A 268032-nucleotide genomic window follows, 5' to 3' on the forward strand; every position below is an offset into this window, starting at 1 on the left:
ATGGAAAAACGGAAATATGGAAAAACGGAAACGTGGAAAAATGAAAACATGGCAAATTGAAGCGTAGGAACGTAGAGAAACCCAATTCGACTGAACCCTCGATGGTGTCGAAACAGTATTTCGGTGAAGTACATTTCTATTTTTAAAAGGCCGAAAATAAATTTATTGACTTCGGACCTGATTATCTCCCCATTCGATCCTTGGAGGATGCAAGTTCTGGTTTCACCGTTTGATCCCCCGCTAGCAGCCTTCCGCTGCATGGGGCGCTGATTTGAAGTCCCACTTTCGCCAATGATTTAACGCACTGTCGCAACGTTAGACGCCAACAGCGGCGGCGAATTGTTCCCTTTCAGGGCAGCCCCCCCCCCCTAAAAAAAAAAATCAATTACCGCACCGGCAATTTCTTTACAGCCAAATATTTGCATTTTCGCTCATCTCCGCCATTAACATCACTCATACCAAATTAAACGCTCGGTGTTGCGTATTAAACAAAAATGTTTTGGGAACTTTAAAAATAGCCATAATCGCCGAGGTCCATTGTTTTGGACAGTCTAGAGACCGTCGGAATCTCGCGAAAGGTTGGAGGAGCGCATCTGAAAAAATCCTTTCGCCGTTCGTCCGGCGCGGGCCACGGGGACTTCGTGATGATAAATGGGGAGAATTCGAGTCAATTTGCGAGCAAGACGAATTAAGATGGCTGCTCGGATAGTCCGATGCCGATTAACGATTAAGCCTGGCCGCGATCTGGCAGGTAGAACTTGATAATTTAATCATTTCTCCCAGGTATTTTCGGTTTGAGAAATTATTAGAGCATCCATCACCACGAATGAGGGGACGTGATTTATGTTCGATTTATTCCACGTGCTCGGGACCCAGCTCAAACTCGACCATTCCTGCCTCCAACGCGACCGTTTTCTGCTCAAACTCGGCTCATTTCTTCCGCTTTGAGGCGACCTCAGTCGACGTTTCGGAGGCCGCTTCCACAAATGGACGCGGAGAGCTTGAACCGATGGCCGATTTTACGTGTTCTAAACTAAATCTGAACTTTCTGTGCTCTCGAACGCGCCAAAAATTGCCTCAAATCGATCGAGAACCTTTGGTCGGCTCCGAGTGGCGGCGGATGCGAGGTTGCCTACCCTCCGGTTCCACCCCGCGCACGCACAGCGCCACCTCAAACAAATCAGTCTCGACCCGACCGACAGGAATCGAGGTCGCGGCGATGTCGTGGGCCTCTTAGACGTCCGTCCGCCATTTATTCGCCCTCGGGCGGTCAAATGAGGTGAAACGTCAAATTCCGTTCACTCTGCAATGAGCCTCCAGAGCCCGCCACTGCAGCGCCAATTTGGACTTTTATTTCGAGCAGTTAAATCGACCCGAACCGGGACGCTGATCGCTGATGGGCGCAGCCCCTGTCTCGACTCCCCATTGACCATATTGTGGCACAAAATAGAAACTCTTGAGAGTGATACGTGATGCACTCGGGAGTCTGGGATTATTTTCGACTCATAAGTAGGTTAGCACGAATGAGGTAAAATTAGACTGCGTACAAATGGGCCTCAAGAGAAGTGAGATTTACAAACATGCAGTCAGCTGGACTATTTTAAAAATCTCACCTTTCGACGTATAAGTGCGTGTGTACGTAGTAAGTGATATTGCGGCGTTCGTTAAATTCCTGTCCAGTCCTCACTACGAGTGTAGTACGTGAAATTCCTCGACAAAACGTACCAGAACGATTTTGGGCGGCCTCAGAGCCGAGAAAAACGTACTGCCGACTCTGGAAGGGGAGAACCGCAGGGAAAATTCGATCTTTTCGAGAGGAGGTGCATTGGGCTGAATAGTTCTCCTGGGGCTCCAAGAATTAAGAGAACCTTATGATATCTCAGGAAATGGAGGTGCTCACCCCGGATGCCGCCATTGGAGCTCTGGAAAATCAGCATTAAAATTGGTCCACATCCTGGGAACCGAAGGAGGGAACTCGATCTGGGCAGGAGCTTGCCCTAGATCGAGCTAATGCTGATTTTCCAGAGCTCTAATGGCGGCATTCGGGGTCGCGTTAGATCACAAAGCGACGCCATTTGTCTTGTTCAGCGCTAGTACGAGCCGGTCGAGTAGGTTCCCGACCACGGCGGAGGGCCTCTCGAAAATGCTCCAGTCGTCGAGGGGACGTGTGAAGGGGGGCGACTTGTCTGCGGGTTGGTCGTGATGGGGCTCCATTGTTGAAAAGGCAATTGCTGATTGCCGGATTAAATGAGCCTTTGGCGGTAGCGTTTCGACTGGTTCACGCGCAAACCAGCCATCGGACCTGCTGCTTTAAGAGGTCGGCGGCGGAGAATGCGAAATCCTGATTTTGAAAGCATTTCCAAACCATTGTAACGTAAAATCGTATACGTAGCCGGCTTTAAGCTCTAAAAATATCCCGTAATAGTGTGCCAACGAGTGTTCGAATCAACAAAATGCTTTCTGTGCAGAGTTTGAGCCTTCTGTATACACGAACCGGAATATCCAGGAAGGCTCGAATTGCATCACCCTCAGGTCGAACCGAAAAATGCCGATGGCGAACACTCGCCCTGTATATGAAGTGCGTTGCGACCGAAGAAGGATTTCCACACGCGAACCCTTTCGATTTATTCACACGAAAATCAATCCGTAATTACCGTGCGGTGAGCCTCATCAAGAGTTAATAATCGCGATATTTTGGTCCAATAAACCTGCCGCTAAGCCCCATATGAGATCTGATAATGAATTCCCGTAATTTACGACCCGAAGCGCAAAAACCAATTACCGCATTAAAACAACTTCACATGAACCCCGAAGGTCCGGCGCCCCAGTCCGCGAAACATGTTCGGCTTGGTCGACGTGAAGAAGTGTCTCTCCAGCCCTAATCACTTGATCAAGTTGTTGGTGGTGATTGCTTGCACCTGTTTCTCGGTTTATCAGGTAGATCGCGGTGAAGAAGCTGAGCGGTTAAATCTCATGGACATCTTTAGGTGGGGCAATGCGTGGAGCGGTTGCTATCGCCGCCCATCACCACCTATTATGGGTTTAATCTGAACGAGAGCATGACGTATCCATCTGTGACCATTTGTCGGAGGCCCGGTTTTAAGGACGATCTCTTTCCAGTGGGTTCACGTTTGGTGATGGTAAAGACGATATTGATTGTATTTCATGTATAGAAATTCGGACTTCAAGTTGGCCAGACAATGGAAACCGCCAATGTATTTCGCTTCTTCGATTTCGAAAACTACACCATCAAGGATTTCTTCAATGAAACGACTTATCACTTCGAAGAGGTTTTCCAGCTGTACGCGTATAATGGCAAGGGGCTAGTGTTGGCAGGTAGCAATGTAGCGATTAAAGTTCGTTTTAGTTAAGAATTTGAGTCGCAAGGGCGAAAGAGGAGGTTCGCTTTTATTATGGCGTCGAACGAATTTCTGAAAAGTGCTAAATGCGAGGGCAAATGTGCGCCCCATTACGTGAGGGGTCTTGGCTCAAAACTCCTTTTTGATCTTATGATGAACAATGATTTCGAGCTTTTATTAGGGTAAATATGCGTAAATAGATGGCGGTACTGCACATTCGCCCTTGGGTAGAAATTCTTTCTTGATCTTATGGTGACTCACGTAGTCTTAGCCCTTATTGTTATGGCGATTTTTGATTTTATAGCCCCAAAAACTCAACTGATTTAGTTAATAAAATAGTTTTAAAGCTACAGTTTCACCTCCACATACGATGTTCATTACCGTACATCTGATATTCAGAAATAGAATGGATGTCTTTCTACTCCACCAAGCACGGCCAATGCTTCTCCTTCACCCCCCAGGAAACCTCTAAAAATTACAACATCGGAGGGGGTTGGTGGTTTTACCTGCGCCACGACAAACTCGAGAGACTTGTGGACAGCCACGGGGTCTCCCAATATGGGTTTCACATTTACTTACACGACTCTAATGAAATACTGACCTGTATGTCTCCTCGCATCATCCCTCGTTATCAATACCACATTATTATTGTCTGAACAGCTGCAAAAGAACAGGACGACAGCTACTTGGAATACATCTACATAGAATCTATGGAGGACATAAGAATAAACTTGAGGTATCAGGAATTTTACAAGGTGAACGTCAATGAGAACCCCTGCATCGATCCTGCAGCGCAACCACATTACAGCAGATCGAGGGTGGGACTCTCCAGTTTGTATTCTTTAAAAGTTAAAGACTGTGTTGCAGTGCATGGAGGAGTGCTTCTTCTACCGGGTGACCAACACCACCAACTGCACTTTGCCGTGGCTATGGTTGATACCGGACGATTTCCTGCCGCAATGCAATGACGTGGACAGCGTCACTCTGCTCACCAACTTATTCCTCGAACAGTTAGTAGATGTCCGGTAACGCTTAGAAATTATCGCAGAATTTTCAGCAATCGCAATAGCCTAATCAAGAACTGCTCCTGCCCCATGTCCTGTCACGTATCCATTTACACCCCCACGATTGTACGCAGGAAAGCCGTGCAAGACACCAAGGAGCCTCACAGCTTCATCGCCCTGTATTACACGAACAACTTAGTGACCCTAATGAGAGAGGTGATGGGCTACAACTTCACAGCCTTCATCTCGGACATCGGAGGATCTCTAGGGTTTCTATTGGGTGAGCCCTTCTCGATGCTGGGACGATTGTGTAGACGTTTCATCGTAGGTTTGTCCGTGGTGGGCTTGATCAAAGTCTTGGAGAAGATCGTCTGTTCGTGCATCAAAACCTACTACAATAAGAAGAAGAAACCGGAGGAGGAGCACTATTCGGACACTCAGAGCAACGTGAGGAGCAGCTTTAGCGAGAGCACGAAGATCGTGGACGATATCTCGTTGGGGAAGAGGAACAATGGGGAGGTGCAGCAGAACATGTATTTATATGACAATTTGAAGGATTTTGACAGCGACGATTTTAAGTACTATCAGAAGACGCTGATTGCTGAGGGCAGCAGCAGCAGGTTTTAGGCCGCAGTGTATAAACTTAGATATGAAAAATGGGTAATAGTTATTGTTGTTTGTTGTTGATTAGTCCAATGTGCATAGAAAACTTGTGTCCGTCCTTTACCTGGCAACAACAAAAAAGGTCGAGAAGAATCACGCTTGTTCTACGACGATTTGTGAGTCAGTTGTTGTGATACCGTGTCGCGATAGATAATAATATGCAAGTTGGCAGCTATTCTGTGTTCCAATAACCCGACAGTTATGTAGAACGTCCAGGGACGGCTCCGAGGGGAAGAAATTCACGCGAAGACGTCCGACCACGTATCGCTTTCATTCAGAATCGTCGCTTTCAAAATCGAAAAACGGATGCCGCTAATGGCGACCCTTTTCCGCGGCCCGCCGACAGATGGCAGCACCGGACAGGCTGCCTCGGGCGGTCTTTGATTTGTGACGGGGCATTCGCAGTCGACGGACGCAGCTCTCTCTTTCACGATTTCCGAGCGAAATTGATTTTGGGGAGATTTCCGCAAAGCCCCCCACCGTGACGCAATCGTTCCCGTGAAAATGCGTGACTGAATTAATGGCGTTGAGTCATCTGCAGGATTCCTGTTCGATTCAAAGGTCGCCAGCAAAAGCAAAAAGACCTGTCCTGTCTAAATCATCCACAGGCTGCGGATTATTTTTATCCGGCGATACAAAACCGAATAACTTGTCCTAAAAATAGAGGCCGATTCTCGTAACAACCTCCCAATTTAATTATCAGTTTCGCTTTGAAATTCTTTATGAACCAGCTACAGTCGCGCTTCTCTTAGTCAGTTCCTACATAAAGCGACCGAAAATATGAGGAATTTTACAACTAGTGCCAGAAATTTGCGGATGCCTCATCATTTGTCGCTTCAGCGACACAATTAGCTGCACCATTCGCGGTCCTGTTTGGCATTTCCTTGGGATTGTGACAAAAATGAAACCCTTAAGAACTCCTTAATCGCACCTTATTGTAGAAAAATTACAAGTTCGACCTTACATGCGAACGCCCGCAGCTCTTCTGCGGCATTCCCAATGGATTCATAAATGTATTCCGTAATTATACCTGTCTCATTTGACTTAAATCACACCCGAACTCCTCACTTGTACTTCTTAATATCGTACTTCTTCAGATCTGGGGGAGCTTCGCTCGGAGCCACCTTGATCAGCTGCCGGAATCCTCCGTAAATGGTGTCCAGCTGCGACACCATCCTCAAATTGGTGTCGAACTGATTGAGCACCTATAAAAAGACCTCAAATAACCCTGTTCATAACACCTCCAGACATGGTAACCTTCTTAAATGTTGGGTAAAGATGCTCCAAGACGCTGTGATCCAGCGTTGGGAACATGTGGTGAAGAGCGTGGTCTCCGAAATTGGTGAGCACCAGAAATGGAGACCCGGTGATCTCCTTCCTTTCCATGACGGCGTCTAACTGGCTGATCCCCCAGTCGTAGTCGTCTTGGGACCTATCCAAAGAATTTTAATTGAGCGTTGGAGGCCGTCAAATCGGGCATTTACCTGGGGCGATCGCCGTCGTGGAAGATCTCCGGGTGGTGGTGCGCGGCGTGCAGCCCCACGAAGAACAGATGAGTGCTTCCTACCATCACTATAAAGTTCCACATTAGCAAGGTCCCCCCGAGGGTTTGCTCGCTGAAGAAGTACATAAAGAGGGGGAGGAGGAATGCCACGAAGTCAGTGGTCTTAATGTGGTTTCGTCTTCCCTCCACGTACTCTGACATCCTGCATTAACGGCAAAATCGTGACGCATCACTCAAGCATATCTGTCTAAGTGTACCGTGAAAGGAAAGCTTTGTGGAACCCAAAAATCCACATGAACGGGGCGACGAACCACTGCCCGTAGCGCCGCAATTGAGTCTTCTTTATAGGCATATACTGCAGGAATGGTTCCCACGAGGATATTTCGTAGTCGTCTATGGTGTTTGTGTGCATGTGGTGACTGAGCACATGGCTGATTCTCCACTCCCTAGACACCACGTACCCTTAAGAACCCCTAGGACGATCAGAAATCGCTCTTACCTGACGGTCTGCAAGGAAAAGTTGAAGTAGTACATTCTAAAGTTGTCCCTCTTATGGAAATAGTTGTGTGCAGCTATGGAAAGGAACGCGAGGAAGTTCCCTGCAAAGACCCCAAGGAGGAAGCTCCAGTACTTAGCCGCCAAGGTTGATAACAGGAAGAGTACTACCAAGAAGCCGTCGATCATCAAATTCGACAGGTTGATTCGTTTTTTGGGCAAAGTAGGCAGAACCTGCGTTATCTCCCTCTTGAGAGTCTTATAAAAGCCATTTTCCTTGAAGGTAAAGGGAGCGTTTCTTTTACTGCAGGCCTCCCTTACGAAGTACTTCTTGACCATCTCTGCAGGGTGAGTGGACAAGTGGTGCACCTCAAACGCCTCAGTGATGTCCAACCCCTATTCCCCTCGATTATAATAGGAACTAAGGTGTTCGCAGCCCCATACTACCTTGCTCAGCTCCAGCCACTCACTCCCGCCGGGATGCTTGGGAATAAATTCAGTCAAATCGTAGATTCCGTTGTGGATCCTCCAGAGGCCTTCGGCGTTGTCCGTGCCAGCTTTGTCCTCCAGCCACATGTCCACGGACTGGTTTTTGGCTCTTCTCGGGGGAGGGTCGATCCCGAGGGACGAGGAGGGATTCGATGACTGAGGAGGCATTTCTCTTCTCTGGAAGCGATTTAGGGAATGAAGGGGGTCGATCGCGGTCCCGTTGGACTGCAAAGTCTCGGTTCCGTGTTACTTTGGGAAATTATTGTTTTTTTTTTCTTTTTTGTTTTTTCTTTAATTTTTGTTGTTTTATTATTATTTTTGTGAGCTATAAATACGGTTGATTGGGATGTTGATGTTTGCGGCAGAAGATGGTGTAACTGGCGACAAAATGATTTCAGTATTATTCGCCAATAATATTATTATTTATGAAAAATTATCTTAACAAATAGAAATTGTTGTTGCAGTAAATGCTTAAGTTTTTGGGCCAACTGTGCGGCAAATTAATTTGTTTTTTAATTGAATTTATTTCAATAAAGGATTCAACGTCTGCGGTTTTTTTTAATTTTTTACGTTCAGGTGGCAATTTGCCGCGGCAAGATCTCCCTTGGAGTCGATTGTTGCAGAGAGGTCGAGAGTGAAACCGAGCACGAATAGACGCAAGATAGAGCAGATAATTCGAGGAATTAAGCATAAAATTGGAACTCGCTTCGGACCGGGAATCACAGCAGCCGCGTGGAACAAATCACTTACCTCAATTTATTATTTATTATCCGACATCTACTCTGCCAGAGCAAGAAAACTTGTTTAATAGAGAGTCAGGCGACAACTAAGTCTTCGCCATTGTAGATGCCTCGCTCTCCATTATCAATCATATCCAATATGACTAAATTTAGACGCATTGTTTTTCATCCCCAATCTGTTCCGATAACGTTTGACCTCTACTTGTTTGTTCGATAAATAAGTATAAATATACTAAATGCTATTGCGGATCGTTTCTGTTAAGAAAACTGCTATAAAGCTTCCGACATGTAATAGTTGCGTTGCTTCGAGTTTCGCCATGGTGAAAACTGTTGGCCGCTATTCGCACATTTAACGACGGTTTTTTGCCGATCTGAAACCATTTAATCGGGAGGCGCTCCCTCAAATGCAACAACAAAATTTATTAAATAACACCAATAACTTATTCAAACTTTCTATTATTAACACACTGATTTTCAGGACACCATATATTGCATATATTTTCGGGGGAATTACTGTCCCGGCCATGACACTAAATTCCATTAATATCGTCCCGTCCTTCTCTAATAATGCGAAGTTTTACTGCTTCAAACAACCCAACGTTTTTCCTTCTCAACTTAGTAGATGGTTAAGACAAAGATAAAGATATGTCCGACTGGGTTTTGATTCAAACCGCACCTCATTATGGCCATTAACCTAAATTTCCAAATTTTAGGTTATGTTTTTTATGAATCGACGTAAACTTTGCTCGAAATATTTCTCAAAGAAAAATGAGTTTTCTGACATAAAACCCATTCGAATAAGGGGCATGAGCTGGCCTCTATGCTCATTGAACATTCACAGATAATTCTAGCTCTGCCACGGCACTCTAAACACTTAAATTAAACGAAATAAACTATGCCTCACATATACACCTCAGCCCTATTACTGGTAATCTCTGGAGTGTTTTTAAAAGAGGTTCAAAGTACCAAACAAGAAAGAGACTGTATCCCCTTGGACGTTACAATAACACAGAGAATTGACCACTTGGGATTTCATAGGTTGGCCATTTTTTATATTGCCCTTAACGAGTTATTTTTTACCCAAGAAACAACGCTCAATGAACTAATAATTATTTGTTTTCCCAGAATATTTATTATTATTCAACGGGGTTTTCTTCACATTTCAATACATCTCCAATTTGTTTATTGTTACTTATTACATATTACATTGTGATAAACCGTAATGTTTTTCCAGTCAGGGTTTATTAAACAACATGATAATCTTTAAAAAAATATGTAATCGTCAATCAGCTAACCGAGACCCGTGTATTTTCAGAGATTTAAACTGGCTGATAGAAACAAACAACTTGAACCTGGTGAAGTGGCTGAATTCTTCTTGCAGCATTGCTCTAAGACTAGATGTAGGCCGGGGGCTCTTCGTTAGTCCGGACCAAGCTGAAGACTTAAAAAGACTGGGAAAAGTATGAATTCTTAATATGAAAACTCATTAAAGATCTATGTCATGTGTCTTAGCTGGATATTTTGGTTGATGGCTCTGTGGATGTAGAGGCTATCGCACACCAAGCAACTGGACATATTGTATATATATTTTTAAATAACAACTCACAAATCCCTGGAAGAACGTCTATTAAACTGCCTATACATTTGCGCTATCAAAGGCCACTTATGGGAGGGTGGGTATTAACGTGATGAAGTCAAACTAAGAAGTGTAAAATTAAACATTACAGACATGGGAAAGTTTTATTGACTAAACCCTCTTTCTTGGTTAATTGTCCTGAGTCCAATAACATAGTATGTGGCCCTGACAACAGAGTGTTTGCTCCCAAAAGTTCAGAAGAATTCAACACTATTCAAACATGGAAAAATGTTTCTTATAAAGCTGTAAGATCAAGATTTAAGGGTATCAATAAAGATTTAAAACACATTTTTTAGGATTTTGAAGAAATGGAATTGCTGGTACCTGTAGGAAACTTAGATGATTATGGTTATGTTGCAGTGGTTTCTTGCATTTTAGGTTGTGTTGGCTGTATATACATTTTGTCTCTTATAAAGGAATCTTAACTCAATAAATAAATGGCATAACAAAATTATTTTTATTTATTTATCTCAACAAATCACCAACATTATTTACACTTAATCAATGAATTGAAGAGGAAACAGAACAGCATTATAACACCACTAAAAAACTAATTAAATTTCAATATATACTTCTTTCCTATCATTCCTTTTATGGTGAGAGTGTTAATCAATGCCTCCTGATAATCCTGGAAATCTACCATCTCATATGCGGGCCCTTTTAATTCATTACTTGTCATCATTGAAATCAATTCTGAAAACATCTCAAACCTATCAGCACTCGTGGCATTCTCCTTTGACCATCTGGTCATCCAAAAACCTCTGAATTGCAAATCTTTAAATATCAGTGAGGATGTGGGTATGGTCAAAGGATCCCGCGACATGCCTCCATAGGTCACCATGGGACTTCCATTTTGAAGGTGCCTCAGACACTCCAGAGCATTTTTGCCACCCACACAATTTAGGGCAAGTTTTGGCTTGGCCAGAGTACCTGTCTTAAATATTTCAGTACTCCTGAGCTCTTCTTCTGTGAGAACATGGGTTGCACCAAGTTCATTTAAATATGTTTTAAGTTTTGTGATGTTTGGGCGGTCCCTGATTATATTTACTGTTCGAATACCCCAGGAACGGCAAATTTGAATTACGTTTTGGCCACATGCTGAATTTGCCCCATTTTGAATTACCTGATTACGGAGCAATTTGAAAGAGTGTTTTTAGGATGAGGAGAAAATTGCACTTACTGTGTCTCCAGGTTTCAACTCTTTGAAGTCCCTGAGCATCCGAAACGCTGTGCATGGATTAACTGTCAAAGTTGCCGCCTCAACCAGGCCCAACTTTTTGCTCACCTTCAACACACTTTCTTTCGGCAACACTAAGTGGGTCTGCCAAGTGCCTAAATTTGGGTTTAAGGGCACCACATGATCCCCCTCGACGAGGTTTGTTACATCTGAACCCACACACACAATTTCGCCCACACCTTCGTTGCCTGGCACCGCAGGCAACTCGGGTTTCGAAGGATATTTGCCCTGGATTGTATTGATGTCTGCAGGATTTACTGGGGCCGCTAGTAATTTGACAACCACTTCATTCGATTGAGGATCTCGTAGTTTTGCCTCTGTCAAGTTTACTACTTTCAGGGGGTCTCCGTATTCAGTGTAAAAGAGCTTTTTCGGGGTCGTACTGTTAAGACGTATTTGGTGGCGGGTATTCGAAGGGATGCTTCGAAATACACTGAATAAAGAGGACACTTTGGCGTATACTCTCGCCATGATTTTTAATTATTTAATAGAAACTGAAATTTGAAAAAAGTAACGCTAATTTACAAATTTTGCATCGGAATTAAATTAGTTTTAAGGTTAAGTTGGTTTGTTTACGTTTTGGTGTATTGTGGGTTGCCTAAAAACTTTATCATTGATCGAAGGCGGGAAAGTCATTATATTTGACTGTTGCTTAGCAACCGTCCTATGCTTGTTCCCGTCAATCTAAATTTTGAATGGCTTCTTGCCTTCGCACTTTCTTTTAATCGCTGTATTTCAATGAATTTCAACCACGTTTAATCTCGTTTGTAATTAATGTTCACTCCAATCATTCACCTTTTTACTTGTTACAACTTCCGTCTCCTCAGTCCTCCTTTGAGTTTGAGTTTGAATTTGAATTTGAAAATTCGCCTTCGCGCCATGTCACTGTCGTGTACACTGATGAGTTCCAAATAATAATTTGTACGTTGAACGATTTAATCGCGAAATTATTCCAATTATCTATGTCTGCGGCAGGTCGCAATGAACACACACGCCCTGCTCGAGCCCCCAAGCAGGAACGGGACACATCCTGCCGCCATCCCTTAAAATGCGGATGTTGCCGTGAGTACGAAGCACTCGACAAATTCCTGGTTTATTTCCCGCCTTAGACAGATACATTCCCCAGCGCATAATTCTGGCCTTAATGCTCCATTTGTGCAGCATAGTTCTATGTAAGGAGACTCCAAAATAGGGCCTGGTCTTGCCAGGTTTGTCTTCAATGGTGAGCACTTGGTTCTCACACCATGAATGGCCGGTGTGGGATGGAATAGCCTATGCAGGCTCCAGTTTGGGGACCATTGTGGGCAACACGATAACAGGAGTGGTAATTCACGAGTCTGGTCGGTGGCCGATTGCCTTTTACTTTTGGACAGCCTATTCAGGCGTGTATTTCCTGCTGGAATTGCTGTTGATGCACTCATTTCCTGACACGCATCCTTACATATCGCAGGAAGAGCTTAATTACATCAAAAGCACGACTTTTGGTAAGTTATAATTGTGCAACACCTTCACGATCATGAATGTACAGTTGTAGGTGGTGAAATGGGCGAAACCGGCCCAGTGACAGGGAAACCCCTCAAGACCCCTTGGAAGGGAATTTTGACCAACGGGCCCTGCTGAGCTAACGTCGCAGCGCAATTCGGGCATAATTACATTACCCTGTCACTGATCACGTTTCTGCCTACGTACCTCAGGGAGATACTGCACTTCAATGTAAAGCACGACGGGTACTTCGCTGCGGTCCCTTTTGCGGCGCTTTGGCTTGCGAGTCTGTTGTGCTCAGCGCAACCGCCAAGTATTTCCTCAAGTACATCTCAGAACAAAGCGTGTTCGGTGCTGGCTCCAACGTAGCCTCTCCCGCCTTGGTTTTGGGGGCCGTTTGCGTAGGTTGCGACAGGAAGGCCTCCATTGCCCTCTACATGGTCAGCATGATCATCAAGGCGTTCTATTACGTTACGTTACCAGTTAACATCAACGCCCCTTCGAGGAACTACGGGGGGATCATGTTTGGGTTATGCAACGCTGTGGGGTCTCTGGCTGGGATTATCGCTAACTACATTATCGGAACTGTGACTGAGAATGTGAGCGCTTTATTGAGAAGCTCGCGAGTAGCTGCTATTTTTCGTCCTTTAGAACCAGCTGCACGAGTGGCAGCTGGCTTCTTGGATTACCTTGAGAGTGTGCACTGTGACCGCCATCCTCTTCGCTTCGTTTTCATCGGACAAGAGGCAGGATTTTGATTGCGCCGATGAAAGAACGCCAATGGATCATAGAAGGAAATGGCAATAAAACTTTATCTTGTATTAATGAGTTAAGACTTATGAATTTCCACAACAACAAAACTTATGCCCATCTCCATCCTTCGCACATTCCGCAGGCAGGCATGCACCATCTGTGTTGGCATGGCGGCAGCCCCCAAGGAGGTGGCGGGCGATAGCTAGGAGGTCCCAAGGGCACATAAGAGCTTCCAAATGGCGGAGCATTGAATCCCGGATCCAGTGGACAAGGCGACGGCGTCCATTGGGGTGGTGGCGGTCCTGGCGGAGGTCCTGGCGGAGGTCCTGGAGGAGGTCCTGAAGGAGGCCACGGTCCGCCGTGATGAGGAGGACCCCATCCGGGGCCATGGTGTGGTGGTGGCCAAGACATTATTATCCTTACTTATTCCACTTCTTCATCTTCTACTGAACCGATTGTAAGTGCCCAACGCACTGCGAACGAATAATACAATGAGTGATCCTTACGTGTTAGATAAATGGGGCTAAATATAGTAGCCGCTTTATCTTATCAGATGAGTAAACAAAATAGATAGTTTTGTTATTTATTATCTAGCTAATTAAAGTGACTCAGACAGTCGTTTGCAGCAGCCCTCCAGCGTTAAAACGCCTGTCAAAGTTGCACCCAAAATTTGTCAAAACCATGCAGTCCCGCCGCCAATGGTCCTTCCAAGCAAAGCCACAGACGGACATCAAAAAGACATCTTCGCTGGGAACCCAAACGGAGGACCTTCCAGGTTTTGACGAGCCGTGCCACTCTAATTCCGCACTCCTAAACGAGATCAAGGAACACTATCAAGCCGCCCTAGGGCTCTTGAACATATGCCACGGCTTCATAAACAGCGTTTTCATGGGCGAGGTGGGACACTTAAAAGTGACGAGACGCCTCGAGTTCAAAGTCCCCGAGGTACCGGATTACTTTAGCCTTTTGGAGGCTGTTTTGGAAGATGGCGTCGCAGCCCAGGAATTCCAGCAGCCAGACGTGGGACCCAAACTTTCGGAAGAAGAAAGCAGGGTCTGCGAGTTGATGCAGTTCTTGTGGGATAAATCTCCTGGAGATAGGAGCGGAAAGGGGCCCTCGAGAGGGCCTGAAAGCAATAGTAAATCGATTGCTTTGAAAAAGAAAATTGAAGCTGAGGTAAGGGGAGCGAGATTGATCAAATCCGAAGATATTCTCGAACGACCTAGCCGCGGCAATATGCGATATTTATCCAAAAGTGTCGAAGATATCTTGAGAACTAGCAACGAGTCCGAGAACAAATCCGTAGGGCGCCTGATTAGAAACAGCACCCCTTTAAATGAGTTCCTCAGTCCGTCCACCTGTTGGAACCCAACACAAGAACAATCCCTAGGAGGTCAAGCAGCAGCAAGTGCAGGCGAAGGGTCGCACGGCTGGAAAAACCTCTATCAGCCAGTGAAATCAATTAAACACTCATCTGATCCAACCTTCGAAACCCTCCCGGAGAACGATTCGAAGAATCACAAAATTACCTTTGAAGACTGGCTCTTGAGCGGTGGTCACCAATCAACCCGAAATTTCAGTCAGCAGCATATTTCGCCAGACGTTCACCTTGGCCAGCAAGACATGACCAGGACCGCACGGTTTTTTAATGTTATGAGGCTGAACAGGCAGCGTCATATCATTAAAAGTGCCAATGAGCGGTTGGAGGGCACCTTACGAGAGTGCACCGACGGATCAGAAAAGGGCGGCGAGTACGCAAAGGAGAAAGCTGAAATTAGTTCTTGCAACAATGTCAGTATCGCCGATGAGAAGTTGCAAAGGGGGCAACTCAATCGCCACACGGCCTCGGGAAAGGACGCGGAGCTGCCATGGCGGAGGCGGGAGAACGAGAAGGAGGAGGAATTCAGAAGAAACTGGCGGAGGTAAGGTATTATTTTCACATTTTTAATTTAAGCCCTCAGAGCCATCTAGCAACGGGCAGTGAAAGTTGCCAAGTTGTTCAACACCAAGCTTACAGGTATCTTGACAAGACGACAGTCCCGGTTTCATTAACCGACTTGATTTCCAGCTAAAACTGAACGGGAAAATCGCATCAAACGGGATCCGTTAAAATTCATTGAAAGGACCGATCTAAGGCCAACCCGCAGAAGTTGCGGATCGTGGGGCCATTTACCGACAAGGGCGAAAATCAATTCGTTGCGATCGTTCTGGAGGAGAAACGACCTTTGAGTTTGACTCAGAACAAATCCGAGAATATGCAATTCAAGGCTGAGAGAAAGTTCCACCTGGAAGTGCGGTGTAACGACGAGAACAGAGGAATAACGTGCGGAAGCACTTCTGAAGAATCGCCGAGGAGCGTGGACCGTAGAGGTGTGTCAGTTGCAACTACCGTCAGCGAATCTGAGCTTTTTAACGTGAATCCGAATGATGAATTGGCAATAAAGAGATGTGATAGAGCCGAGTCGTTTTAGTTCAGGTTTGTACGCAGCTTCTGCTTAAATCCGACAATGAAATACAGTCTGAAAGTGGAATTTATTGTAAAAAAATATCTCGCAAACGGGCACGTAACCATATACACGTAGAACGTACAAGTTATACACATGTAATCGATCATTTCACCATCTCCATCCGGAGCAGTGGCCGCATCCGTGGAAGTGAGTATGGTGGCCGCACGGCGGCATATTGAAGTGCGGAGGGCCGTGATGCGGCGGTCCGTGGTGTGGAGGCCCGTGGTGTGGAGGCCCGTGGTGCGGTGGTCCGTGGTGCGGTGGTCCGTGATGCGGTGGTCCGTGGTGCGGTGGTCCGTGGTGTGGTGGTCCGTGATGCGGAGGACCGTGGTGGGGTGGACCGGTATAGGGAGGACCTGCATGGGGAACTCGTGTAATCCTAATAATGTGGGTGGAAGAAGAAATCTCTTACCGTGGGGCGGCATGGCGATGGCGACGAAACGAATTTACACTAGATGCGGATAAGCTCTCGTGTCGTCACTTATATATTAAGCCATAATCTATTATCTTTACAAGTAGATCTTTCAATATCACCGAGCAAATACGGCTATGCGTTCGAAGAAATTACAATTAATTTGTTTTGCATCTGCGCCCGTCCTTTGCACGTTACATTTACATTAACGAAATAAACCGGTTTATATATCTCGAAAACTAATTAGATTTCAATTTATACATATATATTTCATGGTCCACTCCATGGGTATCTACTCGAAACCATCTACGTTTCCTATATGGAGCGAAGTCCCTGCGGGCCAGCGCGATGTTCCTTTACAAGTTAGTTCAGGTTGGCCCTCCCCGCCAATTCTCAACCATTCGGTTTCAAATGGCGGCAACGAAAGTCACGTTTCCCCTTATCCGATTAAGCCCTCTTATAAATCGTTCGACGTTCGTTGTAATAAAATAACGTCGAGATAATCGGCGAAAAAGCCGAAAAAAAAGTATATTTCTAGCAAACCTATTGCGACCATCGCTCAGACCTAAGAGGCTCGGAGCTACCATCCAAGATGTCCAGGAACCCTCCAGGTAAACCCTGAATTTCACAAATTAAAGTGGAACGTCAATTCGGTTTAGGTCCTCCCGGTCGCTGTGGCCCTCCGCGGCCCAACTTCGGGCCGCCCCGCCAGCACTGGCCACCTCCCGGACCTCCGCGTCTGCCTCACCCACCGCCCCGTCACCGTGGACCACCACCGCCGCCACCCATATTTAGGGGTCCGATTTGCGGCCATAGACTTAGAATGGTTACGTGCATGTACTGCAGAGGGTTCAGATGGTGAAGAGGGAAGTAACAGAAGATTGTAATTGGTGGAAAGTGTTAAGTTTCCGCGTCGGCTTTTATTGTTATACTGGCTGTTTGCTTAATGTCTTTAAATTTAAATAAATAAATAAATAAATAAATCAATCAATCAATAAATGAATGATTTGTATTGCGTTCCTCTTAAATGCTATTTATAGGAGTGATAAAGGAAATTTAGCCTCCACGTTGATTGCATATATATTTGTTTATTTTTGTATTTTTACCGGGAATTACTTAGCAATAATCTTTCTACTTATTTTACGTCGAAAGATGAGCCCTGTGCAGATAACGTAATAAATTTCGTTTATACAGGCTGTCCCCCGTTCGGCCGTATCACAATTTCGCCGCCATATGTATCAGCATTGAAATGGCAGCCATGATAACCACGTAAGGAATTTTCCTCACCAAGAACATTCCAGGAATTTTCGGCAAGGGTTTGGTGAAGGTGGCGATTAAATTCTGGTTTCTCTCCGTGTACGGGGGATATCTTGCTTGTAAGATGGCTTCCTCGAATCTGCCAAGTTTCGTGCCCAAAACGGCTGAAATCAAGCGAAAAATGTACGTTTCGATCTGATATCCCAGAAACTCTACGTAAAGTACTATACAGTACCGCTTTCGCTGCTACGTACGTGGTGTTCAGCGAGTGCAAGCAAGAGGCAGTTAAGCGATTGATAAGTGCGAGAGAGACAGGCCATCGTTGTTGACTAGAGAGCGAAAAATCTTAATCTCAGGACGGATCACGTCCCAAACAGGGCTTGTTTTCCAATTAACGCGTTCTAAAATTACCATTTTTATCGTGGTATTCATAGAGATAAGACTACATTCAAACTTGATTGAATGCACCGAATTCGCGTCCTCCAAAATCGCATGCAACCGCACCCTCCCTTGGATTGAGGCGTACTGCTCGCGAACGACGACGCCAGCCGATCGGTGACAATGGAGGGAGAAACGGCAGCCCGTCTCCCTCCCACTTATCAACGGCCTAACTGCCTCTTGCTTGCACTCGCTAAAACTCCATATGCACAGCAGCGGAAGATGCGCGGTAGCGTCCGCATAATCATTGTTTATGCCCTCCGTAATCTCGCTCAATTTTTACTGAATCGAAACCTGCTTCAAAATCAACCTTTTTGATGGGAAAACGTCTGGAAACTGAACTCTCCATGGTACTTTCCAATTCCGCTCTCGCCGACCCCGCCAAATGGCAATGCAGAGCAGGAATAATGCATCATAACCTCATTGATGACCAGTGCGCCGCTGGTGGTACCCTGGATGAATTTATCCTGCTCCATTTTACTGGTGCTGAAAGTACCGAATTTTCACGCAAACTTTAGGTATCGGCAAATGTAGTAAGCGGCCCACTAACCTGAACACGTACAACGCCAATGGTTTTTCCCTGGCGTTGATGAACTCGATGGCCTCTTCAGGGGTGGCGACCGTCAGAATCGGCAGCACGGGCCCGAAGATTTCCTCCTGCATTACGTCATCGTCAGGTTTGACGTCGACGAGGATGGTTGGTTCGATGAAGTTTTGGGTCGAGTCGGTCTGGCCGCCCATCGCCACCTTCTTGCCTGGGCAAATCTGCATTATTTCGCGGTTGAAATGCCTTAACTATAGCGGCACACCTTCTAAAAGTTTCAAGACCCGTTTGAAGTGGTTGCCGTTGACGATTCGGCAGAAATCCGGACTGTTCGCCACATCTCCTCCATACCTCAAAAGAAAAAAAAACTGTTCTGGACGGAATGGCGAACGTAGATTCTGCAAGAAAATCTACAACTCCCCCGCGATTCTAAGGTGTCCGGACCGCGAAAACACGCCCTAAGCAATTTAATCTCGAAGCAAGCGATTATCACTGCTCTAGAATAACAATAAATGAGAAAATTATCTAAGTTCTACCATTCTTTGACTGCCACTTTGGCAGCCTGGATGAACTTGTCCCTGATAAACTCGCTGCAAAGCAAATAATCAGGTCCAATACAGCTCTGCCCCGCGTTGACGCATTTGCCCCACATGATCCTCTTAGCGGCCAGGACCACGTCCGCCGAATCGTCCAGGTAAACAGGACTTTTGCCTTAAAAAAAAAAACCCTTCAGCCCGCTTAATATTACTTAAGGGAACTTGCCACCTCCTAATTCCAGAGTAACTGGGGTCAAGTGCCTGGAGGCCGCCGCGTACACGATCTTCCCGACTGCAGTATTTCCCGTGTAAAATATGTAGTCAAATCGCTGCTCTGCAAAAACATCCGCTCAGCATGCCGAAAGAGGCTCAAAGGGCACTTACGAAGTAAAGCTGTAGTCTCAGGTATTCCGCCAGTGTACACGTAAAAGCAGCTTCCGTCCAGGTATTTGGTCAAGTGGTCTTGCATGAATTTCGCGGACTCGGGAACTACTTCGGACGGTTTCAATATGGCGCAGTTGCCAGCTGCAATGGCTCCGATTAACGGGCCCAAGCTCAGCGCGAAGGGATAGTTCCAGGGACCTATCACCAGCACCACCCCGTAGGGTTCTGGATGAATCAACAGTTGGGACATGATGAAAGCCATCGGTTTCGACGGCTTCGTGGGTTCCATCCATTTTTTAAGATTGTTAATGGTCAGTTGAATTTCGTTCTTCAGAAAGTTGATTTCGGCGAGAAACGACTCGAATCGAGGTTTGGTGTTCTCTTTCCTCAGGATTTCCACCATGTGTTTTTTGTTCTCATCGATGAACTTCCGCAGCCCTTCAGACGCGAGATGTACCGATGATTTCTCGATCGCTGATACTCACCATTGAGTTGAGAGATCCTGAACTCGTAGCTTTTGGTTTTGCCGCTGTTGAAAGCCTTGCGGGCACTATTCACAACTTCTTCGGCCCTGTTAGACATTGCCAGCTGTTCGTACTTCGTGAGATCGTAAACACTCTGGTTGAATTTAATCAAACCTAAGCGTTTTACGATATGTTTATGATAAGCAATTTAGTAGGGTCGAAGGCCAAGGCCTATTTAATTTCGTCGAGCAACAAGGCGTAATTGTTATGCATTCGTACCTCGGACTACCATGCTGTAGTTCAGGGAGGAACGAAGCAATTATGATTTCGTTTAATTAACATTCATTATATATGCTAATGACTTGGTAGATGGCTTGGAGAGTTGGGACGTTTAGCGCCTACGCAAGAGCACCGGCATGAGCAGATGGGAAAACGCTTCATCTATCAAAATGATTTTTTTCCCAAAATTTTCCATTATTTTTTCGGATCGGACTAAGTCTCATCTGAAGCTCTTAAACGATTCCTAAAAAATGCATTGAGTCATCGGCGCTACATTACTCACGGCAGGTACAGTTCTTTGAACCAGCGCTGATAAGATACCAGAAACACACTCACCCAGTACATATCGCATATAAATCGGACAAGCAGCCATTTCGAACTCAGCGCTTTCATAAATAAAAACAATGGGAGGCCATCACCACCATCACGGTCCACATGGACACCACGGCCATCACGGGTTTCCTCACCGCCACCACTGCCACGGGCCACCCCCACACCACCACCGCCACACTTTCATAGGAGCCCTGATACGCGAGGCCTTAAGACCATCCCACTACCACTATTGCCCTCCACCGCCTCCACCAATGGCCTATCACCCGCCTTGCGGCCATAGGGCAAGGTTCCATGGATGTGGCCACTGCCATGGATGGAGATGGTAGATTTGGCCGAGCCTGAAGTTGTGGGTTGTAAAAAGTCGTTTTGGGAGAGTTTGTGGCGGTTCGTTCGCGATTGCCACACCGTAGTTACGTTGGTTTCTTTTTGTTATTAATCATGATAATATATTTTTAGAGTTATTTTGGAGTTTTTTTCATTTTTGAGCAGTTCGTAGTTCATTCTTGGAACCTGCACTTTTCAGCCATTTAAAAAAGATCGATAAATCGCGCAAATTCATTCGTGCTGACCGCCTCGGCTCAGAGATAAAATGCGCAATGCAGCTGTGCGCGCGCACCCTTTATGACTTGGCAGAAATGGCTTCCACCAACATTTTCAGGAACTTACGGAGAACTCTAAGGTCCAAATCCAACTTCGACCCTTCAGCAGCTGCTCAAGCTGCTTGGAAGCGCGCAGAACCGGCCGCAATGACCTCTCACTTCAAAAACAAGAAAGGCCTCCTTGTCGCACCGGCAAGTGATCTTACCCCCGAGTCGACGGCGGGTAGAAGGGAAAGTTTCATCTCCGTCTCTCTTTCACGCATTAAATTTAATGGTAACGGCGTATTTCGCGGCATCTTTAAATGTCGCCTAAGATGGTCAGAAGATTTCATCGAAAACGGGGCTTTTCATGATGAAAAAAAAGAACGATCTAAGAGCGTCGCTAAGAGAAATTGGACCAAAAGTGGAAAAACTACAAAAAAACCACCCCTGGGGACTTCGGGGAAATCGTGACTACGTTGGGAACTGCGTTGCGCGGAGGTGTTTTGCTGGTTGCCGGCAATCGCGCACGCGACCGTAATAACCCCCGGCAAGCGACGCTGCCACGGCGCGCGGCAATTCCTTTCATTTCCAGACTCTGAAGGATTCTGTCGCTGCGCGATTAGATATGACGAGTTCCCTTGAATATGCATGACTGGCTGAGTTTATCTGATTTCGGAAGGTGATTAAGACAGATCTCCTGTTCATTTTTCTTAAAATAACGGACCAGTCCAAAAACATCGAATTCCGCGAATCTCGCACCCACCGACGATTTGCCAGCGATACTTCATCGATTTTAGCGATAAGGAGATGTGCTGACACCAAATGAATTAATATGAGACAAGTCGATATAAACATTTGAATCGGGGCAGTGAGAAAAATTGCCTTTCTTAGACAGTTCCACTATCAGGTTCAGAAAATGCCTCCCCCGTTTCCGCACCACCACCGCCACCACCACCACCACCATCACCGCCACCATCCGCGGGACGACAAAATGGCTGTTTTGGGTGAGTTACTACTGAGCCATGGCGTAGCTGAAAACATTTTCTAATGCACTTGACGTGATCGCGCTTTAAAAACGTAGAAAGGTTCATTTGAATAAACAAGTTTTCTCTCATTAGGAGGAATAGCCGGGGGCATAGCTGCAGGTCTGACTGCCGGAATTGCCAGTGGGGTCACGAATTCCCTCCTTGCCAACAAGTCTAAACACACTGAGTACCACTACCACGAACATTCCTCTGCAGCCCCTCCGGCAGCCGAGCCTAGTTTCCAACCATCAGCCCCGACCTACCAATTTCCCCCTCCAGCATATCAAGCACCACCTCCAGCTTACCCGCCCCCAGCCTACCAACCACCCACTTTAGAGCCAGCTCTAGCTGGTCCACCCTTTTATGGCTATCCTGCATGTCACCACTACGCATTTACTCATGGGTGTTTGCATTGCAGGGACTGGCAATGGTAAAGTTTTCAAATTTCGAGCGAAGGGGAGAAAGTTCATTATGGGGATCATTTAGGAATTCGTTGCCCCCTCATGGCTGCCCTCCGTGTCAACACGTGGTGTGCACTCCTGGGTGTTACACATGCGAAGGGTGGGTCTGGTAGCAGTCAGGGCGGTATTCTTGCGGAAAACGACGATTGTTGATGGAATTTGAAGGACTGCACTGATTAAAGATATGATATTTAATTAGTTGTTTTAATTAGGGGGAGGTTGGAATGTCTGAGTTTCTCGCCGCCCAGATCCGTTGGGCGCCGTTTGTGGCTTTGCGGCCGAAATGGCCCCTCGTATACTGAGTTCCTGGATTTATCATAGCATGGCAGAGAGAGATCAACTGTCTAAATATAAAACTTATCATCTGCTTGTGTACACTTTCCCGACATCATGGAGCTATTAGCATGTTTATCTACAATCATACCTGTATCTACTTTATTGATATAAGAGCAACGATGCCACGTCAAACAGCTTTTTTCCGCAAATTAGCCCTCGAAAATTCCTAAATTTCTCCAGAAATAGCACCACCGAGAGGCAAAAAACATTTTTTTTTTAATTCTCACCTGAGCTTACCCGAACCCACCTGGGCCAATTCTCGCCCTCTGTGGGATTTTGTCGACTAATCAATTTTTCGTTCGCCCCTCGTATATTGGAGACACGTCAGAGGAACGCGGAGTTCTAACGCTGATGGCCATGTAAGATCCATCATGAATCCCGGCGGCTTCAAATTATGTCTCTTTCTTATTCAAACTGTTGTCCTAACCGACAAAGCCCTAGGACAGACGGATAATAAAGATGAATGTCCCTCGGACTTACGCAAAGTGTGCCAAAAAGAGGAGAGCTGTAGTGAATGTTTATTGGCGCACACGTGCTGCAATTGGTGCTACGACCAAAGGGTAAGAATTTCGGTACAGAAATCTCATCATCATCATCATGATCATCAATCATATTTCTCTCTGCAGATAGCCGATAAGTTCCTGTGCGATTTCATTGACGAACTCAAGGAATGCGGAACCTCCATAGAGAGGAACCGAAACAACTCTGTGAATATTGTAAAAAACCAGAATTTCGTCGACATCAATGATGTGGAAGATGCCTCGAGCGCCATCCAGATAAAGCCTCAGCAGTTCGATGTGACCCTAAGAAAAGGTAAATGTTGCTTTTGATTGGTTGCATTGATGAGCGGTGTTCCACCAGGCCAACCCCTTAACATATCCTTCACGTACAAGGCGGCCAAAAACTACCCCTTGGAGTTATACTACTTGGGCGACCTAAGCTACTCCATGTTACCTCATCTGGACACCTTGAAGAACCTTGGAAATGATCTTGGTAAAATACTGTGTAAAGCTTCTTAAAAAAACCTGCATTGCCGTCCATTGAAGGGCGCAGTCTGGAGGAACTGACCAAGCACTACAAGTTGGCCTTTGGGTCATTTCTCGACAAGCCAGGAATGCCCCTTATTATGACCGCTCCAAGTAAGATCAATAACCCCTGTGAGCAAACCGAGGAGGGTTCTCCCGTTTGCCAGACCAAGGCCTGGCTCTTCAAGCACAGCTTGAATTTTACCGATAAGATGAGTGATTTCTTTGAAGTGGTAGGCTGCCCCAGCCCCTTTGCCTAGAGAGCCAAACTCCAGAGCCGATTTTAGGTGGGCAATAGCATAGTTTCTGCAAATCTCGACGATCTTGACGGTGCTTTGGAGGCAATCTTCCAAATTCTGGTCTGCGGCAAGCAGTTCGGATGGTCCGAAAGCTCCAGGAAGATCATATTGCTCTCCACTGATAGCTTGCTGCATACCGCAGGCGACGGGCTGCTTGTAGGGGCGACGGAGGTTAATGACGAGTTGCGGTGTTTGATGGACGAGCACGGCGATCATACTGAACCTTTGAAGTATGATTACCCGAGTTTGCCCCAAATTAAGATGCTCCTAAGGAAATTCAAGGTAGATACTCTCATAACTAAGTAAATTATCTGCGGGGCTGACGCATTAATCTCGATTGCAGACCAACTTAATTGTGGCGGCCACTAAGGACAAGATCAAGTCCTATCGTCAGATGGAGAGGGACATACTTGAGGAGGAGGCATTCGTGGGGGTCTTGAAAGACAACTCGGAGAATATCTTGGAGCTGGTTAAAAAGGGGTTTCTCGACTTCATCAGGTACCCAATTTGACCCACTAAGAAACGAACCTTAAATAGGACCTTCCAGACGAGTTGAATTCTCGGCGAATTCTCCTCAAATCCCAGAACTGCAGCTCCGCTTCTTCGTAGATTGCAACGGTACGAATCAGTACCAGCAAAAGGCTGGATGCAACAACGTGGAAGAGGAACCTGTAAATTTTAAGCTGGAATTATCCTTACACGGCACTCCTTCAAGGTCTTATGTAGGCACAAAATTTATTTACAAAACGCGATCAGTCGAATTTTGAATTGTATAAATGATTTATTCTCTGCGCGAGATGGAGCGTTTCGGCGTTTGCGCAGAAGTAGGTACGGCAACCAACGCTGTGGTCGCGAATCAAATTTGCTCGTAAATTCTTGGAATTCGTTGTTCCTACTTCGGCGCGAAACCTAAAAATTGCAAACTTAAAGCGAATTTCAGGAGCAAATTATCATCAAAGAGAGCGGCATCAACGAGGAGATAGTAATCAACATCCACTACGTTGGCGGATCTTGTAAGTGCGAAAACTTACCCCAAATTAAGTGGAAATGCGAACACGGCACTGAGGACTGCGGCTCTTGCGTCTGCGATTTAGGATGGTAGATACAATACCTGTTCCAGTGACGCGCCAGTGGCTTAAATACGTAAATGGTTTTCGTGCGTTTGATATGAGGCAAATTACCCGCGCGCCAATGACTTGGGGACGGGGTTTAAACAAATCTCGAAATTATCAATTTAAGTGTTTTTCTCTGAGGTTACGTTTACGGGAAGCAGCAGCGCTTTCTTCAATCTGACAGAAGATACGTATTTGCCTGTCGTCATTGCAAAAACAAAAGAATGATGCCACGTTGCCATTCACTGGCGCTGCAGGTGATCGGATCGAAAGTTTCGCGTTGTCAAAATCTGTTTGACGAGTATTTGACGACGGTTGCTTCACTAAAAAAGATACCAGCAGCTAGTTATATTCAACCGGGGGTTTCTGAATGCTTCCTGAGCTGCCGATACCGCGATTAGTGCGGGAAAATTCGTGGTACATTTGGCAACGTTTATTTCACTAACATGGACTCCCCCTACGTTTAAATAATAAAATTAAGTTTCCAAGAAACACCAAACGCGCCATTTTGTGTATGAAGCCACTGGAGCAATAATGAAAGTGAACTTGTACATAGGAACAATTTTTCTATAACGTAGGAAGGGGAGGGAATGCTCGGAAGCGTGCAGAGAAGAGGTGAGAGTTTGCAGGAAAGATGAAAACTCTCCTATTTGCTCCTCCAAGTAAGTGCCTGCACAAGGACCGATGGTTCGTCTGTCAGTTAGTCGTTAACCGGCAGTTGCCTCCGGCTAACCAGACAAAAGGACCTGGTATAATGCACTGAGGGCTGACTTCAAATAAAATGTATGCGATTTGCAGTGGGGATTGCATTTGCGGTAAATGCACATGCAGGAAATCATTCACCGGGACTTACTGCGAGTTCGAATGCCCAATGAACAAAGCCCAGGAGATCTGCAATAACAAAGGCCAGTGCGTCGAAGGGGAGTGTAGGTGCTACGACGGTTACTCCAACGATGACTGCTCATGCCCTACGGCAGTTGACCAATGCTTTTTGGGAGCAGGTAAAAGAGCAACAAAGTCACAAGTTGGAGAGTGTTTGGTCTATAATGTAGATAGTGAGATCTGCAGCGGAAATGGCACATGCACATGCAATTCGTGCAAGTGCAAACCAGGGCACAAGGGCGACTATTGCGAAATGAACACCAATGAGGCTAAGAATGTGGTTTGCGAAATGTACGAGGAACCAGTCAAAAACTACTTTTTAAACAAAACAATAATTGACGACAAATCCAGTGTGACCTTAGAAAATAACTCTGTAAGCTTCCATAAAGTGGAAAACCTTACACTTTGCGGTAGGTTAATAGTCATTTGAATAATAAATACATAATGAGTTCATTAACTCAGGTGACAACCCGTGTTTGGTGGTGATCTTCGAGAGTGAATCCAGCAGATGTATCATACAATATTGCTACTATAAAGATACTAATGATATCATTCATGTGCCAATCAGAAAGAACTGTGACTTCACACTGAAAGCCATTGGATATGGATTTGGCATCGGTAAATTATATCCTCCCGTTTGTTACAGACTTAAAATGTAGACCGCACCTTAGGGATCTTCGTTTCGATCATACTTGCAGGCTTAGTGATTATTCTGTTCAAAAAGTTTCAACTTTGGAGGGAGGAGAAGATCGAATTTGCGAAATTCAATGAACAAATTGAAAACTATAAAACGCAGAAAGCACACGAAATGAATCCCATTTATGTGTCTCCGGTAGTGAATTACGAGAATCCGCTTCATTCCTCCTCGACACATTAGATTGCTTCATCGTCGGATTGTCTCTATGTAATAAAATCCTTCAAGGCTTGAGAAACGACGGAGAAATGTCGGTTATTGTATGGCAACAGAGAACGCAGCTTGACATTCAAATTCAAATTTTAAAATCGAACGACATTTCTCTTGTGGTCTCCTCATTGAGCAATAGCGTTAGTACCCAATTAGAATTAGTTTAATTTGGGTAAAACTGTGTATGTGCAATTCGTGACGCATGGTTCGAAACCGTACATTTTCTAATTTGTTGGCGTTTAAAAAGTGCAGATATTCCAAATTAATGCAATAAAATGTACGCAATTGATAAGTTAAATATGGTGTATTAATCATTCTCAACGTGGTAACCTTCCATTCCCTCGAATCTTCACCTCCAAAACCACCAAAGACGCGATTCCGACAAGTGACACGATGCCGCAAATGTAAGAGAGGACGTTTTCGTAGTAATGAGGACAGAGATTTTTAGGGGAGCACTGGCTGTAAGTGAGCAATAATTTCGTAATCAAGTAAATGTTGCTCTGGAGAATATCTTACAAGTTTTGCACGAGCAACACGACGGCACCTGAAATCAACTTGTCAGTGAAGGTAACTATGCTGTAAACTTGTCCTCCACCGTATCCGTTGGTTTTTACGAAGTTGGCAGTGAGGCAGAGACTGGCAATCATGGTCGAGGATCCGCTGACACCTAAAATTTAGTATTGGAAACTGTATTGGAGAACTTCGTACAAATTTCTTAGGAAAGGTTTTAACCACCATTCCATCAGGAAAATCACCAAAAACAGCTGCATACACCATTACGTCAAGGTTTCGTTTAAAAACCAATTTTAAAATTTGATTTTTTAATTTCTCATGATTTTTTCGTCTATACGACTGAATATAAGGTCTAATTCGTGCACGAACTGACCTAAAAATATGGCAATCGCATATAATTCCGCATCGGAATTGGGCGAAACTCCAGATCCAAGCCACACCGAAGCCATCAAACCCACGGCCCCTCCTATTAAATAAGTTATCTAGAAACGTCCAACTAAAGCATGAGGGTGATTATATAATGTGCTAGCTACTTTATCAGGGCAGTTCCGGCCTCTGCATTTCAAAAACACGGAGGTGATAAACGATGCAACGTAGACCACCAAAGGAATCGTAGCAATAGTTTGACGGATTTTCTCCTTCTCCACCACCTCGATCTCCGTCCTTTCGTCTAAATAAAGTGGGATATATACTAGATTCAGGATTATAAATAGCCTTGATGCCATGTACCTATAAAATATGTAATGTAAATTCGCCAAGCGCAGATGATGAGGTGTTTACGTTAAGGCGACTAAATAGATGATCGATTGTCTTAAGAAATGCTTTTCGTGGTTGTTGGAGTTTAGTTGGTTAGCGTCGTCCGTTTCGAGGAGAGCTTCATAGTCGGATATTTCGAAGGTTCCCAGGAGGCCGCAATAAAACAGTAGGGAGGTTATTATTCCTATGAAGACAATGATGAGGGCGATTTCCTGGGAAAGAAATCTCAAGGATGTAAGGTGTTTTACGTTCACCATTATGTCTACATAATCCACTTTTTCTAGTTTTCTCTCTCTCTCTCTCTCTCTCTATATATATATATATATATATATATATTCGATATACTTCAGTTACGAACCTTAAACTTGTAAAAATCATTAGGCCCAATAGCGCTGTTATCATCAGTTTTTAGTACCATTAAGGTAACCAGATACACAGTAATACTGCAGCAAACCGAGGCCGTATACCTAAAATCAAGAACTGAAAAACGGACATATTGCTTACACGCATCCAACCTTATGGCAGTCAAGTCCGAACTGTGACTATGACTCCTGCTTATTTCAGGAATAAGCGACAAATGGGCGATTTGAACTATAGCCCAACCCACTTGAAACAGCATTATACTCAAAACATAATAAGTCAGAACTGAAGTGGTGAGTTCCCCGGGTTTAATAGAGAAGAGCAGGGAAAAGCCAGTGGCTACGGCTATGGTCCCCCCAAAATGCCACGCCCTGCGATCACCGGTACGGTCTATGGCCCAACCAGCAATAGGGGTCGCTATAGAGTCGACAACTTGACCTATTACAAAAAAATCACAAAAAGCTACTTTTCGAAGTTGTCTGCGCACTCACCAATCATGAGCAAGGTTCCGGCAGTGGTGCTTTTTATATTGAGGACTACGTTGAGGTAGAATAAAGTGTAGGAGAACCACATCGCGGCGCAGAGGTCGTTGCAGACGTGTCCGAGACCGAAACTTACTTTCTGGATTATGGAGCAGGTTGGGGTGAAAGGTTCGTCAAGGTTCATGGTTCTAGTCGCAATAATCAAGTCGAAGACCGAAGGAAAGACACACACACACACACACAGGACTAAATTTCAGCTTGTTGCTAACACAAATAGGTCTTACAGCTCAAATGTGAACAAACCTTACTGCGACCAGTTTTTACCTTCATAGAAACGAGTAAGGTTTCTCCTGTGGATCACATTTCAAATCGGTACTGTTGGTTCAGACGTAATCTGTATGTTATATGAAAATCTGCACATATCGATACTTGCTTAATGACTTTGGGATCGATGTACTTTTAGCTCGGATTGTTGGAGAGGAGAGATATAAAAATTAAAACAAAAACACACATTTGTTTCTTTGTTTTAGTGGATAATCAGCGATCTCGGCTTGGTGTTTAATTGCCTGAAAAAAACCCTCAGGACGTGCAAGTGAAAATGGACTTAAGGAGCAGGAATGGGGCGAGAGAGACAGGCCCCGGCCGTCGTGCTTAGTTATGAACACGGCGCATTTAATGCCCTATAAAGTTCTGAAGTCGTATTGTTCTCGGAAAACTCGAGAATTTTTCCTCGATCAAATTCTCTTTGCAATAAGAAACGTATTTTCCCATTCCGTCGGCGCGCGTTTGCGCAATGAAACTGCCGCCTTGAACCCGCAACCTTTCTCCCGTTTCGCTAAATCTGGAAACATCCAATTTATCGTTTTTAAGACCGGTCAGCAGTACCATTACCAAAACGCAAGTCGTACCAATGTCACCCCGCGGGCTATTCGGTCGAATATTGGCGCTGCGGCCAACACGACCGATACAAGTTCGATAGATCGGTAAACGGCACAATATTTGGATATTTTTTTTTCTTTAAACATGTTCCTGGGTACCCATTTTTTGCTACGTTCCAAACTTTGACCCGCGACGGTGTGGAGAAACTGGGTGTAATTGCCTTAAAAATCACTCAAATGCTCAGACGTGCAATGCATCAATCAATTAAGTAAAACTATTAATTTCCTAATATAGCTATTATTCATATTAACTGTCTGATGCTCAGGATATCCCTTTCCCACGTTCATGAAGTGGGCATAAATTAGTGCAAAGTTTGCGCTTCTGGTGAAATTCACTTTTGAGACAATTTTATGACACATTTTGCCCCGAATGCCACGTTGCCCCGAGCATTATCGCTTCTTGCGCCGAAAAATTACGTAAAATGGCTCCACCCCAAACTGGCAACACGGCCTTGCTCTTATCGACCGAGGGGGCAATTTTCAATTCGGAACTCGATCTGCAGGACTAGAATAGTTATTTGCCGTTATCCTTCACCTTAAATTTACGAATTTCTCTGTGTTCTTCGATTTATCTTTTGGTCAGTTGGCTTGTCCGGTGGCTACGTGAACGGCGGTTTGGCCATCGGCGATCGCTGCTTGTGTGTTGTTGTTCGCGGTTATAAATTTGAGTTTTCACTGACAACTGAGGTTAGTTCATCGGTGATGTCTGAGAGTGTACCCGAAGTGTACGTTTAGTGTACCCAAAAAGAGAAAACGCCTTTATGTAACGTTAATAGCTTCCTCACCGTTTATTAAGCTTCGATTTGCTGCCGGATAACACACTTCCAGTAGGGCAATTAGTAAAAACATTTAAGTGCATGGTAGCACTCTTGCCGCTTCACTTGGTTCCGCTCGCAGGCGGCACTAGGGCATTAGCAATTATTGCGTGCAATGCTCAAATAAATCAATGATTCTTCACTGCGGTGCTTTCTAATAAGCGGCAACGTGTGTTATGGCACTCTTTGTTGTGTCCTTCTGTTGTTTTTTTTTTATTTTTTTTAGAGAGAAAAAGGCGCATTTACGCTTGTTTACCTAAAAAAATTGCAGTTTTTCATCGCGTGCGATGGCCGGTAACATTTTAATAAGCAGTAATTCCATATTTCACAAAACCGAAACTGGCACGCAGGAGCGGACTAAGTTCCGGTGATTTACTTGGTCCGAATTAACCAAAATAATTGGTATTGAAAGTGGATTTTCCCTTACAAAGAATAAAGAAATATAACTAAGAGAGAGGACACTTTGACAAAAATCTCCATTAGAGGAGTTTCGAACGTAGTCGCGCGGGACTCACGTCACGGCCGTGTAACTCGGCCATATTGACTGTTACGGAGCTTTGTCATCTGACGTCACATTGGCATTAACCGAGAACAAATCTGAGCGACTACGTTCCAGACTGCGCAGCGGCAAATGTTTCAGGTGCGCTCTAACTTTTCCTTCTGTTCAAGGCCTCAAATAGGCGTAATTTCATTAAAATTTAGAACGAATTCGGCAACAAATGTACCATCGTGTGCCCGGGAATACGCGCAGCATGGAGTGATGAAACTGAAACACGTTTCGTCATAAACTGCTTAAATTAAATAAAAATTGTTGTAAAAGGCTTGGAGAATAGTTTGATTTTGTAATTAGCGCTAATTTAGTATTGCGCACAAGAACTGTTATTTTTTTATCATTTGATGGAGCAGAAGATTCAGCCTTGCATTAAAACAGGTTCGTAGGCACGTAGTTTTCTCCACAAAATAGCAGTTTTATTTACGATTTGATATTCGTTTGGCTCTATTACTAAATTTTTCATCACTATAAATAGGTGGCATATTTACAAATTCATTAGCTATAATGCTCGATTATTGGATAATAATTTAGATTCGTTAATTTATGCGGTGTTTATTGGGACTTCTCTAGGTTTGTCGCAGAACGAGGACCATTCGTACGTGAAAGAAAACGAAAACTAAATAAAAAAATTATGCTGCATGACCGAGTGTGTGCGAGCCTCGCCCCTCACGCACGCCCCCTGGCGTTAGATTTCGCCTCACTCCCCTGCGTTCCCGAATTATTGCCCACAAAAAGTACCGATCATCAACCATTCGATCCTGCCTACGCATCGCAACGCAGTGAAATATGCACGTAAGGCTCATTTCGAGCCATTTCTGAAATATCCATCCAACTTGACCTCACTACTCCGCTAGAGAGCAATCATTTGGCATTTGAAATCTCGAAACGCGGTACCGCGATGCGGTACTATAGGCACTTTTCGCCTGCTCATTGCAAATTGCAATACGAATATTATAGCAATGCATTTTGCACTTAATGCATTTGTTAATCGGTTACCTGCGGGGCTTTCACTAAAACTCATTGCTTTTACAAGATGGGTTCGTTCGTTGCAGTTGCGAGAGATCTGGCACCAGCATCGCGGAGAAAAACGCGAATTTCGTGCCAGGAGGAACCCGAAGGTTCCTCCGTGTCCCCCGTACGTAGCGATAAAATAACGAGCGTTTTTCCTTAAAAATTCGCAATCCACAAAAAGCATCCATCCATCATCGAGGCATAAATAAAACCATGAGCACAATCAGTCGCTGGACTTTTAACCTCTCGCCTCCTGTATAAATGCCCATGCACAGATGGATGGGCATTGCCAAATAGTATCCGAGTACTACCTAATCTAGCTCCACACCAGATCGCCTTGGTTGGGTTCTTGCTGTAATCTTTCGCTGGTACTTAGTCCGCGTCTTTGGTGCTGAACAAAGTAATTGTACGAGGAAAGTACCCGCGGTTGGTACCATTGGTGTATAGTTCTCGCGACGGTTTCAAATGTGATTTAGTACTCACGGTCTTTGCCTGTGCCCGCAAACTGAATTTACGTGCTGAAGGATAAGGGAGGAGAATTTTGCAGGTCAGTGACAAGATAGCTTTAGATGCAGGAGATTGGAGGATGGAGGAGACTGAGTGGAAGCTATTTGCTGCTTCAGATTGGTTCTGTGGTCACGTTGAGTTCTCGCGATGGCCCGCTAGCAACCAGCTAAAAGTAGCAAAATGAGCTCGTTCTCTCAGTATTCTTTAGAGCAGGTGAAGGTGACTTCTCTCGGCAAAGGAGGTCTTTCTAGGATTCCCATTTGGGTGTTACGAACTTTTTAACTTTTCGAGATCGTCACGTGGGCTTAGTGAGTCTAGCCCCGTCTCGATACCCGCCAAACTCGCCCTGTTCTCAGATTTTGTCGAGTAGATCATGCCCTGCTACCCCGTCCAACAGCTTCCAGGCAAATTAGTAAAATCTCGATGTTTGCTCTAAATTCGATGTCTCTTTACATGTCTTTAATTTCGTTATTAGAAATCATGTTGAACATGCGCTCTCTAAGGCAACACACTCAACATGTAAGTGTTAAAATTCTTCGCGCGTTTGTGTCGTAAAAGTCCGTTATTACAAAACATTGATTAAATCTATGTATTTCGTGTACGTGGTTTTGCGAAAGTACCTAAAATTGAGCTATACAGGAGTCAAAATGTAACCTTGAAGAACCGACCAGATGCACTTTTTTCTCAATTCGCTACTGCCCGAGGATTGGTGTCAAGACAATAAAGTCATTTAGGTATCACCTTGAAACGGACTGTTAATGTCAAGTTAATTATTAAATTTGGAAACCATATACGATACGGTCGAAATGGACTTTGGGCAAAGAGAACACACTGCTTAGTGAATAATTAAATTCTAAACTGAACCAAGTACTCACCGACCTAAATTGCCCATAAAACTGATGACCGCTACACTGACATCCATGGAACTCTAAAGTTCCACCTGGTAATGGAATGAAGGCAATATTAATAATGTTTTTTGCTTAATTACGCACTTGCAGTGAGCATTTTTACACGTTCAAGATGGCTCGTTTCGGGCCATAAGACCATTAAAATCGTTTTGAAATAACGCACGTCCTTGAAAAGTAGACTCGAGTTACAGCAATTCACCCATTGGCCTTTATTCAGATCAAAAATCGGCAACACTGGAACGGTCTCGTGTCTCTGCGCCCTATTGGTTCTTGGAAACTCGCTATTGACAATAGGAGTGACGTCACGACGACCGCTTTGCAACAGGGCCATGTTGCCCGGCTGGGAAAAATCCTAACTTCGGGAAAAATGTATAATCGTTTAAATGGCGCAACAAATTGATTCAATTCGCAAAATTGAACGGCCGAGAGTGGCCCCTAGCTAAAATAACAAGTCATGTAAATGCAATATGTCAAAAATAAAAATACGTGTTTATTAATTGAATAAAATTAAAAGTAAATGTTTTTGGCATAGTTGCCGTTTACTTAATTTGTCGACATTTTGGTGTAATATGGTGTTGTACTCCTTGTTCGTGAATTTTGGCGGGAAAAATTCGTCTTCTCGAAAACTAAAATTGTGCTCTGCATTATTTATTATCGCGTTATTATTATTATTATTGTTGGTATCACGTCCAAGTTCTTAAACTACTGTGTACAAATATATATATATATATATATATATATATATATATATATATATTTTGTGCACATTAAATGACAATGAATTTAATTTGATGCAGGGAAATGTCAACGTGCTAATACTACTCACACACTTGATACTCCTTTGACGTAGTTCTCGTTAAATTATGAAGTTTTAAATTAATTTCCCGAGTAATAAATTATTAATATTACCAAATGTGATTTGCACTTAATATTGTTAGAAAAACACATAATTACCACTAAGTACACAGTGTATGTTTCAAGGTTTGTCTTAACATCACCAGCCTGATATAACACTAATTTGTTATAATTAAAGAAACACGTAAAATAATTGCATTTTCTTACCGACATAAAAGTAAAACTTCTCTATTTAACCGATTTTCTACGTTTAAAAGTATTCGAGATCCCCACGTTGAGTGTCAAATTTAGGACAGTTTTTATACCGCTAAGGACGCCCTGAACTGAATATCCTATCTATCAAAACCTATGGCAAAACTTCATGATATAATTATTGAAGAAATGCGTGAGATGGTTGCTATAATAAACCAGCATTGTTTCCCTCGCAGTTAAGTTTCACATCAATTGTGGCAACAACGCAGATGTCACTTTGCTGTAATATGCTTTCTTGGCAGATGTGGCAGCCATATTGCTTTGCCCTTGATTCTTTCGCACAGAGTTGCTGAGCAACCTTTCTTGCTAATGGCTCTTCATCTCGTCAAACACTTTATAATTAACTTTTATTTCAGATAACTCTAGCCATCTTGCCGCCGAAGACCTCTAGTGCGTAATGAATTGTTGAACGTTAAAATGAATTACGTGATGGAACAAAGACCCTTCGTGCCTTCATGCCCGATGCCCGCTCTTTCGGAGGAAACGCCTTTTCCCTCGAGGAGGGAACAGAGGCTGCTAAAATCAACTACAGATGTTGTAATGTTTTTACTAGTGTCTCTCTTCTATATCCTAAAGAGCGTCTACAAATACCTCCTGCCCCTCAAGTACAAGAAACAGAAAGAACTGAGTGGGGAGGTGGCTTTGGTTACTGGAGGGGGTTCCGGGCTTGGACGGTTGATGGCTTTAAGGCTGGCCAAACTGGGAGTCAAGGTTGTTCTGTGGGACGTCAGTGCGCAAGGTAAGGGCTTAAATTTGTTGCCCCGAAAGGCAACGTAGCGTTGCTCATTTGTCACGAGAAAATGTTAACTTCGATCAGAATTCGTGCTGTTCCGGTCTGTTTAAAAAGTCTGTAGTTTCACTAATCGCTAATAACCACGGAAATAATGCATTATTATTGTCTGCGCGTTCGTAATTTACATTCGTTTATATTGTTTAAAAATTCTATAAACATGACTAACAATCAATGGAAAATCAATTTCAACTAGCGCGCAAATCTCAGCGAAATCGCGAAAAGCTGGCAACACAGCCAGGGCGAATGGACATTCCCTTTTTTTTTTATCAATGTCAAGCGGTTGACAAGCGAACGTCAGAGGGTCGCCATTAGACTAAATTTAAATTTCCTTTAGGGGATTTTACGACTGCAAGAAGAATTCCTAAATTGTTGTTCGTTATTACGATGTGATCGCGTTATGTGTTCGTTTATTATGTCTACGCAAATCCGCTTCAAATGGTTCCAACCTCGAACAGGTCTTGCAACCGAATTCCTTACGGACCGTAACCCAGAAATGATTTTCCAGAATGAAGCAGAAAGATACGCAGTTTCACAATTTAATGTGGGGCCTATGGCGATCGCGAAACGAGCTCTTGGTTAATGGCATTCTTCAGAATTGTCTAAGACGATTTATTCAATTTTAAGAGAATTGCCTTCGCTGTTGGATGCTGCTCCCACTCGATCAAGAATTCGTCGTCTACTCGTCCATTATTCCAACAATGTTTGACTTTGCTTTTACTCATATTAACCTTAATTTAATTGCCGTTTATTTAATCACTTTTTACTTCGAATTTAATGCCTGGTCCTCATGATATATATATGTGTGTGTGTGTGTGTGTGTGTGTGTGTATAAATGAGGTTATTAACTGAATAACACATGTCTGATATGGTAATGTGACTATTGCTTTGAACATTTTTGTAGTCAAATTAACATTTTTAAGATCTGACCAAACAAGACTGGTCGGTTGTCTTTAAATAGTTTTGCCTTCGACGTGGTTCTCGGCCAAAAGTGAATTATTCGGAGGCTGAAATTCGGCTACGTTCTACGCAGTTATCACTTGACGCTGGCCAAAGACGAAGGGAAAGCTCGAGCTACACCCTCTAAATTATCAAACCATATTACATCGACTATACGAGAAACATAAAATTAAAGAATAGTACTTTCTTCAGGTACGTTTGAACCATCGAACGTGTTCTTGTTCGCACCTTCCAAACATTTACCTGACGGTAAATATACAAGGCACGACCGAAAACGTTCTAAGCGTTTATGTAATGTCGCATAAGTAAATGGCTTCATTGTCTGCATGTACCCGGAAGATCGGGCATATGATGCGAAAGCCACTTGAAGATACATGATAAACCACCTGCAATAGGTCCAAACATTCCATGCATATTTCCTCATACTCATAAAAACCAACCGTTCAACGAGGTACACGCCGAACTCACGTGCAATTAATGTACTATTGAAATAGTACCATTGAAATGGTACCTTTAAAGCTGATGCTGTTCTGGTTTACTGAAAAGTTGCAGGAATGAGGAAATGGTTTGCTCGGTGGCACTCGCTGGTGTATGCGGTAAGTTACATAAGGTTCTCTTAAGTTTAAGTTCAACGCCCAAGTTCATCGGAGAAAGTGATGATGGCCAATCGGGAATTGCGATTATTGTTATTTTTTTCGTTATGAACTTCGTTTATGCGGCAGAATGAAATTTACAAGACGATGACGTGAAAGTTCTCCCGTTCGCCGTCGATGGTTTGAAGGTGCAGAGATAATTTCAAATATTGCAAATGTTGGCTTATGCAGCTATTGCGGTAAAGTGATTGTTTGAAAGTTTTAAGAAATTGACTTCATAGCATGCTGAACGAGCGCTCAAGACAAGAATCGACGAGAGTTTGATGATGTTCCTAATATGAGACGAGACTGCGCATTTTCCTTAACGATCGTCCTTCTCCATCCCGTCAAGAAGTTCGTTCCGCCATCTTCCTCGCACAGCGGCGGCCAAAAGTAGATGGACAAGCGGAACGTTTCCATTAGATCGTACATACATAAATCGATCCATTTCCTATGCATGGACATGTGTTATTTGCCGCAAAACACTTCATGAGATATGATAAACAAATATCGATAAAGTTACTTTGTCGTCAATGAAAAATAAATCTTTGGAATTCGCCTGGTCAAGAGTAGATAGACGTGGCGATAACAGTGCAATTCACTTTAAATTCTTAAAATATCCGGAAAATATTGGCGCAATTTGCACTCGGTTTACAGTCTGCAACATGTCTCGTGGTGTAAAAGTGTCCACTCATTGCAAAGAACGAATTGTTACAGCTTTTAACGAGAGTGGACGGCGAGTGCAAAACGCCCGCAGGTTCGATGTTAAAGAGAGCGCCATTTGGGCTGTAATAGAAGCATGTCAAAGGACCGCATCGATTAACCGGAAAGGAAAACCTGGACGACCAAGGAAGCTAAACGGAAGAGATGAGGGGAAGATAAAGACTATTATTCCGAAAAATCCATTTATGTCTTCTGAGAAAGTTCGATCAGAGCTGGAAGCTTTTGTGCCTCCAAGGACCGTAAGACGAAGATTAGTCCAGGAGAAATTCTCGGTAAGAAAAATCGGGAGGCCCGAATGCGATTTGCTAGACAGCACACACACTGACTCAAACAGGATTGAGAACGAGTTTGCTAGACCGATCAATCCAAGCTCAATTTGTCTAATTCCCACGGCAGGTAACACGTCGGACGTCCCACTGGTCAGCGATTAAGCCCTAAATACGCTAGACCCGCAGTCAAGCACGGAGGAGGATCGGTAATGACATGTGGGCATGTATCGGCAGTTTCGGTATTGGCCCTCTGCATAGAATAAATGCGACGATGGAAGGATTGGTGCACAGAGATATACTTCAGAGTGTTGTTTCACCGTATGTTGAAGACAATTTATCCTTAAGGTTCCATTTTCGACGCGACAACAACATTCCTCAAAGTTAGTTAAACGATTTCTCGAAGAGGTATAAAAATGCCGGTTTTGAAGCGGCCGTCCCGGTCGCCCGATCTGAACCCCACAGAAAATATGCGGCGAATTGTCGATCAAGGATTGAGAGATGGAAATTATTTAAATTTTACTGAAGTACAAGAGAAGTGGCGAAGACGTCGATCCAGCAAAATATTGAACAAATTTATCGAACCGATGACGTCGTTAACGATAACGGCTATTTTACCGAACACAAGTGTCTTGGGTGAGGTCCCTATTGATTTTTGAAATAATCTGAAGGAAACTGTTATGTTTTCGTGTTAATTTTCTAATTGTTTACCTAATTTACACCAGGTTAATTCCGAAGATTTATTTTTTTATTAACAATAAAGCAACTTCATCAACATTTGCTCGTTATTTCTTATAAGATGTTTTGCAACGAATAAAGCGCACGCACAGGAAACAGTTTAATTAATATTTGCATGATTTAATTGAAAAAATTCCATTTGTCTGACCACTTTTGACCATTGCCGTGCCTCTTACTTTCTGTAGGCCTTCCACCATATTTCTTAATTTAGCCTTCATCTCGTTTTCGACCATAACCAGCCTAACTTGTGCTTTGCACATACAGGGCGTCCACGCGAAAAGCCCCCCCCCCCCCTTTTAGCTTTTTAATACGTCGAAATAGAGAATTTTTTTTAACCAAAACCGTTCGGCAGTTCTAGTAGCTTTCCCAAATTGTTAGGCAGGTTTCTACGGGGTGTCTAACAAACGTGTGCCAACCCGACGTTGCTTTTTGTGAGCGATTAAACATTACTCTTTTTACGTATTTCAAGTCTGCGTTTTATTAGGAATTCAACGACGTATCACAGCTCAAATCTGACGATTATCGCTCCTGAAATTATAATAAAAAGAAAAGTGTCAAATATGACAGATGACACCAATTGAACTTGCGTGACAGCAAAATTTCGAAAATTGACATCGATTACGTGTTGAACACGATGGAAGGAAGCTAGAACAATACCTGTCAAATAACGACAAAAACACAGGAACAAGTTCATTCTGCCCCATTGCCATTGCAGTCAGTTTAATTTAATTTTAGTTATTAATGTTCATTATCCTCCTGTGGGGGCGGAAAGCCAATATTGAGTTTAGAAAATAAAAAAAATTAAATGTATTCTTCGAAGCATTTTTCTCATATTTTAAGTAAATCGGCAAAACTTGGCATCGTCCTTCTTCAGCATGTATCATTTTCCATAGAAAGCATTAATTATAAACGCAATAAACAATCGAATTTAACTTTGAGACAGCCCGTGACGACGACGAAACAAACGACTGCTACTGACCACGTCAGCCATATCGCTCTCGGAGCTGTCTAAGGTATGCGCATTTGCAGAACACCGCCATCTAGCTGTGTCGCGCGGGAGTAAACCATTGGAAATATCGAAAAAATTACAAGATTCGAGGTAAGTCGTACACGGGGCGTCCCGAATAACGCGAGCTCCACGGGGATCGTGGAAGCGGCAGGAGATACAGGGTGGCTTAAATTGGAAAAAGATGCGCTCCTTTTGGTTCCAGTTTTGGAAATGTTCTAAAACTAAAGCTATGTACAGGGGTCGTCAAGATATGGGCCAGAACTGAAAAGTGCGATTTCCGAAAATCACAGATTTACGAGTACACCGGTCGAGTAAGTGCTACGAAATTTGGCAGCGCTGTATTGTCGACAACCGGGCGCTCACGGAATTCTTCCGGACCTTCTGGATTCCGAGAAATCATATTCACCTTTCTCACTTCTTACGGCCGCCATATTGTATTGCGGCGGCATCTTAATAAACACTAAAAAAAGGTCTTTAGCAAAGTACCACGAAAGTGCCCCCTCGGACCTTATTAAACAAAAATACCATTCCACCTTAACAGGCTTAGGAACAAGTGATATGTGTTATAATCAAAAAGCGCCATTAGACTTCGGCGTTGCCATGGATACTCGTTTGAGAGGAAAACCGGAATGCGCAGGACTGATGAAAATGTCGAAAGCTATGGTGGGAGTGCTGTTGAAACACCCGGAAAGTGGAACGTGGTATTGACGTAGCTAGATCGACCGCCCATCGGGTCCTAAAGAAAGATAAATTTGAACTGCACCAAGGGCATATTGGCCAGGGTCTTGGGGACGGTGAGACCGGGAGAAGGCTCCATTTTTGCAATTGGTTTTTGAGAAAATCTTTGAGCAGACCCCCGATTTCCTCTTGTAGTTTCGTGATCTGACGAGGCACGTTTCACAAGTTGCGGTATGGGGAAAACGACGAACAACAAAAATCCACGAACGAACGGGGAATTGAGACGAATAAATCAAACGGGGCTCTAATTTATAGCTCGACATTCTTAATAGACACGTGATATTTATAACTTTTGACGGAACACTTACTGTGGAAAGATATATAAGAGTTTTTGCAGCGGAATGTCACACAAATGATTGAAGATTATCCACTGGCTACTGCAGCTAACGCGCGGTTTCAGCAGGATATGGGGCACCACCACATAACCCATTATTCGCTACGCAACATGTAAGTGACGCGCACGGAAATAATTGGATTGGACTTGCGAGTCGGCCAGCACGCTCCCCAGACTTGACACCTCTCGATTTTTTTGTTCGGCGATATGTAAACGATTATTTAGGTTTCTTTTATTATTAGGTCTACCGCAGACTCTGCGACAGAGAGGCGGATTTGGAGGCTGCAGTGGCGCGAGCCATTCGCGAAATGCCTCCAGATGTGGCAAAAGGGGCTCGCACGGCCGGTGCTAGGGGCTGTAGAGTTTGTGTTGACCATAACGGAGGAACGTTTTTTTATCGTTATTGTGGGCGGTAATTCCCACTCATTGTGGGTAAAAGTGACTGTTTCCTCGTGTTCACTCGTTAATTTTAGTAGAATTTGTGGAATTATAAATGCGTTAATGTTAAAAAACATATTCAGATTTTATAGTCTAATTAAACAAAAAACGTGGTACGTTGGTGCTCTTTGAATAGTGCAAAAGGTGGTACTTGTTTTTAAGTCGATTAAGGTGAAATGATGCTTTAGTATAGTTTTTCCTCCATGTTCTCACGTGCAAGGGCACCTTTACGACACACGTTTAAGGACTTTTTTCAACGTCTATTCGATGTTGCCGCAATGCCACGTGACGGCCATAAGAAACAGCAAAGTTCGACACGATTTATCGAAATTTGGAAGGAAAAACTCCGAGAACGCCCTCCGATTGGCGGCCGTCGGCGATGCAGAGCTGCCAAATTTCGTAGAATTTACCCATCCCGCGCCATAGCAATTTACGATTTTCGGAAATCGCAGTTTTAATCTTTTCGAACATTTCCCCAACGGGCACAAAGGGGCGCGCCTCTTTCTACCTAATTTGAGCCGCCACGCATGCGCTACCGCTTCTGACGACCACCGTGAAACTCGCCTCATTTGGGACACCCTGTACGCGGTCGCCCAAAACGTGTCCGTGCGGCCGAAAGAAATTCCGCAAACCGCAATTTTCCACTCGTATCGTTCAAATTTTCTATAAAGAAAACTCAAACTTAAACTCGGTTTACGTGTTCGAGCAACTTCTGAAAATTCAGTACTGCATCGTATACTCCGATCAGGCCGAGAATCTATCGGAACGGTTGTAGGTTGTAAATAGAGTTAGAGTTAAGTCATTGCTGAGGGGATGCTGTACCCCTTCGGCACGCCCATGACGGACTTCGGTCAGTGCGTGAGAATTCCCACCGAGTTACAATGTCGTCATCGGCATTGCTTACGATGAGCTTTATGATGCAGACGCAATTACCGCCGACGAAGGACTTCTCACCACCACGACCCAATGCGGCGGGTGATGTTGGTGGCACCCCCAACTGGGGTACGCCCATGGTGCGCCCCCGGAGGATTCAGTATTTAAGACTTCCCTATTCCATTCCAACTCCGATTCCTATGGACGCTCGATTCGATCTCAAAGGGAAGATCGGAGCCGCGTCCACCCTCATGAACCCATTTTCGAATTATACCTTCGACGAACGAGATAGAAACCTTGTCGTCGGTTTCCATGGGGGCGTCCATCATATTCGCGCTGTAAATTAGAATTCGGGATGCGCCGCGCATGCGCGAACTAGTAAAATAAAGTCGCTCAGGAACTGCGCAACTTCAGTATAAATCATCAAATGTGGACGCAGGTTCTTCTTCGACGCAGTTTCACGATACGTCAAAGTGATAGCCGGGTGTCGCTTGGAGGTTTCAAGTTTCGACCACTCTTCGGCGCTCGAGTCGGCTTCATTTTCGCGGACACCCTGTGGAAGGCGTCAAGCGAAGCTCGACGCTGCACTGGAACGCGCACCTTCCACTATGCAGCTACAAAAAATAGTTCCCAAGTACCTCTCCGTTCGTTTTTGCAATTGTGCAATTGTGCAAACTGCAGATCTGCAACTGTCACTTTCAGCGTTCGATTGCATACATCTCGGAAACTGTCGGTTCTGAGATTGGCAATGTGTTAATAGGCTCGTATCAAACCCGGACACGCAATAATATATAGGGTGTGTGCGCGTAAAAAAGCGACATTTTTCGTGGCACCTGTTTTTGCCAGACCCTGTACGAGTGGAAATGTTCTCGTCGAAATGGGCCGTGCGAGGTCGCGCGGACCACTGCAAAAAGTACTTTCGGACGAAAACTGTAAATAGGGCCGTAACCGTGCGGCGCGCGCCTGTTGACCGACCCTGTATATCGCCGAATTCGTGGTGGAACGCTGAATTTAAATGTGTAAAAAAGGTAACTGTCCTGAGGATGCGCTGGTGGCACGTGTTCATTAAAGGTCCCGTGTGAAACTGCCGGCAATCCTGGAGAACTACGTGAGCTTTCAGACCGTTTCGTGCTAGGACATCTTCCCCCATTTCGACGCGCTGGAAAGTCCGATGAGGGGTGTCGGTTTGCGCGTGGCCACCCTGTTCGCAACCAAGAACCTGATTGCTGGTGTCCGAAGGACAACCATAATCGCGGCAGCCAGTGCTCCCCGCTCGAGCCCCCACAAGCCAACTGGCACACTCGAACATAGTCGAGAGGCCACTGGTCCGCGAAAGTTGCATAATCATTTTTGTTACACTAGAAACCAGTGTATGTGTGCAATGGGGCAAGTCAATATTTACGGCCAAAAGTAGATATTTGGGTCTCGGCACAGCCCGCGTTCTTCTAGACCGATGGAACATGATTTAATGATATTCATTATTTCACTCGTAATCGCCAGGATCGAACGGGAAGTATCATTAACTGAGTCAATTTCAGGCATTGAGGAAACGAAAAAGTTAGTTGCAGATGTCGGAGGCACAGTTTACGGGTACAAATGCGACGTGTCCGACAAGGACGACGTGTACAAAGTCGCGAAGCAGACGAGGCAAGATGCAGGAAATGTAAAATAACGCCCCATTCTTCCGTGTATTTATTGCACCAAGCCGTCAACTTCTTTTCAGATAACCATACTCATCAACAACGCGGGAGTGGTCTCTGGTCACCTGCTGCTGGACACTCCCGACTACCTGATCAAACGCACCTTTGACGTGAACGTTTTGGCCCATTTTTGGGTACTGGTTTGTAAGCGCTCGGTACCCGGCACGAACTCACGATTTTCCCCGTTTATCAGACGGTAAAGGCCTTCCTGCCCTCGATGATCGAGAACCAGCACGGGCACATCGTGACAGTCGCCTCCATGGCCGGACACGCGGGGATCAACAAATTGGTGGATTATTGCTCGTCGAAGTTTGCGACGATCGGCTTTGACGAGGCTTTGAGGGTGGAACTTGAGGCGCAAGGTGAGTCTCAGATTTCTCACGAGCAAACGATCCGGTCGCGTGCGGCACCGCGCGAAAACAAATGTCGTTTTCTTGGTGTCCACGGATTTCGATTTATTTCCATGAGGAGGAGGAGTGCGCCGTTGGCGGTCCAGAGGGGCAAGAGACGAACGTAGTTTCCTCCGAAAACTTCTTAATCGTATCTCTCTCAGCTCTAAGTGAGCGCTCCCGCAACGACGGAGCCCGTTCGCCGCTCCATCAGGAAACCACGAATTTACCCCATTTCTGGCTCCGAACGCGAACTTTAACCTCCGGAAGAGCTCCCAGCGCCAACTCCTGATTGATTACTTCCCTGACGCGACAATTGCGACTTGCAGGTGTGAAAGGCGTGATGACCACGGCCGTCTGCCCCTATTTCATCTCCGCCACTGGCATGTTTGACTCGGTGCAGTCCCGGTTCTTGCCCAGACTCGACTCCTGCGACGTAGCGGATCGGATCGTCGAAGGAATACAAGCGAACGAGACCATGGTCCTCATCCCCGGATGGTTCAGACTGGGGCTAATTCTGAAGTCGTAAGTCACGTTCAAATCTGCCCGATAAAATCTCGCAATTCGAACTTTCCCTTAGACTGATCCCTTGGACGGTGCTGTCGTTGTTTCTGAGAGGACTGGTACCTGACGCGGCGCCTCACCCACCGACGCTATCGAAAATGACGACAAAAGAAGAGGAGGACGACTCCGAGGAGGAGTTGAGGAGTTTACCGATTAGTAGGAACAATAGCATAACGGGTGCCATGCAGCTGACGCATCGGTACTCGCCCACTGGGAAGAATTTATGAGTTTATACGCACGACGAATTTAACTTAGATATCAGATATTATTTAGAAAAGGCAAACTTGGTATAAGGTTTTCATTATGGTGGCAATAACGTTGATCAGATACACACCCTTAAGGGCGTGGGTGTGCCTGGCGGCAAATCTGACCAATCAGCTCCTGTTTTAATAATGTTTATTAACTTAATTTATTAGACCAATCGCCTCGTATAGGTGTCATTTGTACCTATTTAATAAAATAATATTTTTTATTTTTTTTCTTTCACACCCGTCCTCGACCTATTGGACCCGTCATTTGGGGTTCCATCGACAGAGCAGCTACCAGACGCCAGGGTCTGGCAGAGCACTCAAAGGGGCGGAAGTCGAGCCCAATCTGGGCGCTTCGCCATCATCATCAATCTGGCGACGAAGCCCGTAGTGCTGTGTGCCAGTTAAAATGGCGTCATAAGCTCGCCATCTCCGTCTCACTCGTGCCTGGACGGTATAGGAAACTCTTGTTGTGATTTGTGGTTAGGGCGTCATTCGCCAATTCGTCAACAAGTCGCGCTTGTCCAATGCGATTCTCCAAGATTTTTATCTCCTTATTTACTAATATGCAAATATTTGCAATTTTCAGCTATGTGGAATCGGCAAACATGCCTAGCTAAATGATGACATCGAAGATCGTTAAACAGAACGAACTTTCCAAATCAACAAACATCCACTTGCGCTAGATGGATACGCACGCATGTTGAAATTGCATTAGAAGAAAAAGCCGAACTTGCGGAGGAAACCGGTGAAAGTTTTCATAACAACAACAAACGAAACCTGCTTCGCGTTTCACGATCAACAAACGACAATGACCTTTACCTGCGAGCGTGAAATGTTGAATATACAGCCCCAGCAAATGATTAATAGAATTCTCGAATTCCGTGGCAATTAGTTCTTTCGGAGTCTTCTCGCACGCGTTGCGAAGAAAGCATTTGCTGAAAATGATTAACGTGCATGCACGGGTACTTGCTTTACAAAAAAAAACGTTATCTAGGGGTCATCAAACGCTTCGCCCGACCTCGTGTAAATTTCGTGACGAGATCACAAAAGCGACAACCATCTTTTTACCCCGGAAGGTCGAGGTTTAGCATGAGGTCACAGAGAATCGGAGCTGCAGCGGACGTCAGATTCACGGGTGTGAGCTCATAAGTGCCGTAGACAAGCTTTCACAACCGACACAAATCCTCCAGCATCAGTAAACTTTCACATAGTAACATGTCACAGGTGCAAAGATTTACACAAATATCTTTATCGAGAAAGAAACGTTAATTTAATTTATGTAAAAAATTTGTTTAAATGCGCAGCAGCGAGTTCCCCAAAGAACCCGGCAATGCGCCAACTAGAGGCGATAGAGCGGCCCTGCGGGCAAACGCAAATCATAAATCTTAACATATTTTCTCGAGGGGGGCAAATGCGGAAGGGACTTTACTATATAAAAAAAAAACCGAAAGGCACTATAATGGAACCCACGGTCCACTTACAAATCCCCTCATCACAATTAGAGAAGATTGCCCTGCGTCCGAGTACCGCCCTGACCGCTCTTGATCGTGTTAGATCTAAGGCCACTTAAAGGAAATAACTTTCCAACAAAAGGAAACCCAAAGGAGAAACTATACACCTTCCTTCAATAATTATCAATGTAATGGTATCCTCATAATGGGACTGGTACCGCCGGAGAAATGATTCCGGCCGAAGACGGATGCGGAGAGAGAGAACCTTAGAACAATCACCGCACTCTCACGGTTGGTGCAACCACCGTTCAGTAGCGAGTGGAACTTTCGAAGGAGCAGGAACGAAGAAGTGAGTTTAGTGGTACCTACGGTCTCAGGAGGATGAATTACTTCCACAAGAAAATGGGCATCGAGAATTTGAGGGTGGAAAATGTGCAGCAGGTGGAGGTTTCCAGGCAGGAATTCAACGTCGCTGAAAGGGCTCAAAGGTATGTTATGCGCCCCGCAAAGGGTCGGCGTGGTCAGCGTTCCGCTAATAATTTTTTGGACGTTTTCTCTTGACCAACGTACGTTCTTTCACTGAACAGATTTTGCGCAACTTCACGGTAGATTGGAAGTGAATTAGACACACTTTTCCCAGATCTAATGAGTTTTTAGTTCGTTGCTTCAAACCCATAAAGTTGGAACGATCCGTCGGTAATTATCGAACGCAGCGTTTATTATTGGTGTTCATCGGGGAAACTCGCCCGGAATTAATAAAACACTTTCGAATTTTACCCCATTGCTAGCTTTAATCAGCACGACCCTCACCCATTTGAGTCCCCGTTCTCAGGTACATGCAGCGAGGCTTCAAAATCATGCGGAGCATGTACAAGTTCGTCCACCGAGCAACCCTCAGGGCTATCGCTCGAACCCTCGAAATGGTCACGATCATCTGGCTTACGTGTTATTACGTGGCCGAAGCTGCCGTTTTGAACCTGACACCCCAAAGCTTAAGGTCAGTAGGTAAAACTCATCGAATATCTCGTTTTGATTAAATGGTCTTGATGAGTAACGTCGACCTGAACGTACCAGGCACTGGCGCGGTTTAAACGATGCCTGGAATTCCATTGATATCTTAATTCAGTTTTTACATGAGGTTTCGTCGTTCAATGAACCTCCAAGCTGGTAAACGCCTTGCGAAACACTCAGTAAAAACCGTGGAATTCCAGGAATTTTCACTTAACGTCGATTTGCTCCGAGCAATACACCTGAATCGGCTTTGATTGCTTTTTAGAACTCTGAAATCTCTGAGAGGAAGAATGATCCTGGTGACCGGCGGGGCAGGCGGGGTGGGTCAGGAACTCGTTCTCAGACTGGCCAGGTACAAAGCTAAAGTAATCGTATGGGACATTAACGAAAAAGGTCTGGTGAAAGCAAACGTTCATCTGCACGGACGGCATTCGATAATACGAAAACTTGCAGCTATGGCAAAGCTGAAGGACAAATGCGCAACTGAAGGCTACAGGATCTACACCTACACTGTAGACCTGTCGGACAGGCAGAGCATCTACAAGACCGCAGAGGCCGTCAAAGACGACCTGGGCACCATCGATATCCTGATCAACAACGCTGGGATCGTGTGCGGGCAGACCTTCATGGAATTGCCGGATTATATGATCGAGAAGACCTATAAAGTGAACACTCTCTCCTGTTACTGGGTATAATCAACTAATTACTACAATGCTTAATAATCATCAAAATCTTTGTCTTAGACTGCGAAGGCGTTCCTGCCGGACATGGTCAAGCAGGGCAGAGGCCACATTGCCACAGTGAGCTCACTGACTGGCCTCCTGGGCACCTACAACTGCACAGATTACAGTGGATCTAAATACGCCACTATCGGGTTCCACGAGAGTTTAATGGCTGAGCTGAAGGTTCCTTCTGAGCTAAACTGTCGCTAACACTCATAACAGGACAAATTTCTATCTAGACCATGGGCTTCCACAAAATCCACCTCACCATGGTCAGTCCCTACTTCATCAACACCGGAATGTTTGAGGGATGCAAACCCGCCTACGCGCCCATGTTAGAGCCCAAGGAAGTGGCAAAGAGGATCATTTTGGCTATTAGAAGAGACGAGGTGTTCTGTACTGTGCCCGCAAGTTCTAACTACATTCTGGCTTTGAAGCAGTAAGTTATTTTAGGGGCGGGAATGTGAGTGGTGTCTTGAAAGGGAAAATTTGCAGTTATTTGCCTTCGAAGTTGAGCTGGCTGTACCAAACGAGGGTTATAGGGCTGCCCCAGGCGATGAAGACCATGAGGAAATTTAATGAAGTCGTCGCAGCCTGAAGTTCTCCGTCAAGATTAAAATTCTGAGGGTATTTGTATTATAATTACTGGATGTTATTTATCGCTGGTTTTTTAGTCTATGCATGTTAACAGTTTATTTATTTAGGAAAACATGGAAAATTACAGCTAAAAATATCACAGTAAATCATAGAAATAATCTAGACCTTGCCCAATTTCCCATATAGACAGTCCCACGTTCAACTTATAGGCTAAGTCCAGCCTGGCAAAAATTGAATACAGTGTGGGATAAAAAACCAAATGTTTCACGTTATTCTCATCCCTAAAACACCACCTCACAACAACAGTTCCCAGCAACTTCGAATCGAAATCACCTGTATTCAAAATAATGCTCCCCGACCTCCTGATTATAAATCAGAGACAAATCCGGCACCTTCTCCAAGATCTTTACATAATCACGCCCTATAATAGAACCCCCTCCGCTGGCCATATAGTCATTCCCGTAAAAGTTGAGTCCCATGAGAATTTTAGGCCTCCGAGTGATATTTGATGTTATTGAAGTTATCGTGTCCTCGATCCAACCAATTGGAGCGTTCGGTCCTAAATTCCTCCATTAATCATTGGAATTGTGTTGCTCGAAACCTTACCAGGCATTTGCGGACTTGAATAATCGTAAGTCATCACAGAGAACGCTGTTACGTGGTCGTAAAGAGCGTCAAATTCCTGCTCAAAAAATACGCTAGATTCCCCGCGTTTTGGTGGGACAACTAAGATGAAGTCCAGGCCTTCGGTTGCAAATTGTTTACCTATGACGCTCCATATAACATTTCGATGCAAGACAGTTGTTAATGTCTTGACTCACTTATTGATTTAATGAAGTTAACTAATATATCTGAGGGCACACCTCCAGCAAGCTGACTCCAGACCTCAAACACGTACCCATCAAACTTATATTTTTTGCATGATTTCACTAAAATCTCATTTATCGCAGAGATTTCGTCAGAGCTTCTGAATAAAGCTCTGTAATCGTCCCCTGTCCAACCATCAAAAAGGACCCTAGGAAGAACTAACACCACCGGTCAACAACCCCCAAACCAAATAAATTAAGACTGCAGGGTAAATCGCTGACAGAGTTGCTTAACAGCAAAATTTGAGTAAATACTTCAAAATACCTTGCGAACTCCTCTAGATACCTTAGTGATCAGCCCCTCAATAAACTCACCTTTAGTGTTCCTTTCTCTCCCTGCATTTTTAACGTGTACAACCCACTGTTTGTCGATATCATGAATGCCAGTCATATCATAATCTAGAGGGCCTCGACGACGCACCTGTAACCACACAGGGCTTATGTGGGTGAACTTATTGCCAAATATTTTGGCCACGTCATAGCCGTGATTGTTCCACTGCAGGTTATGTTAGTTTGAAGGTATTTGGAGCTCACCAGGGTTTAATAACTTACAGGAGTGACGTACCCCAACACCAAACCATTAAAGTTATAGTCGTCAGTCTCAGTGTGAAACGCCTGATAGTTCGTTAAAATATCCAGGGCTTTAGCGTCCTCAGATACAATTTTCTTATCAAAGACGGAGTGTTTTTGAGGTCCAGATTTCGGCTTGGGCAACTTCACTTTCGGTTTGTCTAAAGGTTTATCTTCCGATTTCTTCTTGGCGCCCCGGTTTTTCGGTGACAATGTTTGCGAAGCATAATTTGGGACTGTTAGAGAAAAAATCAGGATTACAACTATATTAATTTGGGAGAAATTCATGGTTTTGGATGATTCGTAGGTTTCTTATCAGGAAATTTGTTTGTTTACTATTTGCACATCTAACCTCAATTTCTAGTTCGTTTGACAGATGTGTAACCGGTTTACTGTATATGTTGTCTAAAAATTATGAAAGACGGATTGTCAAAGCGCTGATGCCAATACCTCTAATAATCTTCATAAATTTATCATTGTTCTTGTAATTTTATTTTTTAAACACTTACCCCTATTGAAAATAGTGATATAAAACTCTGAAATAATTATGAGGCGTTTTTCTTCAATTAAGGTTCATGAATTTCAACTTTTTATGACCCATTAAATAATGATATCGGTCTTCATTCGGCTTCGATTTCATGATTTCTGACGAACTTTGGCAACATAGTAAAAAATTTGTTGATGTGTGGTGACTTGCGGATTGCTTTTTAATTTCGTCTAAAAAGTTTTTTTCTAACGAAAAAGCGAGTATTTCTCAAATAAACTTCGGTAAAAGTAAAAGAACTTTATTAAATACGTTCGTTCTAAACACAAGAAACATTATAAAATTTAAGGTTAACCTCATTCCTTGCAGGGCTCCTCAAAACCCATTCCTGCTTCTGTCTTTTACAGGATGGAGACGGTAGCTACGGATTCCGGTAAAATCGTTAAAATGGAGGTGGACTATAGCTCCACCTGCGACGTGAATATCCCGGAGTGTCAGAAACTGGCCAAATCGGGAAAATTACATGATGCCTTAGAGCAGCTACTGGCCCTTGAAAAACAAACAAGAACTGGAGCCGATATGATCTCTACTGGACGTGTTTTAGGTATGTAAAAGTGCGTACACACAGGATACAATGTTACGTTGCATAGTTTTACTCGCTTTTAGCACACAGATTCTCTAGTACTATCTCTTATTTCCTAAACTCACATTACATGAAAATGCACTTGAATTTGAAACTACTTAATACCTACCTATGCCACCTAAATGCTGCCAAGACTTTTGACTTGTATGATTGTATTTGCATGCTTCTCTTCTAACATTAATATCGTCTTCTAGTGGCTATCTGCCAGATATGTAAAGAAGCCAAAAACTGGACTGCCTTAAATGAGCACATCATTATGTTAACCAAGAGAAGGTCCCAACTGAAACAAGCAGTGACCAAAATGGTCCAAGAGTGTTGCACTTACTTAGACCAAACCCCAGACAACGAAACAATGATAAAATTAATTGATACTTTGCGACAAGTGACTGAGGGTAAAATTTATGTAGAGGTGGAAAGGGCCAGGCTCACCCACAAGTTGGCTGAGTTGCGAGAAGCCGAAGGTAATATTCAGGAGGCTGCAAATATTATCCAAGAACTGCAAGTGGAGACGTACGGCTCAATGGAAAAGAGGGAAAAAGTTGAGTTGATATTGGAGCAGATGAGGTTGTGCCTGGCAAAGCAGGACTATATCAGGACTCAAATTATCTCAAAGAAAATTAATACCAAATTTTTTGAGGATGAGGGCACTCAGGATTTAAAGTTGAAGTATTATAGGTAAAACCCACATTTTGTCTTTTTTTTTGTGTGTAAAAAACAACAATTTAATGTTAGATTGATGATGGAACTTGACCAACACGAAGGCTCTTATCTCGCGACCTGCAAACATTATCGCGCAGTTCTAAACACCCCGAGTATCCAAGAAAATCAAACTGAAAAACAGGCGTCCGCAAAAGCAGTTGTTTTGTATCTCATTTTGGCCCCGTATGACAATGAACAAGTACTTTTTCATACTCTCTAAGTGTTTCCAAATATTTTAAAAAAGAATTTTAGTCTGATTTAACACATCGAGTACTAACTGATAAAGTTCTGGAAGAAATCCCTCTATACAAGTCTTTACTGAAGCTGTTCACCACTCCAGAACTGATCAAATGGTCAGGTTTGTGTGAACTGTATGAAAAAGAAGTCAAGTCCACGCCAGTTTTTAGTGGTGATGAGCAAGCTGCAAAGAGATGGATTGATTTAAAGTGAGTTATAATTAAAAAAAAAACATTGTTTTATTTAAGTGTATGTGGTTGCACAAAGGTCGAGAGTAGTAGAGCACAACATTCGAGTAATGGCCAAATATTATACGCGTATCAAGATCTCTAGGATCGCCCAACTGTTGGACTTATCTCCTGCCGAAACCGAGGAATTTTTATCCACTTTGGTGGTAAACAAAACTGTGCAAGCAAAAACCGACAGGCCTGCGGGGGTACGTGAATGGAAGTTTCCGAATGCATTATTAAAAAATTCTGCTTAGGTGGTCCACTTTCAGCAAGTCAAGGACCCCAGCGACGTGCTAAACGACTGGGCGCGTGATTTGGCCTCGTTGATGCAACTGGTCAACAAGACGACTCATTTAATCAACAAAGAAGAGTGCGTACACAAGCATCTGCAGGCGACCAACGCATGAGGTCGACTCAATCCGTCAACCGGCTTTGAGGACAACATTTCCTATTTTTGAATACTGGTTAATAGTAGTCGGCAAAAACATGAGAGATTTTGTTCGGAGAAGAGGATGACGGATGTGGATGTTTGAAATTAAGCAGTCGAACCTTTATGCTCTTATTCAACTATTCCCGTGTAATGTATATCTAATTAGTATTAATTGAGTTTTGAATTATAAAAATGATGAAATCGATGCTCATTTCGTATGATGTAACCTCACCATAATGTGCAACTCGCAAACGTGAGATGACTCGTCACCTCTTTGTCAAGAATCCAAAAATCTATCGCTGAATGATTTGTCCTTGGAGTGTTCCAATGTTTCTTCCAAACTCTATTTGAAATTTTCGGGCGTTTTACGAAACGTCTTATTGAAACAAAGACTCTGAATGAAATCGCCGTCTTTGGCACAAACAGCGTTTGAATTCGTCGGTGAAAGTCTTTATTTCGTATAATAAACACATTAAATTGCGATATGACGCAATCCTAACGTCACAAATATTGAAATATTCTACTCCCTCTCAAATTCCACAATAAAGATTACAATAACATTCAACACAATTATAAAGATTTGATTAATTTTGTCAATTTTAATATCAAATGTGCTTTCCAATCTGAAGTAAAACCCGAAAAACAAACTAAACCGTTCTTTTTCATTGCTTATTACCACCACATTTATGATCGTAATAATAAAATATTCTGGTGTATAATAAGAGTGATCTATTGCACATTAAACGGTCTTTTATCTTTATTTTATTTGTCGATCTTTTCTTGAAAAGTGGTATAAAAAGGTGCGCTTTATTTCATTACAAACGTTTCTAAAACATTTTGAATTTCACGCTTTTTCGCGGCACAAAATGGCGGCTACAGAAGTAAATGACGGCAGAGCTGCGCCTGCGCCAACCAAAAGCGGGAATTTCAAGAAGCAGGTGAGTATCTAACCTCATTTTCGTCGAATTTATTGTGTAATATTTTGAGTAAAAACTAGAACAAATGTTGCGGAGAACTGCGATATTACGGTTTGTTATTGTTTAATAATAATTGTGCATTTGTTGCTTGAGAATTGCCAGCAAACACAATTTATTTACCGCTTCTGTACAGCTATTGCATTGTGTTGTGTCGGATTCATAGCAAAACTTGGTTCGAGTTGTATTTTGAGCAAGTTAAAACGGGTTCAGACAGGTATTTACTTATTGTTTACTACGTGTAGTGCCCTTTCATTTGTAGCTCTTTTACTTTATTAAGACGAAACCAAATTAGCCACTTTAAGACTTAACTGAAGCGTTGAGGTTTGCCTCACACTGCCGGAACTGTTATGTCCCTCAACACCTACACTTACATAGTTTATCAAATATCTTAGCAGATACTTTATAGATGTATTGCTATCTCTGAAGTAGAAAATTGAAGCTGTGATGAGATTGGGAAAGCATATTAAGCTAAAAGTGTTTCCAGTAATTTATGTGTAGCGTTTTTCTGTACTCATTTATATGTGATATAGATGGATGAACTGCTGCACAATGGCCATTCATCCCAAGGTACCAACCATCCAAAAACCCTTTGCTATTACCTAGCGAAGCTCCCCAGCTATATCACCGTGGAACCAACTATGGTTTTCTACATGATGGCCTTTATGATAACCTCAGTTGTGGAACAATCGTTTTTCGTGTACAAGGCGTGCAAAGTGAATCACGGTTACAATGAGACCGTTTGCACCCAGATTAACAAGAAGGAATATGAGAATATCACTAAAGAAGTACAAGTTAGTACTTATTACATTCAATTAAATCAGATCGTTGTGTCGAGTATGTATAGTTTAATCCGTTAAGCAGCAATCATCAACTTGAGATTTGAGCAGGCTGCAATAAAAGCCTGATAAGGGATTATTTAACTTTTATTTTTAGATAACAGTCTCAAATTTCCATTTATGGAATGATATAGCTGGGCATGCTGGTCAAATTATTTTGGCCTTTTTCATGGGCGCCTGGTCGGACCGGCGCGGCCGCAAGATTCCTCTCATTATGGGCCTCATTGGGAAACTTTACTACTCCACTATGGTGGTAGTTAACAGTGTTCAAATTCATTGGCCGGTGGAGTATATAATTTATACAGCCACATTGCCCATGGCCTTCACTGGTCAGTATTGGCATCTGAGCCTCAAGACGTAACAAACATGCAAAGGTTGTTTTTAGGGGCCGATGTGGCAATTTTTGCTGCAGCTTTTACTTACCTGATCGATGTTAGCAGCAAAAAAAATCGCACCCTTCGGGTGACCTTGTTGGAGGTGTGCTATTTGGCTACTATGCCTGCAGGCACTGCTTTGGGGGCCTGGATATATAAGTAGATACAACCGCCGAAGGCGAGCGCGAAGTGGAATCAATTTTGTCCTTTTTGCAGGAAGGTGGACAGTTCCTATACAATAATGTTCATTATCAACGCGAGTTTATTGGCTGCAGCCATATTGTACTCGTTAGTGAGACTCGAGTGGCGTACGACAACCTCTCAGCGACCAATCTCCGAGGCTCAAAACTTGTTCTTGGATTTCTTTGATTATAATCATGTGACGGACACTGCTAAAACTCTAACAAAGAGGTTCGTTGAAGAGTTTCAGGGTCTATAAGTCAAAGTGCTGGCAACTCTACCACATGGCTGATATCGAAGGAGACTAAAGTGCTCCTGGAAATTCCCTTCCAGGTAAAGTTGGCAGCACGTTGATTTCGAGATCCCGAGCCTGGTAACTGGTGTTATACATGAAGTTCCTTCGCAGTCGTACCAAGAAAAAGCAGACCGTGTTGCTGTTGCTAATCGCAATAATGGCGGTTTACGTGTTTCAAAGAGACGAGCGCAACATGATGTATTTATATTGCCAGTTGGTGTTAAACTGGACGTTGCAGCAATACAGCAATTTCCGCACGTTCCAAAGCACGTTCCAGGACGTGGGATTATTGGTTTCAATACCCATAATGAGTCAATTCCTCGGGTGGAGGGACACCGTCATCATAATGTTGGGGGCCACGGCTCATTCCGTGGCCAGAATCTTTTACTCTGCGGCCACCGTTCCTTGGGTGTTTTACCTTGGTACGAATCACCATTTTTGCCAGAATTTCATGGTGATCTTTTAATGTGATTATAGGAGGTGCTTTTGCGGCATTTGGCCCGATTGTGGCCCCGGTGGTGCGCTCGATGGTGTCCAAGATAGTGGAGCCGTCAGAAAAAGGTATATAGAGTTAAAGCAACTAAAGTAACCAAAGCGGCGATTTGATATTTCGACAGGGAAAGTATTGTCGGTTTTGGCCGTCGCTGACAACGCAGTTCCTATCATTAGCGGGGTGCTGTACAGCCAGCTCTACAACGCCACCATCCACACCCACCCGGAGGGGATATATTATTTGACTATGGCGTCGCAAGTTCTTGTGATCTTGTTCGCTGTGTAGGTTGCCGCTACGTTAGTCAATGAGCGCTATATTTGCTCAACGAATGTTTTCCCGTAGATGTATCCACTTCGCCATTAGCAGAAATGACGAGATGGGAGATGAGACCCAGCAAAATAATATTGTGAATAACCTTGACGATCAGGGCGCATATGACGAGACGTAGTCCGTTTAATAAGGTATTTTTACGACTATTGAGGGGACTGATTAGGAGTTAATGTTAATTTCTACGCGCGTTAAGCTCCGTTTTTGCCCTCAAGCTCCGTTTTTATTCGAATATGAACTTGCAATTGCCTTCATTCCCGCCACAATTTCTACTATTTTACGGGCAAGGGACGAGGGGTAAAAAAAGGTCACAAAAACCGAAATGGAAAAAATCTATTGTTGCGTACAATGAGTCATATACTTACGTGTATATATTGTACCTATTGATATTTTTTAATCGTTAAGAAAAGGGCGTTTTTATCAACGAGAGTTTAATTCCTCACACGGTATCTGTTCGTAAGATAAACACATCCCCAAATTATCCTCCGGCGAGGTGTCGGTAGCGCTAGGGCCAAAATGCACGCCAATATTGAAGGGCTGCACGCTGCTCTCTATCCTGCAAGGACTGGTTCCCGAGGGACACAGGCTGGGGCCGCAGTGCTCCAAGCTGCAGCTGCCAGGGGCCAATCCGAGGAAACCAGGCTGAAATAGGGGAATAGTCGGAAGATCTAGACGTCTTGAGAAATTGGGGAGGGGTAATGTGCCGGACTAATTCAGAGAGCTGCAGATTTTAAATCGTCAGCTTTCGAGCTACCTGCTAAGAACGGTTAGTCCCGACCTGCCCCTCACGTTACATACCATCAAAAGGTCGTCCGAGTCACAGGGCAGAACAATTTTGTCGTTGCACAGCCCTATGTTCCTTGAAACCGCGTCCAGGTCGTCGTCGCCTGAACCTTCCTCTGCAACGTTGAAATCTACCCCTGTAAACGGAAACGTTCCGAGATTTCTGGACCGTTAAGGCTCCCTTAGCACTACCCCCTCGTCGTCATACCTCCAATGTTATTTGGAGCGATGCGAAAAGCATTTTCGTAACACGGTTCGTACGCGATGCTGCAGAACCCTTCCTCTTGTCTGATGCAAATGTTGTAGTCCTGATCGGCCAAATGTCTTCCGTTATCGGCGAAATTGAACGTTTGCACCACCCCCGAGGAACCTAAAAACGCCCATAACCGGACATGTGGGTGGGTCTCGCTCGCGTGGTCGATTGTTACCCGTGTGGAATTGCAGGCACTCCGGAGGCGCCTGCTCGGTGAAAGGAATTTGAGTTATGACGACCTCCCAGAACCTCCTCACCGCCTTTTTGTCCAAGTTCACGCTGATCTCGACGTGCTCGGAGTTTTCCACGTTTAAGTAAACTAGAAAATTCGTCAATCCCGCCACTGCGAAGGGTTCGCTCGATACGTACCGTGCTGTCCGCTATTCAGTCCGCACATCGTTACCTCCCTGGAGGAGTTCGAGGCCTTAATCGTGAACACGTCTCCTTCACATTCTCCCGTGGTCCTGTTGGGTTGTCCCTAAATTTCTCTTGACATTAAATAAGTCGTTTAACGTGCCGCCCTGAAACCCACCAGATTGAAGTGGATGAAGTCGAACCTCATCTGAGACACTTCGGACTCGATCTTTGCCACCTTAATCCCGCACGAGGACACGTCCGAGGCCAAATCCGGGTAATTGGGGCTGACGAAATAGGTCAGATTGTTGACTACTTCCTGGCCGCAAGTGGCTGTAACTACAACGGGGGCTAATTGTCTTCTGATTACTGCCACGTTACCGGTACCTACAGACGCAGCAAACTCCGAATCCCAGGGCGCAGAAGCCGTAGGACTTGCCCTCCTGTATCCGGCACTCGTACGTGTTCATGCAAATGCCTTTTTAACTTTCTTAGTGCTCGCCTAACTGATATTTCACCTCTATATTTACCTCGTCTGCGGCCGTCGTTCGCTTTGCACTCCTCCACGAAGGGCACCGGAAAGAAGTTTAAAACTGCACGGGGTTGGTGGAAAACTTGAAATTCAAACTATCCGATGCTTACCCCTGGGAAGCCTCCCTAAATTCCCAACGGCGCCCAATTCATTCCCCACGTTCTCCCTCCATATATCCACATCTGCTAGTAGCGGTACCGATAAAATCACCCGGACTAAAGTCAGGCGGGTCAGCAGGCCATAGAACACGTCGAATTTCATCTCTCGTTTTCGCCAAACTGGACTACCTCTTTTTGACCATGAAAAATGACTATTTTCCGACTGCAATTTTAGGAGCACCCACGGATTATACAGCGCGTTTCTCGCGTGCGATGCGTCTAAAGAAATTGGGGTCAATCTGAACTCGTTTGGTACCGGGTTAATGGTGACATCGGAAGAAATAAAACCGCGCTCATTCTCTTCCTTTTTTTTTGTTTTACTTGTTCTTAAATCTTATTTCCTATAACACATACGTAGGAACCCTTTACGCTCTCGCCACGCAAGAACCTAAAAACTATAACTGAACCCGGCGGTGGGGCCGTTGAACGCCACCCTGGACGTGAGTTGGGCGGCTGAGGGGGCCTGGGGCAGCAGCGGCTGCGGTGCCGGCTGTCTGACCAAAACACTACCGGGTTGCTGGTAGTGGGCTGCGTAAGGTCCAGTGGCGAAGTACCCTCCGGTACCGGACGATTGCAGTCTCTGTAAATACTCTGCTTGCGGTTGCTGCGTCACATATGGCTGCTGAGATTGCAACGCAGGATACTGTTGCACTGGAGGATATTGTAGCTGCTGTTGCAGGTACTGCTGCACTGGAGCGTACTGTTGCTGCTGCTGCAGGTATTGCTGCGCCGGATCGTACTGTTGTTGCTGTTGCAGGTATTGCTGCGCAGGAGCATATTGTGGCTGTTGTTGCAGGTATTGCTGCGCCGGAGCATACTGTTGCTGTTGTGACAAGTACTGTTGCTGCGGCTGTGCCACAGCATGTTGTTGTTGTTGTTGAGACAAATATTGTTGCTGAGCTTGCGCCAAGGGCAGGTGTTGGTCGTTGTTTTGCAATTGCGGATTGGCCGGGAATTGTTGCACCGAAATGTACTGTTGTTGCTGGTTGGCGTTGGTCGTCACCTGAAGCCGTTGCAGCTGATCTTGAACTCCTAAAGAAACGGTTGTTTCAGCACTAAGTCGGTGTTTCAGTCGGGATCTCACCAGTGTCCGGTTTCGCCCCCTCCAGGTTCTGAGGCAGCTGCTTGAGGTTCGCGGGTTGGATCGGTGTGGCTGGAAGTCGAATCTCGTTTAAGGCGGCCCCGTACGTTACCAAGGGAGAGTTGAAGGAGATGTGCGATACATCGGTAGAGGCCGAATAGCGGGTTCCTAGGGGGTCGGTCGGGGACGGGGCAGTCGGCTGCTGTTGCCCCAGTGCTGCTGGCCCCCAAACTGCCATCGCCATCAGTAGCTAACAACCGACGAAGAATCGTAACAAATAGCTCCAACATCGAAATTTCGCTTACCTTAGCAATCATTATCGTATCAGAATCGATAACAGCACCTAATTGGCAGGGAGCATCTGCCGCCTAATTCTTTATATACCAGACCCATTCGAAAGGGGGGGCACCCGAAAAAGGCGCTTGCCAAAGAAATGTCGCACTATCAGTACTTTCATTTTCATCGCTAATCGTCAGGTACTCCTCGAATAGTACATTTAAGCGTGCTATTTGGTACTGCGCTCACGTTTGGTTTGCTTAATGAGTGGGTACCAAAAGTGATGGTCCGGGGTTATGTAACGCGATGGAAATGCGAAGTCGTGAGAAAATTTAGCGACCGCTTCGCAGGTTTAAGCAGATTAAACGTTGGGGATAATCAGTAAATTTAACTGAAAACGACGACATACGGGGTGTCCAGGTTTTTTCGTAGCAGGGAAATTCATATAAAAGCGAAACAAACGTTTCATTTACACTTAATCGGATAGTTCAGTTTTGCTTTCTTCAAAATAATCTCCCCGAGTCACAATGCGCTTGCGCCGTTCCCGCTCCTCACTACTCAAAAGCTGCCCGAAAGTCCACCGTTTTGAGGCGTTTCAGCTCCCCGGTCGGATCGGCTTTGATGGCCCCCACGTCACTCAGATGCCGCTCCCGAAACACCACCTTGTATTTGGGAAATAGAAAAAAGTCACACGGTGTCAAATCCGGTGAATGAGCAGGGTGTCCCGTCGTGGTAATGGAATAAACCCACGTGCAACTAGGGAAATGTCTGCAGGGACATTGCCGTGGTCCGCCGCCTCCCTTGGGCCAAGTCCGAGCCACGCCAGCTTCGAGGCGACTGAGGACATCAACGGAGAAGTGTCCGTTGACAATCCGGCCTGGAAGGAGGACTTCTCGGTGGATGATTCACTGATAATCGAAAAAATCCAACATTGTTTTGACGTTCGACTTTTCCGTCCTTGGCGTGGTTCTTCATCGCCCTCGGGCGTTTCTAGAAATCGTTTACACGAACTTTCCGGACAAACCTCGTATTCGAGAAATGCCGTGTCAAGGAAATACGGGACGTCTCGGAATTTTTCCAATTCATCTCCTGTGGCTGCCAAAGTTCCCGAGATGTTTAGCTCGAATTCCGAGCGCAACTTAAGGGCATAATCACGCGGCCGCCCTTCGCACCATGCTCCGATGGCGAGGAGGGCAACTACCCACGGATGTGGGTAGGTCGTGACTGCTTGGCCTCCTCGATCGCCAGATCTAACCCCCCTAGATTTTCATGTTTGCGGCTGTATGAGGAAAAGTGTGTACGCCTGCACAAACTCTCAAGGAGGACTCACAAGGGGAATAAGAGATTCTGGTCTTGGCATGAGCGACTGTTTAGAGCCACAAAAGGTAGATTGACGAAAATATAAAACTGCTACTGCCCGTACTTTCTTGACAAAAAGGAATTGTCGAACGTGGCTCATATGGCGAACTTCAGTTGCTTTTTGCGGGCGGGACACGTGGTTGGAATGCTGTCCCGGAAGGCCGGACACCCCGTGTTTGGGGACATTCGTTGTTAACGCGATCTCATTTCTCGGCTACGTCGATCCGACAAAGGTACATTACGCTCGTTATTTGGGTGTTGGGCAACTTCGTGGGTGCAAACACGTCCTGTGTCTAGCCCAAGTGCCTCATGGACTGGCATATCAAGCGTGAATTACGCAAAGCAATTGCCTTGTTTTTCTTTAACTTCGAAATGAATCGTTTGAAAGCGTTCGTTCGTGAAAGGTCTATGAGCTCATGATCGCGAGGATGTTTTCGTTCAACGCGACGAAGTTCGGACAAGACCGAGTTAATCGGAATCGTGAAGAGGACGCCGAGCGTCCTCCTGCACGGTCACGGGGACGGAACCGCCCGTTTTACGCTTCTCTCTCTCTCTCTCTCAACTGCAAGAGACTTTGCTCGGGAGATGGGCGGGTCGTACAAATCTTATTACAGTTTTTATGTTAAAAATATTTATTGAACATTTTTCTGTTAACAATACAAAGAGGTTTAAATGCAACATTACAGCAAAAAATACACGTACAATTATTAATTTATTACGCTCGGCGGCATGTTTTGCTCCGTCGCAACATACTGTATTAGAGTGTAAGCCGCCAGTTGCTATAAGAAAACGTTAACGGAAATTCCCAATGTTTGCCCCCGCGTAGTTCAAATCGCAACAAATTCTCTATTACAACATACACATTTGCGCTACAACGTAACCGAATTTGTCAACCTTCAGTCTAATAATTAACAAAAAAACTGCCCAACAACAACTATTGATTAATACGATAATAATAATTGTAGAAATAAATAAAAGTACGTAACTAAACTGGAGGATAAAAACAAAACTTACAAGTAGGAAACAAAAAAGAGGGACTTGAACTATTACTATAGGAATATACTTTTTGAGCCTCGGTGGTTATATAAAAAAATTATATACGTATTATGTAGTAATGTTTTTTTATATAAATTGAGTTGTAAAAGTGACGAATGAGGGCGCTCGCAACGGTAATTTGGGCACCCGCACTCGTCAAAAAAAGGACTTAAACATTTATCCAATAGTTACTATGAAGATTATAAAACTTGCTTTTAGTAATTTATTATAGTATACATTTAGTTAAGGGATATAGTATACTCAAAGACCGCGACAAGTTTCTCACATTTCTCACAGGAGTTACAATATAAAATTACGACATAAAAATACTGCGTTGACGTTACTTTGGGTAGGAATCGAAGGTTTGTTTCAGTTTGGCTTCAAATAATAATCATCATTAACTAAACAGCGTTTGACCAATGCAATTGGCCCGGTCAACACCGAAATATGTCCTAGGTTGCATTCGTTAAAAAAATTCTCTAACTGTTGCTCTTGACGGCGACGGGTACGGGCCGCGGGTCTTGCAAAATTTCGGCATCTTTTTTTGCTTTTAACAGGCACCACGCTACCATCTTGCAATCAGTGTGAGAGTACTAATATCTGGCAGTGATACATAGTAGTAGTCCGTTGAAAATGCTGTAAAAAGTCTTATTGTTCAATAAATAGCAGGGTGGCGTAATGATTGCAACGCCCGCGCATTCGCCATCACCGTCAAAATCCAGATTATAAACCAACTTTGCCTATAGTAGACGACTTGTTCACTCAACAACAACCGCTAAATAAATAATTAGATTTAAAATGCCTTAAAGCTAGAATAATCGACGGTCCGCGAGGGCTGCCCTCCTGGTGTGCCTGTAGAGGGGGCCTCGGGCCGCCACTGAATATATTTACCTATCGAAGACCTTTTGTGTAGGTTCGAATAATCGAGAATTTATGTGTGTTTACATAGAACAGTATTCGTTTTTCTTATATCGGGTGTTGATATGTTTGTTTGGCGTGGGTGGTCGTTTTTTTGTTTGTTTTTTTTTCTTTCGATTTAGCAGGTAGAATCATGTTCCGTTCTAGGTTCGACAGTGCCTAAAGACTGGTGCCATCTCTAAAAATAAAACAACGTTTCTTGACAAAATGGCGTTCGGAAACATGACCGCGCTTCGCTCGAAGACGTCGCGAGTTCTGCCTATTAAAACCTATTAAAAACACCCTCGTGAACGGAAAGTCTCATTCGAACCAGTTCCTTCTAATGTGACTCTGCGTGAACGTCGAAATAAACACGTACGCAATTGAATTTGTCCTATAACGAAGATATGTATCGTAATATAAAAACGGATCTAGAGACTTACGGTAGAAAATTTTCAGTCTATCTGAGACTAACAAGAGCTTTGAGGATGATATTCAGCTTCTCCTTCGCAAAAATGCTTTCAAGTCAAATCTCAATATTATCGAACAAAACTGAAACCCAGTTTAACATTAAGCGCCTTCGTAACTATCCAAGGGCTAAAGCCAAACAAAATTCCGCTAAAAAAATTCCCTATAAATCTGTTCAATTAACAGTGGCGCTGTTCCCGCTACTGCTGTTCAGTGCAGTACCGTTGTTCGAGCCTGCCCTGCTCAATTCTTCGCTCCGGATAAAGTCGATGTCGGCATACACGAAAGTGGTGGTTGGACACTCGTTTAAACCGGCTTCGCTCGAATTCCTTGGGCTGCGGTCCTCCCCGTGGTCCGTGAGGTCCAGACTGGCGTAGTGTAACCTTACGATTTGCTGCTGAGGCTCCGCGTGTGCCGAAGGCGAGTCGGGCACGCCCACCACTGTCGAGGTAGAGGAACTTGAGGAGTAGACACTTGACGAAGAACCTGCAAGTTGTCGGTTAAACGGACAAACGTGAAAGCGACGTTGGAAGCCTGACCTAATCTGGACGTCAGCCCTTCGGAACAAACCGACGATGGTCGGGAAGAACCCTTTTCCGAGCCTGTTGTGGACGCGGGTCTTTGGGCTTGAGTATTGATCATGTCGGAATTCGATGAATTGGGCCTCGAAATTTTCAAGGTTCCACCGGGTGATTTCAGTCTGTCGTATGTGCGGGATTCCTCGCACTCCATGCTCGCTGTTTCAAGAGTTTTATCATCTGCAAATTGAAAAATCTGACAAAGGGTACGGTTTTTAGCTGAGGTTAGTCGAGGCCGTTCGATCTGCCATCATGGTAGATTAAAAACCACAGAGCGGACTCTTCTTTTACCTTGGGTTAATCTGTCGGGCACGTCTCCAGGTTTGGGGCTGGGCATTCTCTCGTCCTTTTCCCTTATGGGCATGAAACACATGTTTTGCCGATCGCTTATTCCCACGGAAGACAGGTGACTGGCCAATGGCGACGTCAAACCTGAGGGGGAACTATTTCTCGTCCTGGATAGCGTGGTCGGTTTCAAGGGAAACACTCCCGGCTTCATCACCGCGTAATCCCCGGACATGTCGTCGGTTTCGTTGCAGCACTGTTCCGACGGTCTTGAGGGTACCCCGTTGTTCGGAGGGCAATAGTTCATGTAGGGCGAGTCTTCCACGCGACTAGCTTCGAGAGGGGAAGACTTACTCGTCGTCTCAAAGTCCATCATGGTGTACTCGTCCGTCGAAGCCTGTTGAATTGTCAGTAATGAATTCAGTGATTCGGTCTCGTTTTCTTGTTCAGTTCGTTTTACCTTCTTCCTCGTTCCGGTGGGTTTGTACTGAACGTTCAGAACGGAAGCAGGAACTTTCACCGCGGATGGCGCATGAGTCGTAGGAGTTGCACTTTTACTTCCGGCAATCATCGGCGACTGCGGACTGTTCAGGCTCATCGGGAACATGGTGGAAGAACTAGAGGGCGTTGTGGTGACGCTTGAACTGAGAGAACTGTCCTTCGAGCTGCCCCCTTGAGACGCAGACCCTTTCCTGGGTGACTTCTGCCGCGGTAGACTGGAGTAGGGACTCAGTGGAAGGTGCATTTTCGGGGAACCTCTCGTGGGCGGAGAGGGTTTCCTACCCAGCAGCGAGGAGATGGAAATCGGACTAGAGTTCTTAACAACGGTGTTACTGGAAACTGTCTGAATGGCTATTGGCTGGGATCGGGTTTTGTCCGTCTTGGTGGCCGATAGGGCTACGTTCATGCCGGACATGTTTAAGTAGTCACCGTGCTCGTTGTCTGCACTCTCAGCGCTGTTTTGTCGCTGATGCTTTATTGAAGAAGAGTCCTCGGGTGTCATTTGAACGTACCTAAAGCAAACATCGTTATTATCAAAACTAAACAGGTTCCCTTCAATCAGACTTGCCCCTCAATTGTGGATCGGCCTCCGCGAATAACACCGAAGGGCAAGTGATCCGAGAGCTTGGGCGAAACGTTATCAAAATGAGGTGGGGACGTGGACATATGCGAGCCAAACGAGTCGGTCCTTCTATTGCGTCCGGACATGTCCAAGTAGTCGCTATGTTGGTCGTTGGACAGTGCGCCTACGACATTCATTGAGGATGTTTTATTCAATCGGTTTGTAATGTGAAACGCACGAACTTTATCATTTCAAAATATCATCTAACCTCGAAGAATATCTGAGTAATCTAACTGGAAAGCCACCATACCTGGAGAAACAGCGCCCCTAGAATTCGTAGAGGAGTTAGAGTCAGCACGGAACCGACCCATGTCCAGATAATCTTGACGATGGTTGTGGGTCGATCCCTGGAAGCGTCCGCACTGCCGCGCGTAATCGTCCATGGAAAACGGCAGTTTGGGGCTAGAACTAAATGAAAAAAAAAATTAAAAAAACTTGTCTCACAGGAGTTCAGAAGATCTTACCCAGACATATCCATGTAATCTTCCTTGACTTGGGTTGAGTTGCCACCTCCGCTCATGTCCAAATAAGAGGAGTGATCGTTGCTCGCATACTGCTGCTGCTGTTGCTGCTGAGACCCACTCATATCCAGATAATGCGAAAAGGGGTGTCCCACCAAAGGGGGGTTATTGCCGCTCATGTCGAGATACGCGCCGTTCACTTGATTCATGGGCTGTAGGGTCATACCCCTGGACTCAAGGGTGGCAATTAATCGCTGCCCTTGGGTCATGTCCACGTAGGAAGCAATGTCACTACCACCAGAAATTGCCCTCAAGCCCGGTCTGGTTTCTACGAAGGTCTCCAGGGCAGATTTTTTGTGGTCGCTCCCAAATCCTTTGTGTAGAGATACGATAGAGCGAACTTCGATTCTTGATGTGACTCACCGAAATGTTGACCAAAGAATCCAAGGAATTTGCCCTTGGCACTGTTACAACTACTGTTTTTGTGGTTGCAAGAGCTGTTGCCGCCCTTCGACCCCTTGTTGGCATTGGCTGAAAAGTCCATTTCCATTAAGTCGTCCATTGGGTTGTTGATGGAACCGTGAGAGCTGCCTATGCGAGAGTTGGGCCCCAAAAGCGGGGCGCTGTTGGACTTCACTCCGGGCACATGATGCTGAGGGGGAAGCACCTGCAGGACGATTTTTACAGTTGCGCCTAAACTGATTAAACACAGAAATTACCCTGTTGAAATACTTCTTGGTTTTGGAGCCGACACTGAAGGCTCGAACTCTAGAATTCTCAGGAGTGGTAGCTAGCTGAGCGTCCGGAGGTTTTGAACCTACAGAGTAAGCCCTACAAGGTCTGGTATCATCATCTTCGGGAGATACATATGAGCGCACCTTGTCCAGGGGATAATCTTGGTATCTACAACAAAACAACATTCGGGGAATCTCCCAAAAAGATATTTGACAGAAACGCACCTAGAATCAGCGTTAGGCGTCCCAGAAGTCGTGTTAAGACTATTGGAGGTGTAATTGAGCGCTCCTTGGGGCCCTCTCATGTCCAGGTAATCTATATTTTGTGGAGTCATCGACACATAGTTAGTTCCGTGATTGGCTCGGGGAGATTCCGGGTAATCCTCCTCTGCAATTACTTCATCGGGGGTCATGGTAGAGTACATTCGTTGATATTCCATTTCGGGGATGCCGTCTTGGTCATCTGCCAAGCTATAAGACGACCCCGTGGAATCTGATGGAGGGCTAATTGGGCTTCCTGTTCAAACGATGTAATTTTAGTTATTGCGGTTTTTCGCAAAGAACACGCTACTACCAGTTGGGGGGCTGTGTGAAGCGTCTCTAAGGTGGCTTCTGAAGGGCACCGCGTAAGGTTTTCCCCAGCTGGGTACGGCGTGATTGCCCTCGCTGGTGGTCCTCGGCCTCGACGGCATGCTGTCGCACCGCTCACGGAAACCTGCAACAGCATCTCAAGTTAATAAATATCAGTCCGAAATTGGGAAAATGTCCAAGGTGAAGCCAATTTAAGCCGGACAACACGAAAAATACGTACTACATTTGCCACCTCCAACGGCGCCCTGCATTTTTTTAGTAGCCATCTGATGATTGGTTAGGAAAATGGTGTTGGTAGTGATGGTAGTGGTGGTGGTGGTTGTGGTAGTGGTGGTGGTGGTGGTGGTAGTGTTATCTGAAGTGCTATTGGTGACGTGGGAGGATACTGTGCCGAGGGGTGAAGCCAGGGGCAACGACTGGGTGCGCTGGTGGTTAGCCCCCGATGACCAGCCGATGCCACCACCTGGAGACAAACACAACACTGCAGATGGTGCAGAAACGGAGGATGGTGCATCGGGTTGGAACTGAGGGTGAAAACATAGTGAAGCACCTCGTCGCGCATTATTAAACATGGCGGCCGATTAAAATGGCGAAGAAGTTGACATCGCCGTTTATCGCGGTTCATTTGTCTAGTTTTTCACGAAAAGAGAGGTATCAAAAATGTTGCGCGATTCGGATAGTGATAGCGAGTCGCCAAACACCCCGATATGATGGCAATTACTGATTATCGATTATGCTTTGTTAATGATAAGTTCGATCTGGCCCCTCAAGCAGCACCCCACATCCCGTTCCTCCGCTCCCAACGTAACATTCGGTCCTTCCGTCGCATCGAACATGTGCGGTACTGCTGATTAAATGCAACATTACTGTTGTCGGATGGCGGAAGGGTGGAGGGGGGGGCTGAGAGAACCAATCACAGGGCGAGATTCAAGCGCCCCGCCGCGGGAAAACAAGATATTCCATTGCTCATTATACGGCGGTGCAGGGGGGGCGAGGTATGACGCTTCACTATGTTTTTACCCCAAGAAACCCCAAGAAAGCGCATCGTGACGATGCGTGTAGTTAAAGGAGTGTGACAAGAGAAAGCTCTATTTACATGCCGGTGGCGGTTTCGAACAAACAAACAGCTCATTACTGCTACTATTTAACTAGACTAAAACTAGGAGGACATATGGGCGTTGTGCGCGTTCGAATGTCCGAATTATCGGCTTAATCGGAAATCTGTGTGACAAGAACGCCCCTCGATCTTTCTCGGACGAGAAAAGCCAGTCCGAGCCTAATCCAGTTTCGCTTGCGATTGCACTGCGACAAAAACAAAATGTATAAATATCCAGACTGACATCTAATTCTGGCAGACCGGCCAGACGGTCGGCAATAATAAAACCTTGATACTTTAGCCGCCCGTTACGTAATGCGAACTCTTGCTAAATGCCACGGTATTTTTCTCTCTATCGGCGGTCGATGTATTTTTGAAATGCTCGTTCCACGAGTCGAACCGGTTTCAATTAATGTTCAAAAACCGAAGTGGAAGAAAATTAAAAAAAAAAAAAAATTATCCCCAGCGCCTTCGCCAAATTGTCAAGGCCGAAGGGCGCCCTCCCCCCGAGAGAACCGACCGTTCCGAGTTCGAATTGCAACTGAAGACCGATTTATTTTTATTCGAAACTACATTGATCGGACATTCTGAAGTGCAAAAAACTGTGCGAGCGGTGCTTCGGCGAGAAATTCGATCGTGTTTAACGTCGAAATGTCAATTGAGGAAAACAACGTAAAAATAGATCATCGGCATGCACATTCACCGATCTACCGTTGCTGACGTCGAAACATCTGAGTTTATAAACAAAACAAGAAGAATGGCATTTTCCGTTCGGTGTCCGAAGCGCCTCGGAGACACCAAAGGACATTCTATTTCTACAAATGCGCACGACAAAAAAGCACTGTTCGGAAAGCGGCATTCTACTGGGCCCAGAACAAAACTACCGGATACGAACCTGAGATCGAATGGCGCCTCTTACCGGGGCCCCTCAGGAGGATGTGGTTGTAAATGCTCATCGCTACGCCACTCACTGCAAGCCCCATGCAAACCACATTAATGCCACATTTAAAGAGGGTTCGTGTTTGTTTTTGTTGAATGATCAATTTTGGAACGGAACCACTGAGGGTGGTTCAAACAAATGCGCAAACGGAGGCTGACGTCGGCGGTTTGAGCCACTCATATGCGCGCGCAAGAGATCGAGTCACTCATACGCGCGCGCAAGACAACAACGTGGTACCTCCACCACCAAATTGTCGCAATAAAAATTTGTTAGTGACGACTAGAGAACGACTAAAACACCAAACACCAATACGGAAAACCAAGAAGCCTACCAGTAGTGATGCTGCTGGCTGCAGCAGCAGTTACAGGCGGTGTTAAGGTAGTTTCGGTAGAGGTAGAAGGTTCTGTAAGGGAAGATGCTAAGGTTAGTCTAGGCGCGTACTACGGGACGTAACAGAATTAAATCGTCTATAGGAGTTCTATTGTGGGTATACGAGCTCAGGAAGCGTCGTCATTTAAGACGCACCTATGAGGCGCAAATTAGGTCGGATCCACCGGCCCCACTGCAACGTAGTACAGAATTTGGGGCACTATGCAGCGACGCGACCCGGAATGGAGGCGCGACCCTTCGCCTCCCCGCCCCGCTGACCCTGATCCGGCTTGTTTATGGCACCCTGGTCAATATTGATGTCTGGCTAAATTGACTAAAAACCTCGCATATTCCCGGAAAACAATAGCACACGCCGGGGGCCGTTTTCGTCATAAAAACAACATTAGGGGCCCCTCGCACGTTGGCGTTGGTGTTGTTGTTTACTCCTTCTGACGAAATTCAATTTACGGACGTTTTATTAACACTCCCTCATCCCTCGCACTGTTCGCCGCAGATTAACGACGTGTTATAAAAACCCCAATAAACGAAGAACAGGGGGGTAAGCTGGCACATGTGGGCGCAGCGGCGTCCGTGATCGGTTTTCCCTCTGCCGCGCACGTGTGAACGTATTTTTTTTTTAATTTATTTATTTTTATTATTTTTTTTCAAGCATGACTTACTTTTACGTGTTATCAACGCGCCGAGCGAGTTCGTCGATCTCGGCCAAATGGCACATGCGGCCCATTATCTGCCGATGGTGGCGAACGCACTTTTCTTGACACAATGACGAGTGAGATTTTGTTCAATCGAGCCCCGGATAAAATTCGTCGGTCGTACTGTCACCGCACCGTTTCGTTGCGTACCACCTCGTTTCGCATTTTTCGCCTTCATAATTCGACCTACGATGGGCCAAGATGGGACAGTTTTCGCATCGGAACGATGATAAGCAGTAAATTTGGGGAAGCGCCTCCGGCGCACGTCGCGGTGCGATAACGTTGTTGTTCGCAACACGGGCGGCAAATTCGGTTTTTGTGCGAGACTCCGCTCCTGGACGCGTCACATATCCGAGATAATCGGCCATAAATCAGCTCAGGCGCCTCAGTAACTCAATCGCCTACGTGAGTCTGAGCATACGCACGTAATGCGGGCTTCCGGGAGGCGCAGCCTTAGCCTTCCCCCAATTTTCGGCTTTATTCCGAATGCAATTGGAAAAAGTGGCACGCATACCCATGTCCATCGTGTACGTGCGTACATACTACATTATGATTTATGACGAAAACTGCAAGCCCATGCATGTATATGCTCTGTTACGCTTAGACGCTGACGAGGCGTTCCCCATTGACGTCATCGTCGCACCGGCACGTGGACGACTTCGTTATACGCCACTAAAGCCACGTCTACACTGGTCTCTGTTACGGGGGTAGTAGCAGAATCATTCTGGAAGTTCGTCCTATGAACCAGCGAAGTTTCATTCATTTCGCCTTCGTTTCGGTGAGTCGTCGGAAAAAAGTACCCCCTCAAGTGGCCCCCCTTTGTTTTCGACTCATCGGCGAGCGGTTTCTCTGACCGTCGTGCCGTCCCCATTATTTCGGCGAAATTTCCGAGGACGAGCGTGAACCGAATGGTGCGTCCACCATGTGTCAAGAAAAAGGCCAATTTGACAACACCGCGGGACAAAACCGCGGGTCAGGTATCGCCGCGGGGTCCCTTCGCCACCGTGGCGAGGACGCTCGCGTTGCACCTTTAAAATTTTTGCGCCGCCCCTCGTACGAAAAATTGGTGCAGGGCTAGTCCCGGGGCCACCTCGTGCTGCCTACGCGCTTTTCTCCACGTGCCTGTCCTTTCCCCCGGAGACCCGGAGGGATGCGGTCGCTACGAAATTACCGAAGAATTTCAAGCCCGAACTCGTAATTGCGAACAATCGGGCTTATTACCCAACGCCGGATAGTTATTAAATTATCAACTGTAAGTGTCATGCAGGGCACAAGGACGTGGTCATTAGCCCACATCGGGCAGCTAATTACTTACCGTGGAGCGGGATCTGCTTGGAAGTCATTACGTGGTTGATCTTCTTGCTGTTGGTTTTCGAGGATTCGGTGTCGCTTGCCGACCTGATGCGCCCTTTCGGTTGCAAATCGGCGGGTTCGTTGGACTCGGCGGTACCTGCGGCGGCCGCCGCCTTGCTCCGCTCCTGGGCCAATTTAAACCGACTGCAAAAACAATGTTTATTTAACGATTTTCTTTGCGATAAGTTTTGACGCGTATCCAGTCGTTAAAGTGGCGTTTTTAGGCAAAAACAGCGCCGGTACCGTGGCGTAATCGGTTCGCATGTTAATCAATCGCTTCGGAACAATGGACGGTGCGATTGTTATTTTATATAGGCCGATTGCGTTTCGTCTATTATTTCTGTTGTAATTTCTTCCTGCGTCAACGCTGCGCAGGTAGAACCTACGCGTTTCTCCCGGCGGCGACGCGGCCGAAACGCTCAAGGATAGGACGCCGAGCGTAGGGCGAGCGTGCGACGCACGTTCGCAGTCCCGCGAGAGTGCGTAGTAGATTGCGATTCAATTATTATGGAATTTATTAACGGCCAAGGATCAATCTAAAATGCGGCCGTTTATCTGTGTTGTATCGCGGCGCGAAGTGTCCTTTCCACGAGCTTAAATATCAGCATAGAATACATTCAAATTCGTTTTGACCGAGAGAAGCCGGCACCGCTTTGCAAAACAACTTTATTTTTACCGACAAGAATTTCGCGAACCATTGGCGTAGACGCGGTCCATCGCAACGCCAAGAGTTCGAGACGACGGCCGGCCTGGTCAAAATCGTGACAAATAAAGCGTTTCGTTTAGGCCTAAACACGTTTCTCCCCTCCCGCCCCCGTGCGTTCTTCGGCAACGACGATGCCATCCAGCAAATTAAGGCGAACGTAATTAACATGGAGCGACAGCCAAATTAGTAAACGTCCTCATTAAGTTACACACCTTGCCCGCTTCGCAACGGATATCACGAAACAAATGTCCCCCTCCCCCGTCCTCGTCCTCCTCCCCCCTCCCCCCACTTCAGAAAATGGCTCTTTCGCCTAATTTAATAAATGTAAATTCGCTGTTAAGTGCGAGACTCTATTGCGGCCAAGGGGCTCAGATAACCCGCTGATTTATAGGCCGTTCGGTATCTTTCTTTGGTTACTACAGGCGCGTCCTAATTGATAAAGCACCGTGTATTATGCGGTTTCCACGCGATTCTTCTATTTTGACATTTGCGAGGGAGAGAGAGAGGCGAAGAGGAGCGCGCGTTCGCGAGTTTAAAATCGAGGGTTCCCCCGATCTCGACTCGTCGCCCGGCTGGTCCAGCAGTGAGGAAATGTCTTTTCGGGAAAAGGGCCAGCGCAAATGAGCGCGGTGCCCCGTCAGAAAACCGCGATTTCCTGTCGTAATTTGGAAACGTCCGATCGTTCGCGACGCACCGTCGAGGCACTTACGGGGGGACATTTCGAGCTCTCGCCCCGCGCCTCCGTGCGTCGCGCATCAATCAAAAAGTCTCTTCGGGCCATTGCGGTGCCGTTCGCCATATGGTCAAGAAACAGGATTTTCCAGTCGATGATTCACGCGCAATTCGGCGTTGGACGGGACGTCGCCCGACTGACTTTCCCTCGATAAGTCTCATGGTGACATTGCCTCCCGTTCGACGGGAAAAGTGCGCCTTTTTCCCTCTCGAACAGCAGACCTGAGTGGTTGGCACCTGAACCGCGGAAGCGTTTGGCATCAGCGTCCGTGGTCACAATGGAGTAGGAAAAAATGTGGAACAATTAGCGCTGCTGCTCACGATCGACGTCGAACCATAAAATTTTCGAAATAGTTTCCGGTAGATCTGCGATCGGTCGGCTTATCTTACCACATCAGCTGTTTTCGAGTCGCGAATAAATTTAATTATGATGGATTTATTTGTCGTTTAGCGTCTGGTAAACATCGAGCAGAGGCGGCGTTTTTCCACGGTTTACTTGAGCAATGCCGTCTTATTTAATGATTAAACGCGAAGCGTTTGTGGATTTGGGGCGGTTGAAAACGCGTTAATTCACGCGCCGAAGGGCGATTTTCTCGATCCCCCGCGAAACCGCATAAAATGCCGTTGCCGCCATTTCGACTGCGTTTCCCGAAAAAATTCAAATCCTGCGGGTCGCGGAATTGCGTGCAGCGCGAGCCCGTATGTCTTTGATACCTCCAGCGTGATCTCGAACGTCAACGAGCCAACCTAACCTCACTTAAAAACACCACTCCCTTTACCTGTATTATTAGTTGGTTTTGATTAAAAACGCTCTTTTCCAAGGCTCCACGGACACGTGCGATGGTCAGTTAAGGTTTCCAGAGTGTAAAAAAAATGGTATTTCCACTCGAACAAAAAGCCTTTGTGGTCGAGTCTTATCTTCGGAATGACGAGTCCATTCGCGGATAATGGGCCTGTGAAATTCAACGTTATCTTCAAGAGCTCAAACTTCCCCACGTTGCGGTGCTGCAACTGCAATTTCGCGATGTCGTGTTGCTACGAATTGCGTTGCGAAATCGTTCCGTGAAACTGACGATGTTCGAAGAAAATCGGGGAAGTGGCGGACCACCAAGGCGAACCCCGGAAATTGTTGGCGATGTGAGGCGAGCGGTGGATAACAGTCCCGACGCACCTTTAAGGCCACTTTCTGCGGCAGAAACAGTCTGCAGGCTGAAAGGGGCCCACAGACATACGTACGCTTTCGCTGGTTAACGTAAAAAAGCAAGGGGGTAAAGAAAACGAGTTTTTGTTGTTAATTTTAGATTAGGAGTTCGAAGAATTCACATCACGGGATAGGAACACGTTTAAAGAGATGTTGCTATGCCGAGCCCCACGTTATTTAAAAAAATTCTGAATATTTCCCTTAAGAGCAGTTGTAGAATTGCCCTAATTTCCAATCGGTTCTGGTGAGACCGAGAAAGACCACCACTGACCAAGAAGATTGTTAAAGATTCTTATGGTATGTTCATTACATACAATTTTAATTCCGGTACCTTAATGAGGAAAGAAGTGATTTGAAAAACATCCAGATGACAGGGCCCTTTTGGGGGGCCAGGTCTCAGCAACGGCGTTCTGTAGAATCGACGCTTATGGTGGCTTTCTTTTACTATTTTTAGCCCCATTTTCACCTCCTTAAGTTTGGCGCCAACTTTTCCAAACGCTGCATATAATTTATATTTAACAAATCTTATAATTTATTAAACATAAATTACATTCAGTAATAAAACGCAAAATTAATATTTATTTAATTACACGATTTGCCACAAGTGCCCACGATGTTGTCCCTTATTTTCCAAACACAAGTTAACTCCCTGAGCTTCACGTTATCAAACACTTTCACGACAGGCTGTGAAGAAACACTTTTACGCTCGTGTCAAATTCTGCCCTTAAGGTCGCCAATTGCGGGTGTTCGGAATTTTTAAAATTGCATTTTGTATTGCCGGAAGCAAGAAGCAGCGCGATTGATCGGAGATCTTGGTGGGCAGATGCAGTCGGTCCGTGAGCTTATTGCCCCATCGTCGCAGTACTTCAATTGGGAGTTGTCCTAGCTGTACGGACCGTTGCTCTATCCCGTTGAAAGGATCAGTACCGCGGTTGGACAAAGGGAAACTGGCCAGTGGTTTCGCTCAACGTATGTTCTGATACCGGTCAGCTGTGACGGTACCATCGAAAAAAATCGGTCCTGCCAATCGTCCTCGTGAGATTGCAGCCTATATTCCAACTTGTTGGGGGGCGCAAAGGTGTTCCCCTGAACGCACGGGGAGTCTCTGCGCTTCGTATTCTTAAACTTTGTGAATTCACGTACCCCCGACAGATGAGACCGACGCCTAATCGGCAAAGAACGCCGAATCCAGGCGGTCGTCGTGCGTTGTGCGATTAAACCAATTTCAATCCCGGGGCTGCAGCCCCCGGACCGCTTTCGCCCTTTACGGGTGCCATCCCAGATTTTTTTCGACAATTTATAATGACAAACGTGCTGGGACCGTCAACCTCAGCTCGCCTCACAGCTTCGACGGGTTCTGGGGTGCGTCTAGTTGGTCCCCCACTTCCCAGGTTTTCTTCGGCCACCGCCAGCTCCACAGCACAAATCAAAGCGTCGCGAAATTCCAATTCCGGCGCCGCAACGCGGGGAAGTTCGAGCTCTTGAAGACGAGGTTGGATTTCACGGGCCCGTCGTCCGCGAACGGACTCGCCATTCCGAAGATAGGACTCGACCGCAAAGGCTCTTCGTTCGAGTGGGTTAACCATTTTCTTTGCACTCGGAAAACTTCAACTGACCCAACATGTAAGTCCGCGGGGTCTTGGAAAAGATCGTTTTTAATAAAAATCGACTGATGATGCGGGTGAAGGAGTGTCACTTTTAAGTGAGGTTAGGTCGGTTCGTTCGTGTTCGGGATCACTCTGAACATATCGGAGACGTACGGGATCGCGGTCAAACACTCCCCCGGCCCGCCGGGGCGGGATTTTTTTAAGGCGCACGGGGGAACCTCGGGAGAAATGATCATTCCGCAGCGTTGGCAACTGCCCCGGAAGAGTCACGTAGCCGCCACGTTCCGCCTGAGACAGGCGACGATTTCGTCTCATAGACACTACCGAAGGACAAGGGAAAGTAATTGCCAAAGGAACAAGAAAGTGGTATTACGGAGGATAAGCTAATTAAACATTCATGTGCCATTTCCCCAAACTACGTGGGCCACGTTTAGCAATACAAAACACGTCTAGACGAATAAATAACTCTTGTCAAATGAAGTTCCCCCCTCGAGGAGGTTTGCATTTTTTTTTTTTTCTTTTATGAGGAAAAATAGAGGCTCACGGCAACAGCAGGATACGAGCGCCCACAACAAGACAAATTCAAATTGGTTGTTTACAGGAAGTGCTACCAGTAACAACCGCGAGTGTTGCAATTACTGTTAACGCACACAACAAAGAGACAGAGGTCTTAGGCAAGGTTGTGTCACACTCAAATAATAATACCAATAACACCCGGAAACTTTCCTACGGAGAATGCCTGCGTATTCTCGCCGAGGTGGGTGGTTCTCGAAGTATTGCGGCCTTTGGGTAGGGAAAAAAATAGGTTAATGCTTTCACCTGGTATTGTTGGCCGGGCGGACGTAAAAATTGATTGAAAACACCTAAATGAAACTTATTCGGTACAATCTGGCAATTAGCATACCTCACGCTACATTTCGCCTATTTAATTGGCCCGCGGTAATTTTAAATAAACAATAACAACACGTCTAGTCTAGACTTGAGTTTCGGCGTCGAAAACAAAACCCATGACGTCACGATTAGTCGTCTCGGTGATATGTGGGGGATAAAACGTGAATTACCTGCTCGACCGGAAAAATACCACTCGATCGAGCCTGATAATCTACACATAAACGCGACAAATTGGATATTTTCGAAGTTTCTCGTGGCAGACCTCAGATTCCCGCAGACACTCGCCCGTTCGATGACGTCATCTTGAACCATCCAGAAAACCAAACGTTCCAATAAACCCCGTTCTCCTCTCTCTCTCTCTCTCTCTCTCCTGCAGGCGATAATTTTTACATCTCTTTACGAGCATCGAAACGAGTGGTTCAAGATAAGTAAGGAGGCGCCACGTTTATGGCGAGCTGTCGGTGCACGATCAACAAAGTTTATTACCAAAGGTCGAGAAAATTTGCCAAAAATTCCAGCCAAACTTATTTTACTTCCCTCGACGATTTAGGCAGAGAGAGAGACGACGCCGGCACTCCTCTTCGACGTAGAAGGAGCGCTCGATTGGATGAGGCCCGCCTTATGCCTGGGTGTACCCCACCTCAGCTGGTGGGATGAGTCGAATTGGCGCCTCGGTACGGCCAAGTAAGGGTATCTTTGGGCCAGAAGCAGGTCGTGGTCGAGGACCGTTAAGTGGCGTACAATCTCCCGTGGTGAAGAGTCCCTTGGGGAGCGTCTACGCTGCGGAGGCCCGATTCGCTAGGAAGGCGTTCCAGTCGGAGTGAAAATGAAATTTATTTCGATCACCACGCTCTGGTGACGATACCGAGCAGTGCCTCCGACCTAATGCGAACTGTCCGTAAAAACATCGGTGTACTCGGACAGAACTGGCCGTCCTCAGCAACGGAAAGAAGGGGAACACGGGATTCCGCGGCAGTTACGCCGTACGGGCCAGCGGTTGAGCGCTTGGGGGTCGGGTGTGGCCCCTCCAGGCAAACTAACTCAGAAACTTGCAATGAGACGATAGTACTGCCACAACAACTGCGTAGGAGAATAGAAAGGAGATGGAGCCGGAAAGCCCTCCTACACGAGCTCTACACCGCGGTAATCAAACCGAGAATCCCCAATGGATCCGTGGTTTAGTGGTAGGCGAGAGTGTGAAACAGCCTGCATGACCATCGCCGGTTTTCAACTTGACCAGATCGCGTCAAATCAATACCGCAGCCTACAACCAGAACTTTCGACGCTTCGTTTCTGACTATATGGCGAACGCCCGGGCGGTTTCGTTTTAAGAAGTTGGCGAAACGTCATTTTTCTCGTCGCGGTAAAGGACCCAAACACAGATGGCGTCCCGGTTCTTGTCCCAAATCACTCATTCGCAGGGGCGGGTTTTCGGACGACGTGCCGGAACCCCGCGAGTACGTCGAGTGTTAAAGTACGAGATTGAGCGTTCTTCCTTCCATTTCCTTTGCGGACTCGCCGACAGCGGCTGTGACCGCGCCCGAGAATTGTCAGATCGAGCATGTAACACTTCAGCGATAAAGGAATTCGTCTGAACCACAAGATACTTACTGGCTTATAGTGGTCTGGATGTTCAGAGCTATAATAGTGTCAGCCGCCTCGAACCAGATCTCACCAGCCCCGATCTCGCTCATTCTTCCCACCTGAAACAAAGCGAGAAAATGTTGCTAATTCGACGATAATTTCCTTGGTGTATTGTTTACGGGTCAACCTTGTTTGGTCACGAAATTTGTGCGTTAACAATGCACACGTGCGCCCATCGTTCGTTACGAGAGGGAGTCACGTGTTATTGTTATTGGACTTTTTCGCTCTCGAGTCCGAGCCTGTACCGGTTTGTAAAACTGAAAAACAATCGTTTCGGTAAACATAGGCATCGTTAAAAAAATTGACGACCTCGGCATTGATTTTGCGGCAAAAAGGCGGGCAATAAAACGCGGGATTGCGGAATTGCACATAATCGACGCTCGTGCACTTTACGATCTCGTTTAAATGTCGTTAAAGTCGTTAAAGTTTTGTTATTCGACTGTTAAGTTATTTAGCTTATTATTGACATCGGTCCGAAAGTACTGCGTGTCCTACGAAATACGAGAGGACTTTTAATAGGTTTTCACCGATGTGAACGGGCGCGTGTGCGGCGAGCACACGCGCGCGATTCGGGTGCCCAGGTGTTCGCGCGTTCCGCCTCGATGCGGAAAATGGACACCCGGAAAATGCGACGGCGGTCGCGGCCCAATCGAGAACAAGAACCGCGATCGGGTCCGCGATCGTCCGATAACGCGTTCCGTCCTCGACGGTATCAAGTACCAAATATTTGAAAATCTACCGCCTGACGACGAAAAATTCCGAAAATTCCACAATAACAAACGTGTATGTTTGCTACCGCGGTAATAAAGGCAAATAATGAGTTTCGAATTTCGGAATTTGTTACGTAGCAACAGGGAAATCCCCACCTGAACTTATGGGTGCAATACGAATGTTTAGATTCTGATTGAGATATACAAACAGTAAACAACGCTTTCAATAACGATGAGTGTCATCAGATTACGAAACCGACGGATTCGGTTTATTAAAAATCAAAACAACTCGGTAATAAAACACAAAACTTAATTTGTCCGGTCGTTTCGAGTATCGAAAGTCGTTAAATACAGGTAATAAGGTGCAAATAAAACATCCACGTGTCTGACGACAGTGCACATACATATATATATATTTTTTTTTATTTATTTTCTTTTTGAAAAGCACTTCCAACTCGCTTTTTCCGCGGCGCTGCGCCGGCAAAACAAACAACAATATCGCTTTTTCGATACACGTAGAAACTGCACCTGATGCGCAGGCTCTACCGGTTCGTCTACGAGCCGTTGCAGCGCAGCGAACGACCTGCTCCAGGAGGCACTCGGGAAAGTGCCCGAACGGAGCCACTGCCACAAGCGCAAACGTCCGGACGTCACGGCGTTGCCGATTTTCGCAAAAACGGTTCTGACGGCTCGGCGGCCGCACGTCAAACCGCCATGACAGGACGGACCGCAGCGGCCGGTCGCGGCTCGCTTTCTTCGCTCCGAAACTGTACGTTTGACGGGTGTCGCCTGTGCGACTATCGTGTCGCGCGGAGGCGCTGCGGGTCGTTCTAACAAAATAACATTTTCAACATGGCGGCGCGTTTAATTCGCGCACATAACGACACGTCCGCCCTAGCGGCCGGTCCAAGTCAATTCGACGTGCGTAATGATCCATTACGCGAGCATTTTGTCGCACCGTCAGGCAATTTAGAGTTAATTTCGGACTCTGCCCAGAGACGTTGAGAGACGGCCGATCTTGAGCGCGGACGATCTAGCCTGAATTCGCAATGACTTTTCCCAACGCATTAAACTAAGGCTAACTAGCTCATCCGCAATATCGCTTGTCGGATTGTTGTTTACCGCAAAGTCGAACGGGTCGCAATATACCGAACAAAATATCTACTGGTTAACGAATTATTCTGTTGTTATGTCGGAATTTTCCCATCACGCAGTTATTATTGGGCTTGACCGTCTGCGCCTCATTATTAAGGTAGGTCGCCGTTAACGACATCAAATTGTGCCAGTAGAAAACGACATTCCTACCTCGAGGAAGAAGAAGTTCTTCAAGTTGCCGCAGCTCCGCACGTTGGACAGCGACAGTTCGATAATCGAAGGGATGGGCTCGTCGATTTTCAGGAGGGTGATGGTCTTGTCCGTCAGGCACAGCCGGTACAGCCCCGTCCTTCCTACCCCCAGACTTCTGTCGCAGAGCGACACCTGCCACACGAACTCTGAAACAAAAACCAACATGTGACAATGTCGCAACTTTAACAAATTCGTACACATATTGACACCTCAAGTAAAATAACTATTTCTCGTGGTCGCTATCTGGACTTGGGCCAACCACCCAAACCACGCCCGATCGAATTAATCCCGCCCAACGTTGACAGTAGTCGAAATTAATGAGAAAAGGACTAATTGCACGCGACCGGGATAGGTGGCAACGCGGCACGACCACCGATTCAATCATTCATGTTTTGCATGGCCGGATTATTATTCTTTAAAAGTTTCTATAAGCAAACAAAATGCAAATAAAATAATGAAAAAGACAAAAGCACGTCTAAAAATAGTAACGATATCGGGGAGTCCGCATCCATTAGCATATAAACAGTTTTCTTGGGGGGGTTTTCGAACAGGCGCTAACAAAGTGCCGGTACAGATGTTAATCGCAACGGATGATTAATTGACACAATAGATCCTATTTTTGAGCTTGAACGTTCAAATCGGCAGGCGCGGGCACGGGTGACGTCACCCACAGGCCCATTGGGGAAATACCGAGGAGGAAAACGTAAATATTTTGCAAAAGAGGAGCAACGCGGGGAAACGGGGAAGTTGAAGAATCCCGACAACGCGTGCACGTGCGTCGTTGCCGGATCCCGAACGCGTTCCGGTCAGCACGGCTCAGAAGTTGCGTAGCGCGAGCGTCGTCGAGATCGACGTTCTCATCCCTAGTCCAAGGCCGCCAATGTGAACCACTGGCCGTCAGCAGAGTGACGTTACCAAACATTTTTTATATATATATATATATTTTTTTTTTTTAATGGAAAACGCTTCCGTCTCGGGCAGTCAGAGTTGCCGAGATTTTCATATGTAATTACATAATCCGAACGAACGAAAATTCCTCCGGAACGTGCAGCCGGGAGAGGGATGCCGCGGAACCCGGCGGCCTCTCTCGACGGCTAATCGCCCCGTCCGTTCCCAACCCCCGAACAGTGCCGACGACGAAGCCGCCCGGCTCGGGCTCCGTCGCACCACGACCAGACCAAAACATCTTCCTTGTTATTTATATGAATGACAGAATTTACGCACACACGCATGTGTCATCGGCTCGGCCCATAGCCGTACGGGTGTACGCCATTATACATGTCGGTCCGTTTAGAATGTTGTTTTTCTGGCCTGAATTCTTGAATGTCGCGGGACGAAGTACAAGATACGTTAATACAGGATGTGATTCACGCCGTACATTGATGGTAAACAACTTACGCGCACGCTACCATCGGAGGGTCAGGGACGGACCGGAATTCGTGCGCCCCACTGATATCGGGGCAATTCGACCAGGACAGGGCCCGAAATCGTAGGCGCAATTCGGTGGCGGCAGGAGCCAACGTAAATAGTTGTGGCCTAGAAAAAATAATTTGTTTTTAACGGCCGCTTCTGACGTATTTGCCAACCTAAATTTCTCGTTACGTCAGACAGGTATGGGTGTAAAACAAAATCGAGCGCGACCACCGGCGATTGTTTTTCGCCAGTCAGTTGCTACGGGGGCCGGTCGAAAAGGACGGCCGGCAGCGGCGCTGCATTACTGCGGAGCCCATTAGGAAACGTTCAGTAGTTTTCCCCAATAATTATTAATTGGACGGTTGGTTTGTCAAACAGGAACGGGGCAATTATCACGCTTGTTTATTGACACGTGCCACGGTCCGGGTGCTCTGTTCGTTTGTTTTTGCCTTGTGTACGTGTAACCGTGCAGCGGCGAATGCACGTGGGGGCGCCTAATGAGCCCCTTTTCCAGCAAATAATATTCGGCTCGGTGTTTTTTGCTTTTTGTTTTTTTTTTCCGTTTGTTTTCAAAGAGTCTTTAGGGCCTGTCGCGCGCTGGTGATTTAGTAGTTGCTTCGGGTCGCCGTTTATCCCGTCTAGTCGCCCATTTTCCCGAAATAAACGACGACAAAACAAGGCAATAAACCGATTATGTAGCGCGATGTTTTCCAGACAAATGAGCCCGAACTCCGGGGATGTAACGGTCGCGTTTGTTTTTGCGCGCGGATCCCCCCCCCGGGATCGAAAGACGGAAAATGACGGGCGAGACGAGGGACGCAAGCCAGGGAAAGAGGAACCGGGGGTTCCCTGCGAAAATGCAAATTTCGCACGGGTCGCGCGGAGGAGCTGCCGCGAGGGGGGTTCCGTGTGTGTGTGTTTTCGGTGAAGGGAGGGGGGGGGGTGCCATCGGTGCCCCGGTCGCCCGTAAACAACAGTTTCGCAAACACCTCCGATAATTGCGATAATATCGGCGCTCCGAATTAAAAATACTCATTATTATTAATAACAATGTAAACACGGATGAATGTTGTTATCATTTTACACGCGTTCGACGTTGCCGTCAGTGGGTTCTCGTCGTATTAGGCGGAAAAAATATAAATAAAATGTTCCATGACGTTTTTCGAGAGTGAAACCGAAATCGTTTCCCGTTCGGTTTAGCGGTGCCCCAATTTCTCGTGCCGCACGAGCACCACCGCGTCCACGATCGATTTACGAAAACGTCTAATCGTGCGTTATCAATTAGAAACTGCCGATAAGGCGAAAAATAACAAATGCGACGAAAACACGATTATCATTACTACACAGGATATGGGGCTTGCGTCAACAACGGTAATCTCTTTTTTGGCGGCCACTTCCAGTGCAGGCAGGAAACATCCTTTTTTACGTTCCGTATCCTGCCTTTCATTCAAGTTTTTTTTCGGTAAATTACCGACTCCTGCCCGTTTGTGCCAGGTTGAACGGACTGAACCGGAAGGACGGTCGGAAAGTTCATTTCCGCGTCCCAAAAAGGTGCGTTCCGAGCGACCGTCCTTTCGGAACGAGAACCCCCAATGGAGAACCGCAAGGTCCGCATACGTCCCGCGGCGAGACAGCCGGCGTCGGAATGCTCAACTCGGGCACGCCACTGGTCCGCCCCTTCCCCTTGCGTCGCCCTCGCACGAGCTAGACCTTACACTAGAAAATCTTGGATTATCGATCTTGGGCCAAAAAACCAAAAACCCAAGACTTTCCAATCCGACTGGTCGGTCAAGATTGCCTTCTTTCTATCAAACAAGTTAAACAACTATTCCTCAAGATATCGAAAAATTTCAAGAAGTACCGTTGGCTCGACTGGGAGAGAACGTGCTGTATTAGTAAAAGTGGCCGCCGTGGCATTCACAGATCGGGCAGTGGATTGAGGGACCGGGGGCTCGGCGAGTGAGTCCCGGGTGCGAGCGCGGCCCCACTGGAGAGAGGGACGCCGGCGAACGTTGCGTCTCGTCCCCGCCGAATATACGGGACGATTCGGAACTCTAAGAGGTCTGACTTCTGGCAGCCGGGACGGTTGGGAGCGTGGGAACCCGCGTTCGCAATTATCTCCCCAAGGCGCTGCGGCCTCGCGACGCTCCACGGCGGTTTTGCGCAGAACCGCGTTTGATCGGGCGCCACTAGATTTTCCCCCAATTTGTTTGTACCAAATAACGCCGGAGAAATCGTCCGAAATGTCGTCCTCGGACCGCATCAGTTCGGATGAGGTTGGACCGGCAGAGGCCCCCCAGCTTGCCCGATTCGACACCATTAGATTCCTTTCTGTGGACACGGAGAGCATCTCCGGTCCACGGAACAGAGCAGGATCCGATTGCGCCAATCACCGCGGCAGTCGAAGTCGTTCAGAACGATTATCGAAGTTTTAGACGGGTTCGCAGAAACCGTGCACGTCGCCTAAACAACCGCAATGAAGACCAAGGACGGCATTTTGAACGATTGCCGCAGTGTTATTTCGTGCGAATAAATTTAAATGAAACGCACTAAGATTCTGCGAAAACGTTTCCGCGCAGGACCGTCTCGGAGCTTTGCAAGGGCTCGAGGGGACGTTCGCGCCCACGGATCCTGGCACGGCGAAGCTCCGCGAAAGCGTTTTCGCGCAGGAGCACCGCAAGGACTTAAGGACACGTTCGCGCCCACGGGTCCTCGTAGAGTAGAACCCGGCGAAAACGCTTTTGCGCAGGACCGCCCTTGGGCTCCGCGAGGACTCGAGGGGACGTCGGCGCACGCGCGCCCTTGGACTCAGATGCCTTGTTCCGTTGTACTGGACGATCTCACAGCAACGAAACATCAAATATATATGATTCGTTCGGGTGTGTTTCTCTCCCGTGAGGTGCCCGAGCGCGCTCGCACGGCGCCTCGCGCGGTGCGCCTCCCTAGCGATGACTACGCAGTTTCGCTCGAGCTTCCGCGACGGGGAGCGGCCAAGAGCACGGGAAACGGACCGCAAGGGGGTTCGGGCGGGGTGGGCGAGAGGAAAAACGTAATTTGTAAAAAAAAACCCAGGGGGAACAGTAAAAATCGTTTTTTAAGTCGTAAAAATTAATGCGAATCGATTATAAGAGCTCATTAGCCGTAATTGGTCTTTTACCGACCTGAGGCCATAAATTGTCCGTACACCTTCCGCCACCTGTCACCCGCTAAACGGATACGCGGTTTCCGTGCACTTCCGACTATGAAACGCACAAAATCGGCTAAAAGGAACATTATTCGAAAGCTCATTAAAACCTTTGCGTGAGCGTCTTTTTCAGCACTTTTACCCGTAACACGTAACTGGGATTGGGGGGGGGGGGGGGGGGGGGCTAACTACGACGGCGAGCAAAAACTCACCCTTAACTTTTTACGACGCCTAATGACAAAACGAGGCAATAAAACGCGAACGGCAAAAAACCCCCCAGACATGTCCGACTACGCAGTGCTGTGCGCTTTCCTAGTTTTTTTCTCCGTTTTATTATTTAACTTTTACATGCAAATCTCATGCAGCCGCGGCAAAGGAATGTCTTAACGATATATCAAATCATATTCTCCATAAATATTTAAACGGCCGCCGATTATTATTCCACTTTTGCTATTTTTAAAACGCTTTTCAACGGCCTTTTTTGCATCTAATTGTTGTGCAATTAGAGGCCGTCGCGGCCGCGCAGCGGCGTCCCCGCAACGCCCGGGGCGTGTCGCGACGGTGCGCGGCGAATGGGAGGCCGTTCGGAAAAAAAAATAATAGTAAAATTAAAATTAAAATTAAAATTAAATTAAATTAAGTCGAATTAAGTAAAATTCGAATCGGGAGCCGCGCGCGCCGCCTACGTCACATTTTTATCAATGGATCGTTGTGCCGCGAAGGTCGGTCCGGACAAGACGATTTCGCGCTCGAAGCCCGACGCGCGTACAACTTTGCATATTATTTCGCGCAATGGTACCACGGGAAAAGACCTCATTACCATGCTACCATTCATTCTTGACACTATTAATTTTAATTAATAAGTCGACAAGCCGCGCGAGAACGAATCCTGACGTTCCGATTTCCCTTGCGATGACCGAGTGAATTCTAGAACTCGCGCGGCGACCTTTGCACCGCCGCGTCCGTTAAAGAGTCGCGGCGCCGTTTCGATGCGAAACGGCCAATTAGCCGGCGACCAAAATGGCGACTTTTAAAATGCGAAAGAACAAAGAGCAGGGTCGCCGACACGCCATAGTTCTTATAAGCGGAACTCGCAGTTACTGTTTTAATAGCGACAATAGTACGCAAACAGGAAAAATGACTAACGAAAATACCACGAGAGCGCATAATAGCGAACGGCCTTGTTCGTGGGTGGTACCAAACGGATGTAAACAAGATGTGCCAAGTCCTCTTTGCGGGCGCGAGGACGGAGAGGTCTAGATCCGGGCGAGGTGCAGAAATGGAAAACCCTCCGTTGCGGCGGGGACGCGCAACAAGGCACGTTGCGACACCGCTACTTTTACCTCGCCATTTTGTTTGTTTACCGCCGATCCGGCGATGACGCAACCTATTTAGGTCGCCACATTTTTTTCTCAAGTGGGTTTCAATGCGATTTCTGAAAGAAGAAAGTCGGCGAACGCCGAGCCGGTCACGAATAATAATCATAGCTCATACTTCGCCGCTGTGATTATGCACGTGAATCGGCAAAAAATCGGAATTCGTGCGTTTCCATTGACCATGAGAATTGACGTCGAAATTAGGATTCCCCGCCCCGGCCTTATACGGCGAGTGGTGACCGAACCGCGAGGAGATCGGACGCAACGGCTCTCCGCGAACGTTCTTCGCCAGGCGAACAGCTGGGCCGAATTCGACCGAGGCGATCGTTTTTTTTTTTTGTTTTCCGGGAAAAATTCGCCGAAAACGCGCACCGCGTCGGGACGGGTCGGCACGTGACCGCGCGAGCCAATCGGGACGGGCGATAGGTGGCGGCATCTCTGGACGCGCCGGCTGCAACCTTCGACAGATCGCGACGGAGCCGGTTTCCGGAAAGCGAACGTGTACCGCCCCCGATTGCGAACGATTACGCGTCCGGCGCGTCGCCCGTTTTCGCCCTCTTGCGGTACGAGTCCGGGTCCTTGATCCCCCCGGGACGATATCGCCGAATTTCCCGTGCCGCGACTCCAATCGTCGGCACCCCAGAAGAGACGCGTTCTAAATAAATAATATCGTGGGGGACGGGTTCAATCACACCGAAGAAAAGTTTCGACTCTCGCAGACCACGTGACGGCGATGCCGGCCCGTTTTGTTTATTGTCCGTAGAAGGTTGTTGACGTGTCGTCATCTCCGCGATTATTTAAACAAAAATAAGTCGCATCACCCATTTCGGTCGTCCAATGTCAACGACCTCACTCTAGTTTAGTGCCTAATTCTGTATTCGGCGCTCTCACCGTTTTCGTGTGTCGTTTACGGCGAGGTCTCGGGGACCGGAACGGGCCGTCGTCGGGATGGACGGACGTGTCCATGGGGGCTTTTTTGCCTCCACGAACCCCGTTTTGTACACTACTCGACGGATCGCGAAATGGCCGGAGAGGTCAAGGTTCGCACACGGGATGACGCAACGCGGTCGCTCTCCATCGGCAGATGCGTTCTTGAATTAAACCTCGAGGAGATCCGACAACGCTGTCGATTGAAAAATGCGTAAACCCGTCGCCGGCGGAGACCGCCGAAATATTGTGCGTAGAACCAAACCACTTTGTCTCGTTATCGATGTTTCTCCCGCGTCGGCAGCCCCCCGGCCTTGTGAAATGTTGCGAAACACTTCCACGATATTTTCCCATTTTCCTTCCCTAATGCAATGATGGATGCCCCATCCGCCTCAAACAAATAAACATCCAGTCGTTTGATTGATGGTCACCAGAACTGGATAAAACGAGGAAAGGAGAATTGCCGGCCGCGCCACTGCTGACGGTGTGCGAGGGCCGGTCTTGTTTTTCCGCAATAGACACGCGAAGGAAACTACCCTTGACATTTAAGGGCGGCCCTTATTTACATGAAAATAAGTCGGCTGGAAGACACGCTCGGGATAATTTCCATCTATTACTGCGTTTTTCCACCGTGGAAAATGCGCAAACGAGATGCTTCGGTAAGCGACCGTCGCCCTCTGGGGCTCCACCACTTCAACCACAAGAAGATCCTCGATAGTAATGGAATTGGTGGAGGTGAAGCCGGCGTCAGGGAATGCGATATATATATATATATATATATATATATTTAAATTGAACCAATTAGTTAATAAACGCGAGATTGTCAAACATCGCCTCAATGGTGTTACTGTAAATTCGCGTGATGACGTCACCGAAGGCTGTGACGTGTGTAGAGGCGGAGAGCCGCGGCTCAGAGCAGTGGTCAAGGGGGAGAGGAGTCCTGCTCGTAACGCTCTCGAGGAGTGCGCAATAGGTGCCCACGTCGTTTTGGCGGTGAAGTCGGGGCGGGGGGAGCTACCACGTTCCACGTCACTGGAGTTCCTGTGGATACCTTTGACGATTTTTTGAGCGATTTTCGGCCGAATGTGGAGGAATCGAATCGTCCAATTTAGATTCAGCTAATCAGCGATCATCCCCCCACCAACCTCGACCGCACAGCGTAATTCCAAAAACCGTGAACAATTAAGACTGAGCTCCGGAAATTGCGGTGTGGACACACTGGGAAATACGTCACTCTTCGTTCGCGATGCGGACTCGGTACCACCGGCGGGGGGATTCCAATTTTTTTTATCAATAACACATAAGTTATTATGTAAATTTTATGGTATTTATCTTTGGCACATACAGACCGCGCTAAGTAAATTGCAAATAGTTCCGATAACGTCGCGTTTCCCGTAAAAACACGTTTTCCTGGTAAACCGCACTCCACTTTAAAAATAGACAACGTTGTTGTCAATACTTGACACCGCGACGCGATAACAATGGGGATTCCCTAGGAGCAAATCCGCTGAAAGGCGCGGCACATTGTGCCTTTTCATGCACCGGGTCACAGGACAGTGGCAGAGGAGAAGTTGATGCGGTTCGGAGGGAAAACGCGTCCGGTGCCGCTCAACGTGAACCTCGTCGAGTACTAAGAAAGATGGCGCCGTGCGTGGTCACGGGCGGGTCCCGTGTCCAGTTGCGTCGCGATTGAGACGTCGAGTCCACGGAAGGGCTCAATAGAGTCCCGACTCGAACGACAATAACAATTCCTCGAAGTGCTATTAACCGTGTTTCGCGTCACACTTTGTTTACGTCGATAATCTACTTAAAAAAAAAAAAAAAAAAGCAATGTCATCGCGCTTCCTGAATCGAATCATCATCATCATCATCATCATCATCATCATCATCATCGTCGTCGTCGCCATCGTGATCATCATCATCATCATCGGTATAATAGGAACTGATTCTATGAGTCTCGTTCACCCCTCCCTATTTTTAGAAATAAAATGTTGTTTGTTTACTTAAGGTTGCGTGTTATTTCGCTTCATGGAAACCGAATTGAGAAAAACATGTTTGTGTTTTTGCCTGGAAATTTGATGAGAGGCCGCCGAGCCAGTGGCGTGCCGGATTTCGCTCAAATTCGGGCGCGAGGGTGATTTATCGGCGAAACCGAGAAACCGATGGTAAACATAACCTAAAAAACTGAAGGGCACATTCGTTCCGAGCAAATAAACAACTAGGTAAACAAATAAAAACACATTTCTCTCGAACTATGTGGGTCAACAAAACAACCATGTCTAACGTGTAATTGAGTTCGCCATGTTGTAATATCGTGTAATAGCGTTACAATGAAAGGTTCGCGAACGGCGATGGCGGCACGTTCGTTCGCGGACAACCGAAAGTGTCATGACGAAAGAATTTTAGGCTCGGTATAATAACAACAATCTGCAGAAGGAGCAACGTTCTCTCGCCATCTCGGCTCTCTCTGAAAAATAAAAGAGCGAGCCCCCCCAAAAGAAAAGCCAACGGTCTGGTCTGCATACCTCTGCGGTTGTCTTCGGGTGAATCACCGGCCGATCGGCTCAAATTCCGAGCCCGGATCGTGGGAACTGGCTCGAAAAGTGCATTTTAAATGCCTTCGGGAAATTTTACGGCCAATATGCGTAACAATCGCGAAAGGTGACAAAAACGTCGAAATTCGTGCCGTGCGCCGCGGAAAAAAACTGCCGCCATCTTCGTCGATGGGCGGGAATTTCTTAGCGACCCTGCGAAACCGCGGCGGCCGTCAAAATGCAACGTCACGCAACCCACCACTGGTCGGGATACGTGTCGGACATGTCACTTGTCGAACTCATTTCCTCAATGGGAAATAAAGCTCTCCGGGCGGGCGCTGCGCAGCGTAGAGGGAGAGAGCAACACGACGATTTAGTCGAGTTGAAGAAAGTGAGGTATTTTTTTCGTTGAGAAACCGTCATGCGTCACGTGTCGGCACAGACGGTGGATGTAAGAGGTATGCGCTGATGTGAGGTCATTCTGTGACACGAAGTAGCTTTGTCGATCGTGGAGTGAGGAGCTTCGTGTGTCACACTCGTTTAAGGGTGAAAAGCGGGAGACCGGTTCGATGATTGTCTTCGTTCCAATGTTTCGCAACGTGCCAGACCGACGCGGACAGCTTCGGCGACCGTGCTGCAACTGCGCCCGTCGATCGTCAAATCGGGGCTTGACGGCTGACAGGGGACGCAAAATGGCGGGCGACGGCTTCTACGCTGAAAGTGCTCGAGCTCGTACTCTTTTCAGTTCAACCAGAAACGAAACGCGACAATATGCAGACGATAATAATTCAACTATTACAACAGTCAATGGTTAAAACGCCAAACAAACAACTCTGGGCTATATCGGGATAAATAAACTGATACAATTACGGACTAATTATTATCTCTTGCGTCAATAATTTAAAACAATAAACCGGTTTCATCGAAATCGTGAGAAATACAAATGCCAGTTCGCTCGATTTTACACTAATTAAGAAATATTCTTCGTTTGTACAATAATTACGCTTTTCTGCACACATGTGCGCGCGGCTTTAAAGAATTTTTTAATGGCACATCTGCTATAATAAGATTACGGCGGAACAGGTGCTCTTAATGAAGATCTCTTTTTGTGGCTTGAGGATTTTTTCGGATTTCTGAGTCTCGTCAGAGGCGGCCCGAAGAGGCCTCAATCCCGCCCATCTGCCCGCTCCTCGCGGGCGAGTTAATGCGGCGGCCGTTAGACGATCCTCAAAGTCGCGACCTCCGACGGTCGGGAAGTTTACGAACGTTCGCGTCCGCTCGCGGCCGCAGTTCTCCCCTTCGGCCGGAAATGCGGACGTCCGTCCTCGTGTCCGCGCAAACGCAGTCGCCCGACTTCGTAACTTCGCCTCGCCGTGAGACCGACGTTCAGCGACCTCCGGAAATTTCGATTTTAACCGAACGCGTCCCTCAACTGGGTCGGTATTATTGATGGCCTCGGGCATCAAAAGCTCTTCACTCCTCAATCTCTCAACGCTCCTTATTCTATCGATCTCCTTCAGAGGTTCAATGAAAAATTATTCACTTATCATCCACACGGACGACCTTTCATAACAAACACATTAACGGGGCGATAAAGCCGACGGAGGGGAACTGGATTGTTTGAGTCGAGGCGCTGGAATTCCACCAGTTTCATCTGGAGCGATAATACGATAATTTCTTAGTCATTTCGTAAGTTCGTTAAATCTGTAAACAGCCGTCTGAAACCTGACAAATATCAGATAACATCGAGGTCCGCGTTGTTTAATGCGGGCGACATTACAAAGGTAAAGATATGTGTGTGTCTGTGTGACGACGGATGTTTTTCACGAGGCACGAATCTATTTCGAACAATAACCGTTGGGCAACACTTATATTTTTGTTTTTCGCTGCCGGTTTGTACGACAATCAAGGCCGCTCGCGTTCGAATCAAATTCGAAATTCGGCAGTTGCGGACTCGAGAAGAGGCACAGTACCCCCCGGGGACAAATCGAATGTTCGAGAGGAGACACGACGAACATTTAGAAGAGCACGGGCGGCGGGCCGAAATCCGCGCAACCCCACCTCAGACGGTGGTGGCTCTCCGCACGTCGGGCGGGGTCCTACTTGTCGCCTCCGGCGACTCACGCGACGATAACGCGCCGCGAGGAGGTCGCGCGGGCGACGAGTGCGTCCAAAATTCGCAGATGAAACGATCTTCGAAGAGATCGAACCGATCTCGTCCCAACGACGTCCAGCGCGTCCGCCGTTGCGCGCCGCGTCGTTCCGGCCCTCGCGAAGAGTTCGCTCTCGCCACGGCGAACGTTCTTTCGTTCCCCAAACAAACGGACCTGACGCCCCCGGTGCGAGTTACGGAAACTGCTGCGGGGCAAGGGCGACGACACCACCGTGGGTCCGATTTGGGCTGGGGAGGTTCCCGCCGCGTTGTCCTGCCGCCGCGGTTGACAACCTGTCAAAATGAGCCGTTTCGGTGACGGCGCGTCAGGCGCGGGACTGTCGAGTGTTCTTCGTCGACGGGAAAGGGATATCAAATGCGCCCGCCGGCCGCTCCGGGAGTCGCGGATCGATGGAGCAATGGTTGCGACTTGTCGCTCGGAAGGCGCGTTACCGGGTTCGCTTCCCGTCAAAGACGGACCGTTTGCGCTTCGATTTTCGCCGCCCCGATTCGTTTTTCCTTTTCTCCTCCCGGATTGCGGTTTTCTTTTTTTCCCGGATGGAAACGGAATGAAAAGGCGGATTGACGGGACGACAATCTCCGAACGCCCCGGAGGCGCACAATTCGGCCGCGCCACATGCCCCGCGCGGGCCGCTCGCGTTGAGAAAAGCGCAGTCACATTTTTTGAGTCATCAGCCTTAAAGCGGGTTTTATCTGTCGGCGGCAGTTAATCGAAAATTCCCCATTAAAAAACGAAACAAACACTCGATATAGTGACGCCACCGCGATGAAAACAACATTTTGATTGTTTACGTGGTTCGGTCGGCGGTATCGCGACATGTGGAAGAAATCGACCGAATATGTGATTAAATTGTTTCAAAAATATTGCCGTACCAATCACGATGTTTTCAAATGACTCCTGAAATCGAATTAATGGCATTTTAACCGGGTCCACGTCGCGACACGCGGGAACGGTAAAACCGAGCCCGTCGGGGGGAGGGGTGAAAAGCGAGCGTTACGGCCCTGGTCGATCGGATCGAGCCGACGGCGTCTGGTAAACAATGTAGCCTGTTAAGGAAAATCACGTAACAGGCTTGTTTTCGTTCAAGAGAGTAATTTGATAATAATTTTGTTTTTGTTTGCTCGGGCAGTGATGAAGCTGCGCGCATGCCGCAGCAACGTCCCAATTAGTAATGGGATATGTGAAATGCGAATTCCCGTGCGAAACCATCCCGCCAATCGTCAACGGCGATGGCGTGCGATGCAGAAATGCGCAAAAGTCCATTTTTGTGGAAAAACTCGGTCCAATCAATTCAATTTCGTACGTAAACATTTCAAAGTTCCGGGCAAAAAAATAATTTATGGAGGATTGCATTGGCGGTTTAAAAGGTTAAAAATGTTCGAATTTATAAGTGTCTAGTGGAAACATACAAAGTTCATCAGACGCATCGAATTAAAATCGCAACGGGGCAGCTCTTGAGGCCGAAGTTTCGGTTAAAAAATTACAAAAATTAAAAAATAAATAAAAACGATCCCTGGAAGTTTGGAGCGCGCACGTGAACCGGGCCGTTCCGGCTGCGCGCTCGAAACGCCAAAATCCCTCAAAAACGACCGAACTCGAGCGAGCGCGCCGCCGGCCTCGCGGCCAAAGGGGGGGTCGGGGAGGGACGGCGGGACTCGGGGTGGAAAGTTGCGAGATTCCCGACGAGAAAAATTCACCATCTCCCGGATTAATTTTAATCCGCGAAGGTGTTTTTTCCTCACGATCTGTTGAGTAATTAATCGTGCGGCTTCGCAACAATTTCGCCGAAACTACCGGAACCTGTTACAGCTAATCTGAACTAAACCACCGACTGGAGAACTTTTCGAGGCGTTGCATATACCGAGAACAAAAAGAGGCCATTGTGCATTTAATCGCCGATATAAACCGGCCTTAAAGGGTAAAAAAATATGGACATGACTCGGCCGTTTCGCTCCCCATCAACTAAAAGTCATGCATTAATAATCCACTGTCAGGAAACAATGTATGGCTATTAATAATCCATCATCGTCTCGGCATATTTCTCCCTCGATTTCACCCTTGTTTTTCCCAAGGTTTTTGCTCCGGTCGCCGTCGTACTTCTACTTTCCGGAGCGGACCTTAATATTGGATCGCGCCTTATAAATAATAAAGAATTCGTCCGAGATCTCGATCGGGGGCTCGAAGGTCTCGTTCACTTTCGGATTTAACAGCGCGAAAAGTGAGATTCGTTTTGGGCGTACACGAAATAATAAACAGTAATCCTGTTTCCCCTGAGTCAGTGGGTATACACGTAATACCACTAATACATTGTGCTACATTGTATACAGGAATGTATTACCAAATATTTATCTTATCTTTTAAACATCGTAAAACGTTCGAACCGAAACACCTGTATGTACAAGTACTTTGGCGTCGGTGCAGGATAATTCTGTACGTGGAGAGGGCCCGAGGAAGACCGCGCCCGAGGCCGAGATTCGAGGGCCGACGGGGAGCGGAGGGCGTTCCGTTCGCGCAGGGACATGAATTTGACATTTCGCGGGCGAGCGGAGCACGCAACTTCGTTATTTGATCAAAAACGTCCCCGAAAAACGAACAGGTGTCAGTCAAACTCCCGTCCTTCCGCGAGCGATCCAGATCCGAACCAACTAATTTGCGCGGAAAAGTAACGTCTCGCTGACGGCACTCGCACGAGTCTGGCAACGGCTCGCACGAGGGGACACCGTCCGAGACACACGCGCTGGGGTGAAAAGGCGGCGGAGCATCGCTCCTGGCCGGGCGCCCCGCTCCGTCCGGCGGCGACGGATCGACTGAAGTCGTGCGCCGCGCATCGCGGCTCGCCCCTCGCCTCGCCGCGGACCGGGGGAGAAATATCTTCCTTCCCCAGCGACGAGGTGATTAGCTGCCTGAGCCGGCCGCTTCCTCCGCGCGGCAACGGTGCGCGCTGCGTTTGATCAGCGGTACCCCACATGTTCGATCCGACGGGAAGGCCTAGCGCGCGCGCCGAGGGTAGCGAGGAGCGGAACGTGTGGTGCTGCCTGGGAGACGTGAACAAAAGGCGATTGATGATGGCCGCAGGCGTCGAGGTGTTCGGCGAGTCACCGTCGCCGTCCGGATCGGGCAACATTTTTGCTACCTCTCCGTCCGCGAGGAACCAGACAGGCGAACTACTACAAACGAGGCGAGGTTGTTCGGTATGTTAGCGGCGATGTTCGGTCCTTGGCGAACGGCGAGGTGCCCCCCACGAGGGGCGACGTTTCCCCCTGTTTTTGACCCTCGAACGTTTCCGTGCCGTCTGGGAAAATAACGCTCCCTTTCGCTCGGCCGCCTCGCGGCCACGAGCGACGACCCCAATTAACGAGCTCATTTGCTACTCGAAATCTCGGCTCCGAGACCGACGAAAGGTAAAGAGGATTCTCGGAATTTTTCTCCGATCGAAAATATCTATCGAAAAACAAGTGCGCACCGGGCCCAAGAGGCAGATCTTTCCCAGTAGCGCGGCACGGTTTTCCCCATTTCGGGGCCATAATTTCGTCAAAGATTTCGAGATATCTGGGGTCATAAATCTTCCCCAGAGACAGGCCAGTTACGGCTGAATAGGTTTTACAGTACTCTTGCATCAAATATTTTGATTTATAGGCAGGCGAATACAAACACTCGGAAAGTTTTAAACATTGTAAATCAGTACGCTCCACTTGACGAAAGAGACAATGGATGGCTGTGTCGTCGGCGAGTCGATTCGAACTCGAGGCCGGGGCCAATTTATCGAGTGCAGTCGAGAAATTGGGCTCCCGGGGACTGCGATGTCCAGTCGCTGCGAGATAAATTTCTGTTTTCCAGGCTACGGGATGCTGCCGGACCCCGGATGGATTCGGCGATCCATTACTTTTATCTTCGGCGACTTGAAAAAAAATTCGCTCGCGTTGTGTGTTTCCAAGTCCTGGGCGATGCATCAAAATCGGCATCGTGACGATTCGCATGCAGGGATACGTTGCAGGACTCACGATATCCCGAAGAGTTTCAGCATCGCAATCAATTCGACGGCCACGGACCCGCCAACGGCCCGTCGGGCCGAGACCGCCGAACCGCGAATCTTGCTCCGATTCGGAAATTTCGGGGAACCTTTGCACCCCGAATCTGCACCGCCGAACTCCGCTCTGCGGCGGGACTTTGGAGGTTCACTCAAAAAAAAAAAAAAAAAAAAAAAAAAAAACGATAAATTGATGATGGTGGCGCGGAGTCGAAACGCCGGATATAAGATCTCACGGCGCCGATCCATAGGTGGACTCCTTCCGAACGACGTCCGGAACGGCCGAGAGGGACTTTGCAAATTTACATTGTTTTCCCGACGCGCGTGGCCGCAACTTCCGCGGCGAGCAACAAATTTTCCCGACGTCGATTTTAGGGCTTCGCCGTTTTTCTCACTCTCGCATTGTTAAGACGGGCGGGCGGCGCGCGTAAAAACAGGAGGGAAAAGCGTTCATCGCGAAGCTGCACACGCCGGCTCGGCTCGTGATTTATCGCTTCTTTTTATGCATGTGGTATAATCAGGTACGTTTGTTTATGTTGGTGTTCGCATGTTTATAGAGCTTCGCGCAGACCTGGACGTTTCGCCGTGCAACGAACAATGCAACAAACGGAACGCCGGACAAAACACTAATTCGGACGGGGCAACAAACTCGCAGGGTTTGCAAACCTGTTTGCGGTGTTTGCGAATGTGCGTCTCGTCCCGCCCCGTGCAAATTAGCGGTTCGCTCGGCGTGCGGTCGGTCGACCTGCCGAAAGCCTATACGCAGCTAGGAAACGTCGGGGGGTTTCTCTAGTCCCGAGATTTTGGGCCTAGTCCGGGCCCTTGGTGAGCGAGTTCACGTCGGTTGGATTCAGCCCAGAACGGTGGATAAGCAGTAAACGTGTATTCCTCGTAGTCTTCGCCCACAGGAACAGTTTGCCGGCAGTCCCGACGGAGGATTGTATAATAAGTCTGCGCATTTCGGCCGCTGAGGCGTGGGGCGGCAGCCCCAAAAAAAAATGATTGAACGGTGGTACGAGGATGGTCCCAGAAGTACTCCATCTAACTCTCGAACGGAAGAGAAAAGAGTGCGGAAAATATTACGTTATTTCTCAAAACGGTTCCCCTTGAGACTGACACGGTTTTCCCGCCGACGCTCCACAACCCGTTCGCAGAGAGAAACTCTAAAAGAACAGGCCCCGACCTCGCACCCCACCTCTCCATTGACGGGAAAATGTCCGTCCACCGAGTCTTTTTCTCCAAGTTTAAAAATTGAAAATAATCCGAGGGGGCCAAATCTTGCCCGAAAAAAGTCCCGAGCCAAGCCGGACCGGTGCTTCGCCTCGACGAAGGGACCGAATCCGTCTTCCCCGAGCGCGGTCGCTTCTTCCCAATTTCTTCGCTCAAACGCGACCGCACGACACTCCCCGTCTGATCTTTTCCCTTTAAGGGCCCTCCAGACGCTCAATCACGTTGCACAACATCGAACGTTTGCACAATATTACTGCGCGTCTGAGGAGTACCCCGTGAACATCGCTCAAGTATTGAACGATAATTGCGCTCGTTGAAAATTAATTGCACAATGCTGCATTACTTGTGCGTGTGGGGACGATATTGCACAATAATTGTTAGTTTATTTAAAACGGCCACGGCGAAGCGAAATGACGACCGCGAACTTATTGTCGAACTTTCGCCACTGCACCGTGAACATCCGGCATTGTGGAGGACTAAAAAATGCAGAATACAGCGATAGAAAGTTGAAATGTGGTGCGTGCGGAGTGTTAATTGAAAAATACAAAGGAGTTGACCCGAGAGAGGACAAGGAAGCTGTGAAAAAAGTCTATTAACGATATTGTGCATGAGGGACAGTTTGCACGGACGCGCGGCAAAGATCAACGAGCTTCCAGTGAACGTTCGACCGCCGACTCCCCACCGGGGCGGGACAAACTGGTCGTGTGCGTCCCTCCCTCTCCCCCGTGTCGCCGAGATCGACAATTCGACGAAGTCGCACGGGTCGATCGTCGCGTTCGCACTGCGGCGCAGCAACTCGATTTCCAAAATTTTCTAACCGGGAAAAAATCCAAAATTTCCGTCACATATTTCGAATATTTTGGTCTTCGCTTCGTTTTTTTTTTTTTAATATATTTTTTTCCAAGTTTCCAAAAGATTCCGCCAACAGTTTGCGGCGCCACCGCGGTGCCGAATTCCACATCTTCAAGCCTGGTCAAAGGTCGGCTGCCGCCGGCCCTTCTGCAGGTGAAAGGGCTTTCCTCGTTGTTGTATCTTGTTTTCGAAGTTATGCTCATGGAACGTGTCACTATTCATTCGTAAAAAGTTTTGATAATCTCTTGGTTCACTCGAGCTCAAGTCACAGTTTAAGTACCATTCCTCAGAGCAACGCCACCGTTTCGGGTCTCTTAAGGGAGGTAAATGCGAACCAGGTGCCAAACGGGCCTTGGGTTTACTTGACGTTTTTACTTCGATTGCTTTCAGGTTCGAACACTCCCCGGTTTCAAGTCCAAACTGACGAATGTGGACGATCCACAAAAATATCGAGTCGTGAGTGTTGAACAGTATTGTGCAATATGATATTGTGCACTACGTTATGCAATATAATTGAGCGTCTAGGGGGCCCTTCGGTAACGTAGCTAATAGAAATGATCTCGCATTCCCACAAAGTAAGATCTTTCGAATGGAAGCATTAAATGATCTCTCGGTAACCAGTTTTCACCACGTTCGCGAGCCCTAAAAGTGTTCGATTGAAACACGCGTAAATCAACGCGGCACCCTCGAACTACAGCCGCAAGCATTTCGAGGTTAGGTCTTCGTGATACACGCAAATTTCCGAGTAGAAAAATCGGCATCTACATGACCGGCCGGACACCTCCGGGACTCTCCTCGTATAAGGGGACCATTGTTACGAAGTGTGTTAGTCTAATAAGGTAAGTGACCGCAGTTTCTCTTTCGAATGCTGAGAGTCCTCGTTAATTTACTATTTATCACGTGCAAAGAGACCCTCTCGAAAGTGCCGCTACTGCTCGTACGCGTTTCGGGGCGGAGGTGTAGGGCCGGCGGAGTGTTTCCCCGTCTTCGGCGAGGTGCGCAGTTCAAGTTCAGCCAAAAGTGCCCTCAATAATTTCAATTTATCGTGCAGTAAAACGTCAGAGTTTGCTCAAACGGTACGCGATGGAAAGCCACGAACGTGACCACTTCTGTTGAGATTTAACGCGCGTATGAGCCGAACGATAAGGCCACACGAGTCGCCGGGGCAACGGCGAGGATGCCTGACCGGGGGGACCTCGTCCCCGGTCGCGTTTTCCCACATAAAAATCCCGAAACGTATCAAATCAGCAGGTCGTTTGCTGGCACTTCGCGTTAATTCTCATTAATTACCTCATTTTAATGGGGATTACACTACCTGGCGAATTTACAGTCGCTGACGAAATTACAGTAATTTACCTCGCCGGTGGATGTGCGGCTATAAGAACGAAGCGGTTATAATAAGCGATATTAAAGCGTTTAGCAGTCGAATGGTGACTTGTTGGAGAAATTGCAGTTGACGAACTGTGTGTTAATTGGTCACGTGTTCACCTTGAAAGCGTGTCAACCGTCCGGACCCCTGCAGTATCGTCGAAACGGGAAGAGGTCGCGAGCCGCAGCGTCAGCGGGATTACTTGGGGAAAATCGCGAGTCTCTTCGTCGTCGCGGGTCGCCGCTCTACGTCACACGCAAAGGGCCAGTTCCTCGGGCGCGTACACGGCCGCCCAGCGCTTATCGAACGACTCCGGTGAACGGTCTTCGACGGCACAGGGAAGGACCTTCGGATCGATTATTCCAGTTTATTTATTTATTTATTTATTTTTCTTTTTTCTTTAATTCCGACTTCCCATTTCGGCGACGAAGAATTTTCTTCGATCGTTTCGACTGCAATCGCCCAACAACTGTCGACTGTGAGCCGACACCCTCACCTTCCAGACGCGAAACGACTCTCGTCCAGCATCCGGCGACGTGACGAGCTTATCGCCGATTTATCTCCGTTTTATCAACACGACGCCGGGTAAAAGTTCCCAGACGAAATCCGAAAGTAAACGTAACAAAAGAGTGGTGCAAGAGGTCGCCGCGGAGGACCACACGCAGCTCCACTTCCGAGATATTTCGCGGTAATTATAAGGCCAATTCAGATAGTCCGCGAAGATTAAAAGTGCCTTAAACGCACCGGCCAATTCGCATGGAGGTACGGGTCCATGGGCGCCCGAACGCGCCTACCGGAGGTTAAGGCCTCAGTGAAGATAGGCACGATCGGAATGCGCAGTACGAAAGCGGTTACTTAGCGCTTAACGGTTACTTATACGCCGGTCGCTGGCAAATATTTATTAGACGCAAGAATGCCTCTCTTTTATCTCTCTGACGTCAGAAAGAAGTCCGGTATTTTTATTGCCGAGGAACGTCGAGAGCCGATCGAATATTTATTGCTGCGAACAGTTGTTTGTCGTTTGTATTACCGATTAATGCAAATTGGAACGTACAACGCGAAAGTTTATGCAGGGGATTGGTAGTGTCCCGTCGGCGAACGGGGGCTGCACCTGATGCCCCTGGACGCGCGCAAACGGACAAACGTCTACCCGGGACGTCCGCGTTTCCCTGGGCCGTCGAAGAAGGGCAAATAAATAAACAAAATAAATAAATAAATAAATTTTAAAAAAGTCGCGCAAAAATGGCACTCGACCGGTTTCGACCGGATAGGATGCCAATCGCTTGGCGAGTACAACCGTAAAACATACTCGGTTCGCATACGCTTCTGACCGAGGTTCCCCGCATTACACGAAAACGAGGCAGATACGTCCTATTTTCGCACCTCGCACGCATCCCGACCTAAAACCTACATCAACCATTTCGGCTGTGGTCGGGCTCGTTTAAATGCCGCCGGCCGAAGTCCCCCTGCAATTATCATAATTAAAAATGTCACTGCACGGGTATTTGTTGGATAAACACCTCAATTACCACGCGGACTAATTAAAGAACGGGTCGGTTATGCGTGCTGGGCGTGGAGGCCCAAAAGCGGCATACACCACTCCCCCCCCCCTCCACGGGCCCCCTTTCCCCCCTAACCACCCTCACCCCCTCGAGGCCTTTTCGGCAATCGAAAATTTTCGGGACAATGCCAAATCGATCTAGACATGACCTGCACTTCGTCCCGCCATCATAGAGGTGCACATGCACTGATAGGTTCGTACTACGTAGTAAAATGCACCACCGGAGATTTGGCAATAGGGCGAAATCTAGGGCTAAATTAGAGCCAAGGACGTCGCGGCGGCGACGGCGGCTGGATCGAGGAGGCCCTGGCCATGATGCCAAGTTTAAGTCTGTCATCCCTTTGCGAAGCATTTCTTGGCAACTCTCCCAGTTCTCGACACCAAAACTCGATCTCGATGCGAAATTTTGCGAGTACGTGCGAACCCGGCGCAAAAACGGTCCCGGGGTGACGTTTTTCGAGTGCGACGCACAACGACAACGTTGCGTGACCCTCAAAGTCTCGAAGCGACAACATCGTATAAAGTGGCTCTGGTAGACGACGGCGCGACGTTGCCAGGGACAGCCGAGAGGGCGGAGGGAGGAGGTGGTGGTGCACCGCCCACGGGGTTTGTTTTGGTTGAGGCCGAGAGCTCTCGCAGGAAGCATTACACGAAGGGGCCCGGTAATTGGAGCAGGTTAAGTTAATAGGGCCTGAGACCCCCTGCTTCCTGTAAACGCCAGTTGGAAATTGATGTTGTTTCCCTATTGCTCCGCAAGGGATGATGGGGTGCTCTGATTCGAGATCGACCGAACGGTTCGATGAATGTCAGAACGAGGCCATCAGGAACGAACTTTGTCTGATTTTAATCGCGGCAGCGAATTAAAATGCCACATCCGACCGCAAAAATAATTTTGGGATGTATCGGCGGAGGTCGGCCAAGAAGCGAACTGACCGACGGTCGGTTAACCAGAAAAAGCAAGGCAACACCTGAACTGTTTTAGACACCTTCGTAACGGTACTCCCAATTGGTGATGCAGTACCAAAGAAGTTATGCAAAGAATATCGATTTAATCCCATTTTCCTCGACGCGAAATCGACCTCATCTCGTCTCAAGTCCGACGACGAACGGCTCGACCACCGAGTGCGGAGCGAGGCGAACTGTGCGAGCAAGACGCCGTCGGTAATGCATCCCGGTTTCAGCCCGAAATCCCTACGAACCGGGCCATCACGGGGACTAACGCACGAAGGAAATGTTAAGGGGAACCAGGGGCGACCCCCCTTCTGGTGACCGTGTACAAAGAGGTCAAAACGAAGGTCAAAGACCACGAGTGGAAGATTTTTCGCGATGGTAAAGTCTCACGAGTGAAATCCTACAGGTTTTGACCCCCGTTGATTGCCCAGCGCGAAGGGTGCCTGGCCGCCGATTCGAAAAGGGGCCAGGCGGTGCGATCAAGATTTGTCAACGTGTTTACCAGTCGTTCCTGGACGGAACTGCGCGTGAAGTTCGCGGGGTACAAGGTACGAATGTCTTGTAAATTACATATTAACTGAACAAGATCGGAGGACTTCGTAAACAGTGCTCTATCTGATAAGGAATTCTGAGAATTGTGTTGTTGCCTTCTGGAATTATTGCCTAATCTGGTTTATTACTGCTGGTTAGTGTAATAACATTGTAATCTTTGTAAACTAATTATGTATTTAAATCAGAGTTTGGCCAACCGAATTGTTTATAAATGAGAATTCCCGCACTCAGATAGTGCCCCATGCTGCATGGGTTATCACGGAGGCACCGACATTCGATCGAACATTCCGCCAGTGCCAACACAAATTCCTCAAGAAATACTCTAGTAAATTTACGCTATAATTAATACCACCTGACTGTGGAATCGCTTGTAAACAACGTTTTCACCGATATTCTTTAATGTTGTGATGGGCAATTTATTTACCAAATTTCGGCTTCAAAATCACCCCCTCCTCGATCTCTTCCCCATGTTGCAGTGTAAGAAAATCCTTCAACCAGACTTTGAGCTCCTCCTCGGACTCGAAGGCCACACCGAAACAATCGTCTTTGGTATACAGGGCCACCACGTGTTTGTGTTTAGAGTCCTGTTTCTTGTTGATATTGAAGCACGTCTTGAGGGAGATCGCCCGCTTGGGAGGCAGCCCCGCCTTGAACTTTTTCTCGTTGTCGTAGTACTCCAGGCGGGCGAGGGCGTCGGAGGTTTCTTCGCGTAGCACGAAGTACTTTTTCCGGGACGTCTTTGCCTTCTTGAGGACCCCCGAACGGCGAATCTCCCCGTTGGACGGCAGGGGGCTGTCGTGCGAGCTCGAACTCCTGAACGACATGGCTCTTGTTCCTCTGACACTCGAGTTTACGTGCAAATCATTAGTAGACACCGTCTCGGGCACATTCGCACAGAAAATCGGTTCAAAATCCCTTAAAACTGCACTTATCCGAGCATCGTTCGCGTGTTGTCACTATCTGACAGCTGCTGTCACGCGAAAAAAAAAACACAGATTGCTTTGACCGACGTCGCAGTATTCTTTAATAAACAAATGATGCGCGGCACGATCGCGTTCCGTACCATAACTCTGCGTGGCGCTGAGTGAACTGTGGGGCTGTGGTGGTGTTCCGTTCGCGCCAAACCTCTCCTATCCTAGCGTACTATTCATGCCACAGTGCAGGACCGCAATGAGCCCGCGGAGAAACGGCAACTATTTGCGAAATTCGAATGTCGTCACTGTACGGCGGCGAGAAAGAGCGCCCGGTCTTTGCTCACGGACCGATTCGGACGTATCTGCCGAAAATCTCAAACATTTCGACGGGTCCGCATTTTTTCATTAAACACAGAAAACGCACCCAAATCCTGTTCTGTTTCAGGTTCTTTCCTTACCCAGCTCGGTCATGTGTTGTAGACGTCGACGACAATCTCCAACAGACGCTCGCCGTCCCTGCGTCGTTCCGTCTCTCTCGTATCCTCAGCGTCGGTTCATGGAGTAGGTCGGAAGTAGTTTCACTGCAGGCCCCTGAAAGATGTAAACAAAAAACGCGCATGTGCCGATTCGAAGTATTCAATAAACGGCGAGGCCAAATAGTAAAATACTATCGCGCAGCGTTGCCGCTTTCGCCGTTAGATCCTCACGAAAAGAAATTTCTCTAATTTCTCACACTCCTGTTGGGACTTATCAAGACCGATTGATTCCGCTCTCTACGAGGGTCAATTGAGGCCGCCACGCAATGCCCTTTGGCGGCTATTCGAGAGTGATTTAGCACGGGTAAGTCGCATGTTGAAAAAAATGGCGGGAAGATTCCCGGTGGAGGGTACGGCAACTGGGCGCATATTTTGGCGGTATCCCGCGAGCCCAAGAAGTTGCGTTTCAAGAATTGGGTTTTGCACAAGCAGAAGACATAATAAGACAACGGAGGACTCGGATGCCGGAGGTGGAAGTGGAGGCAGGAAAAGGGCGGCCGCGTTCAACCTGGTGTGAGAAAAGCCATTGGCCAAGACCAGGTCGTATACCTGTAAAACCGACGACCGGGGCACGTCACCTGGAAATTTCGTTCACCCGCTTGAAAATAAGAACGAACGTGGACATGTGTGTCCATATTTTTTTTATTTCGATCGTTCGAAGCACATGTACACATGTTCTATGCGGTATTTTTTCCAAATCAGTTGCCGGATCCTTGAAACCTCGATTAACTGTGATCAATACCGCGTGTCACAAGTGGCTCGCGGCGGTAACTTTTTTTTAATGAAATTTTCATATCGCGTTTACTATTTAAAACTGCATTTTTCTCTACCATCACCAGCTTAATGCGACTCCCTGTTCAGCCGCGAGTCGCCCCAACTCTCAAATTTTGAACGGAACACCCTGTGCATTTTAGACATTCGGACTGCAAGCGTCAATCCGGGCTTCAAATTTCGAAAATTTCTCAACGTTTTTATTCCATTCTCTTAGCGGTGGTACGAGGATCCGTGGACGTTAACCTGCAGTCTATTCTTTTACCTTCGATTTGGTACCCCAAACCTGACAGTTCTTTCCGACGTGTAACTAAAACGAAATAAAATTTTACAACTGCGCTCGTCAGAGTGTCTCCTTTGTAATGTGACACTTACCCGTTGGGCCATGACAAGCATTATAGTCGACCGCCATGATGAAACAAATGCACGTCAACGAATGATGTCAACCACATTGCTTGTCAGGGCCGGACGAGTGGGGGAAACACAAAAATAATTGAACTAGGAGAAATGAGACCCAAAATTACTAACCACGGACGTGCACAGAGACCTCAATCAAAGTAATCGCACTTGCGGCCAGTTTGATCCACCGACATCGGCAAATCGGCCATTTTGGAAACTGGCACGTGGTGCTCGGTATAAATGCGCGACAAAACTGTCTCGACCGAGTAGATAATGCCAGCAATGTGGAGGAAGAGGGACGGAACGTGATCTCCTAGGAGTAGACGGCCGTTGTGGAAAAAATCGAATCGACGAGCTATTTCCTGTCAGTTTTTGACATTTCCGAAACGAAGCGGCGACGACGCGGTCGTTAGCAGGGAATCCGGATGGTTTGCGAGTAAATCGCAAATTCGGCGTAGAGAAAACATTCGAAATTCAAGAGATTGCAGTTGGGCGGAGGGCTGAGCGGTAGAAGCAGGTAGCCGTGGCCGAATTTATATGGAAACAGTCACGTAAACAAAAAAGGGGCTCATTAGGGTAACGGCACTTAAAATGGCTTCATCAAAAGTCGCGCCATTTTGGCCTGGTTCTGGGTGGGCGGTTCGCGGAAATTTGCTTTTGCACCACTTCAAAACAACATCGGCTAGAATAAATAGGCTGCAGCCATTCACTTCGTTCCTCGAAGTGTTCGTTCTGGGAAACATACGACTTTTCTTTCCGTAGTCTTGCTCGGAACCGTTAACTCATTTACTAGCAAATTACACGCGATAATAAAAGGACAAATTGGCGTTAACAAAGATTTCATTGTTGGTGAGCGTTGAGAATAATATAGCGGCGTCCAATGAGAGAAAGCTGAAACGGTGTTTACAGGCCGCGAGTTTGTTGTGGCTGAGCGAAGAATGTGGTTGTCGTGTCTATGTATAGCAAGGTCGTCGCCGTTTCCTTTTGCACGGTCAGTGTCTCCCGAGGCACCGTAGGTTCGCTATTTTGCCCGACGAGGTGCCCGTATAGATTCAGTAAAAATAGCAGTACCGACCAGATCCCCGTGAGGCAATAAAATTCGAAATGGAGCATCTCCTTCTGGCAATCGAGCACATTCGAAAACGTGACCTCCCCGATTTGCATCCGCTAATAGAGGCGCGTCGCGCCACACAATCCAATAGCGCGAAATTTCCTCCTCGCAAGACGAAATTTTCCAGAGAAGCAGCAATGGGGCCATCCAGGAAATTCCTCGACCCACAACAATTGCGCGCCACAAGAAAATGCGCATTTCGCAGCGATGCAGTCTAGCCCCGTCTGCCGCCCCATCCCTGTCCACCCATTTACATTGATCGACCCCATTTCGGAGCCTGGCGGCCTATTTTATCTGCCCCAAAACAAAACGGCGTGGTCGTTCGCCGTTGTTGCCGTCACCGCTCCGATTCATCTTTCCACAAACGCCCCATACGAACTGAGGTCATTGTTAGGGGTTTAATCAAGCGTGGTAATGGTGCTTAATCACACAAGTAATTAAGTAATAAATTTATTATTTCACACATGCCGAGGTTTCCGCTTTGAAACCAGACGGAGGGGCGGCAACTCCGCTTGGCAGGGACACGGCCGAGGGGTGGATGGGGTCTCATCCAAAAGGCAAAAGGGATGATGCGAAAGAACGCGGAAGCGTTTTACAGGATAATAAAGAGATCGTTTTGTATTGATATTTATGTAATGGCTTTGTGGATTCAGTTGCCACCTTTTCGCAACTCGAAGTTTTTCCGGGGGATTTTTCCAGAGCTTACGGCCGGTTGCAACTGATGGAGTCTGCAAAGCACCACGTTATGGTTTATCGCGCCATAAACTGATTGGACCACCACAAATATTATCGTCAGATCTATATCGATGTGCGGAGATCAAAGTGCCGCGGCCGAGTGAACTTTCTATTTTGATGTTCAGCTTTTTGGAGAGCTCGCAGTTATGACCAAAACGGTGTTGAATTGAGCACCCACGGGGGTCTGCAGCGAATTAACAACCCAGAAAAACATGCTAAAACTGAGATTTATGGGACTGTTTTTGCCTATCTACATTGTGTGTATATTTGCATACAAGCGGCCTCTAGAGCTTTGACTCATTAACAACAGTAACCATCAGGTAGGTGCAGTTGACCCGCTTACGAGGCGTAAAAGGGTCTTGCCCTTCTTCCAATTCCAGAAAATAAGCCATATTTTTAGACTATAAAGTAATACTCGTATACAATAACGTTACAACTACGTCGCGTTTTAAAGCTAAATCGATCGCATGGCCCCAAAGTACGGCGTAGTAGATGACGTAGCAAAACAGGGCGGATCGTTAGCCCTAAACTTTGTTCGCTCTCCTCTTCTGGAGGCTCTTGTTACCGAAAACACGCGAGTCCTCGACCTACGGGCATTAACGCGGAAGTGAGATAGAAAGAGACAGAAAGCAGACTGTGAGCGGTGAATTAATAGTTGTTTTCATATGTGGGGAACAAGGCCCCGGTATGAATGACCTGAGAGAGTAATGCACTGGCGCGAAACGCGGATAGTAAAGACAGGCATAAACAGGGTTTATGAAGATTTGAGCGGTTGGCTTCATAAAAGAGGTTTAAAGTATGGAGTCTACGATTCGAAATAATTTACTTTAACTAACCCGAACTTGTATAAACATGACAAATAATATAATTTACAGGTTCGGTCTCAGCAGGAAAAAGGTTCTCTTTGTATTAAAATATTTTGCTAAGTATTACTAAATTCATGGCATTTCGATTTATTGCATCCTGTGAGAATGTTGAAAATATGCAAAAAAGCTGACAAGGAACTTTGGTGACGTCATGCGTAATAATAAGCTTCTATATACTTCATATATATATATATACTGGCCCCTAACGCACTACCGATTCCTTTACATAACCACTTAATCTTGCTTCTTACACAAAAATATAATAAAAATGGCCGATGACATTGCTCCAACGTCATCCGGCGTTGCCGGTTTTCTAGTTTGATAGTTTTACGTGTACGGACGCTATTATTTCAACAGTTGACATTTGAAAATTGCACAGAGAGGAAGAAAACACTTTTCTAACCTGAATTCACTAGTTGGATTTTCTTATTTATATTGATGTATTGTTTCATAATATTACGGTATTTTCTGCAAATAAAACCGCTTAAGAACTAATAAAACCCACGAAACATGGCTGCACCTCCAGCGGCTCTAGTGAACCGCAACAAAAAGCATTTTCTAGGGGTGCCTGCACCCCTCGGTTATGTTGCAGGTGTGGGCAGAGGGTAAGTGGAAAATCTCCTTCTTAGAACCCCCTAATTGTGTACTTTTTGATTTCAGCGCTACAGGATTCACGACGAGATCTGATATTGGTCCTGCAAGGGATGCAAACGATGTGTCGTAAGTTGTTTCAAGATTTTTTTTGTTCACAGTAGGATATATACATTGACCCTATTCCGATGGCAGGAAATACTCGTTGAACAGGAAAAATATTCGTTATCAAAATTTGTTGTTGGTGTTTTTAAGACTGCAAAGCAATATGTGTACAGGATGACTCAGGTTTCATTCTCATAATTGAAGTGTCTCAAGTAACTATTAGAAGTTGGGTTTGAATTTGGGAGACCCTGTTTGAAATTTCCAGTTGTTCATTACTATACGTGTAAATTCTTATCATTTTCCATTCTTATGCCTTCTTATTTCTTAATAGAGATGACAGACATGCTCCACCTGCTGCAAAACGAACAAAGAAAAAAGACGAAGAAGAGGAGAAGGAGGTATGTACTTCTATTGTTTTTTAGTATTTTCTACCTCATCGCATTTCTTTTTCGATTTTCTTAGGAGGAAGAAGACCTTAACGATTCGAATTATGACGAGTTTAGCGGCTATGGGGGCTCTCTATTTTCCAAAGACCCATACGATAAAGATGACGCGGAAGCAGATGCTATCTACGAAGCTATCGATAAACGAATGGATGAGAAACGGAAGGAATACCGCGAGAAACGTTTGAGGGAAGAGTTGGAAAAGTATCGGCAAGAAAGACCAAAAATTCAGCAGCAGTTTTCTGACTTGAAGAGAGATTTAGTGCGAGTAAGAAGCCGGATTTCGGCGATGTTGATTTTACGTTAAATTCGTCAAATAACTTAATAGATATCTGACGATGAATGGAGGCAAATCCCGGACGTAGGAGATGCCAGAAATAAAAAGCAAAGGAATCCTAGAGCAGAGAAGTTTACGCCGCTGCCGGACACCGTATTGTCGCGTAATTTGGGGGGTGAAAATAACACTTCGATTGATGCCAATTCTGGATTAGCCAGCATGGTACCAGGAGTGACGACACCTGGTAAACTTTTCCTCAATTGTTGACACATATTTAACCTCAGTTAATTTAGGAATGTTAACGCCTACCGGCGACATGGATTTGAGGAAAATTGGACAAGCCAGAAACACGCTTATGGACGTAAAATTATCTCAGGTATTCCACCGAAACGCCCTCCTTAAGTAGAATCCTAACATGTCAGTTCTATTTGACAGGTTTCTGATTCGGTAACTGGTCAGACAGTAGTGGATCCCAAAGGCTATTTGACTGATTTGCAGTCCATGATACCCACATACGGAGGGGACATAAATGACATTAAAAAAGCCCGGCTTCTATTGAAAAGTGTCCGGGAGACTAATCCCAATCATCCTCCTGCTTGGGTGGCTAGTGCCCGGTTGGAGGAGGTCACCGGCAAAGTTCAAGCTGCCCGAAATTTAATTATGAAAGGCACAGACTTTGATTTTTGTTCTGTAATTTAGGGCTGATGGAAATTGTCTGTTTTAGGTTGCGAGGTGAATCCCGATAGTGAAGATCTTTGGCTTGAGGCTGCGAGACTAAACCCACCAGATACATCCAAGGCGGTTATAGCGCAGGCTGCGCGACATATACCTACATCGGTAATTGTACCTTTTTGGTAGGTGGATGTATTATTTTACGTGTAATTCAGGTCAGAATTTGGATAAAAGCTGCCGATTTGGAGTCGGAAACTAAAGCCAAGCGAAGGGTCTTTCGAAAGGCTCTAGAGCACATTCCCAATTCGGTGAGACTGTGGAAAGCAGCAGTGGAGTTGGAGAATCCAGAAGATGCCAGAATTTTATTATCCAGGTGAGGTGTCAATGAAAAATTTGTCGATTGAAATTTGCTGTATGCAAGTTTACCCCGTTGAGGGACACAGTTTTATTAAAAAAGTGTTTTTTTGGGTTTATTTTAGGGCGGTGGAATGTTGTCCGTCGGCAGTAGAGCTCTGGCTGGCGTTGGCGAGATTGGAAACCTACGAAAACGCAAGGAAAGTGCTGAACAAGGCCCGAGAAAACATTCCGACGGACAAACAGATCTGGACCACTGCCGCTAAATTAGAGGAGGCCAACGGAAACCATCATATGGTCGAGAAAATTATCGAAAGAGCCATTACTTCGCTCAGGTATGCCAATGGGCAAAAGCGTTATTGAAAAGATTTTGATAATGAACGTGAATTAAAACAACGTTCCTATTAATGTACCTAAGCAGACGCTTTGAAAACTATTGCTCCGTCCACTGATGGTCATCGTGACGATTTCGCATACCGATTCATTTTTAGTTCGAACGGGGTGGAGATCAACAGGGAGCAGTGGCTCAAAGAAGCAGTGGAAAGCGAGAAGGGAGGTCACATTCACTGCTGCAGGGCGATTGTTAAGGTCATCATTGGCTACGGAGTTGAATCTGAGGACCAGAAGCACACGTGGATGGAGGATGCCGAGAACGTAGGTTTTTATTATCAATTTGCGCCATTTCCATTACCTAATGCTTTAACACTGCTCATAAATATGTACATTCTAGTTTACTGCTCAAGCAGCTTTCGAATGTGCTAGGACCGTTTACAACATAGCCTTGGCCACTTTCCCGGGGAAGAAATCGATATGGTTGCGGGCGGCTTATTTGGAAAAGAACAACGGAAGCAGGGAGAGTTTGGAGAACCTGCTGCAAAGGGCGGTTGCTCATTGTCCCAAGAGCGAAGTGAGTTAGATTTGTTTTTAAGTATGTTTTCTAAATTATTGTTTGAAAAGGTACTCTGGCTCATGGGAGCCAAAAGTAAATGGTTGGCTGGCGACGTCCCGGCAGCGCGAGGGATCCTATCTTTGGCCTTCCAAGCCAACCCAAACAGCGAGGAAATCTGGTTGGCCGCCGTTAAGTTGGAGTCCGAGAACAAGGAGTACGAAAGGGCGAGGAGACTTTTAGCCAAAGCGAGAGGTGCGTGTGAATATCAATTTTCCGAACACATCAAAACGCTTTTATAGGATCCGCACCTACTCCAAGAGTAATGATGAAGAGCGCCAAACTAGAATGGTCTCTAAACGACCTGGATGCTGCTTTAAACCTTCTCGATGAAGCGATCAAGGTCTTCCCCGATTTCCCGAAACTATGGATGATGTACGGGCAAATCTACGACCAACGCAAAGACGTGGACAAGGCCTTCGAGGCTTACAACACAGGGGTAAGGATGTTTGTGTGGCATTTCTATGATCGTACAGGGTAAAAGGGTTCTTTTTACAGATAAAAAAGGTTCCGAATTCGATCCCGTTGTGGGTTCTCCTGTCCCGATTGGAAGAAAAGCGCGGTTTACTGATAAAGGCGCGATCCGTGCTGGAAAAAGCGAGACTAAAGAACCCGCAAAACGACGAGCTGTGGCTGGAGGCCATCAGAGTGGAACTAAGGGCGGGCATGAAAGAAATCGCCAACGCCATGATGGCCAAAGCCCTGCAGGAGTGTCCCACATCCGGTTTATTGTGGTCCGAGAGCATTTTCATGGAAGCGCGACCCCAAAGGAAAACAAAATCTGTAAGCGCGAGGATGTCGACTTACAACTTCGAATACAGAAAAACTTCTTTTCGCAGGTGGACGCTTTGAAGAAGTGCGAACACGATCCGCACGTTTTGCTGGCGGTCAGCCGCTTGTTTTGGTCAGAGCGGAAGGTCAGCAAATGCAGGGAATGGTTCCAGAGGGCGCTCAAGTTGGACCCCGACTTTGGAGACGCCTGGGCCAATTGGTCAGTTTGTTCGATATAGTTTAATTATTACTTGCGCATGACGGAACATTTCGTTTAGGTATCGTTTCGAGCAGCTGCAAGGAACCAAAGAAAAGCAAGAGGAGGTGAAAGAAAAATGCCTGACTGCCGAGCCCCATCACGGCGAGCTGTGGTGCAACATATCGAAAAATATAAAAAAGGTGGGATGGAGCACGGAGCAAATATTACTGGCAGTGGCTAAGAGCGTCCCTATCCCCATATAAGCCGAACGACGTGATGGGGTAAATTGCATTAAGTGTTATTCATAGGTAAATCATTCTAGTGAGTGTTAATAAAGACGGATGTGCTCGACACGTTTCGAGTTCGGTGGAAAATGGAAAATTGCGAAGTAACCGCGGTATCGGTATAATCCAACTTTTGAGCAAAGGAAAAACTGGACGTAAAGGTTATCTTTCCCGACCGTTATCCAGAAAATTTGGTAGCTCCGACAAAACACGCGCGCGTCCACATTGTCATTTGCACGTGGATAAAGGTGGATGGTTAAAAAAAAATTGTTTAGAAAATACACAATGTATTTTTACACAATAAAACCTGTACAGACTTAACTAAAAGTTGTTATAAACACAGAAAAACCTAAATATTAATAGAAAAAATACATATAGATTTCCTATTGGAATGTGAATGCTACAACGACTAAAAAACCTTGTCTAGGCTAATAAACCAAGTGATAGAGACCCCACAGAACGTCCTTTCAAGTAATTTTTCACCACTGCAAACTGCGCAATGAATTCAGTGGAATTCGTAGCTTAGACACTCTGATTTAATTCAGCCGAAAAATACTTTCTTTAGGACGCAATTAAATTTCAATTAAACGTTAAAACCGGCCGCTTTCCAGGATTGCGCTGCTAATGTTAGTAAAAGCGTCGATGGTGGTACCACTAAGTTACTTTTACCAGTCTTAAGTTGTTTTGGAGAAGATTCCTTATAATTCTTTTAAACGATAATATAAATAACATTTTATTGTTATCTGTTAGGTTACAGTTTCATTAACGTGAAGTTTATTTCTCTGGGTTTACGGTTAAGCCGAAACTGAGGATTAGAGTAAACTCGGACGTTAATAAATCCCCCCCTAACGATATGTACTGCGTTCGGAAGTCAACAAACCATACCGAATGATAATATTTCTATGTCCCCAAGACATACTCTTCAACGTGGGTAAACAATGAGTTAATTTACGGATTAGATCATTCCCTAAAGTTGTTGAATTTTACGAAACGTCGACGATCGTTACTGCATATTACGCAACAGAACTTGGAAAAAAATTTGTAGTCGTCACCTTCGTATGTACAAATTAACCTAAACATCCTTAAAAATGTATCACAAAATCGAGTCTCTTGAGGCAAGAGCACGCGCGCACACAAACATCTACTTTACGCTTATTAACATGTTAATTTTCAAATAATACTTATTAATTTTCGAATAAAAATACATTTGGGCGCGAAGACGTCGGAAAAACGGGGCGTGGTCCTACCTCAGAGAGTCGTAACCCTGTCTGGATGTAGACGGTTGCAAGAGGGGCGACGTGACAGATGGTTCGACTGGTCCCTCCAAAGAACTGCTGGCGAGCTGTGCATGCGCCGTAGACGATGCGATCTTCCTCTTCTGCGTCATCAAGCCTGGTGAACAAAACGGACAAATGTCCAGGTCAAAGAATACTAATATGCAGACACGAATGCACTTCGTTAGTAAGATCATGCAACTTTACTGAATTCATCAAACATCAATTCATTAAAGTCGACGGAAACGCCGAGAATGGGGTGTCCATATCAATCGGTGATGAAAATAGTGAAGTTTAGTAACTCAAATTTCTCGAGCGGTGCAGTTAACCTAAGTTTAAACTAAAATCTACAAAAGGGCTTGAACAGAAGGAATGAAGCTAAAAGACAAAAAAATCCTTACTCTGCCGAAATGCGTTTCCTGGAAATGCTGCCCGTTTAAATTCCTGTGCTTCGCCAATTTTTCCTTATTCATGGGGCTTCCTGCGTTCAAAAGAGGTTTATCGGTCAACAATGCATAGAACAGAAAGCAAATGTGGGGGGATACACATCATACGTTTAAAGAGAACAAGAAATGCGGCTCAACTGAGAGCTCGTCACGCGCAGTGGGGAAACGTAGCTCGCAGCTTCTCCGACGCAAAATCTGGCTCAATGCAAGAAAGCTCAAGTGAAAAGACCTTCGCTAGATCTCCTTTCTACTCTAGAATGCAGAGCAAACATCATTTTGCCTATGCCAGTTGGTTTGTTAATTGTTAGCGCATTGAATGCATTTCTACGCAAGCTGAAGGTGAGTTGATGTTAGCCAAACTCTAATTTAACATAAAACCGCGAGAAAAAAAACTTTGTGTCAATAGCCATCATGCGTTTTACACAGCAAGAACCCTCCTGAGTCAATTTGACTTTCTACCGGGCGTCGTTCTTAGTACGCGTATTTATCACGATTTTTAATGCATCGATGCTTATTTTATATGCCACAACAATACAACCTATAAAAATACCAAACTCACCGATGAAACTAAGTAAAACGGGCAGGAACACCAACCCGTGCGCCGCCCCGAGCAGCACAATCCCCAAGTACATCCTGAAGTAGAACACTTGGAATATCTGCGACTTGGCAAAGTACAGCACAATAATCCCCCCGAATTTCGTCAACGTGATCCCGGAGAATATGGAACTGCCCATTTTTGAGAGCGCGTCGGCCGCCCTCTCCACTCGCGTACGCTTCAACGACACCGAGAAACTGTGCACCAAATGCGAGCAAAATTCCACGCTTATCCCCACCGCCATCACTAAATTCACTAGCGAAACGGCGTTCAAGGTGATGTGCCACCAGTACATCAATCCTCCTAAGTTAACCAGGATCATGGTGATAGTGATCAGCACCACGACGCTGGAGAAAATGTCCAGGCCCATCAGGAGGAACGTGGCCAGGAAGATGGCGAAAAGAGAGATGCCGATGCTTTTGAGCGTGTCCGGCCACATGGTCAAGTATTGTTCGTAGAAGACGTAGAATACGGAGTACGGGAATACTTCCGCTCCCACCTGAAAGAGTATAATCAAGTGCGGGATAACAAAATTCCTAGCTGCGAGCAGTTTTAGAGAGAGATCTTCGTGTAATCAGTGAGCGTCATATACAAATGTCCTATGTATACACTGCTCGAAGTAAAGTTTGACCCACAAAAACTACAAACCAGCCTTGAAGTACGCGAACTTTACCGTTTTGGAAATATCAGTGGAAATCTCCCTAGCGGCCCTCATACTCTCGTAATAATCCTCCGATGTCTTCAAAATCGTGTGGTAAGACATGAAGTAACTGGCTCCCACTTTGGATAAATGGCTGGTTTCATTGGTCAGATAATTCACTCCCTGTCCATAAGCTGCGTGACCCCCTTTCGCGCATTGGTCGTCGGGATTGTCCCGCAGGAAAAATGAAACATATCGTTCGAATTCCGTGGTACCTGGACGTTGTGTGGTCGAGTTAAGGCCAATGTTGCATTGACGGCAGGATGCTGAGAGATAACTTTAAGATTAAAAGCCCAAAAAAACATCAGGCAAATGCTTACAGTTCTCGTGAGGACAGAAACTTCCATCATCGTGCTTCTTACAACAAGAAGTAATGGCTGACCAATCGAAGTAATCGTCCAGCCAACTGCTACTAGGCTTGGCGATGTATGTATTTTCCGGATTCTTGCTGGCCATGTACACCTGCGTGGTCAGTGAATCCAAGCTGCAGTACTGACCCCCGCAGATCAGATTCTGGTCATTATAATCGGAGTAATTCAGTCCCTCTTTGACCACGAAATACATCGGCGGCCCTATACTTAGATAAGTTTCGAGGAACTGGAAATATTTCAGAACGAACGAGTCCTCGGGCATCGACAAATCTTGGTCCAGGCCGATTTCTATATGGGGCACTATGGCTACTGAAGAGCACAGCCAGCCGAAGAAAAATATCATTACAAGGCACCGCACTGGTTTCTTCATTAGTAAAGGCACATAGATTGATTTGAAGAAGGTAAATAAAAGGCCGTCTTGGCCGGTCAGCGCGTCCGGTTCGTTCTTCTTTGATCCCGTCAGGCAGCAGAATATGTCAAACCTAAAGCAACAAACAGAAGGAAATAAATAATTTCACTGATCGTGAGGGGGGATCGTTAATACCTGTTGGAATTCTGCCTTAGCGTATCCAAGGCCAGCAAACTGACGAAACAGGTGATTTGTAGCAAAAAGTCGATGAGCAAGGCCATTCCGGCATACAGGGCGAATGCCCTTACTGCCGGCATATCGGACAAGCTGCCGAGGAAGAAACAGCAGCTTTCCGACACGCTGGTTAGCAGCATGCTGGGGCCCACTTGCCCTAAAGTGCGGCCAATGTGTTGCGCGTTGGTTTCTCCCGGCTTCCTCACGTCACGCTGATGCGTTTGAACTTGAAGGAGAACCCAGAAAATAGTTAGAAGGCCATCTTCTCAATCAGATGTCAGTCAAAGCGCCATGCTTTGACTGACATCTGACGGCTTGTCATCGGTGTTAGTTTGACGTCACAATAAGCCAGTATATTTACGACATCAGAATATGCACCAAAAACGGTGAAATTATTAAAAATTCATTTTTATTAATTCTACAACAACTGAAGACCTAAGTGCAAGAACCAGGCAGCTCTAGACGGAACTCTCGGATCGATGGTTTGGGAAATAGCAACAGGGAACGATGATAGCAACTGCACCAGCAACGGAACGGGCAGGAATAGGACAGGGGGTTTTGATGGCTCCACATCTCAAACCAGCTACCTGATTCTCGCATTCGGGTTTTTAATTTTCCGTGAATTTGCAGTAGCGCAGCTGACTTACCCAAAATAAAAATGTTATCCACTCCAACTGCCAGCACCAAGAATGGAATAACCTCGATGATGATCAATGTAGCTGGAGTGCCCACGAAGCCGAACAACCCCACTGAAGACACCACTGAGGCCAACACTATGGTCACTCCTCCTAGTCCTAATGTGATTTTGCTGTCGATGAGTAATCTCGAGCAGTTGTTCACCTGTCCCAGGGACACTGCGATATACGCGAACATAATCAGATACGAAATCAGGATGGTAATGACGTCTCCCTGCGATTCTCTATCTAATTCATCCTCTACAGATCTTTCACTAGTAAAGGCAATATCCATGAATTCGGAAGAGTTCCCTGCAGTGTAATTCTTCATGAATTCTACATATCGCTTCTCCCACTCCATCGCGGGGACCACTTTAGTCTTATTGTGGTAATTGTTCACTACAAAGGTTAAAATTACTGCCGTGGCGTTCTCGTAGGGCGGATTTTTGGTTAGGCTTTCGCCTGATTTAAGGAACCCCCCGAAGGCAATTGCGGGGTCCACAGGGCCTCCATAAGGCGCTAGACACTCTACATTGTAAGGATTGCTGTAAACGAAACCGAAACTTAGGATTCGTGCATTTGTACCACGCGAATCACTTACGCCGTACACTTCAGCAAAGCATCTAAGTAATTGAGCTCAAATCCGAGAGGATCCACGTCGGTGAAATTGAAAGATTCAATGTCGTTTTGGAAGTATCCCCAAAGACTTTGTATGGAGCATTGGTCCAAAGTAGTCTCGTCTCCTTCGTTCCTCAGAGGAGCAAAGCAAATTTTATCAAATGAATACTCAGTTCCTTCTCCAATAGCTTTAATTTGCTCCTGAAGGTTCAAAACCTCGATCAGGAAGGTGTTGTTAAACGCTGGACCAAAAGTAATGTTTCCCAGCGAGGTCGGATGAACGATTTTCGGCATATTCTTCGCCTTAATGATGATCTGTTCGTTTCGGTAGAAGGGATTGAAGTGAGAGTCGAAGAATTCTTTTTCCACGCGGCTGCGAGACGTGGGCGAGGCCCACAATTCCACGGGATCCGTGGTGATCTGAGGAGATTTTACAGATAAGGAAACGTTTTAATGGAACATGCGCTCTAACGCACCCTTAAGTACTTGACGCCGTGTCCTAGGGTCACCACCAAGCAACATCCGAAGAACAAGATCATCCAAGGCTTTTCGGCGCAAAACGTGCCCCATCTTTGGAAGAAACTTTGCAGGTATGAGTCGGTGTTCGCTCCCAGTCTAAGGCAACAATTAGTAAGCCGCATTAAAGTAATTAACACACAAGTACCTTTCAATGAATGAGGAGGCCACGTCGTACTCTCCCGGAATTTTATTGATGGAATGAGTTTCCATTTCCTGGCCCAATTCTGAGGTAATACCTAAAGGATTAAGCCCTGTTAAATGTCTTGTTCGGCCAACTGTTACAGCCAGTCAACAGTAGCGGGAATGTGGAAATTACAGATTTACTTTATGCGGAAGAAAAGTTGAGTATAAACAGCTTTTTAACTACGGAATTCACAAAATTACTGAGGATGTTTGGTGCTATACAAGAATCCCCCAAATTCGCTCGAAGTACTGACAGTTATTATTTACAATTATTATGCAAACGAGAACTGCGATAGAGACGAGGGGGCAACAAACGGGAAGGAAACTGCGTAAGAAAGAGACGGCGACAGATCACAATCGTTGCGGATATGCAACGGAACTGGCGAAGGCGCGTCTCTAAGCTTCTTCCCGACGTCACTGGTGACGTAAGGGGTACAAATTGACGGTGCGTTGACGGCTTGTCAGCAGCGTCAGATCGACGTCACGCTAAACCTGAATGCTGACAGCGCAAGAGACATGCAGTGGATATGGCGACGATCGGAAATTGTTATTAAAATTTTGCACATTCTGGACGTCGTGAGCATCAAATGGCGATGCCATGACCAAGTTTGGACGACAAATGGTGGGGGCACGAAGTTCTGCCATCGAAAATCGGGCTCCTTGGAGGGGTTTCAGCTGAGAACAGTAACTCCGAGTGATGGTCTTTTGCAGTTCGGATCTTCCGAACGAAGTACTAAGGTATCTCTGTACACGATCGCATTTCACCACCAGACGCAGATTCCTCTCACGTTATGTTACCCCCCCATTCTCATCGACAAATGGCCTATTCATCGAACATCAGTGTTCAATTTACTGACTTATCATTAGATTTGTGCGTTCATGATGAATTCCTAAGATCGACACAACAAAAAGGCAGTACGGTTTTGAGGTTCTAAATCCAAAGAAGTACGCCATGCAAGAGAGTTGTTAGTTACATTATCGTGCAAGTTATTCATGCAACGCTCACGACTAAGACTTTCACACATAGATATGCCCGATGCATTCCAAAGTCATCCCATATCTTCGAGATCTAACACATCTACCGGGTGCCCCTGGCAGGCAGGTCCGCCCTATTGCATTATCGCTTGTCGTCGATGTTCCGATTTTAAGTCGGACACTCTATATATGGTGTCACACAATGGCTATAGTGAAAAATCGCCAGTCGGTTCGTTTAAGGCAGGCATTGTCTGAATCGGTCGAGGACCAAAAACCTGAATAGGGACGAACCGCCTCCCAGGGACATCCCTCATCTACATTAGTCACGTGTGTATCTAACAACAAAAGTGCTTTGAGATTTTCTATGTTTTTTTTTGGAGGAAATTCCGTATTATCACTGACTGACTGCTATGGAAAGTAGATCATCCTCTAAGTACGCAAACTAAATTCGGGTATGTGAACGTGATTGAAGGTTTCACTCGCTCGCCTCAACCCGAATTTAGCTTTCGGTACGGTTAAAAACGGGACTGAAACGTACTAGTTCGATGGCTGCTTTGTAAGGGACTATCTTCGCCCGCACTCGCGTCTCCCAACGCTACCTGCGACGAGTGGAACTCGGCCGAGGCGAGTCGTCGTCCCACAGCCGCGCGCATCTCCTCGGACCCCTGCCCAACTAGGCCAACTACAAGAGAAACACCCCCCTGATGAAAGTGGCTCCGAAACCGGACGTCAGAGAACAATCCCTTTGAAGTTCAGGACCGGTAAAATCGGCCCTCCGCGCGACATGAACCGGAGGGCCTGCCCGGGCCGTGACAAGCGGCCAAAGCGATTGTTCCCTTACGTTATGAACTATTTTGCGTTAGTCAAGATGAGCTTTAGGCGGACAGTCTCACGCGTCTTGTGAGATACCTAAAAATGGCAAGAAACAGTTACAAGTGTCGTCAATCCATTTCGAAAAGCAGATGTGGTTTCTCGACCGTTCGGGCATGTGGAACCCTTTGAACGGTACATTAACGTAACGAGTGTCACGATGCGCCTCAACGTAGCACTACCTCAAGCATGTGGAGCGCGGGGCAAAGTGGCAAGTTCTACAATTAACGCACGCGTGCGGTAATTTGTCTCATGAAACGTGTCCGATTTTTTTTTTTACTGGCCAACACATGTATTGCGTCAACAACAAATCGAAACAATCAATCTAGCTCTAACACAGTGGAACTCGGTAGATCCATCGCTGGCGGACATCGTTAGTGGCGAAGGTCACATGTGGCAGGTTACTTACTTTCCTGACACAAGTTTTCCTACTTGGGAACAACAACGTCGTCTGATAAAGTTTTAATGGTATAAAAGTCCAATATTTAAATATCACGGTATCGCTCGTTTCTGCGGACTTTCAAATGGAATCGCTGACTGTTTACTTTGGCAATACGATTCGCCTTTATCGAGCAGCGAAACGGTGTCGAAATGTTCGTTTCGTTGCCGTTTTGACCCCAGAGCGGTGCGGCAAAGACGTGGGTCTGATTACGAAGTAAAAAATAGGACATGACACTCGTGTACCGGCAGACTCCTGCGGCGAACCGTATGCACGTTAGATAACGACCATTCAAGCCTTTAAGGCCGCTTCTTGCCGGCAATGCCCCGTTCCTGGTCGCAGGGAACTAGGGCCGCTCCCCGAACGAAAAATTAGCGTTTTTCTCCCCCCTGTTGGTGCACGAAACAACCAGAGTCGCCTCGATTTAAAATTCGTAATGACGAAAATTAATGGCTGGCAATTACTCTGGTGCGTTTGAGGACGAATTTAATGCCGACCACTACCAAGATTCATGATTTATAATTAGGCTTCATTAATTGGACATAATAATACTGAATTTGCTAAGAAAAAAGCCAATTTAAATGACATACACTCGGACAGAAAAACATGATGAGCCGTTTCAATACATTGAAAATCGTGCGGTACAACGGAAATCGATCGTTTCGTAACGGCACGAACGACGTACGGTACGCCCATGGCCGAATTTGACGCGCGAGCGACGTCGGAGATTTGACAAACGCCAAGTGCGACGACGTTAGACGCGAACTAAAGTTTGACGTTGCTGGAGCGCTAACCTCAACCGCATGTCCCGACAGTGGCGACGGAGCCGCCCGCGCGGGCTTTGAAGTGTCGTCGAGTGCAATTGACGTGAAAAGACGTTTTTACGTCACTTCAAGGAGCGAACAGGGACGTCCATCGCTGGTCGGTCCTACGTAAATTTAAAATGTCAGTCATAACGCTCAATCCCGCGCGTCAACTGACTACAGATTGAATAGGTCTTTTTCACCTCCCTCTTTCCTTCAGAAGGTAAAAGAACTGATACCATATGCGGCCCCGAAAAACCGCAAAAAGACTAGTCTAGAGGGGCAATCCATCATTGCGGTCTATAAATATATACCGAGAAGGCCACCGGAAGGGATCCGCCGGATGACAATGCCACGGGCGTTATAGCTTTCCCTAACTTTCGCCTCGAGCCCCACACTGTCATTTGTGAAGGGATTGGTTTAGGGACGCGTTTCACTCGTTCGCTCAAATGCTCCCCGTCCTCCTCCAGATATTGGTTTCGAGGCGGTGTACATCGGCATCTCAGCAATTATGTATGCTGTTAGCGCCGAGCCGTTGAGAGTTCGTCAAAATGTGCATATTGAATAAGGGACTTGTTAATATTCAACATTCTGTCCGTACTAAGACGACAATCTATTCGTGCTGGAGAGGACAATAAGAAGTATATGTTTACATTTTAACGGGGCTCGGGTCCACGGCTTGCGGCGCTGGTCAACGCCGGGGAGCAAGAGAGAACCGGGTAGGAGGACGGTAATACGTTATATACGGTGTGGAGCTAAATTTATTACCGCGGATGCTGTGTGTGAAGGGCGCGGTTTTTCAAAGGGGCTCCGGAAACGAAACGATCCGGTTGCCGGCAGTAACGGCGTTGCCGCGTTCGCCCCCGTTGAAAATGTCGAAAAGTTTGGGTGGACTTGAAGTTGATGAGACAGCAACGTAACGAGCATGCGCGCGGGGTCGTGCCCGGTTGAAGACGGGGAAAAATCGATTTTATTTGACGGCACGTGGAATATCAGGTCGTACGCGCTCGGACGGCCGAAGTCGCACGACCGCCGCGCAAAAGTTCCGACTCTCGCGTCGGCGCGTTCCGCGTCGGAAATAGGGAGTAATCGGAACTTCCATTCTCGACGACGCGAGGGGGGGGGGGGTCCACGTAGTTTTGATACCACTCCAGAGGGTTCGATGTGAGGTGAGCGAGCGGCAAACTTGGGCGTGGCCCAAATTGAACGTAAAAGTTTCTGCTTCAACGCCAAGAAAGTCGGTTGCAGACGCGCGACTACCGAAAATAAAATAATTAATTAAGCGGAACGGCGAAAATGCGTAAAAATCGCGCCTTTGAAATTCGATTTTATTCGACGTGGCCGCCAAGACGGTGTCGTTCCCCTTTCGGGTGTCCGGGGTCGCGCCGGGCGGCATGCCTGGACGGATCAAAACGAAAAAGTACATATTTATTTAATCCTTTCGAGTGTGACACACCGGGACCGCTCGAATGAGCGGCGTTCTCCACTTCTCCCCCTCTTGGCTCGGGCAAAAATCAAATAAAAAAGAAAAGGCATAAAAATTTATCTCCATGGCGTCGCCCAATTTTTAACGACTCGAAACGGCAAACGGTGTATGCATTAAACGGGACCCGATCGTAACATGTTAATGTTGAATTTCAGATCGGGTTATGCTTGAACGGTAGCTGATTGGCTCGTGACAACTCAAAATAAATGTTTACTCCGAGGCGGTTATTGACTGTTAGTCCACACATCACCGCAATGAAATGGGAGAAAAAAATAAATAAATAAAATAAAAATTGACGAAAACCGTGCGACCACAACGTTTGTTAGGCAGTTATGGAGACTCACAATACTAAAAGCAGACGAACACAGACAAACACGCACACGAATGGCAAAAAACCGATCCGCACTTCCCTCGCGTCGTCGCAAGAGAAGCGGGGATCGAATCCTGCCTCGGACAAGCAACGGCCCACCATCAGCGACAACTATACCTTCACCGACACCTCCGCCATCTTCCACTTCAACATCGGACACACCCTCACGGACACAATCTGACGGCTCATTTACCAGTATGACGCCTGTCAAATACGTTAAACCCAAATAATTTCCTTATGACGAAACCGTAAAATTCGTTTTAATGCAACGACAATTGAACGTGATCGCATGACGCACACAATAAATCGTTAGAACTATGAGGGGGGAAAAAAATATATATGCAAAAATAACCATTTACACCACAAATGAAAAAACCACAAACACTCGTACATGGACACGTGACCTTTTACTTGTCCAAAGAGAGCAACACAGACTCGGTGCGCCGGACTTTTAGTTGAAAAACAACCGTCACCAACGTCAAACTGCGACGTCAACTTACCCAGAGATTTCCCATTGGCGCAGAGGCACACGGCCAGCAGGAATAACAGAGACCCGACGAGGAAGGTTACCGTCATGAGGATGGCTACGCCGTCGAAACCCAGTATGCGGAAGGGCTGCGGTTTGGGGGGTTGGGGCGGCGGCACCGGACAGCTGGCTTCGCAGTCTACGCAGCTGCAGGCCGGCGTTTTGTCCTGGAACGAGCACGAACCTGATTATACGACTTACCTGGTCGCTCGCGTTTGACGTTGACTTGGTCAACGCTCGTTGGTTTCGTCTCTTTGGTTTATTTTTTAAAGAAAATTACCCTACACCTGTCAATCTCGCGGCCCTACCAAACGCCTATACTCTAGAGAAATACACGAGGGTGACGATAACATTTCTGTCAATGCGGATCGACGAAAAAGTTCGTCGGGCAGAATCTCCGTGCTCGTTCGCTCGTGCCCACGTAGAGTTGGGCCCCTGCCTCCGTGGGGACGCTCGTTTGGGGGGTTCGCGTTCCGGGAGGTCGCCCCGAGCGCGGTCGAAATTCACCACTCTCGTGGCGCTCCGGCAGGTGGCGCAAACCAAATTTTGAGGGCCCACCGAAAGCCTCGTTTCCCGCTTGAAGCCGTTCGACGACCGAGATCGAAGGTCTGCACTCCAAGGCTGTTCGGTACTGCAGGATCCGCACGAGCTACGTAATCGCAAATGTAGCTCGGTGATGAAGCACGAAATTAGCCGTAACAAAAACCATTTTCGTTTTTTCTTAATGACCCCACGTAGCTGGGGTATCTGCTTCGGTGACCAGGTGCTCGGCGATGAAACATCGATATGTAAAACGTCGTTGGACCTGACACAACTCCGTACTTCCGCCGGCATTCGACCAAACCTCTCACTAGTTATCCCCGTGGGGTTTTCGCCGGGCAGTTCCAAGTGCGACCTCCGTCGCCGCAACTTCCAGGCTTTCCACAAATAAACCTTGACGTGTGGAAAAACCATGTCGGACTTTGGACGCGATCCAACAACATTAATATCCAACAATTAGCAATATGGACAGCGGCTGCCTCTCGTCATCCATCGGCGCAAATAAAACGTAAAAATATCGCTTAATGTAAACTCACGTTCAGAGGCTGGCTGCACGGGGTGATGGGAGGATTCATTGGGGTGTAGTTGCCCACTTTGGCCGACGTCGAATTGATGTAGTTGATCTGAAAAGGCACGAAGGGGTTCGAGGGTCCGGCGCTGCCCATGAACTCGAACCAACGGCCCGAGGTGCATCGCAACGCGCCCCAACTGCCGCACATCAGATCCAGCGCCAGCTGCCCGGTGGAGGGCACGCTAACCTGCTCAGAAACTCGTTGAGTGCCCGCCCGGACGCGTACGAACCTCACTCACCTGCTTGCAAGAGTCGAACGTTTTGTCCATGTAATCCTGAGTAATGTAGTAATTCAAGGCGGTAATGTAAGTCTTGTTGGTGGTGCTGTCAGTTTTGGTCTCTTTCACTTCAAGGAAAGTTGACTGACGCGTCGAGCACGTCATTTGACAGATGCTTTCGACCAGGTTTGACATACAACTAGGACACCTGAAAGGAGGCGGAAATTTTCGACATTAAAAAAAAAAAAAAAATGACAAACGCCACGTTGCCACGGTCCTCGTGTCTGTCTACTTCTTAGGTAGAGCACGAGTCGCGTCACTGCGTATGCCGCGAGGCGATCAGTCACCTTTTCAAAAAGTTCGCAGCCAGCGAAATGCTCCTGTCCATGGTCTTCAGCTGCGCATCGTCGCAGCAGACGCTCGAAGGGTCTAGGTTGGGGCACCATTTCTTCAAGACGTCCTCTCCCGTTCGGTTGAGGGATTGCGGGGGCCCGTTGTAGGCGCAATTCTGCGACAGGCCCCCGCTCTTGTGACACTCCCCGTACCAGATGCAACGTCCATTGTTGTTCGGTGGCTCGGGAGGAGGATCTGTGCGACTTGTGGACGTGTTTTCTTGGGCGGAAAGGACCTAAACGATTAGGTGTGAATAAATAAATATTTTATTTATTTATTTATTTTTTTATTTTTTTTTATTTTTTTTTTATTTTTTGTTTATTATATGTGTGTTTCATGTCGCTCCGCAGTTGAAAGGCGTGAAACGATCATTCGTTAACGAGCGCGACCGCATTGAACAGATTGTGATGAATGTCTAGTTCAAGCTCCAAGGCTGCGGCCGTGTTTTACTTCTTATTTCTCCTTACTCATCAAGTCTCACGGTTTTCGCTTTCCTTGAAGGTTCGCCGGTTTTACTCGGAAAAATTGATGAAAATAGCGAAGAAGGACTGAACCGAGTACGCAATTATCCGGGCAATTATCGAGCTTTGTTGCCGAGAAAACGTAATAAATAAAAGTCGACTTTGGAGAGAACCGCGAGCGTTCGGTTTCACCCCGAGCTATTTCTGTTGGAGTGAAATTAACCGGAATTAGGCCCCAATAAAATATTTATATTTCCCACGGCCTGCCGGCTAAATGTGGCGCCATTAACGGGCGGTTCCGTGAACGAAGGAGACTTCCCTGGCCCCCATCGCTCGTTGACCCATTAACGTCGAGAAGTCGGGGCGGAGGATGTATAAATATTTCGTTAAAAACGCGATTAAAAGTCCATTGGTGTAAGGTCGTCCGAAGGGGGGGGTCGAGGACAATTGCGTCGACTTAGCCGAAGAATGAGGTCGGAATATTAAACTAAAATTTCGAGAGGAATATTAAACGAATAACAAAGAATCCGCGCGCATTCAGGCTTAATAGTGGCACAAAGGTCTTTGGATTTTGACCCCCGCGAGCTCCGTTCAAAGCACAAAAATTAAAGGTCTCTCAGCAGACGCCGAGGCTGTTCCCACACCATCTGATGACCTCCAATAAACGTTCTATGGAATTAAATAGAATTCAATTATGAACGCGACGCCGGAGTAGTGCAATGCATTTGGAGTAGTGTTGAGGGCCATGCGATGAGGAGAATAATGGCGGCTATCAGGTGTTCCCGGCACTCGATTATTTAAAACTGGTGATTTCACGTTTGCTTTGTGACCCGCGGGCTGGGGCAATTATTACTTGGTAAGAATGCGAGGATTATCAATCAAAATAACGATATCTGCTTATCTCTGGCAGCGTGATTCAAGTGAAAATTCTCGCTGCGAAATCTCGTCAAATCTCAGGTGGTCGCCCGAGTTCGATCGAGTATGACAAATCCGTATGAAAATGACGGTTCTCGCGAAGGGGGGCCGCCCAAGGGCGGGCGCGGCGAAGGGTCTTCCGCCCGAACTCGAAAACGACGACGAATTTTCCCTCCGCGCGTGACCCGCACGGAGCGTCGTTTGTTTTCCGTTACGCCCATAAATACCCGAGGAAAACGAAAAATATTTTGCTCAGATCCGCCCACGGGATCGTGCCGCGCGTTCCGAAATTAGCGCTCACGGGGAAAAATTTGCGAACAGGCAACTGGGCCGACAATGCTTAGAGCCGCCGCGGCGGCAGAGTCGGATTTCGGGGGCCTCGAATCCTTGGAATTGACGGCCGTCAATCTCTGACGGCGAAGCCCTTGCGGGGTCCTTCCTCGAAAACCTCCGAGGTAAACTCAGGAACCGTCCTCGCTTTTGGTCTCTAGCTACTTTCAAGTTCGCGCTACTATTAATACCCCCCAGAGCTATTCATAGGACTTCGAATACGATAATAGGTCGACACGTAATAGAAATGAGCGCGAGGTGGATCAGGACCGTCTGAAAATGCAGCGAGACAGCTCAAGCGAAAGGCCCTGGATGGGCGCGGCCGGGTCATCGACGACAGGTCTTTGGGGGAGTACCGAACGTGCGAAGTTTAAAGCAGCACGAGGAACCTCCCTCGGCTTGGCGAAAGCACCACTTCGAAGGTGGGACGAGCCGAGATTCGGGAAGTCCCGAGACGTCCTCCTTGTGCCTCCGAGAGTTGGATCCGTTGGACGCACGGAACCGCAATGAAGTTGCCGGAGTGGAGCGGCACGTAGCGAAGCTCTTTCCACGCGGGGGTGAAGCTTTGAAGGGGGCAAATGCCGTGCGTTCAAAAAAAGAAATCCGGTCAAGTGGGTTTTGGTACTGTGGGGCCGTACGTCTTTGATACGTTCCACGTAGTCCCGGATAAATGAGCTTCGCTCGTATACGACTCCATCGACATCCGCCATTTGTAGATTTTTTCCTAATTGAAACGAGTCTTCATCGCGGGCTCGTGCGTTGGTTCGTCGACGTTTTCCAAGTGCTAAAATGGACGTTTACGCCCCAACAAAACTCCTCCATCGTTCGAGTCTCGTTTTCGGAATGCGGACGGGGGCACCGCCTTTGCGGCATCCGCTGCGCACGGGGCAAGTAAACAAACATTAATTAAATTTATTTATATTTGATTTTTTCTTGAGCGCCCTCCGAAGGACAAACTAAAAGTGAGGTTAGGTCGCGTTTCTACCTGGGATTACGTAGACCGTACCGACTGCACGTTCTACTCGATTGGAATTCTTCTAAGGCGCACGGTAAAGCTCGATGGCGTAACGGTGAACGAATTTACGGAAAAAGACTCGCAAAGGAACGAGGGTGGAACACAACTAAGAAACCAAACGCCGTTGGATTTCACAACTCATTTAATGCCTACGTAAGTAGTCAACAGCCCCCCCAACGAGTCAACTGAGAGTAGACGAATACCCCTGCAGAAAAGCATCCTGGAAAACCAATTTCCTGGCGGACCCTCCTGCAGAACAGGAGCAGCTTCAAACAACCACCCCAGAAACCACCACCCTAACCTGCAACTCATAAACGCACAGGCCTACGATTCGTTTACAGCAATAAGCGAATAATGAGCAGTTTAGCTCCTTGGCTCCGGTAATTATCCGAGTCTCAAAAAATAATTCGCATCTTGCCTAATTGTCCCAGGTGTTTAGGGGTGGCATGGGGCGAAGATCGCCGAGCAACTTTGGCGTACACACTGGAGACGTCGTAGATGATTGCTTTGTGATGAGTCGTGAGGTATTTCGACGTACAACAACCTTATTGGTGATCAACCCCTCAAGTTGGGACCTACTCGAAAGGTTTAGAGCGGGGCCACTGCTTGAAGGTGATAAGCTCGAAACAAGAATTGCGGCCGAGTTCGAATAGGGCCCCTGCCTCGAGGAACGTAATCGAATTAATTACCCGAAACGGGGTTTATATCGTCCCAATGATTATGCAGACAAAAATTAAAATCCTGATAATCAGAGAAAACAAACATTTTATGTTGATGAGACATTCAATTCCTGATAATGCAGCAGGAGAAAGTTCACACTTTCTTCTATCTGAGTCGAGGCGCTACTGCGCATTACAATAACCATGATAAATGCAAATTACTGAATCAGACCATATTTTAAAATTAATTAAAATAAATAAACACCCTTTATCAAAACAATCACATGCCACTATTTCACCAGCGTGCATATCTCCGTCCTCGTTCCTTAAGATGTCTTAACGCCGCGGCAAGAGATGGAGATACTCACAAATCTACATGACCATCTAAGGTGACAAAACCTTTTTTTTGCAATACATCGTCGGATATCCACCCATGGAGTTTAGTGACGATCGTTGAATGCACCAAATTTCAACGAAAGCAATATATGTCGCTTACCTCACTTGTACAAATAAAAATTAGCAGGAATCCATAGTAAAGCAGCCTTGACACCATGGTCTTCATTGCTCAGCGACGATTTTCCAAACGAAGTTGTTGGTTTCCTCGGTTCTAAACTTAAAACTAAAATAAATAAATATCACAAGTTCTTTGTTTTAGTTTATTTTGTTGCACGATCTTGGCACTAATACACGATTCTACACGCGCATAAACATGATTAACATTAGATTTGCCACTGAAAAATAAAACCCAACTGGCTCACTAGGCAACCGAACGCGACTGTCCGACACGAAAAAATTGATAGCTTTCATTTGTGTTCAATTGATGTTGAAGGGCGCAAGCGCGGGCAAAACAGAAGGTTATGCGACGTTGCCGTGGGTTAAAGCTTTGAGTTTATTAAAACAAACCGATAAAATCATAACTATTTTCATTTGCAGCTATTACAAGGAAACGGAATTATTTTTAAGCGAACAGCGCACAATTGGACTCTTCTTTTAGAAATTCGAGCCAATATTTAAGAGCGATTTCGACTAAGCGAACGCGCTAAATGACCAATCAAAATCCTTTGTGCCTGCGTGACGTCGTTCAGATGCACTATTAATAATACCGACAACTATTTTTCCAAATAACTCCTTGCATTTTTTTAAAGGGGGTTGCTAATTATAAAATTCATCGTTAACGATACAGTTTCCATATATTTACATACGATCAACATAACAAATATTTTACAGCTGCTCAAAACAATAACGTTTGGACCGATTTATGAAAAAAATTCTGTGCAACAGCAGTTGAAAATGTAAATGCAGATTCACTTATATACTCTCTAAAACGAGCAGAACATGATTGCGCTAAAATCTCACCATACTCGAAAAGGAAATAAAACTCAACGAAGCAAGAGAAAAATGAAAACGGTGAAACTGTGAAGTAATGGTGTTTAAGCCGTGCTTATTTGATGAGGACAGCTTAAATGTGTCCGCAATGGCACATGCGACTTTTTCCCTGTTCAATTAAATGTATAAATTACACATGCAGTTTAATTGAATATTTCGAAAGGGAGGGTCAAAAGACCAGCACACTGCCATTTGGGACCACACACACACACACACACACGACGATTTATGTATGTGGGCGAAAACAATGATTGATGACCGCCAAAATCGTCGTCAAGACCCAAACGAGTTTCGACGTAATAAATAATTAGATTTTTCATTTTAATGCGTTCATAAAATCATGGCGACGGGGTCTTCTATGCACTCTTTGAAGGCTTGCAACCATCTTGCCCCGACAGCTCCATCCACCACCCTGTGATCGCAGCTCAGAGTCACAGTTAGGTACTGAGCTTCCCGAAATCTGAAACTTTACGTTAGTCAAGAATTATTAGTTTATGCAAGAAGAAATACCCTTTTTCCTTAGTTTCGTCCGGGACTAATCGAGTAACTGAAGTTCCTATTGCCAATATACAGCTCTGTGGAGGATTGATTATGGCACAGAAATGATTAATACCGAACATTCCTAAATTCGACACGCTGATGGTACCGCCTAAAAGAAGAACGAAGATGAGATGAAGAAGAAAGAAAACTACTAAGCGTAAGGCTTGCCTTGGAATTCGTGCGGTTGCAATTTTCCATCCCTAGCTTTGCCCGCCAATTCCTTCACTATTTTACTAATCTCTACAACTCCCTTGTTGTTGACTTCCCACACAATAGGGGTAATCAGACCTTTATCTGTGGAAACAGCCACGCTCACATCCACGTTCCTGAACTGCCTGATTACTGTATCTAACCAATGGGAGTTCGCTTCAGGCACCTGAAATAGTGTTTCGCAAATCTCGTTAAGTAAAAAAAACGATAAATTCTTTTCGATCAAAAGACGAAATTTCATATTTATATCAAACCTTTTGGGAAGCTACGGCAGTAGCTTTCACTATGAAATCGTTGACGCTGAGTTTCACTCCTTGTTTCTCCAGTTTCTTGTTATATTTGGATCGGACTTTCATGAGGGCGTCTACGTTAACTTCCTGCGTGAGGTAGTAATGGGGAATTAGCTGCTTCGACTCCAACAGCCTCTTCGCGATCGTTTTACGTATATTTGACACTAAAGGAAAAGTAGTTGCTACTGTACTTTTTGATAGTAATGATAGTTACCTGAAATATCGACAAATGGTCCGGGAGATGAAGGAGCCGCGTGGGCTGCTGCTGCTGCGTGAGGGGCGATATCAGGAGCAGTAGCGGCAACTGCAATTAATTAACCCAGATTTATTTACATTTTATCTTTTCCCTGTCGATGAACACCCAACAGAGTTAACCGAACCTTGCTAAAAATGGTTTATACTCCCAAGAGCCCTTGCCAAATGAATTATTTATTTTAAATGAGAAATGTAATTAATCTCTTTTCTGTAATATAGCCATCGATCGTTATATAATTGATGACTATTGTGATATAATTACTTTCTTTCAATAGTCGCGACAATCTGCCCCCAGGCATACACCATACATACCGTGTGCCCCAAGATCGGATGATGTAATAGCTCCAAATAATCCAGTACCTTTGCCCTGCAGTCTTATGTTTCGTTGTTCGGCAAGTCTTTTCGCCATGGGGCTCGCGTATACCCGGCCTCCAGCGCCATAATCTGCAGCTGAAAGGTAAGGACACGACACCGAAATAGTAGGAATGAAAAGTAGAAATGCAAATTATTATATTGTAATTTTTTTTAAACTGTTGAACATAGTCAGAACGTGGGTAAATCTGTGTTGAATCTCAAAGATGACGATAAATTGGGTACAAGTGACACTTCCTGCAGACAAATGACAATTCCATATAGTCTCCCTAATTGAACAACATCAATACGATCCACATTACACTAACGCGGAAATCCAGAAACAAATAAAGAACTTTCTTACCTGGTGCTGGAGATGGGGGCACAGGTGCGACAGGGATAGGCACAGTTGAAACAGGAGCAGCTGCTGCAGATGACTTTGATGGTCCTGTACCATCATCTTTGAAGTCTTTAAACGCCGCAATGTCGCTCTCGTTTTCCACAATAACACATACCTACACACGTTTCATCACAATTGTTTGTTACACATGTGATATTAAAGTACCCACCAATTTTCCAACTGGCACATCTTTGCTGCCTGCAGGAATTAAGATTTTGGCTAAATATCCCTCCTCTGGAGTTTCAAAGCCCATTGTAGCCTTGTCGGTCTCAATCTCTGCCAGCAAGTCACCCTCATTCAGTTTATCGCCCTCTTTTTTCTCCCAACTGATTATTGTCCCTAATTCCATGGTAGGTGACAGCGCAGGCAAGGTTACTTTGATGTGGGAGGGAAGGTCGCTGGAGTAATATCTTAAGGTTTCTGTGGCACATTTGCATGGTTTCAGGAGTTGACTCTTTGTGCTAGTAAGAAGTGCCCTGAAGTTAATGAAACTTTGTCATTAAGTGTAACAGACACGTTTAAGGAGAAGTTATTGCAGCATTATTTTAACTGAAACGAAGGCCGTCTCTGAAATGTTGGATGATCTTATGGTAAGAACATGTTGATAATAAATCTATCAATATATTGCTTAACATAAATATGGCAAAGTTGTGGTGACACTGAAGCGAGACTTTCGTTGATAAGGAAACCTTTAACAGCTCTTGAGATAAAAAAATACTTTAGGAGGAAGATTACAACTAACAATAGCTCAATTGTTTGACTAACTCAGCTGTTGCTCTGTTGCATAACTGAGACCGCTAAAGAGCGGAGTGTTTTCACAGATAGATGGACACTTCAACTGCATGATAATAGACTAAAATAACTGAAACCCCCCAAGTTGGAGTGGCCAAATTGAGGGAGAAGTGGACGTCTTATGTCACACTAAAAGACCTGTTATGTAAGCGAATTATTTGAAAGGATACGCCTTGAAATGGGCTCAGAAAATGCCTCACCTGTGACAGTGTCGGTTCCTCACACTTTGCAAGGAAATATTTCGTAAAATTTGCGCTCGAACAGTCTTTTTGACCACCTCTTTGACTGCGTCACTCTTTGAAATTACGGTCCGGAACATGGTTTTTGATTAGTTGCGTGAAACTTCGGGATGGAGCGATATGAGGGTGACCGAAATTTTAATTCACTATCTTCGTAACCGTAAGGTCATTTAAAAGACTTCTACGGTAGATATCTGTGGCTCACTCGCCGATCTGACGTTATCAACATGTCTCGAAAAATGAAGTGACGTAAATGTCGCAAAAAAAATTTATGACAATCTGACATTTTTATATCAGTTTTGTAAATTCGACGAACTCTAGAAGAAAAACGAAAGAGGTATAAAGGCGACTGGCCATGTGTGTGAGTAAGGCAAATATAGTGCTATGGCCAGTGATAGGGATTACATCATACGTCTGAGTCGATTTCGTATGCATTTGTATACTGTACGTATTGATTAGTTTACATAATTTACATGATTCAATACTTCCGGGCCGATAAACGAACATTGTTTAGATGACTTGTTACGTTACGTCAGTAAAATACAAAAGCTATCTGACTCGGCTCCCCTAACCCGTTTCCAAATTTATATACATCGCGATCATTAATTCGGCGATTTTAAAGTGCCATCGAAGATTAGCAGTATAAGGAAAATTATAATGGCATTTGCCAAATACCAAATTTGTGTCTTGCTATCCGTTTTTATGTGTTTATTTCAGGTTTCTTTTTAACATTGATGTTATACGTTTTTTTCCTATTCCTAAATGAAATGGTTTCATGTAATTATTAGTGTGTAAAGTGAAAATAAAATAGTCATTTTGCCATCAATAGCTGGTAAATAAATTAGTTTTTGCACATTTAATTGTCTTTTAATTTTCATAAAAAAGTTGATAAAGTGGCATCTTCTGACGTCACAGGCGATCTTTCCAACTCCATTTGCTTCCTTAACTCCATTGGCTATGCTACGTTTCCATTGCGCATGCACATCGACGTTCCCTTTCTCATCGCCCCCTTGTGGCGAGGAGGCAGGTAAAAAATCAAAACAAAAGAATTTCGTTTCCGACTCTTGATGCAGTACCCCGCTTTCGCATCAAAATACCGAATATTTTTAATTCATTTGTGACGGTGTCGCTTAATCGTGCTGAGAATCTCACAGACCGCAGTCTTCGCTTTCACATAGAGTTGTCATCAGTGTTTTCCATCGCCTCTACGAACGAATTTCCCAAAGAAGAACGCCGTGATCGAACTTTGAGTGCGTGGAACCTTTGAAAACCATCGCGACGATCTTTCCGACTTGGTCCTCCCCGGTGGTGATGTAAACACCACCCCTCACAGACGTCTGGACTTTTTCGAAAAGCATTTTCAGTAAAGAGCCAAACCTGGCTACTGAAATTAGATACAGGATTGGTATGAGACTGATTCTAAAGAAGTTCATCATTCACACATCCTCAGATCACTTCTCAGAAGAGCAGGCGATAAGAGTGTATCTTTAGTTTTACCCAGTTTTGCTTTTCTTGTACAAATTCCAAGTAGAGAAGCAGGTGAGAGCTGTGTATGAACTACTCTTGTTGCTTCGAAAGTGAAGGAGAATTAGGGGCTTCCAGTGAAGAGGGGATTTTTGGCATTGTAAAGGAACAACCTTTGAAGATGGCTTCCAAGCCAAGCTTTGCAGAAAAGGAAATTAAGGATGAGGCTAGAGGTAAGTTACGGGTCTATTAGTTACAGCACAACCAACTGATATAACAACTTCTGATATGACCTACATTAAGATATTATGTTATGGTCATTAGAAATTTTAGCTTGAGAAACGGCAATAATCAGTTAATTAATTGTAGGAAACTGTCTTTTTAAGCTCTTCAGGTACTGTTGCATAAGGTACAAATTTTCTCTTCTTAACAACTGCCTGCTCTATGGAGATGATTGCCTCATACTTCACAGGCTGTATCAAACACATTCCCAAATTAAGTTAGTCACACTCATGACTCATTGCAGATCTTGAACCCACAATTGAGCTTTTGTTAAACCCTTGAAATTATTGTTGATCATGGAAAGAGCGAACCATTAGTATGTCAACCAGATCTCTGATTAATTCTTGTACAGGACAATACCTCGGAAATACATGGGATATGTTGAAATTTGTAGATTAGATGCATCTGGAGCATGTAAAACACCGAAAAATTAGAACTTCAAATTTTCTTTCCATTCAACCAGCAATCTCTGGCAGTAAACATCAACCACCCCATAAAGCAATTGCTTGGAAAATGGTTTGTGATGTGAACTTCGTGGACAATTCTCTAAAGCATTCCACCGACAATTACTCATATTGCAGTTGTTAGTTATGATTGCAGTTACCACTTCAAATGCGAGTTTAAGTACTTTCTTCCTTTGCTTTAATTAACTATCAGATGATAATGATATTTGATGAGTGCTCTTCCTAAGTGAGGAAATTGCCCCATAATTGCATGAATATCTTCATTATGCTTTAATGATTTTACTTATACAGCAGACAACAGCTTTGGGTTTTTATGGTCTCTCAATTCCATTATAGTGGTCTTAAAAGCAATTCGTTCGGGCTGTTTGCTGTTGCCTGAGGGGTTGTGCTTGCGACACGGAATTGCCTCTCTTTCTTGTGCACTTGTCTTAGGGATTTCCACAGATTGGAATTGTTTTTCCATTCTGGGCTACCATTTATGAACGTTAAGAGACCGCGTTAATCGCATTTTCTGAAGAAAACTGATTTCGAAAATACGGAAGCAGAGAAGAGTAGACCGAACTGAGCTGCTGGATTAAAAACTGAGGTGGTACCGATTCGTCCCGGAGTAAATCTCTCCAGGATATTTCTCGATGAAGTTTCACCGAAGCATTTGTCCGAGCTTCACTGGCGTTACGATCAGGACAAGGATGAGATTCGACAGTACTAACCCTCGCTCTGCGAGAAATCATGGCCGCTAACGGTGATACAGGGATGCGACACCGCTGGAGACTTTCCACCTCGACGGGTGGGGTACTGCTGACGTCATGCTTGTGCTGTCCTAGTGGCACTTTGTCAACATTGGGCGAATGTGGGGGCCAAATTTGTGGATGAAAGAAACGAGAAGAAAGCGCAATAACGATTGTCAAGGGTGCAAACCACTGTTTGTGATAACACCACGAAAACTGTCGTTTGCGAAATAAACGAAGGGCCTGCGAAGCCCTTCCTCGCAATAAAGGTGTGAAATACGATACTTTTCGTGGGAAGAGAAAAACTATTTCCACCCACGAAGGCAATTTCCCATTCCGCAATTTATTACTTACCCCGATTAGACGAGTATTTATTTTTAACTTCCCCTCGATGCGCCCGAACAATTTCAAGCAGTTTTCGGGCTGCGCCCTGTGCTTTCCCCGTGTCGGTCAGCGGATTCATTTGATCGGCACTCTTATTTACTTTTTGTCGTAAATAATCCGGCGCCACTGAACGGAAAATACCCCGGACAAGGAGTGGCGGCGAAGGGTGCAACGTCGCGGGGCTGATTTGAAATTCTTTTCTGGTTTAAGGCTAATCGTAAAAACACGATGAAGCATTACAAATCATCATCGTCATCATCACCCCCCTCCCCCCATAGGGGGTGCGGAGATTTGACAGAGGGCAAATTTGTATTCTCCTCGAGGTTGAAGTTGAGCGCTCGTCAATCGAGTTAAAAAGGATTGATTTAAGGAGCGAATGGAGCCTGATCGAAGCGCTTGAGAGCCCCACTGGGCTGTTGCCCTCCTCCACTGGGCTATTGCCCTCCTCCACTGGCTTTGAGGTCTGGATAGTTAACGCGAAGTGTGCTTTGCGTTTCAGGAACTTTTTGACGTCAGATGGCGCTCCGAACGCAAAAGTTAGCTGCCTGAATTTACTCGTTTCGAAGAAACGAGAAACGTCCTGTATACGATTTCCCCCGTTGTAAATTTAACTAATAAAATTGAAGTGAGTTTCCCCAAATTAACACGTAAATTCAGTTTGAAACATCCGAAGACGGACAATGCGCCCCGCAACGTCACATCGACGTCCATTTTCACGGCAATCGGCACTAAACCGGCAACGGAGTGATGGCGTTGTGGTCGATTAATTCACTAGGTGGATAATGAATAACCCGCAGTCGCGTCGTCATCAACCTTTTATTATGTGTTTATGTGTGTACCGGGTGTTCCTTGACGGCGTGCGGATACTTTAGGGTGGGATTCTGCGCGAGACAGTGACGATGCATCGTCATGTAAGCTGTGTTCCGGAACGCCCCGTTGCGATGATACAGGGCTGCAAAGTTTAAGAAAAATATGGAAATTAATGAACATCTCCGAAACCGCTCGAGATGTCTCGATGAAGTTCGGCATGCAAAGGGGCCATCAGTCGTCATGGGTTGGCGCCGCAATGGAATACGAATTACAGTTTAGTTCGATATTTTCAAAGAGAAAATAGTGGCGCGCCACTGTTTTTCGTCAAAGTAAAAATATTAAAAAAAAAAAGGAAATTTGTTGTTGTCATCGAAATATCTCAGGCGGTTTCGGAGATACCAAGTTCCGTTTTCTCCCCGAAACCTCGTCGCCCCGCGTTGTCGTGACGGGGCACTTCGGGACATGGTTCACCTGACAATCCGTCGTTGCCGTTTCACGCAGAAACCCACCCTGAAATGCTCGCACATCGTCGAGGAACACCCTGTGCATAAAGGCGAGGAAACGGGCCTCGCGTTTCGTCGAATGCGGCCGACAAAGGCCATTTCGTCCTCCGCTGGAATTTCGATTGTTGACCCGCATGCTGGTCAACGCGGTGTCCACACGAACGATCTAAATACTTTGTACCGGTTTCCACCGGGTCGCCACTGTATAGTGAAATTTCGAAACAACACGTGCGCTTTGTTATGTTGGGTGGGAATATACGGGGAAGCGCCTTGAAATTGCGTTTTGGAAGAGATTTTCGGCTATTTTTGGACCGGACTTTGTCCCCGATTAACACAAAAAAAAGTCCTCTCAGACAATTCGTTATTGGAGCAGGGCGCGGCTTTCCGGCACAATGCCAGAAAGCTTTGCACTTTACTCCCCGAAATACGAACCGTAAAGCGTGCTATTTCGACCGAGAATTCAGTAATTAATTCATCATCTGGATTATCTATCACACAGCGTTGTTTACGCACCAAGAGGTCATCTCTGGTGATCTATTCAGAGAGATCTTTTTAATTCCGTTTTTGGGCTTCGGCTCGCGGTTAGCACCCAGTCGTTAACGCACACCGCCCCCTTAACTACTTAATCCAGATCTCCTTAACGGGTTCTCCGACTTCGCCCGTTACACCTTCGCCTGCAAATTGGGCGCTAATCTAGACTCCAATTCTTCAGAGTTGAGAAATCGCCTCAGATTAGACGCCTTGTTTACGGACATGATGCCAGCCGCTTGTCGCCAGTCGATAGCCCCCGTGGATTCTATTAAATCTTTCCTCCCCTCCGAAGTTTGTTTTTCTCGTGGAGTTACCCTGATTAAGAGTCAGGATCGGCTGACCGGGGGTCAAGAACCTGTCCGCACCTCCGCGTGCTGACCCCTGGGTGCCTCCGAGTCTGAGTAGCCACCCCCGATGGGGGGTGGCAGAGGTGACACGTTCAGAAGGCAGGAAGGTGGACGGTCGGTGGGTGAGACCAAGGATTGCCTAGGCGCGGCCCCGCCGAAGGGACCACCTGTTGCGTCAGCAGCTCTTCGGCCAAACGCCACGGGAGCGGCCTTAGAAGGTCGAGACGAAATGGCAAAGGGGTCAAACGTCCAGGGATGACCGTACACGTTCGAATGCCAAAACGCAAAGAATGGGGGAGAAACGGCAAACGCGCGGGAGCAACTTCCGTTATCGAGGAAAAAAGCAAAAGTTTCTGTATACAGGGTGTGTAGTTAAAATGTGAGTGTTTTATTTCCTCTAGGCAAAATCGCTAATCCGCGGCAATTCGTTGAACGGAGAAATGTCCAGCTTCGTGTCCCGTGCCTCCACTAAAATAAAACAACTCATTTCTCCTAAAAAATTCCAAAAAATCGCCATACAGGTTTTCCTATCTCGAAAATGGCTACTTCACCAACGAAACACCGAGAGGCCTTTTCCGTTCAAAATCCGTGGAATCGATTATGAAAGAAACATTCGTATAAATACATTAAAAAAAAAGTCAGTGGCGCACCGCTTTTCCATCGCAAACGTCCCGCTGAACGGCGGCGCACGCGCCACTGATCCAAATGGAAATGTTCCGCCTCTTCTGGAACGTGCACGTTCATGCCACCGCAGCGTGTCTCAGACCGTCTTTGAAACATATCAAAAAATAAAAAGCAGACGCCCTGTATCTTGGAAACGACGCGACTTCTGACCTAACTTCGTCCGTCCTCAATACTGATTTTTATGAGCTCTGCGTCCCCTGAAAGTTGTCCGTATGTTCGTGAAACACCCTGTATATGTACGTCAAGATTGGTAACAGCACGATGCGGCACGGACAGAGGATTCAAATCGGACGCGGGGAGGCGCGTAGCCATCGCGAAATCCTTCTTGATTAGACGGGGGGGGAAGATTTACAACGGGACCGAAATAACTCAAACAAACTCTAGATGTCGTTGAATGCGGCCGGCAAGAGGGAGGGGGGGTCAACTACGATCAGACGAGTTGAGCGGAGAGTAGCTACTGGCACTCCTCCCCGATTCTGGCGATGTGCCCCTCGGGGATAGTTCGGGAGTCGAAGACGACTCTTTCGTCTCCAATGGTGAGACAAGTGCCGTGCCGACTCTCTTTTGAAGAGAGTCGGCTCGCTCAAGGGCCGATGTGGCGGCAGCAGCGGGTCCTCTCCTGAGTTCACGCCCTCCGATCGGCCCACCTTTAGACTCCAATCAGGGTTCCCCGATGACGACAGACAATCTCAGCGAGATCCAAATTTAGTTTTGGTTACTGTGGGACCTCATCATCGCGGCGCTTTTTCACCGCAAAAGAGACGTCATGAAATAATTGGACTGGGTTCAAGAGTTATTTCTGGTTTTATTGGTCGCTTTCCCAAAACCAAATTTCAGGTTTTCGCATCACAACGGAACTCGCCGCCGCATTTTCCCCGCTCGATTAGGGCTAGAGTTCGATGCATCACTGCTGCGCGTCGACCTGGACACGTCGATCAGGCGCAATTAGCCATTGGACGTTTTCTTAGATACCTGGACGTGCGGAGTCGAAGGATTTCGTCGTACACTTCGTGGCAGCTGCTTCACTCGACGATAACGCTCGATATTTCTTTTATCACGTTTTATCCACTTCCACCTGCTCGAAACCCATGATGAATGGGCCACTCGAGGTCCTACGTATTTAGTTTTTTCCAATACGAATCGGACGTACCCCACGACCACCGAAACACCCGTTTAAGTAGTAACACGTTACGCACGTAAATATCTCAGATACATCACGCTCTCACACAATCATCACCCTCTACATAAGCATTCCCCACCTCAACCACTATCGCATAATCGCCAATAACAAAATATAACGTTTAATCAACAAAGTACATATGAACAAATTATCGGTACGAGAAGCCAGTGTTGCTCTGACTGTTAATATGAACGGTCGTTTTATCGTTACAGGCGCCCAGTCCGACCCTGCGCCCAAGAAAGGGGCGCTGCGACAGTTCAGCCCCCTACTGGTGGCCATGGTGGGGCTGCCGGGGCGCGGCAAAAGCTTGCTGGCCAAGAGATTGTGTCGGTATTTGAACTATACCGGGGATTCTTCGAAAGGTAAGATTCGAGAGTTGGGGGTAATACGGGGTTTGTTGTCCGATTAACGAGGAAACGTCACCTGTGACGTAAGAGCAATAGGGTTCGCAGAGGGAAACGAATGTGGACGCAATGGCGAACGTCGCAACGGTGGACTTGACCAAATCGCGGTTGATGGGAGACGGCTCTATGCGGCGCTTGCTCCCGATGGTCGTCGGGTTGTACACTTTTACGCCTTCGCCTCGATATCTCGCAATCGGTGTGTGTCCAACCATTGATTATGGGCTTAATTGGTAGCCCCGCTGTACACAACTATTGACGTGAAACAGAGGATTCCTTCCACGACAGTTAAGCGAACATAGGCCCGCGAACGTGTAGTCGGGACGTAAAATGAAGACGCCTCTAGTATCGGCGCAACAAAATTGATTGAGCAGTTCTCTAGTGATTTGGGAACATTTTCGGCCCATGTCGCCTCTGTTAACGGACGCTCGCGCGCAAAATTCTGGCGTCAGCTTTTCGCTGCCCATTTACTGTTAATTACGCTCGATGGTAATTACGGCAATAGCCACTCGTTACACAATTGTGGTCATTACTAAATATGTTAATGTGATCATAAACAATACACAGAAGTTACGTTTTCCCCTCATACTCGATTCAAGGTCTGCAATAGGTGCCGTTCTCTAGGCGATCGTTTTGCTATCAGCCCGAACCTCAGCCTTCTACCGAATTAGGCAACCTTGGTATAATTGCCCCCTTAATTATTAATTTTATTTAAAGACACATTACGTCATCGTTCGGCGGTTTAACTGTGTTTTTTGCCGACCTTTTCCTGCGACCTTAAAGATTATCTGAGCCGAAAACAGTTCAAAAAGCTCCGGTTTAGATGTAACTATTATCAGCAAGTTAAAGCAGAAAGGCCAGTAATGAGTAAAACGTAACGAATGTGCGATTTCGATAGTTCTACGGGGTCAGCTAATTGAATTTGTAATTAGCGATCGATAGCGCAAGTTTTGTGAAAAACGAACCAGAGCTGGCCGGATTGATGGACTGTGATGAAATTTAATGTTTTGATGACGGTCGATTTTTTTCAAGACCGCGCGTAATAGATCCGGCGAGGCAGGCCCGACCGGGGCGCACCAAAATTCGATTTTTTCCTTCGCATTCCGGCGCTTCGACGTCGACAGGGGCATTCAAATCTCCCGCCCCGCATTCTCGTTCGCGTAAAATGGCCGATTTCCCTCGCCGGCCAATAGAAATCGACCGTTGCCCCGGGCGGTCTCCTGCGCTCGCCGCGCCACGGCAGATGCGCAACCCCCGACGCAGCACGCGTGTCGGGTTGCTTGCGTTCAAATCGTCAAAGCGCCCATTGCGAAAATTTCGCCTCTTAGTTTCTACCACGGGACTACTTATTTGGTTCCCAAACATTAAAATGAGCAATTTTCCCCCCCAACAGTGTACGACATATCAGACTACCGTCGCAAGCATATGAAGCAGTACGCCACCCACGAAATGTTCCGCGCAGACAATCTACCGGCCTGGCGCATCCGCCAGCAGAGCTTCCGCGAGGCCTTAGAGGAGGCTTGTAACTGGCTGGGCCAGCCTGGACACCAGGTGGCCGTCCTGGACGGTCCCAACGTGTCCAGGGTGCAACGCCAAGACATCTACGACTTAGCCCACGGGCAACTGGGCTTCAGAGTGATGTTCATCGAATGCGTCTGCGAGGACCCCGTTTTGCTCGAGAGGAACTTCAAAGTATGTTTTAGTGCTAAGCTGTCGTTAAAGGCCGCTTATGATGTCGGTGAATTTCCAGGAGATACTGCAATACAGCGCTGACTATAGAGGCATGGCCACAGAGCAGGCACTGAAAGACCTGACGCACAAGATGGCGCATTACAAGGCCCAATACGACTCGCCCACTTTGGGGAGTCTGTGGGAGCTGCCATGCCCCATGGTGAAGTTGCTGGATGGGGGGGAAGGTGGGGTAATCGCCCATGGAGTTACCGGAGTGCGGGAGGGGAAGATATTGGCCTACGTTTCGACTCCGAAGCCGTATCAGCAAACGCTCTACTTCAGCAGGGTGGGTGCCCGTAACGCAGCGTCAGCACGGCGGGAGACGTGAATCGGACCGACTTTAAGTAACCGGTGCGCGCGCGTCTCGGGGACGGCTATTATTAACTCGAAATGCAGACAATTCGGAGCCGGCTTCTGGTTTATTTGGGCTCTCGAAGCTCGAGATAAAAATATTGTCCTCGTCAACTGTGCCCTGCCTCCGGGGCACACACCTAAGTTCCATTCCCGCGTTTCGCTCACGCGGCCCTTGTGCACTGCCGCACATGACGACCGCTGTGTAATGTTATTTATTTGAATTGTCGGAGATAATTTTTCAAAAAAGCCGTACTAATGCGGTACTCAAACGGAGCGGGCAAAATATTTGCTTTCCTGCCCGATAATACGTGCATCGTTTGCACAACAAAGCTAGTCGAAATAGGTCTGTTATCGTCGGAAAATAACGAAAAAACTTGTTTTGGGAGTGTGACAAATTTCAATCTAAATTAAAACGGATCGTTCGGATTTTCCCTGCGAATGTGACGTTGATTCGATGGAGGATTGGCTGCTCGCTTTAAATATCTGCGAATTATCAATCGGCGAAAGTGAGATTGAAGCAGATGCGATGTCGAATGTTGCTTTAAAATTTTTACGAAGACTAACGCGCATGTCGGATTTTACACTGTAAACAGCGGAATTCTAGGACGCATCGCGCGATAATTCATCCCGTCGTAAATACAGGTCGGAAAAGTATGGGAGACGTTCTCCCCTCATTAATACATGTCAATTGATTACCGAAATGCAGCAAGACAAACCGACAAGGTTGCCGCTGCCGGGCCGCACCTCCGCCCTCCCATTTCCTCCCTTTGCTTTTGAGTCCCGAGGAGACTTCCCGATCCAAAAGGGGATTCCCCGACACTGGGCAATCTAACGGCGATGGCAGTGGCAACCTCCCTAGATGGGCGTGTCGGCTTGCCCCTCACGTCACCTTATTGCTAACCATCAATACCATACTACCAAAACCTTGTGAGCTACCAAATCTCTGGCGTGATACGTTTCACCTCGGAGACTCATCGCGACGGCGAATCGCCCCCCAACCAATCGAGATTTTGACAAAGGAATTTCTTTGCAGCACGGAGAGAGCGAATTCAACGTTGTCGGACGCATCGGGGGCGACGCCCCCCTGTCTCCCAGAGGACGCATGTATTCCAAGTCTCTGGCGAAGCACGTTCAGGCCCTCAACTTACCGTCCTTGCAAGTGTGGACGTCCACTCTTCAGAGGACCAGGGCTACGGCTTGCCACATCAACGCTCCGCAGCAACACTTGCACGAATTGGATGAAATTTGGTCGGTACGTACGACTGAGAGGGGAGAAAATTTGAAATTTGTTCCCCGGCGAGTGGTCCCAAACGGCCAATTCTGTCGGGGTTCGATGGTGAGGGTCGGAATACTTGCGCGCCCACCAACGCGGGCTCTGCTAGTTCTCTGTGACTTCTGTGGTATTCCGCCCGGCCCGCGGTACCGCACGTAGATTCCCCGAAGGTCCGCATGACCTGAGCGTTTTCTATTTCTTTAGGATTTTATTGCCGCACAAGTGCATGTAATAAACGTCTCAAGTGTAAATATTTTGTACCCAGAAAAGAGATTTATGAGGATTTGCGATTATCGTCTTGTTATTAGCATGTTTGCAGCCAGCGGTTAAATTTAGCCGGTTCTGACGCCGTTTAATCTCGATAATAAGTATATTTTCCGTATTTTGAATGTTTTCGTCAGCTCAACGCTCAACGATGAGTTTTTTTTAAAATAAATTTCACGTTTTTCCATTTCCGATTGTACGGCGCTTCGTTTAAAAAATTTCTATATGACAAAAGGGCCCTCGGGACTCGCAAAGAAAGAGCTGGAGGAGCCCTGTTCAGGCCTTACGTTGAGTCTGCTGCTGGCGAAGCGACAGTGGAAGCAGCAGTGAATTTAGTCAGTCAAATTCGGGGCGACGCATTCTGAATATTGACCATCTTTTTCTCCCCCAGGGCGATTGCGAGAACTTCTCCTACGAGGAGCTTCAGGAGCGCTTCCCCCGGGAGTTGGCTCTACGCGACAGGGAAAAACTGAAGTACCGCTACCCTCAAGGGGAGTCATACGTGGACGTGATGCAACGTCTGATTCCCGTACTCAACCAGTTGGAATGCGAAACCAACGTCCTGACAGTCAGTCATCAGGCGGTACTGCGTTGCGTCTTGAGCTATTTCCTCGAGACTCCTCCCGAAGAGATCCCGTATGTGCACGTGCCGTTGCACACAATCATTAAGGTGAGTAACTGTGACGCCGTGACGTGTTGTTTATCCGGAGAAAAGCGAATTTTTTGTTAGTTGAAAGAATTTCGGGGAAACGCTAGGTTGCCAGATGTATGTTGGTTATGGCTCTGAACCTACGCTCTGCCTGCAATTGTCAATACGATACTTGTCAGAGAACAAAAACTGCGCCGATTGGCAAATTTAGAGTGCGATAGTCCTTGAAACCTATGTTTACAGATCACTCTCCAAGGTTTCAACTACAATATGGAGACCATCAAGATGCCCATCGAATGCGTCGATACCACCAGGGCAAAACCGGTCAATTGTTCGGAAGACCGCACCACAGAAGATGCACTGTTAACGCTTCCAGCTCATTTCGACTCTATGGCGAGCCTCAAAGCCAACGTGGCAACATGCACTTAACTGGCCGATTAGATGAGCTAATTAGAGTCAAGCGACCATGCACAATCGCCATTTTGTTTTTCCCTATTGAGACCAACGATCTAGAAAAAAACAGATGGAGCAATGTTTTTTCAAGGTTTGTCTTGTCTTTTTGACGTGACGTGAAATCGGAGGAGGTGATGTCGCCGCGACACGTTCGCGTCTCGTGCACGGCGCGCCGTGGTTACGCAGTGACGCCATAAGAGTATTAAGGTGTGGACGCCCTCCAAAACGAAGGATAAATTTTAATGGAATGCCGGCGGTTGTTGCGACATCCAGTCCTTCTAGATCGTTGATTGAGACGAATTTCGTGAGTTTGTCTTTAAATATTCGGAATGTTTTTTTTCTGTATTGTCAAATTAACATTGTTGCCTATTGTAATGGCGGGAATTTTCGTTAGTTGATTGCAAATAGCGGAAGTAATGAGCCGCCCGTGTAATACTTAGTTGGTGTATTTTATCGCCTTTCGAGGCTGAAGATAATCTAGGAAAACAAGTAACGTCGCTAACCACGCTTCGGTACTAAATTTAGACAACATTTAGCTGCAATTACGCGACTCAATTTAGAAAGGTTAACAGCAATTGTGCTTCCCGAAGTATCGGTTAAACTCAGAAGCGTCTGCTAAAAACAAAAAAAATAAATAAATAAAAAAATAAAAAATGCCCGGGGGAAGTTCTAATGAGAAAGTGGACACAAAAATGGGAGCGATGGTCTCGTTTTTGTGCGAAGCTTTACCGCGCTTTCTTATTAAGTGGACCCCTGTGATTTAGGATTAAGTGTTACGTGTTAGAGCTGTAGAGAGTATATAAGCTTTTTCGAATATCCAGACTGATTATCGTGAATTAATTTACGTTGTAATTTAACCATATCCGATTGTAAGCCGAAGGCGGTTTTAGAGAAAGCGTATATTGGTTAACATCACGGCAGCATCCTTTGGAGTCCTTGAAAGCAGTTTCGTTAATTAGATTGTTCTTGTGCGAGAAGGTTTTGTTCTGACATAAGCTGGTTAGGAAGCAGTCGCTTTACCACGAGATCAGTTCCTTGAGCAGAGGATCGGTCAATAATCGTATTTCCGTGTAATTTACCTTTAAGGTAAAGTCGCCCGAATGCTAATCGATACAGTGGCTTCTACCCACCCTCTCATATCGCGGCAAATTAATCTTGAATGTTTCTTCTGTTTCTCAACGCATGTAAGTTAAAATTAACTGTGATTTACCTTATAACTTTTTTTATTTTGCCGACTGGAGCTTATGATTTTTCGATTGCAATAACAATAACGGAACCATTTTGTTTCGCTTAAAGTTCTGTTTTAAGAATAGGGAGAAATTATATATTTAGTACCTATGAGCGTATTAAAACTGTTGTATATTGATGTGTATGGTTTTGTTTTTCTCTCTGCCTTGTCCGCTGCGCCAAGAGCATCGCTCGAAATTGCGGGAAAACGCGCAATATGTTTTGGCAACAGTAGCTCAGCCGTTACCCGACCGTGCTGCGGTGGCAATGAAGGAAAGCTGACGACGCTGTTGGGAAGTCCTCGGGGAAGGCCCTTTGAGGTCGATTCGGACGAATCTGTACGCAACATGCCGCTTCCGCTCAGCGCGCACGCGCGAGCGAAAGGCGAAATTCCAGTCTTGTGGGAAGATTGAAAAAAAACACATTTTTAAAAGTGATAAAAACTTTATTTTTGTCAAAATTCTAGTCCAACAAAAATTTTATATAAAAAAAAACATATTTAACATAATTTTATACACAAATATAGAAAAATAATATTAAACACAGTTTTCCAATTATTTTAGAATAAATTACCTTAAAAAAACACCAACCGCACACAGAAACAAATTAACCCAATTACTTGTATACAATCAGCCTTAGTTTTCCAAAAAAAAAAAAAAAAATTAGTCAACTTTCACTACTCTAGCAAAATCGTCGTAATTCAGAAAGCTTAGTATAGGTCCATTTTTAAAGTGAACTTCCTGGTATGATGACCGCCAGCTTGTCGCACCTATGTACGTGTTTAAAACCGAATTTTTGCACGGCCGATCTCTTCTTTGCACGGACGCAGCTTCAAGCACACCAGCAATTCACTTCAAAAACGAACGGTTCCATTCGGATGCCTTTGAGAAATCAAACTAGAAACTCTTAAACAGTCCACAGATAAACCCAGGCCTATACTCACGTCATGTCATGAATGAACTTTTGCTTGTCATGAACTTGATAAAATTATTAAAATAAACAGAATCTGAAGTCAAACTTTCCGCAGAAACAATGCAAAATTATAAGTCGACAACACAAAAATTAAGTATTTTAGGCTCACACTCTTCTTCCAGACAAAGTGAAGAGACCATTCCCTGGTTTGAAATGACTTTAGACAGCAATTTTATTGCAAACACACATCAGTTGCCACAGCCCCTTTTTTTGCTCCTAAACTTTTTACCTAAATTCGTAGATCTGTACAGAATTTTCAGGCACATGGGTAAGATTTAATGACTGGAACCTGTAGAATAGAACCAATAAAGCTTCACCTAAAATCCCTGCAAACCCGAACCTACCATTCTGAACTCCTATGGTAATAGTATCCTTCAATGGAAGCTTTTGATTTTTGGAAACATATGTAGTAAAACCCTGCAAAGGAGGCTCCACTAATGTCCCGAATTGTATGATCAGGCACTAAAAAGTGCTCTTTCCATCGCATGAACACATAGTCTGTGTCAGCTAATTGGCTGTAGTCGAAGTTGTCTGAGTTAAAGGTTTTTATGTATTGGTTGAATTGTGAGAATTTAGACTGGAATGTTAATTTGCCAAGTTAGTTGATGATTTAATATAGTGGGGTAGCGCGTACCCAGTGTTTGCGGTCCACTTCTTCGTCAGCATCCCACTTCCGGGTCAAGAAAGGGTACTTCTGGCTTATAATCTCCCCATCGAAGAAAGTTGTCAGTTTGGGATACTCTTCAGTGAGGCCATTTATTTGCAAGTACCCACATAAGTAGGAATTTTCTTCATCTACATGCTGCGTCAAGAGGAAATTTTAAAAAGCTGTCCGCATTTAGATACGCAAAACTTAAACTTTCCCTTGACTCTAATAACCTATATTTCGATTTCTAAACGTTTCTAAAGCGATTTGTCGAATAACAAAGTTTTCAGGGACCTTGATCCAGAACTGCCTTTGCTTTAAAGAAGCAGCTACAAAGGTGCTTACCTGCAAAACCACCTCAACTTCATAGGAATTCCCTTTGCTTTTCTGGAACCCTTGAAACTTAGATCCATTATACAACAGGCTTTTGGTGATCCCTGGTTGCTTGGAATTGGCAGGCGGAGGCAAATTAGGGTCCACCCTTACGGGCATCCTCAAGTCGGCTGTCTGCGTTTATTCCACTGATAGTTTCGGCCCTTTTTCGATTTAAAATTTTGGAAAATCTTGGACGATGACAAACAGAATAACCCAACAATGGCGTTCGAGATAACGAAAGTAGAAAATTCGAGTTCGAGAGGAGTAGGCAGGGTGCGTTCGTGTCACGTGTCGCACTAAAAAAAATTGCTTGCGAAGGCGATCCGGAGTATCTCTGTCTTGGCCGAAATCCGTTAGTTGAACAAAGACGGAATTCGTACCTGGCTGGACGAACGTAATTTCTTTTTATATCTTTTGTTAGATATTTCACAGTGCTAAGTGTCAGTTAAGTCAGACGTCGCGTGACGTCACTTTTAGTTGTTGAATAGTTTGTATTTTTACTAAATATTTTTAAAAGTTTCTCAAACTCAAAAAAACGCATTAAACATTTGTTATTTAGATTGTTAAGTAAATATTCACATTACAAAATGGTAAGCAACTATCCGCACTTGACACTCCATTGATTTTTTCCATAATAAAGATCAAATTCACCATTCATAAAAGCAAACTGTGTCACACCCATAGTATTTTTGTATTTAAATATCCTACTTGGATTTAAAACCTCATCTGTGCCCCCCTCCTTTCATTTCGTGCATATTTCAATATTACTAAAATTTTGAAACCGATTTGTCCAATCATGAGTCATGCAATACTCCAGAGGAGCCTTTCAATAACTCTTCAGATCTCGCCTGCAGCATATAGGCCTTCAATGCAATATGCAGCAGCAACATTCCTTGCAGTGCACATCATTCACTTATAGAGCATTCTAGTATAGAACAACCCAAATTGTTTAGTCATCGGAAGCCCTAAATGCCCAGAGGTGTAGATCAAGAGCATGTTAAATATTACAGGCCAGTTCTGAGTCACACACATAGAGATATAACATACATGTCAACTATTCCATAATCAATAAAGATTAATTTTTGTATTCTCCTGATTTGCGTTAAATCACCATTTTTTTTCCGGAGTTGGTGATGTAAACTTGTATGGATCATGTAGCGATATGTCAAAACAGTTGTCACGCAAAGAGTAGGAGAACCTCCCTAGATAGATAATCATTTTTTTCCTTAGGGTGACCAATTTGATTGCGCTTTGGACCTTATGCGAAGACTACCCCCACAACAAATAGAAAAGAATCTGGGTGATCTCATAGACCTAGTCCCCAGTTTATGTGAAGACCTTCTCTCCTCTGTGGACCAACCCTTGAAAATTGCCCAAGACAAGGAAACAGGCAAAGACTACGTTCTATGTGACTACAATAGAGATGGTGATTCTTACAGGTCTCCCTGGTCAAACACCTACTATCCCCCACTCGACGACGGGCAGATGCCTTCTGAACGTTTGCGAAAACTCGAACTGGAGGCTAACCACGCTTTTGATCAATATAGAGAAATGTACTTTGAAGGGGGTGTTAGTTCGGTGTATTTCTGGGACTTGGACCATGGTTTCGCTGGTGTTATATTGATTAAGAAAATCGGAGATGGGAGTAAAAAAATCAAAGGTTGCTGGGACTCCCTGCACGTGGTAGAGGTGCAGGAGAAGAGTTCCGGGAGAACGTCGCATTACAAAATGACATCCACCGCTATGCTGTGGCTTCAAACCAATGAGGCTGGGTCGGGGACTATGAACCTGGGGGGCAGTTTGACCAGGCAAATAGAGCATGACGCGCCGGTTAACGAGAATAACCCTCATATCGCCAACATTGGACGGATGGTCGAGGACATGGAGAACAAAATCCGACACATCCTGAAGGACATTTATTTTAGCAAAACTAAGGATGTAGTGAATAGCTTAAGATCGGTAAGTTTAGGGATTTTACGGTGACCGTTTACCTGATCGTGGGTGGGTTTCTCTTTAGGTCCAAACGTTGACCGAAACTAGACAGAAAGAAATCCTGAAAATTGACCTCGCCAAGGCTTTGCAAGCAAGGCAAAACAAGTCTGATAATTGATGTTTCCAGGTGGTTGAGATAAACTATGAAGTGAGTGAGCGCAGTTAATGCGCCTTCTTGCAGCGGGCGCGACGAGGAGCGAATATTTTGCCTTTATATTTTTATTTATATATTATTATATTTGAGAATGTTTCCGATTAGGGTAATGTTAATATTCTTTGTGAAATACTTACACAGTTGTTTTGGAATTTGGTGCTACATTTTACGACAGATTTTGCGTACAGTAATTGCGGTCGTTTTCAGTTTTCTTCAGCTCAAAGTTTCTAGTTTAATGCTGTATAAGTATTACTCCGATATAGTAGAAGAATCATTTGGTTTCTCAAGTGGATTATTTTAATAAAAGCTAATATTAACAACTACGAGGCGTCACGGTCTCTCTTTGGACCCACAGCTTGGCCCGATGATTCGTGAAATTCAGGCGTCAAGTTTTCCCCCGTTTTTCTTGATAGCTAAGATCGCTATGCGTACAGGGTGTTTTACGATAGCATATCGATGATTCAGGGAGCGTATCTGCGGACGATTCTAAGGAAAAAGTTCGTTTGAATGTGGGCGCGCTTTCCCCGTTCTTGCTCGAAATACGGGGTTTTCCCAATAAGTTCGCCGCGGCGTTAAGTGTTTTTACGCCGTTTCAGGAATGTAAAATAGACCTAAAGACGCGTCGTTCGAGGGGAAAACAATATGTTTTCTTTCACCATTGGCGTGCCCGTTGATTAAAAAAAAAATAAAAGTAATTTTCCGAATGCTCACGTTTCTCTGAAAAAATGTCTCTTGAATGGTTTCATAATTGTTTTCATGGAAAAATAAAACGTGCCGATCTGCAATCGATAAGTCGCGTAACTCACTCGTTGCGTTCGACAAAAAGTGCAGCAGGGTTTTTCACATGGCGCGCGCCAATGTCCGAGAAAGAACCCGGGCGTGCGTGTGGGGGGCATTTTCAACACCCTATTCGATAATTGTCCTTTTTGCAAGCACCCTGATACCCCTTACATCATTTTCGTGTTAGACGTAATGTGTTTTTCTCATGAAAACTGTTCGCGCTATGAAAAATATCCGAGGTACCTTCTTTCGTCCAAAGATTCACCCCCCGAATTTGCAGCACACCGTCATTAAACAATCTGTGCGCGTCGCGATTGCGAATCCCCTTCAACCCTCACATGAATACACAGTTCTGCTTATGAAAAATTTATTATTTCCATTTAAAATAAGGCGATTTTATAAATATTTGATATACTTATAGTCTACTATGAGGCATCTTCCCCGCTCGCACGTTCTTAAACTGGAATCCACATATCTTACAGGTAATTGGGAGGATTCCTCGTAAGAGAATCTAAACTGTCCTGGAAAAATGCACGTTCACTAGATGCCTGTTAGACATGTGACCGTATTCCGGAGCTTCCGGAACGTTCCCTTTTCGGCCCTCAAGACTCTCTCGATATTCTACATAAAACCATACAGGTTTTTACGGTATCTTCAGTAACGAGTTTAACGCGCTCTGAAGAGCATATTCCACTTTATATATATGTTTAGTAAATCTTATAATGTTTAAGAACTAAAACGTTCTTAAAGGGATATTCTATGTTGCAACGCACGTTTTCGTTCCTATCGGCAGAAGGACCCTTAAAATTTTGCATTTCTCGACGATCGTGTTCGTTCTTACTCGAAAGATAGTGGTTATTATACTGCATTTAGGATGATTATGATTCTCGGTGCCCGGCCGACACACTTTACCGAAGCACGAAAATCTTTAGGGCCAGGCACGCAATAAAGCTTATATATATATAGAAGCACCTTACAATATGTATTAATGATTCGCACGAATTGCTACAGTACTATCGACTAAGTGTACAAATACAAAAATGGTTATAAAAATATCACAGAAATTAAACACCTAAAGCTTAAACAAAAGTAAAAATAATTTCTTAATTTCCGAAAGGCAGTGACAAGCCCAAAAATTCAGCAATTTCAATCATCAACTTCCACAAGCTCATCAGTCTTCGTATATTTTTGTTCTATTCAAGAAAAAGATATGTTCGCGTCGGCTTAAACGTAAAAAAGTATGGCTGTAAAGGACTCCTGGGCGCCTTTCAGTATTTTCTCTATCACATATCAAATTCATAACAAATAAATCAACTTGAGCGTGCAAAATAATATTATGAAAACATTCGTCCCTATGGATCCTGAGGATGCCCTGCTGTCCGCAGTAATGTAAGGCAGTTTCTGGTTCAGGTGGTTGTGTTCGTAATCCTGTTTGCACCCCATCCAAACGGGTGCCGAAGCTTTTTGCTCGTAGTGCTCCACCCGCATGAGACGGTCGTCGAACTTCCAAAAGCCTTTGCCTTTGAAGAAATACGTCTTGCCTACCGCAAAAGGGATTTTGATGCTTGGAATTTTGGATAATTAATCTATTACCATCCTTCCACTGAAAGACTGCATCTATGTTTGATCCAATGCCTTTCCACATGTAGTCGATGGTCCTGGGGTAGTCCTTTTCCACTTCCTGCTCCTCATCGTCGAATCTGCGAGTACAAGCATTGGAACCTATAGAATCTGACGCAGGAGGAAATCTACAGGGACTCACCGGTAATAGTCGGATCCGGTGAAGAAATAGGTCTTCCCGTTAAACCCCCAAATCATGGCCCCATCGATTTTTTTCACCGAGCTGGGTAACCCCAGATCTAGTAGAGATTTGGGATATCCGGGCACCAAACTCACCCCAGAAAACAAGTAATATTTATCTTCCACGAAGAAGACTATGTTGCCATCCGCTCTCTCGAAGACTGCGTCTACGTGGGTGAGATTTTTGGGGAAACCGCGAAAGAGTCTGGTGATTTCGGCTGGATAGCCAGTGGTGACTACGCCATTGTCGCCAAAACGCCAGAAGTACTGCGAAGATAAGGGCGACGAAGGCATAGACAATCGTGTCGTACAAATGGGGCTAACCGTTACCTTATCTTTAAACACGAAAAGTTCCCTCCTTATCACAGCCACTGCATCATAGCTCGTATCACAGGTATCCGGGGGACTATCCTTCCCTCTGGGATACTCCTTGGGATACCTCGAAATGGACCTCCCAGTCGTAGTTCGATGGGTTTGATGGTGGGTCCTCCTTTGAGTGGTTTTGGTGGGTTTGACGGTCGCAGGGTGAGTCGACGACGTGTGATGAAATTTGTGGTGTGGGTACCTGTCGGTGGGGTGCGGCTTGTGGTAGTGTGGCTTCTTCGCCGACGGATTATACGGCTTATGGGGAATCTTGTCTGGTCTAAAGACGAGTTGAAAGGTATTGATTGTGGAGAAATGGGGCGGAATATTGCTTGTTAAAATGTAGAGCATCGGATGAGGATAAAGAATTGCGTTTGAATTTGTTCGATTTATCGCCAATGAAATAAAAGAGATAAATAACCGGAAAAATGGCACTACTGACCACGTAGCCATATTTCCGGCACTGTCAAATGACACACGAACACGATTTCAGCTATTGTCGATTAGCTCAAGATGTAGCAACGTCGATTGCAGCGCTATTTTCTCGCAAATATCTTACTTGTCATAGGGATATCTAGGGCTGTAAGGGACTTTCCAACCGCGTTCCCACGTAGGATTCACCGTGGTGGTGGTCGTGGTCGTCGTGGTGGTACTCGTGGTGGTGCTCGTCGGTGGCACCGCCGCAGGATAATAAGACGGTATACGCTCCCATCGTTTCTCCTCTCGGAAGCCATACAAATACTGGATAGCAAGTTTATCGTCCTCGGGCAATTCGTACTCGAAACCGTCCTTCATTTCCGAGTACCACGGGTACATGAGGGCACCCTCCACATTGGAATGGGAGAGCCCGAGGGAATGTCCCACTTCGTGTGCTGCCACGTTGAACAGATTGGTACCTGGAAAAACACCGGTTGAACCACAAAATCGTGAACAGTTATTCCAAGGAACGTTCCAACACTCGATGTTGGGAAGAGAAATTGGTGACGCAATATACCGATAAGGGAGACCAGGACGCTGATGGGTAAAACTCCAGAGCTGCACATGTTATGAAATTCCAATTTGTCCAGATCCGTAAAGAGTCTTTAAAATTTAGTTTCACCCATCTGAATTTAATTAAAAAGCGAATTTACGGATTTGCCGTGCGTGGTAACGTCACCGTTGATTCGGGCATTGCTGAAGTTCACCGTAAAATGAAGTTAGCGGGAACAAGGAACTGAAGTTGCTTTGACGCGACTATCGAGAATTGCTGATGTTGCAAGTTTGCGAATGCTGAATATAAATAGTTGGGCTAATTTTAACGTTTACCTTGCTCACTGTCCCCGGACGTCGTCCAATTCTCGTCGGCATCAAAGTGGACGTCCACGGGGGACCGAACTCCGGTGGGGAAAAAGGCATGGGCAAGGATGACCCCCTTTCCGTCAAAGGGGAAATTGTCTCCATGGTCTTTTCTGAAATTCAATGAAATATGAAGAAAGAAAAAAGAGCACCGGCAAGAACAAGAACTTTTATTGGCCAATCTAGTCGTTTCGTCGTCGTTCCTCGGCATCAAAGAGGTATCGATTCAATAAGGCCCCATCGACGAAACGGCCTTCGCGACAGATTGGCTTATTGAGCAAATTAAAAAGTTAAACCCCCATAAGACCCATGAGACTTTGAGTGCGCCATCACTTCCGGAATTTTTATTCTTTAAAATATTCCGCGCGTCCCAGCGCGGATATACATCCCCTCGGCCGCCGGATGTAATACCCGGGCCCCAAAGAGCGAAAACTGCATAGACTCCCAATAACATGACTAAGCGACCGACAAATCCTTTCCAGATAAAACGACAATCGCACAAATCCTTGAATTTGTCGTCGAGATACGAAACAGGCCGGAAGTGCCCCTCTTGTGATCTCCGGCTGGAGGTTATCTTCCTTGCAGATTGACTCCTCTTGATTAATAATACTCACCTATAGAAGTAAATGAGTATGTCGGCCCTATCGCTGTCCACCTCCCGGAAGGTCAGCTTCGAGTGCTTGGACCAAACGGCGAGGGATTTGGATATGACGAACCGCACTGCATAGGGGTCGAGATCCGGGGCCAAGGTCTTTGTCCTTAAGCTGAAAAACCACATCACAAATGGTGAATACAATATTCGACTTAATTAAGCAGGAAAGACAAACATCCATCCATACGTTCGGGCTTCAATCTCCGAAAGCTTCCTCGATTTAATTTACAATGTATAGGGGCACAGTTGTCAATTACATTTCTGACGCTATACCCGAGTTAATTTAACTTCCAGTTAAATGATCTTGTGATATGAATTTAGTTTAATATTTGGGTCTATTAAGAGAGAGAGACTGGCGTCACGAGCCACTTTTAAATTTGCCTGCACCACGAATTTGCTCTCAACCGAAAACGCTCGAGTGCGCTAATTGCTCCTCAGCGATTTATCACAAAGTTCTTGCAGCTGTTGACCCACTCGATCGCTCACTCAAGGAGGTTGTGATGGATTGAACTACACATCACACCCAGGTTGAGTGAGTCATCGAGTGGGTCTCCACCAATTCTCGGGGTGATAATTGTTAATCTCAGCACAAATCCGAGCCGATGCGACGTCGCTCCCGGTTTAACTCGGCCACCTTCAGACCAGCTTGACCCGCTGCAAGTTGTCAAGTTCAGTCTGCAACTTTCTCTCTTTAATCTATTTTTTAAGCGACAGTTTTCCCGAAGTTTCTTTCTTTCTCTCTCTCTCTCTCTCTCTCTCTCTCCGCCAACGGCGCCAAAGACAATCAGGAAATAGGAAAATTATTTTATTTGCCTCGCAATTTCCGTCGATTTGCCACCTTCTCTTTATTGACTGTTTGTGTATTCGACGATTCAAGGAAAATCCGGCTTTTAACAAATCGCCCCCAGGTGAGAGGTGAAATCTAATCAGACACTAATAAAATGGTAAACGAATTGATTTCGATCGGGAAGGCGCTGGGGTGGATGCATCGCTCCAGTGTAGTCTTTGATTTAAATGCAGCTGTGCTCTCCTCGCCCGTCATAAATGCCACTTTATACTGTCCACAATCAATATCGGCCGTGTGGAATTACTGCTTGGAATCTTACCTCCGCGGCAATGCGAACGTGCCAACGGGGTTGCACAAAAATTCGTCGTTTCGTCATCAAGCGGAAGTGACGCGTGCTGTCAGGGAGACTTTCGAAACAAAACAATAACGCTCCGACTGTCAGTTTTAATGGCGTCCCCGCGTTCTTCACGCTTCGCTCGCGAAAAATATCGAATTTCGAGCGGAGGTGCGGGAAAAATTTGGAAAAATTTGCGCGGGGCCGGAGCTTAATTAAACAGCGATGTGGCGGGCGCTCGAGCGGGACCGTGCCCGGTTGGGAACGGGGAAAAATCGCACTTTGAAAATTCGCTTTCGTTTCGGAATGCCAGGAAATCGCGCCCGGTGACGTTCGGGCGTCCGAAGTCGCACGACCGTCGCTCGGTTTCGGCCGTCGAGAAGAAGAGCCATGGGCGGACCTGAGATGGGGCAACGCAGCGGAAAACAAACGGTAAGTAATTTACGAATTCGTTTCTTGGAGAATCGGCATTGACCCAGAGAAGATACCTCACCGGCATCTAAGTTTTCGATAATAATTTCGCTCACGTTGGAATTGCGCCATAAATTTTTCATAAACATGTTCGGCCCTCGTGAAATGCACGGAATCCCAGTGTCATGCCATTCACGGTCCGAAGTATTTTGATTAGAAAATGACCCTTACCTCCATGCCCAAATTTTATAGGCTGTGATACACGTAATTGGTGAGGGGGGGGGCAAGTGAGTCAATACAGAACTCCTCCCAGGGGAAATAAGTCTTTAATAATTCAACAAGAATTTCCCGAAATACTACTTTTGAAGAGGGGGTTGTTCAAACTACATCTACCATATCGATTGGTCTAGTTTTCACCATAACGATGCTGAAATAAAAACGTATAAAGAGGCGTAATTCATTGGCCCGGTGAACCCTCTCTTTGGGGGGCCTAATAAACATTTATTAAGCTCACTCAATACGTCATTAAAGTTTTATAGAAAATCGTTACGAGTGCTCGATTGACGGTTGTTAAAACTGCTTAATGTATGTTTTATCGAAGATATAATGTTTTATTGGTTCCATGCGATTTGTCGACTTTTCCAGTACCAACAGGACGTGGCTGATCGATAGGGGTTGCACTGACCGTAAAATTCCGAGTTATAGATAAGGGGCAATTCACTAATATTCGTCCGTAAATTCGAATTTGGGCTTTCGTTCATATCGGCAAATGCGATACCGAGTTCCGAACTTTCACGTAAAATATTACCATTGAACTGGGTTTTAAATCTGTTCAATTTCACACGGCCCGGCTATTGTGAAAATTTAAATTGTAATTATTTTTAGAGGGCAATAATATGGAGTTTATTCGCATTACGGCCGCGCGGAAAAACGGGGCTATAGTTAACTAAAAGTTGGCGATGAAGTTTAATTTTCTCATGTTCACGTGCTAAAATAGCAATTTACAAAAATGGAAAAATGAATTCGCGAGAGCTCCCCTTCGCCATTCGGTCGGAAAAGTCGCTAGAGAAAATTGCAAAAAATCATCCGGAGCAAATTGCGTTTTCACGGACGTCGTCACTTTTTCAAATCGTTAGATATCCACAAAATTTTCCGATCATCCACTTACCAGCCGAGGACCTGTCGCAGAGCGGGCCCCACTCGTGGGGCCCGCTCGGCCGAGCGCCCGACGTCCACTGCTGATATGTTTGTCTTAGTTTTTATTCATGTCCGAGAAGGAGCGGACTGAATAAAGTTCACCGCCACGGACAGCTTTTTTTTTTTTTTTTTTTCAAAAAGAAAAAAACCTGCATCTTACGGATTCTACTGGCGCAACATGCCGAAAAACTGAAAATTTCCTAACCGAGACGAAACAAATCTGGACATACTCACGCCATCCATGGCTCTTCTCCAACACGTACTCAACTGACACAATGAAACACGCTCCTCAAACACACTGGTCGACTGAATGAATTCGGAGCGATTTCTGGACATCTCTCCGGCCAGATGCACTTTCCAGAAGTGTCGGACCGAGATGCGACATTTCTCCTTTATATAAGTCCCGGAGTGTGCGTGCGCAAAGTGGCGAGCCACCCCTTTACCAACTCTAGTTAGTCGGAAGGCGTGTTTTGATAATTCAACGGCACGACTATGATGCTCTTGGATTTTTAATGAGTTTTCGTAGATATATGGCATTCTATGCACAGAATGGCAAAACTAGATATTTAAGGGAACTATAATTCCTGTGGCATTCCTCTGCGAGACTTCCCTCTCTGTGTTGGCTTAAGGCAAAAATCTCCCTTTAAACCCTTTAAGGGCGGTGATCTGTGTCGGCACCCACTTCAGATGAAGAGTACTCGGCTCTTTCCGTGACGTCACCGTGCAAACTTAAGGGTCACAAATGAGGGCCCTCAGCGCGGCCCTGTCTCGCGGAGGGTTTTCGATTGTCAGTCATAGGGCCATTGTTTCTGCCCCGCGGAATCCGGATCATCTCCGCCGTACGCGGATAAAGGAGTTAATGATAGGGCGCCGCTAATTGGTACTGAAAACGAAATGTACCTACTCCCCATACGACAAATCAACCCTCGATTTCCGCGAAACGAAATTCTCCTCTCCACCTGTAAACGAAATTATGGAGAAATTGGCGAATAAAATGCGAAGATTGAACAGTTAACTGCATTAGGGGGGGCGCGGCGGGTGGCGGGAGGAGCCTCAATCTTAAATTTTAATGAGAATGGAATTTGAGTGTCAGGTGGAAATTTAATTCGGAGACTCGGAGACTTAACACTCACTTAAGTTGTGTTTAATAAAATAATAAAGCTGTAAAATTACTCTTTCTGCCATATCGCTTTATTCTTATCTCAGTGAAAGTGGCATTTAACACGGTTCTGCGTCCCACCCACCGCAAGCGATAGATACATCCGGTTAAAGGGTAATGCCGAACACTCGCCGGATTTGTAATCAAATTGATTTATGCACAAGTGAAAAACGGGCATGGAAACTCCTCGGAAAATCGCGTACGCACGGCGGTGCGGCGATCGCATTCCTTCGCCGACGGTTACAAAACTTGTCGACGGAAAAGAAACAACCGCAGATGACGTAATTCGCCTAAATAGGCCTTAATTACACTAACGACCGATTCATTTTTCAGGCCACACATGCGATTGGTGGCTTTGCTTTATTTGCTTCCAATCAGCTCGGTTTAAGTGTTATTCACTCACTATGTACTCTTTAGCCGTGCAGTATTGCAATCGAGGAATTTGAGCATCAGTCCCCGGTCCCCGGTGCGTGTTTTCTTCCTTTTTTTGGAAACTCAAACCGGCCCTTTGTCCTACATGTTTGCGTTGTTTACGCCGGAATCCGATCCTCCAGGGATGACATTTTGACCTTTACGGGGTCCGCTTGATATTTTCAAATGCTAATGCGTCGGCATGGCTACCAAATTGAGGATATTTGAGGTCGGTAAAAGTTCGACGACAGGTGCGGAAACATTTCCCCCACAACGGAGGAAACACGCATAAGCGATGGACTGTGCACGTCACCCAGAGTATGATGCAAATGTCTGGCGTCGGGAGGACATTTTTTCTAAAAAATTTTTTTTTTTTTTTCGATTTTTTTTTCTCCCGGAAATTCGGAAATGGCGCGCGGCCGCCGCAGCGAGGCGCGCGGCAGGCGCCGCTTTCCGCGAGTGTTAGGCGAAAAGATGCGTTGTTTGCGGCTGCTTGGCGAGCCTGGCCAATCGAAACCCCCGCGCTCCGGAGGGGAAAACGTATTTTCAGGGTTAATTTCCGGGAACTTCAACCAACTCATGGTCCTTGCCCCGAAACAGACCCCTCAAATAATTCCTTTTTAACGGACATTTCGAAGTTTCCCACTTGAACTATACCCACAGGAGTTCCCCACGAGCTATACACACAAGAGAAACATGTTCAAACGTATCGATAAAACCATCAAAATTGTAAAACATCATAACTGGCATACGCCCACGAAACTTGACACTCGCAATCTCTACGTGATCCCTTGGGATCACACGAGTGTACTGCGGTTTTGTAAGTGATAGAAACTTACCATCACACCGCGTATTAGCGTGATGGAAGTTAGTCGATAATTGTACAAGGATTATGAATTATAGCTGTGCAGGGGAGAACTTGAGATTTTTCTATCGTGAGTGGGTGTAAATGAAAAACGAGAATTGCGTGTATGACTCTCAAAAATAGAATTTGTAATGAGGTGTATGATGGGTCGAAGCAAGTGCTCTAAAATGTATGAGCAATTTTCCTTCCGGGAACACCTGATAGGTATCGGGCAGGCAGGAAGGAAATATAAAAATCTCATGTCGTTTACATACGACCCGACTCTTTCCAGATTGTTAATTGATGTCACGTCGAAAAATATAATATCGGTTCCTGATGGGCACTCCACGTCCATCATACGGCACTCTTAACATATTTTCCGTGACACGTTCCCCTTACTCAGACGTGTGGATTTGACGCGTATCCAGAGGTGTGGTTTAATTGGAATGCCCACTCCATTTTAACCGGACAATTAAGTATTAATTAGCAATATTTTCAGCAGGCGATCCGGTGACGCAAACGTCAAATCCAGGTTAATAAAATTACATTTATTCAAACAAATCAAAATCGTGTATGTTTAATGGAAAATTTCACTCCTTCGCATGGAGACAATTACTGCGGATCTAAAATCAATTAATTTTTACCAAATCTGGCATTGAGACCCAGCGGACCTTGGAGCACCTTCGAAAAGGCGCGTTTTTCTAATTAAAATTTTCCCGCATTTTCGTCACAATCGAATCTGCAAATCCGCGACTAAACGGGACTTGTGAGAAATGGGGGGCCAAGTCAACTGAAAAATTAGATCAATTATTCGGATTTAATTGCGTTATGGGCGCCCGTCTAATGAAAACTCATATACGTAAGTACATAATATACACATGATCGATTTATGTACGTTCACCGAGGGCCAAATTAGACGGGCGACGTCGCAAAGAGACATCACACCCTTTCGGCAAATTGCAAAAATGCTGCGGCTTGTCTCAGATTGATGCTGAAAGTGGGACTTATCGACGAGGCACTTTGAATCACCCACAGGCACTTACCAGCGACTTACCATAGACGCTTCTGCAATATGGCGATTATTAAATTACGGAAGGCTGGAAATTTCGCCCGGGGGATAGTCAAATTTGGGGGCTTTACATCCAAAAACCAGGTTAGAAGCATCGCAGCATCATATCGAAAATTACAAATATAAACGAAGTGATGCTGAAGTGGAAATGGTTTCCCCCATTCAAATTCGAAAAAGTTGTTTTTGCGTCAATCTTTGCATCACTCGAAAACTGACACACACACACACACGAAGGAGTTTTCACGTTGATCCAGAAAGGTGTCCGAGACAAACTCGGTCAATACGCATCGTACCGTCATCCTGTTTTCTTGATAATACGGCGAAGGAGCGCGTATGCCAACCGCACAATCTTCTACACGCGCGTGCGGGAGGTTGCGTGTCATCGATTCCGGCATTGACTGCGTTTGTGCGGTTGGTATATCTACCTGAAAATGCCATCTTCGGACGTTACCAATAAATCGAGATTTCTTCTTTCCCATATTCGTGTTGGCACATTGCTTATGCTCGGTGCATTAAATCGTACAGCTAAATTTCGTGGGTAGTATAATGCCACGAAAGAATGCCCATGCACATACTTGGTTTAAGGAAAGGGCACGTGCTCAATAATAAATCAAAGGATCTCGATTAATCAAATAATCCTCAGTAGCACACCTTTATTGTTGGAAATGATTGTAAATGGACATTTTAAATGAATCATAAGATGAGACATCTTATTACGCGTTCCATCATTTCTAGCACTTAAAGCACTTTCCAATCTCCTCTATAACGCTTTGAAGTCCCCTTGTAAATTAATTATATATAAGTACACTCGATGCTAATTTGGCACTAATTTCTCTACTACTGATTTAAAAAAATGACATGATTACATCAATTCGTTAACAGTGCACTCTCTAGCTCATCGACACCGATCTAAATTCCAATCGCATGCTGAGTCATTCGGGCCATAATGGAAACTTTCCTTAAAATACCAGCACAATACCTTAACATACAATTTTGTTTTTGACGTGAAAAAATTCAATATCGAATCATGATGTAACATGAGGGGCCAATAACGGAGAGGGCTGGTCGTTCACCTGCCTCTGGACAATGAAAATTTTATTTGCCTATTAACTGGCTAGTTTTCTACGTGGAACACAAATACCCAGTGAACGTATGAAACGGATCGTTCATTATTGATGACCAAAGGAAAACGAAAAACGAACTTCGGCTGTTTTCCCGATTTGACATTCGAACGAGGAAAATAATTAAATTTCTTTACAGGATGGAATAACGAAGGGTTTACACGGTGTAATAAAGTTAAAGTTTATGTCGTTGCCGAGTTTCAAGCGTCGAAAATGCAATAGAAATCCTCAAGACCATATTTTCAGCCGGTTAATCTGTACCTTTATTGTAAGTACGAATCGGGCTTTATGTCTTCTGTTACGCAAATGCAACTTTTGAAGTTTTTGTAACTTCAAAAGTTCATTCGGAAGCCCATATGGCAAACGGGCCCGTGCGGCTCTCGACTGATGTAAACGTTGCCAATAATTGGCATTTCGGCTTTTGAGGCGCTGCCAAACTAAATAGATAATTGATATAAATACTTAAATTTTTGTTTAACTAACGTTATTAACGCGTTCGTTGATATTAAAATATTTAGATAAATTTACAAAAAGGCTCGATTATTTTTTGATGACTCGTAACCAGACGATTCGATATAAACATTAGAAAATTCGATGGGCGCTCCATTAAAAACATATTGCCGAAAAATTATTGCAAGGGTTAAAACGTTTTCTACAGGAAATAAACACCCTGTGCATAAATCACAAGATTTGTTCGTACGAATCTCGTTTAATACGGTTCTAGCCATACTTATTGTCAGAGCCCGGGTAGCTCAGTCGGTAGAGCATTGGACTTTTAATCCAAGGGTCCAGGGTTCAAGTCCCTGCTCGGGCGGAACTTTTTTTTATTTTAACTTTTTACGATTTATATTTTTTTACAGTTTCCTTCATCTAAGTCGCCGTTCTCCCCCCGAGACTTGTGGGAAAACGCACTTTGCGGGCGCCTTAAAAATCGTTCATCTTGCCGCAACTTACCTCCAAGTTAAATCGGTGTGAGGCCACTTCATTCCGTGAATGGCGTATCTTTTCCGTCGTCCGGATGTTAGACCGATTTCTTTATCAGGCAATCCGCATCTGTAAATAAAAATAACGCTTCCTGTACTGAATCGGCAGTATATCTCTTTATTACGTTTTCCGGGAACTTTTAGGTAATGAAACTTATGCGTAACTACAGAGACCGATCAAAAAAACAAGGCTGACCTCCCATCGTGCCAACTCTTTGTAGTTTAACGTTCAGGAAAATTTAAACATAGTCCTCACCTCGGCGTCCTCATCAACTTCGCTGTCCTCTCGTCGAGTTTTCCAGTAACAGGAATCCCGGCGAAAGCCTGCATCTCTTTGATCGCACCCCGTATCGATTCTTCAGTCCTCATTGCAAACACACCATCTGCCGACTGGCGCATGTACCCGAAACTCGTCAGATAGTCTTGCTAAAGGGAAAACACAGAAACCTGTAATGCCGGCACACAATAGATAAAAGCTTATAGGAGCTAATTCGTCGTCTATTTGAAAAGAGATCCGAATTATCTACGCTATAAAGAAGCGGACGTGCGTTATTGGACAACAATAAACAGTGTTTATTAGCAAATTTTAAACGTTCACGTGGTCGCTTAAATGCACGCACATTAAATAAAGCGCCTCCACCATCGAGTCAAGAATCAATCTTTTGCAATACATTGATTTTTTCCTTTTTGCAATTACTTCGATGCTCGGCGGACTTGCCATATGACGAACCTACGTTTATGCAATTAAACTGATTATCCTGTCAGTGGCGTGGGACAATTAAGTGTGAAAAAACGGGGAAAAAAGACGAAGAACTTAATTACGGCACCGTCAAGACAGAGCTACTGTTAACGATTAAAACAATAACAGAGCACTAACGGCGCGATGACAGTAGCTGTCGCATTTTAGAGCCTTTTGTTTCATCTCAGCCAGCAGACTTCTATTTTTAGGAGATGCATTGTTGCTTCAGGAACTTCCATTATTCTGGGTTCATCATCATGTCGTCGAATACGTATATTTGTCAAATAAACAAATGTCGCATTTAAAAGTATTTTTCCTCCTCTCTTGGCACACGACTTTCGATCGTTGCACCCCCTTCAGTTCGACTCGACGACGTCCAGATTTATCCCATACAAAGTGGCCGTTTCTAGTCGACATAAGACCTTATTTACGCTAATTGCGCGAAAGAAGCAAAGTGAATAAACGCATATAATGTCAGGCCGCTTGAGCACCATTTAAGTTGAGACATTGAACTTTCTGAAAGAAGTGTTGTGCTCCCCATTAAGACTGATGACACGTTACGCTTCCCAAGTCATTTATTTGCTTAGAAAATTCAGTGAAAGGCAGATAAAAAAAATATACAGTAAATACAAAGCATAAATCGAGAGTTGTTTGACTTCCCTGCATAATGTTTACATTTGGTAAAAAATGTGGGTCAATTTTAAAGTTATCCAGACGGTCTATCCGCCGCCTGAAAACAGACAATTTACATAGAGACAGTTTTAAATAGCTGCAGAGACTCAAAAGAGAAGGGGGGTGCGTTATTGCAAAACCGAAATAGATTCTCTAAGTAAATATATCTGGAAAGGTTGTTTATACGATATACCTGTCTGGAACAGCCCGTCTGGAGAAAGAGATTTAAAGGGTCAAATAGAGCAAAACTGCATCCTGAAAGGCAATAGCGATTTCGGTTTATTTCTGCTCCTGTTTCGAACAGGCGGGGGCTTGACCGACAAGGAAATTGCAACGACCCCGTTCGTTCGTGTATTAGATAGAAACGAAGCTACGTAATCAAAAGATCTCATCTAGAATTGAGCGTCGAAAAATTCAACGGTACCAAAGCGAACCCGTAAAATTGACTTGCGTAACCCAAACAGGAGATTTTTGCCCCTTTTGATCGAAAGTCGTTGCCCGGCGCAAATCTGGCACCGAAAACTGACACTAATGACGATTCATCCGCAGCATGATTCCCATAAATACACACATCGGTTTTTAAAATAAAGCGATTATGACATCTGCAATTTAAACTGTTTAAACCGTCATCGTCAATGGCTCTTGGGGTACAGTCTGGTATTCGGTGGTCAAAGATTAACCGCTCAAACGTGCGGGGACCTGCCGATTGAACCGGCGGAACCATCGTGAAATCGTCCACGTCGATTGGTGCTGACGGAGCTGTTTCTTCGATGGAATAAAAACTCATAAATTTCTATCAATTCGTCGCCATAATTAAGTCCCGCTAATGGTGTCAATTGATTATTATGTGACTCTGTTACGAAACAGACGGAGTTGGGTGCTGGAATTGGTTTGAAACCAATAAAAATGGCCACACGAAAGCGTGTTAAGGGAGTACACGGAGGAAAAAGTTCGCATCTGGGGCTGTGCCAAATTTGGGCCGCGTCAACCCGGCCGTTTGCTGGACAAATTGGCGAACGAAAGTTCGACCTTCGTATTTCGCCCGCCGTGGCCGGCGGTCCATCGGGCAACGCGTTCGGCCGCGTTTTTTGGCGCTTTCGATTGGTGCAAAATGTCAAATCCCTCACCTCGAGTGTCGCGTTTAAACCCCGATGGTGACTCACGCCGTGACTTTCAGACGAGGCACGGCGTGGTGGAGCCGCGTTTCGGCTCCCAACTTTAATTGCCGAATTTATTCACTTTATTAAGTTAAACGATTTCGGCGAAACGACATAAATCGGACGAGCAACACGCGAACCGATGTCGAGGGTCAAAAGACACTCTGCGAGCTTGTCAAGGATCGGGGCGCCCTCGTAAATTAAATGGAAAAATCGGGACTCTTCAGTGGAGAACGCTTATCTGCCGCCCTCGAAGGCCTCACGCGTCGACGGGAAATACTGAAACTTATTCATCAGCCTTTATGGTGAAACAATAAACGTGAAACATCTGGGATAGGAAAACAGGAAACTTAAATGCTGGGTACTGTTGCAAGAATTTATGAGAGAGCACCTCGTAACCGTGTCATAAAGTAGAACTGAATTTATGCGCATGCAGTAACTTCATTAACCGCAAGTGGAAAAAGTTGCGTTGGAGGAACAATGCGAACGTTAAGGGGCGCCCGAGAGACAACCTAGCCCGAACTCGAAGAAGTGAAGAGTTCGCTCTTACGTGGAACCCATCCTTGTCAGTCAATACGTCGCTTATTTATGGCTGCAGGGCTATTTACGTCTCGTTTGAGATAATTTTATCAATGAACCGCAGACAGGTAGGTCGTCGTTAAGTAAAACGGTGGGTAGTTTCGATTTTGAGCCACTTAGCGCCTTCTCGACAAGATGGCGAATCGGGGCGTCGCGTGCGCGTCACCAACGAGAGCACGCCCGGCGCCATCTGTCGCCCGGAAGCCGTGGTATATACCTAAAATATCCGATCAAGCCCCGACAGAACCTCTTTATCACGTTAATCAGATAGCGCAATTGTTAATTATCCACGACACACACAGTATTCCAACCGAAACAGGTGTGAAGATAATTTATTTCCATCGTGGGTGCGGAGGAACTAATAAATAAAAATAAACATGCATAAGCTTGATGTCTTCAGTGCGCACTGTGCGGTCGTCCCTATAATGAGTTTATCAAAGCCCATGAACGTGCCCGTCTATATTTAGCCCTCTTGTAGGTATCTCAAAGACGATCTTCAGTGTCCACACTAAAGAATAGACTCCACGTGCATACCGCACAATGTACAATGCGTCGTTTCCTCTTGCGTTCATCAATGAGGTAGACGAACTATTCAATCCACAAAAATAAATAATCGACTTCAAGGAAGGTAATTTCGGTAATTACGCGTGTTGATTTAAGAGGTTAAAGCCGACATCCAAAAAGGATTAAAACCATTTTGGAAACGTGATGTCGTCGCAGTATTTCACCGCGAAGATGCTTTTTAAATATAGCTCCTGCTGCGATGATTTATTCAGCTACATACGGATAAGATATTTTTGAAGAAATTCGTATGTGCATAGTTTCCAACCTGTCGTGCCATTTTCTCCTTATCAGGCCGTAGCCATCAACCGCGGGGAGATTTATCACTTTTATGATTACGTTCGCGTCCTGCCCGGAGCCTCTCGCGTCTTGTCATTAAGCAATTTTCCGAAGGTGCAGGAAAAACGGAGTTTAACGTACGGGCCGCGACGAGAGCTTGCCCTCCCCCCTTTGCCGGACGTCGATAATCTATGCCAATTTCGGGTAATCACCACCCGATACGGGGTCGATACTACCGCAGTTCTGGGGGACAATCGAGCACGAAGAGAGGCGTGTACGCGTACAATGCACTTAAAAGCGTGTCTGATGGTTTAGTGGTCAATTGACCGTGAATTACCAGAGGATAAGCGCGAGACAGGACGAATGGACACTTAACTTTCCCGTGTTTTGGGACCGAGCGGCGCGAGAGGGCGAAACGCATCCGCGAATCCGCAGTTGTCGCGGCCGAGGGGAGAATTTACAGTTGCAACCGTCCAAGGGCGGACAATCGCTCCTATTGGAGGTACTTGTGCTGACGTCAAAATGACGTATGATAGCGGTCGCCCGCCGCGCGGCGTCGCTCGGCGTTCGTCACGCTGACATCAGCCTCCGCGTGCCGCGTTCAAGGTTTAAAAGTTTTCAGGGTGCGCACGTTTTCAATTTGACATTTGTTTGTTTGTTTGTTTGTTTGTTTGTTTGCTTTTTTTCCCCCCCTCCCATTCGGCAAAGGTGTTTAACAATTCAAATTTTAACGCACCTCGCTCGGTCGAGTGCACAGGTACCGGACGCGCGCAGGTGATCTTCCCCGACGGCCTTCGGAAGTCGACAAAATCCATCGCAATTTATTAAGAGTTCTTAATCTAGTTTTAATCGGGCCCCGACTCCCACCTCGAGGGCGACTTCAAAAGTGCACGAAGCAGGTTAAGCCAACCGAAAATAAGCAAAACGATCCGGAGAAGGCGTGCAAATGCAGTCGTTTGAATATTTAAACAAGTCGTCGGGATAATATTAGAAATCGGACTGCCGGAAATACTCGGCAGACCCACGAAATTCCCTGGAATTATTATACCGCGGGTTCTCGGCTCGCGGGCACATTTGCGATTTGCACTAATCCGTTACGGCTTCGTGCTTCGAGGCTGAGTCACCGTTTTCGGCCTGAAGCTTCTTCCAGCTCGCGGTGTTACTTCACGTTCAGGAAAGAAAAAAACAAAAAAAAAACAAACAAAAAAAAGGAAAATGGACCGTACCGCAGCGTGGGAACTAAACATTTGCCAGCAAAATCCATATCAATTAACCCACTTTCCTTATAACAGATCTGTATCGTGATATTTACTCGTCGCCCTTATCGGGCGAAGTCCCACTTCAACGACAAGCCAAAACCCCTCGTAATGGTTGCTTACACCACCGTTAAACAATATTATAACCGAGTCGATTTTTAATGGCAACCCACTCGGTCTGTCCGACCGTCTGCTAGTGGTGTTTTACCACATTTAAGGCGTTGACTAACTGTGCCCTGCTGTCTAGTCCTCTCGTCAATAAATTTATGAGGTGTGTTATGGGTCAGTGGCCCTGTAATAATATACCCATTATGATATAAACCAGTGTTGCAGAACAATGGACTTTCGAATTGAAAAAAGCAAACGAAGGGCCCTGCAGACGCGGCACAGAAGAAGGCTTCATAGATCTCTCCGGATTTTTTTTCGGGTCCACTCGGTATGGAACAAAGACCCGAGAGACACGTGAATCACAACCCACTTAATGAAGATTCGGGTGTTAAAATGCGCAATGCGTCGACCACTACCGTTTCCAATGGTTCATCCGGTCGACTACGTGTGGACAACGCATTTTCCCGTCTCCGAGAGCGATTCGATCGTTGCGAAGCAAGGGAAGAAATGACCAGACGCTGACCGCGATAATTGTCCGATTCGAGCGCGCTTCCACCCCATCTGAATTTCACGTCCCTGCTTACGCCTGATACCCCATTTTCCGAGGGTTCTGAGCTCCAGAAAGTTCGAATACTTTTCTTAGCGCGCAAGTAAGCTTCGACAAATTCTCGTCTAGACCGCTCTTAAAACGACTTAAGAAAAAACCAAGCTAAAGCTTGGATAAATTCGTGTCACCGCTGCTCTTAAGGCGCCTCTCAGAGCGACTTAAGCCTGAGGACTCCGTCCAAAGACGGTTTTGCCAGATTTCTTCAGGGTCACCTGTCTGCCGCCATCTTTGTTAGTGTTCGAGTTGCGGGAGTCTTCCAGGGGGCGCGTGAAGCGCCTCTTGAAAACCGTTTTCGGTAAATGTGCGGCGGGAGAAGTCGACTTTTTCACACGGAGTTAATCTGCCGACTTCCGACGTTCGAGCAATTCGACAAATTCGGGTTCGCTAGAACGTGCCAATGATCGATTTGCGAACGCGTTTTCTCGAACGAAGCGCGTTTCTCAGATCCACCGGCACCGACGTCAAAGTGACGTCGAATAACAATCGGCGTATGCGCGCACGTATCGGGCGCCGGTATCGTCGACACGTCACGATGACGGCCCACCGACGCGACTGCGTTCAAGATTTTTTAATTGCTCGCGTTGCGACGTTTCGCAGGGGTCCGTAGACGCAATCAAATGTTTCATCACCGATGGGTTTGAACGAAATTTCCCGGGTCGTGTCCCAACGACCGTCGGGACGGACGCAGCGACGTCCCGCCGACTTCACCGGTCTGCGGTGGGCAAATTTGCCGGGGGTTCGACGCAAAAGTGCCCAGTAATCGGACTTACGTCGGATTTAAACTGCGAACTAAGACGTTTCAAGAAAGCGGGGTACCGAAATGACTTGCACTTACGACCAAAACGCTGTGGGGGAACCGTTCCAGAAAGAGCAAGACCTTTTTAGGAAGGTCAGCAAAAAGCCGACCTAACGGACCATTTCCAAATAAGTGATGCTGGTTTCAATATAAAACTTACATTCGTATTTATGATTATGCAACGGCGATGCACATGAATCGAGCCGCAACGCGAACAGAAGAGATGGTTATCTGATGGTTTGGCGCTGATGCTGGATAGCTAATTCATACATATTTAAATTGTCTGAACCTATGGGTTAAGAGGAGCAATGACCAGCTACTTTGTGCGAGCAAAAAGTCCGCGTTTAAGCTTGTTTTCCCAACTAATTTGAAGCACAACTGTTAAAGAGCGAAAGATAATGTGGAAGGCAGTAAAATCGCGTTTACCCAATAAAGGCTCGGTAATTGAATTCATGGACGCTGGACGGCCTTTTAAGGTGCTGAAAAACCGCGTTATTTATTATAGAGATAGGTACCGAGCTTAATTGTCCTCCTCTAAAGAGCAGAGGTGCACGAGGGCCTTGTTGCCGGCGGGTTTATTAAACCGTCCGATTTGACGACAACGACAGGCGGACTAATACGATTTAAGCAAATTTCACAGGCCTCGTTTGGCACATCGGTCACTCTGCGGTCTTTGTTAATCGGAGGACAAGTGCACTTTTATCGTCGTAATGCGTACTCGTGCTAATGCACCCATAAACCACTGGTCAGATACGGCGACAGTACGCACGAAACACGGCAAGGCCATCAATGTGCATTGTGCGCGTCGTTGTTTGAATATTTTCGGCAAAATGGGGAAGGTTGCCGGCGACTGTGTCTTCGGCATTGTTTATGGATTTTGTAGTTGTAGACTTTGTCTCGGGACCGGATCAACGGAGCCCCGCCGAACGGGACGCGCGGCCCGCGCGCCGTCCTTTAACGAAAAAAATATTTATTGCCTTTGGGATACGCGGCCGATTTGGAAACAGTAATTTCTCCGTATTCGTTAAAACAAAAATAAATAAGTAAATAAATAAAAAAAACTACTCGTCTACGTAAGTCGGCGTAACGGCGTGCGGGGCGATAGACTATCACCTCTTACACATTACCGCTGCGACCTCACGTTACGTGGAAATCCGAGGGAAAAAGCTTTATTAACATCGTTGGGAAAAAACCCAACGTAAATCGGCGTTATCGCTGGGCACCAATTAGGCCCTGAAGACGTTGGAACAATCCCTAATACATCTGCTGCATTGCACCCCGCGATGCAGCACTTACCCTCACGTGCTTAAACCCGGCCACCGTGATGGCACTGGTTCCTTGAATTATCGCTGTCCCCATTTATGGGGGGGTACCAGATGAATCTGTCAAGGGAACCAGAGAGACACATCTGGGCTTTGACCGTGAAGATTCTTGGGAAAAAACTTTCCACAAGAACTAGGGGGCGGTGTCGGTTGGGATTGGTCAAGATCTTATCGTGGTGATCTCCCTCCAGCCCCACCATCCCTGGGACGCGAATAATCCAGGACTCCCAAAAAACATTCTTTCAAAGACAGTACTGGCGAAAGCTCTTCTTCCCGTTTTCGGACACTCTCGATCCCTGAACGCGGAACTCTATCAAAAATCTCTCTCACATACCTTAACTCTAAAACAGTGCTCGCAAACTCTCTCTTTCTCTCTTTCTCCCGTTTCTCGGACACTTCTCGATCCCTGAACGTGGAACACCATCAAACCTCTCTCACAACATTACCTCAATCTCTACTCTGTAACTCTTTTACAAGTCACCCTTCAACCTTTATACGTATCATTCTCACATCTCAGGCAACCCAATACCGACTCTGTAGAACACATATATATATATATATATATATATATATATATATAAAGTGTATATAAAGTTGTAAATCTGTAGTGTAACTTAGAGTGATATCTGTAGTGTAAAGTAAATTACTTAATTCGTGCTACGGAGTTTGTCTTCCCCGAACCCTTGAACCCCGTTTACATCATCATCAGCGTCTGGTCCTTCGAATCAATAACTCACACCAGCAAAATGGGAGATACCTCTTCGGGTGCCTTGTGAGGCAGTCGGTTCTGTTAGGCAGTGACTAAAAGCCCCTGGCCTAAACAAACATTTATCGATGATACGCGCGTTCTCGGTACTGAACCATGGCTCATCTATACCTCTTAGTGTTCTGGGTTTCCCGTCGGCATCGGCACCTCCAGGAAAGGTCGCCGTCGCCCACCTCCGTCACGGCGCGTTTCCCACCAAGACAGTCGCAATTCCGGAATTTTCCGGAATCGCCAGAACGCCAATGAGCTCCCTGAGCTTTCCCAAGCCAAAGGGAAATTCCTCGGTTTTTAATGCGAGCGAGAGCGCGGAGGGGTGCAGTTTCTTTCGCGGGGGTGGCGGAACGCTCGGTCGAGGCACCGCGCTTCGCTTATGTATCGTACTGTCCGACGGGAGGTCCCACCTCTTTCCCCCGACTAGGGGAATCCTCCTATTCCCACGGCGGTCGCAACCGCCCCCGCAGCTTCTTAGCCTCGATCGCTCCTACCCACATTCCCTCGCCCCCCGCGTCCCTCGTGGGAACGCGAGCAAAACACCACCAGCTCTCGCCTCTCCTGCGGTGTTGTCTGCCGTTTTCGTCCGGATCTCGTGCCAAGTCCGACGCCGTCCCGTTTTCGTTCTTCATGCATTGGCCGGTGAGAGGCCCCGGACGATTTCACACCGGACACCCGTCGTCTCACCCCGGCCGTGCCAGCCATTGGTGACGTGGCGTTTCGCACCTACGTCACAGTTACTGCAGCGGTGAAACTTCTATCGTAGCGCTGCGCTCGGTTTTTACGCAATCTCGATGGAAGTAGAAGTTCAAACTTCGTCGTTAAACTAGGCCGACTATTGTCGTTATCTCGAAACATCCCCGATAACCTCGTCTAAATATTCGTCAGTTTGTTGACACACCGTCAATGTAACTCTGTCTCCTTCTACCGCTGATACGAGCATCGAAACGCAACAATAATCCCCTCGTTTGCAGCTCCGTGCGGTAAACAGTCGTTATTTGTTGTTCATTGCTCAAGGCGAGGTATTTGTCATGTAAAAAATGCGTCGCTCCGCGTGCGCGTGGAAATTTCCAGGAAAACCACGAGATTTCCATGGATTTCGAAACGTCGCTCAGAAGTTAGGCTCAATTGGTGCATGGCCCCTTGGAGGGTACTCGATCCCAATAACGACTTTATTATTGTTATTTCCCGTCTACGCAGTCGAATTGACGAGCGATCATTAAACGGATGACAGGCGGCGCATCCTGCTTAAGGCGCTTATGAGGTGAACGGTCGAAGGCGTCGAAATGGTCGCGCAAATACTCATCCGACACGAATGAATAATTGGAAAATTGATTTCGTCAATTTGGATTACCGGTCCGGGCCGTGCCGACGCATAATTCCGCATCCGTCCGCGATGGACGTGGAAAGTCGTCGGTTGGAAGTTTCACGCGGACTTTGGCGAAGAGGTCGGGCTGTCGGGTGAAATTAGCGGAAAATTCCTCGTTTCAACGCATTGTTTTCCGTACATTTACTCGAAGTCCGAGGGACGTTACGAAATGTGACAACATCGACTACGCCCCGGCTACTCGACGTCACGTATATCGAAGACGTGAAACATAAGAGCGTTTCGGCGTTGCCGTTTACCGCAAAGGATGAATTTGAAACGTTTCTTTTGTTTAAAAATCGTTAGAGACAGTGGCGGATGTGCGCGGGCAATGCAAAAACGAAATCGGGTAATTGGTTAGAATTTATGCCGTCGCCAAGAGGCCGGCTTTTATCTTTTGGGGCCCACCGTCGACCGCTCGCAACTTCCGGAACAAAGGCGTTTGACGCGGGAGAGATTTGGGACGCCCGGTATATACCGCACTGCGAACCAGCCCTGTTCCGAGGACGTCCAATCTCGTCGTCCTTATCCGTCCTATTATTAGCTTTCAGCTAGTCGAGTCAAAGGTGAAAACCTTATTTGCTCAGCCGGTCACCGAAACTTCCTGTTTGATACAGACCCAGAAGTGCCATCGATTATGCGACCGGTGGCACCGCACAATTGAACGTTCGCTTTTCTAACATCTTGAATTTGCCGAATTAATCGAGGCGCTTCCTTTGAACCCATCAACAACCCACGATGGGACAATGGACGCCGTCGCATGGGGGAAAAAAAAATCACTCCTTCGAGCCGGATTTGAACCAGCGACCTATGGATATCAACGTGCGACGTCACCGCTACAGTCCACCGCTCTACCAACTGAGCTATCGAAGGCTGATTAACTCGAATTGAAAGTGTGTTAAAAAGCGGTACTTCTTATCTGAATTGGGGCCACCTAGTGCGAAACCCACACCACTTCACTTTTACTCCAATCTCGGTGCGGCACCACTCGAATCCGATGCATAGCACATGCACCTACTACCGTTTTCGGCTTTAGTGTTTCTTAGAAACGAATCGTTATGCAAGAAGATTCTTTGTTTAAGCGGTCGACCCAGATCCGTTTGTAGGTGGGAATGAATAAAGAAAAACTTGTGGATTGCCACCATCGGAAGATGGAGCCCAAGGCTTTGATAATAATAGAAATTACCCGACACGAAACAAGGACAGATGTAATTTTTAGCTCGGCTAGTTGGTCACTTAATCCGATCGAGTGGCGCCACGACAGGATGGTGACACACGAAGACAAAAAAAAATCGAGAAACGGTATCGGTCGTCTGACAAATTAGGCACTGAAATTGGAATCACGGTTTGAGGGGCTCGTAAAGTCGCACATGAAAAGGGAGGTGCACGCAAGAAGGGACTCGCCGATCGGTCTTGGCTCGCAGCGGGGCTGGCCGCGGGAGCGCCCTTCGTCCCGTCGACGTTGCGCCCGGACGTTCCGACCAGAAGACCAATTCCAGTAGTCCCGCCGCCCATGGTCGCTCCTTCGAGGCGAATCCTGGCAGCGCGCTCGATTGTCCCAATAAAATTTATATGCCGCTCTGACGTTGTACCGAACGAAAAAAAAAACAAACAAAAAAACAAAAAAAGGAAAAAAAAGGCGTTTGAAAAAATTCCGGTCCTTGTCGGCGGTACTCGGAATGGTGCTTAAGTGCCCATCGCAAAAATTGCGCTGTACGCGGTAATACCATTGAATTGCCCACATCCAGCGGAATTTATGCCTTTTTGTGGAAACCAGTTTAGGTGACTCAGAAAAAGCTCTCGTGACTCGCGAAACGTCGCCCCGCGATTCACCAAGGGAGCCCTGCGAAGATCGATTTTTCTAGGATAGGAAGTTATTCACCAAACCGTGACGAGGCATCTTGGTCTCGTTCCCTCTTTCTTCGATTACTCATTAGGCCGTGCAAATTCATGAATGAACGGCACGTTTGCTAATTGCGGCTTCCCAGTAGGTAATTAATAAAGTCGTTTAATCGACCGATGGCAATTGCTTTTTGGCTATCTGTATGTTAATTGGGTCGCTTAAACGTGATATCCTTTCTCGTGCGAGTACTATGCCTATAATAGTTCCGTTGCGAAACTGCGAAAACGAGAGAAGTTTGACTCACTCTCACGTCTTTTTTCGTTACAGTTTAAAGGTCGCCGCTAAGTTTATTGCGCTCATTTAAATTACTCATTACATTCTTTCTAGTGACAAAATAAGCCCGGAGGAAAAATCTATTCCGCCTCTGTGACAAAGGTTATTGTGCATCGGCGAGCCATAATGGTTACCATTAGTCCTAATGCATGGTAAATTATTTCTTCGAGTTGGCAGACAATGTCTGTCATGTTCCAGAGATATTTATTTACCGTCGTTGTGTGTCTAGTTATTGTTTGTCACTTCGCAGTATGTAGACAATCGATATAGAGGCTGGCGCCATTGCGTGCAGTACAAACACGGTCTTATTTATTCACCGAGACACCGCCGTTACGTGATGCCAATGAAACGACCAATAAAAACTAATATGAAGTCCAGTTTCTGTGCGGACGAGACGAAAATCAACCGCATTTAAGTCGCATTAGCACCAGCGCGGTCCGGACGCGACGCAGCATCCCCGCGCTGGAAGGTGCACCCGTCACACGTGGGCCTCCTCCACTGTTTCATATGGGACGACGCAGATTGCCGTCCTTCCCCTCACACACACACACATAGTCATCGAAACTCACTTTTCAAACACAAATTTAGATGTAAAAATGGGGCAATTTTCAGCAGCTCGTAAACGGTTGGGTTTGGGGATGGGCCTAGTTCGAGGGTTATGGAAAACTCTTTTTAAACTAAAACGTGTCAAAACGTAGCTCGTTATGTCGCCTTGGAGCCTCACAAGATCGATTCAATAAAAAAAAAAAAAAACACAATTTGGTACTACCACACTTTTATGACAGACCCTGTACATTTGAAAATAATTTCAAAACACGCGCCTCTTATTCCCCAAAAACTTTACCAAGACAAATTTCCTTCCAAAACTATTATACTATTGTATATTATATATTTATATTATTATATATTTACTGAGAAATCGCACTTTGACGCGCCAACGAGCAACCCTGTATAACTGCGATTTTTTCCACGGCGAAACGGGCCATAACTCAAGGCGACGAAATCGGCGGAAGTGACGTCACTCTCATCCCTTGCGTCTTACGTGCGCCGCCGCGTGCCGCGTCTCTATCACGACCGAATGACGTCACCGAGCCCCAATGCAACTGTCCGCCGCATCATAGTTCTTATAGATCACGCCGATTTCGGGCGTTGTGCCGCTTGGGCCCATGGCGATGCCGATTCTCCGGCCCGCCCGCCCCTGGCCCCGGCGCGGCCCGTAAAATTGCGTTTTACTCAGTTGGTAAATTTTCGAAGGCCGTGGCGGCCTCGGTGCACTGAAATATGGGCCGGGGCTGGTGCTGCGCCCCTCGGACGATCGCCTCGACGAGGACTGAAATATCGTGAAATTGCCGTCGCAAAAGGCAGAAACGCAAACGAACGAGCCGTTGGACGGGGACTCGGAGAAGTTTCCGATCGCGGACCTGCGACAACGGACCTAGGACCTCTGGGGCGACATTGTGCTGCGCCGCTCCATCCCGCGGGGAAGCGTTTCGGGAATGGTTCCCTGCGGCGGGTAGGTCAATAACGTGCCACAAGGTGCTGTCATATACAGGGCGTCCCGTGGAAAAAGGCCGAGTTCGTTTATTAATTACGTCAGGAACCTTCGTTGTCGCCCTAGATCGCGTGGCTCCGGCAAGAGCGAAACCGGTCCATTTTGACACTTGCGGCAAATCAGCCTTGAGACGCCCTGTACGTGCAGTAATGCTGATCTAAACCTCGTATAAAACCTTAAACGACAGTTCCACTTATTATTTCGCACAAACCTGTAAAACGAAATTTGTGGCAAGGTTGCGATCATTGAAATCGTCCCTGATACAATAATTATTTACGCTACCGCACTAACAATAGTCGGTGCCTGCACCAAGGCATCGTTCAGTAACATCTACAACAAATGCTTCCTTACCAAATGCCCGTCCAGGGCCTCCCTCTTAAAAATCCGAGTCTCGTTTCGTGCCTCACTCTCGCATCGGCCGATCAGCAGCAAGAACAAAATTAACAAAACAACATCGAAACAACCCTTAAAAACAACGGAACAGCGCCACCCCCGAGACATTTTACGGTCCATTGTTGTTGCGCCTTTTGTTTTTCGCGACAGTGTTTTGTTTGAACAAAGGAACAACGGAGCGCGCGAGGGTTCCTCAAATGCATCTAGTCACCCGCGAAGAGTGCGATTTTTATTACTTTACTGTAGCTCGCTTAGTAATGAGGTGTTTTCCCAATGGGGTAAGCCGTAAAACTGCAAACCGCATCTGACACTACGTAGTGGTACTTCCGGCGCGTGCTTTTCTCTTCAACTTGACAGCGACGTTTCGATGCATCGTTGACGGGCCACTCATCAGGCGATCACTCCCGTTCCTTTGGATTTTACCAGTGGACACGGTGGACAGGCAGCGTCTTGTTTCCAGGGCATATTAGTTTGCGGACGGGCAAGACGGCGGAAAAACAAGCGAACGGCGCGCGTTGCCTGCAAGGCTGGACACGCTCGAAACAACTGAAAATGAAACCGAGTGTGCATTGGGCTTCAGGAGCGTTGTTCAGCTGTTTTCAAGAGTGTATTTTGTTCGCGGAGAGCGTAACCCTCGGTGAAGGCGTCGGCGGCCGTCTCGACGCCGGTTATCAGCTGATGCGACGCGTGGGGAGAATTTTAATGAATGGGAATTTGAGTCTCGTGGGGTTGGTTTCTGCATAAAACCGGTCGAAGAAAATCGGTTCGGTCCGCTCGCACAGGGCAATCGGTACCATCGAGAGGGCAATTTTGACCGTGCAGGGTGGTCAGGAACTACAGGAAAATCCAAACATTTGCGGTTTGGTTTTCGTTCGCCTGCCGCATTTCCCTGTGACAATGCAAAAGTGTTAATCGACGATTTAGGACTCGACGAAGTAAACAACATGACTCCGAAGGCAACGCTACGTCCACTTTTTCGAAATCATTAGCGTTAACAATGACGATTGCTCGTGGCGACACCTCTGGACGCGCGACCAAAGTCGACGTGTCCCGATCGCCCGCAGATGGCACGTCGATCTATGCACGACTACGCAGCGTTGACGCCACACGAAGAGTTTTCGCATTCTTAGAAGTGTTTTTTTTTTGGAATTTTCCTAAGACACTTCCCGTCCTGTCCTCGACGTCGGTAATGCGAGTTTGGACATTTCCGAGCACCGTGACCGATGTCCTACGTTTTTGTTAGAGAGTTCGGTTCAACATCATCAACGTCCCGTGTCGTTGCCTGAGCTGCAGCCATAAACCATCGTAATATACGTCTCACCTTAGCACTCGCACAAGCTAAGGACTGTTTAATTATGACAAAATAAAAACTCGCGTAAGTTTATTACCCACTTTACATATACAGAACAAACCGATTAATTGCTCTAACCGTTCCGAGATTTCCTATAAAATGCAAAGCAACAAATTGAGCGATAAATTAATTTACTGGCACATTTCGCCCATAAGGAAGTCGTCAGTAGAACCCCATAGAAGCGTTTTTTGAACGCGCAACAAAAACCTGAATTTGCCAATAAACGTTACGGGTGGCATTTGCGCGTGAAGGTGCCACTATTACATGTACGGTACCATCGCGGTGGGGCGAACCTCGACGGACAATGATAATGGGCATTGTCAGTTTTCTGCAATGAAATGAATTGGCAGAGCTACCAGTTTCTTGTTATCGGAATTTCATGTCACTGACCACTTAATTCGAAACAAAGCTGATTTTTATCTCGTTTGTTTCTCATCCCATGTCACCGTACGTCAAGGTACCGTCTACTGAACCCGCTTTTTTTTATCTCTCGGTGTAGAGTTTCTGCATATTGCGAAGATCTTGCGTGCGGCGTGAATTGTGGGGTACGCCACCCAATGGGACAGATGAAGAAAATGAAAGTACCATGACCTTAATTTGCACCGCATAAGGCGGTAATTGCATAAAACAAGTCTCGTTAAAAATCTCCGGTTAACACGCATTTATTACACGAGGTTTTATCCTATTTACTTAGATAAAAAGGATTATTTATGGAGGGTGTGTCGTGTTCTTACGAAAGTTCAACAGACCTTTTCACGTTGACCCTGCAGCGAGTTTTTGTTAAACTCCGAAAATAAACTTTAACGATGGAAAATGGCCGCTTATTTCCTCCATGTAACGGTCCTTCGATATTTAAAGCAGCAATAAAACCGTTTATAGCGTTTTTAATTAATGGGATTAAGCTCTGATAGTGCTCTCTTTGTAACTTCGGTCGGTGGTTGTTTTAATGAGCACACCCAGTGTTGAACGTTAAAAAACACGAACGTTCATAAAGACACATTTTTACAAAAGAAGCTAAACGCAGATAGCAGAAAATTGATAAGGATGACACATGAAGGCCACACTAATCTGTTGCAGTCCCGGGGCAAGGGACCACGATGATAAATAGACTTTTATATGAAATACTCTATTTCGCATGAACCCGCAGGGGGAGGTGCTCGCTGTGGTGCTCGTTGTTTATCTGCAGTTCTATGGTTTTTGACATTCGAAGAATTTCCACTCGCGTTGGTGGAAGAACCAGTAACGTGAGCGAAGCCCTCACGAACTGTCAGCGCAAATATTTAGGAAAGAAACGCTGCGTTTGTTAACAATAAACAATAACGCTGAATGAGATATGAGGTTTATCGATTTATTGTCTGAATTCAAGGAAAAGAAGGGTTGGGCACGGGAGTGCCGTGCCCGAGAGAACACAAATAACTTATATAGCTGAAAAAATGGTTTATCTCTGACCGATAATCCATTAAGGTGCGTGGCAAATGCGGCGGTCGGAAAGGGAGCCCTTTCCGATCGAACGAATAGAATTTTAGATCGGATTGGTGCGGGCGGTCTGCGCCTCCTTGTGCATACTAAAAAGTGAGAAAAAGTGCATTGAACCTACGGATATTCGTCCAACCCACGACGGGAACAGTTTCCGGTTTGTAAAAAGTGTCTCGCAACTAACAATGTGGGGGTGAATCATTTTGATTTTTACGTCTAAGCTCTCCGTTATCTTTGGCTTGTTTAATTGGTTTTTTCCACTGGCGACTAAAACCTTTGCGGTCGGATGGTGTTGGTTGACAATCCCGTACCATTTCCACGGCTCACGTTCGATTTAATGGGCAATTCCCCGCTCGCTCAAATCGTAGGCCGCAGAGGAGTTTTCCTATAGCTAAGAACGCATTTTCTGCTCCGCCATTCTGTCAAGAAAAACCGGGGAGCGTTTTTATTTCATTTCCGTTCGGAGAGCGCCCGGTCGAGGAGTTCTCGCGATCGTCTTAGATTTCGAGATTTCAAATTCACACGGCGATCTGAGTCCCACAAGGTGCCGCACGGCCAATTAATCGATTTTAGCACAAGTCACGTGCATTACGCACCTCGTAAACTTCAAGATTCCTGAGCCTGCCGGCTTCGTCCCATCCTCGGTAGGTGTCACTGGGCCACTTCGAAATAGCGCACCGACTGTCAGATGGCGCGATTCACTTTCAGTCTTGTATTACCACGAAACAGAAGGAGACAGACCTGTTCGCTTTGTTCGCGTATTGCGTAATCAGGCTTGATGTTTTGACACGTGCTTTTGTTGACATTTTACATTATTTATTTATAAAATTATTGCGATTTATTCGGGATTGTTTCCGCTCGGCCGAAGAGTTCGAACCGTTGCGGCTGCATTATCGGGCGCGGAAAATTCCACACCGTTTCTCAATAACTGTTAAATTGTCATCGAAGCTCAGAGTTCATAAATAGATAGATAATTGGGCTGAATTCCAAGCGGCATGTCGAAGGTGTGCATAATTTGTACAGGCGATGGCAAGTACAAGTGCCCAATGTGCTATATTTACTAGTAAGTATGGACGAAACGGCAATCTCCGCCGTCTGGAACCCTTTGATTTTTCATATTCATAGCAAAGTTCATTACATGCTGCACGTTAAGACTCTACTTGTCCGGATACAAGCCTCATTACATAAGACTAGTGCGTTCCTTCTTCCTTCCATTGATGCATGTAATTTGTTCGATTCAAACAAATTCTGAGAAATGCTTCGTTTAGCTGCTCATCCAAATGCTGCAAGAAACATCGCGAAAACGGCTGTGAAGTGATTCAGAAAGAAGACCCAGCGGCACCTGTGGAAATACCGAAGGAAACCTTGAGGTCCCCAGAGGAAATATCGGCAGAAAGGCTTTATTTACTGAGTGAGTATTGAGGTCGTTGAGCGTGTCATTATCAACGAATGCGGTGAGTGTACAGTTACACAGTAGAACAACAGACAATCCCGGAAATACCCATTATCAATGCTTATTATTCTGTCATTGCTCATATAAGTGCAAATTTATAGTAGACAATCTCTTCACGGCGTCTCCTCAAGGAAAAAATCAATGCTCGAATTTTTGTTTCAGAGAATAGCGAAGAGGTAAAAAATCTCCTCACCAACCCTCACCTCCGAGACCTCTTGGTTACCATTGACAATGCTGAGAACGCTGAAGAGGTAGTCCAAAAAGCAATGCTTGAACCCATCTTCGTGGAATTTGCTGACGCCTGCATCAAAGCAGTGGAACCAGAGAACAGTGGGCAAGATCAAGATCACACATAAAGCGGTTAGGTATGGAAGATCGCTTAACTCTATCTCTCCTCCCTTTCCATTAGCTTTGGAGGAGATAAATATTTCTTTACCTCGAGAATGATTATTATTCAATCTTCTGAAGCAATATTAATAACAAATAATTGCTACCTTTATTGGAGGAGCAATTCGGGATTTTCTACTGTTTGTTTAACCTAATAAAGGGATGTTTTGGCTTAGGTTTGTTTTGCTTAAGTTTAAGTTTGTACGCCTTCTATTTAATCCAAGAAAATACTGGAAAAACGTAGTTGACTAGCATATATTGTCAAGGGAAAGCCCAAGGACTATAACTCTTGGTGAGGTGCCTTTTCCTTCGTGCTGATTACATAAGAATAGAGATCGTCTGGCAGTGAAAAATTGTGGAATTCTTTGGCTAATCCCCAGTAACGTTTTCTTAGGTGATGAGCGCTGGTTTTGGGCTGCCGATTCCTCGTGAAAAGCCCCTTTCTGTTGCCCCCGACCCGAGTATAATCTGTGGGTTAAAGCTCGATGATCGCGAACATCTAACACTACCCTCTGACTCTCTACCTTGTTTGGTTTTAAAATCGGCAAAATTCCATATGAACTCCCCGATAAAAAAGCCCTGATTGCGCAAATAATCGAAAGCCTCGAAGTGCCTAGACATCAGGTTCACCTGGTACTCTTCGGACCAGATGAAGTCCGGGGCCTAGGTTTCAGTAACAAAATTTTTCGTCGAATTAAATATTCAAATGAGCGTACGAAATGTAATCCGGCCAAAGTATCAGCCCCGTACTCCTGCATGATAACCGGCTTATTGAACTTGTTGTGCCAAGCGGTGGCCTCGTTCACCACCTTCGATAGTACCACGTCCAAATTGCCTTCGTTCGAGTACCAGGCGTTGTAGCGATTAAAGCTGATGATATCTACAAATTGAGACTAAAACGGGGCATGCAGGAGTAAGTGGATAGGGTAACGGCGGTAGTTGAGTACCTACCGATTCTACTAAGTTGACTGACTGAGCTTCTACGATGGTAGTGGGTCGGGTAACGTCTAGGGTTTTTATGTGTTCGATGACTTCCCTGGGAAATTGCAGAATTTTGAAGAAAATAAATGCGAATTGTCTAATGGTTCATATGTAGAGTGTCCCCGAACGATCTGTACGGAGTCAGCCACAAATTGTCGAGGTCGAGCTCAGAGCATTTCCCGTATAAACTCGTACAGCGCAACCTCACCTGAAATAGTCCGTTGCCGCCGCATATTGAGTCCTCGGCTCATTGGCCGCCGACCACATGATCACCGAGGGTCGATTCTTGTCCCTCCTCAGAAGCTCGAAAAGAGCCACCTTGTGCTTGGCCAGCAAGCTGGTGGAAAAGATCCTGAAAAACAGCATTTGAACATCATTCCTGAAACGAACGGTTTAGCTGGCATCTCTACCGGTTGAGAAAACTCACTCGATATTCACTGCCGGACACTCGTCGATGACCATGATTCCCATCTGGTCGGCCAAATCCATTATTTCCTCGGCGTAGGGATAATGGGAGGTGCGAAAAGTGTTGCCGCCCATCCATTTTATGAGGTTGTAGTCTCGGATTATGAGCGGCAGATCCATCCCTGATCGAACGGTTACTTCATCGTTTCTAGTTTAAATTAACCCGTTGCTGACCTTTTCCTCGAATGTCCGAGTCCTCGTGCATGCCAAACCCGTGAAGGTACAGCGGCTTTCCGTTGATCAGGAAGCTGGTGTTGGTCCAGGCGAGAACCCTCACTCCTACGGGTTGCGCATATTTGTCCACTGATTCCCCGAAGCTATCCAGAACTTCCACCTAGGTCAAGAGCCTCATTAACCTCGAGTGGTTTTTAAGTTAATTTTTCCCAACCTCTAACGAATAGAGATAGCCAGGGTCTGGATGCATGAGGTACGGCCACCATAGCTTCGGATCGTCGATGGTCAAAACTCCGGTACATGTGATTGCGGTTTCGCTCTTGGCTACCAAATTCCTGGATTTATCCAGCAACCTTACTGCGCAGGTGACGTCGAAATCGCCCTCGATGGTCACGTTGTATGTGAGCCGAGCTAAAATCATGCTTAAATCAACTTTACGTGCAAAGTAGCGGTAGTACCTCTCTCAGCATTCGCTTCCAGACAAACTACTGTGATATCGTCGATGTAAGTTTTGGGCGTGGTGTACAGCTTCACCGGTCTGTGTATGCCGGCGTAGTTGAAAAAGTCGAAGGTTATGGTCTGTTGAAGCCTCCCACTGCAATATTTTCAATTTAATTTGCAGTTTTTTAAGAGGTTCGGCCAGGAGAAACCTTTCGAGTTCCACCACTCTTCCTTGGGGAACTGTGTTTGGCAGCAGAGTGTTATCCACGGCCACGGTAATGTGGTTCTCTTTGCCGTATTTCAGGTAGGCGGTCACTTCGGATAGGAAAGGAAGATGGCCGATCTCGTGGCTCATCACCAGTTGTCCGTTAACCCACTAGAGGGAAAACATAGTTTTTTTTTTTTTTTTTTATTTAGAAACCTCGAACGCAGTCGCTATTGCTGACGTCAAAATTACTCATTACACCCAAGACGTGTCGACGTAGTCGCCATGCCGAGTGGCTGCGTTCCACGTGTCCGGTGATCGGGTTAGGCTACTTGTGGACGGTGCATTTGCTCGTCGGAAGGCTGCATTCAGTGTCCGCAGGAAGCGAAACTTATCGAAGCCTGAACGAAATGAATGACGAGACGCACCTTCGTAGACGTCACAGTTGCCCGATTTTTTCCCGAGCGGCGACGTCACTTCGACGTACCGACTTTCAAAAGCAACTGCGTTCGAAAATTCGATTTCCTTGCCCTGCCGCCGCGACCTCCCCCCCAACTTACAACTTGAGCCGCGTAATTCACCGACCCAAACCTCAGCCACACTCGCCCGACCTCCGACCAGAACTTGGGTACGAAGAACGTGCGATCGTACCACACCAACCCCACGTGGTCTCTGATCCTCGAGTCGGTGGTAATGTCGTTGTAGCTGGACGGTACCGGCATTTGGGTTACCTCCAAGTCTGGTATCTGAAAATGCGTTTTCGAAACCGCGATGGAGGGAACCTGCCAACTTACGTCTTTGAGGGAGCGCTTGTACCAGTGCTGTTCGAAACCGACGAGCGGGCTCTTGAGGGAGGCGTTCGGGGAGGGCGCCGCGAAGTTCCACAGTCCATCCAGAGAGGTCACCTGTCGCGTCTCTGACTCCCTGGGAAAGAGTATTCCGCCCTTATGGATGGCGCCTTCGGCTATGCTGACCGCCAGTAGGATTCGCAGGGTTGCGAGCTTCATCGTCGGCTGGCTGAAGGGCAGCTAGTCCTGAAGAGCAGCTGATCCTGAAGAGCAACAAAAAATGCCTGGATCGCAGCGACAAACGAACTTACTTCGAGCTTATTGTGTTATTCCTAATCGTCAAAGCTTATCGTTCTTTAACGCTCGACCGCGAAGATGAATAAAGACTTTACGGTGCTGCGCCTCCTCCCACGAGCTTGATTCCGACGCGAGCTTTTTATTAACTGAATCCTCATCTTGCCTTACAACGGTTAATATTTAAATTGAATCTCTTTGTTTGGTTCCAGTGGCACCTGACGCATTAGTTTTATCCGGCTGAAGTTCGTTAGGAGTTAATCTGAGGCGGTTCCGAACTGCTCTCAGGGACTTCAGGGATCGCGCGAAAGGAAACAAATACGTCATTATGTCATTAGTACTAATAAAGCGCTTATTTTTACCGACGACGGAGTGGATTCGTTGAATTCCTCCGTTTGCGGCAGCCGCAGACGGTCCCGGGCGAAATTCCTAATAAGCGAATTGGTAACGCGGCAGTTTCGGACGTGTGGTAAAACTCCCCCTGCTTCCAGTAAGCCTTTTTTGCTCTCGAAAAGTCGCAACGATAAATCAACAAAAACAAGCTCTGAGCCGTTTTAGCGCTGTTTGGGAGTCCTTTGCACGCACGACAGAGGATGAGTTTAATTAGTTATTCATCGATTTTTGAGGTTTAACGACACCTTCGTCGGGTTAATAACTCCGATGTCTTCGCATAAATCGCCCATTAGGTCCCTCTTTTTGAATTTTGCGCCAGATCGGACGGTGACAAGCCCAATTTCGCCTTAATCGCGTCCATTCGTATGTAAATCTAAATCAGGTGCCGCGAACGCACAAACAACTGTAAGATTCCGTGCGGTTCTAGGAACCAGACGACGGTTTGGACGTATGTAAATTTTCACCTCTAGACTCTCCCAGGTTATCGAACAAATCTTCAAGGTTTCATAGTCAAAATCGCGCGTCTCCGTCACTGGCCCAAACGAAGTGTCCCCGTTTCGCCCTTAACGTCGGTCCGGTCCTGCCACGTCGCCGTCGAAAGCAACATGGCCGCTCGAAGATGGCCGGTGCTGCGGGGAAGATTGTTTGAGGGAAGCGTTGGCACGTTGCCGGACACAAACCGGTATTTCCATTTTGGTTAACACTCGTCCGGTGACGTGTTAATTGCCGCCAATGACGTTCTGAGACGCTCCCGATGCCGTTCATTTTAAATTTAGGAAGCGCTCAATTTTGATATTGGAACGCGGCAGGGATCAGGTCGGTACAACTCAATGCGGGAGTTTGCGGCGACTGCATTCGACAATGCCATTAATGCGGTATTGAAATTTTGGCGTATTGAAACGTTGTCGGTATTAATCCCCGTGTTACCCAGTGTGGAGGCTCGCAACGGCTGCGTTCGAAAATGCTTTACTGATTTATCAAAAAAAAAAAAAAAAAAAAATCGGTGAAATTTGATCGAATTCGAACACTTCTGAGATCACAATGGGAAATAGCGCGAGCTCAGAGTCCGTTCTGGCGACCGCCGGGGGTCGTTAATGAAATATTACCGTTCTCGCTTTAATTATCGTTCAGTTGAGTAATTTTATTTATAAACAGTGACCTCAATCAAAGCAAAATGCAATTGAATTGCTTTTTGTCTTACCGCGTTAACCGAGATCTCTTGCGCCCGCAGCCAGACTCGTCCCTTCGACCTTTGGAGGCAGCGTCCGCCTTCCTGACATCGTATTTATCATTAATTCAATTAACATTTACGTAATTACCTTTCGAATTTAAATTCTTTCAGCTCATGCAACTACCAGAGTAACCCCCCTAACCTCGATTACTAAACTGCTTGGTTCGGTCGACGCGGTCACATATACTGATACTTAATCGGAATTGAAGAAATTGTACTGGTTTTAACGAACAAATCGAGCCCATTTCAGATAATTATCCATTTAGATATTGAATTGAAAATTTGTTGCGTTCAGCGCTGATACGGCTCATTTCGAAGGAGATAGCGCAAATTGCCCGCTCTTGTCGAGTCTCTGTCGGGGGCGTGTTAACAAATAAACGATAGTGAATGATTATCAAAAATTGTATTTAGTAACGCCAGTAATATGGTCGACGCCTGACGATTAAGGGAAACGGGACAAGGCCACCTCCAACGAAGCGCGGCCCTCCGAAACCTCTTCCACCAAATCCCCTGCCGAAGCCGCCGCCGAAGCCCCTACCGAAGCCGCCGCCGAAACCCCTTCCGAATCCTCCTCCAAAGCCCCCGCCGAATCCTCCTGCAAACCCTGAAATGGTAAGTTATTTTACTGTAGATACCCATCCCCAGTCCCATAGATTCAGCGAATGTTAAGTAACCAATTTGTGTGAAAAAGTGAAAGAAATCTCGACGCAGCTCCGCACCTCTGCCTCCCCCGAATCCTCTTCCGAAACCCCCTGCGAATCCTCCTCCGAAACCTCTTCCGAAGCCTCCTCCAAAGCCTCCTCCCCCGCGATGAGGTTCAGGGACGGGGGACCTCTTTTGCCTTTCGATCGCCAATGGGGATGAATCGAGGTCTGAAAAATCGTAGAAGATTGTTGGTACTAATAGCGGAGGTTTGAAAAATCGATTTTTACAGGTTAACATCTACTCACCCTTATTGGTTCGCGTTAGTTACTTACCTTTGCTAGTCGCAACGCCAATTACTCCAGCTTCGAAGCCTGAGGCTAAGGCGACCGCTCCCACGAGAACCAACAATGCCGCACAAGCCTTATGCTGCCTCATTTTTTTAAATAATTTCTGGTTTCTAATAAGATGTTTATCGGTTGAAATATTGGGCGTAAGTAGGTGTTTCAGTCGTTTGCTCGAATTATTTATAAGAGGGAGCTGCTTATTAGCACTATTTCGAAGTTTGCTCAACCAGTTAGCGGTTCCACGAAAAATCCCCGGCAAACACACGTTTCTGGGGGAATTTGATTGTTATCGGAAAAAGGAGAAAAACCTGATCGAATGTGTGCAGGTATCGGCAGTTTCCGGGGAAATTTCGCGTCAGGAGTAAATTCTTGATATAATGGTGAACGAGTTCCTCCTTGGGAAAGCTCGAAGAGTTCCTGAGGTCTCTCTTTCCGATGCGATATTTCGCCCCCCTCTGTCCTGTTCACGAACTTTTCTCAGATCGGACGTGCACCTTCTCAGGCCACAATCCAACGCTGGCGAGACTGCTCGGCAGGGGCAAACGGGGAAATGAAACTGTCACGGTTTTCAAACAATTTTCATTAAAAATTTATTTTTATGGTACACCTTAAACATAATATAGTACATGATATATATAGCAAATTCGTCTATATATAAATTATCTACATCATGACTCTAAAACTTTATGTATAGGCACATATCGCAAATATACAGGGATACTTATTAACAAGTCCTGGCTACAAGGCTAAAATGTACAAACGTAATAGGTAATTTTCTATGTATTAGTCAAAAGGTGTGAAAGTGGCTTATATATTTTTAACAATTTAACAGTAAATTAAAGCGCATGAGCATCCTGTTCGCCTTAGGTCCGATAGAACTTGATCTGCACAAAATAACCGTTCGGAGCACACCGTTGCGATGGTGCTGAGAGCAGATATGACGGTTCCTCAGCGACCAAAAATCTCTCGGTGGGATCGAAATTCATCCGAATAATTTTTTTTTTGGCGCGGCGAATCGAGAACGCAGCTGAGCAGTCGCGAGGAGAATCCCTGAGGTACGTAACTGCCGCTGAGTCAGTGGAGCTCGGAATTCAAGAAGCTCCGGAAATGGTTCTGCTCGCATTTGGAAGAATTGAGAAGAAATGAGTATTTTCAGGACGACTTTCGTTTATAATTAAAAAAATAGCAGCGCAGTTTCCTTAATGTAGTTAACAGTAGGACTCCCCTTTTTTTACTTCAGAAATCGGTATTTTGATACTCCTTTCGATCTTCATGTCGCCCATTCCCCACCCAGCCGACGCTCCAAAGGTGGCGTTTCAATTGCTCTTGTGGCGATCTACAGCGAACTCCAAGTTAACATCGATTTTCCTCCCCGTCGGACCAAACAACCACTATAAGTGCGCCAAAATCTCCATCTCCGAAGGTATTTCCGTAATGTGAACGGTCGAGCTATTGTCCTGATTGGCACTGCATCCGCTCACAGTAACAATCACAGGATTCTGATCACTCGTCTGCACTATCGTTACCAAATTTCCGTCCTTCGAACCCTCCAAATCGCTTTGGCTACCCTTCAACAGCATCTTCAAGGGATTTATGTCCTGCTCCGGCTCCATTTTCAGGGAATCCAGGGTGATGTTGTCCAAGGCGATGTCTTCTTCGGTGCTGCCGAGGATGTTCACCACGTTCACCACCTACATGTTGGAGTTTTAGTAGTGAACGAAGTTGGTGATGGTAACTTACGGATTCGTGATTGGAGTCGGACATGGTCAGAGAAGGATCTCTTGAGTGTAAAATTGAGGCGTTGGTCAGGGTGCCTCCTGGCCTACTGGAGCCGTTCTGAGACCTATAGGAAGGGGGACAACTGTATTCCGATTGGTTGACTTCCCTTCGGCTGGACAGTGGCGCTCTAAAATAAATAAAATTTCATGTATACTTTTTTCAAGTTTTCTAGTTGATTATTTGCTAGACTAATGAAATCGATGAAGATAGATGAAAATTGATTTTTTTTCACGTTACCTCAACAAGCTGCCGCTGTGGCTTCGATAGGTAGGGGGAGGCGACACGGCACTCTGAATCCCTGCCTGTATCTGTGGCGTGTTGCCCCTGTCCAATAGAAGTAGCCTTAGTCTGTATTCCTGCATCGAAGCTTGATAACTAGGAGGGGGAGGTCTGTACTGGAATTCTGGGTACATCATGGCGGCGTAGGGATGATGCGGCCTTCCGTACGAGGGAGGCAGACGAGGAACGAAACGTCGCGTGCATACGTCCACTGATTCAGTCGATCCCAGCCCCAACATGGATCTACACGTTGAGGAGTCGTGGGAGGTTAGTCTCCAGGCTACGCCACTGACGGTTATCAGGACTATTCCGACGCCTGAGAAATGGGAAACGATTAAACGCCGCCCCGCTGCTTTTTTTCTCTCATTTTGTTTGGAATTAAAAAACGTAACGGATTTTATTTGCGTGGTGGTGGCGCCGCCACTACTTAATTATTTATTCCAATTTATGACAGGTCCCTGACATAACGATGATTAGTGACAGCGACCGAATTTGGCAAACGAGTGAGGTTAAATATGCACAGAACGTCACATTTATAACCTCACTCATTTTTAATTCAGCGTCAATTGTTATTTATGTGTAGTAGGAAAAAACATGAGCTGTCAATGGCGAACCGAGACTTTTTTGCAATTCGGAACACCGTACAGTAAAAGACCTGTCGTAATGAGATCCCCGGGGGGCTCCGGATGCCTTAATTATGCCATTATTAACTGGGATATTGCAGTCGTAGTCGATGTGACAAAAAGGGATTAATCAGCGATATGTCGCACGTTTATCGAGGGGAAAACGTTCGACGGAAATGGGGCTATAGATATAAAGATAAATGTGTTCGGGGTTTCGGGCAATTCGGTTATAGGTACCCTCAGCAGCCATTGGCGTTAAAGCTAAACTAGCTTGGAAAAATGGAATTTTATATGAATCCACCCGGAATGAAGTGCGACGTACGTCCCTTTCTATTCTCCTCTTACTTAATCCAGAACAGCCGAAAAACGCCTCCTTACAAACCACTCTGGAACTAATTAAATCCGACACCAACCAATTCCGGGCCGACGAGGCATGTCCGACTATTAATTTCCTTTCCAAACTCGCCCAAAAGCCACCATCGAGGTTTCTTTCACAAGACGAAGTTATTTATGAATAGACTCGACTTGAAGCTCTTTGATTTCTTGGCGGCTGCAGTTTCCTTTTTGGAAAGACGCCGTTTTCAGCTATTTATATTGAACCGCTTTTAGCCCGGAAAAGAGAGCAGCGAGAACTTCAGAAAGCTCAAGTGAGCGGTTAAGCCTGCCGGGGGGGTCGGGAGCTTACCTATCATGAGAAGGGAAACGGTGAGGTGGTCTCGGCCGGCAGGTCTCATGGCGCCCAGAGCTGTGCCCACCAGGACGCAGCACACCGCTACCAGCGCGATTAAAGCTATGAACCATCGCAGGGATCCGGGTTTCCAGGAGAGGAAACCGCAGCAACCTTTGGGGGAATCGTCGGAGAATCTCGATCTGGAAAAGAAATAAATTTTTTTTTTTTTGTTAAATTATTTCTCGACGCGCACGAGCATATGCAGGAGGAGCGGCAGGCGCGTCATTCAGGGCGGCATCCCAATGACGTGCGCGAAATTAGAATGGCGTCGGGAGCGAAAAGTCAACTGTCACCGAAGTGTCACGATTAGCGCGCGGACGTCGGCACGATACGAATTGTCACTTTGAATTTGAACCTCATCGGAAAACGGACTTTCCTCCCTTTGCCCGCGCTTAAAATCGTCGAGATCTCGCTACAATGTGCTGCGCCCCGTCTGGGCCGACATCACTCATTTTTCAGCCTATCAAACGCAGGGCTGCTGGCATTTTTTCCCAAAAGAAAATTAAGTTTTCAATGTAACAAAGACCGCTGCTGATGGAAACGGGCGAATGTCGCTGTAAATTGCTGTTAAAAAACTGAAATTGCGGCCTCTTTTAATTTATGAAATAAACGTTTAAATGTTTGCGATATTTCACCTGTCATTGAGGTAGGTAAAATGCTGCGGCTGCTGCATAAAAGGCATCGATTATCACTGGAAACGGGCTTTATGGCAAATATTTGCATGTAGCTGCCGCTTTTTTGTCCGTTTTTTGTTTGTACGTTTCATTATTATTATTATTTATTTTATTATTATTATTTATGTATTTTTTTTTTTAAGGGAGAGCACCCTTCGGCGGGGGCAGCTTGGCGACGTTGACCCACACCAATCAGATCGAATGAACGATCCGACACCTTCGGGAGCAAGTGTCGCCTTCGCGCTCTCCCCGTGATTCCAAGCAGGACGAATAGCGCAGGCGGACGACCGCCTTTAACGCTCACGGTTACGGGAAAACTCATTTTTCCGCTTTTTCATAATTCATCGCGAAATTAGGCTCAGACTTCTTTAATATTCTCATTCAATTAAACTACCTGCACTTTTAGCGACTCCCTTTGAAATCAAAGCGTTTACAAATTCCAAATAAACTTGCAAGAAAATCGGGGAGTTACTTATGTATTCGTTTATAAAAGGACTTTCGGGCCGAGATGGTTCCCTTGCCCGAGTGCAGTTTGCAGCCAACGGAGCTGGAAATTAGTTGGAAACTAAGTTCTACTCATTTATTATTCTGAGTTTAAGAACAATATAATTAGAGCACAAAGACTGCAAGTGGAGGGTGATGTCTTTGTTGAAAGTGCTCCTCGTTTAAGTCCTCTGATAATAATTGCCAGCCGGGGAATAACTTTTGAGGCGTCGTTTTCGGTTATTTTAGTGGCCTCGTTCGGATTTGGAGGAAGCCTTCAATAATACAAAAAGAAAAACAATAGGAAGAAGCCCTCGATGAACCGACCCGGAAGGCGATCCCGTGACCTCCCCGCGACCAAAAAAAACACCCTCGAGTTGCTACGTCTCAGTTTTCCCTTAAGCCCCCTTGAATTCGGAACGGATCCCGCTCCACTTTCTGAATTCGGCCGGCGGCCGCTTAAGGCGGAAGAGGTTTCTTGCTGACCCGAAATCCACCAGAATGAGTTTCCTCGGCCCTCACTAAATCACCGCGGACGCGTGGGATTGATTTAGTGAGGACGAAAAATATCCGTTCCCATTCTCTCCCCCTCCCCCCATCAAGGGACGGTCATGGCGTCGACGGTGTCGTCTTGAAATTTTCGGATTTGATTCTATAGAATTTCGAGGATGGCAGCGTGCCGTTACGTGGTCTTCCCGGCGCGCTGCAAGGGAGCGCTGTGCAGCCCGAATTCGCCAGTTGCGAATTGCACGCGATGGAGGTTGTTTTGGATTTTTAAGATCGGCGAGATTACCGAGAATTGTTCCGTCCATTTTATGGAGATTTTCGGAAATTAATCCCGAGAAGTTTCCGAAGGATTTGCTGTTGCGGGTCGTAACACGGGCGTAAAAATTATTCATTGCTCCCGCACCGCCCGAAAACAGGGTCTCCTCCCAATTATACGAAGGCGAATATTCCCACAAAAGAATACCTAATTTTTACGAAGCATTAAACGAAAAAATTACGTTGTTACATGCATAAAAAACAAGTCGGAATGCACGCTGCGGAATGTTCCCGACTACCTGTGCCGTAATTAAGCCCGAAAAGGCCCCACGAAAGAATGAAAAAATATGGATATTATGTGCTAATTTTATGCACGCCTGTGAAGACCGACGTTGCCCGCGCAATTTGGGCCTACCTAAAAAAGACTTCCCGACTCTATCCCCCCCCCCCCCCGCGCGCACAGAGCTCCCCCGAAGATTTCCGAGTTCCCCCAATTAAAGCCCCTTATTCCATTTCGTAATTGTTCGAAAATGAGCTTACACTAATCCAATAACTGTATTTGGCCGTTCTCGCGGACTAATTTAAGCGGCTCTCCCTCATTTGCCCAGAGATTCCTTTGGCAATTTCTTGGTGTTTAAGTTGGTTCTCATGCCGAATTTAACAACCCATCTTGCAGCCTGCAATTTTGGCTTTTTCGCCGGGGATTAAATCGGAGTGGATGTAAAATCTCTCTTGTTCGTCATTCGCGTAATAATTGCGTTTGTAATTGAATAAATGTATCTCCCCCTCTCCTCCTCCACCTCCCCTCCCCTCCCCACAAATGATAAAATTTAATTAATTTCGTGTAATTATGTTTCGTACGGCCAGAGGCGATGTGTTGTTAATTAGTGGCGATATTCCAGGCTCGATTAATTAGTTGAATTCTACAAATTTGAGCCCTTCACGCGCCAGCTGAAAAAAAAAACTAAAAGTGGCTTTATTAAATTCCGCTTTAGCCAATTTGTAGTCCTCTCCGCTCCAGTGCACAAAACTATTCCAGAGCTTAAAAACGTTCCTGTAACTTTCCGATTTTCGGGTCCAACTCTGTAATTTCGTAACCAACTTTGAGGGCCATTTTATACACTCGGTCATACAGAAATTTCACTAACTTTTCCCCAGTTCGGGAGCGTCCGTGTTCCTGAGCCGTTGCGTAACTAACCCAGTTCCACCGAGGTGGCCGTAGAACCCATAAAAAGGCCTTCATAGAAGGGAACGGCCATATTTAGAGCGCAGGTGAACTAATCGCACTTGCGGTCAAGGTCGCGCAAAGACGGCCTTGCCGGACACCATATGTGAGGCTTAATTAGTGCTGATTATTCAGTACAAAAGATTCCTTGTTATTAATCGAGTATGCGATATGAATGATTTATCTGGAATTAAGTGGTTTATGGCTGCCTAATGGGATACCAACGGACAGGCACAACGCGGACTCACTTGGATTTATGCGCGATTAAGAGTAACTGCCCAAGGAGCGAACGCTGGGTGTGTGGTCGCCGTCCACACCTGTGCCATCCGAAAACCCTTTCCGCGACAGCGTTGCCCTGACGTCTGTTCGCCGGGTGGCGGTGTCAGCCGAGCGTCAAGCTGTCAACTGTCAGACTGTGACAGTTTGACGTGCACCAGAGCGACTTGTCGATTCCCGAGTCGATTCGAACAGCAGGCGGGAAAACGGTCTCCGGATCTTCCGGCGGGACGTTCCAGAAGGGTTGGGCCGGGAGGGGTACGAAAGGCAGGGTTGCGCAACAACGCACCCTCTTACATCTGCGACACTTCTTAGTCTCGACTCGGTGAACAAAGGAATTGTATACAGCATAGATATAAGTTTATCGTGTGGTGCGTAATATATGTTCATAAAATCGATAGCCCTCTACACTTTGTAAACAACCTCAAGTCGGGTAGTGAAAGCCCCACGCCCGTCAGACCCCCAGAAAATCGCCGAAGGGCACTCGGCAACCGCGCATTATCGCCTACTACCGCCTCGCTGGTTGCCGACGTTTCCTCTGATGATCTCGTAGATGGCAGTGGCCGCCGCATTTCTCTGTTTCTCATCGTCCCTGCTGTCAAAGTTTCCGACGTCAGCGTTCGCTCTGGCTCTCGGCCTTTCTCCGCGAGTGGGAAAATTGGGGCGTTGGAAGGTGCAGTGGTCTGCGGAAGGCGGGGGACATTCCCGTGCGGGCGCGAATCGCCTAAAGGCTCAGCACTTGGCAGCGATTCGGGCTGCGGCGGTCGCATCAAGAAGAAATGGGGATTAATCTCCCAGCCCAGTAACCTCCGTCCTACAGACGTGCACCATGTGCCCGCCCCATCCGTGGACGGTTCGCTCTTTGGCTTCTCCCTCTGCGGAGGCCCTTCTGCGAGATGATCGAGGGACGAAGCTCCTGCCGGCAGGGAAAGTCGCTCGTGTTGCCGGCCCTTGTTCGAAACCGCACAATTCCGGTCGCTGATGGCAATTGATGACGACGTTTCCTCCTTTGCAGCGACTCCCTCGGCCATCTTCCCCGTCTAATTACGTCGGGGCTCTGGGCCACCGTTTAACACTTATCGTGGAAATTGAACACTCCGTATATCGACCTGACGTCGAGGTCGATCGGCCTATTGAAATCCCTCTATTGACCGCTCCCGGTCATTGGGGACGCCTTCCGCGCTCTCCATTGAGAAGACGGGAAGGTTTGAGCCGAGCCAGCGTCGAATTCGGGCCGGCTCATCTTCAGTTAACGGTACGAGTTCTCTGCCATTGTACTCATTTCAGCATGTATCCTGTGAAACCTTGTGCGAACGATCTTCTGATTCAAGGCGACGTTGTGGTATCATGCTTAAGTCGAACCTTTTGTGCGCGATTCCCCATCGGTGAAACATGGTAAAACGTAACTGAAGCAGCTTCTATGGCGTGAAATTTCTATTCTCTGCAATGTGACACCGTTTAGCTCGTTGCACGCAATGGAAAGCCTCAACAATCAAGGCTGAGAATACGCGAGTGCTTACGACACACTGTACCTAATGTAATCGGTGTAATATTTTAGGGAGACTCGTCCAATTAGGGACGCGACTCGAATGCGAAAGAAGTCGAAAAATTTATATAAAACACCCGCTGTTTCATGGATAATTTCCGCAGTTTCCATTGTTCCTAATGCCAAATTGCCGGTAAAAAAACGCGACACAAAGCAGGAAACCGCTTGAATTTAGATTAGCTCCAAACAAAACAGTACCAACCCCCTGATAAAAATGCAAATCAACCCTCGGTTTTTCCCTATTGGATTCGAGATCTCGCCGCATTGTTGAACGTATATTATTTCATGCAAAACGTAAACTAATAGAAACGTCGTGATTTAGTGACGATCACATCGTTGGAGTGCGTTGCGGGCTGATTTCCATTTATTCCACGATCGAGTGTCTTAAGCACTTCAAGCGTTCGATGTTTGCTCTGCATTAACGTTTTCGCGTCACCAATCAGCGCCAATTTTCATTTAACCGAGCCGATCCGTGGACGTCCGGAGACGGCACCGGACTTGGCCAAGTCCGGCGCCGATCGACTTCTTAAAATTTCCCGTTCGGGCAGTCGATTATCTCGACGAAATGGCGGATCGAATCCGACGCAAACGAACCGGTTCGATTTCGGGCCCCCGGAAATACCGACCGGTCGCGCGTCATATTTAATTATAAACCTCTCCTAACAAATTTATGGAACGCATCCGACAATATCACTCCCAAAAGGCCGAAGTCTGCACGAAATGCGAAATGCAAAAAGGTGCCCCTGAAACATGCACCACATTCCGTATAATTCGGACCTATCTCACTCAAGAGAGCCGTATTTCAGGCCGGGAGCAGGACGAAAATGCATAATATTTTTGCACCCGAGCGGATTCACAATGAGGTCCGAACGTGGCTATTGTGGGGCTAAAGTTTGTTGGTTGTTCTTCGTTTATTCGGAAACCCTCGTGAGGCTCCTCGCAAATCTCCATGCGGCTTAGTTATGGAAAATCGACTGGGGGTGGTGTTCCAATGTGTATCAACTAAACGGGTCCGATCTAGGGGTTTCGTTTGCTGACGATCGAGGTGTGGGAACGTCGATCGCGGGGCCCGTTCGCAGCCTCGAACGGCGCCTTTTGGAGAGCTGGCCGGGCCGTCCGGCTTGCTCGCACTCGCTCTGGCGCGAGTCGCTGGCCCAACGCCGCGAGTTCCGCGGGGTGATCGTGATCCGGCGGCCGGCGATCCACTGCCGAGTCCCCCCTTCCTTCGGCAGTTTCATTCCTTGGCTCAAAAGCTCGTAACGAGGAAACAAGCGTGCCTCTATTTCACTGTATTCATAAGGCAATTCCCCGAGCCAAATAGGCTAATTACCCCATTATACGAAAACTAGTTTCGACTAAATTAACGAATGAGAGTTAGTAACCGGCAATGTCTCCCCGTGCTCGCTTCCAATGCTGTGTTAATTCTACCGGGATAATGTCCTTACAATAATCCAATTTTAATTTCATTATGAAAACCGATGTCACGCGTTCTGGAAACACCTGTCATCAATTTATGCGGGGGCATAATTGAACTTGTGTGTTTCGCGCTCAGTTATCGTTACCGGCGCATTGCTCAGTCGCTAATTAGCGGCGGAGGGGGTGGGGGGAGGGGGGGGATAAGAGCGAAGATCGAAACGCAACGAGGTCCGACGTTCCTCCGCCAATTTCGGACACTGGTCCAGATGCCCTCGGCCGTGGGAAAGCCGCAAAAACGGACGCACATAAAACGGAAATGGCACTTTTACGATTTGGAAACTACATGGATTGTGTACGTCGTCTTGGTGGCGAAATAGGTCATGCAAAAATTGGATCTCCGGGGTAACGACAGCTCGTGAAGGATGTGTTTCCCATGTAGATTTCTGTATATTCCATATTTCGAGATTTTATTTCGGCTGGAAGCGTCATCATACATTTTCCTATCGTTTTCCGCGCGTCGCCCCGAGCCACTGGGCCGGGAGGTGAAAATGAAAAAAAAAAATAATAATAAAAGGAGAGAAAAAAAAACAAAAAACAAAAAAAAAACGCCCTTTGCTCTCAGTTTATTGGACAATACCAGTGTTGCCAAAGTTTTAATTAAATTTTTCAAACCCGATGAGTGCCGGAGGCCCCGAGGCAAGGAGTTTTGCTTTGTTTTTCATTTACAAACGACGCCCCTGGCCTTGTTATTATTAGGTTTAGATACGCTGCCTTCCGATGCAAATTGGAATTTCGACGAAAAAAAATCGCCCTAAATATGCAATATCGTGTATTTAATATGAAACGAGTTGCTGCGCGAATTAGCCACGCTTGACCCGTCAACCACCCCCGGTCCATCCCGAATCCAGACCCAAAACCGACGGGAATGCGCGCCCTTGCTTGGCCATCCTCCAATTTCCTTATTTTATTTCCTCATCTTTTGGGAGTTACGTGGATGCCTGATTTTCCATATCTGGTGGCGAATTTCGGGCTGGATTTGTTCGTGCTTTCCAGATTGGAGCGCTTCGGCAGAGTCAATATGCAGGTGCTCCATTCGGAAGAGTGTATCTAGGTGGGTAAATCGGGACGCTTAAGGAGGTTGACGATCGCGATTATCTAGATTTGCATGCCTGGGCCGGTTTAGTTGGGGTTTGCGTTGCCGCGCGGTTAAAATCAATAAAATCCCAATTATCGGGGCCCTTACAGGCGGATAATGTTCGCCATTGTGTCAAGTAAGTTCGAGTTCTCGCTGGGAAAATCCGTCACCCAAGGGGGAGGGGAAGATCTCCGCGGCATCGCCGCCCTACGCGGGAAACGCAGCGTTTAGCGTTTCGCCCGCGGATCCTTGGACTGGCACTTATTAAAATTCCAAACGTTTTTCCCGCCCACAATTCGCATTGACAAACAAACAATTACAGCGTCGCAAAAATGGGGATAAGGTCGTACCGTAACTGCGCCCGTACCGCACGTTTGATAAGGATGTGTTAACGCAATACCTTGTAGCACAACTGGCACAGGCGTTACGTAACCGCCCGCATATTTAAATGCGAAATCGCTCTATAATTTCCTTAACGGATCTCCGATTCCAGACACGTCTGTAATTATCGCGATCGCGTTTTTGTTTCTAATTCGTAATAATTGTTTCTAACAGTCGAAGATAACGCAACTCCGCACTGTGCAGAACAATAACAATAATTTGATTTGTAGGTGGTTTCGCCTTGAATTCCGTCCGTATTCAGAGGAATTAAATCATCCATAAAGTCCTTTCTAATTTATGTCTACAGATCTAGATTGAAAACCACCTGTCAATTAATGCATGGATGTATAAATGGAATCGTGATTCCGAACTGAGATTAACGAATGTTTTTTGTTCTTTCTAATAATAGATCATCTCCGTACGAAGGGACTCAACAATACGTTCGCTTGTTTCAGAGTCATGCGGGGTTCGTACCGGGTGACTCGGATCGAATTAGCGCTCGGGGGGAAAAGGGCGAGTCCGACCGAGCGCGCCGGTGACCTTTCGCGCGACTCGGCCCTCGCCGGGCCGGCTCGGCCGGTCCCGGCACGGTCCGAAAACGTCAGAAAGTTTCGACGCTTTCAAATGTCATGTGAACCGGCTGCCGCAGCGGCCATTTCACGGAACCGTCACGGGAACGCTGCGAGGGAATCGCGGGTGCGGGGTTTACCCTTTGCGCACTCTTCGCGGAGCGTCTGCCGCTTTGGAGACGACGGGGAACCCGAACGTTCCGGTCCGGAATTAGCTACCGAAGGGTCCCCCTCCTCTCGAAGGGCAAAAAGCCGTAAAGTTTTCATTCCCAATAAATTTTCCGGAGAGTAATTTCCCCCGAAAAGTATTGACGAGTCTCAGTGGGTTTAATTGTTTTAAAGTTGGCTCGATCTTTTTTGCTTCACTTTCAAATATCAATCAACATGGCCGACCCGCTTTTCAGACGCGAACGGAACTGGAATAAAATTTAGAGGAGACTAATGTGATTTTTCCGGAGATTTACCAGCTCTCCGGAACATCCACGGTATCCGTCCACTCGTGTGTTTATTGCTTTTTTATTGAATTTTCAATGGGAAACCCATCTATGTAGGTAATAAGTGTCCTACACCAATGACACAAAGAGATCTGAAGTGGCAATCAACCTGTTGTGAACGGTCCTTTATAGGTGATTAAATGAAAGTTAAAAACGAAAACGAAACCTTAATATACGATATGCAAATAAGGATGTCGCGTGGTCGTTTGTTCAGGATGTAAGTGGCCTTTTTATTGGACCAGCGGCAAGAGATACCGCAGATCTTTTAAGTGTACCACTGGGCTAACGGTAAAAACACACAACTTGTCTCTCCTAAAGGTGATAATAAGTCACCGATTCCGACATTCACTCGACGCAGGACAAGTCGTCGTTAATGAATTCTTGTAATACGTAAAAGAGCATGATTGTTTCGATATTGCTAGGGAATTCGTCTAGCAGACAAGTGGCTCAGTTGTACAGGTGTACTTAAGGTGCTCTTCGCGGGAAATTTCGTGGAGAAGAGGAATGCCATTGTTCTTGATTTACCGCTGGCCTGCTGGCCTTACTTTGTCCCGTCAAACGGTATTCTGCTTTTAACGTGTACTTCCGACCAGGCGCGAGTTTGCGCGGATCCAAGTCGACAATTTGACATTCCTGCAGTTGCGCCTCGGACCCGACCCGAAACGACTGAGATCCAACTCGAATCTTTCGGACGCGACACCCTGTACACGTTGGGACTTATTTTCGCCCCGTCGTGCCCACGCTCCCCTCGTAGTTTTGACGTTGCCACGCACGGCGAACGTTACTCTCGCTCTTGTCATTTAGGAACGCAACCGGCAGCATTTCCCGTCGCTCCCACACTCGAGGAGTCAATTGTTTCGCACGGCCACGTTCGAAATTGCGCTTCCACGGCACTTCTTCCCGCGTGGAGATTTTTATTTCACCTCGGGTTCGCTTCCTCACTAAGTGAACTCGAACAAGAAACCTCTCTCTCTCTCTCTCTCTCTTTCTCTCTTTCTCTCCCCCCGACCCGACCCCGAAGCACAGTTCCCCCCTTATTTCCACAGTTAGCCAACAACAACAAAATGCAGCGGCATCCGTGGTCCTGACGTTTCACAATTTATTTGTGGGAGTTGATAAACCCGAAACCGGCAGATGTGTATTTATTTAGGTAGTTTCCCGCTGACACTTTCTTTCTTGTCTGCGACGTTTCCTCGGGCTTTTTTAGGACCACTCTTGGATCGTGGATAAACACTCGGGCGACGATGGATTTAAGGGTCTCCGCAGACGGTTAATTTTAGAATCAATTACTGGCTTTCGATGATTTCAACGTGCGGTGCGACAAAAAAGCAAGTGCAGTAATGCTCGCTCGTAACGAACCCTAAGGTACCGTGGAAGCGGTTCGCTTCGAGCGAGGTCCGGTTCGTAGATTAGTGGCGAATGAATATCGCAGATTTATTCGTCTCCAGAGGTTCGCCCTTTGCGAATCGCATTTGGAATGATCGATTAGCGCTGTTCGTTTCATTAATGTGTCGTTCACCGTCCGCCGACCGATGATCCGAAATTTTTTCGACTCGATACGTTTGAGCGTCTCCGACGCGGCCGGATCCGAAATTGATTCCTCAATCGCCGGTCCGTCTCGATCTTCGCCTCCCTCCGGTCCATCAATTCGAGCCGAAGCGGCGACGGAAGCGACAACGGCACAAATATCGACTGTCACCGTGCTGTCATTGACGCGTCAGCGTGGGCGAATTGAGCGCGTTGCGCCCAAATGGCGGACAATGCAACGTCCTTCGCCATTGTCAAGAAAAATTAAGCGCGTTGCGTCCGAATGGCGGACAATGCGACGTCCTTCGCCATTGTCAAGAAAAATTAAGCGCGTTGCGTCCGAATGGCGGACAATGCGACGTCCTTCGCCATTGTCGAGAAAATTTACCATTTTCGAAAGAAGACGCCACCGACAATGGCAACTTCCACCCGAACGAAAGGCCGCTCAAAGGCAACTTGCCGCGTCCGATTTGACATTTTTTATTATTATTTTTTTGCACATCCGGTGCATAAACAGAAATCGCTATGTCGGTGTGAAAAAGTGAAAGGTGTGGAACACTCCCGAGCTGCGCTGCTATTTGTTCTCTTCCCCATGAAAATCCATTCTTAACGTAATTCCTATCTCTCACGCTTTGAATGGAATGTAATCTACAGTACGTGGAGTAAAATGTCTGAGATTTAAAATCGAGTGTGGGGGAATTATAAGCGGAATTGTTGTTGTACCAACCCGGAAAATGATTGCATTAGCGCATCAGAATACCGTAATTAAGGAATTTTTTCCGATGTTTTTAATTCTCCATTCGATAACATCAACGAATCGTGATGTTATATGCAGGCGCGACCTGGCAATTCTACTTCTTGTTTCATGTTTACATAACAACAATGGCACTCACAAAGAAAGAACATTAATTCACACATTAGGCATCTCTCGCCTCCTTATCCCCCCCTGCCCCGAGGCGGAGTGCATTAAAGAAGCTTTGTCGCAGTCGCTTTGGGGCACAAGACGTTCTGCAACGTTTGCTGGTTACGTGCACTATGTCCACCCCCGGGACACATATCTCGCGATTTATGCGCCAGTCCACCCCATTAGTCCATCCCCTTCGATGCTATGATTTCTATTTCGGTCCCGGCTTTATTGTCCGGAATTTGCAAATTTATACAAAGTTATATGCATTCAGAGTGTTTGTGGACACCGAAAACGAATAGAAGTCGGGTATTTTTGAGTGCTAAAAATATTGGCTCTGCTTTGAATTGGTGCCAAATGCTTTGAATTGTGGGTTGGTTGCAGGGACGGGGTAGCGGAGGCTAAAAATAGCCTACAGAGTGGTCGCCGCTCGGCGGTCCCGTTAGATTAGACGTTTTTCGATGTGCGCTGACCCACGTCTCGTGTCCATAATCTGTGGGCAAACGATTGTTCGGATGCAGATACGAATAAGTGAACGTACCAGAGGCGTCTATTTTAACATCTGTTTATAATTGTCCCAGCGCACTTCAGACCGATGGTAAAAGCGTGGAATTATGCTCGAATAGACGGCTATTTTCGCCTTTGAAACGACACGTGAAATCCCAAAGGAAAGTGTAACTTTGCCTGATATTTGTCATTAAGATTGATATTGTAATTGAACGCAAAAAGAGAAAGCCAATCAGCTGGCGTAGTTATGTTACATTTCGTCGGTGAATACAGGGTGTCCCAAACGGAGCGAACTCGGATCAAGGGGCAGGTCCCTGCGCTCCGGCCGAATCGGGCTCTCTCCGTCTCGGACGACCCGGTGTGCGTAACGTGCGCCTTCGCTCCCCGGACGGTTCACCTCTCTTGCCTGCACGACGAGGAGGAACGTCGTCGCAAACAACCATCTGCTTATCGTTTAATTAACAGTTAGGAAAACGCGTCGTTAATGATTTCTATATCGCACTGTGGCTCGGCCGCAATTGTGAAGCGGAATGAAGCGAGTAATGGATGCGAGGCCGCACAATTACATGGCAATACGTTACGTAACACCGAAAATATAAAAAAAAAAAAACACCTTTAAATCATGTTAATCGGGCACGCCATTCCTTCGTTAAATGCGAGACCACGAAAACGGCATCCCTAACGACCACTAAATTTCAGCAATTCCTCATTCTGTCCTCGTATGATACCCCCCCACGCCCCCTCCCGCCATCCCTCCTCCTCCCTCTCCCCAACCCCCTGCCGAATGTTCCATGTGGGCCCGAATTTAAAATAATCTACCTGCGTGTTTCGGACCTTCAAGATCTGAAATCTTTTAAATGTTTCTCTCTCGCAGGTAGAAACTGCCTTCCAGTGAAAGTAGGCTATAGAAATGAGACACTCATAATGGCTTATAAGCATTTTGCTCTCGACAAAAGATGTTAATCTCTAGTACGAGCGTCTGTGGAACTCTTGCGAGACATTAGTTGCTGGGTACAGGTCGAATCGGCGAATTTGCCTCTGCGAGGCCGACCGGCGCATGCCCGCGCGCCGGTCGGAGAGCGCCCGATCGGAGCAGTGCGGTCCGGGCACTCCGGCGACGTCGAAATGCGAAATAAACCGTGTAAAATTACACATTTTCTGTAGATTTTAATCCGAAAAACTCGTATTTGTAAAACGAAGGGATCCACGCCCATTGGACTCGACCAAGGTTGTCCAGCGATTCAAGGAACGTTCGCACTCGCACCGCGATCTGGGTTCCGTGGCGGCGGCGAACCGTGTTGGAATTCCGAGGAGAATTTGTCAAAATTCTAACTTTCCGGGTTCGCGCCTCCGCAAGGGGAAACGGACGCGCGCCCGCCGAGGTAAAATCGGCGATGGGGGGCGGCCCCAAAAAAAAAGAGCCTCTGGGGGGCACGTGGGGTCGCGATGACGTTTCAGCAAAAAGTTTGCGCGACGTAACTCCGCGTCACCAGGGGAGAAAAATGGGGGACGCAGCGGCGAATTTGAACTTTTCGAGATAGCGCATGCGCAAAGTACTGGAATTTATCGTTGGCGCACGGGCAAGGCAGGTTCGTGTCTCCTGAAGGAGGCGTGTGGGGCCACTCAAGGCCGCGCGAACTCTCGGGAGCGAATTCGCGTTTTCCCTCGCCCGATTCGGACACATCACCAAGCTCCGCGAGTAGCGAAACTAAAAAGAGAGCCCCTGGCCATTATCCTAATTTCGATGGCCTTTTCTCGTGAACACATCGCATCCGCCGTATGCACACGGGCGCACGCATGTGGCGATAGACCGACCAAAAACCCAATTTGCTGGCCGCATGCAATCAATTTTAATTCCATGCCATAAAGAGCGAAATGTAATTTAGAGAAAGTGTTGTGCTATTACATAGGAGTGGCTTAAGCATAAAAAAAATAAAATAAATTAAAAAAAATAAAAAAATGGCCACCGTATAATAAATAACGTTACGGACGGGATATATACGGTTTTGGTACGTTCGATATCTTATCTCTGGCGATTGTGCGAGGCGTTCGGGTCTCGAAGAAGAGCCCCAACAATGGCCGCTATCATCGTGGATTAATTTCGGGTGTTTTGTGTATACGAAGGCTTTTGAGTAATTGCTCGAGATACTGCGACTTTTTGGCTGCAGGAAAATCTCCTTTACTTTCGGCCTGACAAGAGGTAAACCAAAGAACTGATTCTCGTAATAAATCTTCGTGAAAGTTAGCGCGGATTCCCATCGCAAGATCGTTCGGTTGCTTATAAGCCAGTTATAATTAATAGTTGAGAGCCTTGACTTAGGAAGGAGACTCGGTTTAGCATTTTCTTCTCATTAACCAAAGTGAAATTCGATGAAAACCGCCGGCGACGCCGGTCTGAGAGATAAATTACCTATCTCGTGTCCCGAAATCGTCGCAATTAACTAGATTAGCTTGTCTGACACGGGAGAGATTATGGATTTGTCCCCTTTGGTCGAAGACACGGGAAAAACGTACAAATTTGGCCACTCGGATAATCGCGGGGAGAAAATGCGACATCCTCCCCCTCCCCCAAGGTCGAGTGGTATTTTTCAAATTTGGGTAACTTAGCTTCGACTTGACCTTAAGGTCCCATCGGGCGAGCTCCCGAGACGGTCACGCTGCACAGGGCCTGCGCTTCCCATCGGTGCGCGTGCACATACCTGGTCGTGTCGACCCGGTACCGTGTCGAGGTTACACATCCAACTTTCCTCTCTCGAACGGCGATACCTTCCGCAACGCGTGGGGCCCTAAGTTGTCCTCGCTGGAGCAAAATAAACACCCTCGACTCCCCGTACCATTGGGTGGAGGGGGGGGGGGGGCGGTGCCCCGTAATGACAATAGCTTCCGTGACGGGTGACAAGGACCGAAAAGGTGTTTTCAAAGTCAACCGGAGGGAACTCCGAACTCCGTCCGGGAGCGTTCGTCCCCGGAGATTTAGCGGCGGCATGATCAGCACAACATTCGTATCTTTTTGCTTTTTGAGCTGCAGAAACGATCCCGATTAATAATCCGAGTAATGGCGCATAAACTCGTCTTTCCGGCGACTATCTCAATGAATTATGACTAATAACACAAAGTGCTTTTTTCGTTCGATTCCACTTACTTCGAATCGGCGCGACAGGGGTCAAGCTCAAGATAACTTGTAGTACAGTTAGGCGACGTCAGCGGTCGTTAATAAGATATTACGCCGGCCTGCATAGGAGCATTATTAAATGACGAAAAAACGGCCAATAAAAATCCACTTAAAGCTTCGAACTTCAATCAGACAAGTACCCACACGTATACTTTCATTCCGGGCAGCGAAAAAATCCGAAAAGTTCAAGGCATTCGCTTGCCTATTCACTGGGCGGAACGGAACATTTCAGGATGTTAAACCGTGTAATGATAAAAATTATATAAAGTAAAAGTTGTTCTCGGCTTTTGAATAGCGCTTTTGAAGAATTTTACTACAGTTGAAACAAATTACACGTTGGCCGAAGCTGTGCATTGTGTTTAATAATGGGAATATTCGGAATGAGTTTCCGCAAAAGGTCATCAGTCCGGCGTGTCGGGCGTTTAAATTTAGCCTAATTAAGGTCTACGTCTATTACCCGGAAAATACTCAAATGCGATTTGAAAAAGTCAACTTGAATTTATTCGGAACAATCGGGGCGAACAGGCACAATCGCCGGGATTGTTCATGTTTTTGGGTGGGCATCTCCCTCCTAGAGGGCGCCCACAGGGCTGTCGCCTCAACTTGCACTTGTTGTTATCGTACGGCATTTGTTTTCTTAGAAGAATAGCGAACATCGTTCGAAGAGTCGTTCAAGTAAATTCGAATGTCCGTTTCGACGCCGTTTCGTTCGCGTTTAAGTGCATAAATGGTGAATTCCGAGTTCGAATTTATGGGAAAATCGCCAGAGAGAGCTAACTGTTCCGACGGGCCGGAAGAACCACCGCAGGGCCGTGCTTCTTCGGTCTTCTTCCAGCGGTCCCCGGTGAGTTGCATGTATTCTACCAACGCACGCGATTCCCAATACAAATGGTAACGCGGACGCCTGCAATGTTCCTTACACGATTTCCGATTACCGCATTGCTTTGCCGTTTTCGTCCAAAATTCTTCTGCCACCCTCCTCCCCACAACCTAGCGGAAGCACCGTTTTCCACAGTAACGGCCTCCCGAAAAAGAAAAAAAGGGGGGGAAGGGGGGCTCTGTTGACATCGACCACAGGGATTTTAATGCGATACATTTTTCCGTCATGTGCCCCGCAAGGTCGCAGTCGTTAAAATGAGGCCCCTCGTTCCAGTGTCTCACTGTGTGTGTGTGTGTGTGTGTGTGTGTGTGAGCCTCGCAAAAACCATTTCCGGACCGGCGACCCACGGGATGAACGACGCGAGGATTTAGAGCCCACCCCGTTACGGTGCCCATATAATTCAATTTAAAGCAATCGCCGATCCCCTTTAGAGCTCCTTAAGCGGTGATTTAAAAGTTGGAAAAGGAGTGATTATTAGTTCCGGTCATTAGACCGAGTTGAAGCATGGACGTACTAAATAAATCCCGGCAATTAAAAACCTTTTACCGAAAAACAAATGGCCGCCGGCTCCTTTCGACGCCTCCAATTAACGGCCCTTTCAGCGTTGCGGCGCGCTAGCTCTCCCCTCGGCCCTTTCGCGGGAATTAAAATTAATTTCAGTTAATGATTTCGAAGTATTTCGCCCCCGAGTCTATTTGAATGCGTTTTTCTGTAACGGGCCCCGCCACTAGGTCAAATCCTCCTATGAAAAACGAGCGTCTGGTCCTGAAATCGGTCGATTACAAGCCTCAAGCTGCAGCCATTCGCAGGCCCGCTCGATTTATGAGTTCTTCGGAAGGAGTTTCGGTCATTCAAGATGTTTCTCATGCACAAAGAAGAAGAGTTCGGCTTTTGGATCGCGAGGGGGCCCCGTCGTAAAGGAGAGTTCGAAATGTAGCAACGGTGCGACGGGGGGGGCGGCCCGATGGAAAATTGAACGCGACGCCGAAAGCAGGAGTTTGTGTTACGTCATCGATTAATAAATAAAAAAAGAAGAGACTTTGCCCCTGGGAGGACGCCGCTGGGGGCCTCGATGTTCGGCCGATTTTTTTTTTTTTTTTTATAATTTCGAAACATTGAAATTTAACAATTAACGAGCATCGGGGGCCTCTCTCGGGGGGGTCAATCGAAGCAAGTAATCCTGCTTGGGTCCTTGGGTTCCGAGTCTCCGCTTCCAGCTCCAGGCGTGCGGTCCTTCGCCAAGGACGCGTCCGGGACGGTTTTTGTCCCGATCGCGTTACCGGAATTTTCCTCCGAAGCATTTCCTTGGAAATCTCAAAACCCCGCCGTCAGACGAACCCACGTTCAGTAATTAATGCGATTCGACCATTAATAATTACTAATTGTAATAAACTTTTTAATTAAATATTCAAGCAGTAGAACAATAGAGAGTATTGTGATGGCGGACAAAGCGCAACCTCGCGTCTGCATTTTATTCGAAAAATACTAATAAATCGATTTCACTCTTCGTTCATTGTTCGTTACACTCATTACGTTTATGAGGGCCCCAAAAAATTTTGAACGAATATGAGCGGTCGATGGTGGGCAGACGTTTGCTGCGAACGAGACATACCATCGATGAGGAAATTTGCATATGCAGATAGATAATCAGGTTTTGCTTTATCGCTCTAGAATATTTTCAGCAACGCGACATTCCCTATCATACAGGGCGGTCCTCTTTTCCCCCAGCGGCCGACAGGAAAACTTATTGCAAGAAGGAAGTTTCGTGCCGACGTAGGTCCGCCTAGGAAGGATGACCATATAGCCGAAATGTTTGCTTCTTATCTGAGCGAAAAACGAACGAGATGGTTACGGAGGGCGCGACCGAATTCCGAAACGAACAACTTCCTGGACAGTCCAATTTGACCGAAACTGACCAAGCCACCCCAGCAGAAATCCACGACACCGTCGCCGAATTAAAAACCAAAAAGGCGCCCGGTGATCCCTAAAATTCTCAAGGGACTCAAACGAGGGTGAGGAGGGAAAACATTTTCGGCCATATTTTCTTTGCAACACCCCAACCTGTGGAGATACTTAAACCAAATTCGGTCCACAGCGTGACACTGTACGCTAAATATCGTTATTACTGTGACGTATTATCCATTGAAACGCATAACGTGTTGGTGGCAATTTCGCTGAATTTGAGAATAATGGGCTGGCTTCAGCTTGACGGTTGTCCAGCTCGTTTTCATAGAAGCGTAAGGGCCTGGCGGGGCCGGGAAGATGGATCGGGCGAAGGGGGCCTGTCGCCTGGCCTCCGCGTTCCCCCGACCTGACCCCGTTCGACTTTTTTGCTTGGGGGTTTTTTTTTTTTTTTTAAGAGAACGAGTGCGTGCAACTGCCGCGGACGCAAGGGGAGCACTCACGGGCCGCATGGGAGATGCGTGCACTGAATTGAGAAATCATAATTTAATTATGGCGCTCACGGGTCGGCGTGAATTATGTGTGCAACAACACGGTTCACATTCTGAGCACCCACTCTGAATTAAGCGAATTTTCGCAGCTGTTTTCCCCTTTTAATTGTGCATATTAATCATTGACAATAACGAACTGCGCCGTCTTGTACGAGCGACGTTTTCGGTCAAGATTTCGCCTCACTTTATGAAAAAATACAAATTAATTGCGCAACGGAGGCAGACTCGAAAGTGCGTCCGGAGACGTTTCTTTGTCGAGGATGAATTAGTCTCTCGAGGAAAAATTTGATTTTAGACGGGACCTATCGGTGCGGTGGTGGAACCCCGCGCCTCCGGCACTGGTTGCTCGCGGGCCGTGACGTCGTCTCCGGGCGCGGTGGCGCCAGCTCCGCGCCAAATTCGTTCGAAATATCTCTAGAAGTCATAAAAAAAAAACAATCGAAAATGTCTCTAACTGCTGAACGTCCGGTACCTTTCGAACGAGGCGTTCACGGGCCCACGTCGCCATGGAATTTTACTCTCGAAACAACCGTTAAAAAAAGCGGACCACCCTGTATATATATATTAAAAAAAAAAGCAGTTGCGACCCTCGCACCTCGACGCGGACCCCACCCTCTGTACAACTTCGTTCTCGGGTCCGCCGCTTCTTTTCGACGTGACACCTTCGCCCTCCAACACGCGGAGGCGAAACTCAATTTGCCGGCCACGCCACTGACCGGGCGAGCCACTGTCGTTTTGGCCTCCGGCGCGAAAAATGTCAGTTCAGTCGTCATTTGTTTCGACCTCCGATGAGTCGGGCAAGTGATTCGCAATTGTTTGTTTACAGTCGTAACGACTCAGAACCACCTTCGACGAAGACGGCCGGACAACGTCGGGAGACGGCGGCGACACGCAGAACGGCGCTGTCCGCGAAATTCGACGCTTCAGGTCCGGGAGCGTGGCACGTCGTTTCAAAGGGAATTTAATCGTCTCTCAGCGCATCCGCTGACGCGCAGAGTTGCTGAGCAACATTGTTAAATTAAACCGTCTTTAAATAAGTGTGTCGTCGCTAATAAAAATTTTAATAAGCCAATTCATATATTATTAAAATAAATTGATCGATGTTCCTCTTCAATTTGCGCTGCCTTAAGTGCCAACCGGGTTCTTTTCAAATTAGATACGAGCGCGACGGTGAAAGGGGAGAGTTGATTTTTTGAGTGTTTCCCCACTAGCTGGACTTGAACGTTTTCTATGTGGTGCGAGCAGCGACGGCGGCGGCTCATCGAACGCGCACCCATTGCAGAAATTCATTTGTCCAGTCACGAAAATTTCGCCATTACCATCGGGCGAATGGTAATGTGGGACACGAACCCAACACCGTTACTTCTTCGTTAAGACACGGTTGGGAGTTTCGGTCGGTCCGCCTTGCGCGGACCCGCAGCGGCACCAACCGAATTGGGTAACGCGCGGTAACGCGCGACTCACGCGCGACACCCTCGCGCGCGATCCGTTGCGGCGCGGAGGTCTCCTCCAGTACTCCCCGCGAAAAACTCCCCCGCGGCACGCGGGGAGGGGGGGGGGTGATTTTTCTTTCTTCTTCTGCCCCCTCCTGTCCCCACCACCCGCGGCATCGAGATAATTTGAAATCTTTTCTCTGACATTAAGTCGCTTTAATCTTCTCCTTGTTAAATTTTCTCGTATAATTAGGACAAAGGATAATCCGTTTTTCAGCAATAAATAGCAATTCCTCGAATTTGCGCCTTTGCCGCGCTTCCGTTTCTGTTTAAAATGTAAATTAACACTCTTTGATATGGAAAAAGTTTTTCAAAGAGGCCGGGATTTGGAAACGGATCGCTTTTCCACTTTGTTAGGTTTATTAATTGCTTCGAAGGGAGATGGAAATCGGGCTTGAACGGGGGAAAAAAATCGGAGGGAAGCGGCGGAACTTGCGGTCCGCTCGCCGGGCGAGCGGGCAGGTTGGAAGGGCACTTCCGGCTGCTCGCGGACGCTCCTGAGGGGGAGTCCGGACGCCCTGCCGGCGGGCCGCGCCGTTCGGCACGTCTGAATGACACACAGGGTGACCCACGTGCGTGCGCTCACGTCTTTCGAAATATCGGAGACGGAAAAAATAAGTCTAAACGCAAGTTGCGGGGCTCGTCCTCTCGCGTGCAACGACGACCTGCGAGTTCTATGCCTCATGGTCTCACGTTTGCGACTCAATTTTTCCCGAATTGCAAACTGTCGTTTTTCGCCTTTTTCTCGAAACGGGCATCTCTCCTCGCGCATAAAAACGTTGTGGGGTTGCATCGCGAAATTTTTTTTATAAAACGCAATCACGCCGGAACTCGCCGTTTCACGTGCGCCCATGGCCGTCGGTTTCGTTTTTCGCTGGTTATCGAAATTTACCGTGAATGCCCAAAATGTTGATCATTACGTGCAATACGCAAATTGGGCCTTTGCACCGGACTTTGCCTTAAATTTGCCAACATTTCATCATTTATTTCCCGAAATGCGTTATTTACTCGCGAGCCCTCGGGTCGTTTAAACCGTTTGTGGTCCAACCTTACACAATTTGCCCTTTGCGTGGTCCCATAAAAAAAAAGAAAAAATCGCGGGGGGTTAAGTCGGGTGTTCGAGGAGGCCGTTCCACTGCCCCGCTCCTTCCAGTTCATCTGGCAGGAAACTCGCTATTTAAATCGTCCCTCGCTTCGGGTCCACGGCGAGGCGGAGCCCCGTCCCGTCGGACCCGAAGGTCATTTTGATTTGCTTTTCTACTGCAAGAACGATAGATTTAAATGGCGCTCCGCCGTTAAAAGTTCTTCGAGGAAAAGTGGTCCAACTACGACACCACCAAGAATGCCCGCCCAAACGTCCATTTTCTGAGGACGTGGCGTGCGACCTTGCATCGTCCGGCAATATGGGATCGATATCGACAGTTACGTCCATCGATCGATTATTCTTTCAACGTGAAAGTCGCTTCATTAGAAAACAAAATTTTGAGTTTTTTCGAGATAAATTACTGGTGGGCTCGCAAAACTGCGCCCTCCCGTCAAAATCGCCTGCGGAAAGTTCTCGCAGCGCGGGTGTACCTCGTACGAATGACCCCTGTCCAGTTTTAGGAGCCCACAAGCTGAAGTCTGAGAGACGTTATAGCGCCTTTCCGACTCCCTGGTGGATACCGTCGGGTTGCCTGGAACTCTGAGCTTCGTTACCACCAGCTGCTGATTTTGATCTGTCCGCCTTCCCGGACGCTGCCTGTCCCCCGTACTTTTTTATCACCTGGGACACGCGAGAATGGGTAATGGGGGCTCGGCTAAGACTAACGTCATTAAATAGCGCGCACACTTCCCGTTGGGCCCATCCTCTGTCCCTAAAACCAGCCATTATTGAACTGCCGCCTTTTTCAGTGAAACGTGCCATTTTGCACCACTTCAAGTGCAGTTCATCAATAAACATAAACAATTTTCCAATAACCGGCGGAAAACGGGACCGATAGTCCATGAGCGTACGCAAAATAATTAATTCCAACATTAACGCATTTCGTTTTGAAATCTTCCTAGCGCAGCCCCCCCGACGTTTTCGCGCGGTGGTCGCGTGTAGGAGATGTCCGAGAAAGGACGAAAAAATGTTATTTCGTCATTTGAACTGGACTAAGTTAGACGTTCCAGACGTGAGACCACGAGAGAAAATTTCAATGTCGTCGCTGTGTGCGAAAGAAGTAGTCGCAGATCTTTTGCCCTTTCCTCACAGTCCGACGCACATGGACCACCCTGTATTTAACGCAGTCGAACTTCGGAACGAACCTCCCTGAATTACCCCCGGGTTACTTCCAGCTCGTGTGGCAAAAGACGCCGCTGCGGATGGTTCGGTCACGTTTGTCATTACACAATCACTACAGGGCGAGTACAAAAAAGGAAACAATACGTGGCAGATGGTCGGTTGCGACCGGGTCCACGTAGGTGTCGGGTAATCATTATCAATAGAGGGGGTTGTTCAAAGGACGGGGTGAGTTTGCTCTTTTAGGGATGGCTTTAAAATCGCCCTTTGAAGCGGCGAAACGCTCGTCGGGACAGACCGACGGCTTTGTAGTCGGCCAATGGGACGCGTCCCGGTTATTTAGACGCGTTCGACGGTGAAAAACGTCGTGGAAATTTCACCTTGGAAACCGTAAATATTTCATAAAACCATTTCGGCCCCGGCCCGGGGCCCAGCGACGCCCGACGCGGATCTCTCGAAGGGCCGAATCGCGGTGGGAAAACTACGCGATCGGCGGGCCAATTAGAGCGCCTCGCGGCACCCCGATACAGGGTGATCCGCGTCCACGAGGCCGACGTGCGAGCCGCCGAGGCTCGATCGGCAATTCAAACGATTTGTGCCGATTCTCGACGTTGTTGTAACGCGTAATTTACAATAATCGCACCTTTTTCAATCGCATATATGTGTGTTGCGTAACACTGACCGTAAGCCGAGCTCTCTGGGAGAAACCAGTTTTTGTAAAGGAGGAAGTTGCGTGTATAATAAATTACAATATTAAATATCGTCCAATTAAACTCTACATCGCCATCCGCAATTTCTTCATTAGCACAGAAAAACCCATCGAGAACGACGGGCGCTTCCTATACGTTCGCGAGGGAATGCACGGTAATAATAAAATGCGGGGCAGTGGATTAAACTCTATTAATGGACCCATTAGGAAACGTACAAGTGAGCCAGCGTCTTTGTCCGCTTTTCGGCGTCGCTCCCGCTGCGCGAGGGCCGTCGAATTCGCGGAGTCCACCTGACGGAGGCGACGCCGCTCGCCTCGCGGCCGTGAAGTGTCCTTCACATTTTCCCATTAAAAAGAAAAAAAAATAAATTTCTATCAATTTCCCAATTCAGGATCTTCGGCCGCGCGGTCGGACGACGCAAGCTGGACGGGGAGGAGGAGTTCCCGCGAACGCCTCGCGTCCCCCTGCGGGCGCCGGTGGCGGCGACGAAAAACCACGAAACTGGAAATTAAAAAGTGCGGGGCCGAAACAGGCGAACAATGGCCGCAACGGTCCCCGGATTCCGCGGGCGAAACGGGTCGGTTTCTTGCGCCCGGCAATTCATCGGGGCCCCCGAGTCCGACTTTTGAAAAAGGAGTTTAGTCGGCGGAGGGGGCGGCGCACGAAAGAAATTTTACCTGACCCTACGCCCGACGGGACGGGACGGATGTCTTATAATAGATTCTAGACGAATGAGGACGATGAACCACGTGAGAGCGATACTGTCCTCTGAGGGACGTGTCCTCGGGGCCGGCGCAGCTTCTCGTCGATTTTCATTTTCGCACGGGCGTTATTGATAAATTTAAGAGAAAACCGTCGGCGGTACCGCGGCATTAATAATAATCTATGTCACTCCATCATGGTAAAAACGAAAGCACAAAAACTTGTTTGAACGTGGCATAATTTAAAAGACAATTTACGAAGTGGTTCTAGCGTGCTTAAAGCAATTTGAGCACATCAGCGAAGCTTTAAGGCCGGTTTTTAGTACAGCTATACACCAGTTCTTTGTTATATCCATGCGGTATTGTACCGACGTTTTAAACGCACGCACACACACACACACCATCATCAGGCCCCCAAGGTTCCCAAAAATGATTATTTTCACGTGCGTTCGCCGTTCGTTATGGTCGGAACCATGAATTTTTTCCACATATAATTTTTTTTTTTCTCACCAAACGGTCTTGCTTCGCGGCCTTGTGGGAATAATCAAGCCAATTGAAGAAACTGACAAAGCAAGGACGACCCTGTGCGAAAAGCAAACACCATTAATGGATGCCAAGTGTGAACGCGGCGTAAAGCTAATAATTGATTCGTGTCTATTGTTTCAATTGTCGCAGAGTGGTCAATCAATAAAAGGTGCACTTTCACGCAGTGTTTTCTGGCAAATTGGACGGCGGACGGGACGGCACAGTCCACACCGAGAATGTTTTTTTTGGCCTCTCGCACGCGTAAATATTTGACGCGAGAGGGGGAGGGGGTCACTGGGGTGACCCCCGGGCGAGAGTTCTTCGCCGGGGGCGTCCCGCGGAGCTGTCGTTGAGGAAATTCTCGCGAGGCCGAGATTTTTCCCAAAACCCTGTACGCCGCCGCCTCTCTCACATGCCAAAGGCGAGGTCGAGATTTTCCCCAAACCCTGTATGCCGCCGCCTCTCTCACATGCCAAAGGCGAGGTCGAGATTTTCCCCAAACCCTGTATGCCGCCGCCTCTCTCACATGCCAAAGGCGAGGTCGAGATTTTCCCCAAACCCTGTATGCCGCCGCCTCTCTCACATGCCAAAGGCGAGGTCGAGATTTTCCCCAAACCCTGTATGCCGCCGCCTCTCTCACATGCCAAAGGCGAGGTCGAGATTTTCCCCAAACCCTGTATGCCGCCGCCTCTCTCACATGCCAAATGCGAGGTCGAGATTTTCCCCAAACCCTGTATGCCGCCGCCTCACTCACATGCCAAAGTCCTGCGGTTTCATTGGTCGTTAATCGTCGATTTACGCATTGAAATCCCCATACCTCCCTATTTGCCGAGCCGTGACGCGAGGATCAAATCGGACGCCTCGCGTCCGGAGCGCTTCGACGGGACACCCCTGCCAGACGGGGACAAACCGGCGCGCACGTCCAGGGCCGGTTTTTTTGGAGAATGGCGAAAACTGTACCTCGCCGTCTTTACGGTCCACGGCGCCAGGGGGCGCCTTCGAACGTCGGCCATTTCCGAAATTTTCCGTGACTTTTTTTTTTTGCTTCGGACGACGGCGGAGCGAAACGAAATCGCTCTGAAGGCGCTTTTGCGACGCGATTCCAGTGGCGCGCTCGGTGTGTCAGGAACCGACGTGGCCTTTTTGTTTGCGGTGAAACTCGCGGCTTCAGAAAAGCCTCCATTTCCGGCCGCGCAAGGGGGCCCCCGGTTGTTTTCGGAAACAAGCGACGTGTCCGGAGCCACAGAAACTTCTCCAGTGGCGTTCGGTCGTCCGATTTGGTCATCTCCATTTAAATTGTAGCGCTGCGGCGGGCGTTTTTTGGAACTTCCATGATTCCGTGGACCATTTCGCAGCTGCTGAGCGGTCTCCGATCTGGCCGATGTCGCTCGGGCTGGACGTGGAAGCATAGCGCACGGGCCGCTGGCGGCTTTTCGCCCGACAATATGGAACGCTCTGTGGTGTCGCATTTTCCATGGTTGTGGGCTGCTTTCACTTGGAAAATCGGCACCGACGCAGCGCCAAGCGTTGACTCAGAAATTTATGCGACAAATCGCGTTACTTGGACAGCTGATGCCGAAACCGACTTGAACGCGAAAAGTCCGACGCCTCGGCCACTCTCGAAGACGATGGATCGTATACTTGCGAAGTTGGAAATGGCTGAAAGTCGACGTTTTTCTGACGTCGCAGCCGATCGGGATTGTCACTCGAAATGGGGAAGTCGCGTCGGTTCTTGACCAAACGGCATGTCGCAGCGAGAACGAGGCGCGCCACTGGGATCGAATCGGGAAAGTTTTCGTCTTGCTTCGGGGTCGTTCGGAACGCAAAAAAAAGTCACGAGGAATTGCGGAAATGGCCGAGGCTCGACGAGCGCTCGCCGCGGAGCGTCGAAAAGTCAAACCACCGTCTGCGCCGTTGGCATTTTCGCGTAAATCGCGCCCTCGACGTGCGCGCCCGCCCGTCCACCATGGGGAAATGGGGGGTGTCCCGTCAAAACGCTCCGAGTGACGGACACCCTGTGCGCAATTTAACGTCGCAAAACACGTCGATCGATCAACGCGCATATCGCACGCGGACGAGCGGTTCCGATTCGGTAATTAGCTCCGGCCCGCGAAATTTTTTTCTCGCGCAGCGCTCGATCTCACGCGGACCTCCTCATCTCGAGAAGTCGATTTCACATGATTACCGCTTCGTGGCTTGATCAAACGCAAAAATGATTGCATCAAGACAAACGAAATAGGCGTTTTGAGAAATGTTTATAACTGGTTTATCGTGGTTCGCGTACCGCTCAGCGAGCGTGAATAGAAAGTGGTTATTTTTTTTTGTGGATGAACTCAGTCAAAGGATACAGATGTTGCCTGAAATTGGAAAAATTTACCCGATCGATGGTGCGTGAAGGGAATATACGGTTTGCTACAGACGGGAGATTATTTCTGTCGCGCTGCTTTGTACGTTAAAAAAGAAATATATGCACGAGGAGAAAATAAAGTACACTTGTCTGCCGCTTCAGGTACACACAAGAAGAACGAACGGTGCTGTGTGTGAAGTCAAATTTCTACTCAAATAGACAGTGACTGGAGCATTAATCGACTTAAAAGCACCGAACCAAACTGGTTTTAAACCCCTTGTAAAAACCATAAAGACGGCCATAAACTCTTACCTTACCTGATTATGGCGTGTCCCGACTCCATAATTTATGCTCCCAGGTTGAAAATAAACTTCTTCGGGCCCCTAAATCATTCGCAGTTAAGAACCCACCCTCTCCACTTCGGATTTTACGTCCAGAACTTACGTTCATCGAACTATGCATAAGAGCTATTTCGAGTGAAGAGAGCGCCCCTTGCCCATGATCACGTTCGGAAATGTCTCTCCGGCCGCGAAATCGGGCCAAAAATCGACTATCGCCCCCGCGATTTACGACAGGTCGAAGCGGAAATCCGCTAAAAAAATACCCGAATTTTCGCGGTTCGGACGCAGCGCATTGTTCGAATGCCCAGCTCTAGTTCGGAATTTGAATCGGACCAAATGGCGACACCGGCGACGGAGCGCATGTCGGTTGCGTACACCCCGCGGTGGCCGTCCTGACAAGCGCTGCGTTCCGGCCGTCAAAGGGGTTATTGTCAAACGTTGGGCGGCGTTGGCGGATCGCGCGCACGGCGCGACTTTCCTCGCCATTTTCGCAATCTCGACCCCCGCTAAAAGTTGCAGCTGCGCTGCTTCCCCTGGAGCGATTCGGAGTTTTCGATTTCTATGCGGCGTTCCGTACCTCAGGACGCCTCGCCTTGCCGCTCTCACACACATTCGCTCGGCTTAAATGAAATAAAGATAGCGAAACTCACCTCCTAAATCCATTAGCAGGAAATCCAAATCTAAATCCACTTTGCGCCGTGGCGGGCACGGCCACGGGCACCGGCGCACCGCCCTGCATCAGCGGCGCTATCTGTTGCGGTGCCGTGAACACAAACGCACTCGCGGGCATTCCATTGGGGGGCACTATCGTCTGGAGCACTGGCCCGGGAGGGTTCGGCAACATCGCGCCCGGAATGAGGGGCGGCGGTGGCGGCAGTATTTGAGGAGGCGCCATCGACGCCCCCGTTTGGTTCGGTAACGTGGAGTATGGGGGTGGTAAATGACTATTCAAGATGTCCGGCAAACGATTGTTCGAATCGTTCTGGGGTTGAACGGCACCATTGCCGGCTTGGGTACTGCTGTCGTTGGTCGTTCTCGTCTGAGGGTGGTTCCTGCGGTTCTGTCTGCGTTCTCTCCGCTCCCTTCTGCGCTGCTCGCGAATGTTTTGAGATTGGGGTTGAACTTGAGGGAGAATATCGTCGGTTTGGGCCTCGGTGCTGGTGAACGTTCTGGTACGCACGATGGACGTTTGAGGCGGGTTGTTGATCTGAGCCGTGGTGGTGATCAAACGTCCAGCTTGGTGAGGAGGTACTTCAGTAGCGAAAACACTTTGAACACTAACGACACTCTTCACCGCGTTGGTGATGGGCGTTGGAGCGATTGGGGCCAATAGACTCGCCCCAGATTGGTCCGCGAGCACGCCACACGAGCCCCTAGCGCTCCCAATTGAGTTAGCAGGATTGACATTGTGCACGGTCACCCCGTGCGAACCACCGTCAATATTGATTTGCTGGGCATTGTTTCCCATTAGAGGCAGTACCTGGACATTGGACACGCTATTTCCTTGACCGTTATTCGTCAGAGTATTAAGACAATGGATGGTAGGTACGGAACTCACTACATTGACTGGTACTGCCCTATAGAAGTTCACATTTACATTGCTGATATTCCCGTTATTTGGTGGTACTGATATGTTATTTGTGGCTACTCTAATGCTGTTACTTAACGTAGCGTGAGGTGGTACCGGTTTCACCCTCACGCTTCCGCTACTCGCAGTTACATCATACTTGGAAATCAACGCCATGGATTTAGGAACGCTGCTGCTCCGAAAGTGATTGATCAATTGCAAATTGTGTTGGTCTATCTGCGAGTTGGCACCAGTGCTCACCTGAGGGTTCTGGTGTGGCACATTGTTATTTACGAGGGGATACCTCGTCAACAACTGCTGCGAGGGTTCCGAAACGTTCCGAAAATGCTGCGGATACCCGCCATTCTGCGACCTAGTTAGGGCATTCTGAAAGTTCGCACTGGTACCACCGCAAGGCACCGAGGTGTACCGTGCACGGCTGGACGGCAATCCGACGATGTTGGCCGCATTTAGCGACGAATCGACCGATTTCAACCCATTTTCACTAACGCTACTCGTCAATAGCACATTCGGGGTACTGCTCGCACTTCCGGAACCACCTTGCATACTCAATTCACCCGAAAACTCCCCAAAGCATGACGTCGCTGACTCCGTCAAGTCGTACTCAGCCGCTGAAAGTGAACTGGCTATCGACGGCAGCCGAACAAATGCACCAGGCGATGTGCCGTCACGTGAGTGGAAAGGCGGTACCGATTGGCCGTGGGGTTCTTGTCGGTTCAGGTTAATAACATCTGAATGTAGGTCTCTTCGTTGGGACTGCGGTGGTGGAACCACCGCGATGCATTGAGGAAAAGTGGAAGATGGTACGCTCTTCTTTGTGTTCGACGGGCTGAATGCGGCGTTGTCGGATGCCTCCTCAAGGTCGAGGCTGCACGGTGAGGCCGAGGGCGTGTACGAGCTGGAACCCAGGGAGTACCGTTGAGTGCGTGGCAACGTCCAGTTTCGTTATTATTTTCGGAGGAAGTGAACGTTGCAATTTGAAATTCAAACATTGACAAGTTTCGCAATGAAACGTAATATCGACGTTACTCGATGGACTGACGCGATCGTGGATAATGGAGAATGCGAAACGGCAGACAATCAGAGTTTCCATTATCCGGAAGACGTCTTCCGGAGGCCGATATGAATTAGAAATTTAAATTCGGACCAGATTTTGCATTTAGCGGCGTGGAAATCGGCGGACTTACCTCCCGCCCTTACCGACGACGACTTACCAAGTTGAATAATTGCTGGACTCGTACTCCCAGCTTTTAGTCCCGTTGCAGACGATGCCATAATCGTTGTTGTTCTGATTTTGGTACTCGTAGGGCTGCCACAGCAGGGAACTCAGGGCCTCTTCGACGTTCTGATGGAAGCTGTTCCGATTCTTCGTCTTTTCCTGATAACAATTGTTGTCCAGGTAGCTCCCGGTGCGGCCGGCGGTTTTGTCCGCGGACGTCGCGGACTGTTTTAGGTTGTTATCTAAAAATAAACGGGAAAGGGGGCGATAAGTGCCGACTCCCCGTGGCGCTGCGAACGAAACGAGGAAATTATATATGAATGCAACCACATCCAGAAGAATCGGGCGAGTTAAAACCCACTTGAATATTTCATATATTTAATTAAAAATCCGAGTTTGAAAGACTTAGAGCGAACCAGCCCGCTCTCGGACCGGCCAATTAATTTTTCCTCATTTATTAGATAATTAAACTCACCAATGGCGGTTTTTGAGGCACTTAGAGTCGAGTGTTCCAGCAGATTAACGTTCAGAGTCTTGAAGCTGCTCCGCGGTTCGGGCGCCGCCGCCTTTTTCAGGCAGAGAATTTTCGGAAAACCGTGCTTGAGCAGGTTCTTGTCCGTTTTCGGTGCCTTCTCCACCTCGATCACGTTGTTTTTGTTCACGTCCTGCATCAGCTTCGCGCTCTCCTCGGACAGTTCGCAAAATCTGGAATTTGCGCGCGGGTTTAACGCCTCCATCGGACGCGGCGCGGGCAAACCGCCTCTTACTCAATGAACTGGTCCTGCCTCCCGCCGTTGACGAAGGGATTGCCGGGCGCCGTCTTACCGGCCACGTACGAGAACCGGCAGGTCTTCCGCTGATGGGACGGTTCCAGGCACCTGCCCTTGTCCCCGTGGGGCGACAGCGGTCCCGCCATCTATCCTGGTTCCCCTCCCGATCTGAAACCAATCGAGAAAAATTTGCGTTAAACTTTCGGAGCGGCGGCAAGACTCGGGTCGCGATCCAGAATTAATAGGCAGTGGCGTCCGGGGGTCGAATTTTTGAACCAAAATCACCCCCCGCCCCCCCTCTTTGGTAATAGTGAAATTATCCCAAATTAATTATCTCGGGGAGGGCAAGTGCGAGCCGACCTGCGAATTTGAACAAAGGGCTTAAAAGGTGCGTGCCCGGTGTAATGGAAAGGGGGTTTCCAGGCAAATCTGGAACGAAATCACCACATCGACCAAAAAGCTGCGGCGTTTTATCAGTGAGAACGCTCTATCTCTGAAAATGGCGCTTATTTCAAATGCGGTCCTCGTCCTCACGATTTAGAGGGAATAAAATTTGCCGGCCCGTTTCTTTGTTACACGTAACGCCGGACCTGACGGACGAACGGTCCAGTGGCGCTCGCGAGCGTTTTATGTTTGACCTAAACTAACTCGGTTGGTCGAGCCCCGCGTTAAAAGACCTTTTAATGGAAACCCTCCCGTACGCGTAACTCCCCGGCCCTACGGGGGCCCAGGTGCGTAATCGGAACCGAAAGGGTTTATGGATAAATTATGGATTCGAACCTCCACCTCTATCCAGTGCAGCGATATTAATTGCCAAATGGATTTCTTACTTGTTTTCGTTCTGGCAAATTAACTCGCCATTGTTGTCTGTTCGTCAGGCAAGTTTAACTCCATTATAACCCCGGTTGATGGAAGAGCGGCGGCATTCTCCTGTACGTCGCATTATCGCGAATGTTTTCGCAATGGAAAGACAATGGACCCATTGTTGGCAACTTCCTTTCCGAACACAATGGAAATGTGACATCATAATATTTGTAGCTTGTTGCCTGCAAGGGGCCCCATTTATTCGCGTCTTGTCGACGAGCAGAGAGAGGAGGGATTCCTTCCTGTACCGGGTGTCCCGTTCACAGAGGACGCCGCCCGCATTTCTAAAAGCGTCGCAGATGAAATTTCCAAAGGCAAAAGGACGGAACTAAATTGACCAAGACAGGAGGCTGGAAATGTGCTTTAAATCCCCAACTCCGCCGCCAGGTGGCGCGCCTCTCCGAAATACCTCGAGAATGGATCGTGGGATTTAAAGAAGTGGTGGCTCGTTAGAGAGAGCTTAGCCGCTCTATCCGAGGACGTGTCAAACAATCCATTTTAATCGATGAGAGTGCCCTTAGAGCGCGCTCAATTACGAGGCCTAAAATCTCCCGCAAACATCCGTCCGAGTGATACGTGTTTGGTACCTCGCTCGGCGAGAACGTAAAGTTCCACTTATGCCCCTGACAACATCAACCGGATATCTCTGTCTCGGCCCTCGCGGCACTGGAGCGACCCTCGGAGCGAGCGCAAAAAAAATTCGTCGTTTCAAGTCGACGACAGATGGCGCTGCAAGCGGTAGCGTTTTGAAGTTTTTTTTTTTCGTACGCTATTCGTCCCGTTAATTGCCAGAGATGCGCGTTTCGAGCGAATGTGACGCGTTGCCGGCGACACGCCGAACGTTCGGCAAACGCGACCGTATCGGCACGGACGTACGCGATGCGGTTCGTTGACGTTTTTGTTTAAGAATTTTGACCGTGGAACGTCCGTCGCGCCGTAGCCACGTGCGCAGCCGCGCGGCGGTCGACGCGACAGCAGGTTCTGTCTCTGCCGCAGAGATGTGCGCGCGCGCAGGGTCTCGTTCCACGGACCGCGTCCTCCTTTGCCGCCGGTCAATCGGCCCGAAAACGGCCGCTTCGATCTCCCCCGCAAACAGATACCTGAACAGGTCAAGTCGGCGGACCTTCGGAGAGGACTCAACGTTGACGAAATGAGTAATCCACGAACGGAACCGTGACGCCATCGGTACGCCCTTTCGTCGCATTTTCTCACGGTCGTTTGACGCGCACCCGTCCGCCGCGCAAGGTGCGCCACCTGGCGACGGAGCGAGGTACGCGAAAAGTATTTCATCTCGGCCACTTCTGTTGCGCCGCTTTGCGGTTCGACGCCTTATCTCGAATACTTCGAGAGGTACCGTCCGCGTCCTCTGTTAACGGGACACCCGGTACGTGCGCTTAGGAAAATATTCCGCAATTTCGTTACTTGTGAGGGGGCGAGATCTCGATCTGAAGGGGACAGATCGCCCCCGGCCCCGGAATATTCTTCTCCTTTTTTTTTTTTATTATTTTTTTCTCTTTTCTTATCTTTATTAAGTTGAACGCAACGAGGTCCTTTCCGGGGCCCCAAGTAATCAGCGGAAATTTTCTCCAAGTGCGTTTGCTTTATCTTGATGGCTGCGACTTAATCAAGGAGAAGCTGTTTTTGAAGTCGTTTTCTTTTCGAATTTCTCTTCACAATGCCGCAATCATCAAAACGTAATGTCTTCCGCTCAAATACTGACGTCAATACACAGTAAGACAAAGTGCATGGCGAGATGATATATAATTCAGTCCCTAAAAGGGCTCGCACGAGCGAAGCCGACATAGGGGTGGATTATTAGATCTGGCATGGAATTGGCGTATAAGGATTCCGGGTGAGATTTCTGGATTAAGTTGTCTATACTATTGTACGTTTTGTTTGACGTTGATGCGCAAGTTATGGAAAATTGCAGCGGGGGCTTTTACAAATTTGGCCCCGAATTCTTTGCCGTCCCGTATTGTCAATTTCCCCGATAATCCATTGATGTTCGGTACGTTTTTCGATTATCAACTCCCCAGGGACCCCGACGATTTTCCCCGTCGCTTTGGCGTTAATTTTCTCTTTCCCGGATTTCCATTGTGTCGCAGGGCTATTTTACGATACGCACGAGTCGCTTCGAACTCGCTTCAGATGAGCAATCAAGATTTACTCCCCGAATCTTTCGAGGACAATTTTACAAAGCTCCCTCCCGGAGCCAAACCCTGACCGCGAGCCCGCACGAATCGGGCCGCGGTCATCTCTTTCGGTTTTTTCGCAAGCGATCCCGATGGAAGTGTCCCGAACGACGTCTGCGGGACGTCGGGCTTGCGGGACCGATCGCCAGACGGGTCGAAATCGCCAGCGGCCATCCGGAATGGTCCCCACACCGAGCTCGATTCGGAGGAGAGATAACGACCGCGATCGTCGACGTCTCCGACGATCTCGCGGCCTCGGCGGCGAACCCTCCACGCACGCAACTCCGATCTCCGCTCTCGTTAAGACCCTTCAAGATCCCCCCACGTGGAGGGTATCGTTAAACGGACAAGAGGAGCCCGCCGGTGGAAGAGAGAGAGAAAGATAAAAACGAGGACCCATTAAAATGCTGATCAGGTCCGCAATTGACCGAGCAATTTGAATGAAACACATCGAGCTTGTGCGTCACGTGACGGCTTTATTAGCGATGCTACACGCAGATGGTTTATGTAGGCCATTACGAAACAAAGCGTTTTTGTGTCGTTTGTCGGTCGCAAGATGGTATCTCCTCCGCGTCGGGGGCATGAGAAACGCGACCGCGCGGTTTTCTCGACGAAATGGCGAACGAGGACCCGTTTTAATCGAGCGCCGCACAGTCCATTACGATGGAATTGCGAGGAAATTCCTCCGAAAATCTAAGCTGCCCCGGTGATTAACCGAAGCCCTCAGTTTCGGCTTACTATCGCAAACTTCGGCAAAGTTTTCGGGTTCGCTCCAGCTTGCCAGCGATAATAATTGAAAGCTGATATCGACAATGTATTACCGACGGGGTCTCACCTCCGTTTTGGGAAAAATGTTCGTTCTTGCCGTAATTTGATAAATAACGCGAGTTCTTTGGAGGGGAACTTTCGCAAGAGCCGTCCCTTAAATAAAATCCTGCCGGAGGAAAGTTATGGAAACTAACATGGCCATTAGTGGGGCTGCCATCGAGGTTTGATATTTTTGTTCGGTGCCGTTCCGAAGTCGTTTAGATAAGTGCCAGTCGCTGCGAACATTACTTAAATTATACGTCTTGTTATCCGGGAGAAATCGAAGGTAAAGTTTTCCTGCCGAGTGAAACTGCTTCCCCGGATAAACTTTAAGCATAGATGACAGAAATTCACCCTCCTTATTCACATACTTATCAGATTTTTTGGGGCGAAGTCCCCCCCGCGCTCGCCGCAGGTGCTCCTTTCACGGAATCCCGTCCATTTCGGTTGATCCCGGGACATTAGAAACCCCACTAATGACACAATTGCCGGGGCTCTTATCTAGTGCTCAATCTTAATTGCTGACAGTTTATTTTGGGAAATTCCTGCTTTTTCTCGCTCCGGACGATTCCGGAGCACGATAAGGTCGGGAGAGGTAGGTAATACCCGGAAAAACGAGGAATGCTTTCGGGACGGTTTCGTTTGCGATTTCCTACGTAAAAAAAAAAGAAAAAAAAACAAATGGCCGCCAGAGAGGGGACGTTCACCATATTGTCGAGACGCGGCTCCCCCGGGCGGACCCGTCGGTCCGGAGGGCCGCAAGCGGGTCGCCACCTTCCGAGCGGGACGCCCTGTACATCGTCGACTTTTTTTTAATTCGCAAACGTCTCGCCGGCATTTATTACCCTCCCCCCCGCGTTACCGCAAGGAAACGTCCAATTTCCTTGGCGTTCGGTAAAATCCAATTTGTACAAATCCCGTTGCGTTTAAGCTACCTCCGAACCTTTCCTGTATCCATTGACACATCGACGTTTAATTATTCGGGGCTGCGAGGACACAAATTGGGGCCATTATTCCTGCCCTCCAACCCTAATGAATGCTGTTGTAGTCGGCAAGAAAACGAGATCCGAATTCCGGGAACGTCCCGAGTGCCTTGACAACACTGCAGGAGCGATCACTATGGGGCTCCAATTAATCACTTCCGGTAATTACTCGAGATGTAAACAAGCCCCGGAGTGTCTCCTTGTTAGCGGCGAGCGCCGTGATTCGGTTTTAAGGCCCCTCGGCGATTTTTCCTAAGCGCGCTACTGTTACCGGAATTATTTTGGAAAATCCACGTGAAATATGCCCATCTCCTCGGCGGCATTAAATATTCAAAACTCATGAAGTTAATGCATCCAAATGTTGGCTTATCGAGGTCAGGTATTTCGTTCTCCAAAGCGGGGGTTGAAATGTTAAACATTTCGGCTTTCCCGGGAAAACTCCAACGGGAACTTTTAAATAATTGCAGTTTTAGTTCTAGTTCGGGACGGCGTTTCGCCTTTAAATAATTGTCCCACCACTTTTGGGGACAGTTGCGAATTTATTTATCCCCGCCACTTAATTTTCCCCGGGGGAATTTGCGCGCGTGAAGTTGGCGGATGGCAAAAGTTTATGGGGAAATGGCATTTTTCCATTTTCATGCAAAATGTGTATTTCGCCTAATACACCTGCATTTGTCAGATGGGAAATGCCCGCATTGTTCCGTGCGGCTTCTTTATCGCTCTTCAGCTTATCTCTTACCACTAAATCACGTATAACACCCAAATTCGTGAGAACTTATGGTCGAACCGGCGGATTCTTACATGTTTTATGGATAAATTGCGCCGGCGGGATTTGGCAATGTAGAGACTCCGCACTTTCCAAATTCCCTCCTGAGAATTCGGCCCGTGTCGGGCAGGCAACGAGTGATCCACCCGTTTTAAGAATCGAGTAACTCGATATCGACATTAGAGCGATCGATCCCCCTAATTTCGCCGATCGGAACTCGCGCCGCGCGGATGGACTCGCGAGCGGGGACGACGCCAAAGTGCGTTTGGCTATTCTCCTCCGACGCGTGACTTTGGAAGAGGAGAGAGGACGCGACGTGCACGTTGGCTGCATTCAGAGCCGACTTCGCCGCTTGGGGCAGCGGGACTCGGCGATCGTCGCGGGGCGGGCAGCGCCGGACGCCGTCGAATGGTCGCGACGCGGCGACGGAAATTCGTAACTTTAACGGCGACTTTTGTCGTACCGTACGTGGCGAAGCCTCGTTCCACATTTCACGTCGGAACGTTCGACTCGGAAAAATCACCGAAAGTGTCAAAAATATTGTGTTAGCCGAGCGATAAAAAAATTAATATAGCAACACGTACACTCGCAGAAAACTCTCCTAATGGAAATATCAAATTACATCGTCCTTTCCACAAAGGCGCTTTTAACGTCTTTCATTTGAGCCGGTTTGCTCTTTATTATTTTCCCTCCTGCTTTGTTAGAAACAGTTTGCTGTCCTGGGTTAAATAGGTTAGTAATTTAATTCCCAATGTTTGAGCTGCCGCTCTATTATGCTTTCGCCATAAACATTTTTGTATATTCTTTCGCGAGAGATGAGCTTCTTTAACAAGTAACGGAGTCCGGGAGCGTGTGGAAGCGTCTCGGGTGGACGATTAGTTGGATAATAGCGGGGGCATTCCGCCTTGGTCGCGGGCGGAGGTGACCGCGCAGAACCCGCGAAGTCTCGAATGTCTTCCAAAAACTTCCAGGAAACGCACACGAACGATGACGCAATGGTGGACTTTCGCGCTCCCCTTTGCCGGGACTCCACGTTCTCCCCCAGATGCGTCGTGCACGTAGACACATTTGATTACGCCGGGGGCCATCGATAGTGCTTGCCCACATTCCAATTTAACCAATATTATCTATTTCAAAGGCCATCGAAACATGAAATATCGCTCCGGCAAAAGCGTGTGCTAAAAAGTGAGTTTCCAATTTTTAGTCTCTCAAAACCTGTCAAATTTAATTAATTAATTAATGAATACCGACTGAATAAGCTGTAACGGTTATTGGAGCGTAATTTGTGAAGGGAATTTTAGGAAGGCACGCTATAGATAAACGTTAATTGGATTGTTCAATTTATAATCGGGTAATGATATCGACGCGGATGACGTTTCGTTAAATCGAGTCGGTGACAAATATTACGATTGTGGCGAAAGCGCGAGATAAATTTTCGCTGCGAGCTCGTGGTCGGATGGTGACGGCACGGGGACAGGGAACGTTTCACCGGCCAGCCGTTTCGACTCGGTCGTGCACGCTTTCCGGTCCCGCGTGCGGGCGAAACGTCAAGACGACGCGAAATGTCAATGCGACGCGAAATGTCAAGACGACGCGAAATCCACGACAAAATGGCGAAGGCGGCGTGCGGTCCGCCGAATTCGACGCTCCCGCTCGAATTCGGTATATTAGCAAATATTAGCGCAATTTCCTATGTTGTCGCACACTGCCGCAAGCTAAAACACCAGCAGTCGTTCGCTTTTGCATATGTGCTAACGATTTGACAATAATTAGTTGAACAGATCCCCTGGTATATTGATTTACGGTAACGATTGGAGCTCTGTAAACAAACTATTTCAGTTTGAATTAATGGCGCCGGGACCGAAACAATGGCGGTCAGCTTATATTTATGACCGAGCCGGCTCCAAATTCCGGCCAATTTTCATACAAGAGTTAGCAAATTATGAATTGTATGTGCGTGTTCCGGGTTTATTCGTTTGTCATATAATATATTCGCCGCGTTAATTATAATACCTCATGCAACTCCATAGAGACGTCGAGAGGTCCTTAGGCTAATTCAATGTTAGCATCAGCAAGAAGTTGTTGCTTTTAAGCTAATTAGAGATTATATGTTACACCTAACAGGGTCTTGAACTTCGCCTGTCAAGATCGATAGTTCAGGTATCAAACCGTGTATCCATTGTAACCGCTAAAGTGCATTAATTAAGGAATTCTATCCGTGTTCCTCATCCCGTTATTTAATACCTTTAAAGTGTTCAGTGGCGGTGTAATAAGTCCGAAAAAATTGGGCATAAAAGTGCTGCTTTCAGCAAAACGCCATCAAATTTTACAAGAAAAACGCTCGCCGTAATCCTGTAATAAAGCCCGTGTAAGCACTACCTTTTACCTTTATTAAGTTATTTGTCTTTCGGGGGGGGGGGGTGCCCTCCGTGTTCCGCCGCGTTCGGCCCTCCGAGGCATAAAATATTCACGGCGACCCAATAAAAAGGTATGGGAAGGTCTGATTCGGGTTAAGTGCTAAATAATGGAACATGAGAATGGAGACGGTGGAATATTTTTTGCTTAAAACTCCCAACCTACATCGACCTGAATTAAGAGCAATAGCGCGGCGGGGGGGCGCCCCCTCCGATTTAAAAGACCTTACGGGTGGTAGGGCGACGTGTCGGGCTGTAAAATAATGGCCGGTTTTTGTCCTGTTATTTTGGCGTTTCAATTGTTGCTCTGTCCGGATTAGCGTTCACACAGGATATTAACCGAGAGCTATTAAAACCAGCTTAGCCGTAGCTCGTTTGTAACTTGACTTGCTAATGCCCTTAATTTGTAACCTTTTTGTAAACTTGCCCCGCGTATGGAAATAATATATTCGAATTTTATGCACCTGGCTGCAAGTCCATTAAACTTTCGCAATTTATTACAACACGAGATCCCATAGTTTTCCAGAGATATCGGGGAGGGGAATTTAAACAAAAACTTTTCAATTTGCATCGCTCCTGGATGTATCCCCTTTCCACCGGATTATAATTGAGTAATTTCCATGAAAATGGGGGACAAGCAAACATCAGTTCGTTGTCTCTCACAGGGAGGTTAAATCCCATTCGATGCCCTCGGGAATGATGAGGTATAGGTATGAAATTTGTACGAGTCAAGTCGTAAATTATACATGCGGTCCCCTGCATCTGGAACGGAAAGAGGGCGAGGGAGAGACGGAAGGGGTGAGACGGACCGGGAATATTTTTCTCAGGAATTTCCACGGCCAAAGATACAGCTCGCCTCGACCACCGTGTGGCACACCTTGAAGGGAAATTCGAACTAATCGCGTGTACTTGACAAATTCGTCCTTCTGCTTTACACCAGACGTAATAAATCGCTTTGAAAAGCTTACGGGAGTCAAAGGTGATGTGGCTTCCCTCGACAGTATGATCTATTACTCACTGACAATGATAAATACCGGCTCTTAATTTGTGCTAAAATTCACTTATCCGAGCAGAAAATTCAACAGGCTGAAACAGTGCTCCGGGGGTCAGATATGATCTCATCAAGAAATCGCCCTGACTAATGATCGAGGATTAAATTCGTCATCTCGTCAGTAGACGATCGTTCGCGGAACGTCGGAAGGCCGAGAGGCACGTGACGACGTCGCTCGGGGTCGATCGGCGGAGGGAGTCCGTGACGGCGGCACCATGGGAGATCCGACAAATGCCCATCGCCACGTTGCCGCCACGCTACCATTCTCGTCCGGGCTGACTCGCCGCGAGTGACTACGTCACCCGAGGCGAATGTTCACATTTGAAAAAAAAAAAAAAAAAAAAAATTATGTTCCTTTGCCCCCCCGCCCCCGAGTGACGGCGCCTCGCTGGTCGTGGCCGATGTTAATTCCTGCCCAATTTGGCGCCCCCTCCGCGGCTCCACCCGTCAGCGGGGCCTCCGCGAGTTCCTCACGACGTCAACCACTTCGTTTGGTGCCAGTTTTTATTCACGCAAGTGAACTTTACGATTCGCTTGCTTATTTCCCAACTTCATCCTTTACCACTCGTTATAACATCAAAACTAAATTAAGGTGATCGATCTTGGGTGGTCGTAAATTTTACCCACTCCTCCTCTATTCCGTTATTAAACTCATTTTTCATATTGAAGGTAAGTAGACAGGAAAATTAAATAAAAGTGCTTTCAAGGTTTACCCGCTCGCAGAAGCACATAAATTAAGGAAATTTCATACACTCAGTGCCAAGTCGACCACGCAAAGATGCATCGCTTCAATATCGCGGTTGTTTCTGGAAAATCCTGGAATAGCAGGATATTACCGAGGAGGTTTGTTTGCCTTCCTCGCCGACGCTATATCGCAACTTTCAAAATTGCCATACGACACTTAAGACTGTTGTTTGCCATGTATTAATCTCGGCAATTAGTTAAATGTCAGCAGAGTTCCTGGGAGACCAAGCGGGCTAAAGTAGAAGACCACCTGCTCCCTTTAAGACCCATTAACCAAACTGTTAAATGACGCGCGAAAGGCCATCATTAGTCTTTTGCCTTCCCCGTTAAATCTGCTTCAGTCTTTTTTCGCTCCCCCTCGCCACCCCGCCCCCGCCCGCCGATGACTATGAGCGGGACAGTTATCATAATCTTCCGTGTATTTTCCTGAAACTTGAAGCGCGGGCAAAAGTTGTCGAGTTCTTAGAAAGGAAATCGCATTAAAATTCCTGTGCTGCCGCAGTTCGCAGGCTTTAAATCAAACTTGCCACATGGAAAATGGAAAAGCATGGAAAGGCTGCCTGTGCGATGATTTATTTTTTCGCGACCGGCTGATGCGACTTTTAAACTCGTAATTTTGATTTCGGTCTACCTCGATGGTTTCCCTTGGCTTCCTGCGGGGCGATAAATAATAATATTTTTCCGCTACTAGCTTTAAAATACACCGTTATCGAGGGGGGGGGGGGAGGGGGAGGTAGCGGTGAGGAGGGAGGGGAGGGCACGACGTCGAACGACCGAGAGGTGCGTTTTCTCTCTTCGTCTTTTTCCGCCGCGTCGAGACCACCTGGTGAGCCGCGACGGTCGCGGTCGTCCTCGTCCTGGTTGCCACGGAGACGGGTGTCACGCGAAACGTCACCGTTCACGTTGTGACGCGACGAGCGTCGTTCCTTCGCGTTTCGGGTCCATCCGAGATCGGGCCGATTCGAAAGAACCGAAGCGAAAACCAATTTAAAGGTACGTCGAGGCTGTGGCCTCTGTGCGATCTCCCCGGTTGCGGCGTTGGCGCCCGTGGCGACTCCTCGCCGTAGGGTCCTCTCCGTGTCGCCCGAGATCGTAGGCAACCACGATTACTCCTAAGACGCGAGGACCGTGCACCGACTGGTAGATTTGCGACGAAACGTGGTCCGATCTGGGCGATTACCGCCTCCGGCGTCCTCCTACCCTTTGTGCGTCTCTGCTCACACTGCCCAAATCGACTCCGATGACGCGGTACCCACCTTGATGAGCCCATTAAGCGCGCGAGGGATTTGACGAACGTTTTTGGCAAGACAAACAGGCGTACGAAACGAAAGCGATTTCACCGTATCGGACTCGGGAGACGTTTACTCAGCTAATTCGGTCCTCTTGCTTGACGGTTACACACCCCGAGATTAGCCGCTCCTACTTGCAGGAAAGGAGCATTTCGACGTTCCTACACCGAGCGATTATTAACGTCCTCGCGACGAGATCGTGAAACACGAAAATTGTAGAAACTCCCCGCCTTCATCGCCCCGATGGTTCAATGCAAAAGAAAGTTATAAACGGATTTGTTTCCGGCCCATTTGTCCCAATCGGCGAGTTTTATTGGAAAGCCATACGTGGAGCTGGATGGATTCGGGTTAAATGCATTTTAGAATCCCTGACAGTAAATAAAAGTCCGGATACTTAACACAGGGATAAAATGTCAACCATCGATTTCTCCCCCCTCCCCTCCTCCTCCCCCGCGCCGCCCCGTAGGTGGGTCAACGCATTTTTCAGTACTTCACGGCCCAGCCGTGATTATGATTAATTGACCAGACATTAGCGGTCTCATTACTGCGAGATTCCCTCTAATTGAGATTAATCATTGCACATTTTTAGCCTTCGCGATGAATCGCCGATGGCATTGTGCGGGGGGGTTTTTTAAATTAATCATAATATTCGGCGATCCGGACCGGCGGGAGGTCATCGGTGAACTAACTCGAAACGTCGCTTCGAATACAATAAATTAATTTCCGTAATCGATCTTGTTGCAGTCGCAGAGGGGCATTTAATCTCGGCCGAAAGTGCCTTGGTTCGGGTCGGGGTCGATAGCGGAGCGGGCGATTTCGGAGTTTCGACGAAAAAGGCAACGCCGCGACGTTCCCTTGTCACTTGCCGTGCCGGGTTTAAGCGTGCCGTGTCAGTTAAGTAAGGTCGCGTCGGCGGCGTTGCCGGATCGTCGACGCTTTCCCTCGGGGAAGGGATCGCTCCGAGTTCGGCCAACGGGGCGGGCAACGTGACGTCGGAAATTCGAATATCTGCACACGTACGTTTTTTTTTTGTTTTTTTTTTCTTTCCAGGTCGTATTTACATTGGGAGGAAATTCGGGATGCGAACCGGATGGCGTAACGCGATTTGTTCACGTCAATATATTTACTTTTTATTATTTATTCATGAAATGGCTGATACCTGGGAAATGTGAGAGATAAAATATTAAACAAAATTCTCTCAAACGTACTCGTAATTAAACCTACACAAACAATAACAGCGAGCGATAAATATAACCTAAAACGCAACCTGCAGTCTCGATGTATTTGGCGAGCTGCTCCGGAAATCCGCCCTTTAACTAAATGGGGGTACGTATTTACGTTTCGCGTTACGCAAACAGAAGAAAACGGATTGAATCATTTTCCCAATTTGCTTTATGAGCGTGTCACTTGAGAGTTTTATCTTCGATTCCTATCACTCAACGAAAATGGCCATTTTCCCGACTAAATACACCCATTAAAACTTTTATATCAGAGTTATTAATTGTGAAATAAGAGCTGAAAAACGAACAAGTTCATTAAGAAACTTTTGCCCAACTATAATACCGCGCGAAATAAGGGCCAATTAATCAAGTTTTATACGTTTTTTCAACCCGCAGCAAGATTGTGAGCCTCTCAATGGTTTGGTCTTGGTATATAAAAGTTTGAACCGGCACGTATGTCGTTAGTTGTTATATAAACTTGTTGAACATAGTTGGAAGTAATCGAGTCGTTTACTTTGGGATGGAGTTTCGATTGGAGTAGAATTTGTTTTGATTGCGAAAGGCGGATATGTGAAGTTCGCAATTTGCCGGGACTTTCAGGGGCGATTTCCGAGAGAGAGAGAGAGAGAGAAAATAAAAAGTTATGTTTACCATATTTGCACGAATCTCGTGGCTGTTCTCCCGTCGGCCGCGGCCCGACGCGACGGAACGGGCCGACAGCCAACGCACTTGACGTCTGACAAAGTGCGCTCGCACGCTCCGCCGCGACGTGGGCCCTTTCGCTAACGTCAGAACAACGTTTTTAAATTTCAAAAGGCGGTGACAACGTCGCGGGCGCAAGTCCGGAGGACGACTCACGCCACGCCAAACGAAACGTTAATTCATCGATGGATGTAATCGTCTCGAGACGGAAGCGAATTCGAGGGTGAACGCGTCTCGGGGCGGAGGCGAATCCGCAGGCGAACGCGCCCCTGTGCGGAGCGACTTCGCGCGATTCCCGCGACGAGGAAACGCTCGGTTCTGCGGTCGCAGCGCTCAACACACGGGCCTCGGCCCATTTCATCGAGCCGGGGGCCCGGGTCCCATCGCCGCGGAACTCGAATGTCCGGCGTAGTTTTCCAAGTGAAATTTCCGTGTCAAATCGGTCGCCCCCGCTCGATTGCCAATTAAGGCGACACGCCGCTGCGTCGGCCGCGGCAGCCTCCCGAACGCCCGCAGACAGTTTCGACACGTAAAAGAACTTGCCGAATTTCGCATCGTTCACGAATCGCCATTTGCAATTGAAAACAATTAAGCGAACTGCGTGCGGGCCGCCAGTTTCGGGCCCTGCCGCCGCTGCCGTTGGGTCCTGCCGCTTCCTTCGTCCGCGCGCGAATTTTGCCGCCGTTTTGACGGGGCGATTCAGTCGCGACGTCCCAACCTCGACGTCCGACCACCACCTGTCCGGCGCGACCTGCCAAAGGCTCCCGCGACTACGGCGACCACCCGGAGGCGTCCTGCCGCGGGGAGTTTCGCGACATCGGACGGGCGAAATTGTCCCCCGCGGGCGTCCGCAAGTTTCGCGCAAGTGCGCCATTTGCGAGCGGTCGCACGGTTCGGGAACGTCCTTTCATCGGGGACTCGAGCTGTTCGAACTGGCAGCCGTCGTTCGTGGAAAGTCAGCCTTGACAGGTGACGAATTGTCCGTCATCGCACGGGTCCGCGCTCGTGACGACGCAATCGCTCAATTTGGGCGCGAGGCGGGCCAGTCGCATTGACATTTTTCGATCGGGTCGGGCGAAGGCCGCAGCGCGACCCGCCGCAACAGCCCCCCCCCCCCTCCTCCTCCTCTCCCCGGTCGGTCCGACGCTGGGGGTCACGTGACAATGTATTAATTTCGTTTTTAGGAGATCGAAAATGCATCTCCGCGGCCGCGTCGAACATTGAAAAACTCCTTTTCCCGATGGATATAAATTAGATCGTAATGAAACGCCGACGGAAATCGCGACGTATCTCCCGATTCGATTCCGCTGATCCGGATTGGCGTGAACTTCACAAATATTTTGCGAATTTTACGGTTAGGCGAAACTGCTAAATTTATTTACGACTCGTAAAATCGATCTTAACGTCCGCCGGCCAAAGTCGCGGGCGTTTCGCGTTTAAATTCATTATCATTTCGGTCGCAGATAAAGTCCTCGGCAGAGCAGATATCCAGTGACCTAAAATGAAATATTAATTTTCAATTTCCACTTTCTCTCGACGTATAGACAAGGTCCAGATTAGGGAACGCCCACAATGGGAAATTGTAAGGCTCGGCGGGAAATGGGCAGATTACCGAGGAGTCCAGGGTAACGGCGCGAAGCGGGCAAATAACACTTCAAACGATTAGCTCAATAATCACCTTTTATTCGAAGGTAAACTTTGGACATTAACGACTAAAACCGCTACTTGATGCACTGAAACATACGACTAAAAACTCCTTAATCATAACACCGCTAATGGAAAAATACATAGGTACATGGGAGTAACGTAAGAATAAGATGGCCATTGACAATCGTCTAAAAAACTAACTGCCATTAGTACTTTCTCTGTCCGCTTCCTGAGCCCGGATACCCCATGGGCCTCGACATCAGCGAAGGAGGATTGCTGATGGAATAAGCCCCCGTTCCGTAGCTGGTACTCGCTCCGTATCTACCCGATTCCGGGTAGGCAGTGGATCCGTACATGGACCCCCTCGAGAGACTCCCCGAAGAGCTCGATTGCGGGTAGTGCCCCAGCAGGGGTTTGGAGCCGCTGGGCGTGTACGATGATTGGCTGGAATAGTGGCTGTTCCCGTAGGGGGCGTGTTTCCCGGATGGACCATCGTCGTTCGGCCGCGACTTTTTTATATTCTTGTAAGGAAGCGGCGACCTGTCACGTGACCGTCTACTGTTCAATTTGGGGGGCGGCGGCGGACTGCGACCTCCTCTGCCCTCCAACCTGGGGCTAGAAAAATAGAGCTTGTGTGCGAAGGGTGACTCGTCCGCGAAGTCCGTCGAATTTTTACGCGAAACATCTCGCGGCCACTTCCAAATAATCGGAAATATTTTGAATCGATCCGGTCGTGCGGGTCGAATTTTCGGTATCGCGGCTGCGCGCGATCGACGGCTTCCGAGCTTCCAGAACGTTTCGATTCGTTCGTTCGATACGCATATCGAACGGAATTTGAATGGACACTTGAAGCCGTGCGAGACGGTTCGCGGCAGCCCCGTCCCATTCGCTAATGAACTTACCGATGGATTTTATCACTCGATCTATCCAATGATCTGTGTGGTGATGGTCGTCCGCGCCTTGCCATTCCGAAATCATCGATTTTCCTTTGTAAAAATTCCCGGATTTTCCTGCACTCGTCCAGTTCCCTATTCAACATGGCTCTGTCATCCTGGTACCTGTTTAAAGTTTTTTCGTATGGAGTAAACGTCAAAAATTCACGTCTAAAATTCTAGACAAACAGAGGCAAAAAATAAAAATAAAATAAATAAATAAATCACGGAATCGTCACTTCGGGAGGACTAAACACTGCCCCCCTCTTGTCCGTTTCTCCTTGACGTGGGTGTATAATTGTGACTGATACAAAAGTTACGAAACCAGTAGGAGCGAGGCCCAATAGCTGACGATCGGCGATCCGTAGACGCTCCGGGGAGACTAACTGCGCATGGGTTGAAATCTAAAGGTCGAATGAAAACCTCGGTCGTTTCTCACGTGGCACGTGGTGCGCAGTGGACGCACGCGCGGCAAAGGTTTTTCGACCTCCTGCGAGATTTTCATAGTCCGCTGTGTAGACCTATTGCGAAGGATCGATGTTATCCGCACATTTCCGGTTATCGCACGGGGAAACGTTTGCCTGGGTCCGGTGCCGTGTTTCAAGTACCAACCATCGAGATTCTTCGTTGCTTGAAATTTTGCAGCACCTCTGAACTGAACGTCGACGCTTTCGACTCCCAGCTGCGCAAGTGCTACATACCTAACTTCGTCCAACTTCCTTTTCTTCTCCAACTGCTCGAGCTCCTGCGCATGCCTCCTCTTCTCGGACTTCAACTGGCTCTCCAGTGACTCGATCTCGCGACGCACGGTCGCCTTCCTCTCCCTCTCGGCGTCTAGGCGTCGCGTGGCGTCGTTCAAGCGCCTTCTGTTGTTTTGCAGCTCGGTAGTGATGCGATTCAGCTCCGTTTTCAGGTCGTTGATTTGCCGCACGTGACGTTGCTCCCGACGGCGGCGCCTCTCCTCCGCCTCTTCGGGGGATTCGGTTTTCGTCTCTTCACTCGCCTCCTTATTGGCATCTAAAATAGCACGGTCTAATAGTAGAATGGGTTAAGGATGCAGGAACACCTAATGCTTGTCCCAGTTTTTGAGTTGAAAGTCCTGGTAGTGTGGAGTTGTAGAAAGAAATGGGTTTTTTCGCAGCGGTGTTTTGCAACGGCCTCCAGTTACCTCGAACCACACTTACGAATAACTGCGACCTTCTCGATAGTACTCAAGGATATTTGAAATTCTATAGGATTGCTCAGACTGGTTGATTTTTACGTGCGTTTGACGCGCAGGTGACGTAGGCGATTCGCCGGGAGCTGATTGGTTCGATCATAGCAGAACGTGACAAGTGCACCATAATCCGTCGCAATGAAACAATTGCCGGGATGTTTTCACATATCTATTCCTTTTTCTTCTGTCACTTCGCAGCTTGACAAAACTAAAATTCTAACATCGACTTTCGTTCTTTTTCTCCTTTGTAAAATCAACCTCGAAACTTTCTGACGGCTTCAGTGACATTGACATTGACATTAAAGGAATGTTTCGTACTCGACAGTTAACGAGCGGCAACTCTGCTCGGACCAACCCGACCGACCCCGGTTAACGTCCGTAACAAGGTTTTTATAGACTTTTAAGAGAAAAAACACGTGTTTCGTGGTAACGTCACTCAGACGCGGATTGGTTTTAACTCGAGACATTTTTTTTTTTTGAAAAATTCGACAATTGGCATGCTCGGCGACTGCGTGGGTCAGTTGGTCACGTCACAACCGGTGACGAACCAACCGCGTTTTAACTGTTTCTTTAGCAATCCTATAAGTTTTCCATTAGCCTTGGTCAGTACTAACCTTTGACCGCTTCGGATCCATTTTCCGACGTTTCCTTAACATCGCCCTTTTTCTTATCTGTCGTTGCCTTCTCAGCGTTCTTTTGCGCCCCGCCTGCAGCTCGCGCGTCCCTGGGGCGTCGCGTAGGCTCCGGTGCCTTTCCGGAACGCAGATCCGGTCTGGAAAGCGACACGACGATCTTTTTGTTGTTCAGTGTGAGACCGTTTAACTCTTTGACGGATCTTTGGGCCAGTTCCGGTGATTCCAGGCAGATGTATCCGAAGAAGCTCTTGCCATTGGTCACTACTTTCGCACTGTCCACTTTGATTCCTTTGTCGGAGAAGAGTTTCTTCAGATCGGTCGCTTTAGTGCTTCGGGATATGTTGGAGATCCAAATGTTTTTTTGGACGTCCTTTCGTTTTTTCGCGTCTTTTACTGAGCTCTACGTTAAATATTGGGCAGGTTTTAACACGTCGCAACAATTTAGAGGGTTTAAGATTAAGTGGTTTTTACCTTCTCTTCTTTGGGGGGGTGTTTCATCGCGTCCTCGTTAGTTTCGGCCGCAACCTCCTCTTCCTCCTCGGCAGATAGGATTAAAGCATCCTCCGTGGGTTTTGATTGGTCTTTAATATCCTCCTTTTTCGCATCTTCCGCTGGGTCAGGTTTATCTTCGGTCGGTTTCTTCGGCTTCTTCGAGGCGGGGCAGGGTTTCCTGAACGAATCTTTCTTCTTTGACGGCTGTTCCGTCTCTTTCTTAGTTTCACTTTCACTATCCCTGTTAACTGCGGTTTCCCCATTGTTGCTTTCGGCGATTATAGGGGTTTCGGTTTGTTCCACTTTTACGGTCACCATCCTTATTATCGTTTAATGGTTTCCTGGCAAACAAAATGAAAAACATTCTAAAGACCCAAAGTTCAAAGTGTTTTATTCTAGTAAATACAGGGCGTTACAACTTGGGCGCGCTACCTCGGCAAAGTCGACCGAAAACGCAGGCAGAGGGGTTTCTCCCGCCCGGTAATGCAGGGGAGCAAACGCAACTGGCGGAGATGGCGGTGCTCGCGCGCGGGCGCGTGCCGGGAGCGAAACGCTACGCTCCACTCCTCTCCTTTGTTTGCGTACAATCTCCGGTCGTGGGGAAAGTCGCGCACGCGACTCGCGAGGAAGTCCCTTAACGCACTCGCGCGGCCGCTGTTCGACCGCGCTCGCGCGTTAAGAGGTACTTTCCTCGCTTGCACGACGCAAGTAATCGCAGCACCGACGATCGATCAACTTCGATTGCTTCCGGCCGCGTCCGCAATAACGGGACGGCCCGCCTTCTTCAGGACACCCGGTATATGAATAATACATCATCTCCGGCTGTAAACATGACGTGTAAGCACGAGGGAGAGAGGCGGAATCAATTCCGCCACCAAAGAGAACGTTCGATGTAGTCATTAATCTTTTTCCAAACTGTCTCCCCCCGTTTCTTGAAGTGCTGAATGACGATATAGATTTGTCGACACAAGGAGGTTTTGCAATTCGTCCGGTGCGGGTGACAAATTACCCACCTGGGACGGGTGGAGGACTGCAAAAACTCCTAAATAATTTTTTCGAATCACGTCGTCCAATAATCTGTCCAGATTTATGGGGGGCAATAAGATTTTACGAGGTAAAAAAAAAACGCACATCTGCACGGCGTACCGTGCGGGGGACGACATTGTCCGCCGGATTTACCTCGTCCCTTTTTCGATTAGTTTTAATTCTTGGGCAAACTCAATTTCGGCAAAAGCATCGACCCTTAAAAACTCATTACTTAAGTTGATAAGCAATCGATAGCGGCACCTCAACTTTTCAATGGGACCGATGTCAGAACTTTCAGTTCGGGGACTTATTCCAAAGCTAATTAGAAAATTGATTTTCCAACTATCAGTGATTTATTACGTTTCAGACTCATAATGTGTGTTCCCCTCGTCGGTGACATAAAGCGACCCCACATCTGACACGTAGTGGAGTTTTGAATATCAATACCCCTATTTATCCGGGGTAATATCGCCTATACAGCGTATCTTCCTCCCCGGGGAGTTTTTATCCCTTTGAGAACGTCGAATTTTGCCTGGAAAAGTGAGCGAGCGGAAACTTTATCGAGCGCAGATAGGCTCAAGTGACTCAGAATTAATTACCTGAGAAGTTGCTTAAGGTTGTTTGAGTTCGCGATGGAATAAAACAACCAGATTTATTCGTTATAAAATGGAGGGGGGGTGGGGACAGAAGGGGACGCGAACGAAATGAGGGTTTTATTCAACGCAACGGGGACCGGATTGAATAAAATAGAGATTTCCACTTATTTTCCATAAGTAAGATAAGGTTTCTCCTGTTAATATATTCTAATGCGGGGAGAGACCGCTGCGCTCGAGCTGGGGGGCCCACGCGGGCTGGATACATTCGCGCGATCAGCTTCCGCCCTGGCGAAAACGTCGCATGCTGCAGCTAAAAAATATACCAAAAAAAAAACAAAAAAGAAGCTTTTTTCGACCCTCCCCCCAGGAGACGGCCGTATGGGGCCTTCGGCGGAAACTCACGAGCTACGCAGCGCGTTCGCCCCCCGAATCCAACTCGGAAAAACCTCCGAGTCCGACATGCAGATTCGATAATTACGAATCGACTTCGCTCGCGTATCGATAACATCGACCCGACCCTCACATGTGCAATTCGCAGCCGAACGGACTGCCCTGATAATGCCCACAGGTATTTGCAAGCTAGATTAAACCCATGTCCAGTGCCGATTCCAGCAATGGCCGCTTAACCGAGCACTAATGTACATTAGACTATGTTTCGGAGTGTGCATTAACATTCAAAGAGACAAATATGAATGGTCCGACCCTTTGGCCCCAATTACATCGGTTCTTACCGTCTCGCAGCGGCAGAAACTCTTCCCGAAGGCCCAAAGGGCAGGGGATATTAAAGTCTAATTGCCGGGAATTGTAAAGCCATAAAGGAATTTATGGGGTAAAGTTTGTTGAAGTCGGGGGGACCGCTCGCGCCGCGTTCGGTCGTTTTTGCGCGAATCGCGTACGCGACGCGTCTCCCCAAGCGAGGAACTTCGCTCTTCGTGATGCAAGTTCGTAGGTGAGGGCCCGGAGAATTTCCCAGATCCGGCAACGCCGCGGACTGCTACAGTGAGTCCGACACTCACGGGGTGATTTTTAGGAGATCCGACGGGGCGGGCGGGGTGGGGGGCTGCAACGAGGGCCAAAATCCGAGTGCATAATGAACAACAGTGCGGAGAGTATTACGAACGACAATCGGGGGGACCCTCCGTCTCGAAAAACAAACTTTCCCAAAGTGAAATTGAATTTGTTTGGGAAATAAACTTTCCCCTCGCCCCAAATTTTTCCATTTCATATTGAATATCTTCGGTCCTCGTCAAGCGAGAGGGCAAAAGTTGTTCATAACTCGGAAGTATATTACGTTCCTGCCCTTATGTTATGCCGAAGGAGTTTTTCCTGCAATCTCACGTGTAAACAATCTCGAGCTCGACGGAATGTGAGAAAGCACTCAGGATTCAATAAATCGGCCCTTTATGAGTATCGGAAATTTTGCCTCGAAATACACGTTAATCAAGGAGAGAAAGGCATGCTCGCGGGCCCCGCTCTGGATTTGTGGGGCGCTATTTATTTTCAAGTGAATTTCACGTTTTGAAAAAGCCCCGGAACGTAAAATAATATCACACATTCGTTTGCTTCAATAAGAAAATAAAAGTTTTAGTGCCCATAATTTTCCAAGAGCCAAATAAAACTGGGGCCAATATACATTAAAGGGGCGCCATCCGCCCCGCGCTTTATATTGTGGAAATTGCTTTCGAGGAATTTAGATTTATTGGAATTTAACGCGATTCTTCTCTGTATCAGAGATATTAACAAAGTGGAACATTAAATCCCGCGGAAAAAGGAGAAGTGCGTGGAGATTTCCTTTCGCGGTTAACGATGTACGACAAAGATGTTCGCAAAACGCGCAGCCAGATAAATGACAGAAAATATCTCGTTAAATTCACCCCTCGAGCGAATTTGCATTCGTATTTTGCGTCAATATTAAATTTTATACAGTTTTGCCCTCTTGGAGGCCCTTTGTGAATGTCAAACATCCAAGCTTTAAGGGGTGGCCGCGTCGTAAAACCTCGAGGAGAACTGCTACCACCATTAACGATTCCCTCGACAAAGGGAAAAACCATCTTCGCTTTCTGACTGGGTATTAGTCGGGGGCGATAACGGTCTCGGCAGAGTCCAGAGAACCTTCGTTCGATGGTTTTTCTTCGGTCTCGCCCGGCGACCGCACCTCGTAGGGCACACACGCACACGCACGCACACTACACCTCCGACCTTCGACCTGCGGCGCCCCCGATCCGTTTCGACCATTGCATTCGTCCGAATTAGCATTTCCATTGAGGCCGCTCGCCGAAGGAAGTAACATTTCCATTAGGTCATCCGGTTCATCGGGCACAACAGATTTGAGCCCACTCCGAAGTTGCTAATTAACGCAATAATTCGGGCAAACAAGGTGCAGCAGCCCTGCTTATCCTGCGCTTGCATGTTTCGGGGCTCGTCCGTACTATGATTGATTAAAGCGACTTGAAATTTCTCCATTGCAATGCGTCAGACGTGTACCAGGTGAAGGCGGAGGCCGTTTATCGGCGATGGGGCCCGAATAGTTGTGCCAACAGTGAATATTTCCAATTGCCAGTAATTTCAGATCGCTACGTCTAAAACTAATTAATAAACCTGCAGCTCGGGGCGCCGCCACAGGAAGTCGCGTCGGGACGTTCCCCGGGCGACGCTTCTGCAACTTGGTCGCGCGATCAGAATTACGCATTCGATTTATCGAGGCAAATCGCCCCGTGCCGTCCGAAAAAGCCTACGGCCTGACGTCGGAGTTGGTCCGGTTGCGGCTGGAGCAAGTGACCGTTGCCGCGATTCCTCGTTGGAGGGGGGGGCCCGAGCTCGGCCCGAATGGGAGTTTTGACAGGTCTCGGGGGGCGAGTCGAGGATCGACGGACGTAAAAACCGGGAAATTTTCGGCGCGTTCGGCCGATTGTCAAGAACCGAAGCGAGGGCCTCGGCCGTCGGCTCTCAGATGGCGCCTCGGCCTGACAGATCTCGCCGACATTTTAATTTCGCAATTCTGACGGGGAACGTGTGACGCGATCGCGAAAGAGCCCCCCCTTGATTCTTCGCGAACGGTCGCCAAATCGGGGGCCCGCAGACGTTCCCCGCGGTACGCGTGTCAATTATTATTAGCCGCGTCGGTTGTAGCGACTTAATTCGGCGTCGTTGCGCGTCCCCTCCGAGCGGGGTTCCGCGCACAGCTCGTCAAGTTTTCCCGTGAATTTTAATGGCGTCCTGCCTTTAAGACCTCTCCGACAATAACACCCAAGGAGGATTGTCATACGCCGTCATCTTTATGACGTTGTGTTATTAAATTAAAACCAAAGCGGAGAAGGGAATTTGCGAACTCGGGAATTGGAGGAAAGTTTCCAGCGAGCGAGGTTGTTTTCTTTGTTCTTGAAGCTGCACGGTACAGGTAGTTTGACTTCGGATCAAATCACTATTAAAAGCTTTTGTTGGGAGAAATCTCAATTTACGTATCCTACCGAGTGCGCCAAAAAGAGAGGAGTAACGTTTACAAAACAAATCTGACGGCGTTTACGTCAAAATGAATGATCGGCAAAAGCATTCGGAACGGTGTTTTCCAAGTTTACAGCCGATGGAAAGTGTCGGAGAAACGAGGGCTCGAATTGATTAAAACCTATAAATTTCCGGGTTTAAATAGAAAGTTGAGGACATTCATATTTCATTTTTTCGAAGGGATGTTTAAATGAATATTCCCGCCTCAAATTTACCCTACCGGGGGATTTTTATATAATTTAAACGCAAATTTTAAAACAATTCCCGAGAATCCCCCCGACGGGCAAGAACAGTGGTCGTTTGATAAATAACTTCATTTAAATTCCGATTAATATTTCTTTTTAAACCGATCGAAAGAGGCAAAGCGAACGGGCCCGGGTTAATGGCTGATTTAATGGAAAATAAAGTTCCGCGCCTATCCACTAAAATTAATTTGCTGCTGAATGCATAATGTATGGTGGCACGGGGGCCCGGAGAGCCGATGGAGTGGAGTTTTTAAGCGACCTTTCACCGAGACAATTAAACCCAAACAACTTCAACTTAAACCACTCCGAGTGAGGAGTGTTTGCGATACTCGATTAGCTTATCAAAAAATCTCTCAGATCTCCCTCCTCCCCGTCGGGGCGACGACAAAGGACCCTTAAGCCGGGGGTTTGTTCGTGGAAAGTAAGCGTTTCCCCCGTTTACTTGAATAAATCTAATTACAAATTCACTGTGTCAATGTGGATTTATTATTACCGTGTAAGTTCGGGTTTCGGGAGAGAATTATTCGTGTGGAGCGAAGCTCGCCAGGATTGAAAGGAGGGCACGTCAATAGACCTTATTTAAACTGCAAAAACCGAAGTGATTTATCGAAATGTAGTTTGAAGCTATCCAGGAATCCGGGGGCGGCGGCGAACGGGGGGGCCCCCTCGACGTGTGGCTTTCGCATCTGGACGGCTCTGTTTTGCGGGGCAAAAACGCGATAAATCCCGCAGAAGGCGCGGAAACTTGCGAGAGCAAAGTTGAAGAATAAGCCCCGATGAGGGTCTAATAGCCTCGAGGACTCCGTGCTGTGCTTCTCCACAATTCTACCCCCCAACTAATACTTCCAAAACACAATTAAAGCTAGATTAGCAGCGTTCCCCGGTCTCCCGGGAGGAAAACCGACCACAATTTCCCTTGAGGGGGGTGCAAAGCGTCTCGTTTCTGTTAAAATCGTAATTCAACCCCGACACTACGTCTAGGCAGCTAATTACGCCTTGAAGTGAGGGGGAAAAATTAAAGAAACCTACGTATCGACGTGTGCACACACACACACACACGCGCACGCAATGGCCCTGCGGGAACCTTCCAATTTACCCGGCACGAAAACGAATTTGTCCCTTCGCATAAAACACAAGCCGAAAACTACGAAAATCCTTCAGGATCTAATTTAATAACGTCCCTATCTGCCCAGTGCAGGTCGGTCTAACCGTCGTTTTATCTTGTCCGTAAATTTCGCAAGATCTCCCGATCTGACAAACAAAATAAAAAGATAAAGAAACGAGATCCTTTGCGGCGTATGGCATATCCCGCGGGAATCCCGGAACGTCCTAAAAGACTGGAGCATGTAAGAGGCAAAAAGGGGAACCGGTTCGGAAATGGGCGAACTTGGAGAACGGCACTTTTGCGATGCCGCTGTCAATTTCTTATTTATTTGTGGGACACGAGGGACACGATTTTAAGTGCTACATACGTAGATATTGGGAGCCGAGCGAGGCAGAATCAGTGAGATCCAGAGAATTGCTACGTCGCAGTGAATGCTCCGCCGTCCTTAAAATCCGGATTTGGCTGAGGACGACTATCGAATACCTACCGCTCTTCGGTTCTCTTTGTCCGAGAGGCCAGTTTATGCGTACGATTCCCCTTTTCCAGCCTCTTCGGATCGGTTATAAGTCGATGCTACCTCTGAACCTCCCATCGCCGCCCGTCTAATTGCAAGCGCAAACAAGAAAAAAAAAAGGGGGGGGGGGGGAAGAGTAATGGCATGTGTGTCAGAAGTCCCGCCAGAGTCAAGAAAGCAAAGCAGAAGTAATGTCTCATGGCGATGCCGGAGGTAAGGGAGGACCCGAGGTAAATCACACACTATTGCTGAATTTATTGAAAGCGAGGTTACAGAAAATTGCGGACACTGCTACAGAGATTTTCGTTATTCGGCTAACTTGGAGGTTAGCCGAGTGAAGGTTAGTTCAGGTTAGATCGAACTTAATCCAGTGTTTGTCCTTTACTCTCAGTCGGTTCACTTCGTCGCAAATGGCCAAAATCAAGGGTGACAGAAAACCTAAGTGTAATAAACTACATAGTAGCCTAGATTTATTAGATCTATACTAACATAGCTTAGCACTTAGATTAGTACCTACGGCTATCATTATTATACCTATCTAGTCCTGAATCCAAACCTAGGATAACTTATGCTAGATAATTAGTTTAGACAGGTACATACGTAGGTTTTTTCCTCGTCTGCTGCGTTATAACGACCTTCGGACTAGTTTGTCTTTATGATATATACCGCCGGACTAGTATTTTATTAGAGCGTTTGTTGCACCCCAATGGCCTGCAGTTCTGGGTACTTGATAGGCGGACGAATCGCACCAGACTTGCCAAAGGGGTGTTAAACGCGTTGTTGTTACCTGTCCGTCGGTCCGGTAATGACACATTTCCCACGAAACTGTTCAGATAAAAATGGGCCGAATCGGCATTAAGCATTCGTGGGTTTTGCAGTACTGTCATTAGCATGTTGTGTTCCGAAAAGCAGCTCATTAGAGTAGCCGAGTCTTTCTGCGGGTTTCTGCAGTTGTTTTCCCCAGTTGTCTGCCTTGTACACTACAAAAAGGAGACGACCCAACACTGATCCTTGGGACACTTCCATTCTCCTGGCTTTCAGACCGAGGAACTTACTATTCCTTCCAACGAGTGGAACTTAAATTACCTGAACTAACCTGCCACATATGCCTGTGTGAACATTCGAAGCCATCCTATTTTTTTGTTGCTTTATGAACGTGTTTTATGTATTACAGGGGGCTATTGACCACCAGAAAAAAAATTGGCTTTCAAAGAGCAATGGGAATTTTGAGAAAGAGGGCAGAACATCACACAAAAGATTGCGGGCCTTAGAGCTAACAACTAAGGGGTGATCTATAAAGAAAAAAACCTTGCAGTAGGTGATGAAGGGTAAGTGTGGCTTTACGACTCGCTATCGAACACATTAGCTTACTCGACGCGTGCTTTTGACGTTTCACTTCTGCTTAAGGTTCTTTTTTAATTATCTCCCTTCGTGATAACAATTGTGACCTTTGAGGAACTTCGGTGAGGGGCGCCTCTACCTAACCTCAATTTTGGGTTAAAGCTATCTTACCTGTATCAAGTATTCCGGGCCTTCGCCTTATAGGCTCTTCATTACAAGACACTCTAGAATTCGAATATCTGGTCAATTTATAGCCAACAGTTTGTGGGTTTCGATGAGATCTTTAAATCTACTATTTGCTAGAATTCGGACTTCAAACAACGCTTCACATTAACCAGCAGCAAAAAAAAAACAAACGCGAATTGTCAAAAGTCAATCAAGTCCATCATCAACATCAAACGTCAAGTTTTATTCACGCTTTCGGTTTGTCCCCCGTAAAAGCTGCTTAGGCAACCAAATATACGAGACGGGGGAAATTTAAAAGTGCGCTCCACAAATTCGATTGTTCATTATCTCGAATTTAAGCAACTAAAGTAATCACTGGCCGCAATAAGACGTCCCGAGGAATTGGCAAAGTGTTCAGTTGTTGCGGTAAAGTTCACCGAACGATTTCAATTGCCGCCGTCAGTTCGCAATCTCTTCCCTTCGGGAAGTTTACGCGCCAACTGATTTTCAGCCGACGCTCGACGTCGTTTTCAGAGCCAGGAGGACGCTGTTGCCACAGTTACGGCGCAGACGTCAAACGGCTCGAATTTAACGTAAGTAGCGCACATAATTACTGTAAAACATTACGAAATGTGCGTGTCGAGTGGCACGCAGTGCGTCGAACGCACGGGCGAGCGGTTTAACGTGGCAGAAAAACACGAATTCTCTTATAATAAACTTTATTTGAAAAAAGTTTGCGATCAACCCTACATCTTTTTACCTACTATGGCTCATTTAAAACTACATAACAAAACACATAAATTACGAAATTATAAAACTCCTCCATAAACGACCATAAATAACAAAGCCAAGTGCCTCTCTACCCAAAGTTCATTGGGTCAAAATCAAATCAAATCCGCGTCAATCTCTCTCCACGCGAGACCTCGACTACCACCCTCTTTCTCTTTACTCAAAACAAGCCCCATACTGTCTCTCAACATTCTACAAACCCTGAACAAATTCTTCTCTTCGCAAGCCTGCAAAACGCTCCTGCCTTCAAAATTCTTCTTCTGACACTCGGCCCCGTTTTTCAGCAGCAGCTCCACGATTTTCAAGTTGTTGTTCGAGACACACGCATAATACAAAGGGGTGTTTCCCTTGTAGTCCGGGGTGTCAATCTCGCAGTTTCCGCACTGCAGCAGCTCTTTCACCGTCTGTACCCTTTGGAACATTACAGCTAAATGCAAAGGGGTGTACAAAGTTTCGTAAGTGCGGACGTTTAAGAGGGATCCACCATCCAGGAGGACCCTTAAAATTTCTGTGCGGCCGTACTTTGCTGCTACGTGAAGGGGCGTGAAGCCGTCTTTATTGCACATGTTTATGTTAAAGTTTTGCAGTTTATTCGGAGATATATCTCCGATCTCGTCAGGATCGCTCGTTTGGGAGCACTTACTGCAGGTACATAGCGGATGACACAACACATTGCCCTCGTTATCAAGGGAATTTTCATTAGTACTGAAGCCCAAATAAAAGCACATTAGGGGCATATCGTTGTTTTCAATCACCTTCAGGAGAAGCTCAATTTTTTTTAAATCTGAAGCTGTTTTCGGTTGAATTCCACGCGAAACATCTGCCGATGCTTTTTGACTCTGCGCAACATCCACTTTCAGATCTAAATCAGTCAAACTTCTCTGGTTCTTACAGTTTTCAACTTCTTCCAATATCTTCGAGCTTCGGTGCTTGCCGAACTCGGTAAAAAGCCTGGAAATGTAATAATTAGGGGACAACTTAAATACATTGACGTTCCTGTTGTTTTTAACGCAAACCGAAGCCCCGTTTTCGAGAAGAATTCTCACAATGTCGAAGTACCCCCATCTCGTAGCGAGGAACAAAGGGGTTTCACCAGAATTATTCTGTAAATTAATTTCGACGTAGTAGGAGGAGTAGATAAACCCCTTAACACAGTTCTCATGTCCCTTGTCACATGCTAGGTGAAGAGGGGTATTTCGATCATTGTCCGGCATGTTAACATCAGCTTTACAATTTATGAGCAATAACACAATGTCTTGAAAACCACATGCCGAGGCGTAGTGAATGGCAGTTTTACCAGAACAGTCTCTGTGATTAATGTCCAAAAACTCTAAAGACAAGAGGAACTCTACAAACTCCCTGTCGTTCTCCAAAGTGGCTCTAATGAGGAAATTTTGACTCGAGCTATTGACCACTTGCAAAGGATTGTTCTTTTTCAACAGACTAACGATTTCCTGACACTTTGAACATGAGCAAAGAGGATGGCACAACGCAGCCCGGTTTACAACTTTTTGAGCTGCCAAGGTCACATTTAATTCCGCAATATTTCGAGTTTCTTTAAGAGTTTTGTAAAGCTTATCAAAGAACGAAGATTCATGGTCTATAACGTTTGATTTCAGGTCCATAAATTGACTGCTTTTGATGAAAGCAATGGCAGCTTCAAGGGTTGTAACTAAAAAATTTGCTTGATTGGAGTGGGTTGAATTTGAAAACTGCAATTCTTTGAGATACACCAAGTTCCCTAGCCAATTTGGAATTGTTGAATTGAGTATTAAATATACGAGGATTTGCAGAAAGTCATCTGATGATACTTGTATGTTTTTGTCACTGTTTTTCAAGGGCTTGTTATTGAACATGTTAAATATTCGTGACAGACAATTTATCTTATCCAAGACAGTAAAGAAATTGTTTAATCGCAACAACTCATACCGGGCATTAGGCATAAATTCATTGAAATCACTAGAAATACCAAGATCACCTAATGTAACACCAGAAGAGTTCCGTAGAGTTTTATTGATCATGCAGTCGGCAAAATAGTTTAACGTGTTCACACTATATAACAATCTCTTGCCGAGGCAGTACTGCATATAAGTTTCGATTGACAATTTAAAGTTGTCCAAGTAGTTGAAGTTCTTAATACTCTTCTCCCTGATAATGTCATTTTTAAAGCACAACTGCAAACACTGAGAATAGAGGTTTCCCAAGTTGTCTTTTTGACTCTGTAGAGTTTCGGTAGCAAAGAGATGCTCATGGTCTCTCCAGAAGTTCTCACAAAGATTCTTAATGCCTTCTAATATGGTATAACCATTAGTTTCAGAATATAAAAAGTCTATGCAATCTTGTGTATTGGTGAGTACCAAGTTGTTGTTTATGTTCAGATGGTGAGTCTGGGGTTGAAAGAAGGGGCCGTTGATACACCACACTAAGTACTTCAGTGTTTGTAGAATGTAGTGGGTCTCCTCAAATAACACCTCGATATTTGTGTGAAATATGCCTTTTTTGTCAAGCTTCAAATGATGATTGTCCAAATAAAGCTCTTTTTTGCTCAGAGTGGTGTAAATGCTATCGGAACTGGGCACCAAAACATGATCTAATATAAGATCCATTGAAAATTGGCCATTTGACAGGCTTCCTCTTCGGGGAATGCATATTATCCAATGTTCGTCAGACGCTTTCTTGAGGATATCTTCGTGATTGGTTTTTATGTGTTTGAAAAAGTCATTTTGAGATAAATCTTCGTCGTATTGCGACCACATTATGATTAGGGACTTTTTATTTGTTTGCACATCGTTAACGTCCTTGTTAAAACATATTGTAAACAAATAACAATCATATGCGCGGACAGCTGTCATTGTCAAATATGTAGAAAAAAGTCGGTATATGTCGAACTACGAGCTATTTTTTGTTTCACTCGTTCGTAGCTTTTTTGACAGGGTTACAATAACGATGTAGATAATGTCGAAAACATCTACGAATTACAACAAAAAGGAACAAGTTGCTTCTCTACACCGTCACCGACTTTAAAGCTTGTGCTGGAAAGGAAATTTTAAACGAAACGCACACATTGTAAAAAATTCTTCGTTTATTTGCAAAAATGAAATTTTCATTACAAGTAAAAATCAAATTGTATTAAAGTTAAATCCGTACACACAAAATACTTAAGCAAAAAATTCTATTTTACTTAAATACCAGGGTATCCAGCACGGCCCCAAGACACTGCACAATATTATTAGTCATCAACACATCAACCTTTTCTTCCAAATGCCTCTTTGGATCCTGCTTGCCCACGTTTTTTATCGCCAGTTGCTCAGGAGTCATTTTCTCCTCTTCCTCTAGAGCTACAAATAAAACTTATAACAAACTTACTGACTTTCGACTCATAAATATACCTTTGTTATAATTTTTCGCCAAGTCCAGCATATCTGCAACAGTCTTTTCATTGGTGCTACAGTTCTCTGAATAATCGGCTAATGTCAAGCCATCCATCCAGGACTTTTTGTGCAAATTTAACAGCATTTTCTGCTCGAGCTCATTCTTCCTGTAGTTTATACTAATTGAGTAATAGTGTCTGTTTAAACCATGAATAAGTGCCTGCACTGAGGGCTTCTGTAGATGGCCCAAATTTGAAGTTGTCTGTCTGGGTTCTTGCCCCAAAACCATCATATTTGGATTTATTAATCTGAAGGCATCGATAACCACTTTGCCTTTAACGGATTGAATAGGATCTACTACAACGGCCACAGCTCTCTCAGATAAGGCCTCAAACGATTGCTGAGTGTTGATATCAACTCCAGAGAGCCAACATCCAAAACCAGGATGTGAATGGTACCAGCCCACCACCATTTCTGGTCGGCCAGTTTGGCGCAGCATATCCAACATTTTTGCCTGAAAGACTGGGTCTACAGCTTCAACACTGACTCCAGTTCCAGTTTGAGGCATCGCAAATACATCTATTACTCTCACTGTATAATCATCCACAAACTCGCCTGGCAAATATTTCTTATATCCCACGAGGTTTTGAGAAAATGGATAACAACTTACCCAACATAAGACCCATGACTTCCATGGGTACACCGGCCCTTCCGTGTTTCAGCATCTTTAAAAGAGCTAGGGAAGATATGTAAACTTGTTCGGCAGTGTCTACAACCGGAGCATCGCTGGGAGGGGGCGCCTGACTTAATCCCGGCATTCCACCGCCTAATCTCAACAGTCTATCCATTGCTGAAGTTGATTATCGAGGTTCTGTTTGAGGAAAATGGAATAACACACTCTTTTAATGAGACTTTTGTTCGTTAGAAAATGTTTAGAATTCAGGATTTGCAAATCATGAAATATTGACACACCAAATAATTATAATTGACAGATGTCGGATAAAGTGAGGTTAAGTTTGTGTTTAAAAAATTTTTTTTTTCGCTTAGTAACATTCAGATTTATCATTAAGAAAAGGGCGCCGGTGACAAACATTACATTAGCTTTAACTTTTGATTTATTTTTTCGATTTCTGCTTGTAAGTTTTGTTCTATTACATAATTTTTTCTACAGAAAACTGAACAAATTTGTTAACATTGTATACTTCACAAATACTCTAATACCGTGTGAAATAAATATTGTTTCATTACGTCACAAAGAACCACAACTATTAGTAACAAATATTTACATTTCAAATCATATTAATAATTATTATGCATCAACTTTTATCTTAACACTAAACTAATACTACGATTATAACGATACAATTTAAAAAGTTGTTTTGTAGTACGGCTATTACATAGATATAAAAATTCACTTTAAAATGAAACCGTCGAGGCTTTGACACTTTTTGACGTCATAAAGATTACATTATCTTAAACTAGGTAACTGTTTTTTCTCCAAATTTGCTCAAGTGTTTATAGACCTTTTCAAAAACGATGATTGCGACTAATCCAGATCATCACTTCCGAAAACGCTTTATTTTGTCCATTAATTTAAAATTCAACTTTTGATTGTAACTAAACACATTCGATGTGTTTTAGATGAAAGTGAAGTCACTAAATAACCAGAAACCACTGAACAACTTTCCAACTCTATTACGTTATAATATTGCTATGTCTTGGATAGCAAAAAACTCCTTAACAACGTTTCAAAAATTTTGCATAAAAGTCTTGAAATGCGGCCCTATTCCCAAACATATTGCCATTATAATGGACGGAAATAGACGATACGCCAGAAAAGAGCACATGGAGAAAGCCGAAGGTCACAGTAGAGGCTTTAACAAGTTGTCAGAGTGCCTCAGTTGGTGTCTCGAGTTAGGAATCAAAGAAGTCACAGTATATGCCTTCAGTATAGAGAACTTCAAGCGAACCAAGGAAGAAGTGGATCAGTTGTTGCAGTTGGCCAAGGAGAAGTTTACAAAACTTTTCGAAGAAAAACAGAGGCTTATGGAGCATGGTGTGTGTATAAGAGTAATTGGAAATCTATCACTCCTCCCTGCAGATTTGCGAAAACTCATGGCTGAGGCAGTCTTAATGACCAAAGGAAACGACAAAGCCATACTCAATGTAGCCTTCCCATATACTTCCCAAGACGAAATCACGAACAGCATTCAACTGCTCGTCCAAGCCGCACGCAATGCCCAAATTACTATAGAGGACATTGATGAAGATCTTATTTCTTGTTGTCTCTACACAAATCAAAGCCCCAATCCGGAAGTGTTGATAAGAACGTCGGGTGAAGTGCGGCTCAGCGATTTCCTGCTATGGCAAGCTTCAGAGAGCCAAATATTCTTTACTGATGTCTTGTGGCCCGAGTTTGGAATTTGGCATTTGTTGGCTTGTATTTTTAAATATCAGAGGGGACTGAAGAAGCTGCAAGGAAGGGATGAGTCTGGCCAAAATTGTCAAAAAAGCTTGAGAATAGAAAGGTTTTTAAATGAGCTCAACTCTAAGAGAATCGGGCAGATAGAAGTGTATGCCAATGTTTAGATTTATTACTAATAATTAAATAATGTTAATGTTTGTAGTGTCTTTTTTTTAGTGAAAAACAGTTTTTTACTTTTACATTTTGTGTTATTAGACATGTCGAACAAATTATAAGTGAACGTTAATATCTTCTTTAATGTAAATGTAATAATCGAACAAGCTACATGCCTTATTGTCAACAAATGTATGCTTCAATCAAGTTGTTTAGGCCTTTCTTGAATCAATAATAGCACATTACACAAAGGTTGTGAAACGCATTGTCGCAATGTGAAGGTTAAATTTAAATCTTTCATCGTGCTGCGCTGAGGGTTCTAAGACATGAAAGTTATAGAAGTTTCACAACCACAGTGTATATATGATTTTTCCCACTGCCAAGATCAACAAATAAATATGCAGAGATTTTCCTAACTTTAGCCTGAAAAACAACGCATCCTGAGTCACCCTACATCAAAGATGGTGACGAAGATTACCTTTTGAGACAGCCAATAATTACTTTTTTAAATTAATAGTGGGAAAAACGTTTATGTGAACCATATTTTAAATGGGCGTTGTTAGAATCTTAACATAGATATCACAAATCAACATACCTCAGTGAAACCATATATCCCCTACAACAAACAATTATATATCTGCTGCAAGAGACACAAAAATTAACAACTATCTGAGGCAACAGATAAAAATAAGCACATTACACTTACTTAGGCCTAACATTAAAAAAACATTTATAGTATGGCACACTTAGTGCATCCTTGTATTTTATTTTTCCTCCGTTTGTCGTTGTCATTTTGTGGTTGATTGCGTATAATCCTAACTACCTCATGAAAAGTGGCATCAATATTCAAAGGGGGATCTTTTGCGCTAGTTTCGATGTATGGGATCCCTAGTTTATGTGCGAGCTCCCTTCCCTGTTCTTCTGTGACCTTGCGCAAATGTACCAGGTCCACTTTATTGGCAACAAGAAGCATTGGATATGTGTCCCTATCCTTCACTCGGAGAATTTGAGTGTGGAAATGAACAATATTCTCATAGCTGTTCTTGTCTGTTACTGAGTAAACCAGCAAAAATCCATCTCCCTTCCTCATATACTGCTCTCGCATTGCACTGAACTCCTCCTGTCCTGCTGTATCAAGAACATCCAGCATGCACCACTGACCATCAACTTCTACATGTTGCATGTAGCTATCCTCAATTGTAGGATCATAGTCTGTTACAAATAATTTTTGGAAAAATTGGATTGTTATGGCACTTTTTCCAACACCTCCATCGCCGACTACCACGAGCTTAACTGTAGGCAAATTGTCAGTAGGGGGCTTCGTCATGGCTCTCATTAGGCCTTGGATGCAGCGAAATTAATGGATATAAATGGTGTGTCAATGGGGAGAGTGTTTCAAGGAAGAATCACCCTATTGGGGTGTGTTACTGGCTGGAACATATTACCCTGCAAAGGGGGAGATAAAGTAGGGTTTCCAACTTGTGTGCAATAACTTGTTATGTGCGAAATTACGAAGTTTATATTTATTAATTTTATTTAGAAATGTTGTGTTTTGATTTGACTGCTGGAGTTGGAAAGTGAACCTTATGCGCATAATCATAGTAGAGCAGCAGGGGCGTAAAATTGTCGACATTATTTACACGGCTGTCAATCCATTATAATAGTAGTTTCCAAATTTCCGTTTATCTCGATCTCTCTTCAATCAGCTCAAATAAGGTAGGATAAAGTGAATAAAGGATATGCTTGTTTTGTGTCTTCTTTGTTCTCCATCTTTCTCAAACAAGTCGCAGTCATTAAATAGCACAGAAAGGAAGGCATTAGAAAACATTTATTCGCTCCTCTGTGTGTTTGAAAATATTTTGAACGACGATTCCAAAGAAATTATTGTATTTGCATTACCCTGTAAACGTGTTACAACATGCCCCGAGGTAAGCATCCATCCATTCTCCCCATAGAATTGACCCCTAGAGGTTATAAAACGTCCCCAGGCCTACAACATTCCACGCTTCAAAGGTTTCTTAATCGTTCATTTTCCTTGATTTTTAACAGGTAAATACACGAATCATAAGGGTCGCAATCGCAAGTTCACGAATCCTGAAGAACTTGAAGAAGAGAGGAGGAAAGAGGAACAAAAGAAAAGGTGGAGGCAGCAGCATGGAGGAGACAGTAGTAGTGATGAGAGTGAGGAAGATAAGAAATCAAATGATGAAGAGTCTGGTAGTGATGAAGAAGAGAGTAGCAGTGACGAAGATAATGCTGGGGTAAGGACAAAGATTTGCTTATAATTGCCAAGCTGATTTAATTTCTGTTTCATTAATGAACCTCCAACGGCCACAGAGAGGGTTTCAGTTCAGATAAAGGGCTCAGAAGTAGTAGTAATAAAACAGGATTATAATTAGTACCTACATAATTCACGTCTGCATTATCTTTACCTGCTTATAAAACAAATTGTCTATATGAATAAACTCTTTTGTTTTATCTCACAGAAAGCCAAAGGAGTATCCAATTTAATTGAAATAGAAAATCCAAACAGGGTCCAGAAAAAACTTAAAAAAGTCACCAAACTAGACACTGCCGATTTAGCTGAAAAACCTCAATTGTCTCGAAGGGAAAGGGAGGAGATTGAAAAGTATTTTCTTTTCAACTAATTATATACATGGTAATATAAAATATTACGTGTTTTACAGGCAAAAAGCTCAAGCTCATTATCAAAAGCTGCATGCAGAAGGAAAAACTGATCAAGCAAGAGCGGATTTGGCTAGATTAGCAATTATTAGACAGCAAAGAGAAGATGCTAAGAAGAGAAGAGAAGTGGAACAAAAAGGTATGTAACTGTGTGTTTTTTTTTTAAGGGAATTTTGTATGTCAATAATTGATTTTCAGAGAGAGAAGATGCTGCCAAAGCAAAAACTGCAGCCACCCAGAAAGCACTAGGCAAAAAGTAATTTTTATACTTTGACTCAATTCAAATGTCATGACTTTCATTTTTTATTAATATTCTCAGATTGAAGAATTTAGACGGTTTCTTTAAATTTTTCAAATGTTACAACTCATTTTCGTTAGTTAATACAACACTAAAACACTTTCTTTTTGTCAAAGATACACTAAAAGGGAAGTTTCTATCTTAGATTTATTGAGTTATTAACACATCTGTAGATTTGAATAAAACTGCTATTTAGGGGTAGCCATGTTACCGTTTTCGCTTACACATACACAAAAAATAAACCTAAAAAAGTTCATCGGGATGCCATCATCTACGACGTCACTTGCTTTCGTACCGACTAGTGGCACCACCTAAATACCATGTTCAGGACTAACTGTTAAATGGAGACGGATTTCTTCTCTCATACGCTAGCCGGTTTGGCTATTCTGACATAGCGAAAGAGCACTACTTGGTATCGTAACGTATAGATAGCACCTCTTTAAATTTTGAACAACCAATTCAAACGAGTGTTTTTCAAGTGGCCTCTCATAGGTGGGTGAATTCTATCACGGGAAAGCGACACATTGTTTGAAATATCTCGTAGTCGTCAGCGGCAATTTTAACAAAAAAATAATTAACTTGGATACTGCTCAACGACAGTATTTACTTTTGGACTTACGAACTCTATTAACTTGAAAATCAGAAACAACGATTTTTTTCCCACCAAGTTGGTTAGTGAAACGCGACTCAAAAACGATCAGGAGCTAGATGTATCTCTTTGCACTTCTGTGTTCCTAATACCACGTGTTAAATTTCTTGAAGAAGTATGAAAGGCTAAATATATCTTCTTGCACGTCTGTGTTCCTGATACGAAGTGTTCAGGTTGTTCGAGAATTATAAGAAGCAATATACCTCCGTGCACTTCTGTGTTCCTGATACCAAGTGTTAAAATTGTTCAAGAAATTTGAGAGACTAAATGTACCTCCTCACACTTCTGTGTTCCTGATACCAAGTGTTCAGGTTGATCGAGAACTATCAGAAGCAATATACCTCATTGCACTTCTGTGTTCTTGATACCAAGTGTTAAAATTGTTCAAGAAATTTGAGAGACTAAATGTACCTCCTCACACTTCTGTGTTCCTGATACCAAGTGTTCAGGTTGATCGAGAACTATCAGAAGCAATATACCTCATTGCACTTCTGTGTTCTTGATACCAAGTGTTAAAATTGTTCAAGAAATTTGAGAGACTAAATGTACCTCCTCACACTTCTGTGTTCCTGATACCAAGTGTTCAGGTTGATCGAGAACTATCAGAAGCAATATACCTCATTGCACTTCTGTGTTCTTGATACCAAGTGTTAAAATTGTTCAAGAACTTTGAGAGAATAAATATACCTCATCGCACTTCTGTGTTCCTGATTCGAAATGATAAAATTTCAGTAAAATACTCAAAAAAATTCTTTGAACGCAAAACTATAAAGCGCACAAGACAAATTTGCATCCAGGCAAAGAGGGTTGTTTTGGTGAAGTAGCATTTAACACTAAAATGAATCCCGCTCGAAAATATAATCGACGTGCCGTGGCGATTTCTTATATTTTGATTGTAGTTCAAAATAAGCCGGACGGAAAGTTCTCAGTGGTGCACATTGATTGTCCTTAATTTGTTTGTTTCTTTTTACTCTAATAAAAACATCAAAACGATTTAGCACTTTTATCGTAAAAAAAATAATAACAAAACAACATTTAATTCCATTTGTCAAGGTGCATGAGCAAAAAAAATATCACCGCGTTGAAGGAGTACCCCAACGTGGTTTCCGTTTTTCGATGAAACTTTGAATTCCTTCCTTGCAATCCGGTACTTGCAAATTTTCCTGCATTTTCTTCCCTCCCAATTCGTAGGCTTTCTTTACATTATAATGAATTTGCTGATAGTAAAAGGTTTTCCCCAACTCAATAATATCCCTACTTTTTGCTTTAATGGTATTGCAAATGTTCTCAACTTCCTCATTTAATTTCTGCTCTGCGCACATTTTTGTTATCAGTCCTATTCTAAAAGCTTCTTTGGCTGACACTGGGGAGCCTGTGAATAGCATATAGAGAGCAGATGTTTTTGGTATGCTTCTAGCTAAAGCTACCCCAGGAGTGGAGCAGAATATACCAAAATTAGCACTGCAAACTTTTGGTTAAAATAAAGCCCCCGTTGAAAATGTTTATTACCCTGGAGTTGAAAACATGCTTCTCTCTGAGGCAACAGCCATATCACATTGGGCCACAAGTTGACATCCAGCTGCTGCTGCAATGCCGTCAACTTTTGCAATTACTGGCACTGGACAATCTATTATTTTATTCATTAACTCTGAAGCTAGTTGGAAACACTCTTGCTGTTTACTTTGATCACTGGCCTATGAAAGATTGCCTGGTTCCCTTGCTATTAAGAATTATTGTTGATACATACAAGTTCTTTTAGGTTGTGCCCAGCTGAAAAGGCTGGTCCTTCTCCAGATATTACAATAACTCTTAATTCTTTGTTTTGTTGGTCTGACGTTAGGTGGTAGATGAGATTTTTCATCATTTCAATAGACAATGCATTTCTGAAATATAGGAGGTGCAGAATGACTCCATGGACAATGTTGTTTCAAGAACTCATAAACGTTGTACTATAATGTGATTACTAACATTAATGGTTTGCGGAAAGGGCAGATTGCTAAGGTATTTTGGTAGATGAGCCTGAAGTACCAAGTGAAATCACTCACACATCATTGACTGACGCATTACTTGTACACATACCAGTTTTACTTATTTATTTGGTGTTTTGGGGTATTTTTGAGGCATTGTAGAGTACAAAAATTCATCAGCAAGCTTGGCCTCACATTTCTGCAAGGAGACTCACCTTGTCTGTGAATTGCACATAACAATTTCTTTAACTCCATTAGCAAAATCAGTTTTGATTTGTGGGGACGCAGATAAGAATCTATTATTAAGTATCACCTTTGATCCCTAAAAAATACATTAAAATCGATACAACTTTGTATTAAGGCAACTTTGGCTGACAAATGGTACATGTTCAGTACTCAAAATTGGTGCGTCCTAACCCAATTCGAAACTTGAGACACAAATGAAGAAAGAATATCCCTATTTAAGCTGCCGGACGTTTATCAATCGCCTTAAAACATTTGTGTAATATATTTGTTTATAAACTCAGCTATCGGCATAACTACGGAGATAAAAACGTATCGAACTAAAATTGAACATCTAGTAAATCTTCGGTAAAACTGTTTTGAGAGAAGCACTGATTTAGTGGATAAAGAAGTTAAAACACGAACATAGATTGTTAAATTCCCTGGATATGATCTCCAAATCAGTTCGTAATCTGATCATTGGATAGAAATACACATATTAATAGTTCTTACCTTGAGTATTAACATTGACCTCTTTGTTAACATGTTAGTTGTATATATTTTTTAAAGAAATAAATTTTAATTTCAAAAAAAATTCAGAAATAACTTTTTTATTTCAAATAGAAACATAACCTAAAAAAAAAACAGTTGAATTGACAAGCTAAATTTGACGTTTTAGATCAGCTGATCATCATCTGTCTGAGTGACGTCAGTAGGTTTACGATGCACCCAACTTGCGAATTTTAATTTATTTGACCAAAATCAATTATGTATTCTTAATTTAACTCTACTTTTATTTTATGTACACAAAATAAGGCACATTATAAAAATAGGTACTAGGACACGACGGCAATTTACTGGCCTAAAACACACTTTAAGTACTTTTACGTAAATAACATGAATCAGTTGAGTTTTTTTGAGAAGAAAAATTGCAAATTTCGTAAGTACAAATCACCACTCGTCAGATATGTTCTGAGATATGTACACATTTTTATACACGCCAATATAAGTACAAACATTTGTACAATAAAAATATTCACAAATAATAATATTCAGTCAATATCAAAGCGGACAACATTGCCTACTCCCCATTGAGCACTGCGTCATTGGTACTAAAAATTAATTGACTAGTGAAAATCCTCTACAACTTGGACTTGTCGTAGTTCTCCATGTCCCACTTCTGAGCACTGGAGTTAGAATCACAATATTCCATCACAACTTTCGTTTTGGCGGCGTTTATGGCCATGCACTTGCCGCTACTACCGTGCCGGATCATCTTCTTGTCCGAGTCGTAATCCCAGAATTGGTTGCCCTTGCTGCCGTGACACGGATAGAGGATCGTTTCTTGACCGCTGTAGTCGAGGCACGCTTCATCTCGCCTGATTTCTCCAGTTTTGCTATAGAGCCAAAACTGAGGAAATAATGTCAGTTGAAACATTTTTATTTGAGATTTTGAACGTAGCTATCCACCTGATTTCCTCCTTGTTTGTGGCAAGGATAAAGGCCTATAGGTTTGTGCATGTCGTTCTTGCGGGCTGCAGAATCTAAGCACGTTCGAGCACCGAACCCTAAGTTGCGGATCTGAAGGAAGGAAAATTAGATTTTTGAATAATTGGAATTTGCAGGTGGACACCTCTCCATTGGCGACAGCTTCTCCAGGTACAAACAACTCTGGATAGATGTTGTCTAGATACCACTTGAAGTTCTTACAACCAAGATTATCTCTAAGAGCCTTTCTGGAGCTGACGTCTCCAAAGTTACCCTTGTCGTTTCCTACAAATTCTCTCTCTAGTTTCAGTCGCTTAAAGCAAATTTACAGCCATGAATACCTATCCTTTGATAGTAATACTGAGCATAATCATCTAGCCAAACGTCAGCAAGCCTAACCGAATTTCTTCTCAATACGTTCACTCCCTTCCTCCATTTGTAAGGAGACCTTTTCCTGAAAATATGCCCTACGTGGGAGCATGGCACAATCTCCAGGGTGCCCCCACACATCCAGGTTTTAAATGAAAGCTCCAGATTCTCTCCGCCCCAAATATCGAAGCCATCATCATAAGTCCCCAGTCTTTTAAAGAACTCCTATAAGCTGCCTCTTGAGTCCTATCCTGGTTCGAACACAAAAAACTCACTCTATCTATGCTGAACAGCCCTCCTGCCATTGTCGGGCTCCAAACAGGCTCCGCCGTGTCCTTATGCCTCTTCCTTTCGTGCTGAGGCACTGCGTGCCAGTTAAACTGCAAATTCCAGTCGAAGCCACCTACATTGACCCCGTTGCTATCGTGGTAGACATACTCCAACGTAGTATCATCTATAACGTCTATGACTGGGCACACCACAGTAGTGGAGTTGCGGGCAATGCGGTCCAGCAAAGGCTCCAACCAGCCCTCGGTGCACTCGCAGTGAGAGTCCAGGTAAGTCAGCACTTCGCCAGTGGCGTGCTCATAGCCCAATAGCCGGGCCCTTATTAGCCCCACTCGCTCGGGGGCTCGCACAATTTTTACTTTAGGCTCGTTGGCCCAGTAGTCCTTTAGTTGAGTTTTCAAATGATCCATGTTAGAGAAATCATCCACCAACACTACTTCCTGGATCAGGTGTGACGGGGAGCGATCAAGAACTGAGTGGACTGTGCGCAGTAGTACTGACCAGGCTTCATTGTGAAAGCAAATTATTACGGAGGTTTTTGGAAGGTCTTTTAAGTAGCGGTTTGATTTTTTGCACCTAAAATCCATTCGTGATAGTCAGTTTTAGTGGTGAATAAATCTTAATAAGCACTTAATTGCCATTTCTAATAATAAACAGGGGCACTAATGTCAGGAAGACAATTAACGCTAATTAGCTCAATTTAAACTGGGAGCCATTTGAGACAATGCGGAGGTTTTAATTGTTAATTACTGCTCAAGACGGATATTGAGTTGCAATTATCACGGCGATGAGGGGGTAGAGTTTTACAACCGTGTGGGTAACCGGAAATTTAAAACTTTCTTTTTCCCCTACCACTCATCCCTTGCGTCAGGCAGACTCCTATGGACACTAATCATGTCGCTGGCGTACTGATTGAAGGCATTGTTCATCCAGCCCTCGTCCACCATTTTTTTCACGCTCCCTGAAACATGAGAGTTTTATAATTGCTCCCTCGTCGGAGAGAACGCCCCTTACCGGTCAAATTTTTCGGTAAAACTACGGGTTTCCCCATCTCGCCTGGAATGTCCTGGGGTGGTGCCAGCACCAAGTTGTCGTCGAAGGGTGGTTTCTTTTGGTCATTTCTCTCTCTGCGGAAGGGCTCAGCCGGACCGGGAGCGTCGTTAACTACCTGGAAGAGTTATGCGGTAATTAAATTTAATTTGTGCGTCGGGGGCCGAGCGGTATGTAGAACTGGGGGAGGAACGGTGGGGTCGCCACTAAGGTGTGCAAATGCCGCTCACTCACCTCGTTTCTCTCTCGTTGCCAACTTTGCCTTATCTCTCGGTCCCTTTCCCCCACATTGGTCGAATCCCAGGAGATCAACACGGCAATGACGAACCACGCTATAGCCACTATCACCACCAGCTTGAGCAAAACCGACCTAAAAGCACTCCCTCAGAGACCCTGCCACGCAATCAAACCAATACGAACTTTTTGAAGCAAACCAGCATGGTGTCGCCGATCCTAAAACTATCATCAGGGCTTCCTAATCAACATTATTACGTTGCCGTGATGAATAGCAGTGTTATCGTGAGAAAACCTGCAAAGCCATGGCCATAGGTATTGTCGGGGAGAGCTGACTTAGCGATAAGCTCGTTGATAAGGAATTGTGTGGATTTCTGTAAATAAACAGTAAATATGTAAATGGTAAACGATTTTGTAAATTACAGTAAGCGGCATTGATGATGTTTCGTTTGATAAAATGCTGCAATTCAAGGTGATCGAGTAGGAACAAAGCGGGTTCGGATCATCTGCAAAACCTCAGTAAAATCACCACTAAGGATCGGTTTCGACATTATTTCTCGTTTTCGATTAACGCGTATTTTGATAAAGGTCGTCTACTTTGGCGTATCGGAATACCCATTACTTAAGCAGCTTTTTGTCGGTTTAAGTAACGTTGGTCTCGAACATAGGAATCTCTTAATTGGCTCTACCGGCTTAACATTCAGGCAGTTTTTGCCGAGTTTTTTTTTCGCCTCGACTGGCGATTTTAGTGGTCACTTTATAATGAGCTTCGGCGGCAGTAAAAAATGGTTTATGTGTGTTCCTCGGGTATCGGGCGGAAGCCTAGAAAAGTACATCTTCGGGCTGTTATTTCGCATTACCCGAGCGGCGCTAAGGCGGGCAATAAGTGTCTATTTAGGCATATTGCGAGCGGAATTGCAGCTTTGCGAACGAGGAGGACCGGGATCGTGAGAGCAACCAGCAGGTACCGGGCCTCAAATTTAGTGAAACGCGGTGCGATCTAATAAAGTTGTTTTGAACTTTGTGCCACACGAAACTACATTTTAAGCATCTGCCGATCGATTCTTCAACCACTCCAACTTTCTCGTTTAAATATCATCCAATAAACCTACAAAATACAGTCCTGCAGTTCCGGCATCGTGACCGGTCACGATTTTTCGCAATCCATCATCATTAATTATCTTTTGTGTTCAACTGTGGGTCATCACCAGTAAAATAAGATCTCTTATCTAACCGGCAACATGAAGACGATATTATACCTCATGAAATGCCGTATACCCTCCTTTTAAGGGGAAACCCCCACGCAACTCCGTGCAGTCGAATTAATGGTATCGAGTGCGCCACGTGACGGCAAGGTGATACCCACTGAATTTTTTTCCATTTTTTTAAAATTTTTTTATTAAAACTCTCGAGGAGTCAATATTGGCAATTAATTTTCATCACTCTG

General features: G+C 46.4%; 37 protein-coding genes, 1 long non-coding RNA gene, 2 other non-coding genes and 1 pseudogene across 68 annotated transcripts in view; 18 read left to right on the plus strand and 23 right to left on the minus strand.

The window, feature by feature from the left end:
• The first annotated feature begins 781 nt into the window (after positions 1-781).
• ppk17 (pickpocket 17) lies at positions 782-5033 on the plus strand. 2 transcript variants are annotated; one of them, XM_066284563.1, is made up of 9 exons: positions 784-1513; positions 2089-2937; positions 2988-3119; positions 3174-3336; positions 3759-3962; positions 4020-4177; positions 4227-4369; positions 4417-4643; positions 4692-5033. In XM_066284563.1, the coding sequence occupies exons 2-9, from the start codon at positions 2839-2841 to the stop codon at positions 4988-4990; spliced, it is 1425 nt and encodes a 474-aa protein (XP_066140660.1). In that variant the 5' UTR covers positions 784-1513; positions 2089-2838; the 3' UTR covers positions 4991-5033. The 2 variants fall into 2 exon arrangements, with proteins under 2 accessions (XP_066140661.1, XP_066140660.1); XM_066284564.1 differs by lacking the exon at positions 3759-3962 and having other exon boundaries at positions 782-2937.
• Positions 5034-5941: 908 nt separating this feature from the next.
• Positions 5942-8406, minus strand: LOC136340439 (cytochrome b5-related protein-like). The gene is made up of 7 exons (XM_066284567.1): positions 8265-8406; positions 7473-7691; positions 7030-7421; positions 6788-6976; positions 6511-6732; positions 6284-6458; positions 5942-6231 (listed from the first exon to the last, which is right to left on the minus strand). Exons 2-7 carry the CDS (start codon positions 7680-7682, stop codon positions 6091-6093), a joined length of 1329 nt encoding a protein of 442 aa, XP_066140664.1. The 5' UTR covers positions 7683-7691; positions 8265-8406; the 3' UTR covers positions 5942-6090.
• A 446-nt stretch (positions 8407-8852) lies between these two features.
• On the plus strand, positions 8853-10341 carry PIG-X (Phosphatidylinositol glycan anchor biosynthesis class X). Its single transcript, XM_066284580.1, has 5 exons — positions 8853-9292; positions 9570-9714; positions 9767-9927; positions 9982-10135; positions 10187-10341. Exons 1-5 carry the CDS (start codon positions 9150-9152, stop codon positions 10313-10315), a joined length of 732 nt encoding a protein of 243 aa, XP_066140677.1. The 5' UTR covers positions 8853-9149; the 3' UTR covers positions 10316-10341.
• Positions 10334-12336, minus strand: LOC136340444 (enoyl-[acyl-carrier-protein] reductase, mitochondrial-like). Its single transcript, XM_066284578.1, has 2 exons — positions 11071-12336; positions 10334-11013 (listed from the first exon to the last, which is right to left on the minus strand). The coding sequence occupies exons 1-2, from the start codon at positions 11596-11598 to the stop codon at positions 10441-10443; spliced, it is 1101 nt and encodes a 366-aa protein (XP_066140675.1). The 5' UTR covers positions 11599-12336; the 3' UTR covers positions 10334-10440.
• On the plus strand, positions 12090-13433 carry LOC136340050 (sialin-like; annotated as a pseudogene).
• A 483-nt stretch (positions 13434-13916) lies between these two features.
• Positions 13917-15818, plus strand: LOC136340441 (uncharacterized). Its single transcript, XM_066284569.1, has 2 exons — positions 13917-15284; positions 15431-15818. The coding sequence occupies exons 1-2, from the start codon at positions 14044-14046 to the stop codon at positions 15432-15434; spliced, it is 1245 nt and encodes a 414-aa protein (XP_066140666.1). The 5' UTR covers positions 13917-14043; the 3' UTR covers positions 15435-15818.
• A 57-nt stretch (positions 15819-15875) lies between these two features.
• Positions 15876-16440, minus strand: LOC136340450 (histidine-rich glycoprotein-like). Its single transcript, XM_066284583.1, has 2 exons — positions 16282-16440; positions 15876-16225 (listed from the first exon to the last, which is right to left on the minus strand). The coding sequence occupies exons 1-2, from the start codon at positions 16292-16294 to the stop codon at positions 15978-15980; spliced, it is 261 nt and encodes an 86-aa protein (XP_066140680.1). The 5' UTR covers positions 16295-16440; the 3' UTR covers positions 15876-15977.
• A 909-nt stretch (positions 16441-17349) lies between these two features.
• Positions 17350-20094, minus strand: LOC136340435 (aldehyde dehydrogenase, dimeric NADP-preferring-like). Its single transcript, XM_066284557.1, has 8 exons — positions 19926-20094; positions 19441-19878; positions 19286-19390; positions 19057-19231; positions 18786-18871; positions 18527-18731; positions 18287-18462; positions 17350-17702 (listed from the first exon to the last, which is right to left on the minus strand). The coding sequence occupies exons 1-8, from the start codon at positions 20020-20022 to the stop codon at positions 17497-17499; spliced, it is 1488 nt and encodes a 495-aa protein (XP_066140654.1). The 5' UTR covers positions 20023-20094; the 3' UTR covers positions 17350-17496.
• Positions 20095-21771: 1677 nt separating this feature from the next.
• Positions 21772-22778, plus strand: LOC136340448 (fidgetin-like protein 2). The gene is made up of 3 exons (XM_066284581.1): positions 21772-22101; positions 22216-22552; positions 22609-22778. The coding sequence occupies exons 1-3, from the start codon at positions 22014-22016 to the stop codon at positions 22694-22696; spliced, it is 513 nt and encodes a 170-aa protein (XP_066140678.1). The 5' UTR covers positions 21772-22013; the 3' UTR covers positions 22697-22778.
• A 381-nt stretch (positions 22779-23159) lies between these two features.
• On the plus strand, positions 23160-27439 carry LOC136340434 (integrin beta-nu-like). The gene is made up of 13 exons (XM_066284556.1): positions 23160-23479; positions 23546-23732; positions 23781-23912; positions 23966-24177; positions 24232-24525; positions 24587-24741; positions 24791-24965; positions 25184-25341; positions 25934-26017; positions 26154-26356; positions 26408-26647; positions 26700-26855; positions 26909-27439. The coding sequence occupies exons 1-13, from the start codon at positions 23291-23293 to the stop codon at positions 27112-27114; spliced, it is 2391 nt and encodes a 796-aa protein (XP_066140653.1). The 5' UTR covers positions 23160-23290; the 3' UTR covers positions 27115-27439.
• Positions 27427-30693, minus strand: LOC136340438 (major facilitator superfamily domain-containing protein 12-like). Of its 2 annotated transcripts, XM_066284566.1 has the most exons (9): positions 29262-30693; positions 28926-29208; positions 28769-28877; positions 28435-28622; positions 28188-28383; positions 28028-28136; positions 27737-27808; positions 27658-27685; positions 27427-27600 (listed from the first exon to the last, which is right to left on the minus strand). In XM_066284566.1, exons 1-9 carry the CDS (start codon positions 29434-29436, stop codon positions 27459-27461), a joined length of 1302 nt encoding a protein of 433 aa, XP_066140663.1. In that variant the 5' UTR covers positions 29437-30693; the 3' UTR covers positions 27427-27458. The 2 variants fall into 2 exon arrangements, with proteins under 2 accessions (XP_066140663.1, XP_066140662.1); XM_066284565.1 differs by having other exon boundaries at positions 27658-27808.
• Positions 30694-30740: 47 nt separating this feature from the next.
• On the plus strand, positions 30741-45717 carry LOC136340443 (epidermal retinol dehydrogenase 2-like). Of its 2 annotated transcripts, none has more exons than XM_066284577.1 (7): positions 30741-30877; positions 35448-35830; positions 44131-44255; positions 44316-44426; positions 44486-44654; positions 45011-45206; positions 45262-45717. In XM_066284577.1, the coding sequence occupies exons 2-7, from the start codon at positions 35509-35511 to the stop codon at positions 45470-45472; spliced, it is 1134 nt and encodes a 377-aa protein (XP_066140674.1). In that variant the 5' UTR covers positions 30741-30877; positions 35448-35508; the 3' UTR covers positions 45473-45717. The 2 variants fall into 2 exon arrangements, with proteins under 2 accessions (XP_066140674.1, XP_066140673.1); XM_066284576.1 differs by lacking the exon at positions 30741-30877 and adding an exon at positions 32845-33116.
• Positions 45718-47169: 1452 nt separating this feature from the next.
• LOC136340231 (short-chain dehydrogenase/reductase family 16C member 6) lies at positions 47170-136265 on the plus strand. 2 transcript variants are annotated; one of them, XM_066284133.1, is made up of 7 exons: positions 47170-47435; positions 47780-47944; positions 48224-48351; positions 48412-48647; positions 48702-48863; positions 48920-49143; positions 136253-136265. In XM_066284133.1, the coding sequence occupies exons 1-6, from the start codon at positions 47329-47331 to the stop codon at positions 49121-49123; spliced, it is 1002 nt and encodes a 333-aa protein (XP_066140230.1). In that variant the 5' UTR covers positions 47170-47328; the 3' UTR covers positions 49124-49143; positions 136253-136265. The 2 variants fall into 2 exon arrangements, with proteins under 2 accessions (XP_066140230.1, XP_066140229.1); XM_066284132.1 differs by lacking the exon at positions 136253-136265 and adding an exon at positions 49176-49413 and having other exon boundaries at positions 47171-47435; positions 48920-49119.
• LOC136340228 (chitinase domain-containing protein 1) lies at positions 49361-51082 on the minus strand. The gene is made up of 6 exons (XM_066284126.1): positions 50696-51082; positions 50459-50639; positions 50099-50302; positions 49884-50042; positions 49611-49836; positions 49361-49558 (listed from the first exon to the last, which is right to left on the minus strand). The coding sequence occupies exons 1-6, from the start codon at positions 50999-51001 to the stop codon at positions 49414-49416; spliced, it is 1221 nt and encodes a 406-aa protein (XP_066140223.1). The 5' UTR covers positions 51002-51082; the 3' UTR covers positions 49361-49413.
• On the plus strand, positions 51378-53641 carry Rpn5 (regulatory particle non-ATPase 5). The gene is made up of 7 exons (XM_066284125.1): positions 51378-51546; positions 51605-51801; positions 52035-52515; positions 52573-52738; positions 52792-52985; positions 53044-53212; positions 53261-53641. The coding sequence occupies exons 2-7, from the start codon at positions 51606-51608 to the stop codon at positions 53411-53413; spliced, it is 1359 nt and encodes a 452-aa protein (XP_066140222.1). The 5' UTR covers positions 51378-51546; position 51605; the 3' UTR covers positions 53414-53641.
• LOC136340223 (probable peptidoglycan muropeptide transporter SLC46) lies at positions 53789-57342 on the plus strand. 3 transcript variants are annotated; one of them, XM_066284116.1, is made up of 9 exons: positions 53789-54374; positions 54944-55204; positions 55347-55578; positions 55635-55782; positions 55840-56034; positions 56210-56520; positions 56576-56659; positions 56716-56872; positions 56934-57342. In XM_066284116.1, the coding sequence occupies exons 1-9, from the start codon at positions 54303-54305 to the stop codon at positions 57037-57039; spliced, it is 1566 nt and encodes a 521-aa protein (XP_066140213.1). In that variant the 5' UTR covers positions 53789-54302; the 3' UTR covers positions 57040-57342. The 3 variants fall into 3 exon arrangements, with proteins under 3 accessions (XP_066140213.1, XP_066140214.1, XP_066140216.1); XM_066284117.1 differs by lacking the exon at positions 53789-54374 and adding an exon at positions 54382-54627; XM_066284119.1 differs by lacking the exon at positions 53789-54374 and adding an exon at positions 54382-54464.
• Positions 57339-59199, minus strand: LOC136340051 (uncharacterized). Its single transcript, XM_066283767.1, has 9 exons — positions 58951-59199; positions 58839-58901; positions 58700-58786; positions 58487-58647; positions 58324-58432; positions 58130-58273; positions 57910-58071; positions 57717-57838; positions 57339-57560 (listed from the first exon to the last, which is right to left on the minus strand). The coding sequence occupies exons 1-9, from the start codon at positions 59099-59101 to the stop codon at positions 57339-57341; spliced, it is 1221 nt and encodes a 406-aa protein (XP_066139864.1). The 5' UTR covers positions 59102-59199.
• LOC136340234 (nuclear transcription factor Y subunit beta-like) lies at positions 59254-60590 on the minus strand. The gene is made up of 3 exons (XM_066284137.1): positions 60385-60590; positions 60083-60329; positions 59254-60030 (listed from the first exon to the last, which is right to left on the minus strand). Exons 1-3 carry the CDS (start codon positions 60394-60396, stop codon positions 59387-59389), a joined length of 903 nt encoding a protein of 300 aa, XP_066140234.1. The 5' UTR covers positions 60397-60590; the 3' UTR covers positions 59254-59386.
• On the minus strand, positions 62329-104562 carry LOC136340212 (insulin receptor substrate 2-like). Of its 12 annotated transcripts, none has more exons than XM_066284086.1 (18): positions 103770-104554; positions 81154-81341; positions 79106-79197; positions 72320-72501; positions 70254-70325; positions 69878-69952; positions 68107-68349; positions 67870-68010; positions 67521-67812; positions 67281-67464; positions 66985-67228; positions 66565-66934; positions 66351-66508; positions 66047-66224; positions 65438-65990; positions 64984-65374; positions 64654-64872; positions 62329-64600 (listed from the first exon to the last, which is right to left on the minus strand). In XM_066284086.1, the coding sequence occupies exons 1-18, from the start codon at positions 104167-104169 to the stop codon at positions 64290-64292; spliced, it is 4293 nt and encodes a 1430-aa protein (XP_066140183.1). In that variant the 5' UTR covers positions 104170-104554; the 3' UTR covers positions 62329-64289. The 12 variants fall into 12 exon arrangements, with proteins under 12 accessions (XP_066140183.1, XP_066140188.1, XP_066140195.1 ...); XM_066284091.1 differs by lacking the exon at positions 103770-104554 and adding an exon at positions 85770-85922; XM_066284098.1 differs by lacking the exon at positions 103770-104554 and adding an exon at positions 81405-82129.
• On the plus strand, positions 108994-113390 carry Prp6 (pre-mRNA processing factor 6). The gene is made up of 17 exons (XM_066284106.1): positions 108994-109282; positions 109338-109397; positions 109705-109771; positions 109836-110084; positions 110145-110337; positions 110387-110469; positions 110529-110760; positions 110818-110930; positions 110981-111138; positions 111245-111454; positions 111611-111773; positions 111850-112026; positions 112077-112260; positions 112308-112504; positions 112564-112848; positions 112905-113056; positions 113115-113390. The coding sequence occupies exons 1-17, from the start codon at positions 109188-109190 to the stop codon at positions 113296-113298; spliced, it is 2802 nt and encodes a 933-aa protein (XP_066140203.1). The 5' UTR covers positions 108994-109187; the 3' UTR covers positions 113299-113390.
• Npc1a (Niemann-Pick type C-1a) lies at positions 113587-130643 on the minus strand. 4 transcript variants are annotated; one of them, XM_066284100.1, is made up of 17 exons: positions 130350-130643; positions 126428-126708; positions 126102-126288; positions 125828-126049; positions 124726-124918; positions 124343-124429; positions 120796-120939; positions 119245-119335; positions 119057-119195; positions 118564-119000; positions 117936-118507; positions 117250-117514; positions 116655-117187; positions 116308-116600; positions 115599-116133; positions 114995-115074; positions 114569-114711 (listed from the first exon to the last, which is right to left on the minus strand). In XM_066284100.1, the coding sequence occupies exons 1-17, from the start codon at positions 130413-130415 to the stop codon at positions 114706-114708; spliced, it is 4131 nt and encodes a 1376-aa protein (XP_066140197.1). In that variant the 5' UTR covers positions 130416-130643; the 3' UTR covers positions 114569-114705. The 4 variants fall into 4 exon arrangements, with proteins under 4 accessions (XP_066140196.1, XP_066140198.1, XP_066140199.1 ...); XM_066284099.1 differs by lacking the exon at positions 114995-115074 and having other exon boundaries at positions 113587-114711; XM_066284101.1 differs by lacking the exons at positions 114995-115074; positions 124343-124429 and having other exon boundaries at positions 113587-114711.
• muc (dihydrolipoamide S-acetyltransferase muc) lies at positions 131025-134612 on the minus strand. 2 transcript variants are annotated; one of them, XM_066284123.1, is made up of 9 exons: positions 134278-134603; positions 133455-133761; positions 133250-133400; positions 132847-132984; positions 132494-132583; positions 132244-132443; positions 131948-132155; positions 131750-131888; positions 131025-131699 (listed from the first exon to the last, which is right to left on the minus strand). In XM_066284123.1, exons 1-9 carry the CDS (start codon positions 134394-134396, stop codon positions 131570-131572), a joined length of 1482 nt encoding a protein of 493 aa, XP_066140220.1. In that variant the 5' UTR covers positions 134397-134603; the 3' UTR covers positions 131025-131569. The 2 variants fall into 2 exon arrangements, with proteins under 2 accessions (XP_066140220.1, XP_066140221.1); XM_066284124.1 differs by lacking the exon at positions 132847-132984 and having other exon boundaries at positions 134278-134612.
• LOC136340225 (6-phosphofructo-2-kinase/fructose-2,6-bisphosphatase-like) lies at positions 135330-148190 on the plus strand. 2 transcript variants are annotated; one of them, XM_066284121.1, is made up of 7 exons: positions 135331-136013; positions 141906-142055; positions 143488-143786; positions 143845-144111; positions 145213-145431; positions 146108-146386; positions 146609-148190. In XM_066284121.1, exons 1-7 carry the CDS (start codon positions 135869-135871, stop codon positions 146792-146794), a joined length of 1545 nt encoding a protein of 514 aa, XP_066140218.1. In that variant the 5' UTR covers positions 135331-135868; the 3' UTR covers positions 146795-148190. The 2 variants fall into 2 exon arrangements, with proteins under 2 accessions (XP_066140219.1, XP_066140218.1); XM_066284122.1 differs by lacking the exon at positions 141906-142055 and having other exon boundaries at positions 135330-136013.
• Positions 148191-148469: 279 nt separating this feature from the next.
• Positions 148470-150287, minus strand: LOC136340239 (glucose-induced degradation protein 4 homolog). Its single transcript, XM_066284150.1, has 4 exons — positions 150009-150287; positions 149652-149819; positions 149362-149594; positions 148470-149306 (listed from the first exon to the last, which is right to left on the minus strand). Exons 1-4 carry the CDS (start codon positions 150153-150155, stop codon positions 149243-149245), a joined length of 612 nt encoding a protein of 203 aa, XP_066140247.1. The 5' UTR covers positions 150156-150287; the 3' UTR covers positions 148470-149242.
• Positions 150288-150474: 187 nt separating this feature from the next.
• Positions 150475-152507, plus strand: cpb (F-actin-capping protein subunit beta). Its single transcript, XM_066284148.1, has 3 exons — positions 150475-150628; positions 151269-151997; positions 152056-152507. Exons 1-3 carry the CDS (start codon positions 150626-150628, stop codon positions 152146-152148), a joined length of 825 nt encoding a protein of 274 aa, XP_066140245.1. The 5' UTR covers positions 150475-150625; the 3' UTR covers positions 152149-152507.
• Positions 152508-153314: 807 nt separating this feature from the next.
• Positions 153315-180320, minus strand: LOC136340219 (matrix metalloproteinase-2-like). 2 transcript variants are annotated; one of them, XM_066284108.1, is made up of 10 exons: positions 179709-180320; positions 165687-165856; positions 165402-165500; positions 157077-157226; positions 156433-156575; positions 155687-156023; positions 155095-155407; positions 154727-155031; positions 154558-154664; positions 153315-154505 (listed from the first exon to the last, which is right to left on the minus strand). In XM_066284108.1, the coding sequence occupies exons 1-10, from the start codon at positions 179868-179870 to the stop codon at positions 154261-154263; spliced, it is 2031 nt and encodes a 676-aa protein (XP_066140205.1). In that variant the 5' UTR covers positions 179871-180320; the 3' UTR covers positions 153315-154260. The 2 variants fall into 2 exon arrangements, with proteins under 2 accessions (XP_066140205.1, XP_066140206.1); XM_066284109.1 differs by lacking the exons at positions 165402-165500; positions 165687-165856; positions 179709-180320 and adding an exon at positions 160078-160219.
• On the plus strand, positions 165189-165261 carry TRNAK-UUU (transfer RNA lysine (anticodon UUU)). The gene has a single exon. It is a non-coding gene; the product is annotated as a tRNA-Lys (tRNA).
• TRNAY-GUA (transfer RNA tyrosine (anticodon GUA)) lies at positions 176410-176502 on the minus strand. Its single transcript has 2 exons — positions 176466-176502; positions 176410-176445 (listed from the first exon to the last, which is right to left on the minus strand). It is a non-coding gene; the product is annotated as a tRNA-Tyr (tRNA).
• A 2976-nt stretch (positions 180321-183296) lies between the features above and the next one.
• On the plus strand, positions 183297-184592 carry LOC136340243 (zinc finger HIT domain-containing protein 3). The gene is made up of 3 exons (XM_066284155.1): positions 183297-183640; positions 183846-183988; positions 184193-184592. Exons 1-3 carry the CDS (start codon positions 183573-183575, stop codon positions 184384-184386), a joined length of 405 nt encoding a protein of 134 aa, XP_066140252.1. The 5' UTR covers positions 183297-183572; the 3' UTR covers positions 184387-184592.
• Positions 184593-184645: 53 nt separating this feature from the next.
• On the minus strand, positions 184646-189614 carry LOC136340220 (beta-glucuronidase). 5 transcript variants are annotated; one of them, XM_066284112.1, is made up of 14 exons: positions 189478-189562; positions 187783-188005; positions 187478-187734; positions 187244-187429; positions 186688-186854; positions 186496-186632; positions 186252-186448; positions 186038-186197; positions 185826-185985; positions 185607-185777; positions 185369-185453; positions 185134-185310; positions 184942-185080; positions 184646-184885 (listed from the first exon to the last, which is right to left on the minus strand). In XM_066284112.1, the coding sequence occupies exons 3-14, from the start codon at positions 187688-187690 to the stop codon at positions 184698-184700; spliced, it is 1980 nt and encodes a 659-aa protein (XP_066140209.1). In that variant the 5' UTR covers positions 187691-187734; positions 187783-188005; positions 189478-189562; the 3' UTR covers positions 184646-184697. The 5 variants fall into 5 exon arrangements, with proteins under 5 accessions (XP_066140209.1, XP_066140207.1, XP_066140211.1 ...); XM_066284110.1 differs by lacking the exon at positions 187783-188005 and having other exon boundaries at positions 189478-189614; XM_066284114.1 differs by lacking the exon at positions 187783-188005 and having other exon boundaries at positions 185607-185750; positions 189478-189613.
• Positions 188012-193803, plus strand: LOC136340245 (uncharacterized). Its single transcript, XR_010732275.1, has 3 exons — positions 188012-188255; positions 189801-190001; positions 193669-193803. It is a non-coding gene; the product is annotated as an uncharacterized lncRNA (long non-coding RNA).
• On the minus strand, positions 189776-190518 carry LOC136340242 (ctenidin-1-like). The gene is made up of 3 exons (XM_066284153.1): positions 190367-190518; positions 190109-190261; positions 189776-189993 (listed from the first exon to the last, which is right to left on the minus strand). Exons 1-3 carry the CDS (start codon positions 190467-190469, stop codon positions 189797-189799), a joined length of 453 nt encoding a protein of 150 aa, XP_066140250.1. The 5' UTR covers positions 190470-190518; the 3' UTR covers positions 189776-189796.
• Positions 190944-224311, minus strand: LOC136340216 (uncharacterized). Its single transcript, XM_066284104.1, has 8 exons — positions 224148-224311; positions 223856-224085; positions 223376-223622; positions 221224-223059; positions 193745-193929; positions 192395-192752; positions 192119-192284; positions 190944-192069 (listed from the first exon to the last, which is right to left on the minus strand). Exons 1-8 carry the CDS (start codon positions 224294-224296, stop codon positions 191770-191772), a joined length of 3471 nt encoding a protein of 1156 aa, XP_066140201.1. The 5' UTR covers positions 224297-224311; the 3' UTR covers positions 190944-191769.
• A 14533-nt stretch (positions 224312-238844) lies between these two features.
• On the minus strand, positions 238845-251081 carry LOC136339992 (scaffold attachment factor B1-like). The gene is made up of 6 exons (XM_066283673.1): positions 250604-251081; positions 242084-242445; positions 241592-242012; positions 240463-240778; positions 239732-239887; positions 238845-239444 (listed from the first exon to the last, which is right to left on the minus strand). The coding sequence occupies exons 2-6, from the start codon at positions 242420-242422 to the stop codon at positions 239036-239038; spliced, it is 1641 nt and encodes a 546-aa protein (XP_066139770.1). The 5' UTR covers positions 242423-242445; positions 250604-251081; the 3' UTR covers positions 238845-239035.
• Positions 251082-251299: 218 nt separating this feature from the next.
• On the minus strand, positions 251300-254225 carry LOC136340218 (ankyrin repeat domain-containing protein 27-like). The gene has a single exon (XM_066284107.1). It carries the CDS (start codon positions 254140-254142, stop codon positions 251482-251484), a length of 2661 nt encoding a protein of 886 aa, XP_066140204.1. The 5' UTR covers positions 254143-254225; the 3' UTR covers positions 251300-251481.
• Positions 254226-254450: 225 nt separating this feature from the next.
• Rpn11 (regulatory particle non-ATPase 11) lies at positions 254451-255748 on the minus strand. Its single transcript, XM_066284136.1, has 3 exons — positions 255428-255748; positions 254776-255372; positions 254451-254724 (listed from the first exon to the last, which is right to left on the minus strand). Exons 1-3 carry the CDS (start codon positions 255603-255605, stop codon positions 254564-254566), a joined length of 936 nt encoding a protein of 311 aa, XP_066140233.1. The 5' UTR covers positions 255606-255748; the 3' UTR covers positions 254451-254563.
• A 493-nt stretch (positions 255749-256241) lies between these two features.
• Dhdds (Dehydrodolichyl diphosphate synthase subunit) lies at positions 256242-257380 on the plus strand. The gene has a single exon (XM_066284134.1). The coding sequence runs from the start codon at positions 256399-256401 to the stop codon at positions 257344-257346; it is 948 nt and encodes a 315-aa protein (XP_066140231.1). The 5' UTR covers positions 256242-256398; the 3' UTR covers positions 257347-257380.
• A 71-nt stretch (positions 257381-257451) lies between these two features.
• On the minus strand, positions 257452-258922 carry LOC136340240 (ras-related protein M-Ras-like). The gene has a single exon (XM_066284151.1). It carries the CDS (start codon positions 258669-258671, stop codon positions 258066-258068), a length of 606 nt encoding a protein of 201 aa, XP_066140248.1. The 5' UTR covers positions 258672-258922; the 3' UTR covers positions 257452-258065.
• A 185-nt stretch (positions 258923-259107) lies between these two features.
• LOC136340241 (28 kDa heat- and acid-stable phosphoprotein-like) lies at positions 259108-260519 on the plus strand. Its single transcript, XM_066284152.1, has 5 exons — positions 259108-259263; positions 259385-259596; positions 259822-259964; positions 260023-260159; positions 260219-260519. Exons 1-5 carry the CDS (start codon positions 259254-259256, stop codon positions 260278-260280), a joined length of 564 nt encoding a protein of 187 aa, XP_066140249.1. The 5' UTR covers positions 259108-259253; the 3' UTR covers positions 260281-260519.
• Positions 260520-261955: 1436 nt separating this feature from the next.
• LOC136340235 (enoyl-CoA hydratase domain-containing protein 3, mitochondrial) lies at positions 261956-263811 on the minus strand. 2 transcript variants are annotated; one of them, XM_066284138.1, is made up of 5 exons: positions 263670-263811; positions 263150-263256; positions 262715-262850; positions 262477-262661; positions 261956-262428 (listed from the first exon to the last, which is right to left on the minus strand). In XM_066284138.1, the coding sequence occupies exons 1-5, from the start codon at positions 263700-263702 to the stop codon at positions 262041-262043; spliced, it is 849 nt and encodes a 282-aa protein (XP_066140235.1). In that variant the 5' UTR covers positions 263703-263811; the 3' UTR covers positions 261956-262040. The 2 variants fall into 2 exon arrangements, with proteins under 2 accessions (XP_066140235.1, XP_066140236.1); XM_066284139.1 differs by lacking the exon at positions 263150-263256 and having other exon boundaries at positions 263670-263784.
• Positions 263812-264122: 311 nt separating this feature from the next.
• The window catches only part of LOC136340222 (putative polypeptide N-acetylgalactosaminyltransferase 9), a 5251-nt gene continuing 1341 nt past the window's right edge, over positions 264123-268032 (minus strand). The window contains exons 2-10 of the mRNA XM_066284115.1: positions 266772-266959; positions 266586-266721; positions 266316-266469; positions 266154-266262; positions 265289-265877; positions 264986-265238; positions 264790-264929; positions 264627-264737; positions 264123-264567 (exon numbers count right to left, since the gene is read on the minus strand). Coding sequence (XP_066140212.1) covers positions 264298-264567; positions 264627-264737; positions 264790-264929; positions 264986-265238; positions 265289-265877; positions 266154-266262; positions 266316-266469; positions 266586-266721; positions 266772-266791 — 1782 coding nt within the window. The 5' untranslated portion in view covers positions 266792-266959 and the 3' untranslated portion in view covers positions 264123-264297. The remainder of the gene's footprint in view (positions 264568-264626; positions 264738-264789; positions 264930-264985; positions 265239-265288; positions 265878-266153; positions 266263-266315; positions 266470-266585; positions 266722-266771; positions 266960-268032) is intronic.

Source organism: Euwallacea fornicatus, chromosome 7 (genome assembly GCF_040115645.1).
Source record: "Euwallacea fornicatus isolate EFF26 chromosome 7, ASM4011564v1, whole genome shotgun sequence".
NCBI lineage: Eukaryota > Metazoa > Arthropoda > Insecta > Coleoptera > Curculionidae > Euwallacea > Euwallacea fornicatus.

Bases quoted from the DNA above. Each gene is read 5' to 3' on its own strand.
- LOC136339992 (XM_066283673.1), bottom strand. From the start codon at position 242,422: ATGGTGACCGTAAAAGTGGAACAAACCGAAACCCCTATAATCGCCGAA. The intron at 242,013-242,083 runs GTAAAAACCACT...TATTTAACGTAG, and splicing joins ACCCCCCCAAAGAAGAGAAG to AGCTCAGTAAAAGACGCGAA. The intron at 239,888-240,462 runs GTATGTAGCACT...AACTTTAAACAG, and splicing joins AGGAAGTTGGACGAAGTTAG to GTACCAGGATGACAGAGCCA.
- LOC136340234 (XM_066284137.1), bottom strand. The intron at 60,031-60,082 runs GTGAGATCCCGA...CCGTTTCTTTAG, and splicing joins GGGGGCGAAACCGGACACTG to GAGTTCAAGATCAGCTGCAA.
- LOC136340216 (XM_066284104.1), bottom strand. From the start codon at position 224,296: ATGGCGGGACCGCTGTCGCCCCACGGGGACAAGGGCAGGTGCCTGGAA. The intron at 223,060-223,375 runs GTAAGTCGTCGT...CCTGGGTTCCAG, and splicing joins TCCAGCAATTATTCAACTTG to CTCGTACACGCCCTCGGCCT. The intron at 192,285-192,394 runs GTAACGTGAAAA...TATTTATTTTAG, and splicing joins CACAGCGGCAGCTTGTTGAG to AGCGCCACTGTCCAGCCGAA.
- LOC136340242 (XM_066284153.1), bottom strand. From the start codon at position 190,469: ATGAGGCAGCATAAGGCTTGTGCGGCATTGTTGGTTCTCGTGGGAGCG. The intron at 190,262-190,366 runs GTAAGTAACTAA...ACGATTTTTCAG, and splicing joins TGGCGTTGCGACTAGCAAAG to ACCTCGATTCATCCCCATTG. The intron at 189,994-190,108 runs GTGCGGAGCTGC...TTACCATTTCAG, and splicing joins AGGATTCGGGGGAGGCAGAG to GGTTTGCAGGAGGATTCGGC.
- PIG-X (XM_066284580.1), top strand. From the start codon at position 9,150: ATGCCTCACATATACACCTCAGCCCTATTACTGGTAATCTCTGGAGTG. The intron at 9,293-9,569 runs GTTGGCCATTTT...GTGTATTTTCAG, and splicing joins GACCACTTGGGATTTCATAG to AGATTTAAACTGGCTGATAG. The intron at 9,928-9,981 runs GTGGGTATTAAC...TAAACATTACAG, and splicing joins CAAAGGCCACTTATGGGAGG to ACATGGGAAAGTTTTATTGA.
- muc (XM_066284123.1), bottom strand. From the start codon at position 134,396: ATGTTCCGGACCGTAATTTCAAAGAGTGACGCAGTCAAAGAGGTGGTC. The intron at 132,584-132,846 runs GTATGTATGGTG...AATTAATTGCAG, and splicing joins ATCCGATCTTGGGGCACACG to TTGCCGCTACTGCTCCTGAT. The intron at 131,889-131,947 runs GCAAGCCTTACG...TTCTTCTTTTAG, and splicing joins GCAACCGCACGAATTCCAAG to GCGGTACCATCAGCGTGTCG.
- LOC136340220 (XM_066284110.1), bottom strand. From the start codon at position 187,690: ATGAAGCTCGCAACCCTGCGAATCCTACTGGCGGTCAGCATAGCCGAA. The intron at 186,198-186,251 runs GTTGGGAAAAAT...CTCTTGACCTAG, and splicing joins GCTATCTCTATTCGTTAGAG to GTGGAAGTTCTGGATAGCTT. The intron at 185,778-185,825 runs GTGAGTTTTCTC...CGTTCGTTTCAG, and splicing joins TGTCCGGCAGTGAATATCGA to GAATGATGTTCAAATGCTGT.
- LOC136340219 (XM_066284108.1), bottom strand. From the start codon at position 179,870: ATGGACCGTAAAATGTCTCGGGGGTGGCGCTGTTCCGTTGTTTTTAAG. The intron at 165,857-179,708 runs GTAAGGAAGCAT...TTTTCCCTTTAG, and splicing joins AGGCCCTGGACGGGCATTTG to CAAGACTATCTGACGAGTTT. The intron at 154,506-154,557 runs GTAATAGATTAA...CTTTTGCGGTAG, and splicing joins AGTCTTTCAGTGGAAGGATG to GCAAGACGTATTTCTTCAAA.
- LOC136340051 (XM_066283767.1), bottom strand. From the start codon at position 59,101: ATGAAATTCGACGTGTTCTATGGCCTGCTGACCCGCCTGACTTTAGTC. The intron at 58,787-58,838 runs GTAAATATAGAG...AAAGTTAAAAAG, and splicing joins GAACGACGGCCGCAGACGAG to GCATTTGCATGAACACGTAC. The intron at 58,072-58,129 runs GTAACAATCGAC...GGGCGTTTTTAG, and splicing joins GTGCCTGCAATTCCACACGG to GTTCCTCGGGGGTGGTGCAA.
- LOC136340225 (XM_066284121.1), top strand. From the start codon at position 135,869: ATGAACTACTCTTGTTGCTTCGAAAGTGAAGGAGAATTAGGGGCTTCC. The intron at 142,056-143,487 runs GTAAGATTCGAG...CCCCCCCAACAG, and splicing joins TACCGGGGATTCTTCGAAAG to TGTACGACATATCAGACTAC. The intron at 144,112-145,212 runs GTGGGTGCCCGT...ATTTCTTTGCAG, and splicing joins AAACGCTCTACTTCAGCAGG to CACGGAGAGAGCGAATTCAA.
- Dhdds (XM_066284134.1), top strand. From the start codon at position 256,399: ATGAAAGTGAAGTCACTAAATAACCAGAAACCACTGAACAACTTTCCA.
- LOC136340243 (XM_066284155.1), top strand. From the start codon at position 183,573: ATGTCGAAGGTGTGCATAATTTGTACAGGCGATGGCAAGTACAAGTGC. The intron at 183,641-183,845 runs GTAAGTATGGAC...TGCTTCGTTTAG, and splicing joins CCAATGTGCTATATTTACTA to CTGCTCATCCAAATGCTGCA. The intron at 183,989-184,192 runs GTGAGTATTGAG...TTTTTGTTTCAG, and splicing joins AGAAAGGCTTTATTTACTGA to AGAATAGCGAAGAGGTAAAA.
- Prp6 (XM_066284106.1), top strand. From the start codon at position 109,188: ATGGCTGCACCTCCAGCGGCTCTAGTGAACCGCAACAAAAAGCATTTT. The intron at 111,455-111,610 runs GTATGCCAATGG...ATTCATTTTTAG, and splicing joins AGAGCCATTACTTCGCTCAG to TTCGAACGGGGTGGAGATCA. The intron at 113,057-113,114 runs GTCAGTTTGTTC...CATTTCGTTTAG, and splicing joins GGAGACGCCTGGGCCAATTG to GTATCGTTTCGAGCAGCTGC.
- LOC136340231 (XM_066284132.1), top strand. From the start codon at position 47,329: ATGAATTACTTCCACAAGAAAATGGGCATCGAGAATTTGAGGGTGGAA. The intron at 47,436-47,779 runs GTATGTTATGCG...CCCCGTTCTCAG, and splicing joins GTCGCTGAAAGGGCTCAAAG to GTACATGCAGCGAGGCTTCA. The intron at 48,864-48,919 runs GTTCCTTCTGAG...ATTTCTATCTAG, and splicing joins GTTTAATGGCTGAGCTGAAG to ACCATGGGCTTCCACAAAAT.
- LOC136340218 (XM_066284107.1), bottom strand. From the start codon at position 254,142: ATGTGGTCGCAATACGACGAAGATTTATCTCAAAATGACTTTTTCAAA.
- LOC136340441 (XM_066284569.1), top strand. From the start codon at position 14,044: ATGCAGTCCCGCCGCCAATGGTCCTTCCAAGCAAAGCCACAGACGGAC.
- LOC136340241 (XM_066284152.1), top strand. The intron at 259,965-260,022 runs GTATTTTCTTTT...CGTGTTTTACAG, and splicing joins GAAAGGGAGGAGATTGAAAA to GCAAAAAGCTCAAGCTCATT. The intron at 260,160-260,218 runs GTATGTAACTGT...ATTGATTTTCAG, and splicing joins AAGAGAAGTGGAACAAAAAG to AGAGAGAAGATGCTGCCAAA.
- ppk17 (XM_066284563.1), top strand. From the start codon at position 2,839: ATGTTCGGCTTGGTCGACGTGAAGAAGTGTCTCTCCAGCCCTAATCAC. The intron at 3,337-3,758 runs GTAGCAATGTAG...TCTGATATTCAG, and splicing joins CAAGGGGCTAGTGTTGGCAG to AAATAGAATGGATGTCTTTC. The intron at 4,178-4,226 runs GTGGGACTCTCC...ACTGTGTTGCAG, and splicing joins CACATTACAGCAGATCGAGG to TGCATGGAGGAGTGCTTCTT.
- LOC136340435 (XM_066284557.1), bottom strand. From the start codon at position 20,022: ATGTCTAACAGGGCCGAAGAAGTTGTGAATAGTGCCCGCAAGGCTTTC. The intron at 19,232-19,285 runs GTGGCAAGTTCC...TTTTTTTTTAAG, and splicing joins AGTTACTCTGGAATTAGGAG to GCAAAAGTCCTGTTTACCTG. The intron at 18,463-18,526 runs GTTAGTGGGCCG...CGGTACTTTCAG, and splicing joins TTGGCGTTGTACGTGTTCAG to CACCAGTAAAATGGAGCAGG.
- LOC136340228 (XM_066284126.1), bottom strand. From the start codon at position 51,001: ATGAATTTCTCCCAAATTAATATAGTTGTAATCCTGATTTTTTCTCTA. The intron at 50,640-50,695 runs GTAAGTTATTAA...CATAACCTGCAG, and splicing joins TGTTGGGGTACGTCACTCCT to TGGAACAATCACGGCTATGA. The intron at 50,303-50,458 runs GTGAGTTTATTG...CGGTGGTGTTAG, and splicing joins GAGAGAAAGGAACACTAAAG to TTCTTCCTAGGGTCCTTTTT.
- LOC136340212 (XM_066284086.1), bottom strand. From the start codon at position 104,169: ATGTCGTTCAGGAGTTCGAGCTCGCACGACAGCCCCCTGCCGTCCAAC. The intron at 69,953-70,253 runs GTAGGCTTCTTG...TGGGGCTTGCAG, and splicing joins AGCCAGCAGCATCACTACTG to TGAGTGGCGTAGCGATGAGC. The intron at 68,350-69,877 runs GTTCGTATCCGG...GTTTGTCTCCAG, and splicing joins GAGGCGCCATTCGATCTCAG to GTGGTGGCATCGGCTGGTCA.
- LOC136340434 (XM_066284556.1), top strand. From the start codon at position 23,291: ATGAATCCCGGCGGCTTCAAATTATGTCTCTTTCTTATTCAAACTGTT. The intron at 25,342-25,933 runs GTAGATACAATA...TCTATAACGTAG, and splicing joins TGCGTCTGCGATTTAGGATG to GAAGGGGAGGGAATGCTCGG. The intron at 26,856-26,908 runs GTAAATTATATC...ACCGCACCTTAG, and splicing joins TGGATATGGATTTGGCATCG to GGATCTTCGTTTCGATCATA.
- LOC136340239 (XM_066284150.1), bottom strand. From the start codon at position 150,155: ATGCCCGTAAGGGTGGACCCTAATTTGCCTCCGCCTGCCAATTCCAAG. The intron at 149,820-150,008 runs GTAAGCACCTTT...CTCTTGACGCAG, and splicing joins AAGTTGAGGTGGTTTTGCAG to CATGTAGATGAAGAAAATTC. The intron at 149,595-149,651 runs GTACGCGCTACC...TTAACATTCCAG, and splicing joins AAGTGGACCGCAAACACTGG to TCTAAATTCTCACAATTCAA.
- Npc1a (XM_066284099.1), bottom strand. From the start codon at position 130,415: ATGAAGACCATGGTGTCAAGGCTGCTTTACTATGGATTCCTGCTAATT. The intron at 126,709-130,349 runs GTAAGCGACATA...CTAATCGTTTAG, and splicing joins TTTTTATTTGTACAAGTGAG to GTCCTTTCCGCCCAAGAAAA. The intron at 119,196-119,244 runs GTACTTGTGTGT...TTGTTGCCTTAG, and splicing joins GCCTCCTCATTCATTGAAAG to ACTGGGAGCGAACACCGACT.
- LOC136340223 (XM_066284116.1), top strand. From the start codon at position 54,303: ATGGCGGCTACAGAAGTAAATGACGGCAGAGCTGCGCCTGCGCCAACC. The intron at 55,783-55,839 runs GTAGATACAACC...TCCTTTTTGCAG, and splicing joins TTGGGGGCCTGGATATATAA to GAAGGTGGACAGTTCCTATA. The intron at 56,873-56,933 runs GTAGGTTGCCGC...GTTTTCCCGTAG, and splicing joins CTTGTGATCTTGTTCGCTGT to ATGTATCCACTTCGCCATTA.
- LOC136340448 (XM_066284581.1), top strand. From the start codon at position 22,014: ATGCCTCCCCCGTTTCCGCACCACCACCGCCACCACCACCACCACCAT. The intron at 22,102-22,215 runs GTGAGTTACTAC...TTCTCTCATTAG, and splicing joins CGACAAAATGGCTGTTTTGG to GAGGAATAGCCGGGGGCATA. The intron at 22,553-22,608 runs GTAAAGTTTTCA...GGGATCATTTAG, and splicing joins CATTGCAGGGACTGGCAATG to GAATTCGTTGCCCCCTCATG.
- LOC136340444 (XM_066284578.1), bottom strand. From the start codon at position 11,598: ATGGCGAGAGTATACGCCAAAGTGTCCTCTTTATTCAGTGTATTTCGA. The intron at 11,014-11,070 runs GTAAGTGCAATT...CTCCGTAATCAG, and splicing joins AGTTGAAACCTGGAGACACA to GTAATTCAAAATGGGGCAAA.
- Rpn11 (XM_066284136.1), bottom strand. From the start codon at position 255,605: ATGGATAGACTGTTGAGATTAGGCGGTGGAATGCCGGGATTAAGTCAG. The intron at 255,373-255,427 runs GTAAGTTGTTAT...AATATTTGCCAG, and splicing joins AGTCATGGGTCTTATGTTGG to GCGAGTTTGTGGATGATTAT. The intron at 254,725-254,775 runs GTATATTTATGA...TTTTATTTGTAG, and splicing joins GGCGAAAAATTATAACAAAG to CTCTAGAGGAAGAGGAGAAA.
- Rpn5 (XM_066284125.1), top strand. From the start codon at position 51,606: ATGGAGACGGTAGCTACGGATTCCGGTAAAATCGTTAAAATGGAGGTG. The intron at 52,986-53,043 runs GTGAGTTATAAT...GGTTGCACAAAG, and splicing joins AAGAGATGGATTGATTTAAA to GTCGAGAGTAGTAGAGCACA. The intron at 53,213-53,260 runs GTACGTGAATGG...AATTCTGCTTAG, and splicing joins AAACCGACAGGCCTGCGGGG to GTGGTCCACTTTCAGCAAGT.
- LOC136340439 (XM_066284567.1), bottom strand. From the start codon at position 7,682: ATGCCTCCTCAGTCATCGAATCCCTCCTCGTCCCTCGGGATCGACCCT. The intron at 6,977-7,029 runs GTAAGAGCGATT...CGTGGTGTCTAG, and splicing joins TTTTCCTTGCAGACCGTCAG to GGAGTGGAGAATCAGCCATG. The intron at 6,733-6,787 runs GTACACTTAGAC...CCGTTAATGCAG, and splicing joins CACAAAGCTTTCCTTTCACG to GATGTCAGAGTACGTGGAGG.
- LOC136340438 (XM_066284565.1), bottom strand. From the start codon at position 29,436: ATGAACCTTGACGAACCTTTCACCCCAACCTGCTCCATAATCCAGAAA. The intron at 27,809-28,027 runs GTCAGTTCGTGC...ACTAAATTTTAG, and splicing joins TGCGATTGCCATATTTTTAG to GTGTCAGCGGATCCTCGACC. The intron at 27,601-27,657 runs GTAAGATATTCT...GCTCACTTACAG, and splicing joins GTGTTGCTCGTGCAAAACTT to CCAGTGCTCCCCTAAAAATC.
- cpb (XM_066284148.1), top strand. The intron at 151,998-152,055 runs GTAAGTTTAGGG...GTTTCTCTTTAG, and splicing joins TAGTGAATAGCTTAAGATCG to GTCCAAACGTTGACCGAAAC.
- LOC136340240 (XM_066284151.1), bottom strand. From the start codon at position 258,671: ATGAGAGCCATGACGAAGCCCCCTACTGACAATTTGCCTACAGTTAAG.
- LOC136340235 (XM_066284138.1), bottom strand. From the start codon at position 263,702: ATGTTAACAAAGAGGTCAATGTTAATACTCAAG. The intron at 263,257-263,669 runs GTAAGAACTATT...TGTATTTTTTAG, and splicing joins GGTCAATGTTAATACTCAAG to GGATCAAAGGTGATACTTAA. The intron at 262,662-262,714 runs GTATGTATCAAC...AATCTTTCATAG, and splicing joins GGCACAACCTAAAAGAACTT to GCCAGTGATCAAAGTAAACA.
- LOC136340443 (XM_066284577.1), top strand. From the start codon at position 35,509: ATGAATTACGTGATGGAACAAAGACCCTTCGTGCCTTCATGCCCGATG. The intron at 44,256-44,315 runs GTAAAATAACGC...ACTTCTTTTCAG, and splicing joins CGAGGCAAGATGCAGGAAAT to ATAACCATACTCATCAACAA. The intron at 44,655-45,010 runs GTGAGTCTCAGA...TGCGACTTGCAG, and splicing joins GGTGGAACTTGAGGCGCAAG to GTGTGAAAGGCGTGATGACC.